General features: G+C 44.1%; 3 protein-coding genes across 6 annotated transcripts; 2 read left to right on the top strand and 1 right to left on the bottom strand.

Moving 5' to 3' along the window:
- The first annotated feature begins 2792 nt into the window (after window positions 1-2792).
- Window positions 2793-19753, top strand: LOC115660054. 2 transcript variants are annotated; one of them, XM_030581070.1, is made up of 10 exons: window positions 2793-3010; window positions 5405-5500; window positions 6129-6282; window positions 7005-7180; window positions 8364-8441; window positions 10003-10112; window positions 10979-11238; window positions 12523-14526; window positions 17352-17478; window positions 19379-19753. In XM_030581070.1, exons 3-10 carry the CDS (start codon window positions 6141-6143, stop codon window positions 19515-19517), a joined length of 3036 nt encoding a protein of 1011 aa, XP_030436930.1. In that variant the 5' UTR covers window positions 2793-3010; window positions 5405-5500; window positions 6129-6140; the 3' UTR covers window positions 19518-19753. The 2 variants fall into 2 exon arrangements, with proteins under 2 accessions (XP_030436930.1, XP_030436931.1); XM_030581071.1 differs by having other exon boundaries at window positions 5391-5500.
- Window positions 19754-30565: 10812 nt separating this feature from the next.
- Window positions 30566-51236, bottom strand: IDH1 (isocitrate dehydrogenase (NADP(+)) 1). Of its 3 annotated transcripts, XM_030579823.1 has the most exons (10): window positions 51116-51225; window positions 50628-50800; window positions 47541-47668; window positions 45319-45610; window positions 43253-43358; window positions 40169-40346; window positions 39025-39176; window positions 35283-35423; window positions 34150-34312; window positions 30566-31504 (listed from the first exon to the last, which is right to left on the bottom strand). In XM_030579823.1, exons 3-10 carry the CDS (start codon window positions 47660-47662, stop codon window positions 31411-31413), a joined length of 1248 nt encoding a protein of 415 aa, XP_030435683.1. In that variant the 5' UTR covers window positions 47663-47668; window positions 50628-50800; window positions 51116-51225; the 3' UTR covers window positions 30566-31410. The 3 variants fall into 3 exon arrangements, with proteins under 3 accessions (XP_030435683.1, XP_030435682.1, XP_030435684.1); XM_030579822.1 differs by lacking the exon at window positions 50628-50800 and having other exon boundaries at window positions 51116-51236; XM_030579824.1 differs by lacking the exons at window positions 50628-50800; window positions 51116-51225 and adding an exon at window positions 49741-49864.
- A 4707-nt stretch (window positions 51237-55943) lies between these two features.
- PIKFYVE (phosphoinositide kinase, FYVE-type zinc finger containing) lies at window positions 55944-153537 on the top strand. The gene is given in 46 exon segments (XM_030579913.1): window positions 55944-56026; window positions 60141-60322; window positions 62262-62432; window positions 67703-67821; window positions 70667-70838; window positions 71710-71917; window positions 74618-74707; window positions 83603-83741; window positions 88459-88616; window positions 89743-89854; window positions 91731-91878; window positions 92368-92535; window positions 101834-101896; window positions 104770-104899; window positions 106491-106671; window positions 108230-108304; window positions 109152-109259; window positions 113661-113801; window positions 114187-114313; window positions 115783-116966; window positions 118367-118467; window positions 121673-121744; window positions 124910-125060; window positions 125062-125082; window positions 126710-126888; window positions 127480-127495; window positions 127497-127532; window positions 127534-127595; window positions 129699-129806; window positions 129919-130074; window positions 131076-131104; window positions 131107-131165; window positions 132550-132610; window positions 135026-135181; window positions 136434-136554; window positions 137058-137153; window positions 137584-137667; window positions 138993-139084; window positions 139946-140110; window positions 141233-141292; window positions 141802-141978; window positions 142538-142641; window positions 142932-143060; window positions 144408-144669; window positions 148474-148548; window positions 149481-153537. Coding segments are annotated over 45 exon segments (6354 nt in total). The 5' UTR covers window positions 55944-56026; window positions 60141-60150; the 3' UTR covers window positions 149597-153537.
- Window positions 153538-226791: the final 73254 nt, after the last annotated feature.

The raw sequence follows: 226791 nt of genomic DNA, 5'->3' as shown, positions 1-226791 counted from the left end.
GTTCTTATGCAGGCAGCAGCAGCAGGCATCTCAGCCAGTGTCCCTACTGCAAACTAGAGTCTAGAGGAGAACCCCTGCTGGGGTGGGGGCGGGAGGAATACAGAGCCTTGTCTGCAGCCTGGCTGGAGGAGGGGGACGGAGGAGACAAGAAACCAGTGTGACAGTGAGTTTTCCCCTTCCACCTGCTTTTATTAGTTCTGGCTACACAGCTTAAATCCAAATGCTTGTATTTGTTGTGTATATTAGTATTGGAGAGATCCCCTCATCCCTGGGGTCAGACAAGGACTGCCCCTGCCATGGTCAAACACACCCTCCCCACTCCCCCCAGCTACTGTGACTGAAATTAACAAGGATGCCAGAAACCACTCCTAACCCTGAGGGCTGAACCACTCAGGGAACAGCTGAATTTAAACTATTCTTATGCAGGGGGCAGGCTTCTCCCCCTGCCCTCAGTCTCTTTTTCTTACCAGTCCTCCGTACCAGCTTACTTTCACCTCTGATTGGATTATAACGTTGCCTCCAATAGAAAGCTGGCTGGGATGGCCCAAAGAAATTCAATGTAAAAATCGCCATAATATCATCTGATTTACTGTTATTAGCCACTGTTTAGTAAACACCCCATATATTATGTACCAAATTGGTACTGTATTTTCTCTTCTTCATTTTCCTTCACCTCTCCACTATCATCCAATCTCTTGTTCCAAGTCCTATGGCTTCATGACCATTTTTTTCTGGAAAAGGACCTTTTCCAAAACAGGTTCCCATCAGGTTCTCCATTAACCTGATACTATAGGCTGTGACTATGCTAGTAATGGAGCTGGGTTCAACATCTGGGGTCTCAATCTGTTTGACACCAGTTTAACTCCATTGACTTCACTGGAGTTGCTTTAAGAAAATCAAGCTCCCAAAGACACAGCCTGCCCAGTGCATCTCCTTCATTTAAATAGGGTTGGCTGCTTGTGGAAATGGGACTAGCCCTGATGCAAAATGCAGACTATCATTCGAAGTGAGACTGAGCTGCATTGGGTATGCGCCATAGTTTTACCCAGGTTACATCAGCACTCCAAGATTCTCCTGTGATGGGCTTCCACATGACCTACCACTGATTGTATTAGGGCGTTGTGTTTGTCTAACTCCATGCAGTTACATCACCTCCTTGGTACAAGCCTATTGTTAATGAAGTCCCAGGAATCTGATTACATTTGCAATTCTTTGAGAACAGAAAGTGCAATAGAAAAGTACATTCAATTCTGTTTTCTACATCTGAGCCCTGGTCTACACTGGAAGGGGGAGGGGAGCGGAGGGGAATCAATCTAAGTTATACAACTTCAGCTACGTGAATAACGTAGCTGAAGTCAGTGTACTTAGATCGACTTACTGTGGTGAGTCGACTGCTGACACTCCCCTGTCGACTCTGCCTGCGCCTCTCCTGGTGCTGGAGTACAGGATTGACGGGAAAGGGCTAAGGGATCGATTTATTGCATTTATACTAGACACGATAAATCGATCCCTGCTGGATCAATCGCTGCCCACCAATCCGGCGGGTAGTGTAGACATACCCATAGTGACCTATACTGCCAGTGATTCAGCAGGGTGAGCAATGAAGCAATCGGTCGCCTGTGGCCCATCATTTGTACACTGTGTAGCTATGAAATTGTTACCAAATCACAGAATTTCAGCCCTCACATGGAGCTTTGTGTAATGACCCAGCCATTCTCAGTCTCTGTTAAGGCCTGAGTTAATTGGGTCATTACACTAATTGAATCTATTTCCCTATGTTAAGTTCTCCTCACACCTTCTATGGGTCATCTTAATTATCACTTCAAAAGTTTTTTTTTCCCCCTCTGCTGACGATAGCTATTCTCAATGACTCTTCCTGTTGGTATGCATACTTCCATCTTTTCATGTTCTCTGTATGTATAAATATCTCCTGTCTGTGTGTTCCATTCTGTGCATCTGAAGAAGTGAGCTCTAGCTCACAAAAGCTCATGCTGAAATAAATTTGTTAGTCTCTAAGGTGCCACAAGTACTCTTGTTCTTTTTGTGAACACTGATTCTGACTCTTCCTGACACACAGTTGCAGTCTTCATTACCAGATATAGGCCCCAATTCTTCAACTGTTTCTATGCAGAATGCCCCACATGTGGTCTATACGATTCTGTTTTTAAATTCTCATCCGATGCTTATTATCTGGTTCCACTTTTTTATCTTTTGAAAGAAAATCTAGCTATGCACTATTGTGTTACAAAACTTGATTAAAAAAAATAAAACAGAAACCGCTCTTTTTAACCCCAAACACTCTGTTATTTTTGCAACACAGACACCGAAGTTTTGTACTCCTGCGTGAGAACAAATCGGATCAGAGACAAAAAAAGTGAAGCTGCCAGGCCTGTAAGCCAGGAGAAATCCAGCAGGGAAGGTGACCTGCAGCGAGTGAAACAGAAAATGTATTTTACAAAAGCCCTTCCGCGTTAATGGTGTAAAGGTGGAAGCTGAAACACAGGCAACGCTTCTCTTTCACACGGGCTTTTTAAGCTGATGGCGTCTCTCTAAAGAAAGGTCATTCGCACAGCAAAAGACTGGCGTGTTTCTGGGCTGGAGCTGCACCCCGGGAGCGAGGAACCAGCAGCCTGGGCTGCCCCCGCCCTGAAGGCTCGCGGGGGGGCGGCCGGGGCTTCTGCAGCTGTGGAACGATTGAAACAGCGAGGTCACGTGAGCCAGTTCAAATCGCAACACGCCCGCGAAGCGCCTATCCGCGGCCGAGCCTGGGCGAGCCCCGGCCGATCCGCTCGCGGCGCGGGGTGCCGCTCCGCCCAGGGACAGGCGCCTTTTAGGGCCGGGCAGGGGGAGCTGTTTTACTTTTACCAAAATAAATCCATCCTGCTGTATTTCCAGGTTCCCCTGGGCAGGACGTGCCGAGCCCCCCCCGCGGGTGCAAGCCCCGCGAAGAGCCCCCCGACTCCCCGCGGGGCTGGGGTGAAGATGTAGCTGCGGCCGTGCACGCGATCGGGTAAGTGAGGGGGGTTGATTAGCGAGCCCCGGGGAGCGGCATGGGGAGCCCCCTGCGTGCCCCGGGCCGCAGGGCTGCAGCCGGCGGAGATCTGGGGACCCCAGGAAACCCCTTCGCAGCCTCCCACCCCCGGCTCGAGCTCGGGGAGCGACTAAATCTTCAACAATCTCCGCTGGGCTAGTTCCCCTTTCTCCGGGGTCTGCAGGGTTGCAAGGTAATAGGGTGACCAGAGAGCAAGTGTGAAAAATCAGGATGAGGGTGGAGGGTAATAGGAGCCTATATAAGAAAAAGACCCCAAAATCGGGACTGTCCCCATAAAATCGGGACATCTGGTCACCCTACAACCTAAAGAGGTTTCAGAATAGCAGCCGTGTTTGTCTGTATCTGCAGAAAGGAGGAGGAATCCTTGGGGAACCTTAGAGACTAACCCATTTATTTGAGCATTAGCTTTTTTGGACATCCGATGAAGTGGGTTTTAGCCCATGAAAGCTTATGCTCTGATAAATGAGTTAGTCTCTAAGGTGCCACAAGGACTCCTGTTCTTTTAACATAAAGAGAGAAACTATGTGAAGCAAAGCATTTGAAAGTCAGCAGCATCTGCTGTGCAGGATTTGAGGGGGGGGGGAGAGTGCAGGGCCGGCTTTAGGAAGTGCGGGGCCCAACTCGAACACTTTTGGCGGGGCTCCGGCAGGGATGACTTAAAAAGAAAAAAGTGTAAAAAAAAAAAATCCTTCAATTTCTTCCATGTATTATTTACTTTCCATAACTATATAAATAATAAAATTGTATATTATGTACATTGCATCATATATGCTGTTGATTGGTTATTAATGACTGCCATTTAACATGTGTGGGTCCCTGCCACTCCCTGGGGGTATGCACGTTTGGGTCCCCACTGCTTCCTGCTCCCCTCATTGAAGCAGGTGTGCAGGTTACTGGCCTGGGAACTGCAGGGCAGCAGTGGACATGGGGCTGGTTGGAGGCAGGGCAGGGGCTGACTGGAGGTAGGGTCTGGCTGCAGGCAGGGCAAGGGGTGCGGGGCTGGCTGAAAACGGGAGTGTGGGGTGGGCTGGCTTCAGGCAGGGCCACAGTGGGGTGCAGCAGGGGTTGTGAGGGCTGGAGACAGGAGTATGGGACTGGCTGGCTTCAGGCAGGGGGGTGCAGCAGGGGTTGGCTGGAGGCAGGGCGGGCAGTGCAGGACTGGTGCGGGCAGGGGTGTGTGGCAGGGGTTGGCTGGAGACAAGGCAGGGCGTTTGGTAGGGGCTGGCTGTGGGCAGGGGGTGCAGAGCTGGCTGCAGGCAGCGGGGGGCGGGGCTAGTGCCGGCAGGGCAGGGGGTGCAGCAGAGGCAGCTGGAGCCCCGGCCCTTTAAATAGCCCTCAAACCCCCCACTATCCCAGGGCTCTGAGGGCTATGTGTGCCTCAGTCTTGGGCTCCCATTATGCTCTAGAATTAACTGCGGCAGGGTTAGCACAATTCAAGGACCCAGTTTAAACATAGACAACAACTCTGGAAACCTCTCTGTGTTGCCAGTGCCCAGCCCGGTCCCACTGACATCACAGCTGGTTGTAGGATCAGACTTGTAGTTTGCTCCCCTGCAGACTGTAAAGTGGAACTCAGTCTTAACCGAGTTTCCTGATGCAGCTGATTCTGACAGCAGAGATGAGTGGCTAGGCACTGATCCTGTGAGTAGATGTAAATGTGGGGACTGTGGTACCAGAACAGAGCCGCACTTGGCTTGTGTGACCTAGGAAAATGAGTGGTCACTTTACCTTGAATGGTGCTCTACAGTATGTACTAACTACTTATGCTGAACAATCTGTCCACCTTGCATTTAGCTGTGACACTGGGAGTACGGTCTTGTCTACACATTTTATAGAGCTCTAACTTGCTGACTTTGGGGTTTGAAAAATCACCCCCCTGAGCGCAGCATGTTTGAGCGCTTCAAAGTGCTAGTGTGGACAGGCTCAGAGTGCTGGGAGCCACCTCCCAGCGATTCCCCTGGTGGAGGTGGATTACCAGGAGCGCTGGGAGAGCTCGCACGCGACCACACTCACACTTCAAAGCGCTGCCCCGAGAGCACTCGCACAGCAGCGCTTTGAAGTTTCTAGTGTAGTCGTAGCCTACACCTTTCCCAGACCTGAAGAAGAGCTCTGTGTAGCTGGAAAACTTGTCTCTTTCACTAACAGAAATTGATCCAATAAAAGATATTACCTCACCCACCTTGTCTCTCTGGCATGAAATGTGTTAATTAACATGTTTCAAAGCATCTCCCATTTTCTAGCCCATTGGTTTAAATGGGACTCTGAGAGGGTCCTGAGCGGGGTTGCCTCTGGGATGATTGGTTTGCTTTTATAATATATATAGCTTAGTGATAGCCAGTTTCTTCCATACAGTTCTGCCCTGGTGTTGGGGCTGCTATTGGCTGGGCGGCTGGAACGGCTCTGCTAGAAACCTCTGCAAGTTCCACTGGGAAAACTGAGTCCAGGCAGGTTAGTGCACTTTGTGGTGTTTTTTGGGGGAGAGGGATCCCCAATCTCACATGGTGAATGGAAATAAGCATGATCCCTTTCAGTGCAATGGGAGGTACAAGGTGGCTCATTTACTGTGGGGCAGGCAGGGGGCCTTGGCCCACCATCACTCCAACAAACTAGGTTTTGTAAACATTCCGGATCATCAAGATGAATGGGTGGAGGGAAACTTGGACTTTGCTGTTTGATGCTGGAGGAAGTGATTTGCAAGGCTGGGTTCATGGAGCCGGAGTGCATATTGAGGCTCTCTGCAATTGACTCCCCTGAAAACCTGTCTTTACAGGACAGGAAAACTCCATCAAGATCTACACATGAAGACTGGATTTAGTATTACACCTGCAGCGATTTTGGTGTCCATTCTCATAGTCTGGAAAAGGCAACATTAATTATAGGACATGGTGATGTGTGGGCTGTAGGGGAAAAGAGCTGATCTGGTGTTTTTGGCTCAGAAGTGTTTGCCGTTGAAGGGGATAAAGATGGAGAAGCATTTCCCCTTTTGGGAGAGTTTCCCTACAACTGCAGACTTTATTTTCTGAAAATATACAAGCAGTAACTCACTTCGCTCTCTTGCGCTCTCTCTCTCTCTTAGGGCTCTTCAACCATGGCGTCTCAGGAGGCTGTGGATACATCTTTTTTCTCCCTAAGTGGCGTTAGAGAACGGATGAGGGAGAAGAAAAATGGTCCTTTAAAGACCGCAAAGCTGAATGCTTCCCTTGTATCAAAAATCAAAACAAAAATAATAAGTGAGTGTCTGTTGTATTATGAAAGCACTTCGGGGCTCATATCAAGATCAGGGTCCCACTGTGCTAGGTGCTGTACATGCAAGTAGTAAGAGAGAGTCCTTGCCCCAAGAACTTACTTTCTACCATATTTAGACTGTATTACCCCCATTTTATAGTTGGGGAAACTGAGGCACATAGAGGCTAAGTGACTTGCTCAAGATCACTGAGGAAGTCTGTGGCGGAGCTGGGAATTGAACTCAGGTGCCCCAGCTCCTAGTCCAGTGGCTTAACCACAAGACCACAACTGAAGAAGGCTAGGTTGGATTAAAAAAAACTGCCAGGTTTAGAGGGGACATGAAGGCAGCTGTAAAAAAAAAAAAAAAAAAGAAAAAAAAAGAAGAAAAATTAACAAATGGAATGAAGGGGAAGTTGATAGTAAATGAGTATAAATCAGAAGTTAGGAATTGTAGAAAAATGATAAGGGATACAAAGAGAACTCAATAGCCCTCAGAGTTAAGGACAATAAGGAGGAGGGTTTTTTTTTTTTTAAATATACAAGGAACAAAAAGAATCTTAACAATGGTATTGGTCCATTACTAGATGGAAATGGTAGAATTATCAATAATAAAGCAGACCCATGCTGTGATTCATGCAGGCAGCGGGGCCTTGGCTGGTGTAGATTTATTCTGGTAGCAGGAATAGGAGAGATTTAATGTAATATCTTACTTTTATTTTGCCTGTAGACAACTCTTCTATAGTTAAGGTCTCCTTAAAACACAATAATAAAGCTCTGGCACTGGCCCTAAGCGCTGAGAAGGCGAATAGCCAGAGGCTCGTCTTCGAGAAGATGTTACTGCAGAAAGAAGTGGAGCAATGTCACTTCCAGAATGCAACGCTTCGGCAAAGGCTGTATTTTCTGGTACTGTGCTAACGCTTGAACTTTGTGGTTGTGGGGCATTCGCAATCAGTGCCCCTACCTCTGTAGAGCCTAGCCAGGAAGAAAAAGAATGTAACTTAATTTTTGCCATCAACATTTTTCAGAATTTACTAACCTATTTTTTTAAAAATCTTTTTAAAAAATCAATCCAAACATAGTATTGAACCTGGGTCCCATTCTCCCTAGCAGCTGTGCAGGGACAGTTACAACTCCGTCCTCTTGTGACGTAGACTAAGCCTACCTATGTGTCTGAACTGAAATACAACCCTGAACGGAGCAGAGTGATGACCCGGTACAGGCACTTTAAGATGGAGTTAGGTCATGTCTATACTGCAAGTGCAAATGGTGTGTTGATGGTGTTGTAACTGCGTCCTGGATATGGTGGTTTAATAGTTCAGGTGGCCCTTAGTTGTCCTCAATAATCCCCAGTTGAGATGCTATCTCAAGGGAAGATACTAGGTTCCTGAGGGCTTGTCTATATAGGGAAATTGCCAGGGGATAATAATTCTGGTATAGCTGTGCTGGTCAATTTCCCCATGTAGTCACGGCTAAGGGCTTGTCTATCAGACAAGACATGCAAATTGTCCAGGCGGCTAAGTTCTACCGGGTGCTTGCACCATGCCATCACCTTGGTATCCACGCTCCTTCCAGCAGTATGGCATTTCCCAAATCTTCAGGGCAACCAAACCCATTCCCTCCCCCCACCTCTTCCCTCCCACCATATATTGTCAAAGGCCTATCCATAATATGAGCATTTTGCTTAAATGATGATACTCCTCCCTCTTTTTCTCATATGCTCTGAGCAGTGAAATAGCTAAGTGTTGCTATTTAAACTATAATCGGTTGGCACCATCTGAAATTAATGGGGCTGTTTGCCCCTCTCAGAGCTGTTATTCCAGGCAGCCCAGGCTCCCTGCATACTCGGGCATGCTTTGCTGAGTCGGTTTGCAATTGGATCGTGTTTTACAGCTTTTCGTTGTAACCAAAGTCGCCTGAGACTTGTTACCGGTGTGTAATTCCTGGGAGCTTAGTGTCTCATAGCGTGCCCTTGTTCCCTCGTCGGGCTGAGCGGCGCTGCTTTCTGCTCCCAATATTAGCTTCTCTTCAGCTGTGTCTAGAGAAATTTTAAATTCCAGCCTTGTAAAACATGACTCTTCTGATACAGAATAAAACCCTCAAACAACTGGAAGCCTTTCTGAATGGTAACCTGCTGACGGCCATTAAAATGAGCAGACCTTCCGAGGTAGGTGGTGGGGCTCCGAGTACTCGTGTGTGTTTGGGAAGGAGTGAAATATCTGTGGCTCCTGTCCAAGGACTGCGCCTCACATCGTCGTTTGGAAATGCTACCTGCTTACTCTGCGCAGTACCTTGATTTTAGCTATACGGTAATGGCAGTGACCAAATTAAAGGGCCAGGTTGCAGCCAGTAGCTTCTGTTGGCCTTGAGGTAGATGTTTCCCCTTCAGAATTAGCTCAGCTGAACCTGTTTAACTCGAGTTGAAATTGCCAGTTAACACCAGTGTGGGCCCAGCCCAATACCTCTGGCTCAATTTTAGAGGATGAGTTACAGCCCGAAGGTCTCTGAGGCCTGGTCTACACCTAAAAATTAGATTGACCTAGCTCCATTACTCAGGGCTATGAAACATGTCACGCCCTGTGTGATGTACTTAGGTCAATCTACCCTCCTCCCCCCCATTGTAGATTGATGGATTAACTCCTTTTGCTGATGTAGGAGGTGTCTAGGCTACAACTGCAGCACCATAGTTATGCTGCTGTCGTGTAGACATACCCTGAGCTAAGACCTCATCTAAACGTACAAACTGGATCTCTACTGGCATAGTTAAAGTGGGCCAAGCTCCCCTAGCGTGGATGCAGTTATAGCTGCGTAGCCTATTCCCACGCAGAAAGGGGAGTAAGTTATACCAGTATAAAGGCTCCTTACACTAGTATAACTGTGTCTACGCTAGGTTGTTATAGTTTAACTATGTCAGCAAAATATCACCTCCCAAATGACATAGTTACACTGGTGCAAAATCTGTATGTAGAGCAAGCCCCTGTATATATCTGACACCTTTCCAGGTTTGGCACCCTGAGGGAAGGCTGGCCATACTCCCCAGGCTCCAAGCTTTCCCAAGAATCCCAGAGGAGCTGGTTGTTTGCTAAAGAAATCTACCTCTTTACAGCAGGGACCATCTTTTGGTGTGTGTTTGCAGAGTGCCTAGCACAGTGGGGTCCTGGTTCATGACTGGGGCTCCAAGGCGCTATGGCAATACAAATAGTTAATAATCAACCGTGGCAGTATTTCCCATGTGGAAATTTTGAAATACCATCGTTAGGTTTCAGAGTTGACACCCCACTGAGTTGAATAGGAATGATTCACAGACCCCTTGGAGCTACTACAGACTCAGTGAGATCATGTTGCGTTTCTTCATACTGGGAAGATAAACGTCCCAGTTATAAGGGCTAGAAACTTTCTCACCTGAGAGAGGCTAGTGCAGCCTCCCAGTACCGTCTCATTCCTGGCTTGTTCTGTTTTACTTTTGGAGAGGGCAATTTTGTATGAAGGTCTTTAAAACAATATATATAATAGATATAGATAATCCCAGTATTACCATTTTCAATGTCAGAATGCTCAAAAGTATTTATGCACTATATAAAGTGCCAGTGTGTAATTTCTCACGGATTGGCATCCAAAAAAATCCTTTCCATAAAACCAAGATCAGAACTTATGCTGCTCCTACACAGTACAGTGTGTTTGTTTATTACAGAAACCTTAACAGACCATGCCGTTTTCCCACACTCTAGTACCGGTCAAGTTCTCTGCCGTTATCTGAGGGACAGAACAACACCATTGTTGAGGGCAGCTGGCCTGATGATCTCACAGATGCACAACTTGGGGTATCTCCACTTGCTAGGTAAGCCTGAAAATGTTCAAATGAGGCTAAGATCATGTATGTAACTTTAAACATGTCAATTCAATAGGGCTGTCCATGTGCTTCACGTTATATACGTTTCAGTGCTTTGCTTGATTGGGACCTAGGTTTGTAAAGCACCATGTGTCTTTGCAGTGCTGTATTATTAATCAGTAAAGCCTATTTCTTGTATGGTGCTTTTCATCAGTAGGTCTCAAAGCACTCTTACAACGGTCAGTATCACCCCCATTTTACAGATGGGGAAACCTGAGGCATAGAGTGAGTAAGTGACTTGCCCATGGTCACCCTGCAGGCCAGTGGCAGAGCTGAGACTAGAGTCCAGGTATCCTGAGTCCCAGTGTAGTGCTGTCTCCACTAACCTACTGCCTCTCTGTGCTTAAGAGTAAATGCTTAGCTGTAACCCACGTGTGTGTGTTTTGGGAAATGCCATTGCAAATATGATCTGTTAAAACAGTACATCTGAAAATCTGTTTCTTCCTTGTCGTGTCCCAAGTTCAGGTCCTAGTATAACCCCAGCACACTATCGTTCAAACCTCTGTCCTGGATGGCCCTGCTTCCATCTCCCTTCAGATTTTGTTTCCTCCCACAGAGGCTGTGCCCCAAGCGACACATGCTTTCCCCCCTATGTGAAATGACCGCTCAGCAGGGATCAAATCTGGCCACGCTGGCACACGATCCTCTTTGCTTCGGCATTGTAACCATTCAGGAAAGCACTTCGGCACATCCTTGCCGTGACGGACATGCTGAAGTGCTGTCCCAAGTCGAGGTGGTGTCCTGAAGCAAGGTCTGGAGACGTGTGATCTGCTCCATTACCACTTTTCCTTTGATCACCTCCCCTTGTGCTGCAGAATGACAGTGATGCCGATGAGGGTCCCGGTGTGCGAAGTAGATGACGGGGAGAGATGCCAAGGCGGTAGCTCCACAGGCATGCAGACGTTCCCGCTAGGGCTCCAGACATCCGTTCCAGAGCAGCTGGATAAAAGCAAAACCACCACCTCATCCCAGCTCGTTGAGGAGCCGTTAGCAAGCCAGGAGAAAAACGGGCAGAGGTTGAGCGAAGGAGGTGAACCGGAACCTGCCTTTCTTGACTCTCGTCTGATTTTTGGAGGTAAATTCCATCTTTGTCTGTTCTCCCAGGATAACTGTTGGAGTGTTTCAGTGCAGTACAGGCTGAACAGATTTGCATTTAACTCGTCCACTTGGACGCTGTGATTGTAGTGGTGTTGTGGGAATACTAGTGATAGTGCTGGAACAAAGCTGGGGCTGCCAAGGACACTGTGGTTGTTGCTGTGCTGAACATCATGGGTACGGTAGAGACTGAGCTCTCCTAGGACTTTCAGTAGCAATTGCTACAGTGTGGAAGTGCTTCGGGAGAGGAGTATGGGCCCATACTTTGGGATCTGACCATTTTGTGCCAAAGACTCCCACGACATGCAGATAAGCTCTTCTGATTCTGGTTCACGTACATTCCAGCCAGTTTATGACCATACAAACCATGAGAACTTTGCCCGACACTGAAGAGTTGAATCTCTCTCGTCGATGTTGTTCATGGTTTTGTCTTACTGATTGTTGTTTTCAAATGCTTCTGATTGGGTGACGTGCTTTGTTACCATTCAAGGGTCTTATTCTACCATAGGCTGGACCAATTTTGTACGGCAGTGACACACAAAGGATATGGCTGCCCTGCAGTCAAGAGGCGCAGCTACACCGTGTGAGATGGACACGCGGTAGCTTTGCTCGAACTAGCACGCTCAAAATAGCAGTGTTGTCACAGTGGCGTGGATAGCGGCCCGGACTAGTTCCCCGACTACATACCCAGGGCCTTGGGCGGGATTGTACTTGGGTGGGTAGCATGTCAGGTCTGCCTACACATGCTGCAGTGGCATCTCCTGAGTGCAGTAGTGTAGACATACCCTTAGTTAACATGTGTAGCAATATTTTCCAGCAACTGACTTTTGCCTGATGGCTGAATTGCCTTGGATAACGAATCCTGTGTCTCCCCATCTCCCCTGTATGTGTGAACAGCGCCTAGCACAGTGGGATCTCGGTCCATGCGCTACCACAATACAAATAATAAAATGTTCTGATTTGGATTTTGAACCTCCCCAAATACCCGGCGTGTTGGGGTCTGGGACTGTGCTTTGGGCCATTCTGCTGTTTTGAGGAGAGCTAAATAAGCATCCCTGCAGCACAATTTGTTGATTCTCCACTAGAAAAGCACAACCTTGTCTTATGAAAGAGATGCCACTGTCTGTCCTGTGGGGTCCATGGTAATGTGAGAGTCACAGAGATGAGTTGATGAGATTTTTCTGGTGCTGCAGAAGGTGATTTGTTGTCTGCCATGTTGACTTTAGGATGATATGTAGCTATCTATATATTTTTTTCATTGTAGAATCCTCGTCATGTACCCCACAAAGTTCTGAAAGTTTCCCGGTATCTACTCTGGCTAATAATCTTTCTCTGCCTCAATGTGAGAAGATTACAAGACCATGTAGTGATAGTGTGGTCCACCTGCATGGACACATAACTGAAAGGAAGAAACGTGTCACTGTCTTTATGACGAGCACCCCATCTTCTGCCATGGACGTACCCCTAGATATCAGCTCAAATCGTGCCTCGAAATGGAGCGTTGGTGGGGACAGCTGTGCCAGTAAAACAAGCATGCCGGTCAAATTGAACTCTCTCAATCTCTTGGATTTGCCTTCGGAGCCTGATCGCTATCCTAAACCAGAATCCCCAGATAAAGGGCTTCCCCGTGACCTGCTGCAGCCTGAAGAGACACTGTGCGATGCTGAAGTGGATCATAACTTCAGCCGAGTTGCTGAGTTTATTACATTGGAAGCCAAAAATCAAAGTAATGGCCAAGCCAAAGCCGCTGAAACGACAGTTGTCAAAAAGGTCAGGAAGGGCAAAAAGAAAAGAGATGCACTTAAACTCCAGCCCGAAAGTAGTTGGGACATACTCCGTGAAGAAGAGAGACCCCTGAATTCTACAAAGGTATCCAAGGTGAAAGGCTTGAGCGGGAGCAAATCGGAAGCGCACAAGCCCGCGTGGCAGACTCCTGGGGATGCTTTGGAAGAGGTGTCGTTACAGATGAGCAGCGGCTGTGCTGTGGGACAGAGTGATAAAACCAAGGATTGCAGAAGAACGCATGTGTTGAATGTAGGGCAGCTGAAGAAGGTGGAAAAAAAGGTCTTGTTACCACAAGAAATTAATCAAGAGTCTTTTGCTGAGAGACTGAGTAGTATGGAGAGCCAGTTCCAAAGTCCACACTCTGCCTCGTTAAGTCATAAAGCTCCATTAGGCCACGGTGCTCCTCAAAGTCCACCGCGCTTGGAAAAACAGGGCTCCAGCATACCAGCTTTACTGCAGGATTTGCTGGGTGCGAACGTGAAATGTGCAAAACCAAAAGCACCCAGGAAGACCATTAGAATGAGCAAAGCAGATGACTGTAGTGAGGAGAACGTGCAAAGCAGTACCAAAATGCCAGAGGCCAAAGCAGGCAAAGCTGAATGCCAGGCTAAAAAAGGGCAGAAGAGCAAGAGAAAAACGAGCCAAGAGGGCAACTGTAACCCTCAGAGAAGCGAAGCAGAGACTTCTGGTCCCTGTGCAGACGTGCAAAGTGTGGATAAAAACACCGATAAGGATTCATCAAGTAATACCAAACCTAGCCGGAAAACGTACACTGTGTCTCCTCCCAATCTTATGGGGAGCTCAGTTCCTGTCCTGCCAGGTTTAAAGGGGGGTGACATCACCTGCTCTGAGTGTGTTCCTGAGAGCAAAATGAACAAGATCCAAAAGGCTCAGAGAACCTCAGCTGTTCAGAGCAATAAAAAACAGAGTAGCAGCCCCGTAGAGGTGCTGGACAGAGTTGCCAAGGGTACGAATGCCTTAAGGGAAGGGGCTGATTCCAGATCTAAGACTAGGAGAAAAACCTATCTTGTTGACCCTCCAGAGGCTCACAATGAAGGCAGAGAGAGTTTTGCTTCTGAGACTAGAGGCATAGCAGATTCTGCCTTCAGTCAGGCTGGTCCAGTGGAACAGAATTTTCTGCCTGTTACCGTTTTCAAAACGGAGCCTGATTCCTACCTGGAGGCACTGATCAGTGAGCCAGGCAGGACAAATTCCATGGTGGGACATCCAGGCCTTGTTGATTTCTCCTCTGCAGCCTGTTCTGAAGCTTTGGCCTTCAACCCCTGCAGCAAAAGTCTGCCACACTTGAAGCCCCCGACTGCTGCAGACCACAGAATTGCAGACAAATCCTCTGCTCTGCCACAGAGCTCTGCAATTGTTAAAGAAAATTACACCGAGCAGACATCAGGAGGCAGTTGTGGGTGGAAGAAAGCAAAGGCCAGTTCAAAAGACCCTTGCCAAAGCGCAGCCTCGCCAGGAACTGGTAAGTGGCGGGATAGAGGTAGAGGAAAGGGATTACTGGGAATGATTAGCGTATTGCCTGTATAAGGGAAAGGTGGAAGTGATTATCGTGTAGTACGATGAATGCTTTGATCATTACTGTTTCAAACACAGGTTATGTATGAATCTTGGGCATTTCTGTTGCCTTCCACCATCTGAATGCTAACTGCAGAAAAATAAAAGTTCTACTAAGTTGGGGCCTGATTCAAAGCCTGTTGAATTCCTTGTGAGGCTTTCCATTCAGCAGGTTGTGAATCCGGCCACTAGCCCTTAGAAGACATTACCTGCGCCTCGATTTGGCTTCAGTGACTTGGGATTTCGTTTATATTTTTGCAAGAATCTCTGGATGCTGTTTTGGTTGTGGGCAGGGAAAGGCTGAGGGCCACTGCTACAGGGATCTCTTCCTTTTGCCTCTGACGTTGTGCCTCTGCATCTTGACTGTCTGGCAAGATGTTGATCACTTGAGCAGCTTTTAGGTTGAGAACAATATGAACTAGCCCTGATCAGTGCCTGCATTGTCTTTGCAAAGAGCTCGATAGAACTGGCCGGGAGATGGGCTCTTGTATGGTTTAAAGCTGAGTGGGAGGGTTCAGATCCTTGTTGTTGCTGTTGCCTAAAGATTGGTTTCACTGTAGGGTTAACACGAGTTACTCAAGTTCGCCTCATTTGAGTGAGAGCGGCTGCACTGGCCAGTAACATCTGAGCCCCCCTGGGCACTGTGCTTGCTCCTGTGTGGCGCTGACTTCTGGTGACACATTCCGTGGTTTGCAGACTGCAGGAAACTGAGCCGTTCAAGGAATTCTTTTCCAGTGAATTGTTGGAAAACTTGTCTGTGCCTTCTGGGCACGAGAGGGAGGAATGTGGGATGGCTGCCGAGAACCAGCAGCTTCTGAGTCATGCTAGCCTGTGTCCACACTGCAGAAGTGATTGGGTCAGCAGCTGACGGGTTGCACTTGCTGGAGCGTTAGCCTATGCCCTCTGGGGCTGGCCCACTTGAGTTAAAAGCACCAGCGCACTTGAGTTCAGGCATTTTGATTGTGGAGGAGACTCAAGTTAGGGGCATCGTTCGAGTTATAACTTGAGTTGGTTTTGCAGTGAAGACAAGACCTGAGAGAGAGACTAGAACTGGGATGTTTGAAGAGAACTCAGCATTGGCTCCTGTTGAAGTCAATCACAGTGGAGTTAAACCAGTGCTGAGCACTTTTAAAACTCCCCCTCAATTGGGCTGAGATGTGAGCCCCTTCAACCTAATGGGCCCTCAGAAAAAAAACACATTTTTTTCCAGACCACAGCTTCATCCTTAATGCTGGCCCTTTGCAGAGCAATCTGTGCTCGTGGGAACTCCACATGTTCTCCTTGCTTTGTAGGGGGAAGCAGCAGAACGCCAGCTTTGCTGGAGAGACGTTTAAACGTTTCTCCAACCTGGGGGAAAATGCTCCAACAACTTACTGCACTTGCTTCCTCTTCTGACCTTAGTAGGGGTCTCCATGCTCTGGGTTGGTGGAACTATCAGGAGTTAATGGAAGCAAAGAACAAAGTCGTAGTAATATGGGGTCTTTGTAGATTCTTCCAGAGTTAACCCAAGGGTTTAGCATTTCTGTGCCTCTCATAGAGTCGGTCTGATAGCTCTTGTGCCCCTGTGAACACACACAGGATGGATCTAGCTGCTTAGACTCATGGATACGCTCTGAGGCCTTTAAGACAAATACTGCTCTGAGGGTGATTAAATGTTGCTACAGAGCTTTTATTTCCATGTCTCGTGCATTAAAATAAGAGAGGCATAATTTTGTATAGAAATACACACAAACTCCACGCCAGAGGCTGCTGACACTCTTACTTGATAAGGGATCCTGCATCTCCAGTCATCTGGTTTGTTCTGAAGTGTGCCCGTTCCCCTCACCCAGACAATGTGAACTCCACGTGGAGTTCAATTTTAGCTCCCCGTCAGCTCTCTCCCAGTCCCTTGCATTAGAGGGCGTAAGGCGTCTGAAGAAAGGCAAAGTTTAATAGGCCCAGTAGTTTAATTATGGCTAATGGGGCCATGTGCAGCCCTCATTCCACTTGTATAAGCTCCCACTGATGATCTGAGCAGGGCTAGGGGAGATGTGCACATAGATAGGAGTCAGTTAGGGGAGAGGGTCTGTTACTACTGGTTACTCAGCAAAAAGGTGTGTGTTTTTTCCTATAGCGTTTCAAAATCAGGCTGGTTTGAAAAGCAGAGTGGACTCTGCAAGGGTGTTTACCTGTAACTGGAGGTCTGGAAGTAGCATTACGCTGATTTCCCCCTCCCATCCCCCAGGCTTGCTAGTTTCCCTTGGGAAGGTTTTCAGTAGATGCTGCAGTTACATCCAGGTTTCATAGTTAGCTCTGGAATTCTCCCAACTACGCATCCTCGATCGCACTTCCTTAGCTCGTACCCCCCTGCTGTGTCTTTTAGATAGTCCCTGCCCCAAGGAATGTACTGTCCAGAACTTTCTGTATGTACAATACGGCCCTGCTGCTGACTGGGGCTTGTCGGCTCTACCGCAAGGAAAAATTACAATATTACAAAATAAAAAAACTGGCTTTTGAACAATAATCCCGGTTTTGGACCAAAGGGGGTGGAGAAACATCCCAACCTCCCAAACAGTCACCTGTGTTCAGGGGTGAAGGGAAAGGTGCTAGATGCAACTTTCAGAGAACTCTGGCTGGACATTACTCATTCTCTTCTCCACTCGCAGGTGATGTCTCAGGGTGGATTTAAATGGGCTTTGTCAGGGAATCAACAATATTTTGAATAAATCCTTTCAAATGTCCCTGCCTTTACAGAGAACAAAGCCCTGCAAGATCTGACCAATGCCAGCTTTCGGTCATCCATCAGTTCAGAAGAGTCTTCGACACGTCCGACCAGACAGAGGCGGGACCCGGCTTGCTATGCAGAACCAAAACTCAATAGGTCAGTATTTCTAATCCCACAGTGCCTCCCCTGCACACCTGTGTTCTTGTTGAAATGGGCTTTTCCTATGTGGCAACCTCCCCCACTGCTTGGCATGCCCTCCCCAGTCAGGTGGCTAGACCTAGTCCCTTCCCTACCTTCATCCAAATCCTCCTAAAACAGTCTTTTGCCCACAAGATGTGATGGGGGAACCAACAGAACAAAAACACATGGCTCCATAAAATATGTGTCTGCCTAGACAAACCCCTTACACCTGTTGTCTTCTCTCTGAAGTCAGTGGGAACTTGCTGAGTTGAGAGTCTACCTGTGTGATCCCTTTGCAGGATCGGGCCCTTCCCGAGCAATTGTGTGTTCTGTGTTGGTTTGTGGCATCCACTTGTATCATGTTGAATTTAGGCCACAATCCTGCCTTGGGATCAGTTAGCACAGATGCCTGCGTGGCGTCCTGTAGACTTACTGTCCAAGAGTTGATGACTAGCACAACCCGTTGCTAGGTTTATTACTCACCATTATTTTTTAATTGCTGAAATTTAAATCACAACCCTATAAAACCCATCCCTGTAAGTAAGAAATCTCTAAACTGTAATATTAAGTAGGTGGAGGGATAGTAGAAAATAAAATTCCGTTTCCTAGTTATACAAGGAATAGGAACCGAAAGCAACATTTGTACTTCACTGTCTTCTGAGACATCCGAAGCCGTTTTGTATATGTATATTAAAGATATTACAACAAGGGCCATTGATTCAGTCAAGTTCCCATGACGGGGGCATTGTTTTTTCAGGAAGCAGAATATCTGAGTAGTTACAAAACAGTGACTGATTTCTCTAAAGATGCTCTAAAAACGCAGTGAATCAATCTCCCCAGCATAGGGGCATCTTCTCACTGCGAGGGGCTCTCTCTTTTGCATCTCACCAGCTATCTTCAGGCCTTGTCTACACTTGAAAGCTGTACTGCTTTAACGATACCGGTACAGCCATAGACTTACCGCAGGAAGCGCGGGGCTTGAAACCCAGTGAGCGAGCCAGGCCCTAGCACCGGGGAAGCGGACAACCCTGCAAATGAAACACCAAGGCATCTAATACTATCTAAGAACTAAAACAACTCCAACTAACCTAACCACTACAATTACAGGAACTAATTACACTAAGGACTGGATTAAAATCCACCTGAGCAATGAGGGGCTCCAGGAAACGTCACAGGTGGTAATAAGGAACTGAAGGGGAGCAGAGTCGGCAGGGCCCTTTATACCGGCGCTATAAACAAACGGCACCAGAGAGCTGGAGCCAACCCAACGGATACCACTAAGGCAGGGATCCCCAACGTGGCACCCGCGGGGGCATCTTAATGCGCCTGCGTCCTGGCCCCCGGGAGAGCACCCGCCAAAATGCCGCCAAATTTTAGTGGCATTTCGGCAGAGAAGCCTCTCGATGACATCATCTGTCGATGGCAAGCAGCGTCATCGACAGGCGCCACTGCCAAAATTCGGCAGCATTTTGGTGGATGCTCCACCGCCGCGGTGGTTCTTCCTCTGATGCCCGCTGGAGGAAAAGGTTGGGGACCACTGCACTAAGGGGAAAAGTTCCGGCAACTGTGCTCAGGGCGTGCACATGTCTATGTTGGAATGGACATTTGCAAGCACTGGAAGAAGACTCTTCCCTAGTGTGAACACATTTTATACCCATTTAAAGAACCTTTATACTGGTATATCTGTTTTCCTTTTGGTGGAGGAATAAGGTTACACCAGTGAAAATCCAAGGTGACTTATACTGGTATAACTATTGCGGTAAAAAAATAGTTATATGGGTAAAACTTGCAGGTTTAGAACAGGCCTAAGTTTGACTAGCACTTTATTTGTATTATGATAGTTGGTTAATAATATTTAACCCTTTTTATTCTGCAGCAAATTGAGGCGTGGTGACCCCTTTACAAACACACAGTTCCTGCATTCCCCTGTCTATAAAACCAAAAGGAAGAAAATGACAAAAGAAAAGGAAAAATCAAAGAGGGTCAAACAGGAAGAAAAATGTCTTCATGAATGATCCACTGCAACATACAGAAATCGTCTGTTTTCAAAATGATTAGTAAATATTTTTATTTTTCTGTAGCTAAAAATCATCAAATATAACCCAGCATCACGCCCTGAATCAGTTTGTCTTGTACTTTTGCTGGGGCAGTTTGAACTCGCTAGAGAACTTAGAAGGGATTTTGCACAATGTATTTATTTTATTTTTATAGTGGAATGCTAAATAAAGTCCGACCATTTTACCTTCTAAAATTCACATTCCTGGTCTCATTCTTATAGGTGGAGCCAGATGAGACCGTGCCTTATAGCCCCTTTGCACCAGCGAGGCTACACCTGCATCTTCCAATGCTCTGCTACCCACTGGAGCTATTCCAGGGCGGGGATGGGGCAATGGAGGAAGGTGACGGGACCTGGGGAGATGTGGACAGGTTGTTCAGATGCCCCTGCGATTACACATCCCGGTAGGGGCTGTAGTTCATGATGGAAGTAAGTTCTAGTTAGATGGTCAATGAGCATTGGGCCAGATTTGGTCCAACTCCACAGCTCATCAGTCTTGCTTTCTGACATGGCTTCTCCACGGGAAAGGTTTCCTGTATATTCAGAATCCAGTAATTTATGATAAAATCACAGAAATGTAGGGCTGTAAGGGACCTTGAGAGGTCATCAAATCCAGCCCACTGGAAGGAGCCACTTGGAAGGAGTTATGTGCTTGTGCAATAATAAGTAAAAGAACAATCTGGGTAAAGCACTGCAGAATCCCTTAAAGGTAATGAGTTTTCATTGACTTCCATGGAAGTTGGGTCAGGCCTTACATACATCCACTGTTGCTGTATGTCTGACATATATGGGGATTTTTTTAACCATAGAGATGATATAAGCCCTGCTGCTTTAGTCTTCCCACCAGATTTGTCCTAAGGCTTGTTTACTCCCATTTGGAGTGCCAAAATGGTGTAGTTCTTCTTCGAGTGATTGCTCATATCCATTCCAGTTAGGTGTACGCGCCGCGCGTGCACATTCGTCGGAAAACTTTTACCCTAGCAACTCAGTGGGCCGGCAGGTCGCCCCCTAGAGTGGCGCCACCATGGCGCTCCATATATACTCCTGCCGGCCCACCCGCTCCTCAGTTCCTTCTTACCGCCCGTGTCGGTCGTTGGAACAGTGGAGCGCGGCTTAGCTGACCTCCACTTCCCTAGCTACTCGTTTTCTCGTATATAATTATGCAGTTATAACCCTTTTATATATATATTTGTATGGTTATACGTGTTTTCTTTGCTAACATGGTTAGTTTAGTTAGCGGGGTTCAGGAAGTAGCCCCTTCCATGAGCCCAGTGCCGGAGCCATGCATGGCTCACCGGGTTTTAAAAGGGGCCCGGCCTGCCAGAAGCCGCGGCCGAAGAGAGATCTACATGACTCCTGTTTGAAGTGCCTCAGGGAATCACACTTGACAGATAAGTGCCCCATTTGCAAGGCTTTTAAGCCGAGAACAAAAAGGTGCGGGACTTTCACTTACCCCTCCACCTTGGGCGCCGAGCGATGTTCAAGCGGCGGGCAGAAGCGCCTCCTCGGCACCGGACCCCGCCGTTACTACCAAGGCCTTTCGGCACCGACCGTCGCCGGCACCGATGTCGACTCGGCACCGCTCCCTTCTTCCGAGGTCGAGAGAGCCTACGATTCCTGCTGGTGCCTGGCGGCTCCCCGGCACGCGCCGTGGTTGAGCCCCCTGCTCCCGCTGCTTCCGTGCCACCTGCATCGCAGCCAGAGAGCTCGCCTAAGTTGCGTTACCCGGCACCGACACCTGCAGAGGCACCGATGACTTCGGCTCCGTCGATTCCAGTCCCCCAGGACCACGGAATCCGGTGCCTGGCAGCTCCCCGGCTCGCGCCGTGGTAGAGCTTACTGCTCCTGCTGCTTCTGTGCCAACTGCACCACAGCTAGAGAGCTCGTCTAAGATGGCTCGCCCGGCACCGACGACGTCGGCACCGTCGATCCCGGTCCCACGAGGGCCGTAGAATCCGGTGCCTGACGGCTCCCCGGCGCGCGCCGTGGTTGAGCTACTGCTCCTGCTGCTTCCGTGCCAGCGGCACCGCAGCCAGAGAGCTCGTCTAAGTCGGATCGCCCGGCGCCGACACCTGCTACGGCACCGATGACGTCGGCACCGTCGATCCCGGTCCCACAAGGGCCGTAGAATCCGGTGCCTGACGGCTCCCCGGCACGCGCCGTGGTTGAGCTACTGCTCCTGCTGCTTCCGTGCCAACGGCACCGCAGCCAGAGAGCTCGTCTACGTCGGATCGCCCGGCACCGACACCTGCTGCGGCACCGATGACGTCGGCACCATCGATCCCCGGTCCCGCAAGGGCCGTAGAATCCGGTGCCTGACGGCTCCCCGGCACGCGCCGTGGTCGAGCTAATGCTCCGGCTGCTTCCATGCCAACGGCACCGCAGCCAGAGGGCTAGTCTAAGTCGGATTGCCCGGCACCGACGCCTCTGAGGCACCGACAACATCGGCACCGTCGATTCCAGTCCCACAAGGGCTATCGAATCCGGTGCCCGACGGCTCCCCGGCACGCGCCGTGGTTGAGCGTATTACTCCCGCTGCTTCAGTGCTGACGGCACCGCAGCCAGACAGCTTATCTAACTCGGTTCGCCCGGCACCGACACCTACCGAAGCTCTGATGACCTCGGTACCGTGGATCCCGGTCCCACGAGGGCCGTCGAATCCGGTGCCTGACAGCTCCCCAGTACGCACTGTGGTTGAGCCTGCTGTTCCCTTCACGCCGGAGATGTTACCAACGGCGAGGGCTCTCAGTGCCATGACAGAGTCAGTGCTGCCTGTCCCGGGCACCACCGGTACGGGTAATACAGTCTCTTCAGGGGACTGTCCCCTGTCAGCACAGCAGAGCGGCACCGTTCATGATCACGGTCCCGCAGACACTCCAAGTCCTGTCGGCACGCCGGACACCACTGGCAGTCCCGGTGCTGTTTTCCTCGGTACTGGTCACACTCGCTGCACCGGTCGGTATCCCGTTCGCCGACCCGCTATCGGCACCGTTCCGACCTCTGGCACCGGGGCAGGTACCTTGACTCCTGTAGCCCTTCTCCGAGCCTCGAGATCTCGGTCGACCTCCCGACACCGTTCTGGTTGCGGGTCTGGATCTCGTTCCAGGTACCGATACGCCTCCCGATGCCGGTCCCCGGTGCCGAGTTGGGCAAGGTCCGAGTGAGTCAGAGACTCTGCCTGTGCCTTCTTTTAGTACCTCCATGGCCGTCCGGACACGCATCCGTGTCATCCCATATGCGCAGATTTTATGCTCAGGACCACGATCCTGATATGATGGCCAGCGGGCGCCAGCCCCGAAGCAGAAAGAGGCTTGGCGAATGAACAGGCTTGGCCGCCAGGTGTACTCTGCAAGGGCCCTGCAGCTCGGGGTAGCAAAGCAACAAGCCTTGCTTAGCTGCGATAATTATAGCACCTGAGTGAAGGAGTTTCTCCCTCAAAACTTCCACCTGGAGTTCGCTGCCGTCTTGGAGGACGGGGGAAAGAAGGTTCCCAGAGCGTCCCTCCAGGCCTCGTTGGACGCAGCAGACTCTGCGGCCGGCACTCTGGCCTTGAGTGTCGCCGTGAGGTGCATTTCATGGCTTCAGGTTTTAAACCTCCGGCCGGAGCTGCGGTATGCCATTCAGGATTTACCCTTTGTTGGTAAAGGCATCTTCGCGGCAGAGACAGCCCCAGACTGCGAAGTCTGGTGGGCAATAGGGTCCTAATGCGTCTCAGCATGCATACGCCAGCGACAAAACGCAGGCCTTTCTGGCCCCAGCCACCATACTCTGTGCCTAGCCAGAGGCAGAACTCTGGCAAACGGCAGGGCCAAGGTGGTCGCAGACGAACGTCAGGACCCCTAAAGAGCCAAAGTCAAGGTCCCTCGCAATTACCACTGGGACCAAAGACGGACCTTCCAAGGTTCACCTGAGGGCGGTGTACCAGTCGCAGGACGGGATCCCGATCCCGCTTTCTCCTGGCATGGCCCCAGTTACTTTCAGATCGCTGGGTCCTGCGCACGATGGAGCATAGGTACCGCCTTTAATTTGCTCCAGCCCTGTCCCACTTCAGCGGACGAAAGGGGTAAGGGGTTTTACCCCCGTTATGCCCTAGTCCCCCACTCGAACACAGGTCTCAGACCTTCTTGGTCCTGCACGGACTCAACCGGGTTAGGATAAGGTTGGAGTTCTGCATGGTATCCCTGGGAACCATTATTCCATCCTTGCCTCCTGGGGGCTACTATGCCGCCCTGGATATGAAGCACGCGTACTTTCGCAATGCCATCTTCCCTCCGCACGGGAGATGCCTCCGCTCTATAGCCGACTGTCAATACTCCCGGTTTACGGCCATAGTCGCCGCCTACCGTCGCTGATGTCGGATATGCGTTTTTCCGTATCTGGACGATTCGCTTATCCGAGGAGACTCTGAGACACAAACCACTCAGCGCGTGGGCATCGCCACGGTCTTATTCACAGGTCAAGGCCTGCTGTTTACTATAGAGCAATCCACTCTGGTCCCCACGCAGAGGTTGGGCTCCCTAGGGGCTATCCTGGTCTCCTACCTAGCCGTAGCCTGCTTATCGCAACTGAGATTTTAGGCGATGGCAACAATCATCTGAGGTCTGAAGGCTTTCCCAACGACCTCAGCTCGTTCTTGTCTCAGTCTCCTGGGTCCATGGTTGCCCGCAAGTTTGTAACCAAACACGCCAAGCTCCGCCTCCGTCCTCTCCAAGTCCGGCTCACTGCCCCTGACGGCGGACGCCTCATCTCTCTGCTCGAGTGTTCATAGTCACCTCTGAGCTTAAGGCCTTTGGTCTTCTAGGGAGCTGGCATTCCTCCTCAATGCCCCAAAAATTGAGAGTAGTCCGCCTGGCATGCCAGGGGTTCCAGCGGCAGCTGCGAGGCCGTTGTATCTCGGTGTTTACAGCCAACACAACGACCAGGTGCTTCATAAGTATTCAGGGGGGACATAGTCCTCCCCCCCTCCCTTTTTTGTCAGGAGGCCATCCATTTCCGGGTCTTTGGCATGGCCCACTCGATGGAGCTGGCGACGTCCTTTCTCCCAGGCGTTTGGAACGTCCTAACTCTTTGCCTCAGCAGGTCTTTCCTTCCTTACGAGTGATCACTCTTCCCCATGTGAGGCGTCCCGCTTTCCGGAAGTGGAGATGTTTCCTCACACAGACCTGTTCGCTCACCGCGAGAGCAGGAAATGCCAGGTGTTCTGCTCCTTCCAAGATCTCTCCTCGGAATCGATCTTGGACGCATTCCTGATGCCGTGGAAAGGCCAACTGCATTATGCCTTCCCACTGTTCCCACTGGTTCATTAGGTCCTGCTCAAACTCCGCAGGGGCAGAGCGTGCATCATCATGATCACTCCAGAATGGTCCAGGCAGCGCTGACATACCACGTTACTCGGCCTGTCAGCCCAGACCTCATCACTCAGGGCAACGACAGGCTTCGTCACTCGGACCTGCAGCCTCTTCGCCTCACGGTGGCTGCTGCGTACCTGAGTCGGGGTGACAGGCAGCCTTCCACCTGGTCGACGTACCGGGCCAGGTGGAAGCGTTTCTTTTACAGCTGCAATACGCTCGATCTTGCTCCTGCTGAGGTCTCGATCCCCTCTGTTTGGCCTGCCTCTGGCCTTCAGCGGCAGGACCTGGCGGTATCAGCGCTGAGGATACACTCAGCAGCCATCTCTACCTTCCAGCAGGCTGAGATGGACGTTCAGTGTTCTCACGCTCTATGGGTTCGAGGTCCCTCAAGGGCTTGGAGCGCTTGCACCCTCGGGTGCGCCGCCCAGCCCCGACCTGGGACCTCAACCTAGTCTTGGCCAGACGGGTCTCTGAGATCAGAGCTCTTACGGGGGTTCCGCCGTACACTAGGTTTCACAATGACAAGGTGCAGTTATGACCGCACCCGGCTTTCCTCCCTAAGGTGGTTTTGGCTTTTCATGTTACCCAGAGTTCAACGCAATGGGCACAACCGTTGCACTCCTTGGACATCTGTGGAGTGCTCGCATTATATTGTGCTGACAGAACCATTTCCTAAGGTGCCCCAGCTCTATCCCGGTAGCGGGCCAAAGGGAGGGCTTGCTTGTTCTCCTCTCAGAGGATCTCATCTGGGGTGATGGCGGACATCCCCACTTGTTATGATTTGGCTCATATTTCCCCAAGCCACATCAACGTGCATTCTACCAGGGCTCAGGCTTCATCTGCCGCCTTGCTGGCTCGTGTTTCTACCCACGAGATCTGTCGCGAAGCTCCATTGGTCCTCGGTCCATACCTTTGCTTCGCAGTATGCCCTGGTTCAGCAGTCAAGAGAGGCTGTAGCCTCTGGCTCAGCAGTTTTATTCTGCCACATTTCACTCCGACCCCACCGCCTTTGTAAGGCTTGGGATTCACCTAACTGGAATGGATATGAGTAATCACTTGAAGAAGAAAAGACGGTTACTCACCTTTGTAACTGTTGTTCTTCGAGATGTGTTGCTCATATCCATTCCACACCCGCCCTCCTTCCCCACTGTCGGAGTAGCTGGCAAGAAGGAACTGAGGAGCGGGTGGGCCGGCAGGAGTATATATGGAGCGCCATGGTGGCGCCACTCTAGGGGGCGACCTGCCGGCCCACTGAGTTGCTAGGGTAAAAGTTTTCCGACGAATGTGCACGCGCGGCGCGTACACCTAACTGGAATGGATATGAGCAACACATCTCGAAGAACAACAGTTACAAAGGTGAGTAACCGTCTTTTTTTCTGTGTAGTTTTTGTGCCCCTAGTCTCCATTCTGCAAAACCATCAAAAAACCCTTCCTTGTCCTTGAGTCCTCCTTGGGTAAGTCAATGCTCTGCTGCTTTATTGACTCAAATGCTAGCTGAGAACGTCTCCCTGTCTTTAAGAATGGGGTGTTAAGAGCAGAGGAGTTTGTTAGCGCTAACATTAAACAAGGTGGGTCTGAGTTAACTGCTTACAAAGAAACCACACCGAAAACCAAAGGCTACCAGCTGTTTATAGCAAGTCAGCAGAGTGAACTAGGCCCGATTCGCCACTGAGGTCAGAGGAGTTACTCCAGTGCAAACATGGGCCCGGTTCCTGCCTCTCGGACCCCAATATGTGTAACTGCGACCAACCAACTTTGTACTTGTTAGTCTTCCATTTCCAGCCTCCACTGGCTGCTCTCTAACGGACAGTCCCAAACAACGTTCCAGAAGGGAAGAAATAGCTTCAACATAAGGAAGAATAAGTGCTTCAATGTCATTGCAACACTCCCTACAGTCCCTGTGCAGCTTGAGGGCTACAGACCCAGTAGGATGTCAGCTTCTAGAAAAACCAGTTTGCAGCTCTCCAGCAAAACCACCTCCCAGGTCGAGGTCATATGACTCCCTAAAACCTTAGAGCAGATCTGGGCAAAATACAGGACAAGAACAAAACAAAAAAATTCTACTCAAAGTAAATGACTGACCACATGCTTCTCTGAAATCAACCCCCTGGCTGTTAAAATCACTGCATGTGGGGGGATGAATTTAAATAGCATGGCTTTATATTTTTAAAATAGCAACTTTTCTTTTGTCCTTGGAAGGCACACTGTAAGAGGCACTAATCTCTAGTGTCATTCTCTTCCTTTTCATAGTATTCTGTGCTACTAAAGTGTTTTTCCAAACATTGCTCTGATTACTGCCCATTGCCTATCACTGGCTGTGGTTGCAGCATGCACACTTGGAAAGCAGTCACAGATTTTGGACAATATTACCTTGAGTGAGTCATTCAGACTCGCCACATGGTTTCAATTTGCCCAGTAGACAATATAAAGTGTGATGGCCCTTGAGTTTCCTGGTTTCTCAGGTTTCAATTTGCCCAGTAGACAATATAAAGTGTGATGGCCCTTGAGTTTCCTGGTTTCTCAGGGCTTGTCTTCACTGCAGAGTTAACCTGAGTTGTCTACACACAAAAACCTCTGACTTGAGTGTGGTTGATGGTGGTGCTTGCAACCTGGGCTAGCTGATCTGCCCTGGGCTACAGGCTAAAGCCAGAATTTTGTCTACCGTTGGGTGCGTAACCCACACATATTGCGGTGAGACCCCAGGTTCAACCTCCAATATGGCTAAACCTCCAGTGCCTTCCCATAATTCCCCATGTGCCCAGAAGGACAGACAAGTTCTCCCATAATTCACTGGGCAGGAATCCTACAGCAGCTCAGTTTCCTGCGGTGCTAAGAATCATGGGATGTCCCCCCAAAGTCCTAGCAACACGCAGGGGATTGCAGCACCGCTGAGCATGCAGTAACTCAAGTAGGGCTTTGCAATGTGGCTGCTAATCAGGCTACCTCTGCAGCGAAGCCAGACCCTCAGTGGTAATGGCCCCTGGGCTAGTCTGCTGGGCTTTGGGGAACCGGTGCTGCTGGGTTTGACCCTCCTGTCTTCTGCGGGAGCCCCAGCAGGGGTTTTGGTACCTTGGGCTGGGTTTTCAGAAGAGCTGAGCACCACCAAATCTGATGGAGGACAGAGGAGAGCTGTGAGTGCTTGGCCTGCTCTGCTACAGGCCCACCCCTCACCTCATGTGGCAGTAGGAGGGGGCCCACTTTCTCCCATCCCCAGCTTTCTGTTGAGAGTGGCAGGGGTCACTGCTTCTCCCCTGCATGAGTGACTGCAGGGGCTCCCAATGCTTACCACTGTGGCCAAGGTATAGCTGGGCGAGTGGCTGGGCTTGCTACACAGAGCCTCCTTCCTTGGATGGTGGTGATGAGGGGACCTTACAGCAGTAGGGTTTGATGTTAACATCCTGTTGTGATACCTGGGGAAGTTCACCCCTCTCAGCTGTTGTCTCAGGCTGTCTGCAGACTCAGGCAGTTATTACTGCATCAGTCACATTTGGGCCATGTTTTCAAGGCTTTTATCATAACCAAATGGGATATTGTTTTTAAATGAAATTTAAGATTCTGTGCTCATCACATGACTCCAGAAGCTGGGGCCCTAGGCCTGGTCATTGTAGTGTCTAGACATTAACACTACCTGGACTCAATAAAGTGTATTTGATTTCTTGTTCTCCTCTTATTGTGAGTTGCTTGTCACTGCACGGTGGAGCTGCTGGGAGCGTTCCTAGTATTGGTGTTTGTCTAGGTAGGCTGTTGAACTCAATCTTTGTGTGACTCTCCCACTTGCGGCAGAGGGCTGCTAATTTATCACTCAGTCATGAACCAGGTGGCACGACGATTCCGATTTAAACATTTTCCTGTGTTTCTCTTGCAATGGTTTTAGCGTGGCTGTAGTGAGCAGATCCGTAAGAACGGTTACACAGGTTGAAATGAACCCAGCTCTCTAATACACTTTGGGAATAGGCCATGGACTCCTATAACAGGCCCTAGATACACGTAACTAGCAGCTTAGAGAGCCATGTTTCAAATGAGTGGCACTCTGTAGCATCAATGCCACTCCCTAGATTAACCTGGACTATACTACTAGCTGGTCAAATCTGGGATTTGAGCATCCCACTGCCTGTATTAAGTTAATTCACTTTCTTAACCAGCTCTTTAAGCATCTGTTTGGCTGGCTTCTGAGCCTGTTAGGTCGGTCAGTAGGGTTTACACTGACGTAACTAAAGTCATAATCTGGTCCCTGCTGGTTTTATAGTTGCCATTATGTACCGCCTTTGGGTACAAAGTCTGTTTTACTATTCTTGTTTACATCTAACTGCTGAAGACGTCAGAGAAACAGGGCATATCGCAGATATCGTTTCAGCCTACATGGATGGGCATTAGCGGTTGCTTTGGTCTCCTACTCCTACAAAAATGCAAGTTTTGTGTTCTAGAAAAAACTTGGACCAGATTTGAATCTTTTCCCAAACTACTGTGCCCACCCTCTACATGTCTACCACTCAAATCCCTTCAAGAGTCTTCTGCAATGCCCACAACTGAAACAATTCATAATCCCTCAGAATGAAGCCAGCAAGATGTGCACATGCCTAAAACGAATGACTTCATGATCTCATTACTATAATTCTCCGTCTTCCCCATCTCATCCGCTTCCTGTTGTTTGCTATTACTTCTCATAAGTCCCATCTAATATTAGAGGGTAAAATACCACCTGTTTGTTCTGTAAGATGCCTACCGCTTTTCTGCACTGTAAAAAGGGTCAGTCATGCAAACCTGGGAGCTTTATGCCTATGTGGCCACATGGAAATCTGTACTTTTGGGGTCTCTACTCCAACCCCTCACCTTACCTCTCAACTTCCACAGCCGTGGCCAGAGAATCCAGAGGTTTTGGGTGGTAGTAGGTGGGGGAAGGGGGAATACAAGGTAATCTACCCCATTCCCCAGCCAGTGCAGGATTTTTCCATCTCTTCAAGTGTAGCGTCCAGTAGGGGTTAAATGCAGAATGGGTGGGATTTCCAGCACATTCCAGGGCAAATGATTCCACAGACGAATAGATCTCATTGGCAGGCAATTTCTTAACTATATTTCCTTGCTTCACTAACCTCTTGGGCTTCCCACTGTAACTGGGAGATTACCAGTCAAGGCCACAGAGCCTTAAAGAGGTGGGCGGTAGCAAGCAGAAGTCAGGCTGGGGGCCCTGCAGGCGTGATGAAACTGTTTGTCTGTAACTAGGTCATAGGCAGAGAAGGAGCTGGGGAGGGCTTCAGCCATATTACATTGTGCAGAGCCATGCAAAGCCTTGTGAACTCTGGTATGCACAAGCTGGAGCTACATGATATTCACCCATTACTAGAAGTGACAGTTAATCGATGTCACTGCTGTCGTTTTTCCTTACAATAAGGAAATATGCAATTTTTACATCTACTGCCAACAAGTTCAACTTGTCATAGGCAAAAACGTGAAATACCTTACTAGCAAACAGGAGTTTGTAAATAAGAATTAAGTTATTTTACATTTTAAGTAGGATATCTTTACAATGTTAGCCTTTGCTTAATGAAATCTGTCGCAGCATTAACTGGGTTGATAGGTTGTGGAGAGATGCAGTTAAATGGATTTATTGTGGATGGTTCTGTTTTTCCCCCCCTCACACACACAAGAGGAGACAAGAGGATGTTAGTTCTGGTTTTATTTTAGTCCAGACTAAAATATCCTTCAAGGAAAACAAACCATGGCTGGAATAGTGTTTCACAATAGACTGTAATGCTGAACACAGAAGTGTCACAATATAAGAGACTGAATAAGAAGCATTCAGCTGCCTGAAGAAAGCAGCTCGAGTAATTGCACCTTTATAAAATCCATGGGCACTGGTAGGAGGTAACAATTCCCATACAGTAAGAAGGGTATAGAATGAAATACAGAGACTTCACCCCCCCCCCCCCCGCCCAGCCCCACTACATCATGGGTTAGTAGCCATTTACCCTGGGGAACTGAAACAAGCTTCCAGCATTCATTAAGTGTTCAAGGAACCCCCCATCACCAGGCTACTGCGCTCTGGTTGCCATTATCAGGGAAGTTGGTTTAATGCATTCATAGGACGGACTATTGAAAAGCTGGAGGTTACTGTGCTGCTGGCACGAGAGGAAAGGACTGTTCCAGTTTCTATGTCTGTTGTACAGTAGGTTACCACTGGTTTAGCCACTCATGTATCATCCTCTGGTTTTGAAGCGAGGCAGAAGAAGTGGGGGAAAGAGGCAGTAGTGAGGGATAAATCAAGGAGGAGAGAAGCCCTGGCCTGCTTTCATTGTTGTCAGGTGTCCTACCACATTCAGATGGCTGGCAAAATAGACCCCACATCCCACCAGTTAATGAGTTAAAACAGGTTTCTAAACAGGTTTCATTTTAAAACAGGTGCCCGTGTCAATTCTCCCAGTACTGGGAAATGTTACACACCGCAGCGTAAGCCAGTCACCAGACAGGTGGGCTTCTCTGCAGAGCGCTTCCTGCTGTCTGACCTTACAGTCTGGGCTGAGAGGTTAGTTTCAGGCTCAAGTTTTCTGCAAGCTTCTCCATGAACTCAAAGGTGTTCACGTAATCAGACCGCTTCACGCTGCAGAGGGAAAAACACACCAAACAACCATCTTACGGCACTGACGCTTCCAAGTGTAAAGGGAAAAAACGCTCTTCAGGCTTTGAGTTGTTATGCTACCGAAGAAGAGCATAAAACACTGATCAGTTTATAGAGTGATGGTTACTTCTGTGCAGGGACCCTTGCAACAGGACTGCAGGGGAGTGTGACAGAGTGCTAGGCAACACCACCTATTGCATTCTGGGGGTATAGGCCCCTCTCTCAGCCGAAGGGGAGGAGCTACTGAGCCCAGGGCTCAAGCAAGTTCGGGGGACCACAAATGAAAAACAGGGACAGGAGTGAGGTTATATGGCCAAAATCTGGGATCCAGAAGGGGACACCGAGCAGAGAACCCCAGACAGCACCCACTGCTCCTTGAAGGTGTCTAGGGAGCCAGTAGACAGAGCCCAGAGGAACTCTGCCCGGATGCGTGATCGAAGCAAGGAATGGAAACAGGCCCCACAACTGCAGAGCACCTTCCCATCCTGCATCCTCCTCCTGGTTTTCTAGATGGTCACCTTGGTCAGTGCTAGGAGGAGGTCTCTTGACTTGTGGGGTTGGGATAGGGCTTGCATAAATCAGGAGATGAGGGGAAAAGGGCAGCCAGAACCTAAGGAGAAGGTTCTGGAGGAGCAGGAAAAGGGGCTGCAACCTGGCATGCTGCATGTAGATGTGCACCAGGTTCTCCCAGATGCTGCAAAAGGAACAGGTGTTGGGGAGGGAGGTGAACTGCGCCAGGCACACAGCCGTGCTCATGGCTCCCTGAAGGAGCCACCAGCTGATCTCCCCGGTCTGCTGTGGGACCAAAGTGGAATACAGGCTGGCCCACCAGGGTTCCTCACCCTCCATGGATGGTAAAAGGTCTTGCCACTTGGTGTCAGGGCGGGACATGAGGGTGAGGCAATGGAATGTGTGGAGCACAAGCATGTACAGCTATTCTCTAGGCATGGTTCGGAAACTAACAAATTGTAAGTTGCACAGCTGGCTCACGTTACAGAAGGGAGAAGACTGGGGGTCTGCGGGGCAGGGGCCTGATAATAAGGTCCAGAGGGCCAGGATGGGTGGGGAGCACCCTCCTGGACAGATTGTGCTGCAGCTCATTCAGGATTCATGTAAAACAACCCCCAGAAGTAACTATGCTTCAACAGTCTCTAAAACAGCTTAATGTCTCATTAGGAGAATGTAAAACCCACATCAGCACCATTCAGCCAAAAGGGTCAGCTATGCAGGCTCCAGCCCTGAAATGAAGCCAGTGCAGGAGCAGAGCAGACGTGCCAATAACAGTGTACTATGCTGGGTGCACAGTAAGGGAAGGGGGAAATGTTTGAACAAAAGAGAGCAAGGCAAACCCCTCCTCCTATGAAAAGTGCCAGGGATCTTCTAGATCCCCAGAGCAGACAAGACATCACTCAAGGTCTCACCTAGAAGACTTTCATATTGTATGTACCTCAGAAAGGACTGGGTTGCCCTCTTCCAGATTTGAACCTGCAGCTCTTATTTACATAGGTCCTACCTAGTGCATAGACTAGTAAGACAACCTCTGCCTAGGATTAACAGCAGCACTGCTTTACCTTTTGCCTGTTTTGTTGCTGCTACTGGTCTTAGGCTTTCTGGCACTCCCTACTCACTGATTTATGACGGGAACATATATATTCGTTGCTCTGTCAGTAAAACGACATGCCCCTCCCGCCTACAGGCACTTCTCACCCATCCTTGGAAAAGTTGCAAGACTGACTCTGATTTGCATCAGGCATGTGGAGGCTTGGGCCAGATATTACAGTTAATAGGGGAAGTGTAAATACAGTGGCCTGCCCAAGAGATTGTAGAGTCAGTCTTGAAATATACAATGCACAATTCTCTTCAATCCCTTGTTAACAGATCAACTCACATTGAGCTGAATGGCTTAGTTCTGTACTAGAATGTTAAGACAGTAGAAGGACATGATGAGGGATCTGACTGGCCCTTCTTTACTTGCCTCACTTTGTAACTGTGTTTGCAGCTCAGATGGTACGCAAGACTATCCCGGCACCCTTAACAGAAGATCTAGTCACCATGGACGGGCATGTGAAGGAGAGAATGGTCAGAATTCTATTTTCTGTAGGTTTTAGGAGGTGTTGAAACCAAGCCTTCATACTAGTGCCGTTCACACTTGCATTTAATAAAAGCAAGTGTCACTGTAAGACAGCTGTCCCATGGCAACCCTCTCCCAGTCTGTTCTGGTCAACATGGGGTCTTACACCATTGGGCCAGACAGGATCGACTGAGCTACTTCGATTGGAAGCTCTTGGGGGCAAGGACTGTCTTCACCATATGCAAATCACTTCACCACTCTGATCGTCAGTTTCTCGGTCTGTAAAACGGGACTAACGATGTTGACCTCCTTTGTGCTGTGCTTTGAGATCTATGTAAGAGCCGGCTACTCTGATTATTCTGTGCTTGTGCAGCGCCTGGCATAAAGGTTGCTGGTCCATGATGGGGACATCTCGCTGTTACAGTAATACAAACAATCATAAACGGTGGTTTTAAACCTACCCCCCCCCCAGCCTGCCATGCATTACTGGTCACTACAGCCTTTAACAGCAATGCCACGGCCCTGTTTAAGGGCAATGCAGACACTGCATACTTACTTAGGTAAACCTTTAATGCAAGCAGCTAAGTCCTTTGTCATGAAGCCAGCCTCTATAGTCTCCACACAGACCTCTTCCAAGGCGGTGGCAAAGTTCTTGAGGTCGGCGTTGTTATCCAGTTTAGCTCTGTGAGCCAGTCCCCTAGTCCAGGCAAAAATGGAGGCTAAAGAGAAAGAGAGTGTAACTGAACTGCTGAAACAATAAGACGAGGCTGCACTGTCACAAACAAACAAACAAGAAAGAAATCCCCCGAGTAAGAAGTGGAACAACTGATGAAGGCCAATGAAAAAAGCTGAACTTTCAGTGAAAATCTGGAGTGCGAACGGGAGTGACTTCACGTCACTGTCTCTTCTTTGTGCTATTCCTTATCTTTTTTTAAGCTCCAGTATCTCTGTGGTACATGATGGAGAGGAACAGAGGCCAATACGAAGAGCTACATGCAATTAACACATCCACAGTTATGAAATACCATACAAGCTGGAATCTGATTACTTCCCCGTAACACGATGCACGGAGACCGAGTGTAAGGGCAGGTGATGTTTTATCATGATTTTATAGGGCTTATTGATACACACACGTAGGGCGCGGGCTGCTGGGGAGTGAATCTATCCTGCACAAGCCTGCCACGCGCTAAGTGCCCATGGGGACCCTGCTGCCCCACACTAAGAGTTCCTAGCACGCTTTAATCTACACAGGAGTAGAACAAAGCACACGAGGGAACTCTAGTGCATCGCACCAGGGTCCACATGTGCAGGATCGATTTACACCCCGGCTTGTGGTGAACTAAGTGTTCACATAGACAAACCTATACTCTGCTCACTTGTGCTTATCCGCTGCGTAAACCTATTTTATGGGAAAGCAAAACAACCCAGTGGTGCCATTACTACACCATCAACGCAGGGATGTCAGAACATCTCACAGGTTAATTCTGTATACAATTCATTGCTCCCATCCAGTCAGTTCCAAGCTGCTTGTACTGTACATGGCAGAAGTACCAAAGATGATGCACAAATTATCATGCAATTAGCATGTGTGGCATTCTGCGATGCAGACATTTGCAGAAACAACAATGCGGGTGTTCAGTCTTAACTCCTTCTTACATGTCGCAATCAGAGAAGCACGAGGCACCTTACCGATGGGATTAGTGGAAGTTTCTTGACCCTTCTGATGCATGCGATAGTGACGCGTAACTGTGCCATGGGCAGCTTCTGCTTCCACTGTCTTGCCATCTGGGCAGATCAGTACGCTGGTCATCATCCCCAGAGAACCATATCCTGCAGGTTATAATCACAGGGGTCAAGTCTTCCTCTGAAAACCCCGACTCTGCTAAAGCTACACCACTTTGCCAAGCCACAAGGGAAGCCAAACAAACGTAGAATTCCTGAATAACAGCCATACATTAAATACTAAAACACCCACTTGTTCAATTCTGACTTAGGAAGCTGCTCTCGTGTCTGAATCATAGAAGTTATTCACCAAGGCCACTAGAAAACTGCAGACATTTTGCCCCGCTTCAAGCACATTCATATTCACCATAACCAGCCACTTTTTTTTTTTCTGTCAATGAGCTCAGTCTGTGAGCACCTCTTGTCTCCCATTGACTCCCAAAGCTCTGAAATAAGAGTCACTCAAAACTGCAAGGCAGCATGGGAAGAGGATGGGAGCGGCAAGGCTGTTTAGGAATCGGATTTTGCAGTTGATTTCACACTCGGTGGTCCCAACAAGAGAAGAAATTCAATTCTCCCAAGAGAGAGATTCATATTTCTCCTAGGGGAAAAAAAGCAATGGGAAAAGCTAGCTGCAGTGGGAGGAATGCAAGATTTCCTTAGGGGGTGTGCGTGCAGAGACAGGAGGGGAGGCCCTGAGACTTGGCTCGGGGAGGTGTCGGGAGCCAGGTCCAGGTGGGTTCCTACCTGCTCCCAGGCCCGTTCCAGTCCCTCCAAGTCCCGCTCCCTGGCCCAATCCTGGGTTCTGCTGCGGCTGCTCCAGCTCCGGTGGATCCTGCTCTCGTCTTCCCCCACCCCAGTGTGTGAGTTTATCTGGGGGCAGAGCCCCCACAATATTTCCATTGTGGCGGCACTTCTCCTGTCCCCTTCCCAGTTCCACTGTCCTGCTTCTTATCTGTTCATGTATTTTGCTGTCAATCCTCATTCCTAAGGTGACCATACAGCCCGTTTTGCCCGAGACAGTCCCTTTTTAAAGCCATGTCCCAGCTGTGATGACTTTTTTTTTTTGGCAAAAATGGGCATTTGTCCCGTTTGCTCTTGCCAATTGATCATCAGCTGGCAAGAGCAAACAGGACAATTGCCCATTTTTGCCAAAAAAGTGGGGCGTGCACCCCTACTGGGGCACAGAGGAACATGCGGGGGGAGGGGTGAGCAGCAGTGCCACCCCTGGGGGTGGAGGGGAAACAGGGCTTGCGCAAGCAGCAATGCCAGCTGTGCGGGAGCAGGCAGGATTTGGGCGAGCAGCAACGCCAGCCATGTGGGAGGGAGGGAACAGGGCTCAGGTTAGGAATAACGCCAGCCCCACATGGTGACCAGGCTGGGCTTGGACGAGAGCCCTGCACGTGGGAGAGGCAGGGCTTAGGCCAGCAACTTGGGTCGGCCCTGTGTGCGGTGTAGAAGGGGGGCAGACACGGGCCAGCCCCATGTGCGGGGTTGGGGGAGGGCTCAGGCAAGTGGCTTGGGGCAGCCCCACGTGGTGTCCCGTTTTCCCTTTGGGAAATATGGTCACCTTACTCATTCCCCACATTTACCTTGTCACGTTCATCTCCATTCCTAAGAAAAGTTCCATCAGATAAAGGGCTTTGGGAGTGGGAGGAGAAACTTGCTCCTGTACAGAGATTTAAATTTTTGTTCTATGCCACACCTGGTCATCTGGGGTAGTCTGGGCCAGGTCCTCCACGGGTGTGAAGTGACATGCTCCAGGAACGTCAGTGCGCTACACTTGTGCACGCCAGCTAATGACCTGGCTCACTCTGTCTAACATAGTATGACTTTGATTAACATGCCATCTCCTTGGGAGGATCTCAAACCATTTCAGAAGCACGGACGAGTTCTGCCTTGCAACCTCTGCATGGTAGGCGAGTATTGTTCTCCTCCCCAATTCAGAGAGGGGCAGGCACAGATAGACTGAAGGGCTTGCCTAATGTCACATGGACCCAGTGGCACTGATAGAACTAGTGTCATGACTTCCTGTCCTCTGCCTTAGCCACATGCATGGCTGGATTAATGCACAGGCAAATCAGGCACATGCCTAGGACCCAAATTTGTGGGGGCAAGGGGTTAAAATCGTAGGCCAGTGTCGTCCTTCTCCAATGCCTTGCGCCACCAAGGGGGCACCAACCATCCTTCTTTCTCCCAGGCACCACAACCCTAATCCTGGCCTGGCATGGAGGGGAGACCTCAGGGGTGGAGGAGAATGTGAGCCCATCCTGCACTCATCTTGCAGCAGTGGTTCCTGTCCCCTAGGTCTAGGCCTGGCTCCCCACTCTAGACACTGCATGCTGCGACCTGGTGCCTGGGGTTGCAGCACGTCATGTTTGGCCCAAACGCTTCCCCTCCACCCATTATGACAGAGGGCGACCGGGCCGAACCTGAGTGGTGCTGTAACCTCATGCACCAGGTCACAATGCCTGGAGCAGGACCCAGCCCCGCGGGACAGGAACTTCCACTGTGGGGTGAGTGTGGCGGGCGCTCTCCAACCCCTCCCCCTCTCCAGAGCCAAGGGTGACCAGATAGCAAATGTGAAAAATTGGGACGGGGCGAGGGTAATAGGCTCCTATATAAGACAAAATCCCAAATATTGGGACTGTCCCTATAAAATTAGGACACCTGGTCACCCTACCAGAGCCTCCCCTCTGCACTAGGCAAGGAGAAATGTATGTTTACTTAGGATCCAGTGATGGGTTAATCCAGCCCTGACAACATGGCCATTCTTCCTTCCCCTACATTCTTCAGCACTTAGGGTCCCAACCTGCAGGTCCCAGTGCTTGGAACTCCCATACTTGAACAGGTGTTCCACGAACCTTACAACTTATGGGATCAGGCTCTCACACTGGGTTTGAGTGCTGCATCCCACAGAAAGAGCCACAGGTGAGAGCCTGAGGGAACGGAAAAAACAAACAAACACAAACAAAACCACAAAACCTGTTTTCCTGGTGCCATCCCCTCTGGCGGGAGGAGCTTGTGGGGATGTAAAACTGGGAGCTCATGTCACCTTCTCACCTTCCAGGTCTCTGAGATCTGGGTCACTGGAAGCTTCTTGGGGCAAGGAACAAGAATCCCTCTAAGTTCTGTGTGAGGCAAAATTTGCTGATGGTGCTAAAGAAAGAACACTACTCAACTCATGTTCTTCCTGCGAGTGCCACACACATGCCAACAGGCCACATCTGGGTAGGATTCTTACCAAGAGCTACGAATTTTATTCATATCAATATCTATCTGGCTCTTGGCATTTGGGTTACATTTTTGTGTCATTACAATTTCTTTTTTGCTCATGGGGCATTGAGCCAATTTGCTGAGGCGACCTTTCCATGCTCAGTTTTCGCCGCTGCGCCCTGGGTTAAGTCGTGCAGGCATTTTGGTGACCAAATTCCAGCTACTGGTGCAAGCACTTCGGGTTTAGAGCCATTAGTAGTTGTGGCACTGGAATAGCCATCATACAAAGAAGTCTAAATAGAAGATGGATGCACTCTTTTTAAAGCTAAGTTTGTATCTCATACTTCATTTTCTTGAGTCTGTGAACTGCAAACAGCTTGGAGATAAAGCAGTGGCTCTAGGATAAGCATATGCACAGGTGTGAGGCTGGTGGTCTGACTGACTGTTATCGAGGCTTAGGCCAGCGACGTGCTGGAACAGGAACAGGACATACCTTGTGCCACAGAGTCAGACTGCACATCACCGTCATAGTTCTTACAGGCCCAGATAAAGCCACCTTCAGATTTTAGTGCTTGAGCCACCATGTCATCGATGAGTCTATGCTCATACCAGATCTTCTGGGTTTCAAACTGGGGCCTGTATTCTCTGGAAGACAAGAAAACCACCAGGTAGCTTCTGGCAATTACAATTCTAGTCAGTGCAACATGCAGGTGAAAGGCTGAAATCCTTAACTTGCATGAGGAAATGGGAGAGGAAAGGGACTGTGGGTTCAGATGAAGATGTTTATGGGCCTTGAACAGCACCTGAAAGGACAGGATGTATGTACATTTTGCTCCTGGTTTTATAGGTTGTTATGAAGCATGCATATAAAGATGGCACGTGACCAGTCAGAGGTGTGGGGAGGAGGGAAGACAACCAATGGCTGAGCTCCTCAAATATGTGACAAGGAGCAAACATAAAATTCATGAATTCACCCTTGAGAATCAGTAGCCCCAATGGTGTTCTCTCTTACACTGAGGCAAATCAACAGCAACTCAGCTGCATTTAAAGGGATTAAACTGGTGAACAGGAGGAGAATATGGATTCATGCTTCTGACACCAATTTACAGGGAATTTTGTGTGATCTTATTTCTGGGGTCAATTGGAGTCTAATACTCAAGGACCTCCCTAGTTAATTATGAGAGCTGTAGGACAAGATACTTGCTTCAAAAAAGGCCAAGCAACAATTTACTGAAATCTAGACAGATTCCCTCTTTATAATGTAAGCCATTTTAAGAGTACACATATGTACATTTTAAAGAGAGAAGACTTGCAATGCTCTACTAAAAAATAGTGAGGGTCAAGTTCTAAAGCAACTAGCTAGGGATTTTCCATGACTCCATCCAAATCTCCAGAGCTTTCTTTTTATCCTCAGTAGATGCCAGTGGAGATGGACACCAAAGCCTTGATTCAGGAGAGCCCTTAAATACATGCTTGAGTGCCCCATCCTGGCTTCAATGAGAGCAGGGGGTGCTGAGCACTTCACAGGTTTGGGCTCTGAATGATGGTGGGGGTTCACAAAGAATAAAAGAACCATCTTTCTACTATAGAAAAAATGCTCTAGAAGAGAAAAACTGGAAGTAATCTGTAGTAGTTACTTTTCATAGATCTCCTGAAAGATGTCCTTAAAGCGTCCATCGTATCTCTTCAGAATGGTGTTCTTGGTGCTCATGTACAGGGGCCAGCCTTTAGATAATGCCATCTGGAAAGAACTGTGTGCAAAATCCCTGATGGACTGGTCAAGGTTATACATTCCCATAGCTACACCACCACAGCCTATCAGGAAAGGGAGAAAAGAGAACAGTAAATGAGAATGAGCTATAACACTGGCTAAAACCCCCACCCCATTTCTAACAGCACGCTACAGAATTCCCAGCCAGCAGGCTGGAATCCTCCTCAGCAGTCTGTCTTTCCTGATGCAGTTCTAGAGACTGTGAAGTATAACAGGATGGAATTCAGTTACAAACAACAGGACTGCTCCTCCCATATGTGCATCATTTGTCTAATTCTCTCAGTGCTATGAGGCATGGAGTTAGGCATGGTTCCTGGTGGAACTTTAAGCTTAAGTAACTTTTTACATGGCTGTAGACCAGATGTAGTTTCCTTCAGCGACTCCTAACTACAGTCCAGATCACCACTACTCATAGAAAGAAAAAAAACACATGGAAAAGGGTTCTGGGGAGGAAATTGCTGTGGGAGATCCTACTTCTTTGAAGTGGTGGTTTAACCACTGACAGTGTGGACAAAAGCTGTGGGGACCAGCTCCATACTACATGGGTCCTGGGAATCCACGGTCATCTGTGGAGGCCCTGCATCTCTTCACTGGCTCAGACCTCACTGCAGCCTCTTCTGGCTCCCTGAGAGAACAGGTTCATTGTCAGCAGGCTGCAGGCAATGCTCTCCTGTTCCTAGAAACCCCATAAGGGCTATAGAAAAGAGACAACACGGCCCTGGACAGTGTTTTGACTAGGTTGTGCACGGCCTGTGTACGTCTGAGGGGAAAGGCAGGAAAACTGTGCATGTCTTCCATTCCACAGTCTGTAATCCCTTCCTCAGTAGAGACCCTGGGAGGAGGAAGGAGAGACCTGCTTGTGGACCAGCAGGGTGGGACAAGTTAGACATTAACATTCCTTAACTTCCTATTTAGCCTGAAGTACATACATTAAAACGGTGTGTGGCATATAGAAGTGGAATCACCCTTTGCAGCAGAAACAACTATCACAGAGAACTCTGGTGATTTTACTGGGAACAACAGGAGCTATGGATTTAAAAATAAGTACAGAGCCAGTCAGCCAAGAAAATACAGTTCCCCTGAACCCTCCTGTCATCTCTTCTGGTCTGAATTACAGCAGGGTAGGCTTCACAGCAGCATTCACACCCCCTTCTTTGAGTTGTGAGATTTACTAGAGGCTGCTGTATCTGCCATGAGTTTGATCAAAACTAGACCCGCTGGAATGGTCTTCCTGCTGTTGACAATTACTAAAACGAAAAGATTGAGGTTCCTAGGCTTGACTGTGCTTCCACTTAAATCAATGGCAAAATCCCACAGACTTCAATAAGGCAGTTCCCATTGGCCAATCTCTATGAGAGTCTTCTCGTTGACTTCAAAAAGAGTTGGTTGGGGCTGTTAGTGAGAAACCTGAAATGGGCTCATTCTTATCCAAATGCCTTAGACCAAGGGTAGGCAACCTGTGGCACACGTGCCGAAGGCGGCATGCAAGCTGATTTTCAGTGGCACTCACACTGCCCGGGTCCTGGCCACCGGTCCGGGGAGCTCTGCATTTTAATTTAATTTTAAATGAAGCTTCTTAAACATTTTAAAAACCTTATTTACTTTACATACAACAATAGTTTCGTTATATATTATAGACTTAGAGAAAGAGACCTTCTAAAAATGTTAAAATGTATTACTGGAACGCGAAACCTTAAACTGGAGTGAATAAATGAAGACTCGGCACAGCACTTCTGAAACATTGCCAACCCCTGCGTTAGACCTTCACTATTATTTTCAAAGCAAAGTTACCACTGGCTTAAATGGGAAGTTTGCCTGGGTCTGCAGGATCTGGCCTAATTTGAAATGTCTCACTGGCCAAAATATTTTTCAGTAAGTTTTCTTATGAGACATCCCTCATTTGAAAACCCCAAACATACTTTTAGAAGGAGTGCCTCGTAAGATAACTTAACCACTGCCTATGTGTATTCCTGGTAATGAGAGAAATAGTTGAGCTTATTACAGAGGTACCTGGTGGTGGTTGGGGAAATAGCCAGACCTTTTCATGACTGAAGAAGGTTTGACTGTTTGTCACAAAAGCAAAGTTGTTTTAAGATGACATTGGGTATTAAACCAAGTTTCATAAAAGCTGAACCTAAGTATGTTGGAATAGGATCCAAGTCTTCATTAGTCACAGCATGCAAATTGGCACCCAGCCTGCCATGCTTAGTGATGTACAGGGCAGAATGGGATTGACTACAAGGTCCTCCAAAGAACTTTTAGGGTTAGGGGTCTCCTAGCTACCAAGTTTTGTACAGCCTCAAGTGTAATATTTTCCTGAAAATAATTTAAAGAAGATAATTTGCACATTTGTACATAATTCACATATAACTGTAATTGTCAGGTTCAACACAAGTGCATGGCGTAGTGCTGGTGAAAGGCATTTGATTCACTGCCTTGGTGAACCAAGTGCTTTGTTTATCTAGAGTGCAGCAGCAGGGCCGGGAACCCACACACTACCCTGTCAGCATGGCTCAGCCCTGATCTGGGGGAAGGGGATTTCCCCTAGTAGTAATAGAAGTAGTTCATTCTCCAAGCAGTTTTTGGCTTTTTGACAGAATCTGCCAATTAGCCCAGAGCATGGTGGGGAGTTCGCAATGTGAGAATTTCTCTCTCTATCAGCGAAGAGCAGTGCATGGCATAGCTACCAACGGCGCAAGTGTCACACAAGATGCACGAGAAGTGGTATGTCTGGTGTGTGTGTGTATTTTGTATTTAGTTTCTTTGCTTTATGATTTCCAACACAATTGAATTAACTTTCAGTGCTGGAACATTCGCCTCCCCTCCCACACAAATGAAATAGGCCTCTAAAAGTACAGATGCTGTACCCTGCAGTGAATCTAACACACCCATCAACTTGAATCATCCCAAATACCAGTGACAATCACAGCTTTTGTGACACCATACATACCTTCAAAGTTATGGATCAGATAGGTCACTGGTTTGCCGCCATCTTTCGGTGTATAAGTCATCTCTACTTTTCCAGGCCCAGGAACAACAAAATCTGTTGCTCTGTACTGTACAAAAGAGAGAAGAGTTACATTTAGTAGTTTCAGCTAATACACCGGTTAAACTGCAAGAGCAATAGTCATGTTTGGTCAAATAGCAATTCTCATTCATAGGAAAAATGTGTAAATAGATGCACTAAAAGAGCTGAAAAATGCAGAAATGTACATTTTCCAGATGTAGATGATTTTAACATGGCAGGTCTCTAAAAATATTGTTTTAATATTCAGTGGGGGAAGGGAAAGGGATATTCTGGGAAATTCTATTGATTCCATTTCATAATTGGGTTAACGCAACTATGCTCCAAACTACACTCTCTTGACAATGGCTGTGAATTATGCTACTAGTGTCTAACCTTTCACTTCTGAGCTCTGAATTCCAAACAGGCCTAACTACAGTAACAATCATTCTTAAGCATTTGTGAATGGGTGAAAACTGCCCACGCAGGCAACACACATACTCTAAAAAACCCACATAACTGTAAAACTTAGTTACAAAAAATGTGTATCATCTTCCAAATTGTCCTGGGTAAATGTCATTAGGTTCTTTTTAGGTTACTCTCCATTACAGCCTTCGAGCCTTCTCACCATTTCCTTGCTGACATCAGTAATGTTCTTCCCAAGCTCTACAGTTCACTGTTTTTCCTTTCTCTCTTCCCATCTATTATTCCTTTCACTTTAATCTCTTGCTCTGGCAAGTTTCCACTTCTTTTGCTTTATCAACACACTGTCTAGCCTACTGTAATTTCCACTGCCTACTTAATTATTCAGTGCTCTTGATTTATTTCTTAAAGACATAAGACTAATTATTCTTTTTTGTGAGGTATGGGCTCGGCAATTTCTTCTTGCTCCTAGGAATTAGATACTCAGCTGTGGCCTATCATTTTAACTGAGCATATAACTTACCTAACTCTTCTATAACACTGCTCATCCATAGATTTCAAAGCACTTTACAAAGGACTGTATGATTATTCCCTTTTTACAAATGGGGAAACTGAGGCACCAAGCTGCTATGACTTGCTCAACATCACACAGCAGGTGAGTGGCAGGGCTGGGAACAGAGCCTAGGTCTGACTTCACTTGCTCACTTGCATAAACCGTTTGGCTCAATTGTGCATTGTGAACAGGAGTAGGGCAGGCAATGAGACTCCTCTGCCCCAACAAAATGCTTTTCTTCCTCCCTCTAAAGCTTTCCTTGGGGGTGGAGGGGTGTTCTGCTGCCAGAGTGGGTCTTCCAGTTAAATAGACTGACATCTTTCGGAACACTAGAGGACACTCTCAGCTTCATATTACACCAGCTCTCTCAGTATTAGCTATCATTAAAGAATAGGAATGTTCCTCATTAAGATGTGGCCTGAGGTTTCCAAGTACCACTGGTCAATCTCCCCAGGCACAACTATAAGGTAACCAAGCAAGTGGGTTTTGTTTGTTTTGGGTTGTTTTTGAGTGAAATGAGTATCTGGCTCCGCAAACGCTGCCCATGGTGGAAACAGGGAGAATCGAGAAGTAATTTGGATGTTGGGCTACCTGGAAGTACCTCAGACAACTCAACAACACTGAGACAAGAGGAAGGAAAAAATTTAGGGGTAGAGTCTATCTTATAGAGTCACCGCAGCAATGGGGTGGGAGGAGGGCCTTGGGAGCAGTTGCTGGAGGCATTCTGTTTCTAGACTGCAAAGGCAGTGAGCTTGCTTTCGGGGCAGTTGGAAATTTCTACACTCTTTAATAAGAAACAGTGCACTCTACATCCAGCATAGGCCTCTGTATATTATTAGTAGAACTGTGATAGCTCCAGTCATCGACCAGCACCATGGTACAAACACAGAATACTAATAAGCTTGGAGCTTGATGAGTGCATCTCCACCCCTTTCGTGGATCTGTGAAAAAGCAGCTAAAATATGGCCTTTAAGAGATATCACATGTGTGTTGGGTGCATGCTGTAACAGAGAATGACCCTAAAGTAGTAACTCACTTGGTCCCCATAAGCGTGACGGCCAATGATGATGGGTTTCACCCATCCAGATACCAGCCGGGGGATGTTTTTGCAGATAATGGCCTCCCTGAAGACTGTGCCACCCAGAATGTTTCGAATTGTCCCATTTGGAGACTTCCACATTTGCTTCAGCTTGAACTCCTCCACTCTCTTCTCATCCGGAGTGATAGTAGCGCACTTGATGCCGACATTGTACTTCCTTATCGCCTCTGCTGCTTCTACTGTCACCTTGTCATCGGTCGCATCACGATTTTCCATGCCCAAGTCATAGCTACAAATAATCAAGTCAAAGTCACCTGATGGATCAGTCTAAGATGCTTATGGTCCTACATGATATAAATGCACAACACACACACAGTCCTAGAATTCTGTCATTACTGGTATCTACATCGAGCCACCTGCATTCCACCAGGAGTCAAAACAAGGGAAAGTAGATGATCTTAACACCAGTATCTTCCCTCAAGATTTCTGCAAGTGAGGGTGCAGGGCTGACTTTAGTTTATGATTGAGAGTAGTGTAGGAGCCCTGCCAAGAGCATCTGCTGCAAGGGTACACAGATGTGTGCATCCCCAGCCTTGGCCATGTCCCATTCTCAACTAGTACCCAACTGCTTTGTGAGTATCTAATCAACCTGTCACCTGAAGTTGTGGCTGTTTTGCATTATTTCAGCCTTCCCCGCTGGATTTTCCACTATGGGACTCTCTGCCTGCGTGCAAATCAGCATAAACTCTGAGTGAATCAGACCCTTCTACTACAAGCTTCTTGGGGCTGGGACTGTGGCTTTCTTTGTGTAACATATAACACTAAGCACACCAACAGGACCCACGAACAATACCAATGATGATGGAGTCGGCACACTGTTTCGCTTTAAAATGACATCTGAACATATTTCTTTAAAACAGCAGAGGGGAAAACATTTACTATACTTATTACTGTTTTTATGAACAATTGTGCTCTGCATATTTGTCCTTGAAGTATAATCAGTTATGTGTAAAACAGGGCACGAGTGTATTCATTGTACTTGGGAAGACAGTGTCTGTCTCCTTCCCCACTTTTTAAGAATGGACTCTCCTCCAGACACTGTGTGTTCAATAAGCTGCTAGGTTCCTCTTGGCACTAGCAAGCAGTAAATCTTGGGCGAGTAGGAGGTGGAGGCTCCAGAACAAAAGCAAACTGCTTTGGAAGTAGGGAAAAGGTCAGACTGGGTGAGTTTGACTAATGATTGACACCACTGAAGATTTCATCATACAACTGGGAAAATAAAAAACCATGAACATGGCTGCTGCCACTGTAATTCTGACCTACTACTTTGAGGATAGGAAGGGAAGGAATAGCTCTTTATTTTCCTAAAATAAGTCTTGTAGGCAGTGTCACCACATTCCAACAGGTGTGATCCCCCCTCCTCGTTTTCTTAAAAACTTGCTCCTAATTTATTATTCTGGAGGTAAGCAAAGGTGGATGGATGCAGTTTATGAAACTGTGAGAAGCGTGAACAGTCACAGACTAATCCAAACAGGTTTAATCCTGTTCCATCTCCCCTGCAACAGTCACTTCGTACCACTCCGGCAGCCTAAATGGGTAAAAAAGCCCTGTGGGGAATTCCCCCCATGTTGGCATAAGGCCAGTTGGAGCCCAACACCATCATTCAGTAAAGCTGTCAGTGTAGGGATGTGCTGGGGGCAGGAGGTTAAGAAATAATGGCTGAATTCCAGCTAGTTTAGCTTGCATAAAACATACAGGCAACTATACATGCTGCTCTAACACTGGAGGCATCACCAGACCTAGAGCAGCCCAGAATTAAAGAGGTCCAAAGGTGGTAACTGAACACCTGGGCTCTGATTCCTGCGCAGTCCCTTCTAAGAGGCACAGCACAGTTTAATCCACTTACTACTGAGCATACACCTCTTACCTTTGTGACTGCAGGGAGACTGTCCGTGAAAGGCTTTGCAGGAATAAGGTCATAGGAAAGATATTTTGGCAAACAGGTTTTTCACCACAAAGTAGTGGCTTTAAGTAGATGACTGAGCCCTTCTTGGTGCTCTTCAGAACAACTCATTTTGCAAAGCAAGCAGAGGAGCACTGAGTGCTGGAGGGGAGATGTCTGTGGGAGGCCAGCTCTCTGACACGGTATAAACCCCTACATATGCAAAAATATAAACCAATGCCCAACAGTAAATCAGCCATGTATAATATATGGTTACCTGTGCAGGTCCAGATCCACATATGGAAATATCAGCTTTTCTTTAATCAGTTCCCAAATCACCCGAGTCATTTCATCTCCTTGCATCTCCACAACAGACCCTCCATGGATTTTTTTGGACATCTTGAACTAAATAAGATGTAAAAACAAACTAAACTGTCTCTATATTAAGCAATGCACATTTTTGTTAACATGAACAGGAAAAAAAAAAGTCCCAATCCTACAAACACTAATCCTTTAGCAGTGTCGCCAACTCTCATTTTATTGTGAATCTCCTGAAATGTGGTGCTTTTCTTAAAGCCCCGGCTTCTGGATGCTTCTGATTAGGTGAGAATCTTAACATTCATGCACATTTCTATCCCTGGTGATTGTGGAGAGAAGGTGAAAATGTGCCCCGAGTGCCTCCCAAAGGCTCAAAATCCAGAAGGGAAATAAAGAGTGTCCCAAATTTATTAGTTAAAAAATCCTCATGGTTTCTAAGCCAATCTCGTGATTTTTCAGGGACCAGTCTCACGAATTTTGAATGCTTAAGGGTGGTGTTACATATTCATCTTAGTAGAGATCGGATCATCACTGCTTTTTTTCCCCCCTTTAGGAGTAAAATGTCACATTGGTACAGAAATGCTGAGGATATACAAATACAACTCTTTACTTGGACATCTTGTTTTTGGGGTTAAATACTGGAACACATCAGCTTTCTGAAAACAGCTTTCAGCTTTCTGAAAAACTGAAGTACTGGAGTCAAGGATCATTAAAAATATTTTCCATCAAGACTCTAGATGGCTCTTATTTGCATTTTGATCCTTGTCAACAGAAAGTACTATTCAAACACTTTATGCTCTACTTTCAAATGGCTACAATCGCTTAGTGACTACTTCTGCTTACACAAGAGCTATGACTTGGCAATTTTTTCGCAAACGCAAACGCAACCTAGTTCTCATAGGCAGTTCTCATTAGTTATTTTAAGTTCTCAACTTAGAGACAGGAAACTCCTGTTTAAGGCCCCGATCCTGTAAACACTTATACCCATGCACAACTTCATGTACATGAGTAGTTTCACTGGATTCAATGGGAGGACTCACATGAGTAAAGTTATGCACAGGCATAAGTGTTTGCAGATTTGGGGCCTTAATGTGTAAATACTGAGCCTTACTGACAGTAAAAATTCTTGGCATTAGTAATTCTTATTCAGCATTCATGTATCCAGTCCATTCTTAGACTTTAAGTGAAAGTAATGGAATAATTAATATAAATATTTCATAATTTATACAACAGCTTTCATTTGAGGATCCCGGAGCCATTTACAAAGATTTCTTAAGCTTCACAAGAAGCTTTGAGGTAGGAAAGGGGTCACATGCCTGTTTTACACATGGAGAAAGCGAGGTAGAGAGGGTAAGTGACTTGCCCAAGGTCATACAGAGTCCCAGGAAGAGCTGGGAACAGAACAGAGAACTCTTGATTCAGTCTTGTTCTCCAACTGCTAGACCATGCTTCACTGTTTTACTTCCTCTAAAAACCCACCTTCCAAAGTGGCAATAATTTGCAGCCTTATGCTGCTAATAATTCCATCTGGACATATCAATTTGAATAACAACCAATCTGAAACATTTTAAAGGTAATTTTTTTTATTATATCCAAAGATAGTGTCCTTGCCAATATTAGATGTGGTTGCCTACTGCTTATTACAAGCCACTATATAAATGACCATTCACAAAACTTTGGCTGAACTCATAATAGGCTCAGCCCACACATATAAATACTCCAGGCCTAATTTTCAAACATGTTTTTTTCAGTGAGGAGAAGGGTCTTGTGGTTAGGGCACAGGATTACTGGTTAAAAGATTCTGTGTTCTGTTTCTGGCTCTGGGTGACTTTAGCAATTCATTTAGCCAACACTTTCAAGAAAGAAGCCATTGATTTTGGGGTGTTTTAAAAGTTTGAGAGCCCAGAATAAGGCAACCAAAACTGACCATTTTTGAATTTTTGGCTGCTACCCACTCTGGCCTTTGCCATCAGCAGAAAAAAATTAAAAGATGCATTTAAACATGTTAACTAACAACACTTTCCCTAATATGGCTACGGCCTATGAGCCTCAGTTTCCCCACCTATAAAACAGATGATAAAACATTTAGACACACAAATGTCTAAACACTGATTTGAACAGCTACATGTGGTATTTGGCCATCCTATTAAGGAGCTCACCTCTGATAGTCAGTTACTTCAGTGATCTATCCCTTTCAGGTTTCCCAGATTCTTGCCTCAGAGCACGGACTTTAAAACATCTTCTCCCCTTTCATATCCTCGCCCACACACCTAGCCAAAAGGACCTAGATTGGACTTTCCCAACACTCTTTCATTAGGAAAGGCTCATTGCATAATGTAGTTGCTTTTACATTATTGCAAGTTACACAGTTCAAATCACATCCACATTAGAGATGTGCAAGAGTGCAGCTATGCCAGGGGCTGGAATCGCAGTGCTGGCAAGGTCTGAGATCAGAATTTGGTTTTGGGCCTTGTATGCCTGGGAACGTTTTACATTATAGAAGTATAACTATGCCATTATAACCCTCTGCACAGCCAATCTTATTGTGGAAGAAGACTGGCTTTTTGTTGGTTTAGCTTAACCCCTTCTAGAGTGAAATAACTAACCTCCCCTGCAAAAAAGCCACTCCTACAAGAAATGTCCACAGGAGAGGTTATTCGGGAATAACTATACTGGCTGAAATTCACAGTTTAGGTTATATAAAGAAACAAAATCATTTCCACTCAGACTAGGTCTGTACTAATATAAAAGTGATCTAAGCTAAACAACAGAGTCTCACTGTGAAGCTCTGGTTGTCATGAAGCAGCAGTCATTTGATATTAATTTGCAATCTATGAACTGTCACTTCGTATTTTCCAAAGATTTACAAATCCTACTCTTGACAGCAACTCAAAATGAAGTATTTTAAAGGCACATCTTTTGAAAACACCAAAAACACTATAAACTTTCCAGGGGGAGAATGAAGTCATGCACTCAGACTGTTTCTGAGCAGGGACAGCCTTGACACGCCCCTGCACCCTCACCCACCCAGGAGCGACTGTCAGACCTCTGAAAAGGATATAAAGCTGCAAAACAAATCTAGATCCAGGCCGTCTGTAAAAGCCAGCTAGCGCTGCTGTAGCTATGCCATTCTGGAGGGGCCATGCCCGCTTTAAGGCAAAGCGGATCATGACTTTCAGCCTGGGTGGGGGCCGGTTTGATTCACAACGGCGGCGCTTGCTGGGGTGTAAAGTACAGAGGTCAGATAATAACACCGTGTGCTCAGGGGCCAAAGGGGACTGTGCAAACAGACCAAAGGGAAAAGGTCTCTACGTTTAAGGCTGCGGCGGGGGGGGCGGGGGCTGCCTGTACCCCCCCCGCCCAGCGATCAGGCCCCGTTTCTAGAGAGAAGACTGACCCCGTCCTCTCTACATCGGCCCAGCCCCGGGACCCCAGCCCCGGAGCGGCTCGGCCAGCGGAGCCTCGGCGCCCCCCGGGCAGACGGGGCCGCTCGCTGTCACTGCCAGCCCCGAGCCCGGGCGGCGCCCCGCTTACCTCGGGCTGTCACTGGCTTGGGCAGCGCTGCCTCCGCACCCAGCCTGCTCCTGCTCCTGCTCCTGCTCCTGCTCCCGCTGCCGCGGCGCCTCTGCTCGCAGCCGGCCGGGCTCCCCCTGCCGGCTCCCAGCGACCCGGCTCCGCCTCCGCCACCGACCCGCCAATGGCCTCGCCGACGGGCAGCCAATGGGGGCGGCCCACGCGGGCGGGGCGGCGAGGTGTGTCCGGCCCTGGGGCGGCCCGCGGGTAGAGGGGGGGGCGGCACAGGGAAATTGGTGTCCAGGGCGAACTTGGCTTTTGATGGCCCTGACCCCCGTGGGCACGTAGCCCCCCCCTTGCCCCTATGGGGGCCTCACCCTCCTGCACCCCAACCCCTGCACTTCCCTCCTGTGCCCAGGCGGGAAACTGAGCTGGCTGCCGGGGAGCTGGTATTGCTGCTCACTCCCCCCAGGAAGGCTGCTCCTCTGGGGGGGTCGGGAGTAACCGCAGGGCTCCCTGCATCCAGGTCACTTTCCTAGGGTGAGCAGATGTTCTGATTTTATAGGGACAGTCCTGATTTTGGGGTCTTTTTCTTATGTAGAGTCCTGTTACCTCCCACTCACTGTCCCGATTTTTCACACTTGCTCTCTTCTTTCCCCACCTGCACTGCATGAGGTGAAGGCAGAGAGCAGCAACTCTTGATACTGGACTCATAGCACAGCCCAGATGAGGAAAGTGACCTGGATGCATGGAGCACTTGGTGTTGCTCCTCGCTTCCTCCCTTACTGCCCCCCTAGGGGGGCAAGAAGTATCTGTGTTGCATCACCATTGCCCCCTCCCCCCGCCCCGTTGGGAGGAAGCAGGGAGAAATCTGGATGCTCCCCGCCCACAATACAGCACTCCCCTGCCAGCCGGGAGCAGTTTCTGACTCCGCATGGGTAGTGTCCACCTCTTCACTGCCACACGGCACCCCCTTGACTATGATGCCCCTGGACGGTTGCCCTGGTGGCCCACCTCTAAGACCAGCTCTGGGGAGGCAGCAGGGGGGAGGAGGAAGGAGAAGGGAAGCAGGGTAGAGGAGAGGTGAGAGCAAGAGGAAGGGAGAGGCCAAGGCAGGCAGATGCTCCCACATAGGTTATATGTTTACTCAGGTGAGGCTGAGGCTCAGCCAGGGTTTTGCATTCCTGTGGGTTACCAGCCAAGCCCCTCAACCCCCCAATATCAGACCGTAGCCCTGTGGGCCTGTGTCAGGCTGTAGGACAGGGGGAGGCAATTCTTTTTTGACAAGGTCCAAATTTCTTGATCAAGGTATAGTCAAGGTCCAGACTCCAGAGAAAAGAAAACAAATCATAATGATAAGTAAATAAAAAGAAGTTGGGTGGGGTTCATTGAAAAGCATCTGGCGGTCTGGATTTGGCCCATGGTCTGCCTACTGACTATCCCTGCTGTAGGAGATATCAGACACAAACATCCATTTTCAGCTTCTAGCCCTGCCTTTCACGGCTCTGCCCACAACTCAGCTTTCATTCCTTCCTATCCCTCCTCTCACTCACTTTTCTCTGCTGGGCCGTCCTGTCAACCTGCTCCCTTTGGGCCAGAATCATCTCTGTACAGATCTTGGCACAGAGGTTGAGAGTAGGTGAATTGTCTCCCCCATGTCTTGGGACTTCTAGGGGTTGGGCCAGTGCCTGGTGCAGGTTAGGATAGCCCCGAAGGCTGCCCTAACTCATGCCACCACCCTCTTGGGCTTTGCATTGGCTGGGGAATTATTGGGCTGTAGGAATGCCTTGGCTGTGCCAACTCCCACCCTGGTTTGCCCCAATACAGATCCTATGGCAATAGCTCTTTCAAGAAGAGAGGCAGAGTCAGTGTGAATCTGCCAGGGAGGTCTCTGTGCCAGGGGCATTCCCCAGAAAGGCACTGGTGTAATGTGGCCACAGGGCACTGTTGAATGGGCATTTCCCAACCTTATTCTACTTGCATCTTTGGGCTGTCCTCTACAGTTGAAACAGTCTTTCGCTTGTGCACCAAACAGAGAATTAGTGTTGGTAAACTCCTTTGAGAATGTCATATAAAAGATGCTATAGTGCAAGATATTAAGAAAATAATATTTGATAAAAAATTATACTTTTCCTCCCAAAAAGTAAAGCCTTGCACCTGCACACATGATCTATTGAGTTCAAAGAGACTTCTGGTGCTTAAAGTTAAGTGGAGTAGCAGTATCCTTTGGTTGAAGGAATACACACACAATTGGTCAATTCAGTTCTCAGTTTAAGAGTATTTGTGGATTCCTCCTTCATGCTGACTTCTCACATGAGTGTGTCTTTCTATCATCTATGGTTGGCTAGGAGGCTCCATCCCATGCTGGAGAATGATGATCTGGCCTCACTCTTTCACACATTCATCATTTCTCAGTTGGATTACAACAATGCAGCTTACCTGAGCATGAAGCCTCAGCACATAGGAAAATCCAGCTGGTACAGAATGTTTGCAGCAAGTCTCCTCAGCTATACAGGCTACACTGAACACATAGGCCCTGTCCTCCACTCTCTTTGCTGACTTCCCATAGAATATTGAGAATCCAGTTCAAGGCTTTGGTGTTTATTTTCAAGGTACTCCTGGCCTGGGCCCAGAATATCTAAAAGACTGCCTAAAGCTCCAGGACAAAGACCGTGATTGAGGACTTCACTCCTCTGGCACAGGGGAATGCTCTACAACAGAGGTCGGCAACCTTTCAGAAGTGGTGTGCCGAGTCTTCATTTATTCACTCTGATTTAAGGTTTCGCGTGCCAGTAATACATTTTAACATTTTTAGAAGGTCTCTTTCTCTAAGTCTATAATATATAACTAAACTATTGTTGTATGTAAAGTAAATAAGGTTTTTAAAATGCTTAAGAAGCTTCATTCAAAATTAAATTAAAATGTAGAGCCCCTCAGAGCAGGGGCCAGGACCCGGGCAGTGTGAGTGCCACTGAAAATCAGCTGGTGTGCCGCCTTCAGCACGTGTGCCATAGGTTGCCTACCCCTGCTCTACAAAAACAGCAACGCTTGTCTGTGCAGTTTTCTCTGCAGGGTGGCCTGAGGCTGTGGAACGAACTCCCTCAGGAACCTCACAAACCACACCACTCCCCAGTGCAAAGTACATTTCTTTGACCTTCTCTAACATAAATGTATACTAAAAAAACCCCAACCAAACAAAACCCACAACTACTACTACTAACAAAAATACCTTACTGAGACAACTACCTGTACAAAATTCTCCCCCTGGGGCATGGAGGAAAGAATAAATATGTGACAGATGTTAGTCACATCATTTAAAGGAAAAGCGCTACAACTGGAAGGTGCTCAAATGCTGCAGTGGTCATTACAGTATAAGAACCTCTATAGAATAGAAGAGAAAAAGCAACTTGCAGGAAAAGGATCTTAATTTGCAAGAATTTAAACAAACACCATTGCCCCCCATGTCCCCAAAAAGAAAAAAGAAAGCATTCCAGTGCTGTTCAGTTTATGGTGTTTACACATTCTGTTGGCTTTGTCATTGGAGCTTATATGTCTGAAGAGAACTAATTTCTCTTGTTTAATTTAGAGGTTGTGGGTCTTGCACCATGTATAGTCATTTACACCTGTCCAAAGTAGATGAGGGGAGAATTGAGATTTGGTTGCATTTTGGCATCCACTATATATAGGTATTAATAACTATGCAAGACAGAAGACTGTCAGGTCCTGCATATGCTAGTAGTGGGATTTTGAAACAATGTCGAACTGTACTCTCATTGGAAACCATCAGAGTGTCAGTGTTGAATTTAATGAGAGCGGAGTCATGCCAAGGCTAAGCACCTTTGAAAATCCCATCCTCTGACTATGCTTGAAATATTAATCAAACATTTCATTGACATTTTGACTAGAAAAGGATGAATTATTTGCAATAATTTAATGGTTCTCCTTCCCCTCTCAGTTTTCAAACCAGGTGTAAAAGTGAATAGGTTTTCGGAGCACAGATGGAATCTAAATTGCAAGGATTTGAAACCCCTCCACTCAATCCTCCCTGCCCCCATGCTAGGTTACCACACTTTGCTAAAAGAGTTTGTAAAGGTGTGTGGATGTTTGCTTAATAAAATCTGCCTGGTGAAGTTCACAATACATTTAGAGAGCTATAGCCATGGACCCATGCATGGACCCTTATGTTTTGAATCCTATATGAAAGCTGTGTCAATTATGCTAGTGCTGGTGTAAGAGGAAACACTGCAGGCTGGAGGGCATAGCTCGATCACTCTTAACCTGTCACGGCCCAAATGCAGGATGTCACAAAGACCCAAAAGGAGACACCTCCAAAGTATACTCAAGCAGGAAAACTAAAATGCAGTGGGGTTCATTGCTCTCTGTGATCAGCCCTCTGCCCACCTCTGCTCCATTATGCTTCAGCCTGCTGCCAACGATCTGCAGCAACCCAAGTGCAGGGGGGAACTTATGAATGTGCATGCAAGGACAAGGCAGGTGTAGCTAGAGCCCAGGGCCGCCCAGAGGGAGGGCAAGTGAAGCAATTTGCCCCAGGCCCTGCAGCACCCCTACAAGATAAAGTATTCTATAGTATTAAAACTTTTTTTTATGGAAGGGGCCCCCAAAATTGTTTTGCCCCAGGCCCCCTGAATCCTCTGCGCTGCCTTGCTGCGGCCAACCTCAGCGAAGGACTTTTATCAGCCTCCAGCTCTGAGGTTGCAAGCTGGGCTGAACCCGGGTGGATTGCTCTGCAGCTCGATTGCTGCGGTCTCCCTGCTCGTCGCCCTCGGCTGTCGATTGGTTTGGCCTGGGGAGGCCGGTTGCTAGGAGGGGCGGCTCGGGACACAGGAAGCGGACGGAGGGTTCGTGGGGAAGACTCAAGAGGCGCCCCGGCCGGCATGAGAGGTGCTCCCCCCGGGGTGGCGGCGGCCTGAGGTAGCCGGGCTGCGGCAGCAGGGAGAAGGTACGGGGTAGCCGGTGGGGGGCGCCCGGCTCCGACAGGGCTGGCCCGGCCCCAGGTTCTGGGCTGGGGCGCCCCCCCCCCCGGAGTGCTGGTCCGGGGGAGGGGCAGGGAGGGCTGGCCCCAGGTTCTGGGCTGGGGCGCCCCCCGGAGTGCTGGTCCGGGGGAGGGGAGCGGAGGGCTGGCCCCAGGATCTGGGCTGGGGCGCCCCCCCCCCCGGAGTGCTGGTCCGGGAGAGGGGCAGGGAGGGCTGGCCCCAGGGTCTGGGCTGGGGCGCCCCCCCCCCCGGAGTGCTGGTCCGGGGGAGGGGCAGGGAGGGCTGGCCCCAGGGTCTGGGCTGGGGCGCCCTCCCCCCGGAGTGCTGGTCCGGGGGAGGGGCAGGGAGGGCTGGCCCCAGGTTCTGGGCGGGGGCGCCCCCCCCCGGAGTGCTGGTCTGGGCGGGGGCGCCCCCCCCCGGAGTGCTGGTCTGGGCGGGGGCGCCTCCCCCCGGAGTGCTGGTCCGGGGGCGGGGAGGGGGGAGGGCTGGCCCCAGGTTCTGGGCTGGGGCGCCCCCCCCCCGGAGTGCTGGTCCGGGAGAGGGGCAGGGAGGGCTGGCCCCAGGGTCTGGGCTGGGGCGCCCCCCCCCCCCGGAGTGCTGGTCCGGGGGCGGGGAGGGGGGAGGGCTGGCCCCAGGTTCTGGGCTGGAGCGCCCCCCCCGGAGTGCTGGTCTGGGCGGGGGCGCCCCCCCCCCCGGAGTGCTGGTCTGGGCGGGGGCGCCCCCCCCCCGGAGTGCTGGTCTGGGCGGGGGCGCCTCCCCCCGGAGTGCTGGCCCCAGGGTCTGGGCGGGGGCGCCCGCCCCCCGGAGTAGGCAGTGCTGACCCGGGTCTGGCTGGTGCTGTCGTGTCTTACGTCCTGTCCGCACGGAAAGCGCCTCCCCTGTGATCAAAGGCTTGATGGAGCCTTAGTGGCCCGTAAATCCCCCCGGGAGCTGGGGGAAGCCGGGATGCTTTTAAAGCTAGGGGGGACCCCCCCCAACACACACACGTGCGCACTGCTCAAATCCTGTGCAAGGACACAACGTGCAGGGACCCTGCTGGCATTGTGAGGGAAGATGGGCTGAGAGGCGGGTTCTGTTACTTCTGGAGTCCGACTATCTCCCCGGATTCTCTTTCCCCACTCCCCATAACGATGCACATGAGAACTTTTAGACTATTTTGTGTTCCTGTATTAAGCTTGAGGCTGAAGGGGACCCCTCTGCTTACAAGAAAACTGAGACCAAGAGGAAGTCTGTATAGCTCCTAAGTTTGTCTCTTTCACCAATAAAAGTTAGAATCATAGAATATCAGGGTTGGAAGGGACCTCAGGAGGTCTAGTCTGACCCCCTGCTCAAAGCAGGACCAATTCCCAACTAAATCATCCTAGCCAAGGTTTTGTCTAGCTGGGCCTTAAAAACCTCTAAGGAAGGAGATTCCATCACCTCCCTACCTAACCCATTCCAGTGCTTCATCTCCTAGTGACATTTTTTTTGCTAATATCCAACCTAGACCTCCCCCACTGCAACTTGAGCTAGTTACTCCTTGTTCTTTGTCTACCATCACTGAGAACTGTCTAGATCCATCCTCTTTGGAACCCCCTTTCAGGTAGTTGAACGCAACTATCAAATCTCCCCTCATTCTTCTCTTCTCCAAACTAAATAATCCCAGTTCCCTCAGCCTCTCCTCATAAATTGGGCTAATAAAAGATATTATCTCACTCCCACCTTGTCTCTCAAAAAACGTGCCTGTTATACAAACTGCATCTCACAATGCTCATTAAACCAAGTGATACAAATAAGCAGTGACTCCTGGCAGCAGGAGCTGAATTATGTGCCATATAAAACAGGGGAAGGGGAAAATGTTTACCTTTCCGTGACAAGGTTGTGATGGCAACTGATAGTGACTTCCAGGGGATATTCAAAAGTGATATTCTGTAACTAATCTTGAAGTGTTTGATGCGGTTTTAAGACTATTAAAATTGAGATTACTTTGCCTTTAAACCTGGAATACATTTAATAGATTACAAGTAATACCAGAATAGCAAGAAAGCAATTGGTTAAGTGCATGTATTGATCTGTTACACCATAATGTCTCTGAGCTGTTATAACCAATCATTTGGTATTGTCTGATCTGTATTATAGACAGTCACAATATTTACATGTTCATGCATTTTAAAAATGCAGGAAGATATAGGTAAGCCAGCTACTGCACTGCCTTAACACTGCATTTATTATAGATGAGGCATATGGACAAAATTTGACCATAGCTAAAGTCACTTTAGATGATCTTCCTGGTTCCACAGGGAAAGGCATGATCTGTTTTTTTTTCTAGTCGGTTGATTGGTATCATGTGCCTCTTGGCTGTTTAATTTCTGCACTAAGTACAAGTGAGCAACTATTTCCATCTGTTTCTTGAGGGTGTGGGGAGAGCAGAGAAGAATGTCTGATGACCTAGGAGAAGTGGAGTATTGTGCAGGAAAGGTCAATACATTTGCTTACCAGTCACTTCTGAAATGAAATAGAAGAGCTTTTATCATCACTTAACAGCAAATATCCTTTTTCTTTCCCTAGTCTTTTGATTAGTCACAGAATCCAACCATTGTTCTCATGGAGTAAAATATTTCTCCTGACAGATTTTGTATTGCCTAGTTATGAAGATAAATGATGTGGGTCCACTTACCTTGCCTAATTAAAACATGCAGGTGATGAGACAGGCTGACTTCTTTTTTTTTTTTTTTTTTTTTTTTTTTTTCTTAAGGCCTCTGATGGCCTTGTTCTGATAGCCTTAATTGTATAATGCCAACAAAACTATGTGTTTGTCTTTTATTGAAGTATAAAGAAGGAGAGAAAAGTCTGCATGTTTGAGATGAGGGAAGGGTTATTCCACTATAGAGGTAGCAGTTGCTGAGTTGGCTAACCCTCCAGATACACTTTTGATAGAAACCATCACATGAAGAGCTTAAATAAGTGATTATTAATGGAGGAATTATTACCTGCCCATTATCTAATTTGCTGTGGCATGCAGAACCAGAGAGAAAAGGGTTGAAATAGCCACTAAAAGTAATCCTTTTGAAAATGCTGTTTAAACCTGGAGAGACTGGCCCAGGTCCCTCAAAGGTATTTAGGCACTTAACTCCAGTTGACTTTAATGGAAGTCTAAAGGAGCCTAGATACTTTTGAGGACATGGGCCTCTGTGCCTGTATTGTGGCAGAGTTCCATGAGGCTTCTGTGGTGCAAAACTACTAGAACAGTAGATGGGGTGTTACAGGCTAGAACTGAGGTACCTCAGACATACCTAAGGACATTGGCAATTCTCTTGTAAAACTAGGAAATGATTGCCCGTTCTCCTCAAAAGAGAGGAGAGAAGACAATCCTAGAATAGCAAAAGAAATCGAAGGGGGAAACCAAGCTTGGGGGTCCCCCCACTTCCTGCAATAAGGGCTAATCTTACCACACAAACTAGCAAGAAAAAGCAAACCAAGAACTTGCTTGATTTCTTTCCAGATATCTTTGTATATGTATGGTCTTTGTTTATTTGTCAGCTCTGTCTGGAAAATAAGGAAGTTCTGAAAGAGTTGCGTATGATCTCATGAACCACAGCTTTGGCCACTGCTCTAACTAGTTACACTCCGTGAACATCAGTCTTTATACTGCCTTTTTCCCTGCACAGCAAGATATCTTACTCATTGAATAGTAACTGGATTTTCCAGTTCTGCTTTTATTTAGCATTAGAAATTCTATCTCCTTAGCGTTCTAAGCCGCCCATAAAACAATTTCTGTTTCCTTACTGGTGCCTGACCTGTGTAGTTCTTGAATTCAACTGTTACTTCTAGTTTTCCCTCCTAAGAATATGAAGTCAAAACACAGTCTCTCTGCAAAGATTCATAACTTCCTCTTGACAGGTAAAAAAGCCATTCTCTGTGGACCAAGAACCAGGATGTGTAATCAGAACAGTGCAGAGCCCGCTTTTGGTATCCAGTTTCACAGGTCTTCCAGCTGACTGGATGTTGCTTTTGCTTTATCACATTCAGGTTTGTAAAGCGTGTGTATATAATACACTGAAATTCTTTTCCAGGACACATGAGATGGCCACAGATGACAGACAATCTCCAACACTGGACTCTGTCAGTGATCTGCCCCGCTCTCCTAGCAGTCCCTCTCATCTCACTCATTTCAAACCATTGACTCCTGATCAAGATGAGCCTCCTTTTAAATCTGCCTACAGCTCCTTTGTAAATCTCTTTCGTTTTGGCAAAGGTAAACATGCATTATGAAGCAACAGCTATTAATTGTGCCTAAATATCCTACCTGCATGTTAATGCATAACTAGTATTTCAAACTATAACACTTCATGAGATGGGGGCATGGTTTCAGCCAGCCAGCCAGCTAAATGAATGATTAGGAAGGCTCCTATGAGAGTTTTACTTTCTTTAGTAGAATATACGAACTGGATTCACTCTCTGGCAAGGTGGTATAGAACCTTGGTCATAGGATTAAGTCTGTCAGGAGTGGAAAATCTAGAACTAGATTGAGAACTGGCAGCAGCCAGCGATGGGTGGGGCCTACCCGGTGGGGAGATGCATTCATAAGCCTCCTTCAATAGGGTTTCTTTGGAGCCCTAGTCAGAATGTAAAGATCACCCCCCCCCCTAAGAAATTCCCAAGGATGGAAGCAGCCTACCACTGCCTACCCTCATCAGTGAGATGAGCATTTCTGGTGCAAATTCTACCTCTGGCCCTGCATTTCTCTATTGCCCATCCCCAGTGAATCTGGCACATCTGTGGTTTCTAAATGGTGAAGTTTCAATAACGCACATAGGGGAACTGCTTCTTGAAGTGCATTTCCAAAGGCGAATGTGATCCTGTGATGCAGAAATGGAATCTCAGATAGGAGGAGTAGGGAGGTTATTTTACCTCTCTATTTGGCACTGGTGTGGCTGCTGCTGGAATATTGTGTCAAGTTCTGGTATTTACCGTTCAAGAAGGATGTTGATAAATTGCAGAACGTTCAGAGGAGAGCCACAAGAACGAGTAAAGGATTAGAAAAACACGTCTTAGCGTGATAGACTTAAGGAGCTCAATCTATTTAGCTTACCAAAGAGAAGAGTAAGGGGTGCCTTGATTACGGTCTGTAAATTCTTAAGTGGGGAGCAAATATGTAATAATAGACTCTTCAGTCTAGTAGAAAGAGGTCTAACTTGATCCAGTGGTTGGATGTTGAAGCCAAGTGGTTTTTTGGGGGGTAAAAACAAGCTTGTACAAACTTTGGGACAAACTTGACATGCCAGTGTGAACTTTAACACTAAATTGAGCAGGTTAATTTGAGTTGTATAAGATAAATATGGCCAGGATCACAGAATGTTTAAAGGGTGGAAATTCTGCTGAAATAAATAAGGGTATGGCTACGCTTGCACTTCAAAGCGCCGCCGCGGCAGCGCTTTGAAGTTTCGAGTGTGGTCGCAGCACCAGCGCTGGGAGAGGGCTCTCCCAGCGCTGCACGTACTCCACATCCTCTACGGGTGTAGCTTGCAGCGCTGGGAGCCGTGCTCCCAGTGCTGCGGCACTGTTCACACTGAGGCTTTACAGTGCTGTATCTTGCAGCGCTCGGGGGTGTTTTTTTCACACCCCTGAGCGCGAAAGTTGCAGCGCTGTAAAGCGCCAGTGTAGCCATGGCCTAAGACACAATGTGAGTGTGTTACTCAAAGCAGCAAGATCAGCTTAGCCATACTCAAGCTTCTGTTTGAAGAAGGTGACTTATTACTAAGAGGCTCTGTTCGTATTGTTAAATATGTTGCCACTGTACTTGAAAAACTGGTGTTCAAATCAGTCCAAAAGATCTATCTTCCAAAAGACAGGCTGGTAGCAAGAACAATTCTTATGTGATTATTATGTGGAAGAATTACACTTGTTATAATTTGTCTTTGCAATTCTTTCTTCATGAAGAGAATACTTGGGAAATAAGAGAGAGTGTAGAATCCGGCTTGGTTCCTGCCCTGAAGAGCTTCCTAGTTCTGTGTTTGTACAATGCCTAGTACAGTGGGAGCCTTGGTTCCTGTCACGTCCCTTAGGCACAAGCATATTACAAATAATAATCCAAATGAAATCTCTATAAAGCTTCTTTAGCTTTAAACTTGCTTGTGGTGCTAGGTTTCTACATCCCTTTTGAAGTGTTGGTTTCTCGCTATTCTTAAACTTAGATGACGGTAGACTTGCATCTCCTGCAGAGAGTGGCCAGGGCGAGCAGCAGGCACTGAGTGGAACTTGGTCCAGTCCTCAGCATACCTCCAGGGCACAGTCTCTGAGGTCCCCGGTTCCACACAAAAAGCAGCTTACTGGGGAGTTACAACGCAGAGCTTCTGCAACTTTAGGTAACGTGTGCCTAATTTTAATATTGTTTGCTGTATTTTACATGGGTGCTGGCTAATCCTGGGAGGGAGGTACTACTCTCACCTTTCAGATGGGGAAACTAAGGTAAAGTGTTTCAATGACTTTCCCAAGGCAAGAACAGGGATTAAAACTTGGGAAATTCCTGGCTCTGTTTGCCAATTAGACTTTACATAACCTTCTGTTTAAGCTGCAACTTCTCCTCATGAGCATGTCTGCTCTTCTCTCAAGACACTGTAGTAACTTGACCAGCACAGCTTTTTATAATCACTCTTGACAAAATGTTATCTTTATCTTGCTCAAGTAAGGCTAGCAGAAACTCCTAGGTCAAAAATGTTAAGTTGTCTCTATGTGGCCTGGATTGCATTTTTGGATAAAAGTTTAAGTGCCCAATTATTCTGCTGAAATCTAAGAATACAGAACTGACACCTCAAAATGAATTGTAGGGCTCAGTCCTTACAAGACAAAACACGGTCCCTCTGGTTTCAGACTACCTGTAACATTCACTCGTTGCTCCTTTGAGGAGGAGATGCAAAGAGCACTTGCAGAAAATGCTTTAAGTACCTGATTTAGTGATGCTACTCATACACCATGCTAAATCACTTCTAGCCAGCTATCTGGAATGAGTTTAACGCTGCTGGAATCTGCCACTGTGTAACTGCTAAGCCAATACCTTGATGGCAGCCCTCCAAAGAACAGAGGTGCTGCAGCAAGCGGTGTTGGTGATTCATAGACTTTTTAAGGTCAGAAGGGACCATTATGATCATCTAGTCTGACCTCCTGTCCAATGCAGGCCACAGAATCTTACCCATCCACTCCTGTAACAAACCCCTAACCTACGTCTGAGTTATTGAAGTCCTCAAATTGTGATTTGAAGACCTCAAGCTGCAGAGAATCCTCCAGCAAGTGACCTGTGCACCATGCTGTAGAGGAAAGCGAAAAACCTCCAGGGCCTCAGCATAGAGCTAGAGTACTGTACTGTCAGGAATGCTGTCTCACATGGGACATTGAACCAGGTCTTGACAGCTTGTGGCTATTAAGATTCCCTGGCACTCTCCAGAAGAGTAGAGGTGTCTAATTCTGACAAAATTCCCGTGTTGGTAGCCACCATTTTAAATAGCTTAGTCCTTCATGATGTTCCAGTTGGATATATTCATTGTCATTCTCTTTGCTTTGTAGTAGTTTTGCCTGTGCCATTTAACTGCTCTTACGTTTTGGAGTAGATGGAGTAATTGCTGTTTTTTAGACAACTTTAGATACTCTCAGGCATCCAACCTATCCAATAGGCTAAACAGAGTGTGTGTGTAAGGAGGAGGAGGAAGCCTTGGGTTTTGGCTTCTGCTGGAAGTAAGCTGCCACAAAATAGATTCTTAGTCTCATTGAGGTTGACTTATGACAGTACTGCATTACTCCAGTTTAATTCCGGGTAACTCAATGCATTTCAATGGATTTACACTGGAACAAGACTAGAGTAACAGAGATGTGAATCAGGCCCATTATATCTAAGTGCGAATCTGCACAAGCACTTTCTGCATGGCAAGCTGAGATGTAAATTTTGCCTTGCACTAGCCTGTGCCCACTAGCTGCGTGTATGTGTGTGTTTGGACACTGCTGATGTGCCCTAAAAGTTCCTTGAGGTGCACTTATGTCGCTCTTATCTGCAGGGTCCACACAGTTAGTGTGCGGCATGCTGTAGTCTTACACTTACCGCATGACAAGCTAGTATGTCTGCATAGACAGGCTGAACTTCACACTTCTTCCCAGTGACTTGCTGGTTGCCTCTGGAAAGAAGTACATATTCAAATTTTGTTTATAATGCCATCATATATTCCTATAAATGGCCTGATATCTTGTTGCATATCTCACAAGTCTGGTAAAACATAGCTCCAGTGACAAAACATTATGCAATAAGGGTGTAAATGACGAGGAGTTTCTCTTTGAAAGGATATTGTCAAGTCTCTCCTGCTTTCCCATATTCTTCTAAAAAAAACCAACCCTTCAAGTCTCTTCCCCCTCCTCGGAATCAATGTCTTCCCTACCACGTGTTCTTTATGCCTTTCTTAAGGTGCCTACAGTAACATGTTTAAGGGTGTCTTGTAGTCAGGTTTACGCCTGTCTCTGGAACTTATGGCAGGGTTCCTGAAACACTGAGTAGACTCCCCCTTCTTTTGTTTACAAATGTAAGTAAAGTTCTTGGGCAGATGTACAAAGATATGTAGAGGGAGGAAAGATGCTGACAGGTGCCTGGTGGGATTTACAAAATCATGTAAATTGCCAAATTTTCATTAATGTCAATGGGAATTAGATGCCTAACTTGTTTATATGCTCTTCAAATCCAACAAGACACCTTTTAGCATTTTTAGTCCCCTAAATGCTTCTGTGAATCTGGCCCTTCACCTTTAAGTGTTATAATTATCTTTACATTACAACAGGTATTAGGATGAAGTAGCCGATTTAATCTCTTCACAGACAATTAAAGCCTGACGTAAATAAGCAGGTAAACTGAGGTGCAAGGAGGCTAAATGACTTCCGAAGCCCTTACTGAGCTGATGGAAGAGGTAGAAATAGAACCTGTAAGTCCCCATTTGAACCCTCTGTCTGTGCAATTGATAGTCACATAACTCTGGGGATAGGATTGCTTAGCTAACTACTGTTTTAAATCCAGAGAAGGAGCAGAAATGACTGTCTTTAAAATCTTTTTAGCAACAAAATGGTAAGTTGAAAGCAAAGCTCACGCTTGGAATCTGGCCTGTTTTCTACTTCTAGTTGTATAGTAATATTAAAGGTAAATTTGCCCCAAAATATTAATTACATTTTTACTTAATTCCTATTACATAAATGGAATTGAGAAGAGACAGTTGGATGCCAGGCGTTCTGAAGATACGTTTGCTGGGCATAGCACAAAAGGATCACCTGTGAGATTCTGGGCCTGATTTTGTTGTCTTGCCCTTCATGTAACTATTGCACAAATGTAAATGATTGCACAAGATGAGGGAAAGGGGCATTAGTATCGCTCATATAGAAGCAATGGACTCAAACTGCTTTTGTTGGAGTTAGAATGTACATCTGTGTGCCAAGTTCCATGGTCCAAATTGCACCAAGGCAGCACGACTCAACTAATGTCATGAGTCTACTATCTACTTTGCGTAGATCTTCATAAGCTGTCCAGTTGATTTAGCAGCATTTGATATTAATAGCATTTCTAGCTTGTTACTCCAACATGCTCAGTAATGCTATTCGTGTTAGATGCTGTAACAGAGCAAGCAGGTAATGAGGAGTGGCAAGGGCATGAACATGGGAGGAACTAACTGAAAACCATAGAGAGACTAGAAAAGACTGCATCCAACTACATTCTGTTCATGTTGTGCACGATGCACTCAGTTCTGTAAAGCCAGTCGCAGGAGAGACTCGAGCAGGGGAAGTGAGCATTGACTGATATTAAAATTGGGTCAATGTCTCTTAAATTAATTAATACTATGTTTCCATTATTGGTGGTACACACACGTGAATGAGCCTGGTATGTGTCCCTATTTATCCTTTTGATCCGTTAGTTTTTAAATCTAACTTTTATTCTAACTAGTACATGGTTAGCTATGTAGATAGAAATTTTCACTAACCTTCTTGTCTTGTCTTGCAGCACGCTTACCTAGTTTAAACATTCTTATTTCCTGAAGCCATTTGTTTAAAAAGAGCTTTGACTGGTACTTGCAGACCAAATGGTATGATAGGTTAGTTCACGTGGAAGTTTTGATACTTCTGATAGCAGAGATAATTTAAGTAACACTTATGTCACAAGAACATATGCCCATCTGGAAGTTGAAGCATTTACTTTCCAGGCTGTCCCGCTGAATACTGGGAATACTCTGCTGGAGACAGGGAAGAGATCTTAAGATTTAAAGTAGTAAAGATATTTATGCTCATTTGAAATCCTACATTCACTTAAATCTTCTTAAAATATCAGACTCCAACACTATTGACATACTCCAAAATGACACTCAGTTTGGCCTTTAAATTCCAGGTGGTTAAAGGTATAATAAGATCTAAACACTTGGAATCTTTTTCTAAAAACATTTTGTTCTTGTGGCAGGTCTGTAGTGGCTTTGTGGACAAATATCTAAATGTTTTCTTGCATCTGGGCTGATAAACACATTTTCTAGGAATGAGGCCATTCAGTAGATTCCTAGTAGATATTTTTAGTTTAACTATGGTGCTTTAAAGACAAAATTTCTTCTATCACACCCCCAAAAGTCAAACCTAATTGTTACTGCACAGCAACAGTTAACTAACACGCTCTTGCCAGTGCTTTCAGCGTTCCTGCTGACATCAGTGATATATAAAGCAGTAAACAAAAAGCAGCCATGTCTATTTTCTCTGTACCAGAGGGAACAAAATAAAATGCTTGTCAGATGGAGAGCGAGGAAGCTGGTAAGAAACCTTTACGCTGTTTTGAAAAGCAAACAGACAATGTAGAGAAGTAACTCCTCTCTTTCAAAACTTTTCTGTGGAATATTAGGCAGGAAAAAAATGCATTATGTAATACCAAGGTGGATCATGTTGTAAAGGTTTTGAAGAGACTGACTCTTTATTACACGTCGATTTAATTTCATGTTTGTAACCAATTAGTAGGTGAAACTAATTTCAGCAAACAGAAAAATGTTGTGGAAAAGTGGCTTAAACTTAACTATAAACATGACTATAAGCTGGTGAAGTGAAACCAGTGGATGCACTTTTTTTGTATCCTTAATGAATCTGATGGTTTCAATGGAGACTCTCAGCTGTGATCTGGGATTTGCATGAATAGTTACTGCTGTTTGAGATAGTCTTGAATTAAGTCTTTATGTACAGTACAGGACTGAATTCAAGTTCTCTGCTGCAATCTGGTGATTATTAGTGCTTTTAATGAGACTTCCATTGTGTAAGAATTTGCATTTCTCTTTTTAGAAAATACTGGATGAGAACTATTGCTTGTTTTGAGCAGTGATGCCTATTTAAGTTCTTAGCGTCTATGGTATTATACTAGAGGGACCAGATAGGTGGCTACAGAAAAATTCAAGCTACTCTGAATGCAGATTGCTACCGACTATCTGACACAAGGCAGCTCTTCTTAAAAAAAAAAAAAGTAATAATGCAAATTCTAACTTCCTAAACTACATACCCGTTGAACTCTTCTTTTTTTCAATGGCATGTTGCGTTATATGACACACACATTTCTATAGTGCCTTTGATGGCGACGATAAATTTCTCTCCCTTTCAGACACACGAAGGAAAGTGGAACCTTCTCTCAGTGGCCATGATCCTCGGACAGCTGTTCAGCTTAGAAGTCTCAGCACGGTCTTAAAACGTCTCAAAGAAATCATGGAAGGGAAAAGCCAGGTACTACATCAAGGGCTTTAAGTGAGTTAGGTCAGTCAAAGCATATAGAAATTAAAATGTTAAAGGGTTCTGTGTTGCTGTGTTCCATGTATTGCCAATGGAAAAGAGCAAAACCTTATGAAGTTCTTTTGGTGTTTTTTACTAGCATTCAGTAGAACAGAGTATGAGTAAACTTGCTATATTTGAGTGGGGAATGGGGAGAATTTCAAACTGGTGAAGTCAACTTTTGATATAAATTGCTTGCCATTGTTTGTATTTCCTATTGAATTACTTACTAGATTAGAGTTTCCAGAACTTTCAGAGCAGGATGACCTCATTCCTCCCTTACTACAATATTTCATGATGTTGCTCCTCAAGATCTAACCATGAGCACATGAAATCTTGTAATTGTAGCAATAGCAGCTAATTCTGAAGGTCTGGAAATTTAACTTTAGTTTTAAACGAAGTACAGGATTTTAAATACAATCACAGCAAACTGAGTGTAACAGGCTGGGAATATTTGCCTGAAACACACCAGCATATTAGCAGGTGTTGATCCTGCTGGGAAAAAGCTAAGTGGGTTCTGCTGACTTAGCTCCCCCTCCCTTCATATCCCAGTGGGGTTAGCGATCTGGAGAAAATCTGTTGTGAACAGAGCAGACCTAACATGAATAGCCAAGCCTGGGGACAAGGTATGAGCAGGCAGCTGTGTATTTTCATTAACAATAAAACTGGGAAGGGGTTGAAACTAGGTGGTTTTTAGTATGTAAGCTGTGTTAGAGCAGATCGGATGCAATCCTTTTGCTGACAAAAGATATTCCATGTGACGATTAACTGGGGAAGTGTAGGCTGAAGTCCTTCGCTTCAACCGACAATTGCGATACTTTGTTTTTGTTTCCTCACCATCATGCAGTAGTTACCTGATCAGCAAATGTATAGGGGATAAAACTGGGATGGGAATTTTCAAGGTCTTTGCAGAGACAGGAGCTCAGCAGATTTTGGCTGGCTAGAGGTTCTGTGACAGGGTCTTGTCACAGAGACTTTGCAGTGGCTCTGTCAGCACCTTGAATGGAGAAGTTGTTGGATCTACATTTTATCCCTCTGTTATCAGGAAAGAAGGCCTGCAGCTGGGTCTGAAGTTCCTGATGCTGACTTAGGAGTTCCTGATCAGCTCCTTAGTTCCTTTGAAGTCTGAAACAAAAATAAAAGGATCAGAGTAATTTCCTCTTGGGTAGACCAGTTTTCAAACCGCTGAAGAATGCTTTTACCCTGTTATGAAAGCTCTGGCCAGGGTGGAATGCACATGGACAGGAAAATTGAGCTCTTTTTTAAATGACCCAAATATATCTATTTGGTAGACGGAAGCATGCCACCCAGGATGAATTACTGGAGACATCAGCAAGGAGAAGTTGATTATCATCTGGGGAGACCTGTGCTATTCTTAATCAGAAGAGATGAACTGTTGCATTGGCACAAAGAGTCTCTGCTTCAGTGAAGAAAAGGGTTTGGGCTCCCCTTCGCTAACATGTTGTTACAGAGTAGTACATAAAGTCAAGAATCCACTGTTAATAACTCTGCAAAGTTCAAAGCCAGCAGCTTCAGAAGGACCTGATACAGCTTTTCAGGCATTTCCCAAACTCTTGAAAGATGAGATCATCACAGTCAATCTCTTGCTGCTATGACCCAATGAAGCCACGAGATGTTTTATGTGATCCTTGCAGATCCTTGTGTGCAGGCTGCAATTACATGTAATCACCATGGCAACTTCTGAACAAACTGCAATAATATTCTGTCTGAATGTGGAGATCTTCAGCTGCTGTGTGAAATGACTCAAACAAGCATTCTCTTATTGTGGGTCCTGGTACAACTCTACTATAGAGCACATTGTCTTTGTCTGAAACACACATCAGATGCTAAAAGACCTTGCACTGGAGCATGCAGCACCAGAGACACTGACTCAGTCAGCTGCTTTTTGGGCACCCTCTGCTGTGTTGCAAATATATTGCAAAGCAGTCTCGTTTGACAAAGACACTTCAGTTTGGTAATCGCTTCAGGTCCTGTACATTCTGAAACAAACGTGTTCTGTACAGGACATAAGTTTCTCTAGTGGTGTGATAGAGATCCTGCAGGCCAAAGGGCATTTGTGTTAACATTTCTAGAGCTGTTTGTTTGTTGTTTAATTTTTAAATCAAATCTTGATGTTTAAATTCTTTCCCCCAAGGTCTTTTGGGGTAATATCAGTTGCTGATCAGAAATGATGCACTATTTAGCAGACAAACATTGAAGATTGCATGTATTGAGCAGCCACTTCAGAACATATTTGTTTCAGATGAGTCAGTGACAAAAGCATGCTGTATATTAGGCGTCATATTTCTGTATTAACTCATTCTGGTTTGTCCTTGGAACAACTTGCCACTGTCATTTCACAAAAAATTCAGTTTTGCCAAATCGCCCTCAGCCAGAACTGAACTCTTGCAGTGATCATTGTAATAGACAAACCAAATTACTGTTTAATGTCCCCCTATATTGTCTGTCTAACATGTTGAGCAGGGGAAGGAAAATCAATTTTTCATGTGCTCGTTGAAGTCTTGCCTACAGATTGCAAGCTTTTGATTGTTGAAACATTTTCTTAGTAGACCAGTCAGATTGAGAATTTGATCAGGATAATTCAGTTTAGTTCTGTGGCTAAGAACCCGATCAATCGTTTTATTTATGACCCTGTGACTCTTTACAGTGCTGCATCAAATCTATGAACTGTCCTAATTTTATAAATATGCCCAGCTTCACTTTTTTTTCACTCACTGCTTGTGTAGCAGCCAGGAGCATAGAATACTGTCTCATTTCTCTAATATGACTTACTTTGTAGGATAGTGATTTAAAGCAGTACTGGATGCCAGACAGCCAGTGTAAAGAATGTTATGACTGTAGTGAGAAATTCACCACCTTCCGACGCAGACACCACTGTCGGCTGTGTGGGCAGATCTTCTGTAGCCGATGCTGCAACCAGGAAATCCCTGGAAAATTTATGGGTTACACAGGTATGCTCTTTTATTTGTTCCTGGTGCATTTATGTATTAAAAATTGATTGTTTTTCAGATATCTAATACACTCAGAATACTGATTGCTAAAGAATAAAGGGGTCCAATTTTAACAATTAATCTAAAAAGCCACTCTAACAAGGTAAAGGCAAATTAAAAACCCAGAATGCAATAATACGTTTATGTGCACACACCCATGTATAACAAAATATAAAGCAGTGGTTAAAATTTTCCAGAGTACGTCAGTGACTTGGGAGCCCAAATCGTTCTGATTTCCAATGAGCCTAGGGCTTATAAATCACTGAGGTGCTTTGGAAAACTTTATTACATAAGAAAAGGGTGAATCATCTTAAAAGGATGAAGAAAGAAAGATGCCCAGTATCTAACAGACATGTCAAACATGACAAAGTATGTTCACAAATAAAACTTGATTTCTTAAAATGGCTGAATATGCTTTCACTCAATTCCACAAATTCAGTTTACTTACAAAATTTTCAATATTGAACTCTGAAGTTTAGAAACAATTGAGAAACAGCTTGTTCCCAACTAATTTGTAATCAGTTACTTGCTACTACCACGCCATAATTTTGGTAGCATGTAAGCTTTTTTGGGTTGGTAGCCAGATCTACATGAAACAGACCTACATGCTTAACTTTTGAACTTGGAGAATTTCCTTGTGTGGTTAGGATTATTATTATTATTATTATTATTATTATTTTATTTTATTTTTTTTTGCTTTTCTTCAAACTCAAGTTAGTGCACAAGTCCTGAAACAGGGAACCCCTGCTTTGACAGATTTCATGAGACTCTCCCAAGTAGGGCACTTCTCCTGTACACTGGCTTACACTCCTCTTGCTTCCTTTTTCTGCAGGGGATCTCCGAGCTTGCACTTACTGCCGCAAAATAGCTTTAAGTTACGCACACTCCACAGACAGTAACTCCATTGGAGAAGACTTAAATGCGCTCTCTGATTCTACCTGTTGTGTATCTGTACTGGAACCTGGGGAGCCACGCACACCTGTTGGGAGTAGAAAAGCTAGCCGAAATATCTTTTTGGAGGAGGATCTTACTTGGCAAAGGTATGAAATGGTTTCATATTACTTTGGTTAGGGGTCAGAATCTCAGCCACGGCTACCAGATTGTCATCTGTTTTTAGGCGAAGAAGTTGGACCACTACAAGATATTACCTCACCTATGTAGGCTCAGGCTGTTAGTTTGCCTCTGATAATTGAGGCTTATCTTGTATAAAAGACCTGAACCCTGCGCTTGGTTCTAACTTTCTCCTTCAATGGAGAGAAGAGATGGGCAATTCCCAGAGGAATTACTGGCCACATTCTTAGTGAGGCTGTTGCCATTTGGAATAATAAACCCTTTAAAACCAGACTGGAGCTGAAAGCTGGTAATGTGAATAGGAGCATTCACTGTAACAGTGTGTAGGCTTGTGGCTTCATAGAGATGGAAGGTATCTCTGTTTTTGTTCCGCCCCTGGGGAGTCAGGCTTCAGTTCAATAAAGTATTAGCTTGCTGACTGTCAGAATTAGGAATGGTAGACTCCAAAAATGCTCTCTGGGCTGATACTGATGAAATTAGCAGACAGGAACTGTCTGCAGAAAGAGTCAAATGCCTGGTATGAGGCTGCAGGGACAACTTGAGGGGTTCTTTTATCTCTGTCATAAGAGCCAAAGCTCTCCCTAGTGGTCTTAGATAGAAAATTACTAAGAGGAAAGGAAAGAGAAACAGTCTGGTCTTGGACAGCATTTAAGCCACAACATGATGTTTACTCTCACTGATCTTGATTAGTGTGAGAAGAACCCAAATATGTTCCAGGACTGCAGGGTCAGGATAAAACTGGAGTGTTCTAGTTACAAAGCAAGCATGATTATATTAAAAGAAGAGGACTATAAGTGGCAGTGTGTAACTTCTCTAGGGGCAAGAGTTGGATTTTTTTCTATGTATGCTAGTGGTTAATGCTCTATTGGCAATAAAAGAGAACTCAGAAAATGGCTGTCTTCAGAGAATGCTGATTTCCACTTCAACTTCCCTTCAGTGCGTGCTAACAGCTAGAATGAAGGTACTCTGTATAAGCTGTCTTAAGGTCTAAATAAAGATCTAGTGGCAAAGAGATTCTGTCAAGGTGAATGATTCTGTGTCTTGGATCATTTCTTAAATGGTAAGATAGTTAGCAAACTGCCTGCATCGAATATTAGTTTATAAACTATCTCTAACCTTGAATCTGGGAACACTAACTAAATTCCTTTACTAAGTACATACAGTGTAGGTCTCAGCATTTTATTAAAAACAAACTAGTATTTTTAAAGTGTCTGATAGAAGTGCTGTCCAAGGAATCTCAACTGTAGAACAGCGAGTTCTATGGCATGCTCACGAAGGCATCTGTTGCTTTTCAGGTATATGAGAATGCTGCAAAATATTGTAAATCATGAGACCTTCTGATCTGTCTTTATAGCTTTTTTCCGCTCCCATGCTGTCTTTAGCATGGGAGTGCAACAATTCTCAAGTAGGATAATGGTGTGTGGAAAGCATTTGCATCTTTATTCTTGGCAGTCTTAATACAGCCTTGGAGGAAAAGTTCTTCTGAGTCTTGAAAGACTGGTATCTCTGGAGATGTCATAATTATCAGTGTTGTAGGGAAACTGGCTAAATGAGCATGATGTAATGGTTTTTGGAAGAAGCTGGCTTGTTTTTGTTTCTCCTCCTCCCACCAGATTAGGCTTAAAATTCATTAGTAGGGGAGTACATGCTGAAAGTCTTAAGTGAGCTGAACAGTACTGCAATAGAAACTTGGCAAACTAAACTCAGCTTTGCAATTAAAGCAGAACTTAATTCATGTTTGTAAGTCATGAGATACTTCATGCTAGGTGTAGGCTGTTTAAAAAGAATATTGAGAAGAAGCTGCAGCTCAGTCTTCCCAGGGTAACAAGAACTCAAGTCTACTGAATTTGAGGAGAAATATGTCTTCTCTCCAAACTATATAAACTCTCTTTCGAGCAGCCAGAAAAACCTTTATGGGGCAGGGCTGCAATATTTATTCAGAGCACCCAAGAGCATGCTAAGGTGCTGAATGGAAAAAGATGCTGCCCTTGTGCTGAACAGCTGCTAATTGAAGTAGTAGAGCAAGACGGATAAAGGCAAGGAAAGAAGGACAAAGGTTCTGTGGATAAGAGAGAGTTACTGAGGCTTGTGCATGTGTTATGGTGGTAGCTGTGTTCTCTATCAGTAGCTCCGTGGATGGGCTTTAGATACTTAATTACCTTAAATATCAGAGAGGTAGCCGTGTTAGTCTGGATCTGTAAAAGCAGAAAAGAATCCTGTGGCACCTCACCCACGAAAGCTCATGCTCCAAAACGTCTGTTAGTCTATAAGGATTCTTTGCTGCTTTTAAGGTAATTCATTTCTTGGGGAGTGGGGGAATGTTGTGAAGGAGGAAGGACAAGGAGTATCAGGCACTAGTACTACCAAGTGGGAGGGAGGTGAGTTAGAGAGGCAGGGTAGTGGGGGCGAGGATGAGGATGAAGAATAGGTGAGGATTTGAGCATTTTGAAACACTGGCAGTGGAGTCTAAAATGAGAGCACCATACCAGTCTTTTGTACAGCTGTCTTTGGGCTGATGTTATGAAGGATCTTTCCCCTGTGCTCTGGCTGCTTTTTAACTTCTCAAGTGTGCAAATCATGTTATCCCAAATAGTGTTGGTTTTTACTGGGACTGTTTTTAGTACTTCTTTGTGATGGTGGTTGTCTTAACGGAGCTCTATTCTTTGCAGTCTGATTCACCCAGATTCTTCAACTACCACGCTGTCAACACGCCTTGTGTCTGTACAGGAGGATCCAGGGAAGTCTCCTGCTCGAAATAGGTAAATTACGGGTGTGTGTGTGTGTGTGTGTGTGACAGAGAGAGAAAAGATCTCTTCCTAACCACAATACCATGCATCATGAATATGAAATAAATATGATTTGGTAAAACCTTCTCTTGATCAGTTCTGAACTTGTGTCCTGAGGTAATGAGGACCACTGTGCTATTAAAGGTATAGTCTGTTGGTTGAGATGTGAGGTTAAAATCCTGTTCGCTTGTGGTCCTTGAAAGAACCCAGATGTCTTTGCTTTCAGTAATTATACAATGCCAAATGTATTTAAGTATTCTAATGCACAGCTAAAGATGCTTCCAGCCCTGAGGAGCTTGCAGGCTACATGTGACTAAACAAGCAAGACTAATAATAAGGTTGGGGAGAACAAGGACCAGGAATACAGTAAGATTGGACTGTTACTCTAGTTCAGTAGTGTGGCTGTTTTGATGGTACCATGAAAACTGGATTGGCTGCTCCATTGGAACAGAATGAAAAGAGAGCATGGAAGCAGGTTAGTGAGAGACAAGAAGAGAGGCTAGGGGAGAAGACTGTGGTTATGTCCTAAAGGCCATGATTGGGAAAAGGGGAGAGGGAATTGAAAGCTTTTGAGAGCAAGAGAAATGGTGTAAGTAGAAAGGTGGAAAAATTAGCACTTGTATGGGGAGGTTGAGAGGGAACAGAAGGAAGAATTATGGTAACAAGGGCAGGAGATGCTGTACTGAATTGATTGGTTCACTTCGCCTGTGTCACTAGGCTGCTAAAACCAAGGCTGTCAGTTCAGTTCAGTTAGTAGCATCTAGATGCATGTCCCCTTTATTCATTAGCACCTCTTGTAAGAGAAACCATGTTAGCCCAGTTGTCCTGGCTGAATTCCATTTGGGTCACTAACTTCTGCATTGAGTTCCCCTGGCAGATTCAATTGGAGAAATCTCTCCTGACCTCAACAGCTGTGTTCATTCTGTGTGTGCTTTTGGAACTCTGTAAGCAAATTCTGTTCAGGTTGTTTTTGAGTGAACTGAGCATAGACTATTCCCTGGATTTCAGTTTGCTTGTTTGAGGTGTTGGCTCATGTAGCAAATCTGTAGGAATTTTTTTTCTTACATCTGCTGCTGGCTGAACTGGTTCCTTTTCTCACTTCACTATTCCCACACCTAATCTTGTATAAGACTAGTTAAACTTCCAGGTGCCAACGTACATTTTAATAAATGTAAAAACTTAATAATCAGCTGCATTTTTTTCCCCTGAAGTTTTTGTCTAGATGAGCTTTCTGATGGGGAATCCCTTGCTAGAATTTAGTAGTTTTTTGATACTGTAAGTTTGGTGCTACATAATAACTGGTTCCTACCCCAAAGAGCTTCCAGCTGTAACTGCCAGATCTAGGACACAAACGCAAGGAGAGAACTTGATAGCTAGGAAAAGATAATGTGAGTCTTAATATTGTTAAAGAAGTTTCGGAGAGTTGGTATTGTCCTCTAGAAAGATGACTAGGTGTCACCAATGTACTCAGTATTACACATGCAGAGCGTGGTCTCTATTAGCTCTTCAAGGATATCTAAGGAGACACGGGCAGAACAAGTTAAAATAATGGAGGTGGGCAGGGGGAAGTGGAGGGCCTGCCTGATTTATAAGGCGATTAAGTTTCTGCTTTAGTAGCTCGTCTCGGTAGTTCAGTTCTTCCTCTTTTGAGCTCCACTGAGCCTTCAAAACAAAGGAACAGTGGAGGGAAGTGGGGTTGAGGAGCTCGCTATAGGTTTCTCACCCTCCTTCCCTCTTTATCACCTTTAAGTGTGTTAGCACCAACAATCTAGGAATGATCGGCAAACAGAGCAGGAAGTCCAGAGTTAAAACTCAATGCTGAATGACTGTAAAAACATGGAGAAGCTAGGGCCATAGAGCTACTCTCCTCTACTCCCAGTTTCCTGCTGGAGAAGGTGTCACTGTTCCCAGAAGGCTCGGACTGGCTGGCTACTTATGTGGAGTAGGCGTGTCCTGAGCAGTGCCTGGCTGTCCCACTTTGCAGCTGTTCAGTCTAACAGTTATTAGTAACTTTTTTGGAATGGCTCTCCGACCTTAGTATCTGTCCTTAAATGTTCACTTAGGGAACATTTACAGAGTGATGATGCAAAGCCACCCTGTCTCTGAATCTTGAAAATTTTGGCAGTCAGTGTCCCAGCCAATGAGACTCTCTTGGCATCTGTAGCTTGGAGTATCTGTAGCTTTGGGTCATGCAACAGAGGCTGAATGCTTTCTTTTGGCAGACTATGAATTCTTATAGTGCTTAGCTTTTAACGTGTTAAAAGCACTGTGTGGGCATCTCCAGCTAAACAAACAAACTTCATCATTCCTTTAAGAAGGCTATTCTGTCACTGCTGCAGGAAGTAAAGGGACTAAAAATCCCAGATGACAAAATTTGCAGTAACTATCCGGGAGATAAAGTGCAGCAAAACCAGTATTGGGATGGGTATTGGAGGGGACTCGCTCTTACTGGATCTCATTAAAACTCCAGCGTACAGCAAACTAAGTGGAATAGTTATGGAATTAATTTTTTAAGTGTTGGGGAGGGCATGTTGTGGGAAGCTTTTGGGACTGATCTTGGATGGCTGGTTAACTGTTTTATGTGCACTAAAAGCCCTATGAAGTTACAAGTCAGTACTGAACCTAAAATCTCTGAATAATGTTACAGGCCACTTCTTATAATAGACATTTAAATCTTTGAGGACAATGGTTCATTCAGTGGGTTTGATAGCAAACCCCTCCACCCAACAAACTGCTCGTCATTCCCCCCCCCATATATATATATATATTTTTTTTCTGATCATACCAACTTGATCTCAGTCTTACACAAGACCTAGTCCTTTAATGGGAGGAATCAATGTGTAAGTGACGAGTAAAATATTTTTAAAATGACTTAACAAAAAATTTGGTGTACCTAGGGAATATTGTTGGCAGAGGCTATAGAACCACAATCAACTTGTTAGAGATACTATTCAAAGATCTAGAAAAGCCATTTCTATATTCTTACCTTTCCAAAGATATCCTAGTGCATGAGGGTTGACTGTCATGATACTCTTGCCACGGCTTTCAAAAATAAGCACTAAATGGCGGGCACTTAGAGGCCTGATTATTTTTGTATTTCAGCTGTAAGAAGCACCGAGCAGCTTCCATTGAGTAGGTACGCAGCTGTATTCTGTTCAGAGTGAGGAAGTGTTCCTGGGCGGAAGTTGTATCCTAAATGCTTAGGCCATGTCTACATCTAAAATTTTGCAGCGCTGGTTGTTACAGCTGTATTAGTACAGCTGTATAGGGCCAGCGCTGCAGAGTGGCCACACTTACAGCAACCAGCGCTGCAAGTGGTGTTAGATGTGGCCACACTGCAGCGCTGTTGGGCGGCTTCAAGGGGGGTTCGGGGAACGAGAGCAAACCGGGAAAGGAGACCAGCTTCGCCGCGGTTTGCTCTCGCGTTCCCCGAACCACCCTGCAAAACGCAGGGAAGGAGACCTGCTTGTTCGGGGAACGCGAGAGCAAACCGCGGCAAAGCTGGTCTCCTTTCCCGGTTTGCTCTCGCGTTCCCCGAACCCCCGAGCAAGCAGGTCTCCTTCCCTGCGGTTTGCAGGGTGGTTCGGGGAACGCGAGAGCAAACCGCGGCGAAGCTGGTCTCCTTTCCCGGTTTGCTCTCGCGTTCCCCGAACCCCCGAGCAAGCAGGTCTCCTTCCCTGCGGTTTGCAGGGTGGTTCGGGGAACGCGAGAGCAAACCGCAGGGAAGGAGACCTGCTTGCTCGGGGGTTCGGGGAACGCGAGAGCAAACCGGGAAAGGAGACCAGCTTCGCCGCGGTTTGCTCTCGCGTTCCCCGAACCACCCTGCAAACCTCAGGGAAGGAGACCTGCTTGCTCGGGGTTCGGGGAACGCGAGAGCAAGCTGGGGAAGGAGACCAGTTTGATTACCAGAGGCTTCCTCAGGTATGCTGGGATACCTGCTTATTCCACGGAGGTCAAGAAAAGCGCTGGTAAGTGTCTACACTTGATTACCAGCGCTGGATCACCAGCGCTGGATCCTCTACACCCGAGACAAAACGGGAGTACGGCCAGCGCTGCAAACAGGGAGTTGCAGCGCTGGTGGTGCCCTGCAGATGTGTACACCTCCTAAGTTGCAGCGCTGTAACTCCCTCACCAGCGCTGCAACTTTCTGATGTAGACAAGCCCTTAGTCTTAGCGGAATAGTTGCGAAGAGCCAGTGCTTCCTCCCTGTGGCCCTTGCTTGTTTATTTGCCTTGTTTAATGTTTTGTTGTTTCTCACTCTGTTCTGATGGTAGTCCATTTTGTACTGGAGGGAGGAGGGGTCTGTTCATGGGGGGCCCCCCCCACCTTGGCAGTTTTTTCTTTAGAGCCACTTCACATCAAAAATACCCATATTCTGCTCTCTGTCATTCTTACCATATCTCATCCACCTCAGTTGGGGATGAACTGAGACCCCAAAGCAGAGTACAGGCTTTGAGATTGCCACTTCAGACCCTCAGAGGAGATCTCACTTTTTTTGTGTTTATGTAGATCCAAACTATTTTCTAACAGTCAGAACTGATCAGAGTCTGGTATAAAATCCTTGTGTAGATATGCACCCTCTAACCCCTCGGTATTTATGATTTTGCTTAGAATATCTATCTCTAAACTTTCCAGAGTTCATTAGTCACTCAGTCATTTCCCTAAAAAAAATATTAAATCATCTTTCAGAAAACATGGTAGTAGGTCCTCAAATGCCTGACATGTTAATCAAATACATATTCTCTCTGCAATGCACTGTGGCATTTTTAGTAGCAATGACAGCAAGTTAATAATCAGTGTGCGAGGCAAAGTAGTGCCATGCTTTGTTTTGAGGGGTATTAAAGCTGCCTTTTGCACTTACCTCCTAATTCTCTATTGCATTGAACAGGCAAATGTAGCTAATTGCCATAGTTGTTGTTTGACTGCTGACTTGACTGAATTCCATTTCTAACTCCTTTGGCATATGGATGACCATTCTAACTAGCTATTTGATATAGATTTCTTTGCCAGTCAAGGTAAGTATAAAGTACTGAAAATAAGAGGGTCATACAAGAGACTATAAAGGATGTTCTTAGAGGGCCCAAGTCTGCCACAGTTAGGATGCCCACAAATGGTCCTATTAAAATCAGTTGAATTACTCTATGTAGTAAAGTAAATAGGGATACTGAGGCATAGTGGTTAAATGACTTGCTCAAGGTTACCCAACAGCCCAGTGGCAGAGCTGGGAACAGAACCCAGATCTCTTGAGTCCCAGTCCAGTGTGCTATCCGCAAGGCTCTACTGCATCTATCATGTATTCAGAAAGAACAGCCAGAAATCTCTCCATTCATCTTGCTACATGTACTTACAGATGCTTCAGAGAGCAGATGGTTCAGTGAGTTGTGGCAAATTGAGTAGTAATCTGTTGGGAGAGGATGAATAGGGCAATATTTACTCCAGCAGACTGAGAAGAAAGAGGTTTTGTTTTGTTTTGTTTGAAATACCTGGGAGGTACTTAAATACTATGCTTATAAGGAGGTCATGTATGTACCGAGTGTCTGTCTTTGAAAGACTTTTTTATCCTGTATGTTTAATATCAGAACTATTGAAAATGCTGATTTTCAAGAAAACTATATATACAAGGTAAAACTGCTTTATGACTGTGACTTTAGAAAAAAACCAAAACAACAAAAACCAAAGCACTAGTAACAAAACACAGGTTAGATATGTAGACTTTAAATGATAAAATTTAAGTGATGCTATAGGTTTTAGCCTGTAATTGAATTTTAATGCAAGAAATAGATCCCAGAAGGTAGAGAACTGCCACCTAAAATTCGTGTGTGGACAGAAGAATCTCTGGATATACCTGCACAGGATAAAAAACCTGCAGCTGACTCAGGCTCTGACTGTGGGGCTGAAAAATTGCTAGGTAGGGCGAAGGGTCCTAGGGCTTAGGCCCCACTGAAGCCCAAACATCTGCACAGCAGTTTTACAGCCCCCCCAAGCCCGAGTCAGCCGATGCAAGCCAGTTGTGGCTGTGCCATGGGGCTTTTATCCCCATGCAGATGTACCCTAAGTGACTTGAATCCTTATAAAACAAACACACAATTACAGTCTAAACCACCAGGGTTTGAGCTTCTTACACATTCCTATTCCTTCTCCTGGAAGAACGAAGCTTTAACTAGATCAAACCTATTTTGTTTGATCTGTCCTTTCTAGACCAATTCAGGTAAATACAATCAGGCTTTGAATGTAATCAGTGGTGACAAAGTTTTGATACGAATGTCCGTTTAGCTAGCTGATCATGTTTGTGTGGTTTTATATATACCTAAATAAATAAAACAATTTATGCCTTCTACAGCTAGATGGCATAGTTAAACTAGTTCTTGTAAAACTAGCTCTTGTAAAACAATTGACTAGTACTGGAAAACATTTCTGATATGTGAATTTTTTTAAAATTACATAAATTTCTGGACTGAACTAAATTATCAATCTTGAAATGCTGTTAACTTGTGTTACTAGGAACATAACATCTGCAGTAGTTGAAGGCTATTAGCAATGACAGCCATAGTTGTATGTCAGAGGTACGCTGTGACACATTGCTTATATTGGCCAGGAAAATGCCATTAATTGTCCTTAAATGTCAATTGTTGAAATACCAGCGTGGCTTCTCTTGATCCTGAGTCGCTCATTACCTAAATTGAGCCTATTAATGTAGACTTTTTTCCGCTTTATGTTTAAAACACTTCAACAGACCAGTAGTATTGATTGAAAGACTACTGCTTTTTCATTCTATTGCTTTTTTTTTTAAAAATATAACTTCAGTGTCCACTTTCTTACAGTTTCACGTTCCATTAACTTCTGTAGTCTGCATTCCCTAGCTATCTAATCGTTAGAGTAAGGCCAGAAGGGACTGTGAGATCATCTATTCTGACCTCTGTCTCACAGGTCACCAACAGCACTGCACACAAAACCCAACAACTAAAATTAGACCAAGGTATTACAGCCTTCAGGAGACTAGACTATTGTGTGCCATAGGCAGAGAATAGGAGGCCCTGCGATACACCAATACCAGAGGCCCCTGAAATGGCAGGGAATTGATTTAAATGGGATCATCCTCAGCATCACCCCATGCTGCAGAGAAGTTTCTGCCAATCTAACTTGAGCAAAAATTCCTCCGCGGCCCCATATATGACAATTAGTTAGAGCCTGAGCATGTGAGCAAAAGCCAGCCAGCCAAGCACCTGAGAGGAAGCTTGGCTCAGAGCACTGGCCCACCTTATCTAGTTTACTATCTCCAGCCGTGGTATCTCTGTTTCAGATGGAGACCAAGAAACCCCAGAATACACTGGGGAGGGGGAAGGGAGATAATTCCTTCCTGACCTCTGCAGGTGACCTGAAGCATGAGAGTTTGAGGATATCTAACGCGAACCAGATGGGACTCCTCAGAGCTGTGAAGCCCTGCCCCACACTGTCAGAAGCATCCCTACAAGTCCCACTTATAAAGTGGTCCAGCTCTCTTAAAATTAAGCTTGTTTCCAGCCTGAATTTGTTCACTATCTGTCCTATAATCCATAGTTTATTCCTGGAAAAAACTTAATGCACTAAAAGATGGCAATACCTAAAAGAGAGGACAGCTGCACAAGTTGCACAGTTCTTACCCCTCCCAAAAAACAAACCAAAACCCTGCCAGGAACCTGTTTCAAATCACTTTTTTAAAACTAGCCTATGTTGGGTATTGTCCCCATAGAGAACTTTCATTTCAAAATGCATTACTGTGAGGTAGATAGGGAAAAGAAGATAAAATATACTCTGGGTTACTCTAAGAGGCTTCCCAAAGCTGTGGGATGTTGGAGAAGAGGGTCTGTTATGTAGCTACAAAAAGCAAATGTATTGCCATTTTGTAAAAAGAAGGAGGAGTCCTTGTGGCACCTTAGAGACTAACAAATTTATTTGAGCATAAGCTTTCATGGGCTAAAACCCACTTCATCAGATGCATACAGTGGAAAGTACAGTAGGAAGGGGTGTGAACGTGAAAAAATGTGTTGCCATACCAACTCTAACGAGACTGATCAATTAAGGTGGGCTATTATCAGCGAGAGAGAGAGAGAGAACTTTTGTAGTGATAATCAGGATGGCCCATTTCAAGCAGCTGAAAAAGTATGAGTAACAGTAGGGGAAAAATTAGCATGGGGAAATAGTTTTTACTTTGTGTAATGACCCATCCACTCCTAGTCTTCATTCAAGCCTAATTTAATGGTGTCTAGTTTGCAATTTAATTCCAGTTCTGCATTTTCTTGTTGGAGTCTGTTTTTGAAGTTTTTTTGTTGAAGAATTGCGACTTTTAGATCTGTAATTGAGTGTCCAGGGAGCTTGACGTGTTCTCCGACTGGTTTTTGAATGTTAGAATACTAAACGTCTGATTTGTGTCCATTTATTCCTTTGCGTAGAGACTGTCCGGTTTGGCCAATGCTATTCACTGGAGCGTGGGACTTGACCCAGTGTTTGGAAACAGTTGGGTCCAAGGTTGATTTCTCTTCCTTCCCCCCCGTATTGTTATGGGGAGGAAAAAAACACTTGGCTCAAAGATTCCTTCTGATGTGAAGCTGTTCGATATGAACTATTTTGCCTGGTAACTTATTTTATAATATAGAGATTCCATGGAATCTCTTTCAGCATAACATCATTGTAATGTTCGCTGTATTGCAGCCATCTTAATTTGGGAGAGGTGGAGAATGACCCTTTAAGTGCTGGTTTGGAAAGCTAGTGTGTGCTAGCACATTGCTTAAAGATTCTTGAAGCATGTTGTAAGGTCATAGCCTGTTCTGATAAAGTTTTGTTTATGAGGGGTTTGCAGACTATAAGCATTGTTTCTCTTTCTCTCTCCAGATCGGCTAGCATTACTAACCTGTCACTGGATCGATCTGCTTCACCCATGGTGCCTGCATACGAGACATCCGTTAGTCCCCAGCCTAATCGCACATATTTGAAAGCAGAGACCAATGAGGACGAGCGCAAAATTCTTCTGGTACAAACTAGATTTTTGTCGTCTTCCATTGTGAAGCGATGTGTTACGTGTGTCTGTCTTTCTAATGCTTTCCTTGCGGTACATCTTGTGGCTCTTTTTTTTTCTTTTATGATCCTTTAGTTTTTTTTCTTTATGGGTTAGCAAGTTCTAATTGTAAATAGCTGTTTTACTGTAAAATAGTTCTCTAGTCGTTTGAATAAATTATAGAGACCACAGCTAATGTTAGAAGGTTTGAAATTTGTCCTTCTCCCCATCTGCTTTGCTTGCAGAGTTAATGTAACTTTTCTCATAGGAAGTAGCACTAATGTATTTATTTCAGAAAGGTAACACTGCTCTACAGCCAAAATGCTTCTGAAATAAATGTAGTCCAACTTTACTAATTCTGAGTCACTGAGAACGAAAATGATGCTTGAAATTGTTGATTGGCTCTAGTTTTCAAGATATGCTATTGGGTCAGTATATACGACCCTGGATTTGGGAATGGTGGAGGATAAGGGAGTTATAAAGGGAAGGGATCTCAATTTAAACCAGAAATGACTAAAATACATCTTTGACTGGATCTATGAATAAATCTATGACTGGGTTTGGACAGTACTTGCTCTTTAGGCAAAACAATGAATGATGCAATCTGAAGCTGGTATTGCATCATACATGACATGAATTGCGTCATGTTATTCCTAGAAGTCGTGGATATGCAATCATAACGAAGCTTACATCTCTCTGCTGAACAAATTGCCCTATATCAGCTCTAGAAATCATGCAGTGTCATGCTCTCTTATTCGTCAGTGTTTGGTTTTGCAAAGGGACACATTTCTGTTTAGCCAAAGTGAGCAGAGATGCCTCATACTTGTGGGAACAGTGCAGATAACTTCTGCTAGGTTTGTAGTGAAGTGACTTCTGCATCACAAAAGCGCAGTATAACCACTATGGTTAAGAGAGCCTATCACCTTTACTTTGGCTGCAAAATTGGAGATCAGGACAAGAGGTGGGCTCCACACATATGTTGCAACATTTGTGCAACAAATCTTCGCCAGTGGTTGAACAGGAAAAGGAGATCTATGCCTTTTGCAGTGCCAAGGATTTGGAGAGAGCCAAGAGATCATACCAGCAAGTGTTACTTCTGCATGGTGCCTCCAGTTGGGAAAGGTGTGTCAAAGAAGAAAAAAGTGGACTATGTATTATCCAAACATTCCATCAGCTATACGCCCAGTACCCCACGGAGAAGGACTGCTGGTTCCTGATGCACGAGAATCATTCTCACTTGAGTCAGATGAGGAAGAGGATGAAACTTCTGGTCCTGACCCATCAATGTCACAGGACCCACATTTTTCTCCCATCCTCCTCCTCTGAACCACACCTCATAACACAAGGTGAACTAAATGACCTTGTCAGGGATTTGGAACTACTCAAGAGTAAGGCAGAGCTGTTGGGCTCCAGACTACAGCAGTGGAATCTCCTGGCAGGCTATCAGGGCAAATGGAGCCAATCAATGCTTGCAGATTATTGCTGGACAGTGACAAGAGATGCTCCATTTAATGAATACAAGAGACAAGCCAAGAAGTGCTTAGTAGACACTGACTAGGACTAAACTATGTACATAATAGTTTTTTGCCTTTTGTTTCATAATAAATTTTTGTTTATATAACCCTTTTGCTGATTTTTAAAGTGTTACATAAACAGGACAGGTGAAATATTATCATGTAAAGCAACCATAAACACATGAAAAGACTTAGATTTACAATTTATGATTAAAACTCTACTATCTACACAATATACATAGACATAAAATGTAAAAACTTAAATATCTTAGAAACAGTAGCCAATCAGTTGTTTTGTCATATTTGAATTCAGCACATCAAAATACATAATAAATAGCACATTTTATCTCTGAAGCAGATGACTTCTCAAAAATTGTAGACCAGTATAATCAACATCAGTAGCACAGCACTCTGGAGTAATCCTGTTATAAAACATTCTGATATGTGTGCGTTGTGAGAAATACTACATAAAACTAAAAGAAACACTCCAGCCCCGGTTGACATACCTAATGTTAATAAAATAAAGTCAGTCAAAATGATGGAAGGGGGGAGATGTTTCATTTAAAACTGTCCAAACTGCATAATTAGTGCTGAATCTTTCTGGACTTTTATTCCCATTCAAAACCAACAAGGTCAAATCTTGTACTAGCCCTGTCTCCCTGTGGATTGCACATGTAAGGGCAGAATTTGATGATTGGTGGTGGCTCACCTTTTTATTGTAGAGCTTCCACGTTGAAGCAAGCTTGGTAATGGGACAATTTCTTCCTTCTGAGGAAGGAGAATGCTGTAGCAGACATGCTCTGCAGAGGAGTATTGGGGAGAGTAGAGGGACAGTGTCTCTGTCCTCCAGACTGAATAATATCCTAAACTAACAGCTTAAACATTGCAAATACAGCTTGGGACAAAATAGTCTGTCTTCACTTCCCTTTATATCTGATTTTTAGAATTGTTGCTTTTTATGCAATAATTTAGGATGTCATAATTGCTTATTGCTATACAGGAACTGTCCTGAGTCCTTATCAGGTCACAATACTCTTTTATGTGGTGCATTGAGTTGACTGTACTATGATAAAAAGGTTATGGCCTTTGCTTGAGAAGGGGGAGTTTGTGACAAGGTGCAGGAGCACTAGAATTCTGAATGAAATCCGTGCACGCTTCCATAATCTGCAAGCTAAAATCCTAGAGTTTAAAGTGTTAAACTGTGTTCTGCCACTTGATTTCAGCCTAAAACACAAGGCAATATTAAGATGACTGAATTGCTATTGGATCAAATTTTATATATTCCCGCCTTGGCAGGAGTGAAGTGCTTTGTAGCTGATGACCCAAGAACATGCAGTGCACTGGAGAGGCTAGCATGGGGTGCATAGAACTGGAGTCAACCAATCAGTGGGACCAGGTTCCTGAAAGATGAAGCCAATGAGGGGCGGGGGGTAGAAATTGCTGGGGGTAGATATAGTAAACTTGCACACAAGACTGGGTTAAAATCATAGACTTCGGTTTTTTGGGTTTTTTTGGAGGAGGGGAGATCCTAAAGAAACTGAACTTTCCTGGCAAACTTGTCATCTCAGCAAAAGGGTGAGAGGAGAGGAATGCTGATCAGATTTGATAAATCATTCAGTTACTTGAATTTTCAAAGGGGTGAGGAACTGGATTTGTTTGTTGTGTATGAAGAGGCATGTGGTGGAGTCCTGGCTTTTTTGCGTGTGTGTGTGTGTGTGTGTGTGTTCTTGAAAATATCAGTATGTCTTGTGAGCATTTTTTAACCCTTTATTTGAAGGGTTTTTTAGCACAAAACCCTAAAAACAGTCCTAAACAGAGGTTAAAAATAAAAACACTTGAAGTCTAAATGAAAATCACTTCCTCTCTGTTTTCATGATGATTAATATCAACTCTATTGGTTCTGTATGTTTACATAGTCTTCTGGGGGGTAAAAAGAACCTTACAGTTCTTCAGGCTAACTTTATGCATCATGTAGTAGCAACAAAAGAAACAATCCCAATTCTCCCCTCTCTTCCTCTTTGGGTTGGTTCAACATCTGCAGAACTTTTCTTGTGGTGTACGTCACTTCAAATGACTGGAACATCATCCACAAGGATAAGTGCACTATCTGGGTGTGTTGGTGCCAGAGAGCTGTTCTGGCTGCAGAGACATAGCCAGGACCAATGTAAATGTTAGCTAGGCTACAGCCATGCTAGTGTCAGGAGGTTTTATGACCACATGATTCAAAGTTGTAGTGTAACTAGCCAGTACATCAGATCCTGTGATTCAGAGTTGTCTAGCACCAGAAATCTGTGGCGAGAACCTGAATCGTGAGGTGTGTGGAAATTCTGTTCATGGATGTTCTGGGCCCTTGGTTATGTTAACTGTAAAGTGAGGCCCTAGGGGTGTCTTACCATGCAGAAAACTAGCTTTGATTTCCCAGCTGTGCTTACTCTTATGGAGCTGGAAGTACTGGGAAAGGAGCATTTGCATCAAAATGGATGGAGGCATGAACCTTAAGGATTCAGAATGGGGTCAAGAAGATTGGAGGTAGGGATGAGGTGGTGTGATTGGCCTCTCAGTTGTCCAACAGACAATAAGTGGAGATGCATTCGTTCATAGAAATGGGATGGTAGAAGTTACTTGAACAAAATGGCAACATAGCCTCATTCTCAAAGGGATCTCCTTAACTAGTTGACCAAAGAGAGCTCTGAAACAGGCTTGAGTGCAGCATTCAGGTGAACAGCATAGAATGCTGAGAAGAGCATTTATTGCTTTACCTGAAAAAAGAATTAGTGTTCCTTGGTGTTCTACATAGCCCCCAGTTCCAGGGGGCTGGAAGAGGGAGTTCAGCATGGTAGATTCAGTGCTAGGAAAGCACTTGCATGACTTAGTCAAACAATGCAAAAGCTCACTGTGTATGTATAAAACATTACTGCAAAAATTCTTCCCTTGCTTCTTTCTGAATTGATCTTTGGTATTAGTCTGTGGCTGCTGTCTCATTCTCAGTTTATAGGATCGCTTGCTGTAAAAGAAAGGACTTAAATAGCAGCTGTTACGCATTTGTTTCTAGATAAGCAGTGTATAACACCTTCGATTTTACTCTCATTAGTGGAAGGCTGTTGATCTAGGAGCCAATTTAAAGGCTTGAGCTAGTCTTTTTAAAACACTTTGTAACTGACTCTTTATCTCTCACACAGGACTCTGTCCAGTTGAAGGATTTGTGGAAGAAAATTTGCCATCACAATAGTGGGATGGAGTTTCAGGACCACCGCTATTGGTTACGGACACATCCCAACTGCATTGTGGGAAAGGAACTAGTCAACTGGCTCATCAGAAATGGACACATTACCACAAGGTATTCCTGATATTTAAAAATGCTTAAATTAAACCCATCTTCCATTGCACTCAACTGTAGGTGTTGGTGTGTGTGTATCAGTGGATGGAGAGGAGAAGGAGGAGATCAGTCTCATTTCCTCTTCCTTTCCTCTGAACAAGGTAAAGAATGTCTTTAACTCATTTGCCAATTCTGACGGCACATAACCTAATGAAGGGGTAAGTAGAATCGGAAGCTAGGGCAGACGACTAGCCCAACGGAATGGAGTTTCCCAGTGAGAGGGAAAAGTAGTTGGCGTGTGGGGAGAGGGCAGAATGGGAATAGCAGACTGAAATGGGCAGAGGAGACAGTGAGAGAATGGTAATCACTAAAACTGGCACTACACTATAGTTAAGAATGTCACTGTTTTTGGAACACTGTGCTTTGTTTCATAATTGCTGATCAGCTCGTTCTTAAAGGATTCCTAATGTTGATTGAATTAAGCCATGCCTTTTGTTTACGGAGGTCACATTATTTTAAAGTGGAGACTATCACTAGAGCATCTACCCAAAAGATCAGATCAGCTGTGCTGTGTGGATATTGTAGGTGTGTTTCTTAGATGCATGAATACAGCCTTGCTGCTATAGCTGGCTGGCCTGGGGGTGGGGTTCAGGATCCCCCCTAACTATATTTGTAGTCCTTGCATGTTCCCAGGATCTAGGGATAACTGGGTCTGCCGTGTAACAACGTACCATCCCCTATAGCACTGCACATTTGCCTTGCAGTGCTGAGGGCTTGTAAAGGATTATCTCTGTCTTGATGAGTTAAGAGGGGCAGGAGTTGAGATGATTCAAGCCTACACAGCATGGGCCTGAGTCTTCAGCGGTGCTGAATACCTACAGCAAGGAGTTGGGAGTGTTCAGCAGCTCCAAAAATCAACAGCCAAGCGTATAGGTGGGGAACACTTGCATTCCTGGCTCTAGTCATGTATTCAATCCACTGCCTCACCAAATTGTCTCAAAGTACCTTTTTTCGAACAGTGGAAAATAAAGGAGAGCTAAATTACATGGTGTCTAGTCAAACTTTTTTGGGTAAAAGTCTGTACTGTAAACCTTACACATTTATAACCAGACTCTTAATACTCGTCTGTCTTGTATTCTGCCCTTAGAGCTCAAGCCATCGCAATAGGACAAGCGCTGGTAGATGGACGCTGGCTGGATTGTGTCAGTCACCATGATCAAATTTTTAGAGATGAATATGCTCTGTACAGACCACTACAGGTACAGAAACCTCTTTTCTAGCTTCCACTGAAATGCCAACTCAATTGTGGCTGGGGAGCTGTTGTCAATCTCTCCTTCCTCTGTATGCTCTGCTAGCTCCTAGGTTTCAAGAGATCTAGGCCTAGCTTGAGTCTTGCCTCACGTTCTCTGTACTCTTGGTGCTATCCCTATGCCGGGTGGGTCTGTCCTGTTTTGTGAGTGTGTGGAAATATTCTTAATCTCATTAAACCACTAATGTAAACTAATTGAGTTAAGGTCATAGAGGAAACTATGATGCTGTGATGCTTCCTCTGTGAGGAGAAAGGGTGGCCACACCTATGTTAAGTTAAAAAGGAGGAGGGGCTCTAAAATCTCTGATTGCATCAACAAAAGCGTAAAGTCATAATGGTAAGCTCATTCCAATGTGTCTTCTGAATAGCATAGCCAGTATTCCAAACAGCTGTCACACTCTAGGAGGAGATGTCACTTGTGATACAATGTGCAGCTTTCCCCGGAATGGGCCATTGTCTCTTTGAACAATGGCATTTTTGACAAGGTCTTCATAAAGACTTAAAAAATACAGCATCATTCCAACTCTTAGACAATGTTTTGGGAAATTAATTACTTAATTCCTGGTCAAAAGAAGTTGATGGGTTTAGGAAGAGATTGAATTCCCTAATTCACTTATTGTTGCCAGTAAAGTATCTTGAGACTTTGCATAAAGGGTTTCTCCACCCTGATTATATAAATGGTCTCTCTCATTCTGAGCCTAAATTGCAGTGTAGAGAAAGTCAGGGCCCCAGTAAAGGAGAGGTTTGTCAGTGACTGAAGATGCTGTCTGGGATCTGGCATGGTCCTGCTTGAGATATGCTGAGGGGTAAGATCTGCTAATACCATTAGTTTTTTGTCTTAGAAGTCATTGCATGAATTAACATTCAAGAAACAAAGTTTTAGTTATAGTTGGTTGTATATAGTGTGCAATTTATGATTAACTCATGATTTACTGGTCATGCTCTTGTACAATCTCTGATCCTGTAGTGTGTAAAGTCAGTAGGAAGTTGCATCTGACTTGTATCTTGTCTATTTCTGTATAAATTGGGAGCAACTCCACTGAATTCAGTGGAGTTAAACTGGCGTCAGTGAATTTGTATTGCAGCAATTGCATTAGTGTCAAAGGAGGGAATTCTATCTAGAACTGCAATTCCTTTGGTGAAAAAATTGCCATCTGGTGGGGGTAGATTGGAGTTGCTGTGGGCTCTCTGGGATTCCCTGCTATCAGATCGCATGGCCTTGCTTCACAGTAGTTTCTCTCTTGATGATTTAGAGGGCCAAACCTGGCTTTTGGCTGAATCTGTTTTTGACTGAATCTGTTAACTCCCCTCCACTTGATTTGGTCAGTCACAGAATTGCTTAAGGGGCTAAAAGTGTGTGCCCGTCTCCCAGATCAGCGTGGTCAGCTTATGGGGGCAAAGGATAGACTTTGGCAAACCCCTGTGCTCTAGTCCTAGCACTCAAATCTGTGCAGGCCCTAATGTGTTGTGTGGGGCAAATAGAAAACCTGCGAGTCTTTCATTTGCCTTACTCAAACATTATTGACTTGTGAGAGTGGGTGAGGTGCATGGGGGAAGAAGCAAAGACTGATGTGGGCAGAGTAAAGAGATACTCGCTTCCTGTCCTAAGCAGTTGCTGCCTCCTGTCAAGTGGTGGGTGGTTGAGGGATAAGTTTATCCCGCTGTGTGCGTGCATTTACTTTTGTGAAGTGCTTCAGGCTGCAAGACACAATGGAAATGTAAGCTGGTGCTGTTTTGATCAGTGCATAATAGTGCCTTTCTAAAGCAGCTTAACATCCCAGTAGGGCTGAAGAATAAATTTGCTTTCTCTTTTCCTGATCTTCCAGAGCACAGAGTTCTCAGAAACCCCCTCTCCAGACAGTGATTCGGTGAACTCCGTGGAGGGGCACTCCGAGCCATCCTGGTTCAAAGACATCAAGTTTGATGACAGTGACACGGAACAGATTGCTGACGAAGGGGAGGATAACTTGGCCAGTGAGTTTCAACTGACTCTCTTCTATCTTCACATGACAAATTAGCATAACTCGTTTTGTGTGCGTGTAATGGAAGTGACAGTCCTGCTTTTGCTGGTAGTAGCTGTAAGGTACCAAGTAAACTAAAACCTCATTAGTCCTACTGTTTCTTGTGGTAGATACAGTATTTTCTAATCAGTTTGCAAGACTTGATATTTCTAAATTAATATAAAGTCTCTGGATTACAGTAGCACAGGCAGGCTAGATTGGGGTATCAAGACAGACACTGTCCTAATGTTCACTTGGATTTTAAAATTATATCAATAGAACTTCTATCCAACACTTAATCTTATCTTGAAGTGTACATATTTAAAACTGAAAATACTGTATCCCTTTAGTATTGCACACTGGACTTTGTTTTAAAGACAATTTTTCTCCTCTCCAATACCCTCATGATACCCATTTGAACCCCTTTCCTCCCTGTATCTTCCCCCTTACCCAACATTAAAAGACTCCGCCAGCCCTAGCAAGCGCACATCAGTCAGCAGCTTCCAGTCCACAATGGACAGTGACTCAGCCGCTTCCATCAACCTGAACGTGGAGCTGGACAACGTGAACTTCCATATCAAGAAGCACTCCAAGTACCCTCATGTGCCCCCTCACCCTGCCGACCAAAAAGGTATGAGGTAGTCACCAGCTGGAGTTGCACATGATGGAGAGCGGTGCCCAGACACTGATGTGTTTAGACTCTACTACTTGTAGCTGTCTTGTTGATGGGTGTGTATATATAAGAGATCTTTTTAGTTAGCCCACTGCATACTTCCTCTTGACACTATTACCTTTGTCAGGGTGCTCAGAATAAACCAACTATGCCACCTTCTCTGAAGAATGTGCAACTTCTTGTGTGGCTTTTCTCTTTGCAGTCAGAGGATACAATGCTTCCTCCTCTCTCCTTTCACGGCGTGGCAGTTCCAGGCATATTGTCTTGTTCAGCTAACTAGGATAACATCCTAAGTGTGTGTTCCAAGAAGATTCCCATCTATCCAATTTAAGATCTGATTATTTTAAAAAACAACAACAAAAAACAGTGACAATCTCTTTTTTTTAAATTATCCATTAGTGATGAATTTAAATTCTCCACCTCTTTTCATGAGTTTACCGCCGTTGGACCAATTATCCTTTTATAAAGTGCATTGATTAACAAATCTAATAGTCAAATTGCTGAGTAACTTTTAAATCTCTTCTATAAATGAATGCTAAATTGGAATGTGAAAAGGCAAATGAAATCTATTTGAAAATATCCCCTATTCTCCCATTCTGTTATAGTATATTGTGAACCAGACTATGGCAGACTGAAACAAAGACACGCCTACTGTTTTTGTTTGAAAATAATTGTGGTGCTCCTTTAAATGCTTGGGTGACTCTTTCTTTTTTTTTATTTCTGTTTTTTCCTTCCCTTAACTGCAGTTTCAACCGCTTTGCAGATTCCTATCCTTAATTTCTTCGAATGGGCATTTAAAAGTTTTTGATTATAGAGTCTGTCCACGGTTCTTGTAAGGTTCACTAGCAGAGTAGCGCATCTTTAACTGGGATGTTCCTAATGAGTGCATCCCTCAATTGTCAAGGTAAATACAACAGAAAAGTTTCTGTTGGAGTGTATTAGGACAGAAGAACTTGAGTTGGACAGAGTACTGGAAGCTTCAGCCTAAAATGAGTTTGAGAGGGCAACTGTTAGCAACCAAAAAATGAAAAAGCCCCTTTAGCAGTGGGAAGGGTGAAAAATAGTGTGTGTGTTAATCTTAAATTCCAGTATCTACAGCCAGCCCTGCCAGTACCTGCTAAAGCCTGTCCAGAAGGAAAGGAAAATGTGTATTGTAAAAATGAAAATGCTGAAGATGCTTTCAAAAGCTGAGTGCCTTATATTCTATGATAGCTTAGTTTTGCCTGATGTTATGACCTCACCTTCTTCCCCTCAAAAGATTATCAGCCGCATCTGTTGACTTCACTGACCCTTATGGGCACAGCTTACTATTAGGTTCCTAATTTAAGGCATTTAAGCTTGAAAATGTTGTCCACTGTACCTTCTTCAGTGTATTAAAGCTAGATATTTGAGAGCAAGCACACACAACTGGAATCAAAGATAAGCCATCTAATTCACAGTGTACAGTACCTGGAGCAGTCGGGAATAAACCTAAAAGGAAAGTGTGTTCCCACCACAGAGCTCTAAGATCTTGGAAATTGCTGATGCAGATGTTTCTCATCTCTTCTTTCTTGCTTTCCACTTTTGGAAAAAGTGTGCACACAACAGTGTGGGCTAGATTATCTTCAATTCTCTGGAAGCTGTATGTTTATGTTCCTGTCACATTGAATATTACATTTGTCATTATCTACCCATTATAAACTGATAGGAAAACATGATCCTAGGTGGTCTGTGGGATTTTTATTTGTATTTGTATCTTTATTTTTTGCATAGTCCTAAATTTTGTGTGTGTTAGACTCATAGACTTTAAGGTCAGAAGGGCCTTTCATGTCATCTAGTCTGACCTATTGCATATTGTAGGTCAGAGAACGTCACCCACTCACTCATATAATAATTGGAGATATACCTATTATATTATATAGATCTCCTAGAACTGGAAGGGACCTCGAAAGGTCATAGAGTCCAGCCCCTTGCCTTCACTAGCAGGACCAAGTACTGATTTTTGCCCCAGCTCCCTAAGTGGCCCCCTCAAGGACTGAACTCACAACCCTGGGTTTAGCAGGCCAATGCTCAAACCACTGAGCTTTTCCTCCCCTCCCTCCCCCAAAATATAATAGGCCCATAATCTCTGGCTGAGTTACTGAAGTCCTCAAATCATGATTTAAAGACTTTGTTACAGAGAATCCACACTTACGCTAATGTAAACCTGCAAGGGACCCATGCCCCATGCTGCAGAGGAAGGCAAAAAAAATGTCAGGGTCTCTTCCAGTCTGAGAGAACTTTACTGTGGAAGTAGATTCTGCTGTGTTGTAACTTCAGCATATTACTCTTCAATAGCATTGTGAAGTTTGACCAAAGAAGATAAGCCAGGCACGCTAGGTTGGGGAGGAGGGAGGGAGCCCAAGAACAACATCCAGGATTACAGAATTATTAAAGACATCACTGGCCAAATCAGCTGTTTATCTGCTTTCCAAGGATAGGAATTAGTGGGTTGATAGAAATCTGCAATGGGTTGTGGGCAGAGTTAGCATTACTGCTGGAATGAAATCTGTAGAGGGAATCTAAACTCGGAGGAGCTGGGACACTTGTGGAATTAGAAAAGGTGGCTGGAAACAACAAAATGAGACTCAAAGTGGAAGTTAATATACTGGTGCGGGAGGAATAATTCAAAAGATCCTTTTATTAAGAGGGAGAAACCTAGAATTCAGTAAATCTGAACAAAATTCGCTACTGTAAGTCTCTATGGCTGTGCAAGTCTGTATGGTTATGGTTGAATCTCATTTATACCTGCGAGTCCCCTCCTAAGTGCAAGGAAGCAGGCTGCAGTTTGGGCTTAAAGGATGGTAAGCCTGGTTATAGGCAGTACAAAAGAAATCGGTGTAGTTTTGGGCTGTTTTAGGCAAGCATTACATGATGAAGGGGAATTTAATGGCACTCCTCTGTGTCTGGAACTCATGTAACCAAATCTGGAATTTTCCATTAATTTCTGGCGTAAGTAAATTTTATATCCAGGCAATTTTATACCAATATAAAAGTGAGAGACTAATTTCACTAAGATGGTGGAATTGTCATGAGGTTGATCAGTATCAGGCTCCATGTGGACAGCATTGTTCAACTAGGGGTAGATAGCCTACAACGTTTAAAGCCAGTAATAGTGTGACTCTATCTACACACGTATAGTTCCTGTCCTGTAGTGTGAGAACCTCTAGGGGAGGCTGTGGGATAAAGTGGAAAGGGAAACACTTAAATGTTTTAGACAAAAAACCCTTCCTGACACTCACGTGAAACTGTGAAAGTCTCAAAGGGGACTGGAGAATGGAGTGTTGGTCCTATTGTTCCAGGCTTCTAAAACTAGGCTGGTCAAGACATGAGAAACGGTACTATATTTTCAGGGGAATTAAATGGATGATAAAAGGAAAGTGCTAAAATAGAAGAGATCAAATGTGTGTACTGCCACCATGTTTATAGCTCACTTGTAAGTAAATCTTGCTTGGTGGCTATTCTGCCAAAATAATCTTCCTAAGGAATTAATGAGCTAATCTGTAAAAGTAGCAAAGAATCCTGTGGCACCTTATAGACTACCTCTGTTAGTCTATAAGGTGCCACAGGATTCTTTGCTGCTTTTACAGATCCAGACTAACACGGCTACCCCTCTGATACTTCAGAAAATTTCCAAATTAGCTCAAGTATCCCCACACAGACAAATCTTTAACAGATGCTGGATGCAGTCTACTGTGATGTTACCCTAATTCCCATCATTTTTATAAGGCATGTCTACACTATGGGATTATTCCAATTTTACAGAAACCGGTTTTTAAAAACAGATTGTATAAAGTCGAGTGCACACGGCCACCCTAAGCACATTAATTTGATGGTGTGCGTCCATGTACCGAGGCTAGCGTCAGTTTCCGGAGCGTTGCACTGTGGGTAGCTATCCCGTAGTTCCCGCAGTCTCCCCCACCCATTGGAATTCTGGGTTGAGAGCCCAATGCAAAAACAGTGTCGCGGGTGATTCTGGGTAAATGATATCGCTCAATCCTTCCTCCGTGAATCCAATGGCAGACAATCATTTCGTGCCCTTTTTCCCTGGATTGCCCCGGCAGACGCCATAGCATGGCAAACATGGAGCCCATTTAGCCTTTTGTCACTGTCACCGTATGTGTATTGGATGCTGCTGACAGAGGCGGTACTGCAGCGCTACACAGCAGCATTCATTTCATTTGCCTTTGCAAGGTAGCAGAGACGGTTACCATCCCTATTGCACTGTCTGCCATTGTAAATTGGGGATGATTATCTATCCTTTTGTACCGTCTGCTGCTTTCATGGGTGCTCCTGGCTGGCCTCGCTGAGGTCGGCCAGGGGCACATGGACAAAAATGGGAATGACTCTCCAGGTCATTCCCTTCTTTATATTTTGTCTAAAAATAGTCTGTCCTGCCTAGAATATGGGGCAAGTGTACTAGAGAACCAGAGAGCACAGCTGCTCCGGGTCAGAGCCCCAGAGATCCTGCAGAAATGATGAGCTGCATGCCATTCTAGGGGTGCCCCTGCAACAACCCTACCCGTTGCTTCCCTCGTCCCCCAACCCTCCTGGACTACCATGGCAGCGTCCCCCCCTTTTGTATGATGAGGTAATAAAGAATGCAGGAATAAGAAACACTGACTTTTTAGTGAGATAAAATGAAGGGGAGGCAGCCTCCCGCTGCTATGATAGTCCAGGGGGTTACAGAATCTTTTCTTTAGACATGAAAGGAGGAGGGGGGGCTGATAGAGCTCAGCCTCCAACTGCTATGATGACTGGGAGTCATTCCCATTTTTACCCAGGCACCCCCGGCCAGCCTCACCGAGGCCAGCCAGGAGCACTCAGGCTGATGATGACTATGGATACTAGTCATTTTTCACCGTCTGCCACCGGGAAGGGGATGCTGGTGTTCAGCACTGCAGCACCCCATCTACCAGCAGCATGCAGTAGACATAGGGTGGCATTGAAAAAAGGTGAGAAACGAATTTTTTCCCTTTCCTTTTGGGGGTGGGGAGAGGGTGTAAATTGATGACACATACCCTGAAACACCCAGGAAAATGTTTTTGACCCTTCAGGCATTGGGAGCTCAGCCAAGAATGCAAATGCTTTTCAGAGACTGCGGGGACAGTGGGATAGCTGGAGTCCTCACTACCCTCTCCTTCCCTCCATGAGCGTCCATTTGATTCTTTGACTTTCCGTTACGCTGGTCACGCAGCACTATGCTGAGTTCCTGTTGTGGCCTCTGTCTGTCATAGCCTGGAGATTTTTTCAAATGCTTTGTCGTTTTGTCTTCTGTAATGAACGGAGCTCTGATGGAACAGATTTGTCTCCCCATACAGCGATCAGATCCAGTATCTCCCATACGGTCCATGCTGGAGCTTTTTTTGGATTTGGGACTGCATTGCCACCCGTGCTGATCAGAGCTCTGTGCTGAGCAAACAGGAAATGAAATTCAAAAGTTCGCAGGGCTTTTCCTGTCTACCTGGCCAGTGCATCCGAGTTCAGATCGCTTTCCAGAGCGGTCACAATGGTGCACTGTGGGATACCGCCCAGAGGACAATACCATTGAATTGCAGCCACGCTAACCCTCATCCAACATGGCAATACCGATTTCAGCGCTACTCCCCTCGTCGGGGAGGAGTACAGAAATAGATATTAAGAGCCCTTTATATCGATATAAAGGGCTTTGTTGTGTGGACGGGTGCAGGGTTAATTTGGTTTAACGCTGCTAAATTCGGTTTAAACGCGTAGTGTAGACCAGGCCTTAGGCCTTGGCTACACTCACACTTCACAGCGCTGCAACTGGGGTGTGAAAAAACACCCCCCTGAGCGCTGCAAGATACAGCGCTGTAAAGTGTCAGTGTAATCAGGGCAGCAGCGCTGGGAGCACGGCTCCCAGCGCTGCACGCTACACCCGTAAGGGATGTGGTTTACATGCAGCGCTGGGAGAGCTCTCTCCCAGCGCTGCCGCTCTGACTACACTCACACTTCAAAGCGCTGCCGGGGCAGCGCTCCCGCAGCGCTGCGGGGCAGCGCTTTGAAATTCCAAATGTAGCCATACCCTTAGTCTCTGGCTTTGTTTTAGTCAGGATCTTCTGTTATCTTACATGGTAGTGAGTTTGTTCCTTACTGTGAGAGAACTTGCAGAACTGGTGGTGACACACCCTCCTACAACAGGAAGTAATTTGACGGTTTGTTCACACAATCTGTAAGTCACAATCATGGGGAAAGGGGAGGTAAAGTAGGGACAAAACATCAGTTCTAAGTAGTATGTAATCAATTCTGAAATATAAAGTTACTTATGACTGGAAATTGCAGGGTGTATACTGGAGGGAACAGCTGTAGAGCAACAGTCTATAATATACTAGAAACCTTCTGGTATTCTAATTGTTGCAGTGCCCAGTATAGGGACTTGTTTTTGTGAGGATATTAAAGACTCAGTAATATCAGATACTTCCATGAAACTAAATTCCAATACAATAACCTTGGAGTCAAATTTCATTCACTTCTAGGGTGTGCAGCCCAAATGCTGCAGCAGGTTGTTAATTTATAAGCCAGAAAGTGAAACTGATGATGAACAAAAATGAACTTGGTCATCATGTTTGCTTCTTGTTTTCACTGAATGAAATACCCGCTCAATGGTTAAAAGTGAACTAGTGTTAAAACAGGCAAATTTTTTTTTTTACATTGTTTAAAATGGGGGTGTTTTGAGACTTCACCTTGTAGATGCTATGTCAGCTTTTGACAATTCTATCTTCAGATTCTCTTCAGTACAGAGCAGTTTTCACCTTTTGTGTAGTTAGACGTAAAAGGGATACAATTGGGTTGCAGTGGAACAGGGGAAAGGAGGGTTGTCAGTCCATAATAAAAAGGTGTCTTGTGGCGGTTTTCAACCAAAACTTTTGTAGAACTATTCAGAGTCTCTAATGTCCCCCGGTGTCTTGGTCAGGGTATGGTGAGTGAGGGCAAGCCCAGGCTTGCCTGTCTGGAGGCCTGTCACCACCAAAGGAAAATGGCATATATTCATTTTGCTAATGCAGGATGATTTTAAGACATTTTAAATTGCTATTAGTGATCTATAGTGATTACAGTAGCAATGAAGAAAAACTCTCTTCTCCTGATCTCACTTCATCCTTCCTAATGGTCATGGCTGTTGTGATTGGTTTTAACTCTTTCCGTCCCTTTTCAAGTGTGAATTACTGAAGTTGTTGAATAGTTTCTTAGGTTGAAAACCACTGGTCTAGAGTAATAATCATAAGTGGGAAGGGAGGGTATTTACAACACTAGCAGCTAGGAAACTACCAGGCAAAAATGCGACTTATGTTGACGATGACCCTCTTTAATGTTTTACTCATGAGTGAGGGCATAGTTCTGAGATTTCTGCTGCTTTATCAGTTGTCTTATTTAGTTCTGTATTTTTCTCTGCCTTGGAAGTGTGCACTCATCACAGTCCTCCCAGATCAAAACACTTCTTGTCTTGAAGTGTTAAGATTTTTTTTTTGTGGGGGAGGGAAGTGTGGTGATCTTGTTGGGGGTGCTTATGTGGGACTTAGGGTCATTGGGTGCTACTTTCCCCTCTAAACAGCATTGTTGGTTTTTTGGTTTTGTGAAAGCTGGATATAATTACTAACTTGACATGTGATGGTTACAACTGATCGATAGATATTTCCTGGAAAACTTTTTTTTTTTTTTTTTTGGCAAACAAGTTGACAAGTAATTACAAATATAGTATCTATCTTGTATTACACAACACGCATGCATGTATTATACACCAGGGGTGACCAAACTTGCTGACCCACAGAGCCGCATATGACAATCTTCAGATGTTTGAGAGCTGGTGCGCACCTGCAGCCCCGAGGACACCCTCACCCTGCTGCCAGAGGTGATGTATGAGTGGAGGCACATGGGGTCACATGCCCTCCCCTCCTGCCCCCTCGATTTTTGCCAGGGTTTGCTGGCCTCACTCAAGTCATGTGCTGCCTGGCCCCCTCCCTGCACGGCAGCTGCTGGAGCCAGCAAACTGGGAGCTGCACCTGTGGGCAGAGGCAGTAGCAAACAGCAGGGAGAGCTGCTGCTTTTGCTGCTGCCTCTCCACACCCTGCTAAAGCAGCCACCCTCCCTGCAGCTCCAAGCCGTTTGCTGTTGTCTGCCCATGTAGAGCTAACACCTGGGACCTGCAAGAAGGGGCCACAGAGGGTAAGAGGGGAGTGTGCTGGGGGGTAATAATTCAAGCTATTGGGGGGGTTGGGGGGGAGCTGAACCTTTAAATTGTGCTCCCCCACTCTCAGCAGGCACCAGTCATCTGTGGCAGAAGCCTCTAGCCCTACCATCCCGCTACAGGGCAGAAGCCCCAAACTCCTTACCCCCCAGTTTGGGAGGCGGAGAATAGGGGTGGGGGTTCCGCAAGCCGCACTTTAACTGTAAAAAAGCTGTCTGCTGCTCACGAGCCACAGTTTGGTCACCCCTATTATATTTATATATACACACACCCGCAACTTCATAGTCTGCGTGTACCTGTATGTGAACTGATAAATGCCTTTATACATAGTGTGCGCTGCGCACGCATTTTTGACTATACTTTTTTCTTCTCTCCATTTACACCATAACCCATTTTAAGTATGGCATAAGTGTCCCCCCTCTAGCTCTTAAGGAAAGCATGTTGCATGTCTCTTTCTTTGATGGAGAAGAGTCACGGAACCAGGTGGCTCTCCTTCCCTCCTAGGGGAGAGCTAGTTGTTCATAAAGGGCCTGTTAGCTGCATCTGAGAACAAAGTTAAGGTTATGTTTGGGCAGGGGAACGCCTTCGGTTTTAGTGTGCCTTAAAAAAATTAAGAGCCCTACTTCCTCATTGTGTCTGGGTACCTCCCCAGTCTCTCTCAGGTAAAGACTTAAAACATTCCAGATGTAGATGTAGAGGGGAAACTTGCCACATGTAACTTGGGAGGGGAGGTTTTTTTTTTTTAAATTTTTCCCCAACACTTTTTTATTTTGTATAATCTCCATGTTAAGTTGGTTGCTGAACAATTTTAAGCAGTATTGTGCCATCATTTTGGAGCCTTGACAGAACAAGCATGAGAGGATATTCTTGTCTTGACCGCTCATCAGGTTGTTGCTACAGCAATGACTAGATGTTTAAATGAGTAATATTTTTCTCTTATGGTGTGGGTGTTTACATAATATAATTATACTGGCATGCCAACATAACCAGTCATTTTTCTGTGTCTCCTCCCATCTCCATCTGCTCTCTCCTTTTCAGAGTACTTGAATCCTGACAACGGAGGGCAACAGATGATCTCAATAAGTGACGCTTTCATCAAGGGTAAGATGAATGGAAATGCTTTTTCCTAGTGAGTGGGTAATGTAGTTATGAAAGCTTCTGTTGATGTTAGAGCTGGGCTAAACATTGGCTTGTTAAAGTAATTCTAAGGGCACTTAGCGAGAAACCCTTGTGTAACTTTCTCCTCTTACTTGGTTCACTTTCAGATTGAACTCAGGCTTGTCAAATTCTTTGTATTTAAACGCCCTTGGAAAAAAAGCTTCGTTCTTTACACATTAACTGGCCGTGTTTAGCATTTTATTAGCACTTCCCCATCTGTAAAATGTTCCTGCATATGAGATTAGTTTTTTTTTTTTCTGGGCTCCATCAGGTGTTTAACTCTCCTATCTCCTTATTTCCTGTACATTTGTGTGTGCGCCTAACACCGCTGTGCCACCGATATCTCAAAACTAGTCTCTGAGGTCATTGTAGCACAACTTCTCTTGTCGCTTCTGTTGAAAGGCAAGTCCTGTTGGACACAGTTGTAAGTTTGAGACCCTTTTAGATGAGGTGCTTTTGCCTGGGCTCTATGCTTAGGAAGCAGGCTATATATTTCTGGGTATTAAGGCATGCAATTTATTGACAAATATTCAGTGTCAGATGGAAAGCATCTGAAAGAGGAAAATACCTTTTTATTTTTTTCCACAGGCAGTGTTCTTAGTCACATACTCATATAGCTTTTGTTGTTGTTCCTATGCAGACTACTTAAAATATGCTAATCATGGCCTGTAGCTGTATTGAGTTGTTGTCGAAAAGATGATCATTCCGCTTACAGCCTAGACTGTGGAGATTTAATTAAATATGAATTTTATAGTCGGCATAATGACGACAGTGAAGCTTCTAATATTGCTCTTTGATACAGTAGTGTCAGGGGGCAATCAAATTTAATCACTGAAATGACAACAAAATTTACTTTGGGCAGGGGGAAAGCTGCATAAAGAAAATCATAGCGGCTTTGGAAGAATAGGACAATTAGTGCAACACACAGGGCTTGCCTGTGCTAAAACTACACTGTTAACTATACCAGTATATTTAAAGCAGCACCCCTTCTTTCTCCCCCCATGTGGATGCAGTTATCGTTTATTTTGCTTCCCAAAACATGCTATCGATCTAACTATGTTCACATTAAAGCTTATACTAGTATAACTATACTGTTAAAAAGAATTGCACCCCCAGCTGAGTGACACCGGAGTTGTACACTTGAGTTACACTGTTTTTTTCCAGTGAGACCAGGCCTCAGTGGAATGACACATTTTACTTATATTTTATAAAATAAAAAAACTGAAGGACAAATTAAGATTTTTGGCATTTCATTTTGGGGGAAACTCATAAAATATTAAAAGTTAAAGGCAAGCTATTAGTTACAATCTGAAGAAATAAAAGGACAGATTTAAAAAACAAAACTACAACTCCTAAGAATTACTACAACTTTGGAATTCTGTTGTTCAAAGGGGAAAATAAGAATCCACACAAAGGCAAAAGCAAAATGGACTGAAAAGTTAGCAGGCTCAAGCTGAATTGTCAGCTGTTCCCTTCATGTATTTTAAAGAGATCTTTAAAAACCATGGCTCTTATTATACGTACCAAAAGAGCTGCTTGTTGTTTGTGGTCTTATAAAAGGTAACCAACCTAGTAGATTGTGCCTCATATGGCCAATATTTTTATTACATACAGTTCTATGACTCTGGGCCTGACTGACCTCTGTTACTCCAGTTCAGTGGAGTCTTACTCTTATAAAACTGGAATAACTGTGGTCTCTGATTAGACTACTAGCTAAACTGTGAGACTTTAGTCTCTGAACTAACACTACTCAACAGAACTTATTGTGACTTCTGTTGACAAAGATTGGACTGCTCTAAGAGTACTCACTCAGTTATGTTGGGAAAGCAAGGTATAATATTATGACCAACAATCCTATTCAGTAGGATTTTATCTCAAGTGAATGGCCTTAGCTTTAGTGGATTAAATCTCCACTGTTTTAAGATCTTGTACTCTTATTGTGCAATTGCCTACTCAATTTCTAAGAGTCTGGGTTAGCCAAGAGATGCATTTCCATTGGCCTTGAGTGGATACATTTATATTAGAACAATACATTTATATTTGTATTTATATTAAAACAAACATTAAAATAAGTTGAATGTGTTCATATGTGCATGACGTTTTTGCTAACTCCATTACCTGAGTGGAATAACTAGATGCTGTTTTAGTGCTACTTTTGGATATAAGGCTTCCAAAACAATAGCTTTTTGCCAATGAAACAATACAAGATTAGACTGTTCTAATTTTAAAAGGTCTTAAGTATAAGGTTATGTATCTGGAGATTCAGATTACTACCTATTTGAGGTAACATGAGGATATAGTTGACCATACATACACTTCTACCTCGATATAACACTGTCCTCAGGAGCCAAAAAATCTTACCATGTTGTAGGTGAAACCGTGTTGTATCAAACGTGCTTTGATCCATCAGAGTGCGCAGCCCTCTCCTCCCCCCCTCCGAGCGCTGCTTTACTGTGTTATATTGGGTCGCGTTATATTGAGGTAGAGGTGTAGTTAATTCGCTGCTTTAAGACTGAACTGCTCATGAGCAGGTTAGAGAGAAGAAAAGCAAATTATCTGGCATGAGGCTGTGTAGCCTGAAGTGTGTGTAATAGCATGCTTACTCTGCTATAGTTGATGACACTGCAAATACCTAAATTTCCGTCAGTGACTAACACTGTTGTTTCCAGCACAACTTTAACATTTCAAGAGCCTCTCACAGCGCAGGCCTGAACTAGTCTTGGTGGAGTCTCTTCTTTCAGCTCTTTAAAAAGAGAAAGCGTAAGCATTCAGCTTTGACTTTGTATAAACAAGCTTTTCTCGCTGTTCTTCTTTAGAGTCACTGTTCAATCGGAGGGTGGAGGAGAAATCCAAAGAGCTGTTTTTCACACCTTTAGGCTGGCACCACAGCAATCTGGATCTGCTGAGGGAAGAGAATGGGGAGAAACAAGCTATGGAGAGGCTTCTGTAAGTAGAGCATAAAAGGGAATTGATGTGTATGTCTAGGATACATTTTCAAAAGCTTTGTCCCTTTCACGTTCGGTGGGACTTAAACTCCTTAAGCATTTTTGAAAATGTTGCCTCTAATCCAAATCCTTTCTGTAATAAGATCAATATGCTAGAGAAGCAAGAAAGGAATTCATGATTGGTAAAAAAAAATTCTCCCTTTCCAAAAAAAAAGTTGTTCTGGGACTTTCTTTTTTGCAATTTCCCCAATGTCTTCTCGCCTTACCCTTCTTTGTTCTGTTGTCCCCTGTCTTGGCTCTCTTAAATCATAGCCTGAGACAGAGTAAGTGTGTTATTGTGTGAAATGCCACATAAATATGTGGAGCTATAGAAGTGTCCTTTAACAGCTTAGTGAGGGCTGGTCTACACTAACGCTGCAAGTCGATCTAAGTTACGCTACTTGAGTTATGTAGCTGAAGTCAATGTAACTTAAGTCAACTTAGCACGATATAGACACTGCTGTATGTTGATGGGAGATGCTCTCCCATCAACATAGCTTCCGCCTCTTGGGAGGTGGAGTACAGACATCGACTTAGTGTATCTTCACCAGACCTGCTAAATCGACAGCGCTGCATTGATCACAGCAGTGCTGAATTAGCTGGTAGTGTAGACATATTTTGAGATTTCATTTTCATACATGCAGCCTCCATGTCTGCTGTTGTCACAGTTTTATGGCCTGGGATAAGGGATGCCTTCTTCTGAGCATTTGGCAATTGGCTGTAGCCGTGGATTGGTGATCCCACAGTTTTGAAACAATTTTTTTGTGCTGGTGTGTCTGAGTTAATGTAATTAAAAGTTACAAACATGCCAATCATTTTCATGTCTGCTAATAATTTTGTGTCCATTGTAAAAGTCAAAGGGAAAAAGTAGCACAGTTGCTGTTAAAATTAGATGCTTAAACCATCCATATCTGAACTCATGTCCTTGAGTATAAAGCAAAATTCTTCCCAATATGACATACACACGGCGCTGTTAATATATGCTGCTTGGCATGATACTCTGGGACTACTCCACCAAAAATATTTGGCAAGCCTTAAATAGCATGATATAAGCACATGCAAATAATCTTGAAATGGAGCTGCCTGTCTGAACTCTATTGATAGTATGCAATATTGCCACACAGCATCCAAGAGACGTTGCTTATTGCCCACCTGTGAACAGTGTGCTCTGAAACTGAGTTGCAGCAAAATGCACTTTGCTGCTAGAGCAATAAAATTAATAACTTACTGTCAAACAAAAGCTGAACTTTGTCTCTTCAAGGGAGACTTGATCTAGATACTTAGTGCGCTTATTTGATTTATTTTTATTTAAGAAATTAGGTCCCGGTAGGGAAAAATCAAGATATTTTGTTTCTCTATGCTACCTGTTGCCTCTTACTATAGAGCAGAAAAAATAAACAAGATGATGACCCGGAACGCTCCTGACTGATGTTTCCTCAAATTGCTTATTGCATTTTAAACATTGTGAAGTAAAAAACCTCCAGGTCACACTGCTTCAGATGAAGCAACATGTGTTCCCCTCCTCTCTCTTAATCACTCTGATTCCTCTGCAGCTCAGCTAACCATAACCACATGATGGCACTGCTTCAGCAGCTACTCAACAACGAGTCATTGTCATTATCCTGGAGGGATATCATTGTGCCTGTGGTCTGCCAGGTAGTTCAGACTGTCCGACCTGATGTCAAGAACAGAGACGATGATATGGATATCCGCCAGTTTGTCCACATTAAAAAGGTGAGTTCTGGTGACTGGGAGTGGGAGAATGATGACAGGAAATTTGTGTGAAGTAAAGATGATGTGGCTCTTGATGGGGCAGGTGTCTGGATTTAAAAACTACAGATTCATTAACGTGAGTAACCAGTGTGTCCTATGTTGCAGAGAAGACGGTTGCTATTTTGGGGAAGGATATGTACATGACTCTTACCTCCTATGCTGCAAAGCGCTCAGAGACATTTGAGTCAATCTCTTCCTTTCAGGCTGCAGAGAATGGCGTGGGATGAAGTCACAGTAACAACTCACTCTCTTCCTGCCTTTTTTTAAACCTTGCATGTCTAACTAGAGATGTTTGGTAGTTGTCAGCCTCCTGTGTAGTGTACTGGAGGCAAACTCTTCCCTGTAACTGCTTATTATGCAAGAGTTAACCTCTCCACCCCAAGCCCAGCAACTGGCCTCCATGAGGTAGCTTAATCCTCTTGGAGTTATGCAAGATGCACCGATTGCTAAAGCAGTTGTAACAAATGTAGGGCAATGATCACAGATCAGAAAGGCCATCAGGAGACTGGGACCTGACATGAAGCTGCTGTGAATAAAGATACCAAGCACAAGCCTGTTCCTCTTTACCGAAATTACTCTCAATAGGCCATCCTCTGTTTCAGGCAGCCATGTAAGATTAGAGGTGTCTTGTACACTTTTTGTAGACAGCCCCATGAAATTTTTTCCTGACCATATTAGTTGCTCCCTCCTCTCCTAGCACTCAGGTTGAGTTTTAGTAGATGAGCAGCTCCTCAGAACCTAATGCTGTGCCGTAGGTGACCTAGACAGGGATTTCTGCAATAATGTGATCTCTGAAATATGCCTCTAGGCAACCTAAATTTGATTCAGAGAGCCTGCTTGGTGTCTATTGTTTTTTTTGCCTACATTTCACTGTGTTATTGGGACTCTGACCCCTTGGCAGACTTCTTCTCAATGCTCTAAGATACGTAGAGCTGCCATTTCCAGGCTCTTTTTTTGTAATCTCCACTGAGAGAATGCTTTTAAGAGGTCTTGACATGGAATAATGGGAGTCGTAGTACAGCAGAACTTCAGAGTTATGAACACCTCGGGAATGGAGGTTGTTCATATCTCTGAACAAAGTGTTTTGGTGGTTTTAAAAGTTTACAGCTGAACATTGACTTAATAGAGCTTTGAAACTTGACTGTGCAGAAGAAAAACGCTTCTCTCCTTTTATATTTTTGTTAGTAGTTTACGTTTAACACAGTACTGTTCTGTATTTGCATTTGTGTTTGGGGATTTTGGTCTCTGCTGCTGCCTGATTGTGTACTTCTGGGTCCAAATATGGTGTGTGGTTGACTGGTCAGTTTGTAACTCTCGTGTTCTTAACTCCGAGGTTCTACTGTATCTATAACGGCACAGAAAATAAAAATGAGCAAATTGAAGTTTTAGAGAAACCTATGCATGCTGTAAAATACAATTTTTTCATTAAGTACCTTACATAGTATGCTCTTCAATGAATTTGAAGAAAGAGTAAGTGACTGTTACACCAGAAAGCCTTTAAATCTTGCTATCTTGTTAGATCCCAGGTGGAAAGAAATTTGACTCTGTGGTGGTGAATGGCTTTGTTTGCACCAAGAACGTTGCTCACAAAAAGGTAATGAAGATGTCGTAAATAAAATAGCCTGCATTCTTTTAGTATGGCATTGGGCATTGCATTTAAAAAGAGAAACGTCTCCTTCTTGGTAGTGCACACCGAGAGTAAACGTACTGCAACATCATCTTTGATCTAGGAAATCTTTTTCCTAAGGGGTGTGGAGTGGGCTTTACTCATGGCTGTTGAACTGTTGATTATTTGTGGATTTTTTTGAGTGTGCACGTATATTGCGTTTTCATTCAAAGGGGTTCCTTTGTAGTCCAGGGAGTCTCTGAGTTTTGAGAGCAGGGACTAAACTTTCCTCAAAACTGTAGAATAGAACACTTTCTAGAAATGTTTAAGATTTACTGGGGAAGGATCTTCTATGGTTGCACTCTTTTTAAATGGCATGCGGTAAATGAGTCTGTAAAATAACGCCAGTGATCAGGATGGAGAGAATCTGATTGATTGACCTAGTATGCTCTGGTAGCTTAGGAAGTCTTGGATCATTAAAATTCCATCTGTTGTGCAGGAAATGGGTTTGTACCAGGAACTTGTTTGCTGACATTCTCTTTACAGAGCAGTAATTGTCCTGCAGGACAGATGAAACTGTATCTTGCTTTCTCTAGTACGAGATTGGCCAGCATAAAGTTTATTTGATTGGAGCCACTACCCAATTGGCATGGTTTAGTGGTAAATCTTTGCAGAGATCCTCTGACTGATATGCTGCAGAATTTCATCTATGCAACTATGTCACCTTTGAGTAACTGAGGGAGCTTCAAAAAAGTTCCTCATGGAAAAAAGTCTTGGGTCTAAACTCACCTTGATGTCTGTTCCCTTTTGTTTTAACTACCATGCCTTTCTCTAGATGAACACCTATATAAAAAATCCCAAAATTCTTCTGCTGAAGTGTTCCATCGAGTACCTCTACCGAGAAGAAACAAAATTCACCTGCATAGACCCCATTGTTCTTCAGGTTAGAACATCTTCTTTCTGTTTTTAGTTTAAATTTTCTATATTGTCTTTTTATGATCTAATGACTTAGCCATATGTGTATAACTTCAGTTCCAGCCACCAGGGGGCTTGGGTGGAGTGGAAGGAAGAAAATTTGTGATGAGGGATAACTCATAGCTGCTTTGGGCTTGAGACTTCAGGAAAAAGTTATATACTGGCTTCAACAGAAACCTGCGAGTCCTGTTGACGTTGGGGAAGTAGCATGGATCCAGAGGAATTCATGGACTTTTTCAATAACATGAGTGTTTAAGAAGCGGGTTTGTATAGTGTGTGCCTAAGAATCAGGGATCTTGCTGTTCAAAATGGCAGAACTGCTGACTGAGACAAATGGTACGTCCAGACTATCCGCCGTATCGGTGGGTAGCAATCGATTTTTTGGGGATCGATATATCGCGTCTCATCTAGATGCAATATATCGATCCCCGAACACGCTCCCATTGACTCCGGAACTCCACCGCAGCGAGTGCCGGTAGCGAAGTCGACACGGGGAGCCGTGGGCGTCGATCCTGCGCAGTGAGGACCCAAGGTAAATCGATCTAAGATACTTTGACTTCAGCTACGCGATCTTAGATCGATTACCCCTCCTAGTGTAGACCAGCCCTCAGGAATGGATGAACATTGGGTCAAGATATACTTCTGTATTTGTGTTAATCTGTTGGGAACTGATAATGCTTGATCTAATAATGGAGAAAATTAAAAATATTGCTTTAGAGCTGTGTGCCGTTCTCACCACTGATGGGAGGTTTCAGGGGGTTTAATGCCTAAATTGGTAGAGCTGCTTTTTGTCCAGACACAAAGTATAAATATCTCTCTGAAGGGAGCAGTCTTATTAAGAGTGTTTATGTACAGTGATCCTTTGAAAACCCTTATGTTGAGTGCTTCATTGATTGACAGTCTGTTGGCACAGTTGAGACCCTGAAAGGGTTGGTGCTTAACCCAGGAGCATAGAAATGAAAACATTAGCAGTACAATTCAACATTGTTCAATGAAATAGCTTTTTCCGCAAAAAAGGATAGGAGTCAATCCTTGTGTCAACAGAAAAGGTAGAGCTTGTAACTTCTCCTTCTGAATATTGTTCACTGACACTTTTTCAAAGCTGTCCTTGAAATAAAATCAACTATATCCCTTTATCCCTTTAGTTCTGGAGGGGAAAGAAGGGGAACTGCTATGGGAGAACTGAACCAATGTTTCATGGAGGCTGGGTCAATGATTTCTGCTAGTAAATAACTTTCTAATCCTTGCTGCAGTAGTGGGAAAGGTGGTGGTGAGAGGAGTTTTCAGAACATCTAGCTGGATCTGAGTAAACTCAAGCCAGAGGGTAAAGCACTGCTTCTGGCAGGCAAAAGTTGCAACAAATAGCACAAACTGTCCTGCAGTGGAGGATTCTTCCAAAAACTGCATATTTCACAGTCAGACGATAATTTAACTTCAATACTGAAGTTAAATCTTATGAAACATGCAATTTGCCCCAAAGTTGTTCACATACTCTGTGTGAGGCAGTAACACTCTATCCATCTTGCTGAACCCCAAAGTCTGAAATTGTTGAAGATGCCAAAAAAATGCTGATGGGTGCTGGGAAGTGGTGGTTTTGAAACTTCACTCTGCTAATTAAAGATAAATCCATACGTCTGGTGTGGCTTTAATCTTGATTTCCTATGCTTAAAATTATCTCAACCTTTTCTATTAATAGAAAAATCCACACTGAAGCTCAGCAGGATATGTATTTGAGGCAGTGTTGTTTGAGATTCTTCATACTTGTAAATATCCATCCAGTAACTTCCTGGCCAGCTGGACAGAGCATCCAGAACAATTTCTTAGTACTGGAATTTTGTGTAACCTATAGTAACTCAAAGGCTTAATTGGAATAGGATCCATAGCCTAATATTGCTTTGAAACATGAAATGCTGGTGGTGTCTTGTCTTGTACTACCTTTTGATCACAGATGGTAACTTTTTTTTTAAATGAAGTGCGTAAGCTGATAATTTGGAGATAAATCTTTATCACCTACCAAATCCTCTTATTTGTCTGACAGACTTCTTCCAAAAAATCTCAGTGAAAGTATTGAGATATGAAATCTTTATACACATGCATAATCTTGCTTATTTCTCAAGGTATATGGAAGCTGGAGGTTTAAATTTTCTTTAAACAAAATCCTCTTATGTTGGTGCTAACCAGCTAAAATTATCCTCAACTAAATCCACCTTCCATTTGACTCTGATTAGAGATGATATGCATTTGAAATTTCTGAATACTAACAGGCCACCTTTTTATTGTTATATAGGCTCATTATAAATTGAGACAATAAGTGCCATTTTGAAGGATGGGAATATTTAGTAAATCCAGTTTAGAACCAAGTGCACACTAACCAGGGTTACTGACATACTATTCTGTTGTCAAAACCCTGGGTGTTTTGGGAGGATGCTAATTGCCCAGGTGGGCCTCGATATCTCAGCCATGTACCCACACTCAGAGTGCAAGGTTAGGCCCTCATCATTCAGAAATTCCTATGCTCAACAGGTTAAATAGAGTTAACAACAAAGACTGAGGAAGTGCAAGTTGTGGTGATCTTTTCTTGGGGGTAGTAGTTTTCCCCCCACCCCCCAGGCTTTGGAGCAGGGGCTTGAAATTTTGCAGAGTGTTGCCCTGGTGTCAGGGACTTGACTTTGCTAACTCTGTGTGAAAATCTGACAAAGTTGTAAGTAGATCTGTGCAGGAGCTGGATTTTTCATTTGGGGTAGAGTTTTGCAAAATTAAAATTTCTTTTGTTGAAGAATGGACCAGAAACAGCTTCAAAATTTCACGACCCAAAACTCCAAATAAGTTAAATCTTTTTTTGTTCCAGTTTCAACTTTAAATATAAAATTAAAAAATTGAAATGGAAAATCAAAATGTTATGTTCCAAAAAGCTCAAAATTGAATGTTTCAGCCTTATCTAAATGCTTTCTTTCAACTTTTGTCTAAGGTTGTGTGTTTTCATCTAATGTTTTTGTTGTGGACAAACTGGCATTTTCCAACAGATGAATTTTTTCCAACAAAACACAACTAGAGCTGATTGGAAGCCTTTGGAAAAATTGCAGTTTGCACATGCTATGAGACTTTAGACTTTAGCTGGTAAAATCCTTGAAGATTCTGTTTGAGCCAAACAAGCTTCAGCCAAAGTCTGAGCTGGACTTTCTCTTCAGCTCCAAGCTGCCTTGGACAGTGCCAGGTCTGGGCACCACACACATCTCTGCAGGGAGGCTGCATAGGACACCGAAATGGCTAGGTATGACCCTGGCTGTGGGTGCTTAGTACTTCTGCAAATCAGACCCCAGGGTGTCGGCTTAAGTGCCCAGAAAATTAAGAGAACACAGCTAATGACCAGTTGTGAAAAATGTGGGCTGGACTGCTGTTTCACAAAGCCACAAGGATAGAATCTAGTTCTCCAGAGCAGCATTCAGTTGTCTTACCCATGACTGTCCTTTTCTCTAACTGCAATTCCCCTGCTTCATTTATTACCTACCTTCCAATTTCTGCAACAAATTGGACTAGTATCCTACAGACAAAAGTATTCTTTATACGGTATACTAAATGAGGGAGGGGTTCTGAAGAAACAGTAGTATGTGATCATGCAATTAAAGATTGAATCCTAATGCATATGCACAAGGGAGCTGAATGACGTTGCCTATGCAACCTTTCGTTTTGCTCCCTTAACGTTATTTTAACGTGTGTGTGTGTGTTTGTTTTATAGGATTTGTCTACATGGGGACGGCTCAGGAAGGTTAATCTGAGTTAATGAAAGATGAATCCACATGAAATTTGCACCTTTCATTAACTCAGAATGATTTTCCAGAGTGTCTTAGGCAAACAAATCCATACAATAAAGCTACACAGAAGTATCCATTATGTTTTAGCATAGTAATGCAAAAAACTAAATTGAGTAACTTGCTAAAATCTCAAAGTTCCATTGTTTTTAATCTACTGAATGCACCTCAACGCAACATATAAAATCTTAATATGCAATTCTTATTGATAAGGGGTTGTCTTCCTGCGTTAATGATATCAAGCTAATTAAATTAAGCCTCTATTTAAAGGGACACAGTAAAATTCACACAACATTGAGAGGGAGAATGGGAAATGTACATGTTTATGCATTTGACTGCACTTTCTGGTCAGTCAGTTTCTCCTGTGTGCATTGGCCTTTCACAGTAACAGGAGAGAGAAGCTAATTATATATAAAATCATTTGCATAGGCATGATGACTCAAGGGCCAGTTTAGTGCCTGAAATGACACAACATTTGAAAGTAACTAGATGTGTGACTGCTTCACTTTTTAAAAGAAATTAGATCCCCGGTAGCTGTCATACTGTCTCTTGGTATCTAGGAAAGGGAATTCTTGAAGAACTATGTGCAGCGGATAGTGGATGTCAGGCCTACCCTGGTTCTGGTTGAGAAGACTGTGTCCCGAATTGCCCAGGACATGCTGCTGGAACATGGCATCACTCTGGTCATCAATGTCAAGCCGGTGAGTACTTGGTCCCAAACACAGTAACAGCATATGATACTTGCACAGGATCATGTTGCTGTAATAAGTCATGTCTGGTATGATCATGTTAAACAGGCTAAAATGCAATGATAGCTGGAGTGTAGTTAAATTATTATTTTATATTTCTTTAGAATAATTTCTCAAATATGAATTTTTAAGCAATGAAATTAGTGTTACCCCAGGGATGCAACCCAAGAGACTTCAAAGTTAAGACTGACATTTTTTCCTTAATTTGCTCTAGGAAAACACTATAATTAGATAAGCCTAAGGCATTAGCTTAGGATGAAGTAGCAGATACAGCTTGGAACATTTTTAACTTATAACAGTATTGTGCCCTATTCTATTGTTCTATGCACGTTTACAGCAAGTATTAGACCGAATAAGTCGGATGACTCAGGGAGACTTGGTGATGTCAATGGATCAATTGTTGACCAAACCACACTTGGGAACCTGTCATAAATTTTACATGCAAGTGTTCCAGTTACTTAATGGTGAGTAGAACCTGGGTGTCCTAGCTCATTTGCCTGCAGGCCACATCCGACCCACGGGACTGTCTTACCTGGCCCCTGAGCTCCTGGCCCGGGAGGCTAGCCCCTGGCCCCTCCCCTGCTGTTCTCCCTCCCCCTCAGCCTCAGCTCAATGTGCTGCCGGTACAGTGCTCTAGGTGGCGAGGCTGTGAGTTCTTGCTGGGTAGTGCAGCTGCAGAGCCGCAGCCTGACCCCGTGCTCTGTGCTTCATGGTGGTTGGCTCCAGCTGGGAGGCATGGCTTTCTGTCCTGGTGCTCTGGGCGGTGTGTTTGTAGCGCCACCAGCCACTGGTGCTCCAGGCAGCGCAGTAAGAGGGCAGGGAGCGGTTGGATAGAGGGCACGGGAGTTTAGGGGTGTGGATAGGGGTCGGGGCGATCAGAGTGGGATCGGAAGGTTGAATGGGGTCCAGGGGACTCAGAAAGTAGAGGGGGGATTGGATGGGGTGATGTGGGCACAGCCTCCCCTAACTGGCCCTTCATACAATTTCGGAAACCTGATGTGGCCCTCAGGCCAAAAAGTTTGCCTGCCCCTTATCTAATGTTTTGCAAAAAATATGAAGAAATGATCTATATTATGCTGATCTCCATATACAATACATGAAACGAGCATCTAACAAGGGGACAAAAACCTCTCATTTGGTTGGGAGCCTAGGGGAAGAAACTTCAAGTATAATATTTTTAACGTTTTAATTACAGAAACAAAAGGCCAGTGCAGCAGGGAAGGCAGCATAAATGAATACCTCAAGATAGATTTAAAGCTTAGCCCAATGAGTTACGTAACAATGGGCTGCTTCCTGGCTGTGATAACCTTCATTTCCCCCTAACACCCCCCTCCCATGCACCCACACTCCTCAAATTCTTCTAGCTAGAAAGAAGCCAAATCAAGGCATTTGCTCTCAAAGTCTGTAGGCTTTAGAACATCATGAGTTAAACAGTGGAATAGGTAGTGGAATCCCCATCATTGGAGATTTTTAAGAACAGGCTAGACAAATACATAGACCATCCCTGACAAGTGTATTTAATCTTGCCTCAGCATGGGTGGGATGGACTAGGTGACCTTTGAGATCTCTTCCAGCCCTACACTTCTGTGGCTTAGCTTAATCTTGGTATATTGGGAGATTATGCTGCTTGTTTTGTTTTGTTCTGTCCTGACTGGATTCAAAACCTAGAGGAACTTGAGTGGCAAAGGAAGGGACAGCGGAGGCTAACTTTCCATAAAGAAACCTAAACATATACAACTGGAGCCACACCCTTGCTTTGGACTGGGCACAAGTTCCTGCAGCGGTGTTGCAATAACTGGTTGTGTCTCTAGTTCCAACTCTTACATCATAATTAGCGTTCCTTTTTGTCATAGGAAAACATTTCCGTTCTGCTGCTTACTTGTGAAATGTGAGAACCGCTTGACCCTCACTGTTTTCCTCCTAACTTTTCTAGATCAAACCAAAACCTTAATGTTTTTTGAAGGGTGCCCCCCACACTTGGGCTGCACCATCAAGCTGCGTGGAGCTGCGGACTATGAACTGACCCGAGTGAAGGAGATCCTTATCTTTATGGTCTGTGTGGCTTATCATTCCCAGCTGGAAATTTCTTTCCTTATGGACGAGTTTGCCATGCCCCCATCTCTAACTAAAAACTTCCACACACTGATTGAAAGCCAAGGATATGAAAATGGGCACCAAGACCTCTTTAATGGTGAGGAGTTTAGCACAGTGGTCAGGGATGTTGAACTCTCTCCTGAAAAAGTGCCCATGGTCTCGGAGTCTGTCTCTTCCGATGAAGCCAGCACACTAGAACAAAGAACTTTGTTTGAAGAGGATCAAGATGATGATGATGATGTCCTGCGAGAGGGTTCCTCTTTAAGGCACCAAGAGCTTCTCAGAATGGAATATTCACTGCCAGTGTCAAGCAATATTACAACACCAGTACCAGAATCGCGGCTACCCTTCCATAATACGGACCAACACCCAGGCACTCTATACAGTCAGCATCTGGAGACTCTGAAGCAGCCAGGTGACCTGCAGGATTCCAAAAGCCAGATGAGAGTCTTTAGAGACCCTCTGCAGGATGACACTGGTTTGTATGTCATGGAGGAAGTGACTTCCTCCGAGGATCGCCTCAAGGCCTACTCCTCAGCATTTAAACAGGAGCTGAAAGATGTTATTCTCTGTATCTCACCTGTGATCACATTCCATGAACCTTTTCTTCTAACAGAGATGGGCATGAGGTGCCCTGCCCGGGATTACTTCCCAGAGCAGGTCTATTTGTCTCCTTTCCTCAACAAAGAGTATAAGGAGCTGGAGAGCAGAAGGAAGAAACAGCTGTTAAGGGATCTCTCTGGACTGCAAGGGATAAATGGAAGTATCCAGGCAAAAGTCGTCCAGGTTTTGCCCATCCATGAGCTAGTTAACACTAGAATTGCAGAGCATCTGGGTGATAGCCAAAGCTTGGCCAGAATGCTGGCAGATTACCGGGCCAGAGGAGGAAGGATACAACAGAAAAATGCAGATCCCTTTGCCCAGTGTAAAGATGCATCTGGTGTTCCTGGAGGAAAAGCTGGAGGCAGAAATGAAGAGGATGAGAGAGGATTGGTTCGGGGTGAATCTGTTTGGTCTCATAAGGTAATAATCTAGGTTTTTACCTCTTGTTTTTGTTTAGTGGTGAGAGAAAGAACATACTTCTGAATATCATATTTAGGAACAGGCCAGGCATAACAAAAGTTCATATTGGACTGCAGTGCTCTGTCATTTTTGATGTCAGCTTGTTTAATCACCACATTGTGGTCTCTAATTGTGAGTGATGTGACCTGAGGATTGTGGGTGGAGGGGGCTTGCAAGGCATTTGCTCTCTGAACCACTAGGAAGAGCAAGAACTTGGTACATCTCATTACGAGCTCAGTTTTACATGCTGGGAGTGAATGTGCTTGCATCCACAATTGGGGGCTGAATTGTGGGATGGGAAGAGAACAATCTCCATCTGTTTAAAAGCTGTTTGTTTTTTCTCTCTTTGTACAGAGTAATTGCTAATGTTGATATTGTCTCCTAGTGGGTTTGGTAGCTAAAGGTCATGAATGGTGTCCAGTTAGAATAAAGGATAGTGGAGGATGTAACTGCAAATATTTTTAAAAATCTCTTTAATATTCTAAATATCTGATCCAGATTAGTTGGAAAAGTGTCAAGAGAATCTTTTAATGAAAATGTACTTATAGCCTTTCCCTTAATTATACTGCCTTTGAAATATTACAATTCTTTGTGTGCAAAAACACTTGTGAAGAAGCAATTTTTTTCATAAACAGGTATCTGTTTTCACAAGTGGATAAATCTTCTGGTTTGCTATGAAATTGCTAACTTCTGCCTGGGGGGAATCTCGCAGCTCCTCTTGGGATGTGATGCTTTTTTGCACTAGAAGCTGTGGTTACTGGCAGAAATGGCTGAACTTCATTTAGAGCAAACAAGTGAATACTTGCCAGTCCAGCTGCCCAGCACAAAAATATCTTCATTGGTTAACTTTTTTTTTTTTTTTTTTTTTTTTGTGGTGTGGGGTTATATTTATATTGAAGTTTTAGCAGCAAAGTAGTAAACCCCATGTGGGGGGTGTGTGAGGGGTAATCTACCTTGTATATTCTGAATAATTGAAATCTTGTGTACTAGAAAAACTGTTCTTGCAAGGAGGTAAGCAGCAAATGTCAAGATTCAGGCTCTAGATTTCTTGATCCAAAGGATTAAATACATAAACTTGTGGATTAAAGATCCATAAACTGTCACAAACTGTTCAAGGGCTTCCTATTCCTTAAACTTTTGTACCTAATTGGTTGTGCTGTAATCCAAAAAAGTCCTCCTTGCATAAGTTTACCTAGAGCTCTAGGTGGAAACTTAATATCTTGATTAAAAGTAAATCCAACAACTGGGACAAACACAGAATCTCTCACTGAATAAAATCCATTCTATGCAGCTTTTAAGTGTAAACTATTTTGTATTGGTGGAAATATGTGGTTGTAATGGCTAATGGGTTGTCTTGTCAGGTGGACTGTCTGAGTCCAGTAAACCATCAGAGGCTGTGTGTTCTTTTCAGTAGCTCCTCTGCCCAATCCAGCAATGCTCCAAGTGCCTGCGTTAGCCCATGGTATGAAATGAATTTCTTCTTCTTCTCTATGGCTCTCTTAAAATACAAGTTTAAGTACTAATATTTCTCTTATATGAAGGCAAGGTCAGTGCTAATTCCTCTGTACAGCTTCACTAAGGACGCTTGGGAAGGCAGCTTAGCCCTTTTTAGGGTTGCCTGTCACATTAAGTTGTGTATGATTAGATGGATTTGAGTAATGTCACTTACCTTTTGTAATGCTTAAGGCAGGAGTGGGGGGGCGGGGGAGAGGGAAAGAGCCCAACCTGTAATTCAGTGCTCTAACTAATCACTGCTTTTGTAAGTGAGCCTGATGAAATTCATCCTAGAGTACTTAAGGAACTAGCTGAAGCGGTCTTGAAAGTGTTAGCAGTTATCTTTGAGAGCTTGTAGAGGGTGGATGGCTGTCCCAGAAGACTAGAGAAGAGCAAACATAGTATCTATCTTTAAAGGGGGAACAGACCCAGGGAATTAGACACGTCAGTCTAACTTTAATACCGGGAGAGAGAGTGGAACAAATTAATAAACAATTAGTTTGTAAGCACTGAGGGAATCATGTTTATAAAGAATAGCTAGCATGGATTAGTCAAAACCAAATCCTTCCAAAGCAACCTAAAGTCCTTATTTTATAGGGTTATGACTAATGGATTAGGGGAAGCAGAAGGCATGATTTATCTTTTTTTAGTAAGGCTTTTGTCACAGCCCTACATGACATTCTCATAAGCAAACTGGTCCAGATGAAAACATGGTCCAGATGAAATTGCTATAAAGTGGGTGCACAACTAGCTGAAAGACTGAACTCAAAGTAGTTGTGAGTGGTTCCACTGTCAAACTGGGAGTATGTTTTTAGTGGGGTCCCATAGGCGTCAGCCCTGTATCCGATAGTAGTCAATATTTTTATTACTGATGTGGACAATCGTGTGTGGGGAGTATGTTTATAAAATTTGCAGATGACACCAAGCTGGAAGGATGTTGCAGGTGCTTTGGAGGACAGGATTAGAATTTAAAATGAACTTGACAAATTGGAGAATTAGTCTGAAATCCGCACTATAAAATTCAATAAATGCAAGTACAAAATACTACACTTAGGAAGGAAATATCCAAACATGGGAAGCAATTGGCTAGGTGGTAGTATTGCTGAAAAGTATCTGAGGGGTTATAGTGGATCACAAACTGAATGTTAGTGAGCAATGTGGTGCTGTTGCAAACAAGGGTAATATTCTGGTGTGTATTAACAAGAGTGTCATACACCGATGAGGCCTTCGCTGGAGTACCGTGTCCTCTTCAGGGTGTCACACTTTGGGAAAGATATAGACAAATTGGAAAGAGTCCAAAGGAGAGCAACGAAAATGTGAAAAGGTTTAGAAAACCTGACCTATGAGGAAAGGTTAAACAACCCCGGGCATTTGTAGTCTTGAGAAAGACAAGGGAGGACCTGATAAGTCTTCAAATATGTTTAAAGGCTGTTTTTAGAAAGGAGAAAGTGATCAGTTGTTCTCCATGTTCTCTGAAGGTTAGGACAAGAAGTAATGGGTTTAATCTGCAGCAAGGGGAGATTTAGGATTTAACTATCATGGTAGTTAATGGAATAGACTTCCAAGGGAGGTTGTGGAATCCCCATCATTGGAGTTATTAAGAACAGGTTTGACAAACGCCTATCAGGAATGGTCTGGGTTTACTTTGTCCTGCCTCAGCAGAGGGAGCTGGACTTAATGACCTCTCAAGGTCCCTTCCAGCCCTACATTTCTGTGGTTCTGTATAGTAGATTTTAATGTAGTGATTGTTTGGGGAGTGAAATCTGTGGAATCTCTGTTGGGCAGGTTGGTACTTGTAAATTCAGAAGTTTCTTTTTCTTTTCTAGTAGTAGGGCTCCAGAATGGGGTGTAGACAATCTACTACAATCTAAATATTAATACAGCTTTACTCACCTACTGAGGGCAGGAATTTCTTTGTAGCAAGTAGCATTTCATATTTTAATATCTGCAGAGCTAGCTGTGAGACTGCAGGTTACTGGCAGACTTTAGTGTAATCCTTAGCTGTTACTCTGGGTAGGGCTTGTCCCCAAACAGCCAGTGCAGTTGGAGGGGATAATGGAAGTAAGGGTGGCACCAGTATGGTATTACCATCCTTACTTCTGCACTGCTGCTGGCGGGGGTGCCACCTCCAGAGCTGGGGTGCCCAGCCAAAAGCTGCTTGCTCTCCAGCCACTCAGTTCTGAAGGCAGTGCAGACAAATAAATGTGGCCAATACCACGGACTCCCCTGCAACTCTCTTTTTGTCAGAACCCCCAATGTTGAGAGATGCTGGTTTCCCCTGTGAAATTCTTAATTAGGACAAGGGGTCAAGCGGCAACCTTTGGCATCCTGCCCTGTTGGGGTAAAGTTGCTGGCAGGCCGGGCTGGCTGGCTTGTTTATCTGGAGCGGCTGCAGGCATGGAGCCCCGCAGCTCCCACTGGCCGTGGTTCACCAATCCAGACCAATGGGAGTTGTGGGAAGCGGCGCGGGCCAAGGGATGTGCTAGCCACTGCTTCTCACAGCTCCCATTGGCTGGGAACGGCATACCGCAGCCAGTGGGAGCTGCGGGGCTCCATGCCTGAGGACACTCCAGTTAAACAAACCGGCCTGCCAGCGGCTTTACCCTGATGGGCCGGGTGCCAAATGTTGCCAACCCCTGGTATAGGGTAAAAGCCCATACAAGACCAGATTTCACTGGGTGGGGGAGAGGAGGAGACCAGATGTCACGGACCATAACATGTTTTTCATGGCCGTGAATTTGGTAGGGCCCTACTTTTGTTAAAGCAGCAACACTGATTGATTCTAGACAAAGCTTCCGAATTTTGGTGCCTAAAATGAGTTATCCAAATCAGTATTTAGGTACCTAAAGTGGCTCTTCTTTTTTCCAAAGTTGCAAAGCAGCTAAAGTGCCCATTAAAATCATTTAGAGGGGATCAGCTGGGATGCTGTCTTCAGTACATCTGAAAATCATGCCTCATTCGGTGCTCAAATATTGATTAAAATTAGTAACTTCAGATACCCACGTTTGAAAGTTCTTCGCCATGAACTTTAAAGGCACACATGTGTGATGATTGCCGAGATAAATGTACTTACTCATGAGCGTTCCCATGTTGTAGTCATTCCTGTAATTTATACCTCTCAAACCAATGCAAGATCCTTCCCTCTGAAATTCTTTGTTCTTCCTCTACATCAGGATTGTGACGATGGAGTTCTATGGGAAGAACGACCTCACTCTAGGCGTGTTTTTAGAGCGGTATTGTTTCAGGTAAGAACTTTTACACTAGAATATCACCTGTGCTTTTAAAGTCTTCAGTAGCCTCATCAGACTGAGATGTGCTTTCCTTACACATATACATGAAGTATTGTATAGTTTATAGAGAATTGTTCTCATAATGTGCTTAAAAAGGTATTCATATCCTGTGAAAATCTTTGGCAAAACATTTATTTAGAGCAGGGGTCCCCAGTGCAGTGCCTGTGTCCTGGCCAGTGGTCGAGCATCTGCCGAAATGCCACCGAAATTCAGCAGCATTTCAGCGGCAACGCCTCCGGATGACGCCGCTTGAAAAGATTGGGGACTACTGCTTTAGAGACATCTCTGCTGAATAGGTCTTCTATAATTCTTTTCCGTTTGTTTTATTAGGATGCTTGCAGGAAAAAAAGGAAGTGTTTCTTAAAGTATGTTCCTTCTGTCTACTCCTGCTGCATTCTTACAAGTGAAAATGTGCTCATATTGTTACCTCTCTCCTACCCATTTGTTTAATCTTCCGATAGTGGCCAATGCCAGGTTCCCCAGAGGGAATGAACAGAACAGGTAATTATCAAGTGATCCATCCCCAGTTGCCCATTCCCAGCTTCTGGCAAACAGAGGCTGGGGACACAATCCCTGCCTAATAGCCATTGATAAACTTATCCTCCATGAGTTTTTTCTAGTTCTTTTTTTGAACCCTGTTATAGTCTTGGCCTTCACAACATCCTCTGGCAAGGACTTCCACAGATTAACTCTGTGTTGTGTGGAAAAAATACTTTCTTTTGTTTGTTTTTAAACCTACCAGCTATTTCATTTGGTGGTGCCTAGTTCTTGTGTTAAGAGTAAATAACACTTCCTTATTGACTTTCTCCACACCAGTCATTTTTTTATAGACCTCCATCATATCCCGCCATTTAGTCATCTCTTTCTTTTTCCAAGTGAAAATTCCCAGTCGTATAATATCTCCTCATACAGAAGCCATTCCGTACCCATATCATTTTTGTTGTCCTTTCTGAACCTTTTCCAAATCAATATCTCTTTTTTTGAGATGAAGTGACCACATCTGCATGCAGAGATGTGGGCGTTCCATGGATTTATATGGAGGCAATATTTTCTGTCTTATTATCTATCCCTTTCTTAATGATGTCCCAATATTCTGTTTGTTTTTTGACTGCCGCACATTGAATGGATGTTTTCAGAGAACTATCCACAATGACTCCAAGATCTTTTTTTGAGTGGTAACAGCTATTTAGACCTCACAGTTTTTATATGTATAGTTGGGATTATGTTTTCCAATGTGCATTACTTTGCATTTATCAACACTGAATTCATCAGCCATTTTGTTGCCCAGTCCACCAGTTTCAGAGATCCTTTTTGTAACTCTTCACAGTCTGCCTGGACTTAACTATCTTGAGTAGTCTTGTATCATCTGCAAATTTTGCCACCTCACTGTTTACCCCCTTTGTTCCAGATCATTTATGAATATGTTGAATAGGACTGGTCCCAGACTCTTGGGTGACACCACTATTTCCATCTGAAAAATGATCATTTATTCCTACCCTTTGTAGTCCTATCTTTAACCAGTTACCAATCCTGAGAGAACCTTCCCTCTTGTCCCATAAGTGCTTACTTTGCTTAAGAGCCTTTGGTGAGAGACCTTGTCCAAAGGCTTTCAGAAAATCAAATACACTCTATCCAATGGATCCTCCAATTCACATTGTGGACCCCCACAAAGAATGCTAGTAGATTGGTGAGGTATGGTTTCCCCATTAGAAAAACCGTGTTGATTATTCCTCAACAAATTATTTCATCTATGTGTAGTTAGGAATATCTGATACTACATGAAGTCTATATGTAGTTTTAGTAGGTCATAATACATGATATACAATGTTTATCATTATAGGCATGACGTGTTTGGTTTTGTTAGCTTCTTAACAGATTCTCTTATGCAGTGTTTTAAGTAATTTTCTACTTCATTTTGTCCCCTGTATGAATCTGTCTTTATTTATATAGGCCACCCTAAAGAATGTGGTTACTTTACTGTTGACACAGCTGCATTAGAAAGATGCATATGAGTAACTAAGATAGAAGCGTATCATTCTATTAAATAAAATGAACAGAAGACAGAATGTTAAGCAGGAAGGAAGGATTGTAGTAGATATGCTTAGGATTTAATAAAGGAATATGCAGTCAATTTCTCTGAACTATCATAAGTTGCTTTTATATTAAACTGGGCTACTAAGTCAGCTTAGGTGTGTTTGGAAACTTTAGTCCATAAAACCTTTCCTCTCTAGGTTACTGGCCTGATGCTCTCCTGATTTGAGAACAAGTGTTTGCTATCTGATAAACATTTTGTACCATATGTGAAGCTGGGTGCTAGGCCCATTCCCATTTCTAGACAACAGGGCCATAGTCCCTCAATGCAGTGACAGCTCTTCAGGGTAGACATAGTCTTGAAGTTGAGAGCTGTCACAGCCACTGCCTAGGGTGTACCTACTCTGTGGGTAACTAGTATCGGTCTCTAGTGCTGTTAGCCTTGTATGTGTGTCAAATGCCAATTTAAATCTTTTTTAAAAATCTAGATCAAATTTTGACCTGTGTGTGTCACTTTTTTTAATTGTAAGTTGCTGCATTCACTACTCTTGAAACAGTGATTGGTGCAGGGTAACAGTGTTCCCCTGTCAGAGGGGAAAGCCTGGATGCTAGCAATGGATAAACATCAGTGTGAAACTACTGAGTGCAAGTTTAACCCTTGGAAGGCTCTCTGATAACCAGTATGGCCAACGTTTTCAGAAACTAGGTGCATAGACACAGGTTCCTAAACCTATATTCAAACACCTACACTGGTTTCTTTTCCCCACATGGGAGCTCAGCACTTCTGAAAATATTGTTCCTCATTTGAGTGCCTAAATATAGACTTGCGAGCTTAACTTGAAGCACTAGTTTTTTTTTTTGTTTGTTTTTTAAATCTTGGTCTGCAGCAACAGATCTCACTGTAAATAAACTTAAAATATTTAAGATAACTTAGAAATGGGTTGGAAACTTGGTCGTTCTGTACGTCTTGGAAGGTGAATTTATTGCAATGTGATGAGGTATGCTAGGGCCACTGACAGTCGCTTTCAAGATTGTCACATGTAACACACACGTCCTCACAACTCAATGTCCCCACTTCTTTTCTTTAAGGCCTTCCTACCAATGCCCCAGCATGTTTTGTGAAACACCGATGGGGCACCACGTTCGTCGCTTTGTCCACGGGCAAGGCTGTGTGCAGATCATACTGAAGGAGCCTGACTCCCCAGTCCCAGGATACCAGCACACACCATCCTTACCTACTCTGGTGTAGATTGTGCAAACAGGTAAAGATTAAGAGGAATATTCTGATGCTATGGTAGCAGAATCCCAGGTGTGATAGGCCTTCATGCAGGGGGCAATGCCTTTCAGAAAGAACTGTATTTTCTCAGAAGTCACAGCTGAAGTAATACTAGCAGCTTCTGATCTGTATAGGTGCTTCCAGATGTAACTAAGACTAACCCTACATGACCCACTGATGCTGTTGGGTGTGGTGCTCCCAGGATATGTACTACAGGGGAAATGGCTACTTCTGCTTGAAAAAGACTATCACATATTTTTTTGAAAGGATAAATAGCTTTGGATAATGGTGCTGACAACTGGACCAAATTAGTTCAGACGCCAGCAGATGAGCGCTCCATTGATTTTAAATGGAGTCGTTCCCACATGTGGCCAGTAGAGGTTGTGGCCCCCTAGCCACAACACAGCTTGTTGAATGTTGAGGTGGGGAAAGACAAAACTCCACTCTCCTGATGTACTGGTCCATTAATTGACCTAAAACCATCTCCTCCACAATGTACTCGTGGTATTATTCACTATACATAGTGTGTGTCTGTATCAAGTCCAGCCGCACCTGCTGTACTCTGTTTCAAAACTATCTACAGATTTTCTTTGTTCAGCACTTAAATGCTAGATGAGAGAACTGCAATATTAGATGAATTTAATATCCTTTTTAAAAACCTAAAATAATTACTGAAATAACATATAGGGCATGTGCCTTTTCTTGTAACTTCAGTAATCTTCATATACTTATTTAAGAGAGTTAGCTAGATGTCCCCTGCAGTTAAAGCAAACTTCTGTTTAATTTTAGAAATCTACTTATAATCACCAGTCTCTTGAGTGAATGTTATTCAAGACCCCCTAAATTAATTTCATGTACATTTAAACAAAGTACATAAAATAGCCATTTTGCTATCTAGAAACTATATAGAATTACTACTGTAAGCTGAATATTTGTCTGACTTAATGCTGTCTATACTGGTTTATATCCTGATGATGGATTTAAAAGAACTGGAGGAAATCAGTGTGATAGCTAAAGGCAGATGAAATCACGCATGCAGAAAATATCCCATATATAAAACTTACTTGCTTGTTAACACTCCTAATGCTCTGTTTCTAAATGGAAATATGTTCAACAACAGTAAAAATATTGACCATAAAAATAACACACCTAAAATTGCAAGCAGTATTACAAATATAGAAGCTAAAGTATTGGAGTACTCAATGGAATCTTCACAGCTCAGGCACTTGATAAATGTTTTAAGGCACGGCAGTACCGTGAAATTGGTGTTGCTGACTAAACCTTGGTACAAGTGATGCCACTAGACAAGGAAATCACTTTTTACAAATATAATCAGACATGTTATGGTGGGGAAACATCTGCTTTCTGGGGCAAGTATTCTTATATTGCTTTAATAACCAAAATCTCTCCTTATCAGCACTTCTTAGCTTAAAAACTGACTGCGCGCGCGCACACACACACACACACACACACTTCACGTTTCTAGAAACATTTTTTGAATTGCTTGAATACCACATCACTGCTTGGACTAGGCTAGTTTTACTTAAAGTGTACTCATTGCTTCTCCCTGAGTCATTGGTCCATTTCAATTAAAATCTGTTTTCAAATTTCAGGTCACACCAGTTGTCCCACTTTCCAATGATTCTTGGTCCATGTCATTTGCAAAATACCTTGAATTGAGATTCTACGGGCACCAGTACACGCGAAGAGCCAATGCAGAGCCTTGTGGTCACTCCATACACCATGACTATCACCAGTATTTCTCATATAATCAGATGGTAGCATCTTTCAGGTAAGGTTTCGCTTCCAGATTCCACCCCAACTCTGACTGCATGGCCACCTAAAGTGCTTGGGTCAAGCTGAATGAGCAACCCTAATACTCCTGTCCTCCTCCTAATTAATTAATCTTGAGCATGTCAAAAAGGAAAAGGGACAGTGTTCTATACTATAGTTTGTGCCTCTGTTCTAGAAGAACAGCATGTCTAGAAACTGGCACTATCTAATCACAGTGTTCTATTCAGTGCTGGGAGACGGGGGGTTGACAGTAGTTCTAGGAATAAGGGACTCAATATGATGGAACCAGCAGTCCATAGGCCGGCTGCACTGGGGGGAAAATGATCAATCTTGTGTTACCAAACTTTATCCTGCTAGTTATAGCATGGTTTGGTGTACCATTTTACATAGTAGCTAAACAGCACGTACTTGATAGTGTCCTGGAAGGCTGAGGTATTTCAGGGACCGCCAGGTACCTCCAGGGCTCTTTCTAATACTCTGTGCTCCAATTGAAGGAGAATCACCAACAGCAAAAGGGTGGGAGAGATGCAATGGAGCGGGGGTGGTGTTTGTTTTCATTTTCACACAAGGTTGTTTTTTATGCTCTTAGCTATTCTCCAATCCTGGCTGCTGGAGGTATGTGTCCCACACCCTAAAATCTACAATCAAACGTCAAGCTCCATTAAAGGTTACTATTCTGCAGGATCTGAAGGATTTCTCTCAAAAGTATGTCCTTGTTTTGTTTTTCTTCACCTATTTTGGCTGCCTCTTCTTATTTATGACTTAAACCTTAATTACTAGAGGAACTGAAGCCATTCTTGCTGAAGAAACTAGAGAAAATATCTGTTAAATACATTTGCAGTAGCTTAAAATATAAGAGCTTGTAGCAAAACAATTAATTTAAATGCTTAAGAGTAAGGGAAATAAGGTTCCTGTACCAGCCTAAACTCTGACCCTCTCCACCTATTGTCTAACGGTATGTCTACACAGCAGCTGGGAAGTGCGGTTCCCAGCTTGAGTAGACATACGTGTGCTAGCTATGCTCGAGCTAGCACAGTAAAAATAGCAGGTGGCCCCAGTGGCCTGGGTCATGACTCAGGCTAGCTGCCATAGTACAATCTGATTCGACCCCTGTGTACATACTTGGGCAGCTTGTCCATGCCGCTGCTCCCACATAGCTATTTTTACTGCGCTAGCTCAAGCAGAGCTTGTGCATCTGCCCAAACTGCGAATAGTACTGTCCAGCTGCTGTGTAGGTATACCCTGAAGACTTTCCTCCTCCCTGTATGGCCGGTGTAATTATACTTTCTAATGTAGCTGAACTAAAGAGTTTTGGTCCTATGTCTCTTAATTTAAAAAAAAAAAAAAAAATTGTTCTGATTTCTATGTAGCTATCTTAAGTGGCCAAATGTGTTCTTACAGAACTTTTTTAAATAATCATTGGAAAGGATACATTGTCAGAAAGCTGATCCTGGACGCATACTGTAACAATGAAAATCCTCAACCTATAAGCGAGATTGCTATCAGCTCTCAATACTCAAAAAATGGGTAGGAGACGCTGTACTTGGAAGCTTAATTTGAAAAGACACACAAGTGACCAAAAAAAAGTATCCAGGTTCTTCGGTGTGTTGTTTTGAACTGTCTGGCCTTCTGATGCTCTCAACTTGTGATTTCAATTTATAAAATATTAAAAGAAAATATTAAATTTGTTTCCTGAGCCACAGCAGTTTTACTGATTGGTTTGATGTCAGACACTTTCATTGCCACCTAGTGTTTATTTTTAGCTGACTCTTATTGGGCAGCAGGGGATTGAATGTAATTTGATTTGTTGCCTCAGACTGCAGAAGAAACTGCTTTTAGATTGTTTGCAGAGTTGGAAAAGATGAGTGAGAACTGGCAACTTATCACAATCTTCTGACTACTGCAGGGTTCTCAGACTGCTGATCTCTTTTTAGTATCTATTTGCTACTTGTCATAATTCCAGCAGGTTATTCTGTTCAGTACTGAAATATTTGAGAAATGGTGAGAAGAGATGCTCTTTCTTACTTAGCTCTGGTTTTCTACATTGTAGTTCAGAGCCATAGGTTATCTTTAAACCAGGAAGGTACAACAATGCTCAGTTTGCGTTGTCATTCTTAGTAGACAAAGATGATAAATGTATTCTAGCTGTTTGTTACCTTAACTCTGCTTTCTTCACAATGGAATACTCTGTCATGAATGAGTCCTGTTCTACGCTGGGGGGTGGAAAGGGATTGATCAAAATTACACAACTTCAGCTATGTGAATAACATAGCTGAAGTTGACATACTTAGATCGACTTACCGTTGTTTTCTTCACCGCGGTAAGTCGACTGCTGCCGCTCCTCTGTTGACTCTGCCTGCGCCTCTCGCGGTGCTGGAGTACAGGAGCCGACGGGAGAGCTCTCGGGGATCGATTTATTGCATCTAGTCTAGATGCAATAAATTGACTCCGCTGGATCGATTGCTGCCTGCCAATCCGGAGGGTAGTGTAGACATACCCTGAATGACTGTGTGCACCTCAAAAGGGCATGCCGTAGTTTAATAATCTGGTCAGAATATCTTCATGATCTTTTGGAGTCTACAGAATGCTCCATTTAAGGGACCAGTCTTGCATTTTGTTCATGAGAGTAGACTTACTCACTCAAGTTGTCCCACTGAAGTTTAATGGGACAAGCTGTTACAGAGTGGGGATAGGTTGCAAAACTCTAGCATCAAATTTAAGTTTGTGTTCTACTAAAGACCACTTTGGATCATATTTTGGCTCTGAGACTCTGAAGGGTGTCTGAAATGTTTTATCCTCTTACCACAGGGTATCACAGGTATACCTTGCTGTTGATGATCGTCTCACTTCTTTGAAAACTGATACTTTCAGCAAAACAAGGGAAGAGAAGATGGAGGACCTTTTTGCACAAAAGAGGTAACATGCTGCCTTCGGCTCCAGTAAAATGCAGGTGAAATAGAACATTGCTGGTACCAGGGTACACATTGCTGGTGGCAGAGTACTGAAAAATCTAAATTTTTCTTGACAGATGGAAGAGGTAGAGTTTCCGGAACTGGATTGAGAAGATCCAAGCAAGGATGCTTCACCTCTTTGGACCCTCTCAGCAGTTGCAGTCAAGTCTTTGGAGTCTCTGATGAGCTAAAAAACAGAGCCTCTGTGAGATGCTGCAGGCCTGGAATAACAGGTACGAAAAATGCTAGCAACCTAGGTAGGAGATCCTGCTGCACTTTCTCCCTATCAAGTTTGTTACTACCACAGTATAGCAAGATACTGCAATATTTGCTAATGATTAGTCATATTTACACGTGAATGTTTGAAGGTGAAAATTTAATAAGTAGAGTTATATTTATACAGACCCACTTGTAAATGGCTAGACTTCAATGAGTGGCATTATAGATTATCTATTTCAAGCCCTGTTGTAGAAATTGCACAGGACTTACTGAAGAATCACAATGTGTATGGGAAACGCACAACCGAAGTAAAGGTAGAAATGAGGAGGTAGCCCATATAAGGCAATTGATCCTCTGCACAACACTTTGAAGTAATCTCACGCTGAGCAATTCTGAAGAGACCATTATGAACACAGGCAATTATCTCATTTCTCTATTTCACTTGTAATTGTTTAAACAATCCCACGTGGCCCATGTGTGACTGAAATACTTCTGATTTCAACACTATGGCTCCTACTGTGAAGTGCGAGGAAAATAAATTATCTGTTCATTCTAATTGCAACCTTTTTAGTCACACAGAACATTTATTAGGTACCAGATGTGACCAGAAATATTATGAAGACACACATTTGACTAAACCTCAGCATGGACAATCTTTAGAGATTGTCTGAGGGCTTGTCTGTACTACCGCTTAAGCCACTCCCTAAGCGATGCAAATTACATCAACTTAAGTGCTATTCACACTAGCACTAAGTCGGCAGCAGATGCACTCTCGCCAATATAGCTTCCACCTCTCATGGAGACAGAGAAATTATGCTGGCAGGAGACGTGCTCTCCCGTCGGCACACAGCAAAATCTCATCCGCAGCTGCATCAGTGCAGCTGCACTGATGGAGTGCGGTAGTGTAGACTAGCCCAGATGCAATTGTTCTAATTGATATACTATTATTATTACTATTACCATAGTGCCTAGACGTCTAGTTGTGGACAACAGGATAATTCTGCTTCTCTTTTAGAGTACAGGATCTCTTCCAGCAGGAGAAAGGTAGAAACGCCCCTCAGTACCACCGAGCCCTGGAAGACTGAGACAAGGTGAAGAAAACAAGGTAAGCTCATTCTGTTACCTTGAAACCGCCATTCTGGTTAGAACCAAACTGATCTAAAATAGCTTCTCCCATCTTTCAAAAAGTTTAAAATAACTTTCCTACTCAGACGATGTTGTATCATAAAACTTCGGAACCTCTGAAGAATTCTAAAACATTACATGTTATCTGTCATTCTGTACAGTTACAGTGAAGAAAATGTTAACTTTTAAAAATATAAAAGCTTACAGTTGTTCAATGCTTGTAAGCTATCAATATGATGTCAATCTAAAAATGAAGACTGGTGTTGACGGTGTTTCCATTTTGGAAGACCTTTTTATGCACTGGCTTTTGTATCAAAATATAATTGTTGATTTAGTTCAGAGGAGGTCGTTTAACGGTTTACCTTCCTGTTAAGTTTTATGGTTCACTCTCATCTTACATGAGAAGAAGAAAACACATGAAAGTAAAGCAAACATTTTAAGAATGTAGAAGTATTGGGTAAAATTCTGATGTAAAGGGACTCAGTGGAGATAGAGAAGGTGTTGAAGGAATTATTGTATCCCAAAGGTTATAGGTTGTATCTGGTGATAAACTCACTAGCATAAAATGAACCCAGTGTCCACATACAAGAAGGAACTAGAGCTAAAAGGAGTTGCAGCATAATCCAGGTTTCAGATGGAAAAGAGGAAAGAATGCAGGATGAAGATAGTGTAATTATAAAGAGGTGGGAAATGGGAGTATTGTAGAGCTGAAATTTGTGTGTTTAAAATGATATGTTAAATACTAGCACTGTAAAACATTGCAAGTGTAACTTTGATAGATATTTCGTTAAAATTGCAGTCTCATAACTTTATAGCATTCTACATGATATTTGTCCTTTCTATGGCCAAAGCTAGCTAACCTTTGAATGAACTCCTTTTTTTAGTTTGAAAATGCATTTGATTTTTTTAAATTACACTGTAAAACTTAATAACACAGGTAATGAGCATATTTCCTTTGGTATAAATCTGAGAATGTCACTTATGGGATATAGTAATTAATAAACACTCAGAACTCATGGCACAGGGCTCTAACTTGAGAGATAATGAAGAGAATGGTCGGCTATGATGGCAGTAACCTAAATCCTACTGTCTCTTTTAGAGTGCAACTCTTACTTTTTACAGACACGAGCAGACTTACAGAATCGTATCTTAAGATTTTCATGTGCTGCTACACATCAAGCATATATGATGGCGCTGCAGAAGCTGAAAATGCTAGGGGTGGATGCAGGGAGGGAAGGCTCTGCTTTTGCAAATGTGATGCTGCTTCATTTTGTATTTGCCCCATCATAGGGGATACAGCTGAAACGAGAATGGGACTACTGGCTGCTTCCTCAGTAATCTGTGTTTGGTTCATCTTTTCATAGATCAGTGCAATGGACGCCTCTCCCCGCAACACTTCTCCAGCCCTACAGAATGGAGAAAAAGGTCTGTTTAGATAATGTGTTCTAGTAAGGACAGGATAGAATTGCTCACCTCATCCCTGTCTCATCTGAAATAATTAGTATAGGTCTGTTCTCAGACTTTCCATTTTGAGACCATTACACTACTATGATACAGATGCATATCTTTTTTTTTCCTGTTTTCAACTACGACATAATGGATACCAGTTCCATGTAAATATCCCTAACAAAGGAGGAGAGAATGGAAAGGCTGCATATATCTGGTATAGAATCAGAATTCTTTTCGCATCCACATGTTATTGTACAAGTTTTCCTGGAAGAATTAATGGCCTTAAAGGTTTTTATCTTAAAACTCCCAAAGGTGCAACATGTCACTGAGCTCTGGAGACTAGTTTGAAACAATGGGCTTGTCTAAATGAACACTGGGGTGTAAATCTACCCCGCACTAGTCTGCCATGTGGACAGTGGTGCTGCACTAAAAGTTCTCTAGAGTGCAGTGACCTACTTCTATTTCACATTGGAGTGATCAATAGATAAGGATGCTGATTGGCACAAACCACTCCCAGCATGACTATTACCACAAGGCAGTTTCTTAAAATGGTTAAGAGATTTTGGTCGTATATCTGGTACTAGTCTGGGTTAACCCTGCCTTGCTGAAGTTCAAAGCTATAACTCAGTTGTGCAGTTGGTTAGTGTGTACTGCAAGACTGATTCATGCATGATGGAACTATTGTCTTAATTGAATTCTGCCATACAGGAAGAATTAAAGCATAAATTGGATTGAAGTACTATAAAGCTTATTAGTGTAAAAATTGCCTTTGTAACTGTCCTCATTGCGTTTGCATTTAATTGTTGCACTCTAATTTTAAGAGATTTAAGCCATTAGCCTCAAGGTTGCAAAGAACCATCAAACTGTGAAATCAACGTAAACTCATGCGGTGATCATTAAGTCTTGGAAACCCATAGCTCTAAAAGAACTGCCCTATTCTTTTCAATGTGTTATTAACTCTAAACCTTAATGAGGCTATTTTAAATATAATCTTAATTATTTTGCTGATTACTTTATTTATCCCTAACTATTAGCAGTACATTAGGTTAGAATGTAGCATGGACTGCTGGAAACAGCTAGTCCCTGTCAAAGCTTGGTTTTAATCTGCCTCTCCTAAATATTGTCGCATCTGAGGGGAAGAAGCTGCATCTCATTCCCATTGCTAAAAACCGTAGTCATCTCCTGGTTCAGATTTTTATACTAAATTGCATATTACGTTTTCATTTCAAAACACACTCGTTATGGGTCTTATACATTGCAAATAGGAATATAATACTTCCAATGCAGAAATGTTCTTGCAAAGTAGAGAAGAATAAGGATTACTGAAAGTGAGATACTGTAACTATTTTTTTCCCATGGAGTCTTTTGAATGGTGGTTCAAGGCAAATTGCATATTATCTCAGTAATATGGGAGCGCCAATGTTTTCAGTTTCTTTCAAAAGTTACAAGAACTCCATCAAGAGGAGAAGGTTGAGAGCTCTAGATTTTGATGTTTATAAAATCTAATTGAAATTTCTTAAAAATTCGTGGGTGAGTATTCCTCTACGGTATCTGCAACCCAAACTTCGTGGGTGAGAACTGCACAGTGACATGGGCTAATCTATTGTCAGAGGTGAATGGAATGCGGTAAATGAATCTGCTGCATAAATGGTGAAAAGAAAACTGGATTTCTTATGTTCTCATTTGTAATATATAAGGATGTATTAGTAACAATATTATAGAAGTTTAAAGTGATGATCAAGTTAAAGTTTCCAAAAGTTCTCTCTAGAACCACTCTGAATAAAACTTTCAAAAGTTTTTGAAAGCGACTTGGCTGCTTAGGCACCCTATTTACTTTCAGTAAATCCCATTAGGAGACTAAGCAGCTGGAGTTTCTGAGGCGTGGTCTAAACTAGAAAATTAGGTTGGCACAACTACATTGCTCTCCCGCACCCCCGAGTGGTATAATTAAGGCAACGTAAGTCCCTCTGTAGACAGCACTAAATTGACAGCAGAAATCTTCTGTTGACCTAGCTACTGTCTCCTGTTGGTGTAGCTAATCCACCTCCCCTGGAGTCCCTGTGGTCGGCCTAGGCAGCATCTGCACTGATGTGCTGCAGCAGCATGTAAGTGTAGACGAGCCCCAAGTCACTTTCAGAACTGGGACTTAAGTGCTTTTGGAAACTTTCCTGCTACCCCACCTAGCATTTGTGCTCGCTCTCATTATGCACTGCTCCTCCACTTTCCAAGTGAAGGGTCTGTTATATCACATACCATGTCTGTGAGGGAAAAATGGTTACTCAAGTGACTGTCAGTTTTTAGTGAAGGGTCCGAGATGGAAGCAGATATTAGTTTTGGTTGGTAATCTCAAATGCTTTCCTGTGTCCTTGTTCTTTTTTGTATGTTCAACAGACGACCGTTTCTTGACAACCCTGTCAAGTCAGAGCTCCACCAGCTCTACCCACCTCCAGCTTCCTACCCCACCTGAAATTGTGTCAGAGCAGCTGACAGGGGGGCCTTCCTTTGCCAGTTCACTCTCTGAACCAGACACCACCAGTAGCTCAGAAGGTACAATTCAATGACGCTCTTATCTCCCTCTCCCTTTGGTTGTGAGACACGCCACGTAGTGCCTCGCATATGAAACTACTGGTTACTAGATAATGTAACTGCCTCGCTAAATGATGGATGGTGCTGAGAACCAAACAGTTCACCCAGCCAACTGAGTGCCTAAAGGTCACCAAAGTGGACTAAATATTCTGAAGTGTGCTTGAGTATTTCAGCATGCTTCAATGGTGGGAACCAAAATAGTGTAAACTTATAGTAATGGTGCCCTGGCTCACAGGTTACATGATACAGGACATCTCATCAACCTTCTTCAAATGGCTGAATGGTACCTAACTGTCTCAAAAATACATGTGCCCCTCTCAAGATACGCTTGTTGCTAAAGGTTCTGCTGCAGCTGCAAAAGAGCTATTGGTTTGTTACTGCATTCTAATGAATGGCCGTGAACCACTCTCCTCCGTAAGGAAGGCCATTGGTATCCTCCTTTCTCCCTATGCTTTCTTCTCCATATCGCTGACCCTTCCCTCTTTGAATGAAGAATAAATTCATGTTCTTCAACACTTAGTTTTGGCCAGAAAGGAATCGTAAGAGAGATGCACACTCCTTTCTCCTGGGACTGAATATCCTGGAGAATTCTTATCCAATGTCAGGATCTGATCTTTGACTTATTTCAGGCACACATCTGTCACAAGAGCGCAGTGCTACAAGGCCATCCAGCTGATGCAACTGAACCAATATTGCTGCATTGTGCACCGCCATCCACCAAACAGCTTCTCTGAGCGAATCTTGATCCAGAGAGACTTTTAATAGGTTGGCTACAAAAAAGGCAGAGTTACAGTGCAAATTTTCACAAGCTGTACTATAATCAGCTTCATGAGACTGTTCATATATTCAGCAGCATAGCTCAGGGGATAACACCTTTGGATTGGAAATTAGGCAATCTGGGTTCTCTTAATCGCTCTGCCACAGACTCACTGTAATTTGAGGCAAGTCACTGTTGGGCCAGATTTTTACATTTGGGCACTTAATGGCAGTCTGCCTTTTAAGAATTTGGCCCTTAACCTCACAGCCTCAGTTTGTAAAGTGGCAATGATACACTTTCACATGTGAATTTCTTTGAGATCCTCCAGTGAAATGTATAATAGAACAAGGAATTTTTTATTTCCCAAGATTACTGCCATGTGGAAGTTCAAGTAAAGTTTGATTGTTCTGGTGTATGCTTCATGACCCACAGTAAATAATCATACTCTCATTCTAGATATATTTGATGGACACTCTTTGGGATCTACAGACAGCCAGGTGAAGGAAAAATCTACTATGAAAGCTATTTTGGCAAATTTGTTGCCTGGAAACAGCTATAATCCCATTCCATTCCCCTTGTAAGTAATATATGGTGCTACCAATGGGCATGAAAATTGTGTTGTGTGTCAAATACCAAACTTATGTCCTGGCTTAGCTACAGAAACTGAAATCCGTGCAACTGCTCTTGCTGAACAGAGAAACTAATAGTCATAACTTGGCTTTCCCTGTACATAAACATCACTGGATTAATAGTGTGTTCATAATATCCAATAGTATATAACTTGCTTGAAGCGAACCCTGTTTTCTCTAACATGTTAACCTTTCTACTCTTCACCACCACCTGTGGTACATAATGGGATTTTAAATTACTCATGTCTGTGGCTAATGTGCCATCTACAAATATTTGTGATGGGAGAAGCCAGTACCTTTACAAGTCCATATGAGGCGTCCAAGTCACAGAATCACTTGTCTGGGGTGTATTTGGTGAAATCTGAACTTCACCAAAAACTCCACCTGTTGCTCCATCACTTGCCTGGAGCTGCTATCATTTTAAGGATAATCTTTTCTGATTTTTATACAGTGACCCAGATAAGCACTACCTAATGTATGAACATGAACGGGTACCCATTGCAGTCTGTGAAAAGGAACCAAGCTCCATCATAGCTTTTGCGCTCAGGTATTTAAATTGATTCACTCTTCTTTGGGTTTATCCCAAATGTCTAAGAAATCTTCAGTGGCCTTTCTGTTCAAGGAACATGTGAAAACCCCTTGCGGCCGCTACTTCTATACATGTGAGACTTTCTTCTAGCCCCATATGAGAGCTCCTTGCGAAATTGAAGTGACAGCCCTTGTACATGGGGAAATTAGACTGTCTGCAGCTTTCTGAAAAATCCTTTTAGATAAAATGACTAGAGTTCAGAGCTAGTTGTTACAGAACAGAGTAAAATAGTCTCTCAAGGACCTTGTGTGGGGTTTGTTTTTTAGCTTCAAGGTGGGGATCATATCTCTAGGGGGTTTGTTCTCCTCCTTGCTGCAGCCTCTGAATTAAAGCAAATGGGTCGGTATTGTAGGAATTGTAACATAAACTGTTAATCTTCCCCTTTCAGTTGCAAGGAATACAGGAATGGCTTAGATGAGTTATCCAAAGCATCTCTGAAGAGCAGTTCTGAAGAAGGGCTTCCACCAAACAGGTGACAGGCGGGCTCATAACAGGCTTGGCAATGTTCTAGAGCAGGGGTGGGCAAACCACAGGCCGCATCTGGCCTGCCAGCCATTTTAATCCAGTCCTCACACTCCTGCTGGGGAGCAGGGTGTGGGGCTTGCTCTGCTCCAGTGCTCTAGCCGAGGAGCAGGATCGGTGGCCACTCCACGCAGCTCCTGGAAGCTGTGGCCTGTCCCCTCTATGGCTCCTATGCATAGGGGCCTCCTGGGGGTTCTGCTCTGCACGACCAATGGGAGCTGTAGAGGCGGCGCCTGTGGACAGGGCATTGCACCGCAGAGCCGTTTTGGCAGTGCCTTGACTTAGGAGCTGAGGGGCGGGGGTGGGGTTGTGGGGAGAGACACATTTTGCTGCTTCCGGGAGCTGCTTGAGGTAAGCATTGCCCGGAGCCTGCACCCCGAGCCACCCTCTGCATCCCAACCCTCAGCCTTGATCCCCCTCCTGCCCTTCGAACCCCTCGGTCCCAGCCCAGAGCACCCTCCTACACCCCAAACCTCTCATCCCCAGCCCACCCTGGAGCCTGCACCCTCAGCCAGAGCCCTCATCCCCCCCCATACCCCAACCCCAATTCTGTGATCATTAGTGGCCCGTTATACAATTTCCATACCCAGATGTGGCCCTCGGGCCAAAAAGTTTGCCCACCCTTGCTTTAGAGAGAGCTGAGTGTGGTCCTGGTTTGAGGGGAGGGGGAGCCAAAATCATAGCTGGGGGGCCCTCTGTGCTCTTATGGAACTGCCAAGTACTTCAGTTTTCTGACAGCACCCAGTGTCCAGATGGTGTCATCTCCAGTTTCAATAACAGCTGTCGCGTAACAGTAATTGGGGTCCCATCTGACTGTGAGCCCTTGTGCTGTAGCCTCCTAACCAGCTTCTCCACTGAGTTACATACACACTAGGGTGCCGTGAGTGGACTGCTCCCAGTCCTGCAGCTGTGCTGTTCGCCACAGTCCGTTATTGAAGAGGCCCATAGTCCTGTTTACTCAGCTTGGTGATTTAGAGAAGCAGTTTCTGCACTCTGGCAAGTGGGTCTTTCCCACTGAGATAAGGGTGGGTGATCTCTTTCCTGGATAGTGGAGGCAGAGGCGTCATTTTGGAAGGAAGCCTGGAAGTCCACGAGATGTTGAATGTCTCCCCACAACATAACTCTTTAAATCTGTGTGGGGAAGAAGATGTAACTTTAACTTTCATTCATTTAAAATGGGGGATAATCTAGTGCCCAGGTGAACAATTAGTTTATTTGGCTCACATGGAAAACTTAGTATGGCTATAAATAATTCAGAATGTCTTTCCCTTTCAGTATGTCGGACAACAAACCAAAGAGCAGCAGCCCAGTCCGATTGCCTGAGACTAACGTGGGACAGGCAAACCGCACAGCCGAAGCAGAACAGCGTAAGGTTGTTTTAAAGAAGTCATATCCACATTACAGGCCAGCTTTGATTTAATTACTGAAATCAAATAAACTTAAGTGTAGGTTTGGATGGAAACTAAGTTAAAGGGAAAACACAACTTGGAAACCAAATCTGATTTGTTCTAGTTGGGCATAGTAAATTCAGTTTTTGAGCTGCTGATATTGGCTTGAAAATCAGTCTGTTACCTGCTCTCTCACTGGTTTTTTTTTTTTCTCCGGGTTCTCTTCTCTTTAGTAACAGATGACCTCAGTTCTTTTTTAATGTAGCAGACTTGAGTATTCTTCTGTGGGCTTTTGTGCCCCATATAGAACTCCAGTTGTGTTCCCAGTATTGTCTTATGGTTTTGGTTATTTTTTTAAGGATACTGGTTAAAAAGTTGTAAGTTGTAAATGCCATGAGTACTTCTCAGTAGAAAAGTTTCCAAGATGCCAATGATTCTTACAATCAAGAAAATTCCTGGTTTGGTTGGTTTTGTTTTAAGAGGTGTATCAAATTGTGAGCATGGGAACATTGCCTTTCTTCAGCTTGTCTCTCTCTCTCTCCCCTTTTATTTTTAAAGTATTGGCACCTTAGCACTCCAGTGTAACAATTAAGCAGTCAACTCAGTTTGTGTGCAGTTTCTCCAATGACTTCTGAAGTATTAAGGTGTAGCATTCTGTAACACTAGGTCAACTAACCTATTGCTTTTAAAGTGGTTGGAGGATGGGAAATAGGTTACTGTTGAATGGGCTTTTCCCCTCTTGCTGGAAAAGTCACTTGAGAATATTTCTGTGACCACTTCTGGGTTGTAGTGACTATAGAAACAATGGTGTCCACTCTTTCCTCTGCTCACTCACTTTAGCAAAAAAGGTTTCCGGAGTTCTATCCTTCTTCCGTGGCACAGGAGGGAAGAGCCCCGATCTGTCTGCCCAGAAGAAAGAGACCTTACGTGGTGCGGATAGTGCCTACTACCAGGTTGGACAGATGGGCAAGGAGGGTCCAGAGAGCCAAGGAGCAGAGACTCAAGGTATACTCTCTCATCAGGCGCATCTTTCAACTAGAACTGTTGCATCTCCCAAGATCTAGTCTATTTAAACAAACAAAATCCCCCAAACCCACTCCAGCTGGAATTTTCAAAGAAATGTAAGTGTTAGGTGCCCAAATCTCATTGAAATTCAATGTGCTCCTCTTGAAAATCCCAGCTTCCCTCTTTACTAGACAAAGGACCTTTTTTTTTAAAGCTCGAGGCCTATAGTGTCAAGAACAATACATCTTTGGTTTCAGGGTCTTCCAAATTCCTTCAAGTCGGGCGGGTGTAGTGTGAACCAGTGGGCTTCAGTCCATCTCTCCACTTTACTTCCTGGTCTGCTGTATCACTTCAGTTCATGGAGTAGTAGAAAACAGAAGGAAGGGGTTGGGGGAGCTACTTTCACATAGGCTAGAAAGCTTAGTGCTGTCATCATGCTTCTCTAGTATGAGTGGTAGCGGCACTCGAAGCTCTCACACAGAGCTGTTATATTGGGAAGCTTGTCCTGGAGCATTAGAGCAGAGGCCCCCAACCTTTTTTGTCTTGTGGGCTACTTGTCAGTGGCATTCCGGCAGATGCTCGTCTGCCGGCTCACTTAGATGCTCTGGCGGGCACCATGGTGCCCGCGGACACCGCGTTGGGGACCCCTGGATTAGAGTAAGACAATTGTTCCCCAGGCGGTTTTAAAGAAATTAGTTTTATATGAATCTTTCACTTCACGGTTATCTGTCAGCAAATTTAATGAACAATGCGTTTTCTTTAGTATCTACCTAAAATATGTTTTGAGGACTCTTCCAAGGACCATCAGTTTTTATAACACTGAGTTTGAATCTTATTTCTAACTTTGTAATTTGAAGCTTGAATGATGGAAATGAGGCTAATTCAGTTAGTGAAATAAATGGTTTGTATGTGATTGTGACTCTTTAGCTGTTCATACAGCATCTAATCATCTTCTCGAGTGCTTTAGAACTACTGCTGCTAATAAAAATAAATATTTTGGCAAACCCCAAAGATCTTCCTTGGATGTGAATTCTCTTCAGTACTAAGCATACCTTGTTATAAAACTTGGCTTCTGGTGCTAAACATACGTTCCAGACTTCATGTTCCCCTTGCCTTTTTCAGATGAAGCAGATGGAGGGGATGCACAAAAGAAGCAGCTAGCAAATCCCCATGTGGAACTTCGTGAGTAGGAAATAATTTGGGGCTTTTAATTGAGAATCACATGATGGCATACTGCCCTCTTCTCAAAATACAACACTACCTCCCTAATAAAACTTATAGTTGAGGAGTTGACCATTCATCTTGGGCAGGAAAATGTCAGGTTGCGGTGTAATGGCATTCTTCCTGACAAGTCCAAGTGTTAATTACAAAAACAGCCCTACAAGGTCTAAATTACCATCACATCTTGTTTTGAAGCACTATCCATTGATGTGTAACATGGGCTAATTTTGTGGTGGTATTAAAATAAAAACAAAACCTGCCCTTTTAATTACTGCTTAGCCAACTTTATACGCTCTTAAAGCATAGGGGTGGATAAGAGAGTAACTGTAACTTAAAAATAACTTTTGTAGTGAGGGCAAGGGATCTTAAAAGCTCCTGAAAAATATTACTGACTGGCCATCTCGCTTGGGAAAGCAAGCCTTGCATTTTCTAATTAATGAAGGGCCTTCTCCCTCCATGTCTCTCTGAAGAGTTTTCAGATGCTAATGCCAAATTCTATTGCCGGATTTATTATGCCGGGGAGTTCCATAAGATGCGTGATGTGATACTCGGGAGCCGTGAGGAGGACTTCATCCGCTCCCTGTCTCACTCTCTGCCCTGGCAGGCCCGTGGAGGCAAGTCAGGAGCTGCCTTCTATGTGACAGAAGGTAAAACTGCCTTATTTATTTCTTCCCCTTTCATAGCGAAAATCTTCTTAACCATTTCTTGTGGGAGGGGTATTTTCTGTACCTTCAGTGCAGCACTTGAGGGGTTGGAGAACTAAACTGAAAACCCCAAAACACAACTGGAGGACAGGCTTTCATAAAGGACACACTGAAAATGCCAACAGTACCCACTATTCAGCAGTGCTGAAAATAGCTGGCCAAAGAGGTTAAGTTTAAAACTCCTACTTTCTCACGGCTTCAGGGGATGCCATTTTTTAATATAATTGAATGATTACAGTTTTCTTTCAATCTTTCTGGCTTTCACGGTTAAGGCAAATCAGACTTTTTTTTTTTTAATTCCTTCAAATGAGCCAACACCTAGAACTGTAACGCCTATGGGCACAACTTTCTGCTGCTAAGGTTTAAAGAGAAAATTACAGTTTATAAGGTACACAGTTGAAGTTAGATTCTTGAAGGGTTTGGTGGGAGTGTCTCTATATTTACAGTAAATGTTGTTTTCCTACATCTGGAATTACATAGACTTTCTCTAATGTTGAAACAGATGACAGATTCATTTTGAAGCAGATGCCCCGTCTGGAGGTCCAGTCCTTCCTTGACTTTGCCCCACACTACTTCACTTACATCACTAATGCTGTTCAGCAGAAGGTAGGAGCTTGTATAGCCTGGTTTTTGGAACTTGGCTTTTTATTTAAATAGTTGTTTTCAGGCCAGTGGTATTAAAATGAGGGAGGCTAACAGATATGAAAGGTATAATGAGGAGTTGGGTATATATTGGCAGTCTGATAGAAAGGATGTGTTTTTAAATAAAATGCAGACATTTTGCCAGGACTTAAAAAATTAAATGTATCGGGATGAAAAATGAAAGTTCTGGTGCACAGAAAAGTAATGGTTACTACCATAACCTATTGGAATGTTATCACTGTTCTCTTGATTAGAAACCAACGGCACTGGCCAAAATACTTGGAGTGTATCGGATTGGATACAAGAACTCTCAGAACAACACTGAGAAAAAGCTGGATCTGCTTGTCATGGAAAACCTTTTCTATGGCAGAAAAATGGCTCAGGTGAGGAATAACTATGCAATGCATCTTTCTCTTCCACAGTGCTTCTTCCGATACAGAGAGCTGCAGCAGGGCTGCCACTGATACTAATGGAGCATCATCACCCTAAAGATGTTGACTCAGGCCTTGTCTACACTTATTGGGGGGTTGATGCATGGTGATCGATGCATCAGCGGTCAATTTAGCGGGTCTAATGAAGACCCGCTAAATCGACCACAGATCTCTCTCTCCCATCGACTCCCCTACTTCACCTAAACAAGGAGCACAAGGGGAGTCGACGGGAGAGTGTCTCCAGCCAACATCGCGTAGTGTGTCTCCCATGGTAAGTAGATCTCAGTACGTCGACTTCAGCTACGTTATTCACATAACTGAAGTTGTGTAACTTAGATCGATCTCCTGCTGTAATGTAGACATGGCATAAAAGTATCCTCTTCGAATGGCTTCTACTGCTATAGTTAAGATTGCAACCTTTTTTCCATTAGATATCCCATATTTGTCCTTGCATCTCTGGCTATCTACGGTGGCTTGCCCTGAACTGCAAGGTTTATACTGAAGACTCAGAACTTAAAATTTGACTGTCTTTTTGGATCAAAAAAGGCTTTTATTGCTGACTGTCTATAATTTCCAGGTGGTTAAATCTTGACCTTATGCCTAAACTACTATTTGAAGAAATGTGGTGGTGGTTTAAGCATATTATATTGCCTGCTATATCTAATTCTAAAGGTTTTAATGTATATGTGATCTGCTTGTCCTATGGTGGCTTGCTGCCTCAGAGACATGATATATTTGAGCTTAACTTCTTGCTAGACTGGAGCACAGCTGAAGAGACCAGGTTTCTAGGCCAGATCAACAGGTTTATATGGCCTATCTTGTATTGGGTTTGCAGCAACCACAACTGGCTACAGTTCTACAATTAATACTCTTACCTTCCCAGCCACACCATGGCCTGTTTCATGTAAGAGTCTCTCTCTCCTGAATGTCTTCTCCTTACGACTGACCTGTGGGGTTCCCAGTAAGCAGAATGTAAACACCAAAAAGTGGCAGCATCCGCTTTTTTATATTCAGCAGTTTTAGACAAAAAATCAGTCACCTTTAAAATCCAAATCATAAAACAATAAAAACTGTAAGCAGTGTACTGACATCTTCTTTAAGGTCCATTGATTAGTTACCACTCAATCCCATATATACAACTTGGGAGTAATTGATTTAAGGGTGAAATATTTGGCATTTCATGCTCTCCTAGTGAAACAATTTGTAGTCTTTGATACACTGGTCTCTCTAACAGAGTGGAAAGTGGATAAAACAGATTTTCTTCCAGTGAAACAAAGTGCTCTTGTCCTCCCTTGCCAGGTGTTTGACCTGAAGGGCTCCCTGCGGAACAGAAATGTGAAAACAGACACTGGGAAGGAAAGCTGCGATGTTGTCCTGCTCGATGAAAATCTGTTGAAGATGGTACGGGACAACCCTCTGTATATCCGCTCCCACTGCAAGGCTGTGCTGAGGGCTTCCATCCACAGCGATTCCCACTTTCTTTCCAGCCACCTCATCATTGACTATTCTCTGCTGGTGGGTCGCGATGATACCAGCAATGAGCTGGTGGTTGGGATCATTGGTATGTAATCTTTGCTCTTGCTCTTTCAAGTACTTAACTTTAACTTCATGGACTTTGTGTCTCTTATCACCACAGTACCATATCTGTGGTTATTCATGACTTCTGCATCTTCCTTTGAATTAAGGTGTGTGGTGGGGGCGGGGTGGTTCGCAGTGAACGTTTCTGAAGCCTCCCTTGGAGTAAGAGCCATATCTGTGGCTAATATATTTGAAGAATTATGTGGGTGAATGACCCTATTCAAACATTCATCGGATCCACTCAACTCAACAAAGGCACATGTCATGAGCACTTGCGTTTCACCTTGCTGAAGTAAGATCACACTGATTGTGAAAGCTTAAGTATTTCTCTCACTCCTTTCTTTCTGGCCTCCCTGTTGGCTCGTAACCCTAGCTGTCCAAATGCTAACATGCATGCTGAGTACTTTTTATAGTCATTTTACGGAAAGTCAAGTTGGTGTATAGTGTGCATGCCTTGGAGTCAAAGTCCATGTTAAAATAGAGTGGATTATTTGTGTCACCTTACATAAATTGACTCACTGCCTTTCCTGTCCAAGCTGAATGGCAATTTAAGTCAACTTGCAATAAACTTACAGAGAGGGGCCTAGAAAAAATCTATAGATTTGATTTTAATTTTTTGTTAAGAGTAGAAGGGACCTTATGGTCACCTGGGCTGACTTCCTGCATTGTACAGGCTGTAGAATTTCACCTGTTCGTTCCTGTATCACACCTACTAACTTCCAGTTGAACTAGAACGCTCCTTAGACAGCCAGTCTTGAATAAAAAGCTTGGCTGGTGAATCCACCACATTCCATATTTGAAACCCTTGAGGGGAAAATCAGTTTTCAAAATAAAGATACTAACTCATCCCAAAGGATGTTTCCAAAACTGGGGTCTCTTAAGATGGGAGCTAGGCAAATCTCTGCTTCTTATTGAGCTCTCAGAATGGCTTTCAGTGTTAAATAGTTGAAAGAACTGAAGCCAAAATTTCTCTGTTAAAAGCAGCAGCCTCAAATGTTCCATGTACAGTAAATGTAAATCAGTACTAACGTTAAGTGGTGTTTGTTTTGATTCTGCACAGTTAACTAGACTGGCCAAAACTAAATATCATGGAGGGAGCAATCTCTTGCGTTGGCCTGGGAAGGATTTAGATGGCCTAGTTGGTCTCCATAACTGATTTCCAGGAATTTCTTACTTTCAAAAAGTTTTTGTTTTAAACTAAAGTTGGAAATTGCACCAACCTATAAATCTTTTGGGAGAGCAAAGGGGGGAAAAAAAAACACCTTACCAAACTGAGATGTTTCCTAATTTATGTAATGAAAATAGCTTGAAATTGTAGCTCTCTCTAAACTAAAAGCACTGATGAATATTTCACTACACCTCTACCCCAATATAACACAACCGGATATAACGCGGTAAAGCAGCACTCTGGGGGGCGGGGCTGCTTTACTGTGTTAAATCCAGCAGTGGGGCTCAGGGCTCCCTGCAGCGGCCAAAGCCCGGGGCTCTTTAAATCACCACTGGAGCTTGGCGCTGCAGCCCCGGGGTAGCTCCCCCCCACTGCGGGGAGCCCTGGGCCCTTTAAATCACAGTTGGAGCCCTGCTGCTGCTACCTCGGGGCTCCGGCAGCAGGGCTTGGGGGGCACTTTAAAGGGCCTGGGGATCCCCGTAGTAGCCGGAGCCCAGGACTCTTTAAATCACCACTGGAGCCCTGCTGCCGCTACCCTGGGGCTCTGGCAGTGAGGCTCAGGCAGTGCTGTAAAGGGCTCGGAGCTCTGGCCGCTGCGGGGAGCCCTGGGCCCTTTAAATCACCATCGGAGCCCTACCACCATTACCCCGCTGCTATCCCCATATGACACGGTTTCACCTATAACGCAGTAAGATTTTTTTTTGGCTCCCGAGGCCTGCATTATATTGGCCTCCCGAGGCCTGCATTCCCACAGTCGCTTAAGCACTGTCAACCAACTTTCTAAGTGATGAATCTCTTCATATGAGCTAGCTCTGTACCAAGAGCACTGTAAGCAAACTTAGTGGAAAAATGGACACTTCATCTATTTCTCTTGTCTGCGAACGGCAGGATCTATTGTTTTCCTAGAATAACCACTGCCTGCATTTGTTATTCGGGTAGCATTTTACATCAGATTAGGTGTTCCTGCATCTACCCTGAAACAGATGGTGATAGTACAAAATTGTAGGCATTATGGAAAGCTTATTTGCCTCTGCTGGATGATGAATAAACATATCAAAGCAGTAAGCATATGGATTTCTGACTACACATCACACTGTTTGTCCATCACTTCTGCTGGTACCTGTCACACTAAGGTGACTTTGAATACATTCAAATTCAAGATCTACAGAACTAACTCTGGTCCTAACACAATCTAAAGCTTTGCATCATTTATTCTTTTGCTTACCAATGTCCATTTGTACACATGGCCCTTAACTTTTCAAGTGAAAATTGGTTGTAGTTCATGTATAATTTACACATACGCTCTCTCAAACTTATTTATTTTCTGGAAATCACTTCTGTTTTTAACCTGAAGCCTTCAGGGAAGCATGCCTGGAGTATTGCTGGATTGAGAAGAGAAAAATAATTCAGTATTCCCCGAAGAACCAATGGGAATAGTTTTTTATTCCTCTTGCGTTCTACTCTTTGTGCCTACAAAGATGCCACTTTTACCCAAAAACAGGCTGCATCAGTGTTCCTACTTTGTTCTGTTTTGATGCGTTAAATAAAAGGAGGCGAATTCATACCTGAGGTCATTGCCATCTGAATAGCTACACAAAGGGCTGATGCTGGGACCATCATTGTTTGCATTTTGTTCAGTAAATTCTCTTCAGCTACACTGCTTGTGCATAACTCACCACAAAGCGTGGGCTATTGAAGGGGTTTCAGTAAATATTGGAAAATATTTGATGTGCAGTGTTGGAAAATCTGTAATCAGTAGGTCTCCGTGAAAGCAACAGCATTCACTTAAAAATAACTCTTTCCGTAAATAATAATAAGCCTTGAATATAAGGCCGGGCAACTGCAAAGAGTAAGTGCTAGGATGAAGATTAATTGATGTTGCTTACAGGGACTCTGTTTAAAAAAAAAAAAAATCTTCATTAGGTGATTCTGCTTCTCTTACTGCTCTCCCACATGTTGTACAATGTTTTTCTCATAAGCCTGTGAAGCTGTATTGACTTGAGTTCACGTGCCAAGGAGAGAGGTTTAGAAGCAATCCTGGGACTTTCCTGCCCAAGCCATGCTGTCCTCCATTCCTTTTGTTCAGGATCACCCCTGGCATTCCCAGACCTTCTTTTCATAAAGGAAAGTTGGGAGGTGCTCTGAAAACCACACCAGATGCTGTTTGTGGGCAAAAGAGACTTTTTAATAAAGGGTAGTAATACTAGCTTAAAATGAATGAGTTGCTAGATCTTAAGCCATCACTGGGCACCCTTGATCATCAACCACCTTATGAACTGTAGGGCCAGTGTGGGGTGGCTCCTTGCACATGTAGGGTTGGGGTCAGCTGGATGAAGGAAAGTTCATAATTAGGTGCTTGGAGCTCTCACTAATGTGAGTGAAGGCAAAGCGTATCTGAGCAATGTCTTCCTGCACATAATGAATAGCTGGTGTTTTCTCATTGCTGCTGAGCTATCTCCCCTGCCAGTGCAAGACCGCAGGCTAAGAATGTGAAATTGTTACGTTGGCAGCAAATGCTTGCAACTTTCTTTGCCATATGCCAGGAAAGTATTTCTAATTACCCAGAAATATCTATTTGGAATATGAACTTCATAACATGTCTTTCTGTATTTATAACAGATTACATTCGCACCTTTACCTGGGACAAAAAGCTTGAAATGGTGGTGAAGTCAACAGGCATCCTGGGAGGACAAGGTGAGTCCAAGACACACCCAGTATTATTTCTGATAACCTGCTCTATTGGCACTGCTATTGACAGATTTCAGGCAATACTATTTTCTCTCCCCCCCCCCCACCCACTTTCTCTCATTCAAATGTATTGTTGGAACTCTTTCCTCTTCTCCCTCATTCCCAAGGCTGTGCATAGTGTAAGAATCTTGTGGTCTCATAATGTATCTGCATGGGTAGTACTGTTAATTGGCCTATTACTTTTTGTAGGGCAGGGTCACCTACATATATCATTGCTCTTCTGTCTTAGAGTAACGCTGTCTCCGTATTGTTGGATTATTTGCAGGGGTAACTAATCTTTTAAAAGCAGATTCAGAAATGCCTGTTTCTTGGTTTTGGGGAATGAAATCTCTTCTGTAAAAACTCCCCGCACCCTGTGTGCTCACCCCGTGATTCCTCTCCCGCCTGTGACCCTCCAGGATATCTCAGTCACACTGCCTTCCCAAACCATGCTGAAGTGGCTCACGCTACTCACTGTGATGTCAAAGTTCCCAAAGCACAAGCTGTGCCGGTTGTGGGGGGCTTCAAGGGGAAATGCTTACAAATGAGCTGTCCGCAGTCAAGAGGAAGAATTGTCTTGTGGCTGAGGCACTTGACTGGGACCCTGGAGTCTGTGTTCAGTTCTTAGCTCTGCCCTGCCTGGTGTTGGACAAGTCACTTCACTTCTGTTTCTGAGCCCATCTGTAAAATGGGGCTACTACTTCCTTTGTCTTGTTTGCTGAGAGACCCTTACTCTGTGTGTGTGTGTGTGTGTGTGTGTGTGTGTGTACGCTCGTGCGCAGCAGTCCGTGCTATCAAGCCCCGAGGCTCTAGGCACTAATGTAATACAAACCTGATTTTTCCTGTGTGAACTCTGGTCCATCTCAAACTGTGGCATTATTGTCTCTTTTAAACACTAGGTAAAATGCCAACTGTGGTCTCTCCAGAACTGTACCGGACCAGGTTTTGTGAAGCAATGGACAAGTATTTCCTGATGGTGCCGGATCATTGGACAGGGCTGGGTCTGAATTGCTGAGCTAAAGCGCACGTTGTGGTGGGTGGGGAAGCACAGTGAAAGAAAACATTTCCTGATAGAAGAGGACACAAACACCCCGGACTTTACGTTGGCATTCCAGCTCCCCGCAGTATGCAAAAGGATTGCACAGCTGCATCTGCACAGGCCACGTGCATCTGAAGTGTAAAATCTGCCTCTTACCTGCACTTCAGTTTCTGACACGAGAGGATTACAGCTAAGGCTGGCAGATGCAAGCTATTGTAGGGATCAGAGTTGGAACATATTACTCAAGAAGATTGAGAATGTAATTTATTAGCTCAGCCACAGGAAAGAGGACAGCATCCAATACAGATTTTTGTACGCTGTCCCACATATCAGAGTACTGAAACATGGTGCTGGCCAGTTTATGATGGATCGCTTTGCAGAGAAATAGGTGAGCTCTGCAAGTATTACACAATGTGTACAGTGGCTAATGTGAGTGTGAATCCATAGAGCAGGTGTGTGTGATTTGCATCAGCGTCTAGTGTGATAGTGCAGAGGACGTAGAAAGCTTTGAAATAAGCACCCTGGTCATGGAAAATCTAAGTTAATTCATATCTACAATGTTCACTATTGCTGCAGTGGTCTGAAGTAGACCTTGTAAGAATCCGAGTGAATAACTTGTCCTGTTATGCACTGTACAAGTTCCGTTCTTACAGGCTTCTGTGAACAATTTATGTGTGTGTTTTAGCCGGCTATGACCATTACACTGTCCTTTTATTTGTACTGAACTTTTATGCAGCTAAGTCTGTCATAACTTAGTTTTCAGCAGCCTCACACAGAAATGGAGCAGTCGAACACTGCAAAAACTGAAAACAATAGGAATGTAAGCCAGACATTCCCAAAGCCCCAGAAGCAAACTAATTAAACTGCAGATCCCTCCTACCCTTTCAAGAAGGATTTATGTGCAAGAAGCAGTGTCTTGTCTTGCATTATGAATCATGCTGCCTCAATGGCAGCTTCTTTTTTAATGATACTAATGTCCTTTGAAGATAAATTCCAATCATTTCATTCCCACAAAACTTTGACTACCACATTCCTTCAAAGTAAAGAGTCTTGCCAGCGCAAATTTTTAAGAGTCTACATCCAGACCTCAGTGATATTTCATACATATAAACCAGATTGAAAACCCTTCTGCAACATTGAAATGAGTGTTCAGTTTTGTTGGTGCTCTGTGTGGAAACGGAATTAGTATGTCTTTTTGGTATGATGTGCGGGGATCTGTGGATTGCCACAACTTGACAATAAGCACTTCTTTTCATTTTTATTCATTTTACTTGTTTTTTTGTAGACGTGCCAAGAGTTTACTTATTTTTAGCTTCAATACAATAAAGGCCAGTAAAAATGAGGGTATTGTATGTATGTTAGAGGCAAGTTCCTTGTGCTTGGAACTTACCTTGTAGGCCATAGGCAACAGCTAAAATTAAATGTGGTGTCTGAGACGGCACAAGTATTCAGGGCCATTATCTGCTATGATGGGCTGTCACTAATACTAGCTTCACTGCAGTAACTGAGTCTTAACTATGCATTTCCCTCTACCCAACATTTCTCCTTCTAGAGTAATGGTAATTCATATACTCAAGCAAGGGGGTTAGAGAGGGTGGATAGGGCAATTAAAAAAAAAAAAAATCTCAGCAGTGGTGACCTGATCCAGGTTGTTTGTATAAAAATGCAGCTTGGTGCTGAGCTGCTGTGAAGTGACGCTGCTGTAGCGTTCATGTCCTGTCAAGCAAAAAACTCCATTTGATTCTTGCATTTGGTTGACCCTACTGTAGAAAGAGGAAGGAGAAGAGTCTAACGGGTTTAAGCTGGAGAAGTCCCATTCCCTTTGTACAGCGTGATTGTTCATGTTTCTGGCTCCGCTAGTCATCAGAACTAGTTTGCAGTTGCAGTGCACTCCAAGGATGGCTGATGGTGGCACTACTGCATGTCTCCCTACAGCAGAATCCCATAAATCCAGCGAGTCGAGCACTGATGCCTGAGGTGCAGCTGTTGCATTATTTATGCAATTTCTTACATCTAATGTTCTAACTTACATCAGAATCATGCTTACCTGGATATATCTGGCTTTCCCTGGGGTTCTGCTTTTTGCCCAGTTTGACCATTAAATTGGCTTTGTACAAGGTCAAGTGACTTACCCGGTGTCATGGAATTACTGCTTTTAACTAAGAATGCAACTCAACCTTGTTTTCATCCCTATTGTATGTAGGTTCTTCTAGCTCTGGGAGGAAGCATCACTATACATCTTCCCCAAAAGAGAGAGCCCATAACACTGACTTGTAAAGCTGCCCCAGGTCTATATTACAAGTTTGCACAAGTTTTCACCTTTTATTTTGCTCTTCTCCAGCTTACCCAGAAAAGCTAATTTATACACTCTTCTCTAACCCACACTGACAGCTCAATTGACACACTGTCAAGTGGATTTTCTCGTTATGTGGTAGGAGTAACAGACCAAATCTGAACATGGGTAACATTCAGGTTTCTGCTCTCTGCTGTAGTCACTACACTCCACAACATCCTCATTTTAATACAAAGAATAGTTACTCTGTAGAGTGATGTATGGTTTTTTCCCTATGCTGCTACTTTAGCTGTTGGTTATTAGTAACTCTGCTAACCATGGTTCTGATGTAAGAGTCAGTACTCCCCATCATTGGGATCCACAGACTGAGACCTTCAGCACAGCATGAAAAGAGACAGATGTAGAACTGCCTTTTTGAGTGTGTACTTTGGCCAGCTGATTTGCAGTGGTACTACTTGAAAGCTGAAAATGTCCCTTGAATTCAGGGCCAGATCCTCTGCAGGTACAGACTGGCATAGTTCTTCTGAGGTCAATGGAGTTATGCCAATTGCCATCAGCTCAGAGTCTCTCCTGTGATGTTGGTGGTAGCACTCAGGCAGTGAATTACATGTCCTGATCTGACTGAGGCTGATAACAAACAGTGCTGGCCTTTGGAAAGTTAAAGGGGCACCGATATTCACTGTGATCTTGAAGGTTTTGCAGATTTGAAGTACTTGATCTTATTCAACTGGGGTGAAGTTCAAGAGGCAACACCTACGGAAAGGCGCTGCAGCACATAGCTGTATGTTGTGCAACAGGAAGGGTCAGCGACAGTCATGGAATTGGCAGCTCCTTACGGGTGTTCTCCATTAGGATAAGAACTATCCTAGCATTTCACCTGCTACAAAACCGAGTCCCTCCAAAAGAAAGCAACAAGCAGTATTTTTGTGCACAAAAGACAGTGTTTCACATCTGAAAACTGTCAGGGCTAAAATGCGGCTGGTGAGGTGCTGATGTCTGACTATAGCAGAGCTAGATCAGGATCCCTGAAGTATTAATACAGGGGACTATAACTTGCAGTATTATGGCTCTGGTTAGTGCAATGTTTTCTCTTAATTTTTGTAACACGGGTGTATGTACATAGAGTAAATCAACCACAACTGCAATCATGAAGCAGCACTTTCTCAGATGCTGCAGTAACTGTTGTATAAACCTAGGAGTTCAGGCCAATGTGTTAATCTTGTCTAATTCAAGAAGTGACAAGTCATTTTTGTGTTACAGTATCTGTATAGCACAACTTCTTTTATTTGCTTGGGGCTGGATTCTGCCACCCTTATTCACACGGAGTGTCACCTTGCTATAGAAGTAGCCCTATATGAGACCAAAGGAGCTGCGTGCATAGTAAGATGCTCCTCAGCGTGTCTAAAAGCATAGCAGAATGAGACCCTTAGTTACCAGAGATGAGATGAGCCACATGCAAAAGCACTCAATGTACCATAATATGTATATAGTTCTATTGTACCTTGGTTCCAGGTGTGTTTTATATGAATCTGACATGTTAAACTATTTAAAAGTAACTGCCTTGACTACTTGGAAAACTGAACTGTACGTAGATAGCAGTCCCAATAAAGTAATTAAAATATCCTTACTACTCCGTACATTCTTTACATGTGTTTGACAAGAATCTCATCAAATTATAGCCAATAAACCTTGTGCGACTACAGAGGCACTGGCATAATTTAGGCAAGATGGCTGAAAATCTTTTTCCCCACTCCTCCCAGCCAATAACTGGGTTAGTCCCTAATCTCAGTATGTCTGCACTGCAGTTGGGAGGTGTAAGGGCAACATGGGGGCTTGCCCAGGACCCCAGGTACCTACTTGAGTGACTGCCACACCTTATCCAGGCTTCCCTGCTCTTGAACTCAATTTGATCCAATGCTAGATCAAAACTAGCTGGGGTCTGTCTACACATGCTGTAATCACACCTCCCAGCTGCAGTGTTGACATACCTTAAGAAGTAAAAAGTTTTCATGGTCCCTCTTGGTGAAAAGGGAGGAAAATAATGACAGCAGGCTGCTTGCTCAATGAGTTTTTTAATTTTGAGTGAGCACAGTAGTTTAACATCTAAATTAGAGCAAGGTTGAATGTGGCCCTTTCGCATGTGAGCACTCAAGCACTCCCATGGGAATGAATGGGCTTGATAAGCTGGCCCTTAATGTGCTACCATATTGGACACTAGGTTTAAGAACGAACTAGACTTTCCTGAGGTGGATTCTGCCTACTGACAGCATCACCTGTCCAAAATCAGGGGAGTGAGCATTGTATGCTGTCATGACACTCTTGAGTTGGCAGAAGTCATCTCTTGGTATCATTACTAGTATTATGCAAGACTGTTTGTTTCAGTCTAAGTGCTGTGAATCCTCTCTGGAGACTGTCTTGCCCTTGCCAGGAGATGGACTTGGTGGATTGAGAGGGTCTCACCACCACAAGGGAGCCTATGGTAGCTGTAGCATTGCAGGTGGGATAGGAAAAGGGTAAATGATGTAGGAAGGAACCAGTGAATAATAGTCCTTGAATAGCAACTCAGTCTCTGTATCGAAAATAAAATAGCAGCTCACCTTATTAAAACGTGTGGGTGGGAATGATTGAAACATGCTTAGATTTGGGTCACCAGAGCACACTCACTAGAGCTATTGTCTCCATATTTGCATTTTTACATAGCATAGAAGGGGGTCCTTTAAACACCGTAGCCTGATGGAGTCAACAGATCTCTCCTACTTTGAAGTGAATGCACATATCTTACCCTCCCACGTAGAAGTTTTTCTTTTAGTGCATGTGCTGTGCAGAGTGATGCATCCATTTCCCATCCTGCTTTAAGATCATTACTCCTATGGAGGGAGCTGTCATCTTCAAAGACTTTGGTGAGCAAATGCATGGAATAATCCCTTGCCTGGATTTGAGGCCTCGGGACTGCTCTGACTGATGTGATTGGTATTTTCCAGAGCTCCTTGATATAGGACCTCAGGCCTGATGCCCTGGGTGATTTCTAAGAGGAAATAACACACACTTCCAGCCTTCTGTTTGAGGACCGATTTTTTTCCACATCACATCTCCTAATTGATGACTCGTCACTTCATGCAGCACTTTGTTTGTGACCGGCCTCTCTTCCAACAGGGGGGCTGAAATCTGGTCCATGTGCAGGATACAGACCATCCAGGTCCTAGTTCCTTAACACCCTCTTCATTTCAGATTGGGCTCTTGAGGGGAAACCCTCAATACAGCTACCTATTAGGAATGCCATGGGTCTGAACAACCTTCATCTATTTAACCGGGTGAAGAGATTTACTTTTCAATAATCTGACCTTAGAGGACTAACTATAGGGATCCCTTTAATCTCTTCCAAAGCCAGTAACACTGACTAGAGATTTGCTTCCTTCTCCTTGGTCCCAGATAAATGATGTAACTAAGAGCTTTGCCCCCAACAGTTCAAAGATGCCTGAGATACTGGCACTGCAGTTGGAAAGAATCAGTGCTACTCTGGCCAGCAAGTGTCCAGTGGTTCTGGTTCATTTTTTCCTTTTATGGACATATGTGAAGTATTTTTTCATTGACGTTTTCTCACGCACTTTGCTTTCATTTGTTTTGAAAAGTTGTTGCATCTGAAGGCATGTTTTAGGGGAGAACGTTCAATTTGCTTGAAGTCTGTCTGACCTCCATAAGAATGAAGGACTAGAGTTAATTGACTGAATGGCTGGAAGTTTTAAGTGACTTGAACAGTTTTGTTTCATTTTTTTTGTATTTTTCTATTAAAATTCTGTTTCAAAGTCCATCAAAACCCTTTTATTTTTGTGCTTTACTAAGGGGATCCTTCTTCTTCCAAAAGCTTGTGTTACCTTTTTGTGTAAGGGCTCTAATGTGTTCTTCTACCAGGCACCCTGGTGAGATTATACACTGTGGAGTGGTTACATTTACCTTTTGGAGGGCTCTGTTCTCAGCTGGTTACTTAGGGCATTTAGATACTTATTAGCCCTGCACATTATAACCGCAGAGAATAACCGGCTGCTGAAATAGAAAAGCTTAATAGTGGGCATTTAATGGTTCCCTTTTATCCAGAAATATCTCAAAGTGCTTCACAGATTGTACACAATCACTTCTACCTCAGCCTCTGAGAGTGGCAGCACAGCAGTCATGCCACAGTAGCAAAACTGGATAGTGAACTAGTTTGTAGTAGAAACGCAGAATTGAAGATCACGGGGGGAGCTTAGGTACATGAACGCTTTGGTCGGGGACTCTGGGGAAACATTCCCTGTTCTCCCCAGGAAGGACCATGTAAATTTTCATAACCCTGCTTCAGCACAGTGGGCTGGGCTAGATGACCCTGAGGGATCCTTTCCAGCCCTATGTTTCTATGATAACCACCAAAGAGCCAGGACCTCAGCCTGTTCTGGCATCACCAGGAATGCTGGAGGCAGATTGCTTGATGCTCCCAAGTGAAAAGTGGAGCTACTAACCTCTCCTGTCAGACCTGGGAGCTGAAGAAGCAAGGGACAAGTGTGTGTACAACACAACCTCCATCCCCAGTTGTGGTCTGACAAAACAGTAGAGTTTAAGGATATGTCTACGGTGCAATGTAAGCCCAGGATTAGTAGAACTCGAGTTAGCAGTCTGTGGGTTTAACCTATGGCTTGAGCATCTACAGTCATTAGCCCAGGTTAGGAGTTGTTGAACCTGGGGCTGTGATGTCTACACTGCACCAAGTGACTGAGTCCAACCATGCATATCCCAGACTTTCTAGCGCCCTCCTCCCCAAATGTGGCCACTCCAGCCCTTTTGGTCATGGTGCAGTGTGGGAAAATTTGACTGTCCACCAGACTTGATTGTGCAGAGGACAAAGGAAGATGGCATGTGGGATACTTTTGGCAGACTCCCAGAGCATGAGTTCAGTGGGACTGTGGATACACTGGGCTGGGGAAAGCTGGGCTAGGGTAGGGTGGGGTGAGGTGGAGTGAGAAGCATCTAAGTTTGTAAGGGCATTGAAAGTGTTAAGATCAGCTTAGAATGTGTGTTGCTTTTATTTCATTGGCCCAAATCAGACTTGTTATGCTTTAGGGTGACGAGATTTTCTGATTTTATAGGGACAAACCAATTTTTGTGTCTTCTTGTATAGGATCCTATTACCTCCCCCCCCCCTCCACCTCCATCCTGATTTTTCACACTTGCTGTCTGGTTACCCTATTTGACTTGTAATCACTTAAAATCTATCTTTCATAGTTAATAAATGTTGAAGCAGTGAGTTTGGTTTGAATCGTGTGATAGAGACTCCCCTTGGGATAACAAGCCTGGTACATATCAGTTTCTTTGTTAAATTGACACACTCATATAAGCTTGCAGCATCCAGCAGGGATAACTGGACACTGCAAGACACAGGTTCCTAGGGTTGTGTCTGGGACCAGAGGTGTTGGCTAGTGCCATTTGGTTGCACAATCCAAGGAGCAGCTTACATGCCAGAGGTTTTGCGTGAGCAGCCCAGGAGTAGGGGGTCTCATAGCAGAGCAGGGTAAGGCTGGCTCCCAGAGTCAAGGATTGGAGTGACCTAGCAGATCACTGATCCAGATTGAACGTGTCCGTGCCGCAGCGAGCAAGGTGTGTGTACGGCTTGTTACTCCAAGTGAAGTTCACACTTTAAGCACTGCTATTTGTGATTTTAAGTGAGTCTTAAGTGCAGTGGCTAAGAACAGTCAGAAGGTCACAGTTTTGTTATTTTCTGTTTGCTTATTTCGGGAAAGGGAAGTAGGAACAGAAAAGCAGGAAAATGAGTGAAAGCAGTGAAGTGATTGCGCAGTTGGAGCTTTTTAGGCTGCAAGTTGCAGAAAAGGAGAGGGAGCACTAGAGATTAGTGCAACTGAAAGAACTGGAGAGGAAAAAAGAGAGAGCAAAAACACCAATTGGAGTTGCTAGAGAAGCGGAACCAGAACCCCCTGACCCGAATGACTCCCACCACTCCAAAAATCCACAATTGGGAGCACTTATGTCCTGCATACAGTGAGGACGATGATATTGCTGAATATCTGACTACCTTTGAAAGGCTGTTTGTAATACATGAAATCCCTGATTGCAAAATTAACTGGGAAAGCTCAAAATGTATTCAGTGGAATGCCTGTTGAAGATGCTTTAGATTACTGTTTTATGAAGTTTTCAGATTACCCCTGAAACAAACAGAGTTAAATTTCAGAGTGTGAAGAGGGATATTGGTGAGAGTAATGAGGCGTATGTAAACAAAATGAACGAGTTGTTGGGAAAATGGGTGAGTGGTAAAGAGGTGGCAAGTTTTGAGGGAATGTTGGATCTTGTGGCTCAAGAGCATTTCCTAAGCATACGTAAGGCTGATGTAAAGCAGTGTCTATGGGAAAGAGATGTAAAGGCTGTGAATGAGATGACCGTTTTAGCTGATGCCTTTGAACAGAATTAGGTGTCTATTGAGGGCAGGCCACAGAAAGAGGGGTTTAAAACAGGTGGGAAGGGAGGATCCCATTTTTCCCCTGGGACGAGAGAAGGGGATTGGGAACCTACAGATTCTCTCACCCAAAAACATTCCTCTAATCCACATCCCAAATCTCCCGTAAAAGTAGAAGAGCTCAAAAGGTGCTACCAGTGTAATTTCACTGATCACCTAAGGAATAAATGCTCTGTGCAAGGAGGAAGCAGGCAAACAGCTCATGTTAGTTCTGCTGTCCTCTCCACAGAAACCCCCGCAAGCAATTGAAACCTATTGTATTGGTTTTATGAGGTTAGCCTCTGCAGAACCAGATAGGAAGCATGTCAGAGACTCTCCTGGGGATAACAAGCCTATCAATTTCTTTGTTAAATTGATGAACTCATATAATCATAACTGGACATTGCAAGACTGAGATTCCTGAGCTTGTGTCTGGGACCGGAGATATTGGCTAGTCTCATTCAGTTGCACAATCCAAGGAGCAGTTTACATGCCAGAGGCTGTGCATGGGGGGATTCTCACAGCAGAGCAGAGTAAGACTGGCTCCCAGAGTCAAGGATAGGAGTGACCTAGCAGATCACCCGTCCACATAGCACCAGAGGGACCAGGCCAAGCCAATTGACAATTTGCAAGGCCGTAAATAAGGGTGTGCCCACTTTTTGTTTGGTATCTAAGGCCATGGCTACACTAGAGAGTTGCAGCGCTGGTGAGGGGGTTACAGCGCTGCAACTTAGGATGTGGCCACACTTGCAAAGCACGGCCAGCGCTGCAACTCCCTGGTTGCAGCGCTGGCTGTACACCCGGTCGAGCCTCGGGTGTAGCGATTCCAGCGCTGGTGAAGCAGCGCTGGTCAGCAAGTGTGGACCCCACCAGTGCTTTTATTGACCTCCAGGGTATAAGGAGGTATCCCAGAATTCCTGTCCACAACAAACCGGAAGAAAGGGAGAGCTCAGAGTGCAGCCAAACTGCTTATTTAAAAAACAAACACAACTGTTTGCTGAGCGAGCAGAGGCAGGCAGGGGAATTACTTTGGAATGTTCACAGCTGTTTGCTTGAAGAGAGAAACAGCACGCTCACACGGCAGAGGGGGAGGGGGAAGTCCATGTTGAGCAGATGCTTATCTGGTCTGACAGCTATTTAGGAGTACATAATTTGCATTTAGTGAATGAGAGAAGGGTGGGGGAAGGGGGTCAGAACTTTTAAAATGATTGAAGGTAGGCACTGTGTGTCTTCCAGTCCTTAGAACTTGCAAGACAGGGAGCTGAGAACAGTGTCAACTCCAAAAATCCATTCTGTCTGTTTTCTCCACACTCCCTGTCACATTCCACCCCACCCTCCTCTTTTGAAAAGCACATTGCAGCCACTTGAATGCTGGGATAGCTGCCCATAATGCACCACTCCCAACAGCGCTGCAAATGCTGCAAATGTGGCCACACTGCAGCGCTGGTAGCTGTCAGTGTGGCCACACTGCAGCGCTGGCCCTACACAGCTGTACGAACACAGCTGTAACTACCAGCGCTGCAGAACTGTAAGTGTAGCCATGGCCTAACATTCATGTTGACTGGGAGTCTCTGACTTTTTTCTACTGAGGAGCTGATACCTTACTTCTCCCTTCATGTTTTTAATTTGAGAGAATGCAAATCTACCACAGTTTGTTTGTACTTCTATAGGGCAGAAAATTACAGCCATATGGTAAATCAAAACTGGTGTTGGAAAAGTGACGTTACTACTATTCTGCCTGTATGGAAGACTCTGATATTTTTTCACTTTGTTCCAGAGGCAGAAGGTAGGTGTTGCAGACAATAAGAGCTAATAGTTAAGCTTTCGTGGCAACTACAGAGATATTTCATTTGCAGTCCGCTTTGCATGCAAGTTGGTGAAGAACACAGGGCAGCAGTGACCTCAGCATGGAGAAGTTGTTGTTCTTTGTGCACATTCAGCAGCTCTGCAGAGGATTTCATTTCACATAAGACAGGCATGAATGGTATGTTTGTATGCAGTGTAGCTAGTGGCTCTAAATGAAACCATAGATCTGGGCATCTTTACAGGCGTTCTGCAAATCTCCTTCTATTCAATTTTCCTGCTCCCTCCCATTTCCTTCTACGATCTCTGATGTACTTTGTTCCAATTTAAAATACGATGTGAAAGAAGAAAAAATTAGTTTTTATTCCAGGAGATGGGGCTATAATCCTGTATTCATTAGCACACAGGGTAGGACATCAGTTCACTAAAGGAATAAACCTTTAAATTCGTAGTAGGAATTTCCTTAAATTCTGTTAATTAGATTAGTAAGAAACCAGAAGGATTAAAGATTAGTGACTTCTGTTTAATCTAGTATATAATAATCCTCATCTCCTTCTTCCTTAGGCCAAGAATGACTAATATGGCTGAAATTTAGTTCCTAGTTTTGGGTTGTTGTTTTTTTTTTAAAGTAAAACAGTAAAATTTCTCCCTTTAAACAGTTCCCTAAATTGCTTTTTTTTAACTCTGGCCCTGATCCTGGAAAATATTACAACACACACTTGACTTTAAACAGCGAAGTAGTCCAAGGATTGGGACATCTATTTGGTTTTTCGTTCTTGATGATGGAGTGCAACATGCTGACCCAAGAAGGAAGCAGTGCTGTACCTTGTGATCAGCCCTGCAATTTTACTGTCTCTCTTCTTCAAGGACACTGGTTTAGTGCAATCATATCAAAAAACTGCTGCTGTGACACTGCAGTCTATATGATTTTATAAAAAATTGATGAGTGAATATAATGCAACTGAAATATGCTACATGCAAAAGATCTCTTGTAAGGTATCGTTACAAAGCTTATAATCTACGGAGTGTGATCATCCTATTTGTAAAAATGTAACACTCTAGTATCTGAAACTAGAAATATGAAATAGATCTCTGAGGGCCTATTGTAATTATGCAAAGCGTGGGCCATTAATGGTGGTTTGGAATCTTGATGACTCCCAGTAACCAGGACCATTGACTGCAGATGGGTGTGTTTTACCTGTAAGACTTCCTGTATACTGTGTGTGCTGGCAAATGGGCAATGAAGTCTTGCAGTGACGTGATCATGTCACCTGAACTGGAATCGATCTTTAACCTGGTGTCTTTCCATTGAGAAAGAGGGGGTGGGAACCCAGAGAGGGACAAAGGATTCCTGCCTTATGCAAAAGATATATAAACGGGTGGAACAGAACTAAGGGAAGAGGAGAGAGGAGCCATCATGAAGAATCCCCTACCTACCACCTGGGCTGGACCAAGAGCTGTACTAGGGGAAAGAATTGTGCCCAGGCCTGGAAGCTGTCCAATCTGAGAAAAATACTTACTGAAGCATCTCTGAGGGTGAGATTATCTGTATCTAGTTTCATTAGACATAAATTTGCACATTTGATTTCATTTTGCTTGGTGACTTACTTTGTTCTGTCTGTTACTACTTGGAACCACTTAGATCCTACTTTCTGTATTTAATAAAATCACCTTTTACTTATTAATTAACTCAGAGTATGTGTTAATACCTGGGGGAGCAAACAGCTGTGCATATCTCTCTATTAGTGTTATAGAGGGCAAACAATTTGAGTTTATCCTGCATAAGCTTTATACAGGGTAAAGCGGATTTATTTGGGTTTAGATCCCATTGGGAGTTGGGCATCTGAGTGTTAAAGCAAGAATACTTCTGTTAGCTGCTTTCAGGTAAGCCTGCAGCTTTTGGGGCAAGTAATTCAGACCCTGGAGCAGACGGGAGTGTCTAGCTCAGTGAGACAGGGTGCTGGGATCCTGAGCTGGCAGGGAAAGCAGGGGCAGAAGTAGTCTTGGCACATCAGGTGGCAGCTCCCAGGGGGTTTCTGTGATCCAACCCATCACAGCTGCGTAATCAGAACCGCAATTGCATACATTTGTATGCATGTGGCTAACTGACCAGTGGTTGTGCTGTAGAGTAGGCAGGACATTGAGGACTCCTGTTGATTTAATACAAGTCAAGATTAGAAGCAAAAGATCAAGCAAACTGCCATGTCAGTAATCAGGACAACTGTTTATTTGGGACAATGCCCTAAAATTAAGAAGATTCTACTATATTAGTGAAAAAGAAAGTAGCCACCAAACCATTCAGGCTGTAGCACACGATCTATGTGATAAAAACATTTGCCAAAGTCACGTTAGTGTCCTTTTAGATTGTAGCCTTTACCCCAGGATCAAATCTACCAGATCTTTAGACCAGCTTTGCCATGAAATGCCTGACAAAATAGTTGGGATAAGCTGGGCCCTAGCGCACAGCTTGATGTATGAAATTCCAAAAGAAATGAGAAGCTAAAGATATTGCAGATCAGAAGAAAAGCCCTTTGCATTTGTGATAAATGGGGATGGGGTGTAGCACCCTTTTGTGAACACCCAGTTAGCTATAGAATCCCTCTTGGTAGCTGTTCTCTTCTTGCTTTACCGGTAAAGGGTTTAAAAGTCTCATTGCATGCGCAGGTAAAAGGAAGTGAGTGGGTACCTGACCAGAAGAGCCAATGGGAGGGCTGGAACTTTTTTAAATTGGGGAAAAAACTTCCCTTTGTCTGTGTGTTGTGGTTGTCCGGAGAAGAGGGGAACAGGGTAGCAGTTATACTGTGAGAAGCTGAAGACCAGGTATGAAAATCAGAATCATACCTAGAATTGCTTATTTGGAACCCAGATATATAAGTAGATCAGAAAATGTGTAAGAAGACGTGATTAGGTTCATTTTGTTTGTTTCTTATGGTTTGTGGGTTCCTCTGGGCTAACTCCAGATGCTTTTGTTGCTTGTAATCTTTAAGCAGAACCCTCAGAAAACTATTTTGGGTGCTTAATTTTTAAAAATCTAGTAATAGTCTGAGTTTTCAAATGTATTTTATTTTTGTTTTTAATAATTTTTTTACCATTTTTAAGAACAGGGTGTCATAAACAGATAGCTAAGGGTTAATGTCTCTTTCACCTGAAACACCTGACCAGAAAACCAATCAGGAAACCGGATTTTTTCAACTTTGGGTGGAGGGAAGTGTGTGTCTGAGTCTTTTGTCTGCCTGCTGTCTCTGAGCTTTGGAGAAGTAGCCCTATTTTCTAATCTTCTGTTTCTAAGTGTAAGGACAAAGAGATCAGATAGTAAGTTCTATGGTTTCTTTTCTTTGGTATTTGCATGAATATAAGTGCTGGAGTGCTTTGATTTGTATTCTTTTTGAATAAGGCTGTTTGTTCAATATTTTTTTAAGCAATTGACCCTGTGTTGTATCATCTTAATACAGAGAGCACATTTGTATGTATTTTTCTTTCTTTTTATATAAAGCTTTCTTTTAAGACCTGTTGAAGTTTTCTTTACTTCAGGGAAATTGAGTCTATACTCACCAGGGAATTGGTGGGAGGGAGAAATCGGGGAGATCTGTGTGTTGGATTGCTAGCCTGATTTTGCATTCCCTCTGGGGGGAATAGGAAAGTACTTTTTGTTTCCAGGATTGGGAACAGAGAGGGAGGAGTCTCTGTGTAGTTTCACAGAGCTTGTGTCTGTGTATCTCTCCAGGAGCACCTGGAGGGGGGAAGGGGAAAAGGATTGTTTCCCTTTGTTGTGAGACTCAAGGGATTTGGGTCTTGGGGTCCCCAGGAAAGGTTTTTCAGGGGGACCAGAGTGCCCCAAAACACTCTAATTTTTTGGGTGGTGGCAGCAAGTACCAGGTCCAAGCTGGTAGCTAAGCTTGGAGGTTTTCATGCTAACCCCCATATTTTGGACGCTAAGGTCCAAATCTGGGAATAAGGTTATGATATGGTGTGCAGCGGCGGGATATAGACAGAATCCAGAAGCCAGTAGGAATATTATATTTTTCTTTTCTCTGCTAAGGGCTTTTTAGCAGAGAGAAACAGTTGGTTTTAAAAGGGAACCAGAGAAAATTTTTTTTTTCTGCTCTCTCTAGCAGTTTGTGGTTTGCATGTTAAGTGAGAAGACTGTTGAGGGTCTTTTGTCATGCAATAGCCCTCCCATTAGGAGGCAAGTACCAGCACTTATATGCATGCAAATAAAGTGGTTTTTCTGGTTTCCCTTCATTGAACATTAGCTAGAGAGAGAAAGGGAAAAAAGCACTGTTGCTAGGCAGACTTCAGGAGGCAACAGAGCCTGCAGTTCAACAGAGAAACACCGGAGGGCACCCCAACACAAGAAAACAGGAACCATGTCTACCAGGACAAAAATGGAGGCCGAAGACCAATTAAAAGAAGCTGAACACAGGCGACAACTGGAAATAAAACAAAAAGAGATGGAAATAAAAGAAAAGGAAGAAAGCATCAAACTGGCAGCCTTCCAAAGAGAACAGGCAGCCCAAGAGGCAGCACACAAAAGAAAACTAGAAGAAGAAGAGGTGGCCCACCGCCGAGAAATGGAAAAACAACAAAAAGAGAATGAAGAGAAGGAAAAACAGAGAAAACATGAACTGGAGATGGCAAAAGCTGGGCTGCATGTGCCAGCCAACCCTAACAACCCGGCGCCAATTATTGCTCCACAGCACAGGAAATTTCCCACCTACAAAGCAGGTGATGACACCGAGGCCTTCTTGGAAAATTTTGAAAGAGCCTGTCTTGGGTACAGCATCCCCGAAGACCAGTACATGGTAGAATTAAGGCCACACCTCAGTGGACCTTTAGCAGAGGTGGCAGCTGAAATGCCCAAGCCGCAAATGAACGACTATAAACTTTTTCAAACCAAGGCCAGATACAGGATGGGGATAACCCCAGATCATGCCCGTCGGCGCTTCAGAACCCAAAAATGGAAACCAGAGGTGTCATTTCCCAAACACGCCTACTACATTGCAAAAAACTATGAGGCCTGGTTAACAGGAAACAACATTCAAACCTTGGAAGAAGTGAACCTCCTCATACAAATGGAGCAGTTCTTGGATGGTGTTCCTGAAGACATCACACGGTACATACAAGATAGAAATCCCAAAAATATCGCTGAGGCGGGGGATATTGGAGCCAAATGGATGGAACTGGCAGAAAGCAAAAAAGCTACTGTCAAGGGGAACGATTACCCCAGGGGGCACACAGACCATAAACCCTACAACCGAGGACAGCCAAAGACCCCACATACCACCCAAGTAAAGCCACAGATACCCTACCCTTCAACCTCACCAGTCTCCAGTAACTCACCTCGGCCCAGTGACCCATCAGATGGAAGATGCTTTAAGTGTAATGAACTGGGACATATCAAGGCCAACTGTCCCAAGAACACCATGTGAGTGCAATTCATTACACCACCATCACCCCAAAGATCCCCAGGCCCAGATGCCTCTCAAATACCCTTGGAGCGAAGGGAAAATTTGAGAGTGGGCGGAAAGAAGGTTACTGCGTGGAGAGACACGGGGGCACAAGTGTCAGCTATCCACCAATCCTTCGTTGACCCCAAATTCATCAACCCAAAGGCCAAAGTTACAATTTACCCCTTCATGTCACAAGCTGTAGACTTGCCTACAGCTCAACTGCCTGTCCAGTACAAAGGCTGGTCAGGAATGTGGACTTTTGCAGTCTATGACAATTATCCTATCCCCATGCTACTGGGGGAAGACTTGGCCAACCAGGTGAGGTGGGCCAAGAGAGTGGGAATGGTTACACGTAGCCAAACCAGGCAAGCTTCCCGACCCATTCCTGTTCCTGAGCCGTCCACAGAGGCCCCGTCTGTGTTACCAGAGACCCAGACAGAGGCAGTGGACCCGGATTCCATGCCTACCACTGAAACAGCCACAGCATCTCCAGTCCCAGGCCCGGAACTGGAACAGCAACCAGCACCAGCAAGTGCAACCACATCTTCAAACTCAACGCCAGAGGGCGCCAGCAAGCCAGAACTGGCAGAAGCACAAGACAGCCATACCCAAAAGGCTCAGCCAGAGCCTGAAATACCCTCAGGTGCACCAGCGGAGAGCGGTTCACCAGCAACGGAAACAACCCCATCACCTACATCGCTTCCAGAGGGACCAAGCCCAAGTCCACAGTCTGAGGAAGAACTGGTGACCCCAGCCTCAAGGGAACAGTTCCAGGCTGAGCAGGAAGCTGATGACAGCTTTCAGAAAGCGTGGGCGGCGGCACAAAGCACCCCACCGCCTCTCAGCTCTTCTAATCGATCCCGGTTTGTTATAGACCAAGGACTTTTATACAAGGAAATTCTTTCTGGTGGACACCGGGAAGAATGGCAGCCGCAAAAACAGTTGGTGGTTCCAACTAAGTACCGGGAGAAGCTCTTAAGTAAAAAGTGTTCTTAAAATGTAAAAGTCTATTAGTTATATACTTAGTAGTATATGTAAAGGTGCATGTGTTGTATTAATCTGTTTATTTTCAAGTTCTAGAAGGAAATTGCCGCCAGTGAGCTTCCCCACTGTCTGCAATTTGGGGGGCGTGTCATAAACAGATAGCTAAGGGTTAATGTCTCTTTCACCTGAAACACCTGACCAGAAAACCAATCAGGAAACCGGATTTTTTCAACTTTGGGTGGAGGGAAGTGTGTGTCTGAGTCTTTTGTCTGTCTGCCTGCTGTCTCTGAGCTTTGGAGAAGTAGCCCTATTTTCTAATCTTCTGTTTCTAAGTGTAAGGACAAAGAGATCAGATAGTAAGTTCTATGGTTTCTTTTCTTTGGTATTTGCATGAATATAAGTGCTGGAGTGCTTTGATTTGTATTCTTTTTGAATAAGGCTGTTTATTCAATATTTTTTTAAGCAATTGACCCTGTGTTGTATCATCTTAATACAGAGAGCACATTTGTATGTATTTTTCTTTCTTTTTATATAAAGCTTTCTTTTAAGACCTGTTGAAGTTTTCTTTACTTCAGGGAAATTGAGTCTATACTCACCAGGGAATTGGTGGGAGGGAGAAATCGGGGAGATCTGTGTGTTGGATTGCTAGCCTGATTTTGCATTCCCTCTGGGGGGAATAGGAAAGTACTTTTTGTTTCCAGGATTGGGAACAGAGAGGGGGGAGTCTCTGTGTAGTTTCACAGAGCTTGTGTCTGTGTATCTCTCCAGGAGCACCTGGAGGGGGGAAGGGGAAAAGGATTGTTTCCCTTTGTTGTGAGACTCAAGGGATTTGGGTCTTGGGGTCCCCAGGAAAGGTTTTTCAGGGGGACCAGAGTGCCCCAAAACACTCTAATTTTTTGGGTGGTGGCAGCAAGTACCAGGTCCAAGCTGGTAGCTAAGCTTGGAGGTTTTCATGCTAACCCCCATATTTTGGACGCTAAGGTCCAAATCTGGGAATAAGGTTATGATACAGGGTTTGGGTTTTTGTGTCTTAAGAGGTTTGTGCACATGTTTTTTAGTTAGCTGGTGGCAACAGCTGATTTCTTTGTTTTCCTTTCTCAACTCTTCCCCGGGGGTGGAGAAGGCTTGAGGGTACCCCACAGGAAGGAATTCCCAAGTGTGCCTTCCTCGGTTCCAAGGGGTTTTGCACTTGGGTGGTGGCAGCATCTACCCATCTAAGGTCAGAGAGAAGCTGTAATCTTGAGAGTTTAATACAAGCCTGGAGTGGCCAGTCTTAATTTTTAGAATCAGGAATGGGAGGGGGTTACATCTTCTCCAGGAACTAACATTTTGGACTTTGTAACCAACCTACAAAACACCCTCAAGGACTCTCTAGCCCTTGCTCAAAAAAACCCTACAGGATGCTCAACAACAGCAAAAGACCTGGTAAGATAAATATACCAGAAAGCCTTCCTTCAAGGTAGGTGACCAAGTCATGGTCCTGAAGGTGCTTCAGGCTAATAAGATGGAAGCGTTGTGGGAGGGGCCATTTATGGTCCAAGAGCTCCTGGAAGCTGTTAATTACCACATAGTGTTCCCAGACACTACCCTAAAACCTAAAGTATGCCTTATTAATTCTCTAAAGCCCTTTTATTCCAGACTAATCAAGGTTCTCCAGTTTACAGCCCAGGAGAAAGACTACACTGAGTGGCTTGAAGAAGTCTACTATGAAGGAAAAAGCAACGGTAGCATAGAAGAGGTGAGCCTTTCCATCACCCTTGGGCCTAAGTAGTGACAGCAAACCCATGAGCTGTGCACCAGCTTCACAGCAATGTTTTCAGCCACCCCAGGATGGACAGAATGGGCATACCAGTCCATTGACACAGGTAATGTTTGCCCAATTAGAGCCCAACCCTACCGGATGGCTCTTTAAGCCAAAACTGCAGTAGAAAGGGAGATCAAGAAGATGTTACAAATGGATGTAATCCACCCCTCTGAGAGTGCATGGGCCTCTCCAGTGGTTCTGGTTCCCAAACCAGATTGGGAAATCTGCTTTTGTGTGGACTACTGTAAGCTAAATGCTGTAACTCGCCCAGAGAACTATCCAGTGCCATGCACAGATGAGCTATTGGATAAACTGGGACGTTCCCAGTTCATCTCCGCCCTAGACTTAACCAAGTGGTACTGGCAAGTGTTGTTAGATGACCCAGCCAAAAAGAGGTCAACCTTTATCACCGATGTAGGAGTGTATGAATTTAATGTGCTCCCTTTTTGACTGCAAAATGCACCCGCCACCTTCCAGAGACTGGTAGATAACCTTCTAGCTGGATCTGGGGAATCTGCAGTAGCCTACCTTGACGATGTGGCTATATTTTCAGATTCATGGGCAGAATAACTGGAGCACCTCCAAACTGTCTTCCAGAGCATAAGGGAGGCAGGATTAACAGTTAAGGCCAAGAAGTGTCAAATAGGCCTAAACAGGGTAACGTACCTTGGACGCCAGGTGGGTCAAGGAACTATCAACCCCCTACAGGCTAAAGCAAATGCTATCCAGAATTGGCCTGTCCCTAAATCAAAGAAGCAGTCCAATCCTTCTTGGGCTTGGCCAGGTATTACAGAGGATTTGTACCACACTACAGCCAAATTGCCAGGGGTGAAAGTAAAATACAACTCTTATACACTCTGCCCCCCCGCAAGGGGCAGGGCTTCATATGGAAGGGGCAGGGCCAGGGGTGGAAGTAAGTTACATTTCTTACTGGTACAGTCCAAACACAAGCAACCCACCTCTCCTACATACTTCATGGATCCCTCCCATTGCATGACTTAGATCAGGGGTCGGCAACCTTTCAGAAGTGGTGTGCTGAGTCTTCATTTATTCACTCTAATTTAAGGTTTCGCGTGCCAGTAATACATTTTAACATTTTTAGAAGGTCTTTCTCTAAGTCTATAATAGATAACTAAACTATTGTTGTGTGAAAAGTAAATAAGGTTTTTAAAATGTTTAAGAAGCTTCATTTAAAATTATATTAAAATGCAGAGCCCCCCAGATCGATTGCCAGGACCCGGGCAGTGTGAGTGCCACTGAAAATCAGCTCGCGTGCCGCCTTCGGAACACATGCCATTGGTTGCCTGCCCCTGACTTGATATAGAAAATAAAGCTACTATTACTACTACCAGTACTGTCTGTAATAAAACTTTACTATTGGAATAAGCCTGAAAAACTGAAAACTCATTGTCACATTTTTCTCCTTGTCCTTCCTCCTCCTTCTCTAGCCAGGCTACCCAACATGGCTAGTCTCCACATTCCCCCGACCCCCATACTCAGCAGGGGCTGCAGGGGCTCCCCTCTAGCTCGTAGCAGGGAGCAGGGGGACTGGCTGAGGGAGAAGCCTCCCCAGGTAGCCTAATGCCTGCATATCAGCAGCAGTGTGATTGACCACTTGCATAAGGCCTGCCTGTAGCCACTGTGGTCAGACGCTCACTTTTACAAGCTCTTTGGCCTGGAACCAGCCTGGGGCTTGGAGTGTCCCTTCTTATGTGCTAGTCTCTTTGCTGGCCCAGGTTACTCTCCTTTATCTGCCTGCTCTGGTGCATAGGCTGACACACCTGAGAAACAGTCACAAGGCTCCATCCACTCAAGTTTTTTTTTTTTTTTTTTTTTTTACTACAGTGTCTGGGGGCAAGCAAGAATGGTTCCCCAGTGTGCTAGGGGCTGTACAAAGTGTTTACAATGTAAATAGCCCAGACTGAGACAGGGTGGGGAAAAGGGTGTAACACACAGGCCGAGTGAACAACGTGATGGAGGGAAACATCTTCATTCCGTGATTTTTCTGGTGGAAGAGGGGGGAGGAGAAGGGTTGTGATTTAAATCCTTTCCAAATGTCCGTGTTTGGAGGAGTCAGGAGTTACTCCAGGTGTGAATCTGGTGCTGCTGAAGCTGTTCATGGTAGTGGCAGTGCTACCCTCACCCACCTGCATGGCTGGGAGCGCATGTGCCCAGCTCGGGCTGCTTCCCGCCTGCCTGGGCTCAGGAATGCACGTAGGTGCAGGAGGGTCCACAATTTAAAAAATATTGATAGTTGTTGTATACGCTATCTTCTAACTTCCAACTTTTCACTAAAGTTGGTCAGCCAGTACATATATATTAAGCCTAGTACTAATAAATATTGTGAAATTATGCTAACAGAGTGTATTAAACTCTCCCCACAATTCTGTTCATCCTTGTCAAGTCACCTGGCATTAGCTGAAGTCAGCTTTGCCTTATGCAGAGGGGAAAACTGTCAGGATCAGGCCACATGGGTGCTTTACCATAGCAACAGGCAGGGATTTACTCTCTCAGGCCAGTACTGGAACATTCCAAAGGAAAAGGACAAAATATGTGATTGTGCTACCATAGTACTACCATTAGGAGGTACCTTCACACACCATGATACCAGGAATGCAGGTATTCAGAAGAAAGAGATAAAGGGAACTCCATGGTAGCAGAGAAACAAAGTCGAAAGCTGATTGGTTAAATCTAGTTTCAGATGACACACACTGTACCTTTTTTACTTGTAAACAGGATAGGTAGAAGAAGAATAGTTTTAGGAGTGTAACTTTAGGGGGAGGGATAGCTCAGTGGTTTGAGCATTGGCCTGCTAAACCCAGGGTTGTGAGCTCAATCATTGAGGGGGCCATTTGGGGATTGGGCCTGCTTTGAGCAGGGGGTTGGACTAGATGATCTCTTGAGGTTCCTTCCAACCCTAATAATCTATGATTCTATAACACACCTTCTACATAAGGTGAATGTTAACAATACTGCATGCAATGGTTCCCAGAGACTGGTATCATATTGAACCTTTCTCCTGTACTATATGATCATTGGCTTCTAACAATACATCTAACTCCTATTGGTTCTTTGGTCTCTTGAATATATTTCATAACAAACCAAAGTATGGTCAAACAACTGACTATACTATTTGTCAACAAACTGGTGGGCCTAGCGAGGAGGCATCTAGCCAGATCAGAAGCTAAGTAGTGTGGGAGCATGACGTAACTGCTTGGAGGGGATAATGTTCAGAAAGAGGTGGGATGCTGGTGCTCATTAATCCCATGTATTCTCGGGTGGCAGGCCTTTAAGTGCAGTGAAACACTTCTTTTAAATAACCACTTCAATACAAAGTGTGTGGGGAAGCACTCTAGGCGAAATGCCAATACTTCAGGAATTTCTGGGTGAAAAGCCACATTTTAGACATAAAGTGCTTATAACGACTAAACACCAGACACAGAATAACAAGAGAGGAAAAGAGGACTCTTTCTTGGCAAATGCAGAACAGGGGATATAAAACCATGACAAATGAAACAGAGAAACAGGAGACCTTAAAAACCTGTGGTGTACAATCTGTAGACCGTCACAGTGGTCTGTCACTCAGGCTTGATCTTTTAAATAATTTTGACCCTTGGGGTCACATATGTAACTTGATTAAGCTGGAAATGGAGGGAAAAAATTAAAAAAGGGAAAGATAAGGAGCCAAACAGTCCGTGCGATGCATTGCCTAACTCGTTTAGCATTAAACAAAAACCCAACAGAACTTAAAACTAGAACAAGATCAACATAAAGAAAATAAAACAGCAAATGGACGATATAAGCAACTCTTGCTTACAAGAAATTAGGGGAAGACTAGAAGATTATCAGATGAGACACAGTCAGCAAAAGGGAGAAAAATTAGGCTGGCAAAAAATCTTAAATGTGGATGGAGTGGCCCAGAAACATTAACTACAGTATGGAGAGGCACTCCTGTAATCCATTTAGAATGCAGACATAAGCAACAGGCAATTGGAGAACAAATACATTATTTTGTGGAAACAGGGTGGTATAGAATCATAGAATATCAGGCTTGGAAGGGACATCAGCGCCCACTCTCCTCCTTGGGGGCAGGATCAGACCTAGAAGTCCTAGCTCCCAGCCTACCTGCTCTAAGCACAGACCCCCACTTTCCTCTGAGAGCTAATGCTGTAACCTTCTTTTCTCTAACATTTGTACATACAGGTCAAGTTTTCCTTTTTGTCCTTTCACCATCCAACCCACCTTCTTTCCTTTTTCTCTTGTATTCCTTACTTGGTTCCATTTGCTAAACTCACTGCTACTTTCCTGTACTTTGAAATGCCCTCTCAGAGTTAATGAACCCCCCTTGTCTCACATCTGCCCCCTACCCCCATTGCTTCCTTCTCACTTCTGCCCTTCCTTCATTTCAAAAATGAGTCTATGAGTCTGTTTAAGAAGCTTCATTTAAAATTAAATTAAAATGCAGAGCCCCCCTGCACCGGTGGCCAGGAACCGGGCAGTGTGAGTGCCAGTGAAAATCAGTTCGTCTGCACATGTGCCATAGGTTGCCTACCCCTGATCTAGTTCAACCTGCATAGCACGAAACAGGAAATTTCCTCCAATAGTACTTGTATCATACAGAGCCTTCATTTCAGTGTAATCCAGTCCCTTCCTTTTGGCTGAATAAGTAGCTGATCTTTATCCATATGACCAGTAGGGGACATATTACAGCATGTAGCTGAAATTCTGCTCAATACTAAGTCACTGAAGGCATTGGCATTGGCATTGTGCAGAAGTCACGGAAGGGAGAATTTGACAGGCATATGTCAATAATGACGTCTGAATAACACCACTGTTAGTTGTGGCCAGCCTATTGTCACAAGGGTCTTTGTTCTATCCTCCTCCACAGTGATGTCATCCTGTGTTATTGAAACTCAGACTCTCTCCAGCCAGTTGACTGAATTATCCAACACAGAATGAAGGTTGGGATTTGTGTTCTTAATCCAAAGAATTTAATTACTGAGGTTCTGATCATGTTGGAGTCAGACTGATTGAATTAGGTGGAAGGCACGCTGTATATAACTTGGGGGCTTGGCATGGCTGGTGAGTCAGCATTTGGGCTATTAACAATGGAACAGCATCACTCAATATGTCATTTGCAAGGTAATTTCCGCTAGAATATCAGAAGGCTCTCAGGTTTCATCTCTGACCCAGATACAGGCAAGCAAGAGTACAACTATTTAATAAAGATTACCATGAGAAGGCACATGGCGAGACAACATTAGGTGGTGAATCTGCACTATTGACCTGAGCAGGGCCCAGTCACATAGAGAGGGAGCAGGGGCTAGGGTACAGCCCTGGGCTAGGACTTAGCAGACCTGGATTCCATCTTTGTTTGGCCACTTCCTTGCTGGGTGATCTTCTGTAAGTCACTTTCTCTCTCAATGCCTATTTCCCCTCCCAGTGTTTGTTGACATGTGGGGCCAAGTTGCATGCCTACCAATGTAACACCGATGTATATTGCAGGTATATACCATCCACATGATTTTGTGTTTGTGTGTGTTCTGACTAAAATGGGAAGCTCAGGGAATGAATCAAAAGCAGCATGCATAAGCTACTGTAACTTTTTTTTTTTTTTTGTAAATACTTATGTCTCACAAAACACCATGTATCTCTGGAAGCTTCTCTGGAATAATCTCTTGCAAGTTGTTTTTGATGAGTCAAACCAAGTGTTGTTTATCATTCGTTACCTAGAATAGACTCTATTAGACTGTTTCACTAAGCAAATTACATTTATATTCCTACCAGTGATTGCAAAGGTCTAAATCAGAAGCTTTTTAAGAGGTGTGTTTGCTGTTCTAATCACTTACTGATCTTCTGTAGGGAAAAGGAAAATAGACCCTTGATTTGTGGCGAGGTTTGAACCCTCCTTACAAATAGTCAGAGACTACAGCTGATGACACAGACAATGTAGGGGATGAGGTGGTTCTCTATTAAACCAGAGAAGGTTGTTGCTTGTAACACATTCAGCATTGCTGATTGAGTGGTCAAGCTTTAACTGCCATTTCAAGCACTAGCTAGAGCTGGGTGGGAAATAATTTTCCTGTCCTATGAAAAGTTTTGAGATTTCAAATATCTTCCCATAGAATTAGGATGAAAAATTGATATCTCCAGTTCCTGTGAACCACCTTTTTTTTTTAAATGGTCTGTTTGGGTCAACATTTCATTTATATTGATCATTTCAGAACCCCCCCCCTTTTTTTTTTACTATAATTAGCATAAATTTGGAAACAGTCATTTTGAACCGGAAACAGAATTTATAGTTTTAAAAATGTCAAAAGAAAATATTTAGCTAATTTGGGAAACTTTTTCAACATTGTTTTGAGCCAAGGAACTTGTCAAGCCCAACTCTTCCCTGCGAAAAGTTTTGGTTTTGATGAAATGGCACTTTCTGACGAAAAAACATTTTGCTGAAAAATTCCTGAGCAGCTCTAACTCTCTCCTCAAAGGTAGGAGATGCAGTGTGATCCAGCAGCCAGGATGTTGGACTGGGTACTCAGGGAGAGTGGTTCTGCTCCTGGCTTTTCCCATTAGGCTCCTTGTTTACACCATGATTTAATGTGCCCTGGGGGTGTCACAATTATTTTATATTACAGGAAATAATGGGTACAACTGGAGATATACCTATCTCCTAGAACTGGAAGGGACCTTGAAAGGTCATCAGGTTCAGCCACCTGCCTTCACTAGCAGGACCAAGTACTGATTTTTGCCCCAGATCCCTAAGTGGCCCCCTTAAGGATTGAACTCACAACCCTTGGTTTAGTAGGCTAGTGCTCAAACCACTGAGCTATCCCTCCTCCCAAGACCTATGGCAATAATTCTGCCTAAGTTTAATGTCACTAGTACCCCAAAATGGAGATGTGATTTTATTATTGCAAATTGTTTTTCTAATGGATCTGAGGGGAGTTTTTAAATCTGAAAGTATTGAGCAAGTTATAGTGTTGGGAATTTCACTGGCAAGGAAGGAGGAAGTATGATTGTTATTATTTATCGAGCATGAATGTATTGAGTATGGATTTACACCTATGCAACAGATATCAGAACTTGGCTAAAGATCCTTGCACCGTGGAGATGACATCCAGCATGACCTCTGATCTTTTCCAAGTTTCTATGGCTATAATCTCACAAGAGTGTTGCCGTATTAAAAGACTCTCCAACCTGCTTTTGAAAACAGTTAATAATGGAGATTCATTTATTGCTCCAAGAGTTCAATGAGACACGATGGATTTGGTTTGGAGGGGTTGCGTGTGACTTTTCTGTTTCAGTTCACATAGGTTTTGTAACCTCATGATCCACATTTGAACTTGCTGATTCACTTAGGCTCCCATAGGTTTGTATCCCCTGATTTCACTCCATGATTCAAGTTGGAATAAATCCTAAATCTTACAAGCAAAGCAAACTAGATTGCTGAGTTTTGTCCGGTTTCCTGCAGAAAAAGTACCTAGGTTGGCTGGGAACTGTCTCCCATGAATTGGTCCAAGTTTCATTTTTGTAGCAAAACCTGAAACAAGGAGAGAGATGTTTCCTGGTTTGTTATCCGAGGATAATACAGCTCTACTGCCCCCAGTGCAGTTCTTAATTGTCAGGTCACCTTTGCTGTTAAGACATTTTCCTAATGTCTAATCCTAATTTCTTCCATTTTAAATTATAGGCCACCAATCTACGTTTTACTGTTCTGGGTTATTATGATTAGCACTTTTCTTGCAGTTCTGTGGTCAGCTGGCAGAATACTGTCTAAATATCTAAATACGCTAGTATTATTCTGGATATTTTGCTTTAACAATTACTCCTCATTTGCACTGAATCAATAATAGCTGAATCCATTTAATCTCGAATCCAAGATATTTCAACATTTCTGTGTTCCCTGCAGCAAGGAAAAGTTTCTCCTTCCTCCAACCTTTGCCCTCACCAATTCATCTTTGAAAGACCAGGAGAAAGGAAGGAAAATACACATATTTTGTAGCTGAAGTGAAATAAAGAGGTTTTAGTAGCCATGAAGAGGTTTTAAAGATACAGAGGAAAAAAATGTAATAAGGCCTTGAAAATAATATGCTGAAAAGTTAGAAGGAATGTGGCATCTAGGAAAATAAGCTTTGGGAAGATACTGTGCTTGCAATGTGGCTTAACTGGGAGAACTGGACCTGCTGGTTGCTTCAGGGAATTAGCTCAACTCCAGCTACAGAGCACCCTCTGCAGGCCGGTGATCCACTTGTCCTCTGCTGGCCCTGGGCCCCTCCCTGGACCTCAGTGCCCCTTTCTCAGGGTCTCCCCTGCCCCAGGGGAACCCTACCCCACTATCCCCACTTTGGCCAGGTCCACACTACAGCGTTAAATCGATTTAAACAGCGTTAAATCGATTTAACGCTGTAACCGTCCACACTACAAGGCACTTAAAATCGATTTTAAGGTGTCTTAAAATCGATTTCTGTACTCCAGCTAAACGAAAGGAGTAACCCTAAAATCGATACTACTAAATCGATTTAGGGTTAGCGTGGACAGATATCGAAGTTATTGGTCCTATTCTTTTACTGAGCTACCCAGAGTGCACCGCTCCGGAAATCGATGGTACCCTGGGACCATGGACGCACACCACCGAAGTAATGTGCCCTAGTGTGGACGCATAAAATCGATTTTATAAAACCTGTTTTATAAAATCGATTTTACTAATATCGATTTAAAGCTGTAGTGTGAACGTAGGCTTTGCCTCAGTATTGGCTACTGCCCAGTCATTGTCTAGCCCCACGCCCTGGGGCCGACTGCAATATCAGCGACTCATCATAGGCAAAGGGGTTTTGGCCTGGCTGCCTTTACCCACCCTCCGGCTGCCCCTCTGCAAGCCCAATACTTTGCAGGCCTAGAATTAGACCCTGCAGCCTGGGGAGTTGCTGGCCTAGGGCTTCCCAGCTCCTAAGGCTTTTCCCCAGCCCTGCCTTCCTCTAGATCCCCTGGGTGAGTTCCTAAGCAGCCAGGCCTGCCTCTCTCTCCCTGTCAGAGAGAGAGAGACTCTTTCCTGCTTCTGGCTCCCTGACCTTATTAGGCCCTGTGGCTCAGTTTGGGGCATGGCCCCCAGCTGCAGCCACTCCTGCCATCAGCCCAGGCTTCTGGCTCCAGCTACGGCCCCTTGCCAGGGCTGTTTTAACCCCTTCAGGGCAGGAACAGAGATCCACTCTGCTACAGGCAGCACATCTCTGGTGTTGGTACAGCGCCTACTGCAATGAAGGCCTGATCTGTGAATGGAGCTAGATAAAATTTTGTTCAAGAATTTTTTTTTCCCCACTGAAAAATGCAGATTTGGGTTGATTGAACTATTTTGTGAACTCATACTGAATTTGCCAAATTGTTTTGCTCAAAATAAATAAATCAGAAAAAGTTAGTTTAGTTTTGACATTTTTGACTTTTTTTGGCTTTTACATTCAAATGTTACCTCAATTTTATGTAATTTTTTTGAAAAGGTAAAAAAAAAAAATCCTCACAAATGAAACGACACATTTTGTTTTGAATGAATGTTTTGTTCACCCCGAAAAATTATTTGGTTTCACAGAAAAAATTGGAAAAAAAATCATGTTGAATTAGTGCAAAGCAATTATTGAAAAATGTTTTGGGTTGGGCCACTGAACTGAGCAATAGGTTATTCCCATAGCTGTAGCTATGGGGACTGCAGGAAAATACCATAAAGCTGGAAAAGAATTTCACTTATTAAATAGTGACCCAGGGAGTGCACAGAATACATACTAATGATCAAAATTTCCATTCTAACCATGTCACATTCTCCCACTTAATTTTTACCTCCTTTTAATTAGAGTTCTGAAGTGAGTTCAAAGCTACATGCAAACCAATCTCCAGAGCAGACCTAGCGTAGTAGCAGAATAACGAGGCTAGGCTAGACTGCTTTTCTTCCTCTCTTTGTTTATAGGTCAAAACATACTTTTCAGCTGCAGCAAGATCTTTCAAGCTTTCATTCATCAGTAATAGCCATTCTAAGTTCCTATTTACTTTGTTATTCTGGCTTTTCATTATTGCAGTGTAAAGTATATATCAGTCTGCTGGATGCTACTCCACTGATGGTTGTGCTGTGCTTTGATTAGGCATCCCAGCCACTCCCAGATTTGACCAAAAAGCCTCATCTGAAAGAGAAGTTTGATTTCATTTCCCTCACAGTAACACCAATAAATACTAAGCTTACTTGTGCAGAAACCTGGTGCAGTATGTGGAACCACAGGGGGAAACTTCCTGTCCTGGGGTCAGTCTTGATCTACCCCTTCACCTCTATGTAGAATTTGAACCATTTAATCCTTCCACGTGTGTGTGTTTTGGGGGGAGGGAACCACGCTGCTGGGGGGTCATCAACACTCCCTGAGCATGGCAGAGGGATTGTCCTTCAGGGGCTCAGGCAAGGGGGATTTTTGCCAGGTGTGGGCTGGAGGCATAGCCAGGATGGGTCCAGGACTACCTGGATCCAGTGGCCCCAAACCGTACAGTGTAGGGTTTATAGTGATTGCCCATGGGATGCAGCCAGGGCAATAGAGTTCTGTATGGGTTGTCTGTGATGAGAAGGGGAGGATTCCATCCTTCTAGATGCACGTAGGCAGTTTGCAGGTCATCTTTAATACCAGCTCTTATCTGGCTCTCATTGACGTGAGTGGGAGTAGAAACAGACCTGAAAGGTGAGCAAGTGGCCAACGATCATTAGCCTGCATGGTGTATAAGCACAGGCTGGGTGGAAGCTGGGAGTTGGTCAGGACCACTAGAGTGACAAAGACACGTCTCCTCCCCTGCCTTCCCGCCCCCAAAATCCCCATAATTCATGCTCAGGAGAAGAGATCTAGAAGAGATCTAGAAAGATCTTACCAGATCTAGAAAGATCTTACCAGTCCCATATCAATGGTGGGCGCTGGCCCATGCTATGGTAAAAAAAAAAAAAGATGTCCCTTGGCAATTTATTTTTTCTGCATGCTGTGGGCACCTGGCTAGACATGGGGCAAAAAAGTTGGGCTAGAGGTAGTTGGGTAGGTACCATCTGTGCTGGTCAGGACGCGGAGCGAGTCATGGACTGATACCTCCTTGTGGTGTGAAGGAGGGGAGTCAGCAGGCTCTGCTGTGTCCTTGTGTGGGTTGGTTACTCCAGACGGACTGGAGTTTCGACTTTCCCTGCAGAATCATGAAGGCTGATGATAAGTTATAAAAGTTAAATATTCTGAGCAAGGGAGGAAACTTCAGATGGATGGAAAGTAAATAAAAATGAAGCCAAGTATCTGACAGTAAATGAAGCAGGTTGTAACTAGCGTCACTTACTTCTCCAGGACACTATGGATTCAGATTGGAAACCTTTGTGTCCCCAGATTCTGATGTGAAATCCAGTACCGATTTGACACAGCCAGGTCAAATCCTTCCCTTTCTACATTCGTATGTGTCAGACCGTGCCCTATTGCAAAGTTCCAACCCACGTGAAAAGTAATTTATTATTCAATTAACGTCAGCCTTTGCAATATGACCGAGGAGCTGGGTTTTCTTGGCAATGGCATGTCATGGACCTTGATCCCTGGAAAGAATATTCCTGTGCTATTCAAAATATATCAAGTGTTGACTGATCTATTGATTGTGTATTAATTATATTGGTCAATTAGAAATCCCAGTTAAGACTCTGTGGGCTGGCAGGGTCCCACCTTGTAATCAGACCCAGAAATGTTAGAGTTATTATGATGATGAGGACGCCAATGTGTATGAAAAAGACATATATATAAAAAAGAAAGCTAGTATAAAACAAGCTTCTGAACATCCATATGATCACACCATCCCTTGCAGACCAACCCAAAATCATAGTCATCATCATCACCATTGCCACCAGTGTTCATCATCCTGGCATCTCCCCAGGCACGCAGGACAGGATACTGCTTCTATAATGTGTTATGTTAATGCTCACTGTGCCTAACGCAAGAGCTGAATTACACCAGGTGGGCCCAATCGGTTAATTAGGCTGCAAATAGAGGAGCATTAGGCTGGAGGCAGCTAATTAGAGAGAAGCTCACCTGTGAGGGACAGGCAGGGCTTCTTCCAAAGACAGGGAATTGGAAGCAGAATGGGTAGCTGGGAAAGGCCACAGACCCTCCCTGGGAAGAGGAAGCAGTGTTTGGGGGCTGCAGAGATGAGCTCGCTTCCTGGGAGCAGGGAGTGAAGAGACTGGCAAACTGAGAGGAGATGGGAAGGCCAGGAGGCATGGAATTGGCTCAGGAAAAGGCAGCAAGGTGCAGGGAACAGACCTTGGCTGCTTTGTAGAGGGTCCCTGAACTGGAACCTGAAGTAGAGGGTGAACTGGGTTCCCCTGCCAGCCACTGCGGAAGTGGCACAGTGAGGCAGCGAAGCAGTTGATTGCCTGAGACTGTTGGACAGCAGGAACCTTGATACAATTTGCTTCTCTCTCCCCTGATTCAAAAAGGGGGAACCACACAGTGACCCGGCTGAGTCTCAGAGAGGGCAGCTGCAGCTCCTGGGAGCCAGAGAAGGGCTACCGAGGAGAAACTGATGGGGTGTAAGAGGTGTTAGCCTGATCAAGCTAATCCCAGAACTGCCAGCAGGCAGTACCATGTAGTGGTGAGTAGAGTAGAGTCTCACAGCTCCTTTTCCTTATTGGGTATTTCCTCATCCTACTAATATTGGGGTGCTTCTCCCATGGGTTACTAGGCCTTCTACCTCAACTTCAGTAGCCTACACGCTCATTAGTTACCATGGCATTCTTGGGGTTGGACATTGCTGATGTTCTTAACTTAAAATATCTCAAGCTGGTATGAACTGGCATCTTGTGGCTCCGTGTGAGAGCAGTTAAGCCATAGTTGTTTATTACACCATTTTCTCTTGTGGTCTCATGCTCTAGGGTTACTCCTAGCTAGCTGCTTGTGCGAAGGCTTTTTGGGCCTTATGCTTTGATTAGTTTAGCTAAATTATTGTCTTACAGGTCTTGAGGCTTGCAGGCTCATTGCGTATTGCCTTAACTTATACCTATGCCTTACCTAGCAAATACCTATAGCTATGGGGTATCTAAGCACTTAGTAAATGGGTTCTCAGCCCAGGGGTCTTGTGAGCACATCCTTTCTTTATAACTACATAGGATAGGTCCCAAATTTCTTTCTTTCTTTCTTTCTTTCTTTTTGGTAATGGATTCACATTATGGGGGTCAGGGGTGTGGGGGAGGGAGAGAGCCGCTGGCTGTATTGTATATCAATGGGCATATCCCAGCGTTTTTTGACTAATCACTATATTGCAAGAGATTTTCTTAGGCAAGCTTGGGAGAGATCTATAGGTTCATGGATCAGTCTTTCATCTCTAGAGATCAAGGTTCAAATCCTGCCCTGGGTCACAGATAAAAATAGGTTTGGCTTTATGTGAGTGCCTGATTTAGGCCCTGCTCCTGTGAACACTTATGTACAGGAGCAGACTGTCAAAGAGTCGTGTACTTACCTATCTTGCTGAATGTAGAAGTGCAAACATTTAATATAGTAGATCACATAGAGTTCATTGCAGTCTGCTGTTCAATATTATGGTTGCTTAATATCCTTATGCAATATAATAACGAGTATAATTAAATGACTGTAATCTTATCTGAAGAATGTGTATTTCATCATAATACAATAAAAATGTCTCAGTCTTGGAAGATAAGTCAGAGAACGATGGAATTCTGGGCGACTATGCCTATTTGCAAAAGAAACAACATTTTTTTTTTTTGGACCAAACACAAGATCTGGGCTCACACCCATGGACTAAAGCATGGACCATAGACATGTAGATTGCTACCTACAAAGCAAACTAACAAAAAATGAAAGACAAGTCTGGAGGCACATGTCTCTCTAGATCATTTTTGGTATTTGAAAATTAAAAATACATTCTAAGTCTCAGTCCATTAATCACAGGTCAAAACTTCCCCTCTAGCATGGGAAAAGGGGGACACACAGTCAACAATTGTAATGGGATGACATGGAGAGGGGAAATGAGGTTAAATATTAAGGAAAAACTCCTTGACAGTCAGCACTAGTAGACTGTTGAATTGTGTCTTCTGGAGGAAAAAAATCCCCAATCAACCACTCCCCCTCCCCCCTCCATAGAACAAAATTGATTCTACCTTTTTCTCCCCGCAAACAAATAGGAGCATAATAGAACATTGTGACTTGCTTACTTTTTCCAATGCTCCTTTGAAAAAGTGCACGGCTTCCTATGAGGAGTAGGATTGACCAGTAGGAGACTGCCAGGAGTCATTGGTGGTCTAGTTGAATGTATGCCTCTAGTATTCCAGTGCAACCCATATATGTTTTGAGATATGTGCCATTTGGTCTTAATAATTGAATTACAGTGTTGAGTGCATGTGTCAAATCTCTGTTCTCTTCATTACGCCGCTGCTCTGTTAGGTTGAATATATCCAAGCACTTGCATTTCCAACAGATAATGAAATGAAAATGCCATTCCAGAACTGCCACACAGACCTTATGAGCACAGCCGGTTTGTTTCATAAAGTGCCAACAGACAGAGTTCAGAAGATCAGCTTTTGTACAAGTCTAGTGACTGTAAACATCTCATACTTTGCTCACTGACCACCGGTGTTCTAGATCATACTTCCTAATGATTCAAGCCTTCATGCCTGTGTTTTTACTCTTTGGGGGCATATCTCTGAGGATACTATCTACGCCTTGCACCGGTAACCCTCGGAAAGTACAATACAGTAACCAGGGCCAGCTCTAGCAATTTCGCTGCCCCAAGCACAGCGGCACGCCGCGGGGGGCGCTCTGCTGTTCGCCGGTCCCGCGGCTCCGGTGGACCTCCTGTAGGCTTCCCTGCGGGGGGTCTGATGGTCCCGCGGCTCCGGTGGACCTCCTGCAGGCACGCCTGAGGGAGGTCCACTGGAGCCGCAGGACCAGTGGACCCTCCCCAGGCACGCCTGCGGGAGGTCCACCGGAGTCGCCTACTGCCCTCCCAGCAACCAGCAGAGAACCCCCCGCAGCATGCCGCCCCAAGCACACGCTTGGTGCGCTGTGGCCTGGAGCCGCCCCTAACAGTAACTCCTCGCTTAACATTGTAGTTATGTTCCTGAAAAATGCGATTTTAAGAGAAACGATGTTAAGCGAATCCAATTTCCCCATACGAATGAACGTAAATGAGGGGCTTAGGTTCCAGGGATATTTTTGGTTGAGGTGGAGGAGTCAGAGGGTGGGATATTTCCAGGGAATGCCTTATTGCTAAATGATGAACTAGCAATTGGCTGAGCCCTGGAGGGTTAACTCTCACACTCTACTGTACAAGGAAGCAGGAAAGGAGGGAGGGCAGACAGAGACACACACCCTGTGTGTGTGTGTGTGTGTGTGTGTGTGTGTGTGTGTGTGTGTGTGTGTGAGAGAGAGAGATGCTCATTTCCCCTTTAAGTATGAAGAGTGGGGTCAGAAGTACACTGCCTTGTTAATTAGATCAGCAAGTTGAGACCAGACTGCAGCTGCTGCTGCCTGGAAGCTCCCTCTGCCGTGTGTCCCCCCTGCTCTATGGAAGATGGGGTAAGGAGGGTGGAGGAGCAGGGGGGAGGGGGACACCCTGACATTAGCCCCCCTCTTCCTCCTCCCTACACAGCAAGCAGGAGTCTTGGGGAGCAGCTTCAAGGCAGAGGGCAGGAGCAGCACATGGCAGTGGGGGAAGGGACAGCTGCAATTGGTAACCTGCAGGGCAGCTGCTGCACAGGGAACTTAGGGAGAGCTGATGCAGGGCTGTCAGTCCACCCTGGTTCCAACCACTCACCAGATGGCTCCACCGGGCTGCTTTTCCTGCAAGCAATGGACAAAGCAGGCGGCTGCCAAACGACGTTAGAAGGGAGCATTGCACAATTTTAAATGAGCACATTCCCTAATTGATCAGCAACTAAACACCGTTAACTGGGATGATTTTAAGTGAGGAGTTACTGTATTGAGATTACTGGTTGTGTTGGTAAACTGGCATTACTAGATTTCCCCCTGTATTACTAAATTGCCCTGATCAATCCCAGGACTGATTGTGGAAGGCATAATGGTGGCATAAAGGCACCTTATCTCTCTGTATCAAGTCTTGTCCTGAACCCAGCTTGGCTGGCATTGAAGATTGAACTCTAAAAATGGAGGGCTTGCAGGGGCGGACCCAGGGAATCAGACCTTTCCCTTTCATGAAACTGAGAGTAAGGGTAAAAAGTACCTAAAAAAAAAAATATTAGAGTCCTCAGTGCTTCAGTGTTTTGCCAGCACACAGGCTTCCAGACACTATCACCCCCTTGCCACTGCTGATGTCGTCGCCACAGGAGAGCTGGTCTCTCAAACTGCTGTCATCTTCACACTGAGGACAACTGCATTGTAGCTCACAAGACCCATGCTGTTGTTTTTAACATAACTAGTGTAACCCTTCTGCCACTCTGAGTTGGCAGCAACAAGGGCCGGGTTCAGTATCCAGGGGTTCCGTTTCAGTAACACAATGCATAACCGGCTCGAGCCCCGACCCAGTGACCTGGGACACCCACATATCACACCCCCCTGGGCGCCTCTAGGAGGCAATACTTCCCCTCTCGCAAGCACGGAGTCTGAGTGTGGCAAAATCTTTTTAATAAAGGAAGGAATCAATGCGGCATCCCATTGGAGAAACACCACAAACAGGGTTATAACACAAACCATAAACAAAAACCCACCTCCAAGTACATTTGGCACTGTCCTTTTTCCCCTTAGGGTTTTAAGTCCAATCACCCCAAAGTCCAACAACCCAAAAGTCTCTGGTCAATGCCACCCCAGGGTTCGAGAGTTTATCTGTAGAGGTCCCTCCCCCCAGCCTGGGTAGAAAGGGGCACCTTACGTGGTCCAGGGCCAACTGCCCTGCCTCTCCGTGGGTTCTGCTTCCGCCTTCTCCACGAACTGCTCCGCTTCACCAGCCGCTCCACTCTGCTCCTCCAGCCGTCCTCAGAAACTGCTCTGCTCCACCAGCTGCTCTGCTCCATGAGCTGCTCCAGTTCTCCCTGCAAACTGCTAGGCTCCGCTCACTCTGTGGGCCGCTCCACCCGTCCCACAGCTACTCTGCTCTGCCAGCCGCTCCTCTACCACCAGCTGTCCCGTGATCCGCTCCAGCCGTCCCCACAACTGCTCCACTCCGCCAGCCGCTCTGTTCCACAGCATATCTTCAGGCTCCCCCATTAGTTAGCACAGTACTCAGTGCTCTCAGCTCTTTAGTGATTTCAACTCTTAGTGATCTCAGCTCTTAGTAGGGGAGCCCCAATGCTAGTGCACCATTAGCCCAAAGTGAATTCAGCTCAGTAACCTGTATTTAGATTCTTGAGGGAATAAAAAAATCAACTCTGACATTCCACAGTGGAGAGAGAAGGGGGTGGAACTGGTGCTTCTGGCTCCACAAGGAGACTGCACCACCAGGCACAGATATCTGTCCCCAACCTCTCTCCATTCACTGGGTTTGGAACCCATGTCCCTTGTCTAGCAAGTACCACCCAACTGAGGGTGAGTCATTTGTCACCGAGCAGTCCCACAGCTCGGCTGTCTGGGATAGGGTAGGCGTGCCTATGCAAATACACTCTCTGAAATTCTTTCCACCAGATGTCAGGGTAGAGCTTATCCTGACTCTGCTTACACTAGTCAGGAAGAGAATTTTGCCTTAGGCCGTTTGCTTCAGGAGCTGTTCTAGAACAGTGGTTTTCAAACTGCGGGTCGCAACCCAGTACTGGGTCATGGAATGTCAGGCACTGGGTCACGGCGGCTCTGGTCAGCACCGCCAACTGTGCCATTAAAAGTCCTGTTGCTGGTGCTGCCTGCCTAAGGCAGGCTAGTCCCTACCTGTCCTGGCTCCGTGCTGTGCCCCGGAAGCAGCCAGCAGCAGGTCCGGCTCCTATGCGGGGGATACCACGAGACTCCGTGCACTGGCCCTGTCCCGAGCACCAGCTCTGCACTCCCATTGGCCCCTGGTTGGGAGGGAAGATATGGGGCCAATTTTTCTGCTGATGTAAACTTTTGCAGATCCATGGAACAATCACTCCCAACACCCCATGCTGTGCAGAATATAATTTGGAATTAGAATCGTGATACGAGCTATATAAGATATAAAAGCTATGTTTCTGCAGATACATTTTTTTCTTTAATTTCAAGCCACAATTAACTTGGCTTTTCTTCATTCTGATAAATCTGTACTTGTGGCATTATGCTACCTACTTGATTCACATGGAGGTTATATTTTTATTATAGTATCACTCAGGTGTATAAAGTGTTATCATTTTTGTTGCTGGCAAAAACAATCATTTTCCTTACTTTCTCCCTCTCTGATTCTGTTTATTTTAGTAAACCTTGTATTTTCTTTCCTTTCATTAATATAGAGCTATTTTAATATAAAATGTGTGGGACTCAAAGGTAACATGGGATTTTGTCTTAGATTACCTACATTTCTCTAGGCCCCTCCAATTTACAACAGTATTCAACAGCAGTGGCTCAAAACATTCCAGTAATATTAACTGTCCATTCTGGGGCCAGATTTTCAAGAGTTCTGCTTCCAACTGCTCCTATTTAGGCATGTAAAGGCTGGTCTACACTACGGGGGGAAATCGATCTCAGATACGCAACTTCAGCTACGTGAATAACGTAGCTGAAGTCGAAGTATCTAAGATTGAATTACTCACCATCCTCACGGTGTGGGATCGACGTCCGCAACTCCCCATGTCGACTCCGCAAGTCCTTTCGGGTTGGTGGAGTTCCGGAATCAATATAAGCGCGTTCAGGGATTGATATATCGCGTCTCATCTAGATGCGATATATTGACCCCCGAGCAATCGATTGCTACCCGCCGATACGGCAGGTAGTGAAGAAGTAGCCTAAGTAAGTGGCCAGAGTTTCAAAAATGCAGCCCCCTTTGTTATCAGAGGAAGCTGCTGAAACTGGTTCTCAGTCAGAACTGTGGGGAGCTGAACGCTTTACAAAACCCACCCAGCCACTTTAGAATATCCAGTGACTTCATTCAAGTGCTAAAGAGGAGCTGGTCTCTTTGGAAAATCTGGCCTCAGGTATGTGTATTGAGCATTTCCATCCTGTCGGAGAATATTAGTTGCAATATGTTAATATACATAGAATTGGGCAATTTTTTTTTTTTTACAAATAGTTTATTCACCGAAAATACACACTTTTGGGTCAACTGAAAATATTTGCAAATTATGGTCAAATCTGGCAAATAGATTTGGTCCCTTCCCCCACCAAAAAAAGATTTACTTTGTAAAAAGTCAAAACATTTCATTTTAAATTAATGTGACACTTTGAAATTTTGCTAGATTTATTATATAAAAAAAAGTTTAAGGCACCCTCCCCACATACTTCAAAATGAAACACTCCCCAAGCCCCCAAGATTTCTGTGTTGGGTCATCCTGAAATACATCTTTTTGTCTAGATTTTTTTTTTTGTTTAGTCGCTGAATGGAAAAAAAAATTGTTTGCTTGGCTCTAATTATAAGGGCAACTAAGTACCATGCTATCCCTGAATGTGTGCGACTCATTAGAATAATTAGGACTAGCACATGGGTTTCTAAGTCTAGAATTTGGTCCTATGGAGTCCCTGGTCCTGGTCCTTGTTTGTGCAAAATTTATCTGGACTAAAACATGGTTTTTGTCTTTGTGAAGACAAAGCATTTGGCCAGATGCATTTTAAGAAGAGGTTCAATTATCCTCCAAATAGCTAATGTGTAAGAGAAAATTGTTTGTTCTTCTAATAATTTCAACCCTTTATCCCCAGAGTGAGTAAAATTATAGTCTAATCTTCCCTTGGTTTTTCTTAAGGAGACCTTTGACTGGATTCATTTGCAATGTTACTGATTCTTATCCTGAAGCCAGTAACAATAAACATCTCTGTTGCAGCTCACTAGTTCAGTTGAAAAGAAATGTATTTTCTTTGTATTTCAGTCTCCCTCCCCAGGCTGTCTTGGACCTTTTTATGCCTATAGGTCTGTTTGTGTAAACCTACATTAGTGCCGTTTGTGAAGCATCTTTTTATCACGTTGGTGAGCCCAGGAGCAAACCAGCCAGACATATGAATGTTACAGAGACAGATCCTGGGGTTAGCAGAACGATAAAACAATGATTTACAGTATATGTTATTAAAGATAATGTTTGAAAGCCATTTCATCTGTGATCAATTGGCCCACTCTCTCTTTTAAGAAAATAGAAATGCATAGATGATCATATGCTCTTGCTGTAGGAGGGAGAATATAGATCCTTTAGAAAGAAAATCACATCATGTTGACGTTAAATTTAAGTGTAGCCCTTTCAAGATGTCTATCTGTCTTCCCCAATTTATTATGATGCCTGGAAGGAAGATGCCTTTAGAATTAGGTCAGATGTTAATGGAAAATGTATTGTTTTTCTATATTTTTCCTAACTCTTGCATTTTGTTTTCATTTTCATCTTCAAAGCAAACCTGTTAATGTTTCTTTTGTGCCATAATTTATTCTCAGTAGGCTAGATTAAGAGGTTGTGCGTCTTTTTGTGTGTAAAAGATACATGTTGGTAAATGGGTGTGAATCTAAGTCCACCTAGAGTGAGCATGAAATTTGTGTACTGCATATATTGCAGGGGATGGGGTGAATTTGTACGAGTTGTGGCTTTGACTCCATAAAGACTAATGCATATGGTTAACTTGATGTCTTGTAAGTAGAGCTAGTTGGAACTTTTTTTGTCAAAATGTTGTTTCAATGAAAATGGCATTTTTCATTGAAACTGAATCATTTTTAAAAATGTGCAAATGTTGAGGAAGGTGGAAAGGACTTTTAAATGATTCCCCCCTCCCATTTTAGAACAAAATTTTAGAATTCCCCTGAATTTTATTTTGGCTTTTCATTTTGATATTTTATTATTTCTGTTTCATTACATGTCAGTATTATGTACTATTATCAATTCAATGGCGTAATGACAGAATATTTCAACTATTCAGTTGTGTCTGACCTGGGTGATGGTTGTAAATCATTTGCAATCAACTGTAGGTGCAGAGGTAAAGCACTAACGTGTTTAATCAGTTAGACCACAGCCAAAGCTTAATATACAATACAAATAATAAACCGGTGCCAACATAATTTATCATGACGTTACGGGACTTCTTTCTAATGACCAAAGCCAGGAAATTAAGGCTGAAACTCATTCTTGAGTCCCCTTGTCCTGCTGTGTCTGAGAACACTATAATGAAAAAAATTCACAAGGCAGAATTGCCTCCATTTTGCAGATACCCTGGAGTACTTCCTGTGGCAGCATTTCTCTTACCTTCTGAGTAATTGAAGTTCCTTCTGTGCTATTCTATATGTTCAGGGTTTGATTCTTTCTGACTTCTTGTTGTAGATTGAGTTTCCTGGCTTTTTGCATGACTTCATTCACACTAGCTATTGACATTACTGTTTACAGCTATCCGCCTATACAGGGCCTGATTTTTTGCAAAGGGAGCCCAGGAGATAGGTACTTAGGCCCTCAGGGATCCCTTTGCAGCACAGGGAAGTTAGGTGAAAAAAAGTGGTCTTTGGCTAATATATGGGACTTGGAATGAGGTATCTGAGTTTAGGACCATAAGAACGGCAATACTGGGTCAGACCAAAGGTCCATCTAGCCCAGTATTCTGTCTTCTAACAGTGGCCATTGCCAAGTGCCTCAGAAGGAATGAACAGAACAGGTAATTATCAAGTGATCTGTCACCCATTCCCAGCTTCTGGTAAACAGAGGTGGGGGATGCCATCCCTGCCCATCCTGCCTGATCGCCATTGATGGATCTATCCTCCATGAACTTATCTAGTATTTTTTTTAACCCTGTTAGTCTTTGCCTTCACAACATCCTCTGGCAAAGAGTTCCACAGGTTGACTGTACATTGTATGAAGAAATACTTCCTTTGTTTTAAATCTGCTGCCTATTAATTTCATTTGGTGGCCCCTAGTTCTTGTGTTATGAGAAGGAGTAAATAACATTTCTTCATTTACTTTCTCCACACAAGTCATAATTTCATAGACCTCTCTCTCATATTCATCTCTCTTCCAAGCTAAAAAGTCCTAGTCTTATTAATCTGTCCTCATACAGAAGCTGTTCCATACCCATAATAATTTTTGTTGTCCTTTTCTGAACCTTTTCCAATTCCAACATATCTTTTTTGAGATGGGCCGATCACATCGGTACGCAGTATTCAAGATATGAGCATACCATGGATTTATATAGAGGTAATATGCTATTTTCTGTCTTATTATCTATCCCTTTCTTAATGATTCTCAACATTCTGTTCTCTTTTTTGACTGCCGCTGCACATTGAGTGGATGTGTTCAAAGAACTATCCACAATGATTCCAAGATCTCTTTCTAATATAGACCCCATTATTTCATATGTATAGTTGGGATTATGTTTTCCAGTGTGCATTACTCTGTGTTTATCAACATTGAATTTAATCTGCCATTTTGTTGCCCAGTCACCCAGTTTTGAGAGATCCTTTTGTAGCTCTTTGCAGTCTGCCTGGGACTTACTCCTTTTTCCAGATCATTTGTGAATATGTTGAATAGGTCTGGTCCCAGTACAGACCCCTGAGGGGACACCAGTATTTACCTCTCTCCATTCTGAAAACAGACCACTTATTTCTACCCATTGTTTCCTATTTTTTAACTGGTTACCAATCCATAAGAAGACCTTCCTTCTTATCCCATGACAGTTTACTTTGCTTAAGAGCCTTTGGTGAGGGACCTTGTGAAAGGCTTTCTGAAAATCTAAGTACACTGGATCCCCCTTGTCCACATGTTTGTTGACCCCCTCAAAGAATTCTAATAGATTGATGAGGCATGATCTCCCTTTACCAAACCCATATTGACTCTTCTCCAACAAATTATGTTCATCTATGTGTCTGACAATTTTGTTCTTTACTATAGTTTCAACCAGTTTGCCTGGTACTGAAGTCAGGTTTACTGGCCTGTAATTGCTGGGTTCACTTCTGGAGCCCTTTTTAAAAATTGGCGTCACATTAGCTATCCTCCAGTCTTTTGGTACAGAAGCTGATTTAAATGATAGGTTACATACCACAGTTAGTAGTTCTGCAATTTCACATTTGAGTTCCTTCAGAACTCTTGGGTGAATACCATCTGGTCCTGGTGACTTATTACTTTTAGTTATCAGTTTGTTCCAAAACCTTCTTTAATGACACCTCAATCTGTGAAAGTTCCTCAGATTTGTCACCTAAAAAGAATGCTTAGGTTTGGGAATCTCCCTCACATCCTTAGCCATGAAGATTGATGCAAAGAATTCATTTAGTTTCTCCGCAATGGACTTATCATCCTTGAGTGCTCCGTTAGCATCTTGGTCATCCAGTGACCACACTGGTTGTTTAGCAGGCTTCCTGCTTCTGATGTACTTTTTTTTTTTTTTTTTTTGCTATTCCTTTTTGAGTCTTTGGTTAGTTGTTTTTCAAATTCTTTTTTGGTCTTCATAATTACATTTTTACACTTCATTTGCCAGAGTTTATGCTCCTTTTTATTTTCCTCACTAGGATTTAACTTCCACTTTTTAAAGGGTGTCTTTTTGTCTCTCACTGCTTCTTTTACTTTGTTGTTTAGCCACGGTTCTGTCTTGGCTCTGATTTTGGATCACTGGGTGAGCTTGATCATGTCATTTATGCCAAAACATTTAAGCTGGGTTGCCTAAATGTATGAGCCCAGGCTTACATTTCCAAAAGTATCCACTGATTCTGAGTGCCTTAGTTTTTGGCTGCTCAAATGTCTGTCTTACTCTGGAAACTCAAGTTAGTGGGCATTTAAAACATTGAGGCTCAGGTCCATATTTAGTCAGCTCAGCAATAGCATAGTTGGGCAAAGTGCTCAGCACTACAGCCTCGACCCAGCAAAGCAGTTGCTTACCAGTAAGAATGGAATAAGTCCCATTGGTGCCAATGGCAGTACAGGACAACCCCTATTTTATGAACTAATTGGGACTGAGGAGTTCATAAAATCAAATGCTCATAACGCTGAACACTTCACGATTGCAGTAGATATGGCGCATTGCATCTCCGCCGCCTTGTCCTTCAAACCACCACAAAGCGATTTCCAAAGCACTGACCCCATTGGACCTAGAAGGGATGTCGACTTCTTCGTTCACCTCACTCTCATTATGTGATTTCTTGTGCCCCCTCCCTTGATGGTTTGTCTGACAGGCCATTTGCAAGGTGGGTGTTCATAAAACTGAGGTCCTGCTTTACTCATTCACTCAGAGGTGAGTATGTGAGTTAGTGCTTTGCTGGATTGGGATGCAGGGGCTCCACATCTTACAGGGTTTGAGTCCTGATTTTTCTGGGGAGGTGCTGAAGTTGAATATTGACTCCAATAGGAGCTGCGGGTGCTCAGAGCCTCTGAAAAAAGGCCTCTTTTTTAGATGCTTCAATATGGATTTTAAATGCCTCACTTCAGCCACCCATGGTGGAAAATGATGGCCCCAATGTGAGTGCCTCAGTACCGCCACCTGTAAAACAGCACTAATGATTCTGATCGACTCCATGGGGATGTTGGGAGGGTTAATTTATTAAAACACTGAGGTCCTCTGCTGCAAAATATGCAATAACTGAGACGCATGATTTTTTTTCTACTTTAAAGGTCCCAGACGTTCTACAAAGCCTGCTGTAATCCACAGTGGCCGGGGCCATCACTGCAGCAGCTGATTGTGCACTAACTTTCCATGGGACTTGACTCAAAAGTCACATGGGGATTTTTGAAAATCCCACACGGGCATCAAAAACACAGGGTTGTTTTGCAGCACACGTGAACAATCGGAGAATCTCTTGTCTGTTTTACTGATTGGCGTCAGTGAAGAGAATAGCTCTGTGTTGCTGATTGTACCTAGCAGATTCCCTTCGAGACCACCCTGGACTTGATCTGACTGAGGCCATTTCTTGGCTCCTTGTACATCTCTGATGATTGACTTATGCCACCCCATTATGTTGTTTGGAATTGTATAATTTCTTCCCCTTTAATTGGGGTTGGAGGGAGCCAGATGTCCTTGAGGAATTGCTCTTATCCCCTGGTCTTTTTATAGACTCTTTTCTTCCTGGATTAAACCATTTCCCCTTGAGTCTTGTAGCTGTTGAGATGAAACTCCAACTGTACTGTCTCAAACTTCCCCTTATTATATTTTTCCTCCTTGTCCTTCACTGAAGAGACTGCTTCCAACTGCAACGCTGTGAAGCAAAATTGAGCCAGTTCCTCATCTGATGTAAATCAGTATCGCTCCACTGGAGAGGGGGCCATTGGGAACTACTTCCAATCTGTATTCATATCTGCTTTGTTATACAGTGATATAATAAGGAGGCAGCCCTGGCCCGTATGCATGGCAATGGATTGAGAGGCAAAGGAGTTAACACGGATTTATGCCAGCAGAGGATCTGTCACCGTGTATCCAGGAAATTTCTCTGAACCTACCTGTACTTCCAGGAACTAAATCTGTTCATAAAATCATTGAACCTAATAACTGGAGGTAATTCCAGGCTGTGCTCCTTTGTGGTAGCAGGGGATTCCCTTTTGTTCCCTTAAGGTACTATGTGCTGTATATAGCTATAGTATTGCTCAAATACACCACAAACCACTTCACGTCATTGATACACTCAAAGCAGTGTTCTACATCGGTTACAAGCAGCGGCAAGTAGTATGACAGGTGCTAGTTATAGGTTATGGTCACAGCAAGGTACTTAAGCACGTGCCTGACTTTAAACACGTGAACAATCCCGTTGACCTCAGTGGGAACTACTCAGGTGCTTGAAGTTTTGGCATGTACTGAAGTTCCTTGCTGCATTGGCTCCAGATTTAATAGAGCAGGTATGAAGCAGGGGACATTAACCGAGTGCCAGAGAATGGGAAACTGGAAGCAAAAGTCAGATTCTGCTTGGGTTACTCGTGCTGTATGTCCTGCCACCCCATCCTGACCCTCCCACACTGAGCTCCTTGGGTTACCTTCCGTTAGGGAGGATCCATAGTATCCTTGATGGAGTAAGTGCAGAGTATTGGCATGAACCAGCTATCCTCTTCCTTTAAAGGGAGATAGTTTTGTCCACAGGAAAATGGACTAGGTGACTGATTGGTTTTGGTGTCTGTGTAATGAATGGCTTTATTAATGCTAGCTTTCTAATCTTGCCTACACTGGGCTAAACTTTCATTTAAATCAAACTTTCTGAAGATGTTAATTATAGTGGAGAGGGGACAATGTATGGTGCTGTCATAACTTTAGTCCCAGATTTGGACCTTAGCGTCCAAAATATGGGGGTTAGCATGAAAACCTCCAAGCTTAGTTACCAGCTTGGACCTGGTACTTGCTGCCACCACCCAAAAAATTAGAGTGTTTTGGGGCACTCTGGTCCCCCTGAAAAACCTTCCCTGGGGACCCCAAGACCCAAATCCCTTGAGTCTCACAACAAAGGGAAATAATCCTTTTTCCCTTCCCCCCTCCAGGTGCTCCTGGAGAGATACACAGACACAAGCTCTGTGAATCCAAACAGAGTGACTCCCCCTCTCCGTTCCCAGTCCTGGAACAAAAGCACTTTCCTCTTCACCCAGAGGGAATGCAAAATCAGGCTAGCAAATCCAACACACACAGATCTCCCTCTGATTTCTTCCTCCCACCAATTCCCTGGTGAGTACAGACTCAATTTCCCTGAAATTTCCCAGAAAAGAAAACTCCAACAGGTCTTAAAAGAAAGCTTTATATAAAAAAGAAAGAAAAAATACATACAAATGGTCTCTCTGTATTAAGGTGACAAAATACAGGGTCAATTGCTTAAAAGAAATATGAATAAACAGCCTTATTCAAAAAGAATACAAATCAAAGCACTCCAGCACTTATATTCATGCAAATACCAAAGAAAAGAAACCATATAACTTACTATCTGATCTCTTTGTCCTTACACTTAGAAACAGAAGATTAGAAAGCAGAAACTACTTCTCCAAAGCTCAGAGAAAGCAGGCAGACAGACAAAGACTCAGACACAAACTTCCCTCCACCCAGAGTTGAAAAAATCCGGTTTCCTGATTGGTCCTCTGGTCAGGTGCTTCAGGTGAAAGAGACATTAACCCTTAGCTATCTGTTTATGACAGGTGCTCTCTGAGAAGCCTGCTGGAAAATGCATATCCTTTGGTTTTAATCCCGGAAACCAACTGAGCAGTAGTGATTCCCCGTCCACATGGGGGCAAAATGATTCCATCTTCCTCCTGCTTAGGGATTTGTCTCTCATGTTGTTTGTGATTTGTTGAAAATGTTATGCTTCTTTCTAACCCTTCCCTTGTTGCTTCCTAAGCAGCTATTGTGTGAAAATCCTTGAGATTTGCTGCTGCTATTATTTTTTTAACCAGGACATTTTACATTATCTTTGAACATCTGCCTCCTAGCCTGGCCAGATGGAAGGACAAAGGTGCATTTCTACTACCTACCTCCAAGGGGAGAAATGGGTCTTTTAGCATGAGAGAAATTATTTCACCAGTGATTTTAAATTGGCTGCATTAAGAAAGGTATTACCCTTTAAAGGGTAGGTTAATGACATGTGATTTTTGAAATGACTTCTGCTTAGCTATATAGTAACCTGACTGCTCCTTGTGCTGGAAACTCCTGAAGATGTGCTACAGCACTGCAACATGAATCATAGACATGCAGGACTGGAAGGGACCTTGATAGTTCATCTCCCATGCGCTGACAGCTATTTGTCTAACCTGCTCTTAAAAATCTCTGATGATGGAGATTCCACAAACCTCCCTAGCTCATTTGTTACACTGCTTAACTACCCTTAAAGTTAGGAAGTTTTTCCTAATGTCAAACCTAAATCTCCTTCGCTGCATTTCTGACCCATTACTTCTTGTCCTGTCCTCAGTGGACAAGGAGAACAAGTTATCACCCTTCTCTTTATAACAACCTTTTACATACTTGAAGACTCTTATCATGTCCCCTCTGGCTTCTCTTCTCCAGACTAAATAAACCCAGTCTTTTCTTGTAGTTTTCTAGACTTTTAACCATTTTTGGAGAAAGTCCAGAGGAAAGCAACAATTTGTCCACATCTTTCCTGAAGTGCCATGCCCAGAACTGGACTCAATACTCCAGCTGAGGCCTTATCAACTGCTGACTAGAGTAGGATAATTACTTCTAGTGTCTTGCTTACAACACTCCTGCTAATATATCCCAGAATGATGTTCACTTTTTTGCAACCATATTACATTGTTGACTCGTATTTAGTTTGTGATTCACTGTAACACCCCAGATTCTCTTGTGCAGTACTCTTACCTAGGCAGTCATTTCTCATTTTGTATTTGTGCAATTGATTATTCCTTCATAAATGGCGTACTTTGCATTTATCCATTATTGAATTTCATCCTATTTATTTCAGACCATTTTTCCAGTTTGACAAAAGCATTTTGAACTCTAATCTTCCCAAGTGCTTGCAATCTCTCCCATGAAGTTGGATTTGCATGAGAAACTTGGGGTTGTCAGCAAAGGGGAAGACCTTTCAAAACATCCTGGGCTGAAACATCTAAACCAATATTTTTGTTAAAGTCTTTGTACCCATCTGAGCTTTAATTTTATTAGGGGTATTTTGTTGCTTTGAAATGTAAAAAAGGTTGAAATCCAGCCCCTAATGAAGTCAGTGGGAATTTTGCCATTTTGCCTTTTTTGACTTCAGTGAGGACTTCATTCAACGTGTCCAATATGCATCCTGCTGAAAAAAAATATTTGACAAAGACTTGTTGGGGGCTTGGGCTAACATGTGGGGAGGCAAATGACTGCGAGGGAGAAGGTGGGAAAACGGGATTCCCCACCATATGCCTCATCTGCTTTGCTCCCCCTCATTTCCCACCCCCTCCACACCACGCATCCTATTCACCCCCTTGAGGGCTAGGACCATAACTGTTTAAAATGGCAGCTTAGATTCTGCCACATCTGTGCATCACTGAAAATATTTATGGACAAATCCCAAAGAAAGGAACAGATTTGAAAAATAAGGGGAAATAACTTTGGCAAAGTACCCCATATCTGAGGCATTTTCAGGCTGTGTGTTTGTGTGGAGTTTGGTGTTTGCAGGAGCTTGGGCTCTTTTGAGGTAGATGGGCACCAAAAAAGACTCAATGGGACAAATTTTATAAAGGGTTTGTCTGTAATTATGTATGAGATTTTTGCTTGAAAATAAGTCAGAATTTCAGAAATCACTGATGATGATGATGTGCTGCAAATTTAGGGAACATACAATGTATTCTTCATATGAACCAAAGAGGTTAAATGGAAGAACTGAACCTTAAATGTGGAGTCATGACTAGTGGCTCTCTATCCAGCACTAACACAGTGACTTTGTCTCCTTCTAGTGGCTAGACCATGAAGAGAGCTTTATGGCTAGAGACCCATGCTTTTAGATCCAGAGGCTTCCAAAATTTAGACTCCACAGGTCACCCATAGAGGCATCATTGCACCAATAATACAGTCATATGTAAATACAGAATCTCTGGAACCAATAGACATTTTTTTAGATTCATTAAATATCTGTTGTATAGTAGTGTTATTGTCTCATTGGTCTTCTTCCTTTAGCATATGCAACTGTGGTCTTCCATAAAATTGGTATTACTTCAGTCACATATATTTCCATGGAAAAATGCAATATTCTAAAATATAGAGGCACTAGATTTTATTGGCATAATTGCAGTGTATGCTAATATGGTATATTATTGACTGGATTTTCCACACACTTATTGTCATTTACATCTATGTGAAGCAAGTGTCACCACTCTAGGGTGACCAGATAGAATACCAGGGTTGGAAGGGACCTCAGAAGGTCATTTAGTCCAATCCCCTGCTCAAAGCAGGACCAATCCCCAGACAGATCTTTGCCCCAGATCCCTAAATAGCCCCCTCAAGGCTTGAACTCACAACCCTGGGTTTAGTAGGCCAATGCTCAAACCACTGAACTATCTCTCCCCCCAATAGCAAGAACAGGAGGGCAGTAATGGGGGTGGTGGTGTAATAAGAGCCTATATAAGACAAAGCCCTAATATCTGGATGTCCCAATAATATTGGGGTATCTGGTCACCCTATAGAACTCATTTCAGTGAATCACGGAAGTGTAGGACTGGAAGAGACCTTAATAGGTAATTTAGTCCAGTCTCCTGCACTCAGGGCAGGACGATGTAATAATTAGACTATCCCTGACAGGTGTTTGTCTAACCTGTTCTTAAAAACCTCCGGTGACAGATTCCACAACCTCCCAGTGGCATATTCTGCTTTGATTGATTTTACACCAACTTCTCACTCGCTTGTCACAGGCAATAACGATGGCACGAGGTGTAAAGCAGTAGAGAAAATGGCTCTGTTTCTGTGGATGTGAGAAATGTTGGTACCATTTGGTACTGAAGTTACAAAGAAAACACTACTAGATTATTTTTTTATTTGTATTGGTTTTTAAAGCTGGTAGATTTCCTCTGAGTGAAAATTCCTGACTTTAATCACTATGATGGAAGCTTTTGTTAGATTTTAGTCGTTATTTTTCACTTAGAAAGTCTTGAAAATAAGCCACCAAGTCAAAACACTCCATCAGCCCACTTGTCGAAGTCACAGGAGCTTGTTACAGAGGCATATAGGTCACAATAAAATACTGCATCCCTAAGGGAAGAGAGACAAAGAGCGAGCAACACCCACAGGCATGCATCTCTATATTGAAAGCACACAAGTAATCCCACCAAAGGAACTGGAGGTCAATGCATTGTCACTTTCATATGCTGATAAAAATTCTTTCTTCCTGTATCAGATGCCTGACACCTGCAACCTGTGCCCAATCTAGTACCCTGCTGCTATGGTAACAATAGCTACTCAAGGAAGCAAGACATCATCAGTTCCTGAATACATCCCAGCCAGCCCTAATCTCTGACTACTTTCAGGTTTTAAGATGAAAAGTTCCTTGACATCATTCTTTCAAAACAATCAGGGACAAACACTGCTGAAGAAGTCGTATAAACCCAAACTGCCAATAGCTACAAATTCAACGCCAGCAGCATCAACATCATGTTTAAAAATAGAACTCCATGTATAATTTTTTTTCCTTTACGTTTGCAAGTATCTCGATGAGTGTAAAGCTAAGTAGGGACTTTATATCCCTAACTAAACCTAGGAGTGATGATAACAGAAACATAGTCGTCCCGCTCTAGTTGGGATGCAATGCATTTTTCTGTTCCTTGGCGATTCTGACAAACGGGGGGGATTATTTTATGTTGAACCGAAAATGAATTTTTTAAGAACATTTTCAGTGAATCAAATTGCTGAAATGTTTCGTGTGAGCTGAAATGAAATACAGCTTTGTGTGTGTGTGTGTGTGTGTGTGTGTGTGTGAGAGAGAGAGAGAGAGAGAAATTAAAATAAAAGGCATATTTCAATCCCTTCCCCTCCTCCCCTCTTTTTTTTTTTTGGACTAGCCCTAGTATAAAGCCTCCCGAGTGACAATGACTGGAACTCCCAAAGCTAAAGAATTTGGGAGGCTGCCTCTTTCCCCATTTCATCGCGGGGAACACCCTGCCATGTTAATGACACAGCTTGCTGGTACTTTCAGTGCTCCCTTCTTTTTCCATCGCTGGGAACTGCCAAGCTCCTCCAGAGGCTCCTGTGACCACTTTCAGTTGTTGGATGATTTTCTTCCTTACTTCTGAGTTAAAAATACACATGCCATCAGTGTTTTGCTACTGTCTTCTGCCAGTTTAACGAGAGAATAATTGTGAGATATTAGAAAAGGCTCTGGTCATCTTTCTGGCCATTGGGATGTTGCTTTGCTGTTTGTTGGCTTTTCTTATTTCCCTCTGTGAGGCAGTAGCAAATGGATTAAATCAACAACAGGCAAGAATTTCATACTTAAGGCAAAACCCCACCCTTAACTTGCTCTGGTTTGCAGAAATGCTAGTATTCTCGTATTCTGCCAGGTGACTTTACCTGCAATCCATAAGGGGGAATTAAACAAAGGAAACTTTGGATTTTTAACTCTGAATTCCCCAGTTTCTGTCATTGCAAAGCTGTTTGTATGAATATGAATTTCTCACACTGAGGGAGGCAAATATTTTCTGTTTACCAGGAGTTTTAAACCTTCACTTTGTAAATATCTTATAAAATGGCAAAGGAAATGGCATAAGATGTCAATTTTCATGGTGGCTTGATGGAAATTGGGTTGATACGGAAAGAATAATAAGAGTTCCAAAATTGTTACTGTTGCTGTCATATGCTCACCTGAACATTCATCTTGGGTCAGACCAACGGTCCATCTAGCTTAGTATCCTGTCTCTGATAGTGGCCAGTGCCAAGTGCTTTACAGGGAATGACCAGAGCAGGGTAAGTTCGAGTAGTCCATCCCTTGTTTGTTGTCGATTCTTAGCTTCTGTCAGAGTGTTAAGGACTCCCAGAGCATGGGACTGCATCCCTAACCATCTTGGGTCTATCCTCCATGAATCTCTGTCATGTGTTCCATATATTAGGGAGGCTGCTCTGCAGGGGCGGCTCCAGGCCTCAGCACTCCAAGCGTGTGCTTGGGGCGGCAAGCCATGGGGGGCGCTCTGCCAGCGCCGCGAGAGCAGCAGGCAGGCTGCCTCCGGCGGTTTGCCTGCGAAGGGTCCACTGGTCCCGCGGCTTCGGAGGACCTCCCGCAGGCACGCCTGCGGCAGGTCCCCCAAAGCTGTGGGACCAGCAGACCCTCTGCAGGCAAACCGCCAGAGGCAGCCTGCCTGCCCTGCTTGGGGAGTCAAAATCCCTAGAGCCGCCCCTGCTGCTCTGACTTAAAATGTGGTATTTGGAAACATGATATAAGCTGTAAGTCATTTATCTTTTTGTACTTCTTTTTATTGTTTTTTTTTCCCCATAAAGGAACAATCACGGGAAAATGCTAGAGTGCAAGCCAGATGGCATTGGGTTATGGATTGTTTTTTGATATCTGTGGAGACAGAAACAAAAGCCTCACTTAAGTATTGGAATGTGTTATCAACAGCATTGTAACGAGAGCTGAGTGGGAAATGGATTTTCCATCCTAAACAAATTTGAGATTTAAAAAAAGGGATGAAAATCCAAAATTGCTAAAAGAATGTTTGGAACAAAATACTGAAAATTTCAGGGCAATCAAATATTTCATTTAGATTTGATCATTTTCATTTTTTTAAAATATAAAATGAAGTACCTTTTCAAACAAACACACAAAAAAATCAAAGCTTTCTCTTTCCAAAATGTCAGAATGGGACACTTCAACATTTTTTCTGATAATTAGTTTTAAAAAAGATCATTGAAATCGATAGGATTTTGTGAAAAAAATAGTTTTTGGCCAAATGACACTTTCCAGTAGAAAACTGTTTGGATAAAAACAATTTTTTTTACCAGTTCTCATTGTAAATCATGTGAAAGTGGTAAGATTGCAGGAGAGGTTTCACTCAATTTCTGGTTTCCACACTTTTAAGGTTTTGGGTTGGTGGGGTCTGTCTTGATGCAATCTTACGTACCACCAAACAGAGGTTAGGAGGTTGTTGTTATTTATGTTTACCATGTATTTAATTCAAATAAAAAGGATGAGATTCTTAGCTGGTAAGCATTTTTGCACAGAACACGTTGTGCCCTAATCCTGCAAAGACTTGGGCACATTCTTAACTTTCAACGCTGAATCCTTATATTTTATACATTTAAGTGAGCGTGTAAGGTTTTTGCAGGAATCAGGCCTTAATTTGTATTTATAAAGAGTTATTTTACAGAGCAGATTCTCTTGAGTAAAATAATAGAGTATTTGCCCTCTACAAAGTGAAGAAATATGCCTGTTTGCATTTATAATATGACTAATTGACTATCAGCTATGCTGTATTCCCAGTTGATTACCAGAGGAGTTAATTACCAGTCTGAGAATTTCCTTCAGTCCAAATTTAGGCTGTTCCCTAACAAATCACTCGTTATCAGCTGGAAATGACTAGCTTCTCTGTGGCTGCTGCTATATTCAAGCAATGGCATCTTCAAAGCAGGAATTTCAGGAAAACAGTTTGTGCAGCTGTGATGTGAGATCTTAAGAGAGGGAACAATGCCAGTTTGATTTCCTCCTCCTCCCCCTACCTCTTATCTGAGCAGCTAAATTGACTAGATGAGGCATTATCATCTCCTTTCATCTAATTCATCCCCTTGGTCTTCTTCTCACCTCAGTTCTGGGCTAGGGAAACATAAAGACAGACACACTTACAGTAGCATTTTCAACCAGACCTACTGTTTTCAGACAGCAGAGAGAAAAGAAGGAGCCCATTTTTCTAGGGGGAATGGGAACAGTTAGCAGAGATGCTCTTTACGCATTGAATGGACAGAGGAGATTGGCACAGGTGCCTTTCCAAAGGCTTGGCAATCAAGCCTCATTATTCAGACTTGTTAATAAAGGTTGGTAGGTAGCAACAATTAGAGAATTGGGGCTGTAAAACAGTCATTCTAAGCCTTGGAGACAGAGAAAAGAGAGGGCTATTTAATGCTGAAATGGAAGAGGAGAGGGGGTCTCAGTAACCAAGTTTACTCTTTTCAAGTATTTGCCATTTGCAAGTTATGGCTGTTTTCGCCAGCCATGCAGTCTAGACAATTGACAGCCAGAGAGTGCAATGAAGTTGAGAGAAGACAAACCAGAAGCCATCAGAGCAGCTCTTAGGGGAAACATTTTCTCTTTCTTTGAATGAAGCGTACTGTTGGCTTTGTTAGCCCATGAGCGAAGACATAAACAGCATGTGCAGAGCCCACTTTCAGCATGAATAAATAAAGGCTGGATCATCCTATCTGCTTTCAAGAGGGGAGACACCACTTGGATGGGTCTGGTTGGGCCGTGTAGAAGGAGTGGAGAGTGCCCCCCTAACTCCATGGAATCCTCTCTAGTTTTGGGTATCAATGTTTCTTGTGGGCATGTGTCAAAGTCAGGCTGATGCTCACCCCAAGATCTGCCCCCTTTTCCACTCAACAGAGGACGAAGAACAAACCCTATTCCCCAAATCAGAGAGGCATGCTATAAGAATCAACTTGGAGATTGTGGCCCCCTAGGTGGGAAGGAAATCTGCCTTAAATGTCCAGTTAAGCACCTAACTACCATGGGTGCTGGAACAATTTGTATAGAGGGGATGTTGAGAGCTACTGAACTAAACTGTAACCCCTGGATATGTGGAAACTGCTTCAAGCCAGGGGGTGCGGCATAACCCCTACTTCCTGCACCTATATTCATTTGAGTACCAAGATGCAAAGTTTGGCTGTCCTCTTGAGGACTCAGAAGATGAAAATTGGGGCCAGAGTGTTAACGTGTGACATCGTTTGTGCCGCTGTGGGTTGGTGTCCTCAGCAGCTGTCCTCCACCACCTTCTCGGTGTCTCTTTCAGGTATCACGTATCATGGTGCACATTAATTAACATTTAAGATCTTCTGTTGAAAAGTGCCATATAAGTGCAAAGTGGTGTTCGTGCAAAGTGACTTGCATGTTAAAATTTCAAGCTTTGCTTCCTGGGCTGAGTGGTTCTCTTGAATGAAGTACAGTGCTAAGGTGTTTGCTTTGGTCACCTAATATAAGGTTTAGCATTCACAGTTCTCAGTGGCTGGAAAAATCACTCTGTATGTAAAAGGCTATATGGGACACTTGAGAGAACATCTTCTGTGACAGAGAGATAGCAACACTTTCCCAAATTCATCATATTATAATGATATTCACAGAATCTATCAAAGAACCAAAATTGTTTGAATAAATAAGGAATCGGCTCAGCAAGGAGACTGTCTTGTATTTTAAAGTAACAGCGCTCAGACAAGTGATAGGAAAAATGCCAGCTCGGTATCACTTTAACAGCTTCCAGGCATAGGTGCTGGAACTAGGGCTGCTGGGGGTGGTGCCACACCCCCTGGCTTGAAGTGGTTTCCATTATATCCAGGGTTTACAGTTTGGTTCAATGGCTCTCAGCACCCCCACTATACCAGCACCTCTGGTTCCAGGACACTTGTCATGAACGGATAGTTAAGAGTTAATAGAACAGAAGTACTTCATGTCTCTTTTGCCTGTAAAGGGTTAACAAGTTCAGTGAGCCTGGCTGTCACCTGACCAGAGGATCAATCAGGGGACAGGATACTTTCAAATCTTGAGGGAGGGAAGATTTTGTGTGTGCTGTTAGATTTTGGTTGTTGTTCACTCTGGGGGCTCAGAGGGACCAGACGTGCAACCAGGTTTCTCTCCAATCTCTTTGATACAGTCTCTTATATGTCCAGAATAGTGAGTACTAGGTAGATAAGGAGAGTTAGGCTTATGTTTGTTTTCTTTATTTGCAAATGTGTATTTGGCTGGAAGGAGTTCAAATGTATATTTTGCTGAAAGGATTTTAATTTGTACTTGTATACTTAGGCTGGGAGGGTATTCCCAGTGTCTATAGCTGAAAGACCCTGTAACATATTCCATCTTAAATTTACAAAGATAATTTTTACTGTTTTTTCTTTCTTTAATTGAAAGCTTTTCTTGTTTAAGAACCTGATTGTTTTTTTATTCTGGTGAGACCCCAAGGGACTGGGTCTGGATCCACCAGGGAATTGGTGGGAAGAAAGGAGGGAAGGGGGAGAGAGAGGTTAATTTTCTCTCTGTGTTAGGATTACTTTCTGTCTCAGGGAGAGTCTGGGAGGGGGAAAGAAAAGGAGGGGGGAAGGTGAATTTTCCTCTCTGTTTTAAGATTCAAGGAGTTTGAATCACAGTGATCTTCCAGGGTAACCCAGGGAGGGGAAGTCTGGGAGAGGCAATGGTGAGGGAAAGGGTTTACTTACCTTGTGTTAAGATCCAGAGGGTCTGGGTTTTGGGGGTCCCCGGGCAAGGTTTTGGGGGGACCAGAGTGTACCAGGCACTGGAATTCCTGGTTGGTGGCAGCGCTACAGGTTCTAAGCTGGTAATTAAGCTTAGAGGAATTCGTGCTGGTACCCCATCTTTTGGACGCTAAGGTTCATAGCGTGAAACGACACAGCCTTGTAATCTCCACTGTCTCTAATGATAAGATTTTTGAGTTAATTGACTCAAAAGAACACACACCGCACACTGATTAGAACTCTGGCTATTTCAGCCAATTGAGGAAGGCAGCTGCAGCTATTGCATTGTCGTACCTTAATGCAATGAAGTCGGTGTAGGTTACCATCATTTAAATGCGAGTGAGTTTGATCTGGACATTTTGTACTGTGGCTTTCTCATAAAGGACAAAAGAACAGAGCTATGTCATCCTCCAGCTGTAAGAGGCAGAATAAATCCGAGTTGTGGATGGGGAGTAATGCCAGAGAGTGGGAATGTCCCTTTGATATGGCCATGAAAGTGGTACTGCCATGATGCATTTCATGCAGAAGAATCTCAAAACACACTACAGACGATGGGCTGGATTGTGACTGGTGAGTGGAAGGGCGCAAAATGTACTAGAAACTTCCACTTTTGGGTTCCCTCCCCAGAGGCGAGCCACAGCGAGCGGCCTTGCTCTCCCTGACCACAAGGACAGCTTGTGGCTAGCACAGATAGTGGAATTAACCTCTTCAAAGATGGTAGGGTTGGGCCCTGGGAGGACGAGGGCCACACATCCCAGAGTGTGTGTTGCTCACTCTCCTCCTGTGCTACTGGAAGCATTGTGCCTGATGCAGCTCCTGCTGGCAGGCTGTTGCACCCCTACGATAGGCAGTGACCAAAGAGCCCCAGTTTAATCTTTGAGCTGCACAGGAAGTACATCTTCTGTCCATTATAGTTCCCTCTGGGGTGAAATGTATCCACGATGGTTAACAAACAGGTTAGTGACCCAGCATAATGGCTTCAGGGCAGGAAATTCATCTCTCCACCTGACATTACAAGATGAATTTAGAATGTGCAGAATGTACTTAACTGCAATGTCTTAGCCAGATTCCACTTTGGGTAACTTAGGGGATTGGTCTCATACTTTGGAGTAGAATCGCTCCAGGAGGGAATTTCAGAAAAAATTGGGAGTGGAGAAGGGTGAAAAGTTCAGTGAGCATATAGAACATTCTATGTGACTATTTTCTATCCTGCAAAATCAGGGGGAGAAGGGGATGGAGGGAGGAAGTGGAGCATACTGACCTATGGAAAGTCTGGGGGTTGGGCAAAGCAAGGTCTCGGGGGAGGCAACTGTCCCCCCTTGCTCCATAGTAAATGACAACCTTGAATCATTAAGCTACTCTGAAGCAGCCCTATTGAAACAACTCTTCATGGTTTAGTCTTTCTTCACCATCTCTGATGACAAATGGTCTCTTAAACTTTGCTGGCCAGGCCATATGGTGAATAATTCTTTTTTCCAGGCAGCTGCAGAATCATTTAAACTCTCCCATGTAATTTTGACTATTCCCTGGCATCTGATGATTTACCTTAATTAGTTATCAGACTGGAGGCAGTTCCATGTGTGATAGGTCAGAAAAATCACTAAAATGAAGATCTCCCTTTTAATCTAAAAGGAGCATGATCTGATCTTAGAAACTACAGTCAGCATAAAGCTGCCCATCTGCAAAGCAATTTGAGACTCAGTTGATGACTATTTCTGCAAACTCAGAATTTAGTCTGCAAATGATTTCTCATGATTTAGTGATCTACCATAATCTAACACACTGTTCCCATCTTCACTGAAGTCTGTGTATAATTGGAAATGCCAAGTACAGTATTTTAAACTTCCCCAAAGCCAGATTTCTCAGCCATACACATTTGATTGATATTGAAAATCCCATAATATGTCTTCAATCAACTCCAGAAACTGATGAGTGGGCATGAGAATGAGGAAGATGGGTGAGAACTGTCCAGGTCTGGTTCACAGCAGCCAGATTGCTGAAGAGAGAAGATATATGGGTCTAGCTGTGCTTGTACTCCTTGGCCCCAGAGTTGTGGGCTGGCCAGGTTGTGCTCAATGCCAGACCTGAAGGGGAGGCGGGGGCAAATGTAGGTGTATGTCGATCTTGCTCTCCCTGATTGATTCTGATTACAGCTGGGGACTAACCCAATTTATTGTAACTGTCAAAACCAGAGAAAAACAGCTGTGTTAGCCCTGGTTTTTATCGCACTCAAAGGACAGGATATGAATAGAGTTACTACACTTTGAAGTTAAAGAAGCCATGTAGACGGTGGCCATAAACAAATGTCATCATATTCTAGTCTTAGTTCCATCTATGTGGGTCCAGCTCCTCGAGTCCTTCTCCATCCCAATCTGTCTTGAAGGAATTCCTTGGAAACGCTATAGCTAATCCAATCCTTTTTATATCCATCCACCTAATTTTGGGTCTTCCAATCCTTCTCTTAATCTCAACTTCTAAATTTAACACAGTTTCTTATAAATTGTTCCCATCTTCTTTTCATGTGCCCATCTATCTAAGCCTGGATTCTCTCCGCTTGTCTATAATCGATACCGTTTTCATACTTCCCATAACTTGTTTGTTCCAAACGTGGTTCAGCTCCATGATTCCATGTGTCTTAACATTGTCATTTCCACTGTGTTTGAGATTCTGCTCTTGCCTCTTCCTCAGTGCCCAGCATTCAGAGGCATACAAATGTACAGGCCTAATTATTGTCTTGTAGATCTTTGCCTACCAAATGGAAAAGTTTATCCTATTGCAGATCACTCCCCTTGCTTTCCTTTCCTTTCCTCTTCTGTTTATAAGTTCGCTGTTGAGTTCACCATTATCCTGTGCTGTAGAACCCAGGTACTTGAACTTCTGTACCTTTGGTAGTGGCTGCCTCCCAGCTTAGTCTAGTTGTCTTCCTGCAAGCAAGGTATTATGTAATCTGCAGACCGTATGCTCTGTTAAATTTCTGCTGATTTTCGTGCCATTTTTCTCCATCTCTCTAAATCTTCTTCTACTTCATCTTTGCTCTTCCCCACAAGCTGCAAAAAACATGCATCAGCATGCCACTCTCTGGAGACTTTCTGTAGGTGCATGGTTCACCAACATACACAAAAGGAACTTTTTTTTTTTTTTTTTTGGGTGCAAAAAACCTCACTGAATTCCGTCAATAAAGACTATTATTTATATCCTGAGACTGTAATAACAAGCCCAGTTTTTGGAGATTAGTGGGCTAAAACATAGAACCCGATCCTGAAAGTGCAAAGAGCTTTTCTAGTCATTAGGAGCAGAGGAGGCTCAGCAGTGCATGTGGAAGGAGGTGCTTGGCTCTTAGAGACCTTCTCAGGGCCGCCTGGGGGGGTAAAGGGGGCAAGTGAGGCAATTTGCCCCAGGCACTGCAGGGGCACCCATGAGAATATAGTATTCTACAGTATTGCAACTTCTTTTTATGAAAGGGGCCCCCGAAATTGCTTTGCTCCAGGCCCCCTGAATCCTCTGGGTGGCCCTGGAGCTTCTTGGAAATGAGATCTTACACCAGTGTAAGGCCATTGACTTCAAAGTGTTTCTTCTGCTTTACGCTGTAGAGCGTGAGATGAGGGGGAAAAAACTCCTTTTGCCTTGAGTCTTACCCAAAATAGCAAGAGTGAAATTGTGACTCGCTATCTGAAATCTCTGAGAACACATGATCAATGTCTTACAGACCATGGTCCACAATATACAAATACAAAATAAGAATAAAACAAATCAAAGCTTTTTCATGGTTTGGGGATTCTGAGCTTGACATAACAAGCCCAAAGTATCTACAGTCAAGCCGTCTAGCACAGTGGTTCTCAGTCTTTTCCATACCAGGATCCCACCGCTAACCCTATCTCCCCCTCTGAGCTTACCAGAACCCTCCTCCCTCATTTGTAATATGGGATCAGATCCCCTGACACCTACTTGCAACTTCCCTGGGGGCCATGACCCACAGCTTGAAAATCCCTAGTCTATTACAATATACTGTTCAAACTATCATAATTATACTTAAATTTAAGAAGGACACTTAGGATCTTCATGCTTGCATGCAGACAACCCCTCAGAGCCTATCCTATCCTCAATTATGAATGGATAGGTGTCTGAAAACCAAATTGCCAATTGTAACTAGTTCATTCAATTGACACAGCAGTGATTCTGTGACGGAACCTACGGCTTGTGCAGAGGTGTAGAAGAGCTATTAGAATAAGACAGCAAAGTAATTCATTCCCCCCTGCTTGAAGGTTGGTGACTAGTTCAGAGTATAGCACAGAGTGATTGTCAGGAGACGACTACTATATTTTATACAGAGTAATTACCTAATGGAACATGAGTTCAGAAAGAATGGGAAAGACATCTTGAAGGTTCTGGTAGACAGTGGGAAATATGTACCTGAAATAACCTCTATCGTGGAATAATCTGAGATAGATACTGCATCACAAGGAAAAGAGACGTTCTTCCGTGTAAGCAGTGTTTTCCCCAGGAATTGAAATTAAGGGGGGAACGTGTTTGAATTTACAGGGGAGTGAGAACCGACAAGGGGTGAGACCTTGAAGTTGGGCTGTATGGCACCAGAGTGAAAATTTAAAAAATATTTCATGACCACTTTATTAGATTGAACTCATGTATTAAAATCATCACAAATTAAAGTTGACTTCTCCAGCCTACTATGAAGCACGACAGCTGCATCTTTCTTATTGTAATTTTGCACAACTCTGTTAATGAACTTCTTGAATGCAGTGCATTCATCTTTGGTGGCCTCTCGTGTGTCCGACACGTCCAGTCTTTCATGATGTGTTCATGATCAGGCAGAAGGCGACGACTTTCAGAACACAAAATTCTATTCAATGAGGCAAAAGAACACTCAGCTGTAGTTTTTGTGACTAGTAAGAGAGAAATTCCTACTTCTTCCATCCCAGGAAATGTAAAAGATTACAAGACAAATGCAGTGCTCTGTGATGTAACTCAAGCAGTTCTTTGGTTGTTGTAAACCCCTAGCACAACCAAGTAACCAGAAGCCCTTTTAATAATTGAGGATGCTAAGGTGTGTGGGCAAATTACTGCCTTTATTAACCTTTTATTTATTTTGTCTCCTTTTAAGATACAGAATATGCAAACCTCAATGGAAATGTCACTCCAGAAACAACTAAGACTTTGAAAAAATCAAATAATTATAACAAATGGGAGATTATTTATAATGCTTGTCGTTGTTCATAAAGTGATGCAATGTGGAATGAGTATGAGGATTCTACATAGGATTCTATTCCTACTCCATTGCCAGTAGATATTGTTATGGGTTGGGTGTAACCCGCTCTGCCCTACACCCTTTCATTTAAGATAATGATAAGCAGCAGTCAAGCTCCTTTATAGAACCAGAAAGCTGAAACAATAGTGGCCTTTATCCCAAACACAGGCACATGTCTCTGCCCAAAACAAAGGTATATGTGAGGTACATGCAGATGGAGACTTTTGCTACTTACTGTTTGACGTTAAGTGTGTTTGTAGAAGAAAGGCAGACAGATGAGAGAAGGCAGAAAGCACTAGACTGAGCCTGAACAAGGACTGGGAGCCTGGCACTGAGAAAAGCCTAGAGACAGAGATTTTTTGGGCTGAGTGCTGGCTGAAAGGGGCTTGGAGCTGTGAGCAAAGAAACCGTTTCTTGCTGCTTGGTTGCTTCTGTTTCCATGGAAACAGGACGTGGTATATTTTTAGTAAATAAATGGGATTGCATCAGAGAAAAAACAGGTCCCACCATCCATTTCTCCTTCTAATGCAAACAACTGGCAGCACACGGAATTTGGCTAACGATTCGGGTCAAAAAGGGGTAACGATATCACTGAAGCCAAGAGCTTAGCTTATTTCAGAAAGGGTTGGACAGAAAAAGAATATCCAGAGCTATCGGGATTGAAAACACAACTCAAGAGCTTTGGAAGGGATATAAATTCTAAAGTTCAGAGAACAATCAGCCTTTCACTAATGGGGGTCGAGGAAGGAACTTTCCCCGACAGCAGGTTTATACAATAACTACCTAGTGCAGGGTTTCTCATACCTCTCTCAAGAGGAGCAGGTGCTAACCACGGTTGGAGATAGGATTTGCTGCACTGCATCAGACCAGCAACCCTTCTAGTCCCATATTCTATGTCCTAGGATGCAATGAAGTTGCTACAAGAGCTTGCTGGGGTGTGTTAGTATTGCTTTATTTGTTGCGAAACTCAAATGCCGCAGAATAAAAGGCAGAGCCATGTGGCTGCCTCCTGGTAGCAGAACTGATTCCTTGCTGGATTATTTATCTATTTAACTACAGATTTGTTTACTGTTCTTTTCTTTCCCTCTCCCTCTGCAGGGATCTTGCAGAACTAGATGCTCCAACTTTTATGCCCTTCTTTTCCCCTGGTTTCAATAGTTCAGAGCCTAGAAGAACAAGAAGGAAGGGAAAAGCTTTGCCTTTTTATTTTTCCCTGCAATGTTCCTGGCTTTTTTTACACTGCAAAGGAAGGTTAACAGGGTATTTTTTGATCACTGGTGCTGCACATTTTGACATGTCCATAATTCATGGTTATGATGTCGTGCTGCTTGCCGTGTCCTGTCTGTCTGATTTGCCATTTTCCTCTGCTTGAAACAGAAGTCTCCTAATTGTATATCTTCTTCAGTATCAGCTGTGGCATTTTGACACAGAGGATGGGTGATTTATAAGTCTCTTGGCTTCTGGGCACTTTTCAGCGCTGTTCTCAAATGGAGAAACGAGAACAAACGATTTCTTGCAATTGCAATAGACCAATCTCGCCTGGTGAGAGACAAAACATTCTCTTGCATCTATGTAAGCATGTTGCCCTTGTACCTACCAGTATTCTACTCCCCGTCTCAGCACAGCAGATGGTTCTTTATCCATAAATCAGTTAAAATGAAGGGCAGGCATTTATTGCGGGTTGCGCTGGGGATTTGCAGACATGTTAAAGCCCTGGAGCCCAATTGCAGGTGCTGGTCTTTAACAATATATTTCCTCACACAACAGGAATGAGATGGTGTGAAAAACTCAGCTTAGTCCCCTGAACCCAGATCTGCAAAGGCCCCAGAAAATGATAGAGATTTTGGTCCAGACCCTCAGACATTTAGCCTCCAACTTCCATGGAAGTTAGGCACCAAAAGACCTTTGGGGGCCTGGGCCTTTGTAAAAAGGGGCTCTGATCCTGCAAACCCTTCCTATTGCAGGTAGCACATCCCTCTGGGAGCAGTTCCATTGTCTTCAAGCCTTGGTAGTAAGGGTTTTCAGGACTGGGTTGTATGTTCTAGATCAGAGGTGAGAAAACTACAGCCTGCAGATCGCATCCGGCCCATCAGACCTTTTGATCGGGCCCTCAGCTCCAACCGGGGAGCAGGGTTGGGGTTTTTTCTTGCTCCAGTGCTCCAGCCAGGGAGTGTGGTTGGGGGCTTGCTCCACTCTGTGTGGCTCCCAGGAAGCAGCTGGCATGGTCCCCCTCCAGCTCCTATGTAGTATGTGGAGGCATGGTCAGGTGGCTCTGTGTGTTGCCCTCTCCGCAGGCGCCACTCTCACTCTCATGGTTCCCAGCCAATGGGAGCTGCAGGGGTGGCGCCTGTGGACGGGGCAGCGCGCAGAGCCGCGTGGCCGTGTCTTGGGGCTGGAGAGGGGACATGCTTCCAGGAACTGCTTGCAGTAAGCACTGCCTGGAGCCTGCACCCCTGAGCCCTCCTTGCACCCCAGTCCCCTGCCCCATCCCTAATCCCCCTCCTGCCCTCCGAACCCATTGGTCCCAGCCTGGAGTCCCCTCCTTCACCCCAAACCCCTCATCCCCAGCCCCATTCCAGAGTCCACACCCTCAGCCAGAGCCATCACCCCCTCCTGCACCTCTACCCCCAATTTTGTGAGCATTCATGGCCCACCATACAATTTCCATACCCCGATGTGGCCAAAAAGTTTGCCCACCCCTGTTCTAGATACACTCCATCTGAGGTATGAAAGGTGTCTGTATTTATTATAGGGTCAGTCTGGCTCAGCTAATTATATCGCTGACATGAAAAGGGACAATCTCCGCTACCTCCAGATCCCTGTTTTTTGTTCAAAGCAGGGCTGTACTCCTGCTCTTCAAAGTCTCACACTTGGTGCTTATTGAAAATGGCAGACTGACAGTTATGGGAACTGAAATATTGTATGCATTAGACAGGTAAACACGAGCTGTGTCAGGGCAAGATCCCTCAGCACTATCCCATCCACGTATCTCCACCCTGCTGCTTTGGAGAAGCCACTTCTAAGACTGAAAGGATTCCATCCCCATTACTGATACACCCCCTTTTCCGCCCCCCCACCCATGCCAGTCATCAGTTCTGTTTCTAACACGAGCTCTTCTGAAGATGGTGGCTATCTTTAGAATTTGCAAAATGCGTTTTTGTGGAGCTGGAGTTTCTGCAAGCTAGGAAGAACGACAGAGATGTTCAGGAGACAGCAGCAATCACAACAGAGCTTGGGAGAACTTACTTTCGCTCGACAGACCTCATTGTATTCCTGTGCCGAATAGTGAAAACAGAGTGGAGATGCACACGAGTTATGAAGGTAGCTGAAGCAGGTGTGAAAACATCACGTGTGCAGCTCTGGAACTAAAGAACTCTTTGGACTACTCCTCAAAAGTCACCTTTCAAACACTTCCTCGCTGGTTGATATTTCTGGTAGGGTTAGAGTGAAGTATTCCCATGGTTAGGGCTAGAGGTCTCGAGGGTGGAGGCCTCTTGCTTTAGGTTGTTTCAACCGACTGTACTTAGTGAAGAAGATTTCAGTGTTTGTAGAGCCAGTACCTGAGCTATCACATCAGGAAGGTGTGGCTCGGGGAGGCCAGAGCAGCTCTGATGCAGGGTCGAGATAATGGGTATGTACATGGCAAATGAAAGTGTCATTGTAGCTAGGGTAGGCACTCCATGCTAGCTTTAATTTAGGTAGTGCAGGTAACAATAGCAGTGAAGACATGGCAGCACAGGCGTCAGTGTGGGCTAGCAACCCATGTGCAAGCCTGTAGGTACTCAGGTTGCCAGTCCATGCCACCATATCTTCACTGTTTAGGGTGACCAGCTGTCCCAATTTTATAGGGACAGTCCCGGTCTTTGGGTCTTTTTTCTTATAAAGGTTCCTATTACACCCCACCCCCTGTCCCGATTTTTCACACTTGCTGTCTGGTCACCCCATCATTCTTGCTATTACCCATACTAGCTAGGTTAAATCTAGCTTTGTTATGCTACCACTACACTTTAATTTGTGGTGGAGACGTGCCTGATCGCCGGTCTATTCTGCCATTGTTCCTTCTGTCTCCTTTCTCATTCTTCTTTGTCTCTGTTTTGTGCTCTTGCTCTGCCTCAGATCATTTCCCCCAAAGCTGCTCATTTTTCAATAGAGTGTTTTAAAACAATGTAGCATAGTAGTATAGTCAGTAAAAAGAAGCTGCTGTTTAACTTGGCTCTTAATGTAATTATCTTTAGGCAAATGCCTCTGGTGAGTATGATAGCCACTTAGTTGCATAATTCCTTCCAGAGCCATAATCCTTAATTATCCCTGCAATCACATTTTTTTTTCTCTGTGTAATTATTTGTTAGCATACTAGTCTAGTGGAAGCAGTGTTGACAATGAAATGTGTTGCCTGTCTGCACTCAGAACTACTAAGTAAACATTCCAGCAACTGTAAAGGCTAGAATTCAAACTCCATTATTTAAACAAAGTGAACAAGGCAGATGATCCTGGTTGGATGAGCCTCTTCTCAGGTGCGAAGACCTTTTCCCTGACTTTCCTGCCCATTTTTAAGGATTTGATTAAAGCTGAGGCTAGGTGAATTACTTAGGAATACAAAAATAATTGATCACTCTTCATAGATTTTTAAGGCCAGAAGGGATCATCTAGTTTGACCTCCTGCATAAAACAGGCCAGAGAACCTCAGCCAGGAATTCCTGGATCAGCTCCATAATTTCTGTCTCCACTATAGCATTTCCTTTAGAAAGAGACCCAGCCTTGATTTAAAGATTTCAAGCAATGGAGATTCCACCAGCCCCCAAGGTAATATGCAGCATGGAATCTGTTTGTTCATATTTGCCATACGATCTTTTAAATGTAGTTAGATTGCACAATGTTTATCCTGTGTACACTGCTAGCTATGCAAAAGAAGTGGAATGGGAAACAGGAGCAAGTAGCCCTAAGGAGCATATTCTCCTACCTTTCATGGGTTCGTATCGTTCATGATGGTTTAGAGGTTTTATGTTTGCTCCCTGGGATGAAGTACACACCTCACATTGGCACTAAAAGGGTTAATGGGAGCTATGGAGCCCACTTATGGTACCTAACTGGAGAGAGGGCCAGGCCCACTGGAAGCTGAAGCCTGGCTGGGTGCAGAGAATAAAGTCAGGAAGCCCAGGTGAGAAGGAGGCTGTAGGTAGAAGAACTCTGCAGTCCCTCTGTGGTAGCTAGAGAATGAAGGGACGGCTGAGAGAGAGGTAGAAATACAGCATGCTCAGGGGAGGGCTAGGCCTGAAGAAAGGCCCAGCTAGGAAGAAGTCAGGGAGGCAGCAAGATGTCTCTGGGAGCAGACAGTAGCTGCTTACCCCGGGATCCTGGGAGTGGGATGCAGAGGAAAGGGAGAGCCTGGATTCCCCTACCAGGGACCGAGTAGGGTGGTGTGAAAACACCCTGACCCAAAGGGGAGAAGGACTATAGAGTTCAGAGCCAGGCCTCCAGGGAGTCGTCACTCTGCACAAGAGCAGGAAGGTAACCCTGCAGTGCCTGGGAAGGGGTGCAGCGTCTGGAGGAGTGAGCCCTGAGTAGGGGTGTAGAGTTATGTTTGTTTGATTTAGGTTTATTTGACTCCTTCTTTATCCCTGCAGGGGAGGGGCTAAACATGACCCAGCTGGAGGGCTGAGTCATGAGAAGATGCCGACCACCACAGAGGCCAAGCAGCTGTCAACAGATGCTAGAGACAAGAGCTGCCATGTCAAGCCACAAGGGGGCATGCCGTTGCTGAGTTATCTCTTCCACCTACACATCCCCTAATGAACAATGGCATAGATCCATTTTGGCCATACAAATAATGCTCCTTTATAAAGTAGTCAGACCTCTTAAGTGCCCTTCATGTTGAGGATCACCACTTATTTTAGTCACCAGCTAACCTGTGTTCAATACAAAGCCACATTCTCCACACTTCTATTGTTGAAAACAATTGACATTGTATCCGAAATAAGGCAGAGATTATAGAATTAAAGGGATGAATCCCACGGTGTATTAAATTTCCTGCAGGAACAATTTTTTGCATCCCTCATTTTAGGTCTTTGCCCCAGATCTGGGCCTTGGTAGGCTGGGAGGAATGAGTGTATTGCTCAGTTACAATGGCTATCAAGACAGAATTACATGTTACAGTCCATCCAGCCATGACTTCAGAGTTCATGCTTTTACAACGCATGGCAAAGTGTAAGGAACTGAATCTCTCTGGCTAAAATGTTGCCTATAAAATAACAATGAAAGTCATTTTGTCAAGAAGACAAATCTGCCTTGGGACACACCATCAGGCCATTTTTGTTCTATCCTGCTTTTGAACAAGGCTAAGTTTTAGTGCAAATAAAAGAAGCACTCACAAGCAGCAGAAACCCCGGGCACAGTGAGAATCAGCAAAAAATACAAGGAAAAATCTTCCCAAGTGATTTGAAGAGTCTGTATGCTGGAAGTTATTGGACTGTTAGTTGCAGTGCAGCTTCCAAACTTTGTGGTTCCAGATGCTTCAGCCTTAGAAATGAGCACTGTGAAGGACTGAAAATGAGGCAAAAGCGAAGGATACGCTTGAGTGGCTGTTACATATTCATGAGTAAAGCTGTCAAAATTCCATTCCACTTCACCCTCAGTGTTTGTCTACAGAGGCAGAACAAATCACATGATAACGTTCAATGCCACGGGGAGGAAAACGTAGAACAAAGGAAGTCTTTCTTCCATCTGGAGCTTGCCTTATCAGATCTTTTGAAGCAATGTGGTCTATTTCAACTAAGTATGAGGGAGGCTTGTCTTGTATGGGCCTGATCTAAAGCCCATTGAAGTCAGTGGAAACACGCTTATTAAGTGGGCTTCGGTTCAGACCCTATGCTGACAAGGCAAATGTGATAGTTTACGGTACCGACACCATACTTGTGTCTTGCTGCCTCAGTGCAATTCTGTCTGATTTTTCTCTCTGCTGTTGACCCTTGTTCTCCAGTTTCTCTGTACACTGGACAGTTGAGTCCAAAGTCTCATACAGAGCTGTCTACAAAAAAGTGCTCCAGAAACTATAATGCTGTATAACGACAACCATCTAAAAGTCAACATTTACCAAAGTTACTGCATTAATTTCCTCTCCTGAATATATATACATAAAATGATACAAATTCAGACTTGTGACTGTAAAGTGAAATTGGCCTCCTGGAGAAATCGATCTGTGACTATCAAGGGAGAAGTTTATATATCAAGGGAGATGTTTATATATATTAGATTTCAGCTATCTGACAACCTGCTCCAGAGGAGTAACTCTTTCAAGGCTGTGAAAAATGAAATGTACGAGCCCTTTTTCTTTTTATTGAAAAGGAATTTAGTTTTAAGAACTAATACTAAGAGGCTGAGTGAGGGAAGGCAGTAGGGGAGTCAGATTAAAAGCAAGACAATTCGTCACCTGCTGCGGGGGTTCGACCGCTTAGGACTCAACTGTCACAGCAGGAGCTGCTTTAAAATTGTTGACAACTTTCTTTGGGATGAAAATGGCTTTTCAACTAACTGGAAACTTAATCCTGAAAACTTTTTCTTTGACAACTTCATGTTTTTTTGGTTTTGACAACTGAAAAGACTTGGAGTGGTTTTTTGCTACAAACCTGAACAATTCCATGAAAAAGTCTGATGAAACGTCTGCCTTTCACACTGTTCATGGAAAACAATCTATATTTACCATAGCTCTCACTCAGCCATGCGAGGAAATAAGAAGGAACAAAATCTCCCCTTACACTTCTTATTGGACCTGCCCCCTGTGCTGGGGACAGTAGGAACTACCTGAGCAAGTGCAAGGGGCAAGGGATGAGGGGGGCGGCGACTAGGAGGGGTCCTGGCTCCAGAGCAGGATGCACAGCAGGAGTAAACTGTTCCACAAAAAAGGCTGAATTAACTTAGGTCCAGATCCTCAAGGCTATTTAGGTGCCTAACTCCCCATGACAAACTTTTGAGGACCTCGAGCTTACTGCTTACCCATAGCAAAGGGGAAGCGGCTGAGGAATTGTGACTCTCTAAGCCACATTTGTTTCTCTGGTCTGTGCTTGGAGTAGTGGAGCTGCATATGCCCCCTTAATCAGGTTAGATTGTAAAGTTACCATCCACCCTTTAGTTAATCAGGCATAAAAGATGCCCTCAGCTCATGTTATAACATGCACTCATGCGTACGATTAAACAATTGACCGTCATCAGAGGGAGATGCCATCAGAACTGAACGATAAGAGATGCTCACTGGAATGCACTCAGCCGTTTCCTTTTTCTTGTCACTCAGTAAAATTTGGTTTATCAGATTCTTGGATGAGAAACAAAAGCTCCCAGAGGGTGACACACATCCTGCAAAATTAGGAGTAATGAGGTGCAGCCAGGTGGTTATTGGCACAGGTCCCAAGCTTGATTATTCCTTCAGGAACATAAATTTCAGACCACTTAGGCCTGGGCTACACTAGCGTGTGTGTGTTCGAACTAAGATATGCAACTTCAGCTACGCTCTATGCGCATAGCTGAAATCAAAGTATCTTAGTTCAACTTACCTGGCTGTTCTCACAGCGGCAAGTCAACTGCCGCAGCTCCCCTGTCGACTAAGCTTACTCCTGCCAAGGTGGAATACGGGCGTCGATTTGGGGATCGATTTATCACATCCAGACAAGACGCAATAAATCAATCCCTATTGCATCGAACACTACCTACCGATCTGGCAGGTAGTATAGACGTACCCTAAGACTTGGCCCTTCGGTCTTAACCTGGAATGTCTCTGTGAATCTCCCTTCAGAAGGGACCCTTAAAGCGCCGTCTCTGTTTGGTTTTTTTTGTTTTGATAGAGTCAGACCTGGAGCAGACAACTTCCAACACACTCTCCTCCTGCTTGACCTTGGGTTTTCTGGCAAGTAGCTACATGCAGCACCTGCCCTGTCTATGAAATTGCTTTGCTGCAATTAAAATGAGTAGAACACAGAGACAATCCAGCAGTTGCTGATGACACATGCAAAGTGCTAGAACTCCCTTTTGTTTGTTGTTCTGATGAACTCTGGTTAAACATTGTACTATATCTCACCACCAGGGAACATCATGGCCACCTGGATTATTAAGAATCAGGATGAATGAGTAGCCGAAGTGTGTGTGTCATAAGAAAGGTACAGGCTGTACTTTTGGATGCCCTTTTCTCTATTTGATTTATTCATAGCAATTCACCATGACCCTCATCGTCCCGAGAATTGTATTGTGTTTTCTTAAATACCACGAATGACCAAAGAGTTCACCAGCACACTCGCAATTGTGTCAATGACTAAGTATCAGCTGAAGTGGTTCAGAAAGAATCATGAAGTACCAAATACAAGTGACAGAATTTGAGCATAAGATGGAGATTTCCCTCATGGTAAATGGTGGATGGAGCCATATGTTTTTTAGTCATACCACAGACGTGACAGCCCGCAAAGCAACTCATTTTGGGTGAGTCCCTTTTCAAAAGTCTCCTTTTTCTCTATGTGTCAAGAAGAAAGGAAGTCCCATTATTCTGGTAAGACTGGTACTGTTGATAGGAGGATCTCACTGTCAATCAAAAATACTAAGTGTAGCTAGCAACAATTGACTTATCCAGACTTCTAAGGACAGTAGCTCTCTCTCAAGACCCTCTGAAATTTTGAATAACTGCTACATTGATGCAGTCTGATTATAACAAAGCTGGTAATGCTGATTGCCTAACCACTGTCTATTCAGGAAGCAATACTTCTGTAGGAATGCCACTGCAATAGAGTCAGTCTGTGGTTAATGCAGTAGCACTTGGGTCATAGTTTACTTACAGTACATTATTCAGCCACTAATGACACTGTATGTTGTATAGAGTCCCTGGTAAGACAGGGAGTCAAGGCTGGAACTCAAGCTATGTAGAAGGTTTTGAAAGATTCTGATTCCATATAGCATGACCATGCTGATTTTTACTTGACCCCTCTCTACAACATGTGTACATGAACATGTGCACACTCATATATTTTAAAAGAAAATATGGAAAATGGATAGGTGGGTAATGTTGTCATGGCATCAGGGCTGGTGTAACCACTAGGAGAACTAGGCGATTGCCTAAGGCACCAAGATTTGGGAGCACCAAAAAGGAGCACCCCCAAATATTTTTTTGGACTATTCCTGGAAAATGAATGAGAAGAGAAAAGTCATTGAACTTGCATTTTAACTTGTCGTTCTTCTCTCATACATTACAGCTAAAGCCTACGCCAGCTCTGCATTGCGGGCACAAGAGTACTGCTTCACTAAGGTACAAAGTTGCAATGACGTCATTTTTCTCGTTGCGTGTAGCTATTACCCATTCCGACAGGCTATTTATAATGCTAAGTTTACTAGTTTTCAGAGGCTGTCAACTGAGCCTCACTATTTTTGTTGAGTTGTTTCAGATCTAGGACTCTGGCAGTTGCTGCTGCATCATTTCGCTAATACTCTGTGTCAATTGTGTGTATGTTAAGTATTTGAGTGTATATGTTTATCATGTGTGAATATGAGTGTGTAGGTTGTTGAAATTTGTCATATTGATATTGTTAGTTGTTGTATGATGGAGTATCCACTATTCTAATTTTATAAATTTTATTAACAATAATTGGATATTCTAAAGGTAGAATAAAATGTAGTAGATTTTGATATGAAGGAAGGAAATATAAGTGAACAATGCCACCTTATGCAGCATTCATTTTTGAAAGTTTATAATAAGTGATGCTCTGGAGTGAGGGGAGAGGGGGGCGCAAGGTGCAAGTTTCACCTAGGGCACAAAATATCCTTGCACCAGCCCTGCATGGCATGACAATCTGCTGAGTCCTGCAGATTGATCACTATATTTACAAACAGGCAGTCAGGCAGGTTTTGCCTTGCAGGCCTCTGTTTCTATTTTGTTTAGACCAAATAAAGTGAAAATCAGCATACAATTATCTCTGTGTGTGTCAGTTTGGGAATCTAATCCAGCACAATCTGGGTGAAGATCATGCAAAACCACAATCTCATGGGGGAAATGAAATGTCAGGAAATTCCACATTTGCTATGTGTAAGCATGTAGAAACCAGACACCCTGAGGCTTGGCTACACACCAGGCAAAAGGCCAGTGAGCACCATGCGTTTAGAAGAACAAATCTTTAGCATTGACTGTTTACAGAAAGTATTTTGTTTCCTGTCTTTTGGATTGAGATTAAAGAGGATGCATCTACACTATCCAATGTAGAATCTATTTTCCAGTGCCAATGCAGCTGTATGAACACCAAAGGTGTAAGAGGTAGTGTAGATGGTGTTGAAATGCTTACACGACTGCTAGTGCCAGTGCAGCTGCATGACTTCTGGAAAAAGGGTGCCAAATTTTGTAGAGTAGGCAAGGCCAACCATTCTTAGAATTATATCACAAAGCACTCATGGAAAACAGACAAGGCCTGTCAGAAAATTCCTCCCAAGCTGTTTCTAGAAAGCTCTAGTGGCAGCGTTCATGTTAGTGACAGAAGGTTCTTCTGATAATCTTAGCCAGCGGTTCCAATCTTATTCCGAGTGTTTTAAAAATGTAGACGTTAACCCATTTGTGGACCCCAAACTTGCAAATTCAAAGCATGTGGAAACACTGCTGAAGCTTTCAATCAAATTTTAAAGAGAAGCTGTCTGCTGGCGCCTGGGGTTTCCTGAATTGTTTCTGACAGGGTGTGTGTGTGTGTGCGCGTATGTGTATTATTTACACTACTAGGATATGAATAGAGGACCCACAGATACAAGGACAGGAATCTGCCATGTCAGATGAAGAAATTGCCACTCAAGGTGCAGTTGTGGGTCTGAGGCAAAGGAGATTAGATTGGGAGTGGCAAGGAATAGATCTAGGTGATAGCATTATTCAGGATTAGTGGAGATTTCTACTAGCTGTGTACTTATGTGGCTCCCATCCCTGCAGAGCCTGAGTTAGTCACAAAGAGATCTTCTCAGTATCTCTGTGAGGGAGGAGGGTATTATGATATTTACTCTCAGATGGGCAATGGAGGTACAAGGCCACACAGGATGTCTGGGTCATACCTAGAAAATGACCCCTCGGGTGAAATCCTGGCCCTACTGAAATCGATAGCAAAATGCCCCTTGACTTTAATAGAGCCAGGATTTTATCCATCAGCAGCAGAGTTCCCAGTCATTGCCTCAGCCACAAGCCCATCCTTCCCAATTATAGTCTGGGCAAATTGTGATCACTTTACTGATACAAGTACTCATTCTGGCTTCAAGGTGTACTGGACCGTAATTTCTGAAAGTAGAACATAAATAACTGTCCCTCACCCACAGTTTTACAAGCAGTGAATCATTTGTAAGTATATAGGTAACTAAATACCACCTTATGTATAGAGGCACATGAGAAAAGCCATGTATTTAGGGTTATCAAGCCAATGCCAGAGCTCCATTTGTCCCACTGTAAATCAGAGGACCTGCTTGGATCTTTACTGGTGTAAATGAGATTGTAATCTGACCCACCATACTTAAATCTTCAGAGATTTCTCTGCTGTTCCAGATACCTTTATTGTAAGTGATGCATATTGTGTAACATCTTACTGTAAGTTCTGTAGCATGATGGCAATATGTTCTGATTTTCCGGATGACCGTCTCTGAGAAGTGAGCATTCAGAAAGAAGGTTTGGGAGCGGAGGAACACTTTTTAACAGTTGCATGATGACACCGGTAACAGGATTTGTGTGTGTAACTGTCAAGGCATTGTTGTAAACCTTCCAATTTGAATAATCAGGATATATTGTTTTACATGCAACATTCTCATTAGTTGACAGAGAGGCATGTAATCCTATAGTATGGAGAATGAGGCTCAGAATTTGTCTGTCTTCCTGTACTTTGAGAAGAGATACTGTACCACTCTGGGTTGTGAAATAGTCTGTCCTATCTGATGCTAAAATATCATGTACAATTATATGTTTTAGAAACAGCTAAACGTATAGACATGTAAAATGACGATGTTCTATGAAGACACTGCTTGTTGGCTAGTTAAGTGCAGTATATGAGAAGAACACAAAAAAACTTTGGATTTACCAAAATAGCCGTTCACACAAAGAAAATAACACTTTTTGCTGTAAAAGTAGCAATTATTGCAGCAGTATTTTATATATGCAATCAATCAGAGTGCTTTCAAGGTAATGAATGCAACTCACCATTCCACCTGTCGAGTTTGTTAGCTTGTTGTTGGTGGGGTTTTTTCACTTGGAAGTGTGTTTTATTTTAACTTCGCTGGAAGACAGATTAGCCTTATTTCAAACAGCTCTTTAAGTTTTCCCCTGTCAAACTATACATACAAAGCGACAGGAGCAGTCACACACAAAATGCAAAGCATACCCAGCTCTGGGTGGGCGCTGTTAGAGGCGGTGCCTTTTACATAGAGCAGGATATGTCAGCACATCCTCTTGAGCAGCTGGTCAATGAAGCCCCACCAGCAGATTTACTTTTGCAATACTTTGGAATTTGAAGCCGAGTGTTGCAACTCTTTATTGTACGACAACTGGGCCTGGGAAAAGAGTGAAATCTCACAGTGTAGGGCACAGGCCGTCCTGCCTGTGATAGAGAGAAGGTACAAAAGAGCTCACTGAATAAATGTTCTAAACAAAACTATCCCCCCCTGAAAAGGGGAAGAAAAGGTAAAAAATATCTAGTTTCAGTATTGGTCATTCACTAAGGCAACTGTATGGTGGTGGACATGGTATAAAAACCTGTTACCTCAGAGAGGATGGCACACAAACCAAGATAAGCACATAAACAAATGTGCTGCCACTAACCTTGGATGAAGAGGAAGCATTAACATCCAAAAATGTCAGCGTTCGCTGGGAAACTTCAATGCCTCCTCAGGGACAAAGGCCTGGCCACTGTGAGCCAGGCATTTATCACCTCCAGACTGCGTTACTGTAATGCACTGTATCTGAAGCTCAATGTTAAACAGTGCCCAGGCACAATCCAGTGGGTGCACAATGTGTCTGCTCTCCACTTCTGGGGTAGTGAGCATACCACACCTGAACGTCCATGCCTCCAGGGCTCCCCGTCTGCTTCAGGGGCCAGTTTAAGGCCTTCGTCCTAAATATCTTCAGAGCAATTTGTGGATGAAGCCTCAGCTACATTCAAAACTGAAATTTGATCTATGAACCCTGCAGATACAGTTGTGCTCCAGTGGAACAATATAAATCAGAAAGTATGTGAGAGCTAGAAGCAAAGAATTCTGGGTGGAAGGGCCCTGGCCAGTAAATGAACTTCCAGGGGAGATTAGGTAAATCCAAGATCTGACCTTCTTTAGGAAATGATGCAAAACCTGCCTTTCCACCAAAACAAGGAGAACACTGACCACGCTGACACCCCCTCTGCCACCGTCCAGGCCAAATAATAACCAAATCAGCCAACCTGTTGAATGACCACGTCCTAAGTAGAGTTGTTGTGCCTTCAAAAGGAGACAGAGACTCCATTAAGTTCACAAGGGACTGTGCTATTGCTAATTGATTTTACATGGAAGATGGCTAGATACTAAGGTGATGGGTGGCAGTATAAAGCCCTAAGATAAACAGCGAACAAGACAGTACTTTTACTAACTATTATGTTTCAATTTGCTGAAAAATGTATTCAATTGCTTCACTTTAATAGAACACTTTTAAGTTGCCTATCTAAAACCTGGAGAATTGTGCACCTGAAAACTAGCTCTTGGGACAGTCAAGAAGACTAACAGCATTGTGCTTGGTTTTCTTTTTTTTAGTGAGTCCACACCTCTGTCAGACAAAGCACCTATGGCATATGTATCTTCAGTCTCAGAAATCCCATTAGGCTCAGACACACTGAGGGGTTTTTAGGAAATGTGCTCAGTTTAAAAGTGGGGGAAGGGATAGCTCAGTGGTTTGAGCATTGGTCTGCTTTAACCCAAGGTTGTGAGCTCAATCCTTGAGGGGGCCATTTGGGAAGTGGGGATTGGTCCTGCTTTGAGCAGGGGTTGGACTAGATGATCTCCTGAGGTCCCTTCCAACTCTAATAATCTGTGATTCTGTGAAAGTACTCAGTTATTCTGCAGCCCATGGAAACTGTGCATAGTATAATAACTCCAGTGTTCCTGCAGCTGTTTATGAAATTAGGTGTGTGATGGATTCTCCCCAGGGTACTACTGAGCCCTCTGACCCCCAGCCTGGGCTCCCTCTCACACTGTACTGCTGTGACAAGCTGCAAAGCCCTCCAGCCTGCACATTCACACCCTGCTGCAGTTACAAGTAGGGGCTCTGACCAGCCATTCAGGCACATACTCTCACTGGAGTATAAACTCAAAATTATACCATCTTGTACTACACAGGGAATGGTACAGCGTAAGCTCATAAAATTCACCCTCTCCCTCACTATGGAGAGGAATATGCAACAGCCTTTTGCCCCTGGGTTATGGTTTTCATACACTTCACTCCAACTCACTGATTTAGATAAAGCAAAACCAAGTTTATTAACTAGAAAAGGTAGATTTTAAGTGATTATAACTGATGGCAAACAGATCAAACCAGCTAACCTAGCAGATAAACAAAAACTAAGCTTTAATATACTAAATAGATTGGATATGAATAGCAGATTCTCACCATAAAAGATGATACAAGCAGGCTACAGATTCTTAAGGGGAAGCTGCCCTTGCTTTAGGCTAAAAATCCCTTTAGCCTGTGTCCACTTTAGCCTGGGTCCCTTTAGCACTTCCCCCAGTTCAGTCTTTGTTCCTCAGCGGTTTCCAGGAGTCTTCTTGCGAGGGGAGCAAAGAACCCCAGATGCTGTCACTCCCTGCCTTATATAGCTTTTGCATGTTTCCAAAGCTTGATTCCAAGACCAGTCTGTGGAAAAACACTGACATCCCAAGATGGAGTCCAGAGACACATGGTCTCCTCACATGTCCTTGTTGAGTCATAGCAGCCATCACTCATAGGCTCTTTGGAGCATTCACAGCTCACCAGGTGGGAGGTAAGCTTCTCCTAAGGCCTAATGTTCTTTCCTAATGACCCATTGCCCTGAATAGGCCCTTCCTTACCCACTCTCTAGACTGAAAACATCTTGTCTAGTGGGTGTTACCCAGGTGTAACTACATTTGAGATACAGATACATAGTCAATATTCATAACTCCCGATAGAAAAATGATACATGCATACAAATAAGATAATCATATTCAGCAATTCATAATGACATCTCACATGGCTTATCATGCATAAAAGATATCATAATTATGTTCATCATC

The sequence above is a fragment of the Gopherus evgoodei genome, chromosome 11, assembly GCF_007399415.2.
Source record: "Gopherus evgoodei ecotype Sinaloan lineage chromosome 11, rGopEvg1_v1.p, whole genome shotgun sequence".
In the NCBI taxonomy this organism is placed as follows: domain Eukaryota; kingdom Metazoa; phylum Chordata; order Testudines; family Testudinidae; genus Gopherus; species Gopherus evgoodei.
The sequence above is the reverse complement of the archived record's forward strand: the minus strand, read 5'-3'. Positions and strand labels throughout refer to the sequence as shown.

What these genes read in the sequence shown, in the direction of transcription:
- LOC115660054 (XM_030581070.1), top strand. Translation starts at nt 6,141, where the DNA reads ATGGCGTCTCAGGAGGCTGTGGATACATCTTTTTTCTCCCTAAGTGGC. An exon ending in GGCAAAGGCTGTATTTTCTG is followed by an intron (nt 7,181 to 8,363) that starts GTACTGTGCTAA and finishes CTTCTGATACAG; the next exon opens with AATAAAACCCTCAAACAACT. An exon ending in CTCTCGTCTGATTTTTGGAG is followed by an intron (nt 11,239 to 12,522) that starts GTAAATTCCATC and finishes TTTTCATTGTAG; the next exon opens with AATCCTCGTCATGTACCCCA.
- IDH1 (XM_030579822.1), bottom strand. Translation starts at nt 47,662, where the DNA reads ATGTCCAAAAAAATCCATGGAGGGTCTGTTGTGGAGATGCAAGGAGAT. An exon ending in GTCACGCTTATGGGGACCAA is followed by an intron (nt 43,359 to 45,318) that starts GTGAGTTACTAC and finishes TCTTTTGTACAG; the next exon opens with TACAGAGCAACAGATTTTGT. An exon ending in GTCTGACTCTGTGGCACAAG is followed by an intron (nt 35,424 to 39,024) that starts GTATGTCCTGTT and finishes TATAACCTGCAG; the next exon opens with GATATGGTTCTCTGGGGATG.